General features: G+C 48.4%; 2 protein-coding genes and 2 long non-coding RNA genes across 5 annotated transcripts; 2 read left to right on the top strand and 2 right to left on the bottom strand.

The window, feature by feature from the left end:
- The first annotated feature begins 28,816 nt into the window (after nt 1–28,816).
- Nucleotides 28,817–55,901, top strand: LOC116740723. The gene is made up of 3 exons (XR_004345942.1): nt 28,817–29,037; nt 31,370–31,448; nt 55,738–55,901. It is a non-coding gene; the product is annotated as an uncharacterized LOC116740723 (long non-coding RNA).
- Nucleotides 55,902–67,954: 12,053 nt separating this feature from the next.
- Nucleotides 67,955–170,779, bottom strand: KCNB1 (potassium voltage-gated channel subfamily B member 1). Its single transcript, XM_032603768.1, has 2 exons — nt 170,031–170,779; nt 67,955–70,856 (listed from the first exon to the last, which is right to left on the bottom strand). Exons 1-2 carry the CDS (start codon nt 170,595–170,597, stop codon nt 68,847–68,849), a joined length of 2,577 nt encoding a protein of 858 aa, XP_032459659.1. The 5' UTR covers nt 170,598–170,779; the 3' UTR covers nt 67,955–68,846.
- Nucleotides 170,780–179,690: 8,911 nt separating this feature from the next.
- Nucleotides 179,691–224,070, bottom strand: PTGIS (prostaglandin I2 synthase). 2 transcript variants are annotated; one of them, XM_032604820.1, is made up of 10 exons: nt 223,944–224,070; nt 216,275–216,398; nt 214,339–214,517; nt 211,698–211,841; nt 206,742–206,893; nt 196,413–196,594; nt 189,724–189,892; nt 188,559–188,740; nt 186,973–187,124; nt 179,691–180,202 (listed from the first exon to the last, which is right to left on the bottom strand). In XM_032604820.1, the coding sequence occupies exons 1-10, from the start codon at nt 224,015–224,017 to the stop codon at nt 179,971–179,973; spliced, it is 1,590 nt and encodes a 529-aa protein (XP_032460711.1). In that variant the 5' UTR covers nt 224,018–224,070; the 3' UTR covers nt 179,691–179,970. The 2 variants fall into 2 exon arrangements, with proteins under 2 accessions (XP_032460711.1, XP_032460712.1); XM_032604821.1 differs by lacking the exon at nt 179,691–180,202 and adding an exon at nt 181,141–184,486.
- Nucleotides 224,071–228,815: 4,745 nt separating this feature from the next.
- LOC116739918 lies at nt 228,816–231,524 on the top strand. Its single transcript, XR_004345741.1, has 3 exons — nt 228,816–228,953; nt 230,087–230,251; nt 231,409–231,524. It is a non-coding gene; the product is annotated as an uncharacterized LOC116739918 (long non-coding RNA).
- The last annotated feature ends 13,250 nt before the right edge of the window (nt 231,525–244,774 follow it).

Here is a 244,774-nt window from a genome sequence, read left to right as displayed (position 1 = left end):
TGGGTAAGACTCCGTGCTCCCAATGCAGGGGGCCCAGGTTTGATCCCTGGTCAGGGAACTAGACCCCACATGCATGCCGCAGCTAAGAGTCTGCACACCGCAACGAAGAAGCCGGCATGCTGTGATCCCGCAACTAAAGATCCTGCATGCTGCAACAAAGATCCAGTGTGCCACAACTAAGATCTGGCAAAATAAATATTAAAAAAAAAAAGTGAATCAGACGCTTGCCTTGTGGCAGGACTGCTAAGGTACTTGACTGGCACACCTTTTTAAAAGGTTTATTTTATTCTTTTTTTTTCTTTTTGGCTACGTTGGATTTTCGTTGCTGCATGTGGGCTTTCTCTAGTTGTGCGTGGGCTTCTCACTGCAGCGGCTTCTCGTGGAGCACAGGCTCTAGGCTTGCAGGCTTCAGCAGTTGTGGCACGTGGGCTCTAGAGCACAGTCTCAGTAGTTGTGGCGCATGGGCTTAGTTGCTCTGCAGCATGTGGGATCTTCCCAGACCAGGGCTCGAACCCCTGTCCCCTGCATTGGCAGGCGGATTCTTAACCACTGTGCCGCCAGGGAAGCCCTTGACTGGCACACTTTGTTACTCATCACAACAGCCTTGTGAGGTGAGAACTAGCATGATTCTTGCTCTTATTGCACAGATGAGGAAATTCAGTCTCTATATGAGACAGAATCAGGTCACAAACTCTGACTTATTTGACTCCTTTTCTCTCTCCAACTTAACTGCCTTTTACCAGAACAAGAAGTGTTTTCAGTTCTTTGAATCCCCTGCAGTTTCTAAAGCTGTTCCTTGCACATAGTAGGTGCTCAAAGAGGCAAAACTGACTAAATGATTCCTTGAACCAGCACTCAACCTGGTAACCTGAAGATATATTGAGTCCACAAAATCTTTCTTAAAAGAAAATGCATTGACATGATTTCATTCCATAAATATTTATTGAGTATCTACCCTGTGTCAGGCTCTGTTCTAGGTGCTGAGGATACAATAGTGGAAAAAAAAAAAAAATTCTTGCCTACATGGGACATAACATTGCTAGTGGAGAGAGAAACAATAAAAAGTAATATACTGTAGTATGTTATTTAATAAGTGCAATGGAGAAAACTAAAGTGAGGAAAAGGAATAGAAACGGAAAAGAAATGGAAATGTAAAGGTGGACATTTGAGTACAGAGCTAAACCAGATCAGGGAGTGAGTGGTGTGAGTATCAGTGGGAAATGAACGTTCCAGGCCAGTGCAAAGGTTTTGAGGCAAAAGCCTGCTTGTTGGGTTTTGTGTTTGGAGCATAGAAAGGAGTTCACTGTGGCTTCTTATGGAAAATTGGAAGATCTGATTATAGTAGACCCATTTTCCTGCCTGATAATTAGCTGTGGCTGAATAACGTTTTATGCATATATGTATTAATATGTATGTATGTATGTGTTTTTAGGCAGGTCATGTGCTTTCTAGTTCCCCACAATGGTGTATTTCCCTTTTTTTTTTTTTTTGCAGTACGTGGGCATCTCACTGTCATGGCCTCTCCTGTTGCGGAGCACAGGCTCCGGACGCGCAGGCTCAGTGACCACGGCTCATGGGCCCAGCCACTCCATGGCATGTGGGATCTTCCCGGACCGGGGCACGAACCCGTGTCCCCTGCATCGGCAGGCGGACTCTCAACCACTGCGCCACCAGGGAAGCCCTCCCTCTTTTAATATACCCGCCCCTGTAGTAATAATACTAACAATGGCTAACATTTATTGAGCCCTTACTGTGTGTTAATTACAGTTCTTCAAATGTAATAAAACATTATTCTTCCAACAACCATATGAGGCAGATTGTATTATTAACCGCATTTGACAGTTGAAGGGACAGTCTGAGAGAGATAAAATGACTTGTCTAAAGTCACACAGTCAGTAAGTAGTAGAGCCAGGACTCGAACCCTGTCAGTCTGGCTCTTGAGTTTGTAACCCTTGGCTTAATTGCAGCCTCTTACTGAAATGCAGTCTGACTGATACAGGAGGGAGCCAATTTCCGGTTCTGAAAAGTTCAAATGCTTTTATTTATTTATTATTTTATTTATTTATGTTTTGGTTGCGTTGGGTCTTCGTTGCTGCCTGTGGGCTTTCTCTAGTTGTGGCAAGAGGGGGCTACTCTTCGTTGCAGTGCGCGGGCTTCTCATTGCGGTGGCTTCTCTTGTTGCAGAGCACAGGCTCTAGGCACGCAGGCTTCAGCAGTTGTGGCACATGGGTTTAGTTGCTCCGCGGCAGGTGGGATCTTCCCCGACCAGGGATCGAACCTGTGTCCCCTGCATTGGCAGGCAGATTCTCAACCACTGGGCCACCAGGGAAGTCCAGTTCAATGCTTTTGACTTCCTTGTTGGTGAGACACCTCTGAGGTCAGAAGTGGCCCCAAATGCCTACCAGCCAGGGATCAGAGAAGTTCCCTAGAGAGCTCCCACCCCCTTAAGTCTCTAGGCTTTGCTATCACTGCTTCCCTGAACCCCAAAGGCAATGATAGGCCTCAGATGCTCAAATTCTTTGCATCTTGTCTCCCTAGCTTCAGTCCCACAAAACATTTGATGCTTCAGACTCATTCTACTTCTTTGTCCTCTTACCTGAGGGATCTTGGGCACATTCTTTACCTCTATCAGCCTCAGTTTCCTCATCTGTGAAATGGGGTTCATAACAATGCCTGCTTCAGAGAATTGAAATCTTCAATAAAATCAGGTCTGTAAAGCACTTAGCCCAGGCCTGGCACATTATAGGGACACAATTCATATCTAGTGAATAAACAAATCTTCCTGCCACATTGAGATGGGAGAAAATCTGTGCTGGGGATATGTAAGAAGTGTGCTCATTGAGTGCTTACCATGTGCCATATTGTATTATTATTTCATTAATCCATACCCCACCCTTGTTCATTACAATCCCATTTATCCCTTCTAGAACTTGCAGCTCCAGCCTGTGTCTGCAGGGGGCGCTGTGGACACACGTTTCTCCAGCCTGTGCGAGATGCCTCCACTCTCCGGCTAGGAAGAAGGAAGATGGCCCGCAGGGGAGTTTTCATAGTTAGGCCAGATTTTCAGATCCTGCAGCCAGCACTTTGGAGGTTGGCTGTCGCGGGGGAGCCTGAGAAAGGGCGAGTTCCCCGGGCCTGAATCATGGGCTGCTGATCGTGCGACCACCACTCACAGTGTAAGAAAACAACCAAAAACAAATTTACCCATGATCCCTTCATCTAACATATCAGTAATCAGTTTTCACTTTTCCATGTTCCCTTCTGTTCCCGTTGTAGTGGAGCAGCTACTACCAACATGGTTGGAGCTTCCAATTTTTAAAGAAAGCCAGAAATCCTTAAAATGTTGGCAACTGATTCCAATTTTATAAACTGTGAAGACTGAACAATGCACACGTGTGAGCCTCATATAGCCCAGAGGCCACCAGTGTAAGACCTCTGGAGTTTGAGCTGTGACCCTTTCAGCACCGCCCTTGTCATTCCTAGTGCAGGTAAAACACATGATGCCCAGTTATTATACATTTGAATTTCAGATAATTTTAACCATGTCCCAAATATTGCATGGAACATACTTACACTAAAAAATCGTTATTTATCTGAAATTCAAATGTAACTGGGTGTTGTGTATTTTTATTGGCTAGATCTGGCAACCTCATTCCAGGGAGCATCTGGCTTGGGATGGTGCATCTGTTCTTTAAGATGAAGCCTTGATGGACCTCATTCCTTCTGAGTAACTTGTATCTCTGCCAACTTGAACTTTCCTCTCAGATTATTTGGTGGGGGGTAATTGGGGTTTCTGAAATTTCCCGATAGTTTACAATTTGGCTGTAATGCCTGGATGGGTAGAATTGGCAGGTCCTATTGTCCCCTGGGCTGGTCCCCTGATCAGTTTCTCCCAAGGTCCCAATGTTGATTAATTGCAGGTTTGTTTAGAAGGCAACTGTCTTTTCCTTTATCTGTTAGTCATGGCAGAAACAGACCATCTTGGGCTTATTTATATCTGTGGCTTTTTTAAAGAGAGAAAAGGAGAAATCTGGATCCTTTCACTTGGCAGGCTCATTTAAACAAATGGTCATTTTGCTAAAACAGACTGGCGCCACAGGGCCACAGTTTGCAGGTGGGAGGGTTTGGGATGGGGGTGGTCCTGGTGGGTGAGAGCATTTTTTTCTTTTCTTTTTTTTTTTTTGCTCCAGTGTTAAAATGGTGGCATGTGCAAACTGGGACTTTGTCGTCACTTTTGGCTGTGCCCAGGCTGACCTGGTGTTTTTACAGCTAGAGGAGCTACCTGCTGAGAGTGGTGGTGTTCATCAAAGTAAATGCTAGGCTGCCTCAAATATTTCACTGTCACACTGTATGGTCAAGTCCAAACATTCCTCTGTAAGCTCCATTTCTCCCTACTTGAATCATAATAGTAACAGCAGAATAACTGCAATGCCATTTATTGAAATTTCTTACCAGTCTCTAATCTAGGGTACTTTACATTTTAAAATAATTTATTCCTCGCCTCAACTCTGCAAGGGCAGTAATATTATCATCCTGACTTTACAGATGAGGAAACTGAGGTTTAGAAAGGGGAAGTGACTTACCTAAGTCACACGGTTAGTAAATGGCTCTACCAATGCCTTTCCTTGTCCATCCAGGTCCCCTCCTTACCCTAGTCCACCTTGCTCACCGCTCCTAGAGCAGGGACATGTCAGCGTCAGCTCTAAGCCCTGTGGTGGGAGCTTCAGCAGGAGATGGAGGTGGGGTTGGGGAGTGAGGATGACCTATGCATCCCCCTGGCCGCACCCTGTGGGGACACCTCTCCAGATGTTCTTCCACCTGACCCTCCTTCTGGGCTCTGATGCTCCTTCCCTGGCCCCTTCAGATGTAGGGGTATCCCCTCTACTTCCAGCTCCAAGGTTTTGCACTAGCTCCTGTGGTTTCCTTATATTCTGTGAGCACCACTGTTTTCTTCTTGAATTATACTCTGCTTAGAGTTATTCTATTTCCAGTGGGCCAGGACTGGTAGAGAGGCAGAGCTGGGATTCGAACCCAAGGACTCCAAAATAACCTCTTTGCTAATGGCATCCTAGAACTGCTTGCTCCTGCCAGCCACGGTGTTTTCATTCTGGGTTGGACCAGGATCTACTCTCATTTCTGTTCTTTACTCCAACAATTACAGGAAATGTTGCTAAGTGCATTTTCTGTGCCTGCTAGTATATGGGCTCTATTAAAAACAAATAAAAAACAATGCTAGCTTGACATGACTTGTTCTTAGGAACAATCTCCTAGTGAAGTTTTGCACACCCACGCTCACCCTACCCCCAAGTTCTTAATGAGAATCATTTTGAGAAACATTTCCTGGGACTTCTCTGGTGGCGCAGTGGTTAAGAATCCGCCTGCCAATGCAGGGGACACAGGTTCAAGCCCTGGTCTGGGAAGATCCCACATGCCACGGAGCAACTAAGCCCGTGCACCACACTACTGGGCCTGCGCTCTAGAGCCCGCAAGCCACAACTACTGAGCCTGTGAGCCACAACTACTGAGCCCACGTGCCACAACTACTGAAGACTGCGCACCTAGAGCCCATGCTCTGCAACAAGAGAAGCCACTGCAATGAGAAGCCCGTGCACCGCGACAAAGAGTAGCCCCCACTCGCTGCAACTAGAGAAAGCCTGCATACAGCAACGAAGACCCAATGCAGCCAAAAATAAATAAATAAATTTTTTTTAAAAAAGGGTGAAGAATTCGAATAGACATTTCTCCAAAGAAGATGTATGAATGGCCAACAAGGACATGAAGTGATACTCAGCATCACTAATCATTTGGGCAATGCGAATCAAAACCACAATGAGATATCACGTCACACACACAAGGATGTCTACTATACAAAAAAAGCAGAAAATAACAAGTGTTGGTGAGGATATGGAGAAACTGGAACCCTTGCAAACTGTTGGTAGGAAGGTTTAGCTGCTTTAGAAAATGTTATGGTGGTTCCTCAAAAAATTAAAAATATGACATATGATCCAGCAATTCCACTTCTGGGTATATACTTCAAAGAATTGAAAGAAGGGTCTCAAAGAGATAGCTATACACCCATGTTCACAGCAGCATTTTCACAATAGCCAAAAGGTGGAAGCAATCTAAATGTCCATCGACAGATGAATGGATTTTTAAAATGTGGTATATACATACAACAGAATATTACTCAACTTTAACAAGGAAATTCTGGCAATGCTACAACATGGATGAACTTTGAAGACAGTATCCTTGAAATAAGGCAGTTATGAAAAGACAAGAAAATGTATGATTTCACTTATATGAGGTACCTACAGTAGTCAAACACGTAGAAACAGAAAATAGAAGGGTGGTTGCCAGGGGCTGAGGAGAGGGGACAATTGGGGGTTATTTATTGGGTACAGAGTGTTAGTTTTGTAAGATGAGAAAGTTCTGGAGATTGGTTGCACAACTTAACACTACTGAATTGTATACTTAAAAATGGCTAAGATGGTACATTTTATGTTTATGTGTATTTTACCACAATTAGAAAAAAAATGTTCAAGGGCAACAATAAACTCTGGTAATATGGAAGGAGCAGTGTCTGCCACAGTGTTAACATAATGTAACTTTCCATGACCCACATAGGTGTAAAATAGTTCCACCCAAATAATTCATCTTAGAGCTGGTCCCCTCTGGTTTTTACTGTTGTGGGTCTACTAGCTTATGACCCTTATGGAAAAAAGTATTTGCATCACAGCTTATAGTCATTGGCTGTCAGAGATGTAAGAGCTGTTGGAAAAGGGCCCTCCCTCAACCCTATCCCCATTATATAGATGAGTAAACTGAGTCCCAAAGAGAGAGCTTGCTTTGTTCAAGGACATAGTGAGTTTCTTCTGACATCTGGCCCAGGGTCCTTTCTCAGTGAGGAATAATGAACTCTCCTCTGGCAATGCTGGTGTTGGACATATCATTAGAATATGAACTTCTGCTGGCAATGGACTTATTAGAATATGTCATTTTCTGGAACTTCCTTGGCGGTCCAGTGGTTAAGACTTCACCTTCCAGTGCAGGGGGTGTGGGTTTGATCCCTGGTCAGAGAGCTAAGATCCCACATGCCTCTGGGTCAAAAAACCAAAACAAAAAACAGAAGCAATATTGTAACAAGTTCAATAAAGACTTTTAAAATGGTCCACATCCAAAAAAAAATTAGAATATGTCATTTTTGAAGAAATCTTCCATTTAAAAGACAGTCTTGGGGACTTTCCTGGTGGTCCAGTGGTAAAGAATCTGCCTTGCAATGCAGGAGACACGGGTTCAATCCCTGGTCGGGAACTAAGATCCCACATGCTGCGGGGCAACTAAGCCCACATGCCCCAACTACTGAGCAGACACACCTCAAACTACAGAGCCCACGTGCTCTGGAGCCCGTGTGCTACAACTAGAGAGAGAAAACTCACAAGCCACAACTAGATAGAAGCTCTTGCACTACAACAAAGAACCCACGTGCTGTGATGAAGATCCCATGTGCCACCACTAAGACCCGACACAGCCAGAAATAAACAAACAAAACCCCAAAATGCTTTAAAAAAAAATAGGCAGAAGACCTAAGTAGATATTTCTCCAAAGAAGACATACAGATGGTCAAAACGCACATGAAAAGATGCTCAACATCGCTAATTACTAGAGAAATGCAAATCAAAACTACAGTAGGGTACCACCTCACACTGGTCAGAATGGTCATCATTAAAAAGTCTACAAATAACAAATGCTGGAGAGGGTGTGGAGAAAAGGGGACCCTCCTGTACTGTTGGTGGGAATGTAAGTTGGTGCAGCCACTATGGAAAAGAGTATGGAGGTTCCTCAGCAATCCCACTCCTGGGCATATATGCAGACAAAACTATAATCCAAAAAGATACATGCACCCCTATGTTCATAGCAGCACTATTCACAATAGCCAAGACATGGACTTTTAGGTTGTTTCCATCGACAGATGAATGGATAAAGAAGATGTGGTACCTATATACAATGATATACTATGCTGTCATAAGAAAGAATGAAATAACGCCATTTGCAGCCACATGGATAGGCTTAGAGATTAACGTGCTAAGTGAGGTAAGTCAGAAAGAGAAAGACAAATACCATATGATATCGCTTATATGTGGAATCTAAAATATGACACAAATGAACCTATCTACGAAAGAGAAACAGACTTACAGATATAGAGAACAGACTTGTGGTTGCCAAGAGGGAGGAGGGTGGAGGAGGGATGCGTTAGGAGTTTGGGGTTAGAAGATGCAAACTATTATATACAGAATGGATAAATGAGGTCCTACTGTATAGGAAAGGGAGCTATGTTCAATATCCTGTGATAAACCATAATGATCCCACATGCCGCAGAGCAATTAAGCCTGTGAGCCACACTACTGAGCCTGCGCTCTAGAGCCTGTAAGCCACAACTACTGAGCCTGTGTGCCACAACTACTGAAGCCTGCATGCCTAGAGCCCGAGCTCCACAACAAGAGAAGCCACCACAATGAGAAGCCCGCACACCGCAACGAAGAGTAGCCCCTGCTCGCTACAACTAGAGAAAGCCCGCGCACAGCAACAAAGACCCAACGCAGCCAAAAATAAATAATAAAAAATAAATAAATTTAGGAGCTTCCCTGGTGGCACAGTGGTTAAGAATCTGCCTGCCAATGAAGGGGACACGGGTAGGAGCCCTGGCCCGGGAAGAGAAAGCCCACGCGCAACAATGAAGACCCAAGGCAGCCAAAAATAAATAAATAAATTTATTTTTAAAAATTTTATAAAAAACAGGGTTTCCCTGGTGGCGCAGTGGTTGAGAGTCCACCTGCCGATGCAGGGGATGCGGTTCGTGCGCCGGTCCGGGAAGATCCCACATGCTGCGGAGCGGCTGGGCCCGTGAGCCACGGCCGCTGAGCCTGCGCGTCTGGAGCCTGTGCTCCGCAACGGGAGAGGCCACAACTGTGAGAGGCCCGCGTACCACAAAAAAAAAAAAAAAAAAATTATAAAAAACAAAATAAAACAAAAAAACCACTTATCAGACCTGGACTCTTGTTAATGTGGAGTAAAAATGGAAAACTCCAGACATTATAAACACTTGTGTTTCATTTGCTTTGAAGGAATTTTCCTCATCTCTAACTAATGGGCCTCCAATTTCTCAGACTCTCTCTGCCAGAGAGGGAAATTGAGCTGGAAGGTTAACCATCCAGAGAGGGTCATGCACCTGGCTCCACCCTAAACTTCATCATTTACCAGTGGAGCCCGCTAGACATTTGGCAGGAAATGGTGAAAATAACATTTTCCTGGTGCCTGAGGGTGCCATATGCATTTTGGCTTGGGTGGTATCAAAAAGCAGCTGGGAAAATTCCAGTTTTATCAGGCATCCCTCTGTTCACTCTGGGTGTGGCTAGCCATACAGGAAGTCACACAGACACATATTGCCCACTGAGTTAGCTCTGTCCTTCAAAAACATATTATTTAAGATATAAACACACGCAAAGGGCGAGAGGAAGGCAGCTTGAGGAAGTGGCTAGATCACTATATTGGACATCAGGGTTAAAGTTCCAGCTTAGGCACTGACTCAGCCACCTTCATTTATAAAAATTTACCAGTTTTCTACGAAGTGGCAAGTACTTTCTAGCTCTGTGACTGTAGGCAAGTGACTTCACACCTCTGAGCCTTGTCCAACCTCTGCAAAAGTCATTAATAATATTTATTTGTGGTAGATACTGCTGGTTCCTACCCAATAGCCATTTCCTTGCCTCGTGTCCTTGCTGGAACCAGTCTCTCACTCTAGAGGCAGATGAAGCCAGCCACTCACCTTCCAAGCCTCCTTTGCATTAGGGCACGCAGCTTAGTTCTGACCAATAAGATGCAAGGGAAACTTGGCCAGGGAGTTTCTAGATGCAGTGCCCATGGCATCTTTTCATATGATTATTAATAATCATGAAACTGAGTCTCCCTAAAACCAAGTTCCCTCACTGAGTTTATGATTAATCTCTCTCTCCAAAACTTTATTCCCTTTCTTGTCCCCTCTGACCTCAGTCCTCTGCTAACCACTCATCAACCAGATGAGTGACTACAATTGCTGTTGTGACTACAATTGTGACTACAATTGCCGTTGTCAGTAATATTGTTAACGTACTAAAATCGCTGTTATAGATACGTCATCATTAACGTACGAACTCAGGTTGTTTCTTCAGGGCAAGGTGGGTTAACAGACCCCCAAGTCATGGCCCACCTGGCCAGAGAATCATAAACCAGAGACATTCTGACTCTCGAAACTAGGATTAAGAAATGTCACAAGATGATTAATCCCAGCCTCTTTGTTCTTCCCCTTTAAAAGAAAAAAAACCTAATCAGAGACCAAGTTGGAGTCATCTGAGGCTTGTCTCCCACTCCCTTGCTTGGCGCCCTGCTTTGCTGAAAACATCAGCTGTCAAGAGTTTGGCTTTCTGCGCCAAGGGCACAGGACCCCTTGCGTGGTTGCAGTAACATGATTGCATGCAGCTATTATGTGGGGCAGGCAGCCCGCCGAAAGGCCCAGAAAATTCAAAGCATACATACATGCTGCTGTGTAGATTAGAGCAGTACTTCTCAGGCCTTACTGTGGGGGTAATGTGCATTGTTCAAAGGCAGATTCTGCGCCGGGGCCCGAGGTTCTGCATTTCTAGTGATAAAGTGAATTTGTATATCAGGACCCACAAAGTGAGGGCTGCTTCAGTGGCCTGGCTCATGTCACAGATCCAAACCTAAGTCTGCCTGCACTTGTGGGAAACACCTGTCAAGGAATCCTAACATACAGCAATCGCAATCCTCCAACTTCACGAGCTGACCTTAACCCTGGAAAGCAAGACCTTCTAGCCCATCATGCCTTGTTCTGTATTTTTTTGAATATTTTTTATTTTTGGCTGCTTTGGGTCTTCGTTGCTGCGCACGTGCGGCGAGCGGGGCCTACTCTTCGTTGCGGTGCGCGGGCTTCTCATTGCGGTGGCTTCTCTTGCCGCAGAGCACGGGCTCTAGGCGTGCGGGCTTTAGTAGTTGTGGCTCGGGGGCTCTAGAGCGCAGGCTCAGTAGTTGTGGCGCACGGGCTTAGTTGTTCCGCGGCAGGTGGGACCTTCCCGGACCAGGGCTCGAACCCGTGTACCCTGCATTGGCAGACGGATTCTTAACCACTGCGTCACCAGGGAAGTCCCCCTTGTTTTGTATTGCCTCCTCTAATGCTCTTATAAAACTTGCTCTTGCCCCAAACCCCTCAGGAACAGTGGCCCATTGCTCGGGAGGCACACTGTACTTCCCCACTCCGTGGATTGTTTGCCCTTCAACAAAGACATCGAACACGTTACTAAATTGTTTTAGTTTTGCCATTTGATACAAGCAAGATTTCGGGCGAGACCGATGCTGCTGGTTCTAGGACCACACTTTGAATAGCAGGGTGTTGCATACCTTTGGACACAAGTAAGAGAGAAGCCAATTATACGTGACAAATAAAAATCAAAGAAGTTCCCAAGGAGGGAGTTCAGGGTTGGCTGATCCAGCAGTTCAACAAGTTCTTTAAGGACTCAGGCTCTCTCCCGTTTTCCTGTCCCCCATCCCAGGTGGCTGGCGTTTAGTCTTCAGGCTTGTTGCCTCAAGGTCATGAGACAGCTCCAGGGGACACCCACACACTACTGAACTTTCAAGGGAAGAGGAGAGCATCCCCTCCTGTGCCTTTCCCACTATCAGTGGGAAAGTCTTTCCCAGAGCCCCCTGCTCCTGGAGGGCTACTGATATGCACAGCCCAGGGGTACCACTTTAATAGACTTTACCGGAATGCTGCCTCAGCTCCCAGCCGTCTTCTCCTCACATCTCCCTGGCCAGAAGAGCGTCCTGCAGTCAAGGCTAAACCATCCTTGGCAAGGAGATAGGATGACTGTGATTGGCTTAGACAGCTAGTTCTTAAAGGAAGGTGCTCAGACCAGCAGGATCAGCACCACCTGGGAAACCTGTTAGATATGCAAATTCTTGGGTTCTACCCCAGGTCTACTGAATTAGAAAGGCGAGGGATGAGGCCCAGCAATGGTTTCCCAAGGTCTCCCAGTGATTCTGATACACACTGGATTGAGCCCGGGCTACACACTGGAGTCATCAGGGTAACTCTTAAAATTACCACTGGATATAAATCAGAATGGTGGTTACCTCTGGAAGTGGGCTGGGGTATAGACCTTCAAGAAGTGTGACCAACTTGTCCCACTTTGCCCTGGACATTCTTTGTTTTAGTACTGAAAGTCCTACATCCCAGAAAAACCCCCCAGTCTTGGACAAATCAGGACAGTGTGTCATCCTACCTTGAAGGGGCAAGAGGGAAATTTCTGGACATGTTCTATGTCATTACCTGGGTGGTGGCTACATGGGTGTACATGTGTGTAAAAATACCAATCTATCCATTTAAAGTTAGTGCACTTAACTCTACTAAATGTAAAAAATACAGATGTCCAAATTGTATTTCAGATCAACTGAATCAAAATCTCAACTGAGAATCTCAGGTACTGGTATTGGGAAAACTCTCTCTGGGGCTTCTAATGTTCAACTAGGTTTGACAACTAATGTGTTCAAATCACCTGAGATCTTGCTAAAAAAAAAAAAAAAAAATGAAGATTCCGGGGACTTCCCTGGTGGTGCAGTGGATAAAACTCCACGCTCCCAATGCAGGGGGACCGGGTTCGATCCCTGGTCAGGGAACTAGATCTCACATGCCTGCCGCAACTAAGAGTTTGCATGCCACAACTAAGGAGCCCACGTGCTGCAACTAAGGAGCCTGCCTGCTGCAACCAAGACCCCCCACAGCCAAATAAATAAATAAATAATTTTAAAAAAGAAGATTCTGGGTCTGTAAGTCTGGGATGGGGCCTGAGATTCTGCATTTCTGACAAGCTCCCAGGTGATGCGGATGCTGGACTCTGTTCTGGGTAGTGAGGGCCAAGCCGCATCAAGATTTACCTTCTGGGTCTGAGGGCAGGGGGAGGCGGCCGTCTCCTGAAACATCTTGATGCTGTTATTGAGGAAGGGAGAAAGTTGGGGGAGAGGTAGACTAGCTGTGGGGTAGCCCACTCCTGTGGCATTCAGTGGAACCAGTGTTTAGGGTGAGGTTAGGAAAAATAGAAGCACACACATGGGCAACGTCACAAATGCAGAAGCTCAGACAGCTGTTCCCAAAGCCCTGACATGCCAAGACGTCCATGTTTGCCTGAGTCCTGGCCTTAGCCAAGTCAAGACCAAGGACTCCAGCCTTTGTTCAGTTCGCTTGTCCTAAAGTCATCCAGGAAGCTGCTCCTCTGGAGAAGTCAAGTGCGGCATCCAGAGGTACCCTCTCCCTCTGCCCCACAGATGCCGTGGAGACTGATACCAGGCTGCCAGCTGGTTTAATTACTCAGATGGGAAGTTGGCTGGGAGAGCTCAGTCTTGGGCAGAGATTAATGACTCCATTATCTCCCTGGGCAATCATCCCATGTGGGCCTCAGTCTGGAATGTAGATATAAGGTGTAAATAAAGTCCCTGTTCTAAGGGAGAACATTTTTCATTGTCTCCAGATGGGAATTTGGCCCAGAAACCCTTGGCTCAATTCCAGGAGGTGTCTTTGTTTAGCGGAACAACCTGGTCCACTGGGGACATGTGACACAGGTCTCCTGAGCGCTGGGCTGAGGTTTGGGGCAAAAAATGTATTACTCTTTTTCTTAAGCTCATAAGTAATACATGCGTGTTGGAAAAAATTTAAACTAGGAAGCTGGGTGCATGTAAGGTAACAAGTGATAGTTCTTGCCCCCCCTTCCCACTCCCTGAAGGTAATGATCATTAACTTTTGGTGTGTATTCATCCAAACACATGTCTTTTTTTTGGTCCTTTGTTCTTTTCCTTTGATTCAACTTTATTGAGGTATAATACACTATATTATACACTCTATGGCACATATTTAAAGTGTGTGATTTGATTAGTTTTGCTATGTGTCAGACCCATGGTAACTTCACCACAATTAAGATAAAGAACACATCTATCACCTTCCAAATCTGTTATCCATCCTTGTGCCCTTTTGCAATCCTCCCTCCCTTCCTCCCCCCACCCCCGAACATTGACCTACTCTTGTCACGATCAATTAGTTTGCACTTTCTAGAATTTATGTAAGTGAAATCACAGTGCATGTACTCATTTTTAGGTGACGGAGGTTGGCTTCTTTTTTTCAGTATGATGATATTGAGATGTCATAGGTATCAATAATTTTCCTTTTTTTTACTGCTGAGAAGTATCCCATGTACGGATGTTCCATGATTTGTTTATCCATTCATCTGTTGATGAACTTTCTAGATTGTTTCTAGTTTTTGGTGATTACAAATAAAGCTGCGCTGAACATTTAAGTACAAGTCTTTGTGGACAAATATTTTGTTTCTTTGGGTAAATGCATAGGAGTGGAATGGCTGGATGGTATCGTACGGTGGGTACAGGTTTAACGTTTCAAGAAACTATTTTCTAAAATGGTTTAGCACATTTTGCATTCCGCCAGCAGCGTATGAGAGTTCCGTATGCTCCCTGTCCTCGCCAACACTTGTTATGATCAGTCTTTGTAATTTTCGATGTTCTAATGGATGTGCAGTGGTATCTCATTGTGATTTTAATTTTCATTTCCCTAATGACTAATGCTATGGAGCATCTTTTTATGTGCAATTACTGGCTATTCACATATACTCTTTTGTGAAGTGTCTGGGAGCAGGGGGTTGAAGGTGTTTTTTGTTTTTTGTTTTTTTTTTTGCGGTACACGGGCCTCTCACTGCTGTGGCCTCTCCTGTGGTGGAGCACAAGCTCCGGACACGCAGGCTCAGCGGCCATGGCTCATGGGCGCAGCCACTCGACGGCATGTGGGATCTTCCCGGACTGGGGCATGAACCCTTGTCCCCTGTATCGGCAGGCGGACTCTCAACCACTGTGCCACCAGGGAAGCCCTTGAAGGTGTTTTTAAAGCTGCTAACATTGAGGTCCCCTTGTGATACCCAAGCACAGATGTCAATTAGGCAGTTGCATGGTTAGTTTTATTTTTATTTTTTGGCCACGCCATGTGGGATCTTAGTTCCCCAACCAGGGATCAAACCTGCTCCCCCTGCGTTGGAAGCACAGCATCTTAACCACTGGGCTGCCAGGGAAGTCCCAGGCAGTTGGATATTAGAGGCTAGACTTCAGAGGAAAGGTCCAGGTTGGCGATGTAAATTCAGGAGTTGTCAACTTATCGGTGTTTTGAGTCGCGAGACCAGATGAGACCAGTAAGGGAGAGTGTGTAAGCAGAGAAGAGGCCAGATCTGGGTTTGGGGGCACTCGATTAATCTGAAGCCAGAAGATGAGCAAAAACCACTCAAAGCAACTAAGAAGGAGTGGCTGGTGAGGTAAGAGGAGGAGGAAGAGAAGAAAGTGTTTCCTGGCAGGCAACACTATAGTGGCTGGCCTCCAAAGATGGCCCGTAGAGAACCACACACTCTGCTCTTCACACTCCGGTGTGGCCCCTCCCACTTTCATTTCTGGGTTGACCCTGCGAAACCAACAGAATGGAGTAGAAGTGACGTGCCTGACATCTGAGGTTGTAAGAAGCCCTGTAGCTTCCACCTTGGCTTTTGGAACATTGCTCTGGGATAAATTAGTTGCCATTGAAGAAGTTTGGCTGTGAGACTACCATGATGGGAGGAAGCCCAAGCTAGCCATGTGAAAAGACAATATGGAGAGAAAAAGATGGCCCGCTAGTCCTTGGTTGTTCCAACCGTCTCAGTCGAGGCAGCAGACAGGTGAGTGAAGAAGCTGCTTTGGATGTCTGGCCCAATCAAGCCTTGAGATGACTTCAGCAGTAGCTGCTTATTTATTTATTTGTTTGTTTGTTTGTTTATTTTAGCAGCTCACGGGATCTTAGTTCCCTGACCAGGGATTGAACCCGGGCCCCCTGCAGTGGAAGTGCGGGGTCCTAATGGGACCACCAGGGAATTCCCAGCAGCAGCTGCTTTCTCACTGCAGTTGCATGAGAGACCCCAAGTGAACTACCGAACCAACCCACAGGACTATGAGTGATAATAATAAATTGTTGTTTTAGGACTCTAAGTTCTGGGGCAGTTCGTTATGCAGCAGCAGATAACTGAGACAGACGTGAGCAGTGAAGGGAGACTGAGAAGCCCCCCTGCCCCCACCCAGAGCCCAGTAGCCTTCAGCCCAGACCCATGGAGAGAGGGGTGTTCCGCCTCAGCTGGACGGCTCTCTGCATTCTGATGGGTCCCCCCTCCCTGCTAAGAGGAGAATAAGCTTCTCTTTGTGTCCACAGATGTGGCATCTGCCAAGAACCCCACAGCCCCCAGGGCCCTTACAAAAGGACAACAAGGGAGATTTTCTGGGAACTGGGTCACCAGTTACTTGGATGCTTCAAACCTGGCAGGACAGAAAGAAACCAGATAAAGAAGGCTGGAAACTACAGGAAGCCCCTGGTCCTTGTCAAGGGGACATGCCATGGTCAGGAGTGGTTGCCTGCCCCCAACTGACCCTTACATCAATAGAGACCACCTTTCTCTGTTTCTGTATCTCTTTCTTCTTTTTTCCTTTCTTTCTTTTTTCTTGGTAGTTAAAGCATTTGTAAATCAATATTTTATATATATGTAATATTGTTACATACATATAATATATATTTTATTATATATATGTAATTAAAAGCCACCATCCCATTCTACCCTTCCCACACCCTATTCAGTTCTCTAGGGGCAATCACTTAACTTTTTTTTCTTTTTTCACATTTATTTGAATAGGTAATATGGGCATGATGTAAAAATTTCAAAAGGTACCACACAGCAGCTCCTCTCTCCAAAAGCAATTACTCCTACCAGTTTAGTACATCTCCTTACAGAGATATGCTATGCATATGTCAGCATATAATATAAATATTCTTTAAAATAAAGCAGAGATGGTAACAGGCTACAAACACTGTCACACACCTTGCTTTTTCACCTAATAATGTATCTCCAAGATCTTCTGTATCAGTACATAAACAACTGCTTTGTTATTTTAGGAGACTGCATAATATCCCATTGTAGGGATATTAACCAGCCCCTATGAGGGACAGTGAGGTTGATGGCAACTTTTTTTTTTTTTTGGTACGCGGGCCTTTCACTGTTGTGGCCTCTCCCATTGCAGAGCACAGGCTCCGGACGCGCAGGCTCAGCGGCCATGGCTCACGGGCCCAGCTGCTCCGCGGCATGCGGGATCTTCCCAGACTGGGGCACGAACCCGTGTCCCCTGCATCGGCAGGCGGACTCTCAACCACTGCGCCACCAGGGAAGCCTGATGGCAACTTTATGATATTATAGTGAAGCAGCAAAGAACCTTGTACTCTCATTTTCCTGCACACATGCCTCTACCTGTAAGGATTCCTGAGTCCAAAGATACACACTTTTGTTAATTTTGATAGATATTGATGGACTGTCTTCCAAAGAGACTGTGCTGATGTACTTGTCCACCAACTTCATACTCAATATCCTTTCTCCATACCCTCCCCAATTCTATTCAAAGAGAAATCAACATTTTTGATTTTCCCTATTTGGTAAGAAATGGTATCTCTGTACTTTTACATTTGAAATGTCTTATTAGGAAGTTTGACTATCTTCACATTCTTAGTTGGCATGGCAACTGTGTCTCGCCCTTGTAGCTATTTCTTCTCGTTGTTATTTCCATAGACCTAAATAATGTACTCATGTGGACATTTGTTGATTTATCAGCTTTAGACATTATCTATTGAGTTTTGCTCCAATAAATGAGGATTTAGCGCACTTACAGTATCCTCTGTCTTACACGTCCTCTCTCTTTCCAACCTTCCTTCCTTCTCATTCTATTTATGGAAAAAAATATTATCGGCTTTCCACTTATGGTAGTGATATGTTTTCTTTTTAAATAGACTTTATTTTTAAGAGCAGTTTTAGACACAGTCAAATTGAGCAGAAAGTACAGAGTTCTCATAAACTCTCTGCTCCCCACCCCTGCTCAGCCGCTCCCCCATCAACATCCCCCACCAGAGTGATCCGTTTGTTGCGATAAATTGAAGCTACATCCACACAATCTCATCACCCACAGCCCATGGTCTACGCTACGGTTCGCCCTTGGTGTTGTAAGTTCTATGGGTTTGGACAAATGTATAATAACATATACCCATCAGTATGGTACCATACATGATATTTTCACTCTACTGAAAATTCTCTGTGCTCCACCTATTCAGCCCTCTTTCCTCCTTAATCCCTGGCAACACTGATCTTTTTACTGTCTCCATGGTTTTGCCTTTTCCAGAATGTCATATAGTCGGAATCATACAGTACGTAGTCTTTTCAGATTGACTTCTTTCACTTAGTAATATGCATTTAAGTTTCTTCCGTGTGTTTTCATGGCTTGATAGTTCATTTCTTTTTAGCGGTGATTTATATTCCATTGTCTGGATGTACCACAGTTTATCCATTCACTCACTGAGGGACATCTTGGTTGCTTCCAAGTTTTGGCAATTATGGATAAAGCTGCTATAAACATCCATGTGCAGGTTTCTGTATGGACATAAGTTTTCAACTCATTTGGGTAAATACCAAGAAGCACGATTGCTGGCTTGCGTTGTAAGAGTGTATTTAGTCTTGTAAGAAACTGCTAAACTGTCTTCCATAGCGGCTGTACCATTTTGCATTCCCATCAGCAATGTACGAGAGTTCCTTTTGCTCCACATCTTCACCAGCATTTGGTGTTGTCAGTGTTCCAGATATTGGCCATTCTAACGGGTGTGTAGTGGTAGCTCATAGTTTTATTTGCATTTCCCTAATGACATGATGTGGAACATCTCTTCATATGCTTCTTTGCCATCTGTATTTCTTCTTTGGTGCGTGGCTATTTAGGTCTTTGGCTCATTTTTAATCCAATTGTTTGTTTTCTTGTTGAGTTTTGAGAGTTCTTTGCATGTTTTGGCTAATAGTCCATTTTCAGATGTGTCTTTTGCAAATATTTTCTCCCAGCCTGTGGCTTGTCTTCTCATCCTCTTTTTTTTATTATTATACTTTTCTTTTTTTCTTTTACTTATTTATTTTATTTTCCTTTTTTGTTTTTGGCTGCGTCGGGTCTTAGTTGCAGCACACAAGATCTTTCTTTGTGGTGTGTGGGCTTCTCTCTAGTGGTGGCGTGCAGATTTTCTCTTCTCTAGATGTGGTGGCACGGGCTCCAGGGCGTGTGGGCTCTGTAGTTTGCGGCACGCAGGCTGCCTCAGTGAGGCACCCGAGGTCAGTAGTTGTGGCACGTGGGCTTAGCTGCCCCAAGCATGTGGGATGTTAGTTCCCCCACCAGGGGTCGAACCCACGTCCCCTGCATTGGAAGACGGATTCTTAACCAGTGGACCACCAGGGAAGTCCCTCTTCTCATCCTCTTGAGTGATACAGGTTTGTAACAAATAAATCATTTAAAAATTTAAAAAATGGGTCAACTTAAGGATAAATATTCAGGAAATGATAGTTAAAGTGGTAGGAATATAGCAAAAAAGGAAGGTGTATCCAAGGGACTCGGGCAATACTGACGATACACAAAGGGCCTGGTACACAGCCTGGCTCTCAAGCTGCTTACCTGGCAATTATTATGCCCGTTATTACTATTTAAATAATATTGGCAGCTATTGTTGCTCTTATAATTATGGCATAGCGGCCATTACTGTTATTAGTGCTATAACAATACACTATTGTTATCTATTATAATGCATTGTTTTGATGAAGCGCTGTATCGCTTCTAACTCCCTGGAACCTGGAGGCAATGGGATACGCTGCAAAGTTGCTGCGGTTATTATTACTATTATCTTGATATTTCACCGCCTCAAGCCGCGCCAAGTTTTTATAGGACGAATGGGGGTGGATAACAGTTCCGTGACAGGTAGGAGGTGGGTCTGGGGAGGGGTCGGGCCAGGAGCCTCCGCCCCACAATGGGGCGGGCCGCTTAGGGTCGGTCCCGGTCGGCCTGCGGTCCCCAGCCTGAGCCCGGCTATGGCCCCGCGCGGCGCGGCGCCGATCCTGCCGCTGGCGCTCGCTCTAACCGCCGTGGCCGCGGTGTCCTGGGCACGGGGACCGTCGGGCACGCTCTGGTCCCGGCAGGGCTGCGCCGCGCTGGGCCGCTGCTGCCCGGGCCGTGACCCGACCTGCGCAGCCCGCGGGCCCCCTCGCTGCTTCTGCGATCAGGCGTGCAGAGAGGTCCGGGACTGCTGCCCCGACTACGCGCGGGCCTGCCCAGGTGCGCCCCCGGGAGCACGTGGCATGGGCGGAGCTCCCAGCGCGGAGGGGAGCAGGGTACCGGGGTGCCACGGTACAAGGAAGAGAGGAAGCCGCCCTCGGAGTGGGTTCTGGACCTGGAGGGGCGCAAGAGCAAGGGGGACGGGGACGCTCAGGACACCAGGCGAAGAAGAGTGGGGCTGGAAAGGTGCGCGCGGAGAAAGATGCTCGGGCGGGCATGGACGCCGCTGCGCGAGTCTGGGGGAGGGGGCGGAATGGAGACGGATGCGAGGAGAATAGAGGGGCGTTTGGGAGGAGAGGGTGCGAGAGGCCTCCCCTCGCGCGGGACTTGGGAGGACCGCGCGAGGATGGAGGGCTCGTGGAAGAGGCGCGCGAGCCAGGCGCTCGGGTGAGGGACGCGGGGCCCCCAACAGAAATAGGCTCGTGCGGGCACTGAGGGGTGCAAGAGAGGAGCGGGCAAGAGAGAGCAGGGGGCGCACTCGCTAAGGAGGGTGCACGCGGCTGGAAGGGGTAAGAGGGAGGAGGGGGCGTATGCGATCATCAGGGCTCGTGAGGCGTGGAGGGGTTGCGAAGGCGCAGAGAGCGCTTGGGTGCCAGATTTAGCAAATAAAAATCCAAGATGCCCAGTTAAACTTAAATTTCAGTTAAATAACAAATACTTTTAAAGTGTATGTATGTCCTCAATATTGCACAGGCCATACTTATATTAAAACTTATTATTTTTCTGAAATTCAAATCTAACTGGCCGTCCTGTATTTTATCTGGCAACCTTAGCTGGCGGAAGGGCGTGGGGCATAGGGAGTGCGAGTGGGATCACGCACCACATCGCGGGCAGGGAGGTCACAAGGCAGATGGAGGGGGTGTTGAGAAGCCGAGAGAAAGGCTGAAGCCTGGAGAGCGTTTGGAGTGGAGGGACGCTGAGAGCCGAGAGAGGAAACGGGCTGGGTGGTCCGGCGAGGGGCGGAAGAACTGGGTGTGTGTGTGGAACAGGTTAAAACTTAGGTGAATGAGTGGGGGGGGGGGGAGGTGTGAGGGGGTTGGGATGGGATGTACTGATCCCTGGGCAAGTAAAGTCCGGGCACTGGTCCTAGCGCCGGCCGTGGCCACTGAACCAGGGTCTAGGTCATTCCCTCTAGAGACCCCTGCCAGAGTGGTATCCACCAGGCGTTGAAATTAGGGTCCACTTTTGTTGAGCCCCCAGTGGGGAGGACTCCATCCTTTTTAAATTCCAGGAATAACCTTTTCACACCCATTGGACACAAAAATCTAACTTCTGTCACCTTGTCAAGCGGATATGATCTAACTTTCCTTTGTCAGGGAGAAGAGTGATTGATTGGAGCCCTCTACCTGGAGATATCAGTGCAGCTTCCTTCAGGAACTTATATTTAAATGAAGGCAGCTTTAAAACAATTCAAAATTGAAGGGATCCAGCATTTATTGATCACCAACCTACTCTGTGGGCTGGGTCTCTCATCCAACCCTATTACTGTCTCACAGCACTCTGGGGCTCTGGTCTTTAATAATGTCCCTACTCAGCAGATGGGAAGAGTGTGGCTCAGAGAGGAGCGGGCTTTGGCCAGCCAAGGTGATCCAGTAGGATTTGGACCTGGCGATCCCCTTTCTTCTAGCCCCTTGCTGCTCCTCACAACTTTGAGTGGCAAATGGTGGAAATTCAGGTAGCAGAGACGAAAAAGTAATTTTGGATGTGCTGTCTTCCCAAATCATAGCAAATGAGACTCCCCCAGATTAAACTTGCAGAAGGACTATCTTGGGAATGCTTTTGTACTCATCTGCTTCTGTGCAGAGACTGCATGCAGCCGTGTGGCCATCAAGAGTGTAGGGCTGAGGTTCTCAGTTCAGCTGCACCCACAGGGGCTTCCCTGTCACACGGCAGGAGTGGGGACCCAGGAAGGGAACCAGGCAGAGGGATCGGTGATACTTTCCCACGGTTTGATCCACGCTGACAGAATCACACGATGTTATCAGCTCCCCGGGGGTTCCCGTTACATAAAGAGCTTGGGCTGGTGGGCCCAGCAGCCTCAAAGCTTTGCCCACCTCTTTGTTTTGCTCCTTTGGGAAGATGTCAAAAAGGCAGTAGGTCTAGGATCTGCCCCCTTGTCTGGGCTGGGCAGAGCTGAGGTCTTATGAATAGACCTGGGAAAAGTTCACTTTTCCACCTCCCAGGGGAGCAGAGCAGAAGGGGACATGGGGACCAGTTAGGAGGCAAGATATGTTTTTTCATGAGTGATTTAGGTGATAAAGTTGACTAACTTCAGGAATTGATTGTGGTAGAGGGAGGTGTTGAGGACAGCTTAAAAACAAACAAACAGGGCTTCCCTGGTGGCGCAGTGGTTGAGAGTCTGCCTGCCGATGCAGGGGACCGGGTTCGTGCCCCGGTCCGGGAGGATCCCATATGCCACGGGGCGGCTGGGCCTGTGAGCCATGGCCGCTGAGCCTGCGCGTCTGGAGCCTGTGCTCCGCAGCGGGAGAGGCCACAGCAGTGAGAGGTCCGCGTACCACAAAAAACAAACAAACCACTAACATTTACTGAGTACTTATTACCTGCTGGGGAGGTACTGTTTTAGGTGCTTTAAATAAATTGTCTCCTTTAAGCCTCATAACAGCCCGATGGAATAGATAGTGTTATCACGCCCATTTTACAGATGAGGCACGGAGACATGGAGAGGTAGCGAGCTACTCTGACTTGCCCAGCTATTAAGCAGTAAATCTAGGATTTGAACGCCAGCAGTCTGGCTCCAGATCACAATACCATATGGTTGCTTGAGGGTGGGAGGACTTAAGCCTGTCGCAGGAGGGAAGCTCGAGCCCTCAGGTGAAACAGGAGCCCTTGACCTTGCCCACCTTCAGTTCAATTACATTGCTGGCCACCTGCTATGTGCCCAGCTCAGCTGGGACCAGTGGGGGCCAGAAAGATGGGACTCTGGTCCCCCTCAAGCTTATATTCTATTTATGGGCGACAGGTTGGCTTGCTCAGTTAGAGCAAGCGGAGGCTTGGAAATGATTGGTGAGGATGGGGTGGGGTCAGGAAGAGGGTGGGTCTGGAGCGGCTAGTAAAACCTTAAAGGATGGACACCATTACTTCATGTTTTTCAAGTTCCTTACTGAATGTTTTCAAGTATTTTATGCTCCTTAATTCTTACTTCAACCCTGTAGGGATCAAAGTCCCTACTTATGCACTTATGTGTTCATTATGCTAGTCAGTACTCTGAGGGTTGTGACACAACTCGTATTACTTAAGCTAATAAGGGGATGTATTGGGACAGGTAACTGAAAAACAATCCATGGATTCTGACTTCAGGCATGGCTGGATCCAGGGACTCCAAGGATGTCATCGGGACTCTCTTTCCACCTCTCAGCTGTGCTTGTGTTAGTTTCAATCTCAGGCATGCTGTCACCGAGTGTTGATAAAGACAGTACCTAGTAGCTCCAAACTGGTGTCCCTAGTGGAATGAGAGATCCTTTTCCTAGTTACTCCAGCCAAACTCCTAGGGATGGTTCTCATAGGCCCAGTTTGGGTTGCATGCTCATCCACGATCCAATAAATCACTGAGTCTAGGGAGAAGGAATATGTCAACTGGTCATGTCTGGGTCACATATGTACCCAATCCCAGGATTGAGAAGGTGAGGTCAGCCCTACCCAAACTATGTGGACTGAGAGTGGGGAGGGTTGCTTCCTCAAAAGAAAACCGAGGCGGTGTTACCAGAAGATGGGGGTAAGGAGTCTGGGAGGGCAGAAATGACAGCTGCCCACTTCCAGCTGTAGTGGACCCTGCATTTCAGGGAACTCGAAGTAAAAGTGTGCTGAGACATCAAACAGGAGGAAGAGGAGGCAGGGGGTGACTGTGGATGCACTGGGGAAACACATTTTTAGCCGCTAGTGTTTACAAAAGACCTTTTGTGAAAACACCTCAACAGGAGATGGAAACCAGTAAAGGATTTCAGGTGACAGGTCAGAACTGCATTCCAGAAAAATCCTTTTGCTAGACAGTGAGGAGGATGGACAGTCAGGGGGCTGGGCAGTGAGGTTCAGAGAAAAAGGTCGGGTTTGAATTGTCCAGAAAGGCATTTCCTGCTGAGCCTGGGCCTGTTGGCGGCAGGGCAGAGGGATCCAAGGGGACTGTGGGAAATTCAGCCTGGCTCCAGCAGGCTCTGCTGACATGATGTTATCTGGGTCTCCAGGGCTGGAAGAGCAACCTTAAAAGCTCCTCGCATCTCCCTCTTTTTCAGCTGCACTGATAAGCTAGAATTTCTATCTCCTTTACTCAGAAAAAGGTGGGATGGCCTTTGTTTTGAGAAACACTGCCACCTGGTGGTACCTTTCTGGAATGCCAACTTGCGGTCACATTTCCTTTGTGGTCGTTAAGGCACAGTTTGCTCATTCAGAATTCACTGACTCTTTATTTACTGGGTCCCTATGTGTCAGGCACTGTGTTTGGTCCTGGAATTCAGCAGGGAACAAGGCCCCTGCCTCCACAGAGCTGACATTCTAGTTGAGGAGGCTGACAAGATATGAATAATCACATTCCCTTGGTCCGGCTGCCCAGCCAGTGCCTGGATCTGGGCTGCCATCTCCTTGTCAGTTGTCCAGCCGCTCTGTGAACACTGACACTAAACTCACTTTTTCTAGTAGATTTTTTTCTTTTCTTTTAAAAAAATATTTATTTATTTATTAATATTAAATAATATTAATTATTTAATATTAAGAGCAGGTTGCACCTGGTCTTAGTTGTGGCTTGCTAGCTCCTTAGTTGCAGCAGGTGGGCTGCTTAGTTACAGCATGCATGTGGGATCTAGTTCCTTGACCACGGATCGAACCCAGGCCCCCTGCATTGGGAGCACGGAGTCTTAACCACTGCGCCACCAGAGATGTCCCCACTAGCAGATTTTTCTATTGTAGATTATACTCTCTCACCTGGACAACTGCAGTAGCTGTTTTATTGGTTTCCCTGATTCTGCCCTGACCCCCATCCGGCAGCTAGAGACATCCTATTAAAACCTTAATAGTGATAATGTCACTCCTCTGTTCAGAACTTGGCAGTGGCTTTTCTTCATGCTTTGAATAAAGTCCAAGTTCCTTACAACAGTCATCAAGGCCCTGTATGCTATCACTGCCCGCCTCTGTCTGACATCACTTCCTGCCACTTTCCTTCCTGCTTTTTATGCTCTAGCCACACTGGCCTCCTCACTGTCCCTCCAGCATCTAACCAGGACTCTGCCTCAGGCCCTTTGCACTGCCTGTTCCCTCTGCCTGGAACATCTCCCCTCAGATACCTACACAGCTCCCTCCCTTACCTCCTCAGATGACCTCTGTCATGGAGGCCCCCCTTGACCCCTCTATCTAAAACAGTTTCTTGTCGCCCTGCACCTGCCACTCTTATCCTTCTTTGGATTTTCTCAGAGCATGGGTTGCTAGTTGAAATTACCTCATATATTGTATTGTTTCTTGTCTGTTTCCCCTACTGAATGTCAGCCCCTCCAGGGCAGGCGCTTTTTCTGCTTTGCTCCTCTGTGTTCCCGGCACCCGGGCCAGTGCTTGGCATATAGTAGGCCCCAAATAGCTGTTGAATAAATGCAGAGTCCCCTGTTGTATTGAGTGTTTTCTATCTTCCTAGTGCTGCACATCTGTCATTGCACCAATTCTGTGAGACTATAGCTGGAATCCAAGCTTGTGTGACTCCAGCGTCTTGTCTTGACTTAGACTTTCAGCCTCCTTAAGCTCCACTTGCCTCTTCTGTGAGATGGATTTGACAATAGCGCAAATACATACATATATATATATATATATATATATATATATATATGTAGGAGTTGGGGTTCTGGCGAGTGACAGGCGGTACGCCCAGAAGAGTTGAATGGAACATAATTTGACAAGGGTTCCATTCGCTATGGTGTGGGCAGGGAGGAGTGGTGTTATAGGAGCTTGGTGAGGGCAGGATCCATGGCTGAGGGGCCCCTCCATACAGGACTGAGGGTAAGGTGGGTGGAGGAGCAATAAACACCTGGGCTGCACGTCTCCTCCCCATGGGTGCCTCACTGGCTAAACTCAATCACTGGCCAGGGGGCCTCTCTGATGCACAGGCTTCCCTGCGGGGCAGAGGGCACAAAGAAGGACCCTGAAGTTGTTGTGAGGATTACATGAAGTCCGGGACTTGACCTGCCTGGTCCAGCAGCAGTGACATAATTGACATCGTTATTAGGTGGGTGTTGAAAGCAATAGATGATTGTTCAGCTGTCGTACTTTATTTCCTCCTTCCCTCCTTCCCCTGAGCATTTCAACTCTGCTCAGAGTTGAGAGCCATGCAAGGAGTATGTGACTTCCTGAGGTGCCAGAAGCAACACTGTCTGTGTTTACAACACAATCACCTCCTTCCCTCAGTTCAAGAATGTACACTTTTTTTTTCTTCGCATTTTCAAGTTGCTGAACTAGGATATGTCTCATAGCTGGTGAATGTTTGTCATGAGGACAGACCTGGTCTTTCTTGTTCCCAATGGTGTCTCCAGCACCTAGGACAGTGCCCAACTCACAGGAGATGCTCGGTAAATGTTTGTGGAATGAGTGAACTAATTCTGACAGCAGTAGTGCCCTGTGTGTTCACAAGTGTCTGTGTGTGAGAGAGGAGAGAGAGAGAGAGAGAGAGAGTGACTGTCAAGGCCTGTCAAGAAACGCTTGACAATTTCTTTTTTTTTTTTCTTTTTTTAATATTTAGTTAGTTAGTTAGTTTGGCTGCACTGGGTCTTAGTTGTGGCACGAGAGCTCTTAGTTGCAGCATGCATGCGGGATCTAGTCCCCGACCAGGGATCAAACCCGGGCCGCCTGCATTTGGAGCATGCAGTCTTACCCACTGGACCACCAGGGAAGTCCGTGGCTTGACAATTTTTTGTCAAGAAATTCTCTCCCTGGGGAAAGTCTGAAGATCCCACGTTTTGGCCAGATGGCCTTCCCTGTCTGGTTTGGCCCAGTCCTGGTCTGGGACTGTGGACTTGGGTGAAGAAGCTGAAGGTCTCAAAGGCCACATCATCAGAAAATACCTACTCACTGGGCCCCTGACTGTGGTAGCACAGGGAGCATCTCATGGACATGGATGCCCAGCAACTTCCTTCTTTTTTTATGGTGAAATATTTCAGACCTAGCCCAATGTGGAGAGAACAATATAATAAACCCTCATGAAAAGCTAAGAAATAAGCCTAGATGAATACCACTGGAGCTTCTGCATTCCTGTCCTTTCTCCTCAGAGGTAACTGCTATGCTGAATTTGGTATTTATAATTCCTGCGGAGGGGTGTGTGTGTGTGTATATATATGTATATATATATACACACACACACACACACACACATATTCAATGTATATAAACTATATACAGTCAGTTCTCATGATGGATGGTAGTCTATAAAATCCCCACGAACACTGAATTGACAAGTACTGAACCGTTGCTCCTAGGGGAAATATGTACACACCTATCTCACACAGATTATAATCTTAAATCCTAAAAACAACTCATTCTCATAGATTCTCTTTTAAAAAAGGGAAGAACAAGATTCAGAGGTGTTAGGTGACTGGCCAAGACTGCCCCACTAACAGAGCTGGAATTCAAAGCCCGTCCTCCTGGTCCCGGAGCTGGAGCTCCTTGAACTGCACCACACAGCCACTGGCTCCATCCATCCAAGAAGGCAGATCATGGCCTCGTTTGACCTCAGCTGCAAATGTGCATGTTGGGTGACTCCGAATTTTTGCTGTTCTGCGTATGTCTGTGCGTGACTACAAAAGCACCTCAAATATTGGTTCGGGGGTTACAAATCAATTTTTAGCAAATAGGTGAATTCACAAATAGCAAATCAGTGAATAGTGAAGATTGACATATATGTACTTAGGTATGTATAGCAATACAATATCATATACATGTGATATATACGTATATAGTATCATATATATGTAATGTATATTACCTATATGAATTCTTAAACACTATATAGCACTCGTTCATTTTTAAGACTGTATCTAAATAGTATCACACCAGAAGTAGCTTCTGCAAGAGACTTCTTTCCATCCACGTTGTTGCTAGTGTAGTCATGGTTCGCTTCACGGCTGCAGAGGAACAGCTAGTGTTTACTGAGCACTTGCTGTGTGCCAGGAGTTGAACGCTTTATACGTCACATCTGGTTGAATCCTCAAGGCCACACTATCAGGTGAACGCTATTCTTATACCCATTTGACAGGGGAAGAAACTGAGGCACAGGGAGGTGAAATCAGTTGCCATAAGTGCCTAGGAAATGTTAATTGGAGGAATGGGTGATGGAAACCACTGGAATGATCGCCAACAGGATGATGGGTAAATAGAATGTGGAATTCTAAGTTTAGGTAGACGTATACAAATTTGTCATAGAGAAACTTTTAAGGCACACATGGATTCAGGTTTGCAGAAGTTCTGGTGCTCACTGTGGTGTTTTGGGGGGTTCGGCTTGTGGGGAAGGTGGACAAGACCTGGCCGCTGCCCAAATTCCATAGCGGTTGTCCTTGGAGACGCCACCTTCTCTTCCAGCGGTCTCCTGCGTCGTGGCAGAGTGGAGCGGCTGGAGTCGCTGTGTCAAGCCCTGCCAGGTCTCTTACCGTCTCCGCCAAAGGCATGTCCTGCAGGACCCAAGGAACGGGGGTGCTCCCTGCCCCCCACTGGAAGAGCGGGCTGGCTGCGTGGAGTACTGGAGCCACCAGGGTGTGGAGTGCCAACAGTCCTTGCGTGAGTTGGGGTGGCCTTGGGGGTGGCTGTCAGAGGGAAGAGGCTGGCCGGACCGCAGGGCCCTCCATAAGTTTCCGTGTGGGGTCTGAGTTTAGGGTGGGACTTTGTCTTCCTTTTCCCTCATCCCCCTCCTCACCCTCTGAATGAGGTAAGAAGCTCTGACTTCCTCTGGGCATCTCGATGTCTTCTTTCTACTCATCTCCCATTGTGAATCAGTCAGGGCTTTGTTTAAATGAAGATGACAGGAAACCCATTTTAAACTGACGTGAGCAAAAATGTGTGGCTCATGTAACTAACATCTCAGGGTCTGCATTCAGGCATGGCTGGATCTAGGAGCTCAAGCAATGTTGCCAGGAACCTATTTCCATCTCTCAGCTCTGTTTTCTAATGAGTTGGCCTCATTCTCAGGTAGGCATTCCCCCTGTAATGGTCTTTGATAGCTCTAGGCTTCCCTGCAACCAGCCTAGCAGCTGGAAGAAAAGGCCTCTTTCCCCTTAGTTTCAGCACATGTTCTTCGTTTCACCAAACCTTACCGCAGTGTCACCCTCCTGTTTTAAATTCTCCAATAGGTATCCCGCACCCTCGTGAAGCCCAAACTCATCATCATGGTCTACAAGCTCAAGTGCTCTGGCTCTTACCTCCTGTGACCTCACCTTCCTTCTTCTGTCTACATTTTAAAGGATCATTCTGTTCACTGTGGGGACAGGAGACTGAAAGGGGTCAGAGGGCAGCGGGGAGGCCAGGGAAGAGGTGACTGCAGTGGTGCAGGCAAGAGAGGAAGGTGTCTGGACCAGGATGGTGGCAGTGGGGTGATGAAAGAGGGAATGTCATTTCCTCTGCCTGAAATCCTCCTCCCTCTCCTTTGCCACCCACATCTAACTTGCCTGGTTCATCGCTTCCTGTGTAGATGTCAGTTTTCTCCAGGAAGATTTTCCTGACTGCCCCTACTACTGCCCCTACTATCTGCCGTGCACTTGGCCACATTACTTGACTCTGTGAGGCCAGTGTTACTATGCATTTTACAGAAGGGGAAACCAAGGCTCAGGGAGGCACAACACCTGCCCAAGATACATGGTTCATCGTGCATCATTTTATTCAACGCTGACAATAACCGTATGATATAGGTTCTAGTATTATACTTTTTTTTTTTTTTTTTTTTGTGGTACGCGGGCCTCTCACTGTTGTGGCCTCTCCCGTTGCGGAGCACAGGCTCCTGACGCGCAGGCTCAGCGGCCATGGCTCGCGGGCCCAGCCGCTCCGCGGCATGTGGGATCTTCCCAGACCGGGCACGAACCCATGTGCCCTGCATCGGCAGGCGGACTCTCAACCACTGCGCCACCAGGGAAGCCCTAGTATTATACTCATTTTGCTGATGAGGAGACTGAGGCTCTGAAAGGACCAAGATCACTGAGCTGTAAGAGGGGGAGCTGGAACCAGAATCTGGGCTTCTCTGGGGCTCTCCTCGCTGCTCTAGCCTACACCAAAAGCAGCACTGGATGTTGGAAGAGAAGAGAAAAGGGAAGTTGTGTGTTAAGTGTGTTACCTTCTCTCGATCACAAGCATTAATTAGTTCAACACCATATCTTGGATTCAGCCCCATCACTCAGAATGGGCAGGGGTAGGGACGTCTTTGGGCTCTTTTTCCCCCTAAGGAATCACCAACCTCTCATGGACTGACCCTCAATTCTCCTCTGTGTTCTCCTCTGTCTGCTCCAGGAAGGAAGAGGCTTGGAAGTTGGCCCAACAAGATAATTTTATTAATTCATTTATCTGTCCATACCTCTGTCCCCCTTTTTTTCCATCCTTACATTTTCCCACCTATTCATTCATCTATCTGTCTGGTTCTTTTATCCCTTCATCTGTCCATCGACCTATCATGTCTTCATCCATCCTTCTTTTCATTCATCATCTCTGTCTCTCCTTTTATCCATCCTCCCATCTTCCCATTTACTCATCACCCATCCATTCTTCCTTTCTTATATCATTTCAGCCACCCATCCATCCATTCAGTTATCAACTCATCTCTTTTTTTCTCACTCACTCACTTATTCATTCATCAAAACCATTCATTTGAAGAACTTTTTATTGGGACTCACTATACAACCCATTGTGCTAGGCCCTGAATCTAAGAGATAATATGATCCTGCCTCCATCACTGCATAAGGGGTACTTGTGGGGACTATCTACCCAGTTACAAGACCCCACAGTCTCCTTAGGGCTACCACAGACATGACTCTGACACCAGGAGTACCTAATCGTGCTTCCTGTGGTGTCATAGCCTTGGGGGTGGTGGTGCTGGGCTACCTGACTCTGTTTTCTCCTTGGCCCACAGTCCCTGCTCTGATAACCACAGGCAGCTACGGGAAAGAACGAGAAAAGCGAGGTGTCCCCAAGAAGCAGGAGACAATAGGGTAAGTGGAAGCAAATGAACCCAAAGTCAAACTCAGATTTATGAACATTTTTCCTTGGATTAGACTTTCATCATGTTTCTCTCTTCCTTTTTTTTTTTTTTTTTTTTTTTTTTGCGGTACATGGGCCTCTCACTGTTGTGGCCTCTCCCGTTGCGGAGCACAGGCTCCGGACGTGCAGGCCCAGCGGCCATGACTCACGGGCCCAGCCGCTCCGCGGCATGTGGGATCTTCCCGGACCGGGGCACGAACCCACGTCCCCTGCACTGGCAGGCGGACTCTCAGCCACTGCGCCACCAGGGAAGCCCTCTCTCTTCCTTTAACATCTCCCCATTTCTTGTCCTGTTACATTTGTAAACCCATGAACATGAACTTTGAGTCCTTAATGCCTGGTCTCTATTCAGCTTCATTCACTTACTCGTTCACTCAGTGTTTATTGTTTATACGACAGGTATGTTTATGTTGTTTATATGCGTTAGGCCTTGGGTCTACAGCAAGGAAGAGAAAAGGACAGAAATACTTGTCCTCATGGAGTCTGCCTCACAGGAGGCAGACAATAAACAAACACATAGGCTGTCAAATGGTGCTAAGTGCTATGGAGAAAAATGAAGCAGGGAAGAGGGTGGGTGTGCCAGGGACATCCTTGTTTAGAGGAACTAAGATATTGAAGAGGTTATCTGGGGGAAGAGCATGATTGGCAAAGGGACTAGCAAGTGCAAAAGTCCTGAGGCAGGACATGCCCGGTGTTCAGGCTGGAATTCAGGGAGAGTGAGAGAGAGTAGGAAATATGATATATTGGGGGGAGGGGGGTGGTCAGATCACACAGGGTCTATAGGCTGTGGTGGGAAGTTGAGTACTTTCTCTGCATGAGATGGAGTCATGGGAGGGTTTTGGGCAGAGGAATGACAGGATCTGACTTAGGTTTTCACAGGGTCCCTTTGGATACTATTTGGAGAATGGATCGTAGAGAGGCAAGGAGGGAGACCAATGCGGGGCCTACAGCAATGGTCCACATGAGAAAGGAAGGTGGTTTGGACCAGGGTGGTAGCCCTGTGCCTTTGAAGGGTGGATTTCAGGGACTGGTGGTGGTGATGAGGTCAAGCATCTAGGACAGTGCCTGGCACATGACAGATACTCAGCAAATATTAATTGAAAGAATAAGGTCTGAACTAAGGCAGTGCTAAGGGAGATGGAGAGGAGAGCTCTATTTGTTAGAATTCCTTTCACTGCAAGGCACAGAAACTCAGCTCAAACTGGCTCAGGTGAAAAGGAGAATTATTGGTTCCTATAACTGAGAGGGAAGTTTTGAAATAATATTACTTCAAGCATGAACTGGAGCCAAGAGGTCAAATATTATCAGGACTCCCTCTCCCCGTTCTGCCTTCATATACTGGCTTCATTCTCAAGCAGTCTCTCTCCCTGTAGTAGCCAAGATGCCCATGAGCAGCCCCACATCCTCCCAGCTTACCAGCTGACGGGGTCCTTCCTCCCAGTCTCATTGTGTAATTTCTGGAGGAGGTTGATTGGTCCTGCTTGGATTCTAGGCCCATCCCTGAACCAGTCACTGTGACCCAGATGATGGGACCTCTGATTGGTCAGTTTGAATCATCTGTCCACTCTAGGGGCAGGTATGGGGAGCCAGGACCAGGCATCCTGATTGATTGCCCCTCCAAGACCACGTAGGGTGAGGACAAGAGTTCCCCAAATAAACCACCAAAAGGGCAAGAGAAAGAACGTTGGGAAGGCGAAAATTCCAATTATCACAGGCTTCTGGCAAGGACAGGTTCCTGAGGCGTTCTGGGGCAGCTGAGAGGAAAGGGCTCTGGGCCGGCTTTGGGCTGTTCCTGGAAGAAAACTGTCCACTCCTTGGGCTTCCCAGAGGCTGCAGCCACCAGGGGGCAGCAGCCCCACACAATAACCTCCCGGGGTCCTTGACAAGCTGCATCTCTTGCAGCAGGGGGTGCCATTTACCACTACTTGTAGAAAAAGTTGGGTCGAAGTAAAATTTTAGCAAATTGGGTCTTAATTCAGATACTCCAGAATGGGACAGTTATTTAAATAATTCTTGCAGTGAATCTTTTCCGTAAAATAGGATCTTTTACGAAATGTGGTGGAGTGCTTATTGAGGCTTTTGGGGTTAGGCGGTTCCATTTTAGGCACTACCACTTATTAGCTGTGTGACTCTGGGCAAGTTATCTTTCTGCTCCTCAGTTTCCTAACCTGTAAGCTGGGGCCAAGATCTACCTTGCAGGGTTTCCCTATTCCATTGGACCAAATGATTCGGCAAATTTTTGTCGAGCCAGGTCCTAGTCTAGGACTTGGACACAACAGTGAACAAAACAGATACAAATTCCTGCCTTTGTGGAGCTGACATTACTGCGGGGGAGAGAGATGAGAAGTAAACGATATAATCTTTTGGATAAGGTGTTTGAAGAACTGGCCCATGGAAGCCCTCAATGATGTTAACTTGAAAAAGCAGGAGCCAAGTCTCATGGATGCAGATTGAGTTGCCCAAAAGGTTTCTTCTGTAGCAGGGAGACACTGTATCAACCTGAGCCTGCATAGGGCTAGGTACACAGTAGGTGCTCCATAAATGCTCACAGGTGTTTGGGGTGGTGTCTTCCTGTGTGGCTGCAGGTACTGTGTCCAGTTCCGGCTGGGGCCCGTTCCAGGGAGCTGCCAGCAGGTGAGGGCGCCCCATGCCCAGTGGACAAGGTATCTGACCCAGGGCCACACAGTTTGTGTGAGGTGTGAGTGGCCTGCCCAGGATGCCAGGAGCCGGCGCTGCTACGGGGATGGTGGAGGGGCCGGAGGGTAAGCCGTGGGACTCGGGCATGGGGAAGTGCGACTGTAGAGCCTGGGGCCCCTCTGCAGCCTGAGAGATGAAGGTGCCCAGGCAGCGGGAGCCTGTTTCCTGGCCAGGGCAGGGCGCAGGAGGGTTCTGATCCCAGTGTCCGAGGAGGAGCAGCTCCTGCCATTTCCAGCTGTGTGACCTTGGGCGATCTCATAACCTCTCTGAACCTCAATTTCCTTATCTGAAAATGCAGATAATAAGAGGACCTCCTCATGGGGCAATGATGAAAGTGAAGTGAGATTGTGCAAGTTGAAGACTTAGCATAGCTCCTGACATCCAGAAAGTACTCAAGAAAAGGGAGCTGGTTTCATTGTTGAATCCTTACAATTCCCTTAAAAGCCAAGTTTGGTTACCCTCATTTTATAGATGGGGCAACAGAGGCTCAGAGAGGCATGGTGACTTAGTCAAGGTCACACAGGATTTGACCCAGATTTGGCTGTTATCATCCCCCTAGACTCCTCCCACAAGGGCAGATGTCTTGGAAAGCACTTAGCATTACAATAGTAGCTAAAGTTTATTGAGTGCCTACTATGTGCCAAGCCTTATTCTAAGCTCTATATTCATTCATTCATTCAGTACATATTTGTTGAGCACTTACCATTGAGCATGTGCCAGACAATGTTTTGGGTACTGGGGAGATGCAGTGAACAAAGGAGCTGTGGTCCTTCTCTTTTGGAGACACATTCTGCTCTGAGGAGGCAGACATTAGGCAAGTAAATCTGTAATTTGTCAGATGGGAGATAAGTGTTAGGGAAAGTAAGCAGGATCGGGGAAGTTCTGGGGATTTTTTTGTTTTTTTTTAAGGAAGGTGACACTAAGGAGGTGACATTTGAACAGAGTTCGGAAGGAAATGAGGGAGATAGACATGTGGAGGTTTGGGGGAAGGGTATTCCAGGCAGAGGGACCAGCAAGTGTAAAAGCCCTGAGGCGGGAGCGTGCCACCATTGAGGCTGGCGTGGAATGAGCAAGGGGGAGCGTGGAAGGAGGTGAGGACACATTGACGCACAGGATGCCCTTGAAACGTTCCACGAGCCCAAAGTGGATACTTTCAGGATCCTCTCCTTCTAGATGAGGAGACTGATTCACAAAGAGGTGCCCGAGGCCACACACCTAGCAAGTGGCAGAAACAGGCTTTGAACATAAATTGCTCAGACTCCTCGGCCAAGCTCTAAAGACAAGTCTAGACTGTTTTCCACTGACTGTGCTTTTCCATGCAGGGATTATTTGACTGTAGGAACAAGAGCTCTCTCTGGGGTCTCTCCAGGGAGTTCTCCCATGTCTAAGGATGTGAGTTTCCTGACTTTTAAAATTGAGCAGCCCTGCTCACTGTAAACCTAGAGCAGGGAATGTCAGTGCCTGTTGGGGTGTTAGGGACAGATGTATCAGAATGAGAGGCATTGGGACTGCACAGATCTGGGTTCAAATCCCACTTCTGGCCCTTACTAGGTATGTGACTCTGGGCAAACCCTTCTTACCCTGACAGTCCCCACCACTCAGATGGTGGGAAGGATCCTGAGCCCTTTGCACAGCACCTGGCTCCTCATAGATGCTTAGTAGTGGAAGCTGCTCTTGTCATGTTTAACCTATAAAATGGGTATAATAATATATGTACTTTGTGAAAATGACACGTGATAAATGTGATGAACCCGGCACATAGTAGGTGCCCAATAAATAAATGGCAGACAATAGGGAGGCCCTCTCAACCAACCTTCCTCCAACCTCTCCCCTCCACCACTTACTCGTCCTAGACCTGAGATTCTACCATTAGAGGTTCATTCTTTGGACTAGATGCTCACTTATTAGAGCCTCAGTTTACTTATCCATCTTTGAATAAGCCTTTCTAGCCCTAAAACTCTGATTAATCCCAAACTTCTCTTTTTGGATGCAAATACTCCAGGAACGTGGCACTTTGGTGAGGCTGAGATGAGGGTCGCAGGGACTGCTGCCTCTACCAGGCATGGGTAGAGATGGAAAGCAGAGCCAGGTCTGTGCCAGGCAGGGGCATCTTTCTCTGCTCCCACCCCAGCCAGGCCAGGCTCACAGAACAGGTGACGGAAGGTCTGATTGGGGGCATGAGCTCACCAGGCAGGACTGGGCAGAGGAGGAGGATCAAAGTGAGGATGGAGGGTCGAGCTGCCAGCCAGATTCTTTCCGTGGGCAGCTGGTGAGGGCGGGCGTGCAAAGGGCCCAGCCCCGGGGAGGGTTAGCCTGCCATTTTGGGATTTTAGGACGGTTTATTTAGCATGAGAAGTGTCTCTGAGTTTGGGACAAGCAGAAGGAACACCTGCTATAGTCATGCACCTACTGTGTGCTGGGCACCAAGTGGGTGCTTTAGATGTGAGCTCCCACTCAAGCCTCACAAGCCCTGTTGAGACAACGGACATTCATTCCATTTTATACACTGAGGATGGCAGTAACAACGGTAACTTTAAATGCTATCGTTTGTGAAGTGCCTATTAGGTGCGAGGCACTGTGCTTAGAAGCTTAGAACAGTGCCTGGCACATAAGACAATCTGTGTGTGTTATTATTGCCATTACTTGCATTTTTAAAAGATGTGAATTATACCTACAGAGAATTGGCTAAAACATATATGAACAGGTTAATAAATGTTTGCAAAGAGGACACGTCTGGGTAGTCACCACCCAGGCAAGGAACAGAACCTGGCTAGCCCCGCAGTCCCACCCCCAACCGCAGCCCCTCCCCTCCCCATAGAGGAGACCGCCATCCTGACTTTTATGGTAATCCACTGTACAGTTTTCTTTATAGCTTTACGCAACTCGGTGCAGATCCCTAAACACTACAGTTTAAATTTTCCCCCCCAAACTTCACATATATAAAGTGGCACAGGATGTACCTTTTAGAATTCGACTTCCTTTGCTCGACATGCGGTTTGCAAGGTCCGTGCACGTGGCTGCCTTGTAGCACTGGATCGTTCATTCTTGTTGCTGAAATGGTTAGCTATTATTGTCATGATCATTTTTACTTTCTCTGCACACAGCATCTCATCAAACCCTCCCAACACTTCAGAGGGGTGGAGATTATAGTTATCTGTTATTCATTGAAGAGTCAGAGGCTCCTAGCAGCTGGGTCATGAACCTCCCCACCCCACCATTCCAAAACCTTTCTTAATCACTCCACTCTGTTGCCTCCCAACAGGAGGGAAAGTGGGGCGCAGGGAGGTTAAGGATGTCTTAGTGTCACCAGACCCTAAGAGCCAAGTCTGGATTGCCCCGGGTGGCCTCTAGGGTCAGCAGTTCTGCGGCCAGCCCAACTTCTTCATCAGCACAGCAGACACAGGGCCCAGTGCCCACACATGTTCAGGCTCCACAAAAATGCTTTAATTTTATCCTCTTAAAATTGGAAGAAATAAGATGTAATAGTAATGAAGATCTGATACTGACTCCAGCCCGGATTGTATTTATCTTTTTATAATGCAGTTGTAAACTTTGATTTAAAACATTTTTGCATGGAGAAGGGGCCCCCGAAAGCAAATATCCCTGGCGCCCAGGGGAGTCATGACGCCGCTGAAGCAGCCCCATGTCTTGCAGGCACCAGCTGTCGCTGTGGCAAGCAGCCGGCCATCCCCGGTGCCGAGGGACCTGGGAGAGGCTTGGGCAGCTCCGGGACTGTTCCTGCCCCGAGGTCCACAGCCTCGTCTTCCTCTAGCAGCGATGACCCCCGTCTGTCCAGAGCCCTTCTTTCCAAAGCCTCCCTGGGTGGCAGGGAAACCCCCAGGGCTTGGGATCCTCCAGGACGAGGGAGTGGGGAGAAACCTGCACATTTGAGACTGAAGGAACAAGCCTTGTCCTTATGCTGACACTGAAAATAGCTTTATGTTTCCACTGGGTGCCAGCTGAGTCACAGCCTTACTGCCATCTCCCTCTAGTTCAGGGCTTCCCAAATTTCATCTCCTAAATACACCCTTCTCCATTTCGCCCTATTTTCCTTACCTGTACCTTTTTCTTTTTGACACCCCACCTCACTCATCCTTTTTTTTTTTTTACTTAAATAAATTTTTTTATAAAGGAAGCTTATACTTACATATATGTGTATAAATAGGAAATGTTTTTTTTTAAAAAAATCACAACTAGAAATGAAAATAAATAACAGTAGCAAACATTTATTACGGTACAAGTACTGTAGGTACAGTGTGCCAAGCCCTGTCCTGGCCCTTTACACATACTGACTCACTGGATCCTGAGTTAGGTGCAGTTATTATCCCCATTTTACATGGGCCGAAACTGAGGCACAGAGAGGTTTACTTGCCCCAGGACACAAAGCTAGTGAGTGGCAGAGTGGGGATTTGAAACCCATGAGCTATAGCTACTGCTAAGATCTTCTGCACTAGCAGTACATCAGCTCCAGGAGGGCAAGGTTTTTGGTCTGTCTTGTTCCCTGCTGTGTCCCCTGTGCCTAGCATAGTGTCTGGTACACCATAATGCTCAATAAAATCAGGTGCCATAATCAGAAGGCAATCAGAAAAACAAACACAATGGAAACCAAACAAGTCTGGTGAGGTATCGTTGCCCGAGGAGCCGAGCATGAAGCCTGCTCTCTCCTTATTCAAACAAGACATTAGCACATGTGTGAGAGGGAGTGTGGGGACACTAGCATCTAATGGAGACTAGGCCCTTGACAAACTAGAGGAATTACAAGGGACTTGAAAGGGAGCGGATTTTCTCCCCTTGGGAGTCAACTGTAATTAATAAGCATTTTAACACCTTTATTGAGATAGAATTCACAATATTTTACCATTCCCTCAAAGTGTACAATTCAGTCTTTTTTAATATACTCGTAAGATCGTATAACTTGGTGTCATTTTAGAACTCTCTGTGCCCCCCTAGAAGAAGCCCTTGTACCCATTAGCCGTTACTGCACACTCATCAGACCCCTCCAGCCCTAAGCAACCACTAGTCTACTTTCCGTTTCTATGGATTTGCCTATTCCGGACATTTCATATAAATGGAATCATACAAATGGTCTTTTGTGTCTGGCTTCTTTCATGTAGCATAACGTTTTCAAGGTTCATTCATCTTGAAGTCAATTATTTAGTGCCCTGTCCTGAATTCGTGTAAAACGATCTCATTTATTAGTCCCTCACTTTGGGAAGCACGGTGATAGTGAATGAAGAACTGTGGGGGAGTCCTGGCTCACTTCCTGTCCGCATGCGAGTGTGCTGGCCCAGCCTTCCCAGCCTTTGGACCCAGGAGCTCCGAGGATGGAGTTGGGGGAGGGGTGTATCTTTCCGCAGTCTTCGGGGCTGGGCAGGGACTGGCCCACATGTTCCTGCTACTCAATCCTCCTTCCTAAATCAGGACTCCGGGCACTCTTGGGAATCACTGACTGTTCCCCGTCTCTGGGAGTGTGAATGAGTCACTGGGCAAGCATTTCAGCAGCACCTGTGTGTGTCTGTCTGTCTGTGAGGAGCTGGGGCAACGCAGGGGAAAGAGGTGCTGACTGGTCAGGAGGCCAGTGAGGGGGCTGCCCCGATTCACATCCAGGCCAGGTTCCCTAGAAGAAGGTTTTCTCTGCCTCTGCCCCTACACTTGTTTTGGCCGCAGGAGGTCGTTTGACATGGAAATTATCTTATGTGTGTTTAGCTGCTGTCTTCCCAAGCAGACTAAGTGTCTGAGATGCCCCACCTCTGTAGTATAAACTTTTTGGAGTCCCTCATAGCTACTGTTGAAAAACCAGCCCCTGAGGAGTGATGCCTGTTTTAATCCCCTCAAGGATCCGGGAAGGTGGATGATCTTTCTCCCACTTGCAGAAGGAAAAACTGAGGCTTAGGAAAGTCAAATGATCAGTACGAGTTCTCATTACCAGGAAATTCTGGAGCTGGGATTCGAACTGGGCTCCAAAGCCTGTGCTCTTGACCGAACAGGAAGGCAGAGGCTGTGGTGGGAAACACCGGGTTACGGGTACCATGAAATGGGACATTTACCTGGGGTAGTCCTTCTGGAGCGTGTTGCTTTGTCACCGAACCAGCTTCATTTTGCCTGACTCACAGCAAGCCAAAACGCTGAGATACGAGGTTTGCAAACCTCGTGGAAATAGGAGAACAAGTCTCAAATCTGCCTCCCAAAGGAGCTCAGGGTATTTATGGGATAAACAATAAAGCAGCATGGGGAGCGGAGGGAAAGGTGACTGGAAAAAGGTGCAGTCACTGTTGTTCTACGCAGGTGCAACCAAGCTACAGGCCTCTGTATGTTAAAAATGAGGGCACTTAGCACCATCTGAGGGTGGAGTTTTCGACCCTCTGACGTCAAAAAGTCACCAAAGGAACACTCACTAATACCCAGTTGAAGGGTCAGTGGTCCTGTCCCATCTTAACAGGCTCAGCTAGAACTAAACACAGCCAACTCCAAATTCCTGGAAAACAACTGGGTCAAACGTCTTATTGTTTAGGCTACGAGCTGCTTGGAGGACATGGAAGGCCTTGATTAGTGAAGCCAGGTGAAATGGATTTGAGTCATTACCCCCAGTTTCAGCTGGAGTTTGTGCAGTCAGGGAATCTGCTAGGGGAAGGGGAGGTATCTCCATGCAGCCAATACAAAAAAAAAACACAAAGTTCAGAAATGTGTTGGAGACAGAGGTGGGAAGCATACAGTGTGATGTCCCTGGAGCCCTGCCCCACACCTAAGCACTTCAAGTCAAGGACCTTTGAGGGGTAAGGGACAGAACTCAACCAACTGTAGCAAAAATGGAAATTACATTACATGTAATTAATGTCAATAATTACATGTCAATAACACATGTAATTAACATATTCAGGATAGATCTCCTGGGTATGGCTAGATCCAGGGGTTTCAAGGTTGAAGCTGTCTTATCGCTATCTTTTGGCCCTGCTCTCCTCTGTTTGGCTTTTTTCTTAGCGGGCATCTTGTGGTGGCATAGATGGCCATCAGCATCTCTAGCTTTTCTTCCTCCCAGTTTAGTAACGCCAAGTAGAAGAGAGCTTCTCATTTCCAATGGCCGTAGCTCTGGCTAAAGGCCTGGGGTTGCTGCTTATTGACCTGGCTCATCGTACACGCTCATCCCTGAACCAGTAGGGCAGTGGGCTCTGATTGGCTGGGACTGGGTCAGTCCTGGGGGTAGGAGAGGGCTTAGTCCTACTTTAACCACATGGACCAAGGGGAAAGGATAGTTCCCCTAGGAAAACTCAGGGTGCTGCTATCAGAAGCAGCAGGAAGTGGGCTGGACAGGTCCCAGACAACATGGGAGGTGGAGGAATTACCATCCAGCTCTCTGGCTTTGCCACCAACTAGCTGTGTGAACTTGAGTAAGTCCCTTCCCCTCTCTGAGCCCCAGTTTCCCCATCTGTACAGTGATGATCTCCTTGGACTCATCCAGCTCTGAACTTCTGAGACCAAAAGATTTCATTTAGCCAGCGGCCCAGCATCCCAGCTTGACAGATCCAGGCTCTGTGGCTTAGGAATGCGTGGCCTTCACATACCCTGAGATTGAACTTGGGACCGGACATCCAGCCTCCTGTTCCTGCTCATCCCGGCAGGGTACAGCCTGTGTTGGTGGGAGGGAAGGGCTCCAAGGAGGTTTCTTTGCACATCCCCAGCGTTCTCCATCTATAATTGGCTCCAAATGAGATGATCTCATCCCTGAACACTGAGGAAGATGGATGGGGGTGGGGGTAGGGAAAATAGCTCACTGGCAGCATCTGACACTGTTTGTGATTAACCCGTTTCCCTCTGAGAGAGACAGTCCGCTCTCTCGAAGACGACATAAAAGTTTGGGGAAAAAAGTCTTGGTAATAGATTGAGGAAGGCTCCAGCTTTTGGGACTCTGAGAGGCCCAAGGTATTTCTTCACTCTGTCCACACCAGGTATCTTCTGACTGTTGCTCACAAGTCAACGTGACCACTTGTCATATCAACCCCCGGCCGGTGAGGAGGTGAAGCATGGCCAATTGTCGAGCGATTTGTCCTGTACGGATTCTCGATGGAGTTTTGTGGCTGACTGAAGCTCGTTTAAATGCCCATACATTAATTGTGAAAGATGAGCTCCTGATCAACTTTTAAAAAGCTTGTCACGGCACCATCTGTTTGGCGTTTGTCACTATTGCATTACATAAGAGGAAAGACATTTTTAAAGAATGCGGCTGCATTTAGTAATTGGATCGCTGGAGAGCAGCCAAGCTGGGGCGGATGGCACTGTGATCTGGGGTGCGGCGGCCTCCCCAAATTCCACTCGCTCTTGGCAGAGACCTGAGTGCAGCCCAGCTTGGGAGACAGGCCCGCCCGCGGTGGCTTCTTTTCCTCTTGCGTTTCTCTCTTACTTTTCCTTCCCCCCATTTGTTCTTCCTCACCCTGCGACTGATCAAGTATTAACGATAACCAGAGGACTTCACCTCCCTAAGCCCCAGTTTCCTCATCTGGAAAGCGGGAATAATAACATAGTGCTACAGTGCCTGGCACGTAGTGACTGCTTGATAAGTGTGAGCTATTGTATAAAGCTGCGTCTGATATATCAAGGGGCCAAATACATGTCTGTTTTCCTTCCTTTTCCCCTGTCTTCCATGTGATTCAACAAGTATTTAGGAAGTGCCTACCTTAGAGGCAGGGCTGGCTTCATAGATGTGCAACTTGGCCGGTTGTACAGGGCCCTGCACTTGGCTTATTGCTCTATCGTTGCTGTCTTGAGATATTTATATATATTTATAATTTAAAAAAAAAATATATATATATATATTTTTTTGCGGTACACGGGCCTCTCACTCTTGTGGCCTCTCCCGTTGCGGAGCACAGGCTCTGGACGCGCAGGCTCAGTGGCCATGGCTCACAGGCCTAGCCGCTCCGCGGCATGTGGGATCTTCCCGGACCGGGGCGCAAACCCGTGTCCCCTGCATTGGCAGGCGGACTCCAACCACTGCGCCACCAGGGAAGCCCCCCCAAAAATATATTTTTAAATTTATTTTTGGCCGTGTTGGGTCTTTGTTGCTGTGCATGGGCTTTCTCTAGTTGCAGCAAGCGTGGGCTACTCTTCGTTGCGGTCCACGGGCTTCTCATTGTGGTGGCTTCTCTTGTTGCAGAGCATGGGCTCTAGGCGTGCGGGCTTCAGTAGTTGTGGTGCATGGGCTCAGTAGTTGTGGCTCACGGGCTCTAGAGTGCAGGCTCAGTAGTTGTGGTGCACGGGCTTAGTTGCTCCGTGACATGTGAGATCTTCCCAGACCAGGGCTCGAACCCATGTCCCCTACACTGGCAGGTGGATTCTTAACCACTGCACCACCAGGGAAGTCCCTGTCTTGAGATTCTTAATCCTTTTTGAACAAGGGGCCCTGCGTTATCATTTTGCACTGGTCCCTGCTGGTCCCACCTGGATATCTAGAGTGATGCTATGTTTTATTGGACTGCTTGATATTTAAAATAAACAATTCATGGGACCTCCCTGGTGGCACAGTGGTTAAGAATTCGCCTTCCAGTGCAGGGGACATGGGTTCGAGCCCTGGTCCGGGAAGATCCCATATGCCATGGAGCAACTAAGCCCCTGAGCCACAACTACCAAAGCCTGCGTGCCTAGAGCCCGTGCTCCGCAATGAGAAGCCACTGCAGTGAGAAGCCCGCGCACTGCAACGAAGAGTAGCCCCTGCTCGCCGCAACTAGAGAAAGCCCGCGCATGCAGCAACAAAGACCCAACATAGCCATAAATAAATTAATTAGTTAATTAAAAAATAAAATAAACGGGTTCGTGCCCCGGTCCGGGAAGATCCCACATGCCGCGGAGTGGCTAGGCCCGTAAGCCATGGCCGAAAAAAAAAAAAAAATAAATAAAATAAACAATTCATTCCACATTTTAAAATTTGGAAAGTTCACATAAAAATCTGATGTATTTTGGAAAATTAGAATGTCTTGCCATAGTGAGTCTATATTCCCACATGCCTCCAAAGATGGGCTGGAGCTGGGTGACTGTACCCTCTACAACGGGCACATGCTTTAGTTCACCACTGTCCCCACCACTCCTGGAGGCTTTGAACTGAGTCCGTTTGCTCATTTACGGAGCATCTGGGATGGTGGTTGGGGTCATGGGCTTTGAAGCCAGGTATGTTTTCAGCTTTGCCAGTCAACAGCCATTGACCTTGGGCACGAAGCTCTTTGCCTTAGCTTTCCATCTATAAAATGGAGATGATGAGAACAGTAAACTCTCCCTTAGGGATGTGAAGAATAGACTAGTTAATACATGGAAAGCATCTAGAATATGTTGTATTGTTTCTGTTCTTTTACTCTTCTTACCTGGTGCAGAGGCTCAGACTCCAAGTCTGAGGGCTGCCCTCCAAGAGCTGGAAGCTGGACCTGCAGCAGCTGGCTATGAGGTCGTCTTCATCCTGCCACCGTGAGCAGCATGCCTTGTCAATGTTCACTTTCTCTCCCTCAACCTGCAGTGTTGGAGTTCATACCTTGGAGCTGCTTTCCTAGCGTTTTGAGCATCATTCTGAGGGAAGGGCCTTCTGTTCCTTAAATAGCCCAGTTCATCCCTGCCTCAGGGCCTTTGTACATGCTGCGCTCTCTTCCTGGAACACTCTTTCCCTATATATTTGCATGGCTAATTGCTTATTCTGGTCTAGCTCAAGTCTAGTCACCTGTGAGAGAGGCCTTCCCCGACCACCCTAAGTAGTCTCTGCCCTAATCCCTCGGCTCATACACATTCAGCTATATTATCTCCTTCCCAGAACTTTTTTGTTGTCTGAATCCCAGAGGACCTGGTCTATCTTGGTCACTGCTGTACCCCCAGTACCTACACCATTGCCTGGCACATGGTAGGTGCTCAATAAGAATTGTTGCCTAAATGAATGACTGAGCTCATTAACTCTTCATGGCCACCCTGTAAAGCAGGCACAGGAGGGGAAGCGACAGCTTAAGGTCACGTAGCCAAGAAGGGGCAGGAAGGGAGGTGGGAACCAGGTGCCCTGCTTCTAAGCTTCCTGTGGCTCCCCGGTGGGAACAGGATAGACATGTGGACCTTCGGGCACACCCAGCCACCCAGAAGGGGTCAAGTATGAAGCAAGGCCCAAGGAACAGCTTCTAAGTATGGTAAGAGTAAGCCAGCCCAGCAGCCAGGAGGTAGGACTGTTTATAGGAGCTGGAGACCATTGCCATGACAACTGGACAGCCTACAGCTTCCAGCTGTCACCAGGGATGCAGATTTGCATTTGGCTGGGATGCAGTGAGGACAATGGGGATGGGACTGGCAGAGGGTGGGGACTCCACACAGCCAGTCTGGGGGAAGGAGGTTTCTTTTCTGAGAGTTGCCTAAAAACTGAAAGGACTTGGTGGCACAATATAATTGTGTGTGTGTGTGTGTGTGTGTGTGTGTGTGTGTGTGTGTGTGTGTGTGTAGGAGAGTCTGGGCTATGTGGAGCCAGGGTGCTGGGTTTGAATCCCAGCTTTGCCTACTTCTGCACTGTGACACCTTGTGCAAGTGATTTAACCTCTCAGTGCCTTGGTTCCTTCCAATGTAAACAGGGGATAGGCAATAGTATGGATACCTTATGGGGCTGCTGTGATAATTAAATGAAATAATACTCTTACATCACTTAGGATGTATCTTGCATTGTCACTAAGTTCTAGAAATCACCTTTTGATACATCCGACTTTTGATTGCCTTTCTGCAGGGGTAGTGGGAAATTTGGTCTCAGTCATTCTCAGGGAATCCCCACTTCCCTGGCTTTATTCATTCATTTAACAACTATTTATTGAGCACCCAGTCTGTGTGAGGCAATGTTTTAGAGGCTGGGAATACAACAGTGAACAAAGCAGACAAAAATCCCTGCCTGCATAGAGCTGGCATTTTAGCAGGTAGACATTAAATAAGATAAAAAGGAAAAATACGTATGATGTCCGATGATTTTAAATGTTCAGGAGAAAAAATAAAGCAAGGTGATGGTGGGGGGGATATGGACTGTGGGTGAAGGTTTGCACTTTTAGACAGTGCTAGGGTGTCAGAGCCTCGTTGAGAAAGTGACCTTTGAGCACAGGTTGAAGGAGGGAAGAGAGGGAGCTATGTGGTTATCTGGGGCAAGAACATCCCAGACAGAGCAAACAGCAAGTGCGAAGGCCCTGGTGCAGGAAAGTGAGCATGTATGAAACCATATTGTGCAGTTATATCTCTTGGCACGTGTGCATGTATGGTGTTAAGTGGCACACATTTAGTGGTAGATGGGTGGTTGTGCCGTCGATGTGGATGTGTACACATGGATGGAGATGTGCGTACATGTTTGTTCACACAAACATGTGGCTGTGCTTGGCCACGGATGCTGTGCCCCCACAATGCGGGGGATGCCATCCGTGCAGATTACAATGCGATGGGACCTCCTGGGGCTGTGCCGTGCAGTGGCTCTGTGCAGATTTATGAGTAAATATTGAAACATAAAAACATGTCTGTGAGAGTAAAGTCAGAAAGAGAAAAACAAATACCGTAGGCTAACACATATATATGGAATCTAAAAAAAAAAAAAAGCTTCTGAAGAACCTAGGGGCAGGACAGGAATAAAGATGCAAACATAGAGAATGGACTTGAGGACACAGGGAGGGGGAATGGTAAGCTGGGACAAAGTGAGAGAGTGGCATGGACATATATACACTACCAAATGTAAAATAGATAGCTAGTGGGAAGCAGCTGCATAGCACAGGGAGATCAGCTCGGTGCTTTGTGACCACCTAGAGGGGTGGGATAGGGAGGGTGGGAGGGAGACGCAAGAGGGAGGAGATATGGGGATATGTGTATATGTATAGCTGATTCACTTTGTTACAAAGCAGAAACTAACACACCACTGTAAAGCAATTATACTCCAATAAAGATGTTAAAAAAAACAAAAAAGCAAAAAAACATGTCTGTGAAAATGTCCATATGTGCATGTGTCTGGACGCTTGCATATAAGTGATATGTAAATGTGTGCATATGGATATGTCCTTATTTAAAATGTTAATATTTTGAATATCATGGATTTTTACAATATTGATTTTTTAAAATATTATTTATCTTGATTACTGAGTTTTTTGGTCTCCCCTTACAATTTATGCCACACACTCCTTACCATAGTCCTGGCCCTGCTCTGCCCTGGGGATGTATATAAAATGAATGTGGGGGAGGCCTGGCTGAGGCAAGGGAAGCCTTTCCTTCTAGTTTCTTCCAGCATCTGTGCTCATCAGCACATGACCAGAATCCAAGCCCAATCTGAGCACCTCTTGTTCCTCTAAGACAAGATTTATTGAGTGCTTCTATGTGCCAGGGACTTGCATACATATTTTCATTTCATCCTTACAACCATCCTCTGGGGGTAGATATTTGTTCATTCGATTGCACATGTATTTATTTATGGCCTACTATGTGCCAGGAGCGCCATCTGGTATTCCTGCTGGCCCAGTATACAGTTTCTGGTAACAGCACCCCAGTTTTTTTGGGGGAACCTAGCCTCTCCCCGTCACAGTCCAAATGTCTCAGACTTTGGAGCTAGGGGGAGGGCTTTCTGCACCCCTTCCCCTAGCTCCAGGGGCGGGCATGTGGCCCAGGTGGCCCAATCAGCATAGTCCGTTCCTCTGGCTATAAAGATTGGGTTATGCAATGAGCATATGACCCAAGTTGGTCCAATCAGAGTGAATCCTAGGACTTTTGCTGCCCTGTTGGGAAAAAAGCTCTCCTTCAACCTAGATTTCTAGCTATAAGAAATCTGATATAATCCTGGAAGGAGGGTCCACTACATGGAAAAAGGGAAAGAAAATGAGCCCTTGGCATCTTTAGAGCCTCCGGATCCAACTGTACCTGAAGCTATTGCCTGAAGAATTTCCAGTTCTAAGAGTTTACAATTGGTTTTTAAAGTTAAATCGTTTGAGAAGGCATCTGAAATCCTGTGCTTGGCATCTTTATACATTATCTCCCTTAATTCAGAGATGAACTCGGTGAAGGGGCTAAGATTGTAAAGGAACTGAGACTCAAGGAAGGAAACAGCTTGTCCAAGGTCACATAGCAGATCCGTAGCTGAAGCTTGGATTCGAACCCAGATCTCCCTGCCTCCTGAGGCTTTCTTCCATTTCACTTTGTCTGAGCTCTGGACAAGAGGGTCTGTGGGGATAATAGACAAAAGACCTGAGTCCCATTTTGGCCACTATTTTGCTGTGTGACCTTGATCGCATCATTTCTCCAACATGAGCCTCAGTTTTCCCATCTATAAAATGGGGAACATTAGTAGTGCCTACACCATCTGGTTGTCATGAAGGTCAAATGAAATAACCCATGTAAGTAAAGCGCTTAGAACAGGGCTGGGAAGGTAGCAGTGAACATGAGCTATTATTATCATGGCTCTTTTTTGGAAGAAATGAAGGAGGTCTGGGGGCTTCGTCCTTGCCTGCAGCCAACATGCTCCCTTCCTCCCTGCTGGTCACAGGTTCCCTTGGGTGGCGCCTTCATCCAACTCCTGCCAGATGAGCAAACCTGGCTCACTTACCCAGAAAGCAGGCACTTAAGGAGCTGCTTCCCCAGTTTCTCTTTTAATTTTCATTACATAAATTTCACATTTCCTGGAATAAAGATCTTGAGCGGCTGGACTCACTTGGAAATCAAGTCAGCAAAGACCTCATTTATTTTAATGGGGCTGCTAGGTGGCCGAGACAAGGATGGATGGTGGCGACTCCCGGCTGAGCTGCTCCTGGCTGAGCTCTCAGATGCTGCCTTGGAGGAGCAGATTCTTCTAGGTTCAGTGGGGACTGTTTTCATTATGTGAGAGGCTCCTGGATGCACAGACTGTGTTGTTCCCTGGCTTAAACCTCCCAATGGCTGCCCATTGTACTCAGAGTTACCCTGCTTAACAAGGTGCTGTGTAATGGACCCCTGCTGACCTCTCCCACCTCCTACCCACTACTCTTCTTCTCACTCATCCCTCTCCAGCCAAGCTGGCCTCCCGAGAGTGTTCCTACCTCAGTGCCTTTGCACTTGCTGTGCCTTCTACCTGAAAAGCTCTCCCAGCTCTTCTGGTGGCTAGCTCCTTCTGTCAATCAGATCTTGTCTCACAATCACCACCTCTGGGCAGTCTTCCCTGACTGCCCAGTCATCCTATATCACCACCTGTTTCATTTTCTCCATAGCGCTGAGCAGTTTATATCTTTTTGTTTACTTATTTGCCTATTTGTTTATTGGCTGTCTCCTCTATGAGAATACAAACCCCATGAGAGCAGAGATGCCTACCTCATTCACCTTTGTCTCCCTAGGACCTAGCATGGAGAAGGTGCTCAATAAATATTTGTGAAATGAATGCCTGAATTCATTTAGCAAACTTTTACTGAGTGCCTTCCCTGTGCCAGGCTCTGTGCTGGTGCTTGGAACAGAGATAAGACATGGTTGTTGCCTGCATGGAGCTTACAGTCTGGTGCAGAGAGGGACAAGCCACAGTAACTTTTATTGACTGTGACAAGGACTTTACAAGAGACAGCACACTTGATCCTCACTACAGCCCTGGGAACTAGCTGTTACAAGTTCATGAAGCACAGAGAGGTAAATTAACTTGCCCTAGGTCACACAGCAAAGAAGCAGTGTAGGCAGAATTTGCACTCAGATGCTTCAGACCCCAACATTTCTTTTCTGAACCACTAGATTGAGCTGCAGCTTGAAATCCCACCCCCTCACCCCAAAGGCCCTCTTTCCCCTTCAGCAATTTCCTGTTTATTAGCACAGGGTTAATTGCCAACACATCTGACAGCCGATTCATTTGTTTCCTCATTTCCCATCTGCAGAGGGTCAAACCCCCTTCCCCTTGGGAAACCGAGAGCAGATTCCCTTAGAACTTTTGTTTTTCTGATTCCAATAACCTCTCCCTGACTCTCTTCTTTGATATCCAGGATGGGCAATAAGAAGAACACACACACATTTCAGAAAAGCACAAGAATATCTGCCCGGCCTTAGCTTTCTAGAGTGTCTCATCACAGGCTGTTTAATTAGCCCCAAACCTTTGCAGCCCGGCACCTCCAGACATGCTGCCAGCTGGCTCTTCACAAAGAGCTTGCCTAATATTTGCTGTGGGGACACGTGGCCATCAGGAGGGGCATGTCCCCAGGCAGACAATGAGCTCAGGACATGGGCATTGCCACACCTGCTCCTCTTCCTGAGGACGGGGGAAAGAGCTGTGCAGCCACTGACAACACAGTGTTTTTTTGAGCTTGGGTCATGTGTGTACACTTGTGTGGGCAGAAATGTAGACAGAGGCCAAACCCAGGCGGATGAGGGCCCAGAGGGAGGGACATGGAAGTGTGTACCTGCAGTGTGGCAGGGCCAGTGGCTGTGCTGGACCTGCTTTCCCTTGTGCCATTGCTTCTCAGATATTTTTGACCATGAGTTGCAGGAAGAAGTATTTTTGCATCATGACCTGTATCACACACACACACACACACACACACACACACACACACACACCCACACACACACACACACACCAGTGAAATGAAAGTTTCATGAATCTGTACTCACTTTATTGTGAGCAATGCATGCTGATCTATTATGTTCTGTTCTAATCTGGTCTAGTCTATATCATTCTTTCATCAAAAAAGTGCTAGTTGTGACCCATGAAATAGATTTCAAAGTCCCCTGATGCAGGAATTTGTAATCTGGGCCTGTGAACTTGGATGGGACAAAACTCTATAGCTTTATTTTCACTGACTTCTAGCTGAAATGTAGCACTTCCTCTATTTAGAAATTTGGGCAAAAAAATCTTAGTACCATAAGCAGTATTTGTGACATTGTCACTAACAAACACTATAGATTATTTTGCATCCCATTATAGCTGTTTCAGATGCCTTGAAACAGCCTATAAATGCTTCTCTACCTCAAAATTGTGGTAGTTACTAGACCCACTGCTAGGTCCTGTTATTTGAGTTGCTAAGAAGCACATGTATCGTTGTCTCATGTATTAAAACTATTTTGATAATTGCATTTCAACGGAACAGGTTTCTTTTGTAAACCTAGGTATTTTGTTTTATTCAGTTAAAATTATTATTTGAGAAGGGGTCTGCGGGCTTCACTGGACTGCCTGGGGGTCCACAGCACACAAAGTTTAAGAACCCTGGCACCAAGGGGTCCCAGCTCACAGTTTATGAAACACTGCCCCAAGCTGTAAGCTCCGGGAGAGCAGAGCCCTGGAGTCTCTAACTGGTGTGTGCCCCCTGAGCCAGCCCTGAAATCACACTAATGGCCAGTGTTTGAGTAGCACTTACCACGTGCCTGCCTCTATACTAGGCGCTCTATGTGGATCATTTGCTTTAATCTTTACACCAACCTTGTGAGATAGGTACTATTTTTTGTTGTGTCTCTTTCTGTCTCTTTACTCAAGTTCATTTTTCTTCTTAGCACCAGATGTGTCATACATTTTAACTCTGTCGATTGGCAGCCTTCCCCTCTAGAATACGGGTCTCTCTCTTTAAGGCAGGAATTTGCTTTGCAAATTCCGAGTGGGGGGGGGGGTGGAAGGGCCGAGACCAGGGTGAGGTGAGTGAGGAAGTCATCTCTCATGCGATATTTAAGGGTGTGCCCCAAACTCAGTAATCAAGATAAAGCATATTAAAAAAAATTAATGCAAAAAATCCACAATGAACAAGATATCAACGTTTCAAATAAAGACAGAATCCACCTCTGCACTGGTACAATTCTGCCTCTGTCATCTCATCCCATTCTTGGCCCTGAGGGACTTAATTAATATATAACCGTTGCTTAAGGGAATTAGCCTTATTCTGCAGATGGGAACACTGAGGCACAGAAGGTAGAGACCTCCCTGATGCCATATAACTACCAAATGGAGCAGTCAGGATTTTGAACTCAGGCAGTCTGGCTCTGTACAAGCCCTCTCAAATCCTGCACTGCTCTGTCTACTGAATTATTATGCTTGATCCTTTTGGTAGAGGTAGTAACCTGGTAAAATTGACAGACCTGGGTTAAAATCTTGGCTTTGCCTAGCTAGGTTACCTTGGACAAGTCACCTTACTGACCTTTGCTTCAGTCCCCTTGGCTGCAAGATACAGGTAATAACAGTGTGTTCCTAGTAGTGCTTCGTGAGGATTGGGGGAGATAACATATGGGAAGGGCTTAGCAAAGCATCTGGGACGATAGGAGATCTTGGGTCACATCCTGTTTCTTGCAGGCACCTGTGATCTGTGTGTATGCATGTGTGTGTGGGGGGGGTTTTTTTTCGAAGCCCCCTTACCTGTTTCTAAGGTGAATGAGTGTGGGCTCCCTCTTTAGATTGTTACCTTCATGAGGGCAGGGACTCTGCCCAATCCAGCACCAAGCAGAGGGTCTACTACACAGTAAGTGCTCAATAAATGTTTATGGAAGGCAAGAAGGTATGAAGGAGGGAGGAAAATAAAGAAGGAGAAGGAAGGAAGGGAGGAAGGAAGGAAGGAAAGGAGGGGGAGAGGGAGAAAAGAAGGAAAGAAGAAAGAAACAAAGGAGGGAAGGATGTCTTATTTTATCTCAGAATTGCAATGCTTATCCATAACTGACAGGTAGAAGATGCCAGTATATGTGTGTTGAGTGAATAATTATTATAGCTTTAAAATAAGTCTTGAAGTTGGGTAGTGTCAGTTCCCTAATATGTGTTCTTCTTCAATATTGTGTTTTCTATTCAGGATCTTTTACTTCTTCATATAAACTTTAGAATCTGTTTCTTGATATCCACAAAATAATTTGCTGGGATTTTGCTTGGCATTGCAGGGAATCTTTAGATGAAGTTGGGAAGAGCTGGCATCTTGACAGTATTGAGTCTTCATATCTGTAAGATGGAATATCTCTCCATTGATTCAGTTCTTTGATTTTATTCATTATACTTTTATTGTTTTCCTTATATAGATCTTATACATATCTGTTGGATTTATAACCATTTCAGTTTTTTGGCTGCTAATGTAAACGGTATTGTGTTTTTAAAATTTCAAATTCTACTTGTGTATTGGTGGTTTGTAGGAAAGTGATTGAATTTTGTATATTGAGCTTGTATTCTGCGACCTTGCTATAGTCACTTAGTTCAGGAATATTTTTATGTCAGTTCTTTTGGATTTTCTACATAGATGATCATGTCATATGTGAACAAAGACAGTTTTATGTCTTCCTTCCCCATAGGTACACATTTTACTTAGTTATTTGAGTCTTCTCTCTCTTTTTTCTTAGTCTAGCTGAAGGTTTGTCAGTTTTGTTTATCTTTTCAAAAAACCAGTTTAGTTTTGTTGATCTTTTCTGTTATTTTTCTGGTCTTGATTTCATTTATTTCTTTTCTGATCTTGGTCATTTCCTTCCTTTTGCTGACTTTGGGCTGACTTTGGTCTTCTTTTTCTGGTTTCTTGAGGTGTAAAGTTAGGTTGCTTTTTGAGATTTTTTGTTGTTGTTAATGTACGTGTTTATAGCTATAAAATTCCCTCTTAGAACTGCTTTTGATGCATTCCATAAGTCTTGGAATATTGTATTTCCATTATTGTTTATTTCAAGATACTTTTTGATTTCCTCTTTGACTCATTGGTTGTTCAGGAATGTGTTGTTTCATTTCCACATATTTGTGAATTTTCCAGTTATTGATTTCTAGTTTCATAGCATTGTGGTCAGAAAACATACTTGGTAAGGTAAAAATCTTCTTATATTTGTTAAAACTTGTTTTGTGAACTAATATGATCTATCCTGGAGAATGTTCCATGTGAATTTTGGGGTTGTCAGATGGAATGTTCTGTATATGTCTTTTAGGTCCATTTAGTCTAAAGTATAGTTCAAATCTAGGTTTCCACATTGATTTTCTGTCTGGGTGATCTATCCATAGTTGAAAGTGGTACTCTAATCCACTCAAATCCCTACTTAAATCTCCTACTATTATTGTATTGCTGTCTATTTGTCCCTTCAGATCTGTTAGTATTTGTTTAATATATTTAGGTTCTCTTATGTTAGGTGCCTATATATTTACAATTGCCATATCTTCTTGATGAATTGACCCTTTTATCATTGTATGAAGTCTTTCTTTGTCTCTTACAGTTTTTGACTTAAAGTCTATTTTGTCTGATATAAGCATAGCTTACCTTTGCCCTCTTTTGGTTTCTATTTGCGTGGAATATCTTTTCCACCCTTTCATTTGCAGCCATTGTGTGTCTTTAAAGTTGAAGTGAGTCTCTTGTAGGCATCATATAGTTGGGTCTAGTTTTTTTTTTTTTCTTTATCCATTCAGCCACTGTGTCTTTTTTTTTTTTTTTTTTTTTTGAGATACGTGGGCCTCTCACTGTTGTGGCCTCTCCCGTTGTGGAGCACAGGCTTCAGACGTGCAGGCTCAGCGGCCATGGCTCACAGGCCCAGCCGCTCCGCGGCATGTGGGATCTTCCTGGATCGGGGCACAAACCTGTGTCCCCTGCATTGGCAGGCGGACTCTCAACCACTGCGCCACCAGGGAAACCCTGAGACCAGATTCTTGATGGCAGACGTTTCCATTTTTATTTGCCTGAACTATGATGACTCCATTATCGTCAGAACAATAGCAGATAAGGAAATATCTGGGTGAATAGGATAGACTATTATGTTTCTCTTGAGTTCTTTGAAGTATGTTTAATATTTGAGAGTGAAAGTTACAAACAAAAAAAATAAAAACATTTCTTTCAAGGCAGGTATACTGGCCATAAATTTCTTCAGTTTTTGTTTGTCTGAGAAAAATCACTATTTCTCCTTCACTTTTTTTTTTTTTGGACACGCTCTGCCGCTTGCAGGATTTTACTTCCCTGATCAGGGATTGAACCCGTGCCCTGGGCAGTGGAAGCGCTGAGTCCTAACCACTGGACTGCCAGGGAATTCCCTCTCCTTCACTTTTGAAAAGTAATTTTGGAGGGTCCAGAATTGTAGGCTTTTTTTTTTTTCTTTCAACACTTTAAATATTTCATTCCACTCTCTTCTTGCTTTCATGGTTTCAGAGGAAAAGCTGGATGTAATTCTTATCTTTGTTCCTCTAAAGGAGAGGTGTTTTTTCCTTGGGCTTCTTTCAGGATTTTTTCTTTTTCCTTTCCTTTCCTCTTTCTTTCTCTCCCTCTCTCCCTCCCTCCCTTCCTTGCTTTTTATTTTGGTCAGTTAGTTTAATAGGCATTCCGAGGGAGAAGAGAGGGGAAGGAACACGTGGAATTTAAGGAATTTCAGTCTTCGGCATCCCAGTTCCCCCAGCCGGGCTCAGAAGGTCTTCCTATTAATGATCCCAGAACTGATAAGATAGGTCACAGTGGAGGTTTGGGGTACTTGGGTTCATCATGACAATAAGTGCCACCGTCTACTACTATGACTATGGGCCAAGCCTAATGCCATGCCCAGCACTTAGGTCTAAATTGACACCACGCTGCAAAATAGCTGCCGCACTCGGCAGGCACAGGCGAGAATCAGAGACCTGAGGACGGGACTCGCCCAAGGTCACATGGTAGTCGGGACTCACCCCTCTGCTCCTCTTTTCAGCAGCGCAAGGTCAGCGCTCAGTAGGACAACTGCTCTGCGCATGCACTTCCCGGTGAAGACAGAAGCCTGGCAGGGACTCAGCCTCTTCAGATCTTACCTCCCACCTCGGTCAAATGAGCCAACATGCGCCTCCACGCATTCCACGACGACCCACCGCACTCGAATCCCCGTCCCTTCCCCTCCCCCACCCCCTCCTGGCTGCTCACCTGCACCCAGCTGCAGCCCAGGACAGCCTTCTGAGCTTCCGGAGGGACGATGGTCAGGGGCGAGAGGCCCTGGTGCAAGAAGTGAACTGTGGCGATCCCCGCCTGCAAGGCGCCGAGGAGAGAGTGGCCATGGAGCAGGACCTGGATCCCTGGAGAGGTGGATTCGACCGCGCTGGAAAGCAGCTGAGCAGCAGCCGCTGGGTGGGCCAGCACTCAGCTCTCTCAGGATTTTGTCTTATTTTTGATTCTCTATAGTTTGAAAATCACATGCCTGGGTGTAGGGTGTTTTTTGTCTGTTTGTTTTTTGTGTTTTGTTTGCATTTATCCTGCTTTGTGTTCTCCCAACTTCGTGGATCTGTGGTTTGGTGTCTGACATTACTTTGCAGAGATAGTCAATCATTATTTTTTCAAATATTTCGTTTGTTTGTCTTTTTCATCTCTTTCTGGTGTTCCCATTACATATATGTTAAACCTTTTGTAGTTACCTACAGTGCTTGTATATTCTCTTCTCTTTTTTTCAGTCTTTGTTCTCTTGGCTTTTCAGCTTTTGAGTTTCCCCTCTGCTGGAGGGAGGAATTTACATTCTATTGGAGGGAGTAAACAATAAGCAAAATGAACACATAAAATACAGTGTGTCAGAGGGTGTAATCGTTATGGAGAACAATAAAGCAGAGAAGGGGATGGATTGGGAGATGTGTGCATGTGAGGGGGGTCAGTGTGGGAGGCTGCTACTATAAATAGGGAGTGAGCCACTGTGACTAGCCTGGAGAAGATGTTCCAGGTAGAGGGGAGAGCCAGAGCAAAAGCCCTAGGGTGGAAGTGTGCTTGGTGTATTGGAAAATTGGCTGGTGGCTAATGTGCGTGATGGGGAGTGAAGGAAGTAAAGAGTAATAAGATAGGAGGTCAGAGAGGGTGGAAGGGTCTGAGAGCGGGGCCAGAAATGAGCAGCATCACTAGATAAACCCATGGTGGGCATGTCTGAGGACAGCAATGAGGCCAGTGACAATGGAGTGAAGCATCCTTAGGGGAGAGCTGGGGGAGACGAAATCAGAGTGGCAGGCAGGGGCCAGGGGATGTATGGCCTTGTAGACAATGCCAAGGACTTTGGATTTTATTCAAAATGTGATGGGAAGCCTTTGGAAGGTTTTGACAGAGAAGTGACATGATCGAACTGACAGTTTGACAGGATCCCTCTGGCCACTGCGTTGAGAAGGGCCCGAAAGGGATCAAAGGCGGAAACAGGGAGCCTGGGCTGGAGGCTGCTGCAATCATTAGGCAACAGACAACGACAAGCTGGCCCAGAGCTATGGCAGCGGAGGGGTGAGAAGTGCAGATTCCAGATCTATTTTGAAGGCAGAGCCCACAGGAACCGCTGAAAGGCCATTCATTTCAGAACTGTTTGTTACAGCAAAAGTTTGGAAGCAACTTGAATGTTCAGCTGTAGGAGTCTAGCAGTTACTGTGTACAATAGAATAGAACATAGGCTTGCAAAAGAATGAGGAAGCTCTTCGTGTCTCCATACAGGATGATTTTCAAGATATATTAAATGAAAAAAGCAAAGTGCAGAACAGTGTAAATGTTACTATTTGTGTGGGGTAAAACCAAACACACACACTTATACGTGTGTGTGTGTGTGTGTGTGTGCCAAGAATGTCTCTGGAAGTATATATGAGGAACTGGTAGCAGTAGTTGCTTCTGGAGACAGGGGGCCTGGGGTCTAGAGGGGTGAGGGAAATTTCACTTTTCAATATACTTTTTGGATTTTGAATTTTGTACCTCTTCCAGTGGTTCTCAACTGGAGGTGATTTTGTCCCTCAGGGGACATCTGGCCATGTCTAGAGACATTTTTGGTTGTCACAGCTGGGGAGAGGGTGTTCTTGGAATCTAGTGGGTGGAGGCCAGGGATGCTGCTAAACATACTACGGTGTGTAGGACAGCCCCCATCACAAAGAATGATCCAGCCCCAAATGTCAATACTGCTGAGGCTGAGAAACCCTGATCTATGGAAAAAATAAAAGTTCCATTTTTTAAGGACAGTCTTTTATTCTGAGATAATATTTTTGGGGGGAGATTTGAAATATCTTTTGTTTTACTAGGAAATGGTGATAGTACATGGTCGTTACTTTGGCAAAAAAAAAAAAAAGCCAGCGAGACTTATATACTTCCCCAAATGGAATTGGCAATTTAATTGGCCTATGAAATTCTAAAGTTGGAAACTACTCTTTCCAGGCTTTGAAATGTAGTGATTTTAAAATATGTCCACAAATTCTTCCACACTTTTGTCTTTACGAGGTGCAATTCCTCTTAACTTTTTTTTTTTTTTTTTGCCATGCAGCATGTGAGATCTTAGTTCCCCAGCCAGGGATCGAACCCATGCCCCCTGCATTGGAAGTGTGGAGTCTTAACCATTGGACTGCCAGGGAAGTCCCCAATTCCTCTTATCTTGAGTATGAGCTAATGAATAGAATTTGGTAGAAGTGATGCTGTCTGATTTCTGAGACTAGGTCACAAAAGGCACTGTGCTTCCTCCCCGCTTTCTCTCTCTTTGATCACTCACTCTGGAGGAAGCCATCTGTCATGCTGTAAGAACATTCAAGAAGTCCTGTGGAGTGGCTCACATGGTGAGGAACTGAGGCCTCCTGCCAACAGCCAGCAGGGACCTGAGGCCTCCTGAGCCATGTCAGAATCAGATCTTCCAGCCTCAGTCCAGCCTTCAGATGACTGCAGCTAATGTCTTGATTGCAGTGTCATGAGAAACTGCTCCCCACCCCACCAGCCAGAACTACTCAGCTAAAGACCCTCCTGAATACCTGACCCACAAAAACTACGAGATAATAAATGTTTCAAGCTACTAAGTTTAGGGGTAACTTGTTACACAGCAATGGATAACTAATACAGAAATCATCAAGCCCTGTCAATCAAGGTGATCACAAAAGGGCAACGTATGAGCAGAGTAGCCTGTCCACAGATTTTTTTTTTTTTTTGCGGTATGCAGGTCTCTCACTGCTGTGGCCTCTCCCATTGCAGAGCACAGGCTCCGGACGCGCAGGCTCAGCGGCCATGGCTCACGGGCCCAGCCGCTCCGCGGCACGTGGGATCTTCCCGGACTGGGGCACGAACCTGCATCCCCTGCATCGGCAGGCGGACTCCCAACCACTGCGCCACCAGGGAAGCCCCACAGATGTTTTTATTTGGCTACTACAGGACCAAAAGAAAAAAACAGAATTAGTTGTTTACACTAAAAAGTTGGGCTACTTCCCATAAAAATCAAGATTTCTGACTTGTCTGAAAAAGTCTGAGGACCAGGATCTGGCATTGCCGGGCCTGCATCTCTGTGTGGTGACAACCAGCCACAGCTGAATAGAGTTCACCCCTTTAGACAGGGAATGTGATCTTCCGTTCGCCACACTCACCACTGCTCCCTATGTGTCTTAGCTGGGTTGCTTTACTCAGTTATGTTACCTGCTTAACTTCTGTAGGCATTTGAGCTTATAAGTTCTATTAGGAGACATTTTTATGAGGTATCAAGGCTAGGAATACCCAGGCATCGTTGACATGAGAGTCAAATGACCAGAATTGGGGTTCCGTGGACACAGCATGGGTTAGGTGACCACTGCTTGCATATGGGGATGACAAGTCAGTAATGTTTTCATGCCTCCTCTCTTTCAGATGAAGAGAAACAGTCAGCGCTGCTTCTCTAGGTCCCCAGGCTCTCCAATTCAGCCTCCCTTACAGATCTTCACACCCTCACCTCCCTGTGCCCTCCAGAAAATAAACCACCAAGCTTGTTTTCTCCATACCTTTTTTTATTGAACTCTGCAGACTCATTAAGGGACCATTTGCTTAGCAACTCTTAAACATTTGGACGTATTTTACAAGACAGGACAGCAGCTGGAGGTCACAATTTCATCTCATCACATGCATAAAAAGACACTGGGTTTTTTGTGGTTTGGTTTCCTCGTGTGTGTGTGTGTGTGTGTGTGTGTGTGTGTGTGTGTGTGTGTGTGTATGATGCTCATTTTCACCTTTACAGGAAGGACTAGAGACATCAACTGACCAGAGATGAACAGAACCCATGAACGTGACCCCGAGAAAAGAGTGGCTAAGGACATTGGTCATTTATGGCTAATGTGATTGGCCCCCATTATGGGTGGGGCGATCAGAATGGCTTTGCTGGCAGAAAAGCCTCAACCTCACACCATGGTTCCTGGGAGAGACAGAGGGTCTTAGCTCATGGGATCAGGGAGCATGCTACCATGGGGGGGCGTTGGGCTCAGAAAAAAGGAAGACCATTGGCTCTCAAAGCTGGAGGACAGGGTGGCCCTGTTTTCCAGCTCAGCTCCCACGGCTCAGGGAATGCGATCCAGTTTCCAGATATCAGCTCCCACATTCCTGCCCCCGGCAAGTCCCAGACCAGGGGAAACTGTTACCTTGGACCCTTGGCTTAGCCTATTGGAAAACCACCTTGTAGTCTCCCATGGGCTAGTGTGAGCTAAACTAGAGCACGAGGCTGAAAATGCAGGATAGGAGGGTCAAAAAGAGGCTGGGGCTGTCCCCATAGCCCCCTGGAAGTGTAGCTCTGAGAAGACCCTTAGGGCAGAAAATTTGACCGTCATCTTGACCACCAATTGAGTCAAAGAACAGATGACACTGACGGGGCTTACGGGCTTCAGTGGGAGGAGCCTCCCATTTCTCCTTCCTTCCCCAGTTAGGAAAACCTCAAGCCAGGTGAGAACGAATGAACTCCTCTCTCCACTCACACATTCATTCATTCATTCATTCACTCAGAAGTCACTCATTTACACAACCACTCAAAAAAAAAAAAACCAAACACAGGTTGGGGGACCACTGTGTGCCAGAGTCATATGTTGGGAGATAACCCTGAGTTCCTTGACCTTGGATTGAAGCCAGGACAGGCCTGGAGGGCAAAGGGGCCACAGCTGCACAGCCCAGCAGCTCCTGATCGTCCTCTTCTCCACCCTGCAGGCATCCGGAGCTCAGATGTCAAGCTCATCAGAGAGAGACCCCAAAGCCCTGGTGAAAACCGGGGAGCCTAAGCCCCACTGTGGAGAAGTCCAGATCTCAGGGGCATCTTCTTTTTTTTTTTAATTTATTTATTCTTTTTTTTTTTTTTTGGCTGCGTTGGGTCTTCATTGCTGCGCGTGGGCTTTCTCTAGTTGAGGCGAGTGGGGGCTACTCTTCACTGCGGTGCGTGGGCTTCTCATTGCGGTGGCTTCTCTTGTTGCAGAGCATGGGCTCTAGGCACAGGGGCTTCAGTAGTCGTGGCATGCAGGCTCAGTAGTTGTGGCTCACAGGCTCTAGAGCGCAGGCTTAGTAGTTGTGGCACACGGCACACTTAGTTGCCCCGTGACATGTGGGATCTTCCCGGACCAGGGCTCGAACCCGTGTTCCCTGCATTGGCAGGCGGATTCTTAACCACTGCGCCACCAGGGAAGCCCCTCATGGGCATCTTCTTCTGTGCTTCCCTCCTTGTTTTCCAAACCTGGATTAGTTTAGGGAGGCAGGAAGTATGCAACAATCCACGCAGGACTCTGGAGAGCATCCGAATGGGACAGAATCGGGAGTTTTCTTCATTTTCCAGAATTGTCATCTCATTGCAGCCAGCAACTTGAGCTATTTCTGTAGGGCAGAGCCTCAGAGGGGGATCTCAGAAACTGGGTTTTTGTTTAATTTTGGGAGGAAGGCAGCTGTTCAGATTATCCATCAAAACCTATGGCCTTGCCTCATCCTATAATGAAGCAACCTGAGACTTGCTGGACTTGGGGTCACCCTGAGGATGAAGCCTCACTTCCTCCAAGCCCACCATACACAGTTAGATGGAACTTTAAAAGCTCTTTTGTCACATGCTGTCCTTGGAGCCTGCGGTATCCAGACTCACTTGGGAAGGGGCTACAGAGGTGGGAGGTGAGCATTCAACCTGCAGGTAGCCGAAGCCTCGTTTTGTTGTCAAACTAGATTGCGGCTGTCTCTTTCTTTTGGCCCTTCTGGACTTACTTCATTGGGTGGGGACTTTCAAGGGTCTTGAATGGGATTTCCTGTTTAATTTGCCAAAAAGAAAAAATAAAAAGCCCTTTAGGGATGGTACCATTTGCTATTGCCTGGCCAGTTTGTTCACTAGGCAGCCGGCGAGTGGGCAAAGGAAAATTGTATCTCTTGTACAGAAAGCCTGAGGCCTACGAGGGCCCAGGGCCTGGGCAGAAGGGCTGAAGCACCGTGAGAAGGCCGCCCAAACAGGGGGGTTGCTCCTTGGCTGGCCTGGGGGAGGGGAGCACGAGCCTCATCCCACACATGTGGTCCCTGTCAGGGAACTGGGGGTGGATAAGCGACCAACAGAGTCACTAAAACTGTCCAAGATGGGGAGCACAGAGGATCAGGGTATCCTGCTGCCACTTCCCTCCCTGACATTCCCCCAGAAAGCTCCACATTCTAGAATCTGAGTTTCTGCTAACTGTGCTCTCTGCCTGTGCCCCAGTGGCTTGAGCCTGTGCTCAGATGTTCAAACCACACACACGCACACATGCATACATTGGAAGGGGGTGGGGCGGAGGTGCTGGAGAGACAACTTCCCCAGACGTTCAGTTCGGTCAGCATGCAGTGCTAGGTTCCCTCAGCAACATCCGTTTTGTACATCAACTAGCCTGTCTTTAAACACCTGTGCTGTCAGAGAGCTCATTACCCAACACGGCATCGAGTTCCATGGAGAGGCAGGCCCACCTATTAGAAGTGCTTCCTTAATTTGAGCCGAAATTGACTGCCCTGTCCCTTTCATGCAGGAGAAACTTTCAGAGACTGGCATGCAGATATAATGTGGGCAGGTGGGCTCTCCCTCAGGTGAACTGCATCCCCATCCCCGCCAACCTTTAGATCTTTCCAGGATCTTTGCAAGAAGGAATGGAGAGTGAGTTAGCAGTGAAGATGAGGGGTCACTAGATTAACAGAGTCCCTTCCAAATCCATGTCTTCAAGACGGCATTTTGGGGAGTTCAGGAGAAATTCCAGGTTAAGCCAATATCAAGGTCAGTGGATGGAACCCCAGACTACACAACTTCTAGATGAAAACGACCATGGGCAAGGGTGTTTGCTTATCCGGGCATCAAACCTAGCAAATGACCGGGAGACAATTTTGTTGTTGCTCTTGTTCTTGTGAAGTAGTTTAAAACAATCTTGTCTGTTTTAGTTGGTTCTGGTTCAAACCAGATTACCAGGAATTTGGGGGCGGTGGGAAAACGCTGATTAGAATCTCAGTCCAGAATCTGTACTTCGGATGGTTTCCTCTTGGGGTTGACCCAACAGGGATGGCTCACTGCCGTCTGGGGGTCCTGATTTGGTTCAGATCTCTGACCTGGGCAGAGGCCAGAGCCCTGGAGCTGACGGCGAGGCAGGTGGGATTTGAAAATCTATAGATGCAAGATGGAGATGATCTGGGCTTACTTCATCTTCCTGCATGAGCTGATGGATGGAGAATCATTTCCTGCTGAAGATCCTGCTTCGTGAGATGTCCTCTGCCTACCCGAGGCCTGGAAACCGCCTGGTGGAATTAATTATCAAGATAGTCCAGACACTCCCCGAGGCCTGGATAGGCGGAAGCTGGAAAAATACCACTGCCCTTGCCACGAATGTCTGGCTCTATGGAGCCAGGCAGCTGGAAAGGGAAGGGGAGATGAGATGGCAGATTCTGGGGACGCGTCTTCTCAGGATTTGGCTGCAAGCTTGTCTGGCCACTGTTTTTTTGGTAAGGCTGTTGGAAATGGATTGAAATGAAGAGCTGATAAAAAGTTGATGAGATCTGAGGCTCAGGATTTTCTCTAAGTTTTGCAAGAACCTGAAAGTGCCCTGACCTTCAGATCCAACTGATGTCACAGGAGAGCAGGGCGCTGGGCGTGGCAACAGGCCAGCCAAGAGGGGTTTAGGTGTCTTCTGAGTCTCAGAAATGCCAGAGGGAGGTTTTCTCGCACGAGATTTTAGATTCCAAGATCTCTGGAAATGAACAAACTCAGTCCCTTTAGATCCCCGGAACGGCGTGGAGGATGAGCTAAACCATCCCACATCCCATCCTGATTTTCAGGGCCATCTGTAGCCCTGCTTCCCCTGGTTTCACTCCTGCATCTGTGTTCTGGATTTTTAAGAACAATAAATAGAACAGACAGAATGAGGAAAGTAACAGGTCAACAGATTCTAGGCCTTGTGTCAGGAAATGCCTGCATGAGGAAGTCAGACCCCAAAGTCTTTCCCCACCTCCAGGAAATCAGAAACGAAAAGAAGAAGAAAAAAAAAAACGATCCAAGGAGCAACAGGAGGAAATGAAGGAGACCAGAAGATATCAGCTGCGATTATGACCAACAATAAAACCCCTAAGATGTTATTCCGTATTACAAAAGAAGAAATTAGACTCAATGGCCCAATTATAAATTTGCTAAAAATACATATATATATATATTATCCGAACAGAAAAATAGACTACTCTGAGATGCGTGGACATCCTATGATGTAGTCACGCATCAGATACTTCTAGAGCCAGAAAAATGGCGACAGAAAATGCAGAGGTAACTCTTATTTCTGGGTGTAGCCAGGGCTGGTTTGAGTCGCCCGGGGTTGAGTGAAAGCATTTGGATGCTGTCATATAAGCAGTGGGAGGCGAGGAAATTTTAGCTCAGGGCTGCAGGTTCTCCACTGTCCTGCTGGGGGAGTCAGGGGAAGCCCCCTTTTAACGCCTGCCAACTTCGCAGCAGTAGAAAAAGTCCTTTCTCAAAGGATCACATGCTAGAGGCTTCTCACCACATTGGATTCAAAGTTACTTGACTGGAGGCTGAAGCCCGGGGTCGTGTTACTTGAGACTAGTTGGCAGAGAAATGAGGAAAGGAGAGAGAGAGAGAGAGAGAGAGAGAGAGAGAGAGACACCTGGCATTAGTGACCCTTGTCCATGGTGAATTTTAAATTTCCCCCTGCCCATGGACTATACACTCCAGCCATAACTTGGAGCAAGACAGAAATATACAACAGTTACAAACATCAACAATACATTACAGTTTTACAGAAGAGAATACGGTTCTGTTTTTTCTGCTCAGAAACGTGGATCTTATTCAGAGAAAGGGCAGGGGTGAGGCTTACAGTTACTAAGACACGGCGGAGGAGAGGTCAGGAATCAGTCTGAAAAAGTTTGTATCACCAGCAATTCAAAGGGGCAAGCCAGGTGGGTTGAAAGGAAATGGCCTCCTCAGGATTTTGCCGTTTCCCCATCGTCATCGTCTTCCTTTCTTGATCCCCAGTGCTTTTAGAGAAAGGGGCTTCACGGGAATGAATGTTCTTTCCTCTTTTTTCTTTCCCCATTAAGTGTGCTTAAGGTAAAATTCCTAAAGAAGGCACTGAGAAATCTACTGCACCGAAGTCCTATTGCTTCTTTACCCCAAGATAAAAAGGTGAATAAACGGAGGACTCCTCCAGAGCTCTCCCACCTCTCTTTGCGGGTCGTGGACAGTCCCCTGTGTGATCAGGACACAGAGCTACCTGGTCCCTAGCCCTTTTTGATAATGGTGTAAGTTTGGTGGGGTTCTTGATGAGTTTTACTGAATTTGCCAAAGGGACCAGGCATCCATTCACCTCCAGTCCCTAGGTTCATTTCTTTGGGATGACTCGTTTTTTTTCCCACTTTCGTTGGTTTAGGAATGGGTGGTACGTGGACCATCAAGTTAAAGCAGTATTTGCCTCCAAACCATTGCTTTCCTCTCCTCCATCAACACCCGTCTATCAAGGTTAGCTTCTCACTGGAGACTCAGGTAGATATCCCAGTGCGCATACACAGGTACAGGTAGGGTGTACACATATTAAAAATCTGGGTATGTTTCTTTTTGGCAGGTGGGGGCCTGGGAGAACTTACAATACTCTATTTTGAATCGGCACAGGGTAAAAGCTATATTCCTACAATACATCCACAAGTAAAAGGAAAACCCAAAACAAAACGCAATACTTTCTAAGCATAGTATATGCTGAGTGTCAGTTATTCTGTTTCTATAAGAACTCTATAGGACTCTGGCTATTAAGCCTGAAAAGGTAGGTTCTTAATGATACTTCTGAATTCATCCTTCAAAAGTGACTCAATAAAATGCTACTTTAAGTTCAGACAAAATACATGAGGAAGGAAGGGGTAGGTCCTGCATGACCACACAAGGCAGAAAGGGCCTTTGGTTAGAGACAAGGAGAGTTGCACCAATTGGTTATTCGTTTAAAAAAAAAAGAAAGGAAGAAATCATTTCTAATCTGTACACTTCTCGTCTGCTTCAACCAGCAAATGAAATGCCTCGATTTGAAGAAGGGGTGGTAAGTTCCTTCTCGCTATATATGGCTATATTTAAACATGTTCACTTTCCTGATATGTAAAATAGACTATATTATCATTATTGATTTTTACAGATAGCATCAGCTCTAAAAAATCTGAATCGGAAATCACAACTATTTACTTTTATCAAAAAGCATTTGTTTGTTTTCCCTGAATTTTCACATTTGTGCTGATGGCGGATGTAAATGGTGATGGAAACAAAGAGACGTGAGATGGCCCAGGGAGGACTCTTCTGCGGCCTTTCCTCCACAGGCCCCCAGCTTGTACTGTATGCTCAGTAAAGCACCTTGGGAGCTTCCTCTCTCTGGTGTGCCCCCAGCACAGGCTGACCTCATACTCCCTGCCCCTTAAATCCCTTTGCGTTTGCTGCGAGAGTACTCCGAAGATACTTCCAGAGTCAAGATACTTTGTTAATGCAGCAAAAAACAGGACTGCACCCTCTTGGAGGGATCTACAGTCCTTGGAGATGCTGAGAAGCAGTATGAACCGGGTGTATACGGAGCAGAGAACACGCGTTTTTAAGGGCAGTGGAATGATCCCATGTCATCATACCTGTGACAGGTTGCCCAACCTCATGCCACTGTGCAGAGCGCAGGCAGAATGACGCCACGATGTCTGTGCACTGACAGGTGGATTGTGCCATTGTACTAACAGGCAGACCAACAACATATTCTATGAAGGACAGGGAAACCATGTTTTGTTCCATCAGGAAGACACATGCCTGGCACTGTATTGAGGATTGGCAGGTCTACACTATCGTACTTGGGACACCACCCTTCAAAATTGTATTAGGAGGACAACATCGGTTCATTGTACTAAAGACAAGCAGATCAATAATGTGTCATCTTTACTGACACATGGGCCAACAGCTTGGCATCCTGCTAACCAGCGGCTCCACTCAGTGTTACTGCCCTGAGGAACGGCCAACACCAACATGCTGTTGGACTAAAATCAGGCAGGCCAACGCCAGGTCATCAAACTAAGACAGGAAGACCAACACCAAGAGATAGACCAGAACCGCTCACAATGCACACAAATACTTATTGCTTTTGTCGGTACTGGCTGCATTGATGGCTGCAGAAAGGAGAGCTGAGCTGTTAGTACAGACAGTGACACTGAAAACACACCAACACCTGGTTGACAAGAAAGAGAACAGAGTAAAACACCCAATGCCCAACCGTCTACTTCATTCTTCTGAGATGTTCCTGTTTCCTGTACACATGACTTTATAAGAGGCCCCATGCAGGAGCCAAGAACCCTTCCTGACGCAAGAGGGTTAAGGGGAAGCTTCAGGGGGGCAGGGAAGGAGCCCACAGACTTTGACACAGCAGACAGCAATACCAGCACAGTATCACTCACCGTGGCCAGACACATGCCTGGAGCAAAAACCCAACTGTAGTCCCAACAAGTGGCCCACGGGAAATCATGCTTGTTTTAAAGTGCAAGATGTTGACACTGTCCCTGGTAGAACCTATTTTTGAAAAACATAAAGTGCTTTTTATTTTAACTTTTTTTTTTTTTCAAACTTGAATATCACAGGAAACAAAAAAGAATTTCTATTATAGTAAATGCTTTCCCTGCCCCAGCAGGAAGTATTCAAAAGTCTGAACTGGGCATTTCAATTGGGTTTTTTTTTTTTTTTTTCCTTTCGTTTTTTTCAGGTAAAAAAAAAAATCAGATTTTATTCTGTTCTTCGGTAACATACAGTCTCTTTGAATAAGCTATTCTTCTGCATATTTGACACTTGCATATCTTTTGAGTCTACACTAGCGATGTACAGAAAGCATTTTCCTTCTATAACCCTAAAGCAATGCTCAGAGTTCATACTGTTGGCTGAGTGCCCGCCTTCTGAACTCTTCCCAGATTGCCAGGGGGCAATTAGAATTGAGTACAAGTGGTGCAACTCACCCTGATGATATCTCAAAATAAAATATCAGGTACTACGGAATACTGAAGTCAATGAAGACATTTGAGGAAGGGTTTTGCGCTGGGATCGTGGCTTATGGTGCAGTTTTCCCCATGACACAAGCATTCCCTGTAGCCTTCTAACAGTGGGATCCATCCAGCAGGTGATGGACAGAAGTTCCTAGAGGTGTCCAGGCAACACCCAAAACCAAATTGGTCAACCCACTCTTTTAACACCAGCCACTTGTTCCGGCATCCTTCTCCAGCTGAAGCCAGGAGGGATGGCGATCTTGCCCTCAGAGGCTGTGATGGAAAGCCACGAGAGAAGAATGGGGAGTAGGTGGCCTTGGTTATGTCTAGAACGTGGTAGTGGTGGCTGTGAGTTCTGCTCTTGTCATCTTCCAAAGAGGGCCGTGGAGCTGTTACAAGGAGGCGCCATACCCTGTGGCTTGGCCAACTTCACTCTGATGGACCCGTTAACAGCTCTCAAGGTTTTAAGGGAGATTTCTCTGGTCTCTCTTCTTTCTGGGGGCTTTACAAAGCCTTTCTGTTTCAGAGGTCATGCAGAAAAGCTCCACGGCAGGTAAGCTGAACAGCACTCCTCTTTGGACCCTGCCACAAGTCTCTCCTCCGTGTGGAGGTGGTTCAGATGCTCTGATCCCGTGTGCTTCCATGGGCTCCTCCCCCCGGCAACACGCGGACGTCGGGGGAGATGTGGTTCTCAAGCTTGCACTTTTCCTGACCACTGGGAGTTTTTCCAGTCAATGCTTCCGTAGAGTAAATACAGTTCTGCCTCGAGAACTTAGGGGAGGTGGGTAAGGGGGAGTTTTCAAAGTGGTTCTTCTCTGATCTTGTCCCGCCACTGAACTTGGGACTAGTGTTCCCATGGAGGCTCTTGGGGGGGCTGGAGTCCACACTGTAGAGCACTTGCCCCTCATCATCTGTGTCCGCATCAATGTACTGGTGGATACCTGCTTCAAAGTTGAACGCTATTGCTGTGTGTTTCTCTGGCGACCGGGGGGGTGTCCTAGCACTTGCTGTGGTGTAGATGGAGGACTCTGGACTCAGCACAGGCCTGTCCAAGAGTGTGGCACACTCCAGCCCAGCAACAGCTGCCGCAGCACCCCCCCGGTTCCTAAGAGGGTCATGGTACATCCCCAGAACGGGGACTAATGGTCTCGGATCCCCCTCCATGAAGTTGACCTTAAGTGCTCGAAGCTTCAAGGGGTTGGTGGTCTTCATGGAACTCTTGGGGCTCTCAATGAAGAAAGCAGAGGGATGGCTGGCATCAGGGGGGGGGTTGGCCTCCACAAACCTACCACCAGTGGCACCCAGGACTCCCTGCCAGCCAACCTCTGGGGCCATGCCACCTCCGGTTTTGCTGGGGAGTGATGCCAAAGGGCTGTGGGAGAATCTGGTGGCTTCAGGGAAGTCTGTGGCACAGCTAATGAAGCTGTCAATGCTTGACATGCTTCGCATGTCAATGACCCCTTCTGTACGAGTGGGCAGAGGGGCTACGGGGCTGGGGATACTCTCCATTTCAAGTTCTTCCTTTGGTTTGCTCTGTGTTGCTGGCTCCTTAGTATTGAGGATGGGTTGAGACTGTGTCTTGGCCATCTTATTGTACATGTCTTCCAACTGCTGGACGTTCAGGTGCTGAGGACTAGAAGATGATCTGGCCTTCTCAGGGGATCCCTGCTCCTTGGTTTCAAAGGACTTACTTGAGCTGGTTTCGGACAGTGTCCTCTTTGTCCATTTCCATTTGTTGGGAGACAAGTGATTATCTTGCACTTTGTCTTTCTGACCCATGTTCTCTCCACTTTTCTCAACCACAATGTCCATCACCTCGATGCTCCGGGGGAATGCATCCTTCATGTTCATGGATACGATGCTGCCATTTCTCTTGGCTCTCTCCAGAGCCTCTCTCCGCTTGATTGCTTTCTCCTGCCTCTTCTGCTCCTTGTAGAACTCAGAGAAGTTATTGACAATGATGGGGATGGGAAGAGCGATCACCAGGACCCCTGCGATGCAGCAAAGACCCCCCACAATTTTCCCCAGGAGAGTCTTGGGGTAGATGTCTCCATACCCAACGGTCGTCATGGTGATGGTGGCCCACCAGAAAGAGGCTGGGATGCTTTTGAACTTGGTGTCATCCTCATCCTTCTCGGCAAAGAAGACGAGGCTGGAGAAGATCATGATGCCCATGGCAAGGAAGAGGATGAGCAAGCCCAGCTCATTGTAGCTCCTCCGCAGAGTGAAGCCCAAGGACTGGAGGCCAGTGGAGTGACGTGCGAGCTTAAGAATGCGGAGAATACGCATGATGCGGAAGATCTGGACCACGCGGCGGACATTTTGGAACTGCAGCACGCTCTTGTTGGATTCAGTGAGGAAGATGGTGACATAATATGGCAGGATGGCCAACAAGTCAATGGCGTTGAGCGGGCCCTTGAAGAACTTCCACTTTTTGGGGGAGGAGAGGAACCGCAGCAGGTACTCCATGGTGAACCACGCAATGCACACGGCCTCCACGTGGGCCAGCTGGGGGTTGTCTGTGGTCTGGCCAAACTCATCAAGGCTCTGCAGCTCAGGCAGTGTGTTGAGAGACAGGGCAATGGTGGAGAGGACGATGAACATGATGGAGATTATGGCAAGGATCTGTGAGGAGAAGAGAGTGGAATTTAGTTATCAACCCCCAATGGGATGGTCATCCTAATACTCTGGGTCTGCAGGACATTCCTCAACATTCAAGAGCATTTTCATAGCCCACTAATTACCTAATGACTGGATGTTTGAGCTAAAAAGATTATTTATTCAAATCCATGTATCATACAGATGTGGAAACTGAGGCCCAGAGAATTGAAATGATTTAAAGCTAATCATCAAGCCCAGGGGTCAGTCAATTTTTTCTATAAAGGGCCAGATAGTAAATCTTTTAGACTTTGAAGCCCATGAATTCTTTGTTGCAACCATTTAACTCTGCAGTTATAGCACGAAAACAGCCTTGGATAATACATAAACGAATGAGCATAGCTGTTTCAATAAAACTTTATTTACAAAAACAGGAAGTGGGCTGCAAGCCGTAGTTGGCCATCTCGTGATCTAGACCAGTGGTTCATAACTATTATGGGGTGGGGTACCGCTTTCCCGACATTATACTAATGATAATATCAATAGTTACCCTTTATCGAGTGTTCACTGTATTCGAGGCACGATGCTTGTCACTTTCCATGCAATTCCTTATTTCATTCTTACAACAACCCCATTAAGTTGTACTTCCAATGAAAAGATGAGGAAACCTAGGCTTCCAAAGCTAGTAAGTTGCAGAGCCAGTATTTTAACCTGGGTCTGTCTGACCCCAATACGTAAGCTCTTAAGAATGTGTTAGAAATGAGATGAAAGCTACAGGCCTTTTTGCTAAACACTCAAGGTTTTGCAGATCATTTTCAGGGAGGCCTAGACATCCTGGTCTCATGTTATTAACTCCTGAGTGTGACTATGAATTTTTGAGGCTAAGGATCACAGCTTAACTACCTTTGAGTCCCCTGGATCAAGAAGAGGGTTTGGTCCAGATGTTTGGGCTCACTGGATGTTTGTTGAATTTAATGGAGCCTAGGCTAATCTACAGCTTATGCAGAAATGCATGCAAGCAGATGTAATAAATTGTTCTAGGGTCTTTTTTTCAAAAATACAAATCCAAGTCACATCACTCTCCTTCTCAATAAATTTCCAGGACTCTTCAGGAAAAAATCTAGACTCCTAAACTTATCTATCAGCCCTCCTCCCCACCCCCCAAAAGCTGTCCTCTTCTCATAGGCTTGTGCCTCCCTTTCTGCTGCCCCTGCTAAAGGGCAGCGGGTGGGGGTGGGGTCTCCATGCTTGTATCATTTGATCCTGGCTGCCGCTGAGTGGCCCAGAGATGGACAGAAAACCCATGCTGGGCTGAACCAGTCCACCATGGAAGATTTGAGTTCAGGGATCCAGGGGTGAGTGGGTTATGGGGGTGGTGAGCCTCTGAATTAAATGGTCAAGTACAGTCCAGGCCTGAACCAGCTTCATGATAAGTCCAAGCCTCAAGCAACTTTTCACTCATGTTGTAGGGGATCAGAAAAACCATAAAAAAATCAGAGAAAGCTGAACCTTTCAGAGAAGCCAGAGATTAAAGGGAAGAGGCAGAGAGAAGAAGCAGAGAGGACATAGGAGATCTGAAAAGGGTGTAGAGGGCCACAGTTAAATGCTTGGGCTCTGGTGTCAGGCTGTTTTGGATTCAAGTCTCAGTGCTTCCACTTCCTTACCTTTAGTCAGGCATTTAACTTCTCTAAGCCTCAGTTTCTTCATCTGCAAAATGGGATGATAATGACAATGTCTATCTCAGAGAGCTGCTGTGAAGATTAAATGTGTTAACACATGCAAAGCACTCAGGACAGGTTCCAGCAGCACCTAGTGAATGTCTAATAAATGTTAGCCGTCATCACAGGGGAAATAGCTCAGCCCACACCCTGTCAGCCCAGAACACCCAGCCTCCGAGGGGCCAGCTAGTCTTTGCTTCTCGCCCTTGTTCTGAAACTGCCTGCCATATCCTGAAAGTAAATGCCACTGCTGCTTGGGTGAGCATAAGAGGGTTCTGTCCCCTGCAATAAATCCCCAATCAGGACACATGGTTGCCGAGTCTTTCTGAGTTTGACTCTGACCCCTCTCTTTGGCCTCTCCTGCCACAGGTTCCCAAACTTCACGCTTCCCTAATCACACACTATCGTTGGTCAGTTCTGCAGGTCTGTGCCTCTTCCCCTCTGTCCAGTGAATTCCAATCCATCTTTTAAAACCCAGCCTACATGGCCCCTCCCTGCAGAGGTCATCCCTGGAGGGGCCAGCCACTCCATTCTCTGGGCTCCCTCGTCATTTTGCCAGCCTTGGGGCTCTTAGCACACTACAGCCTATCACAGGTGTGTGTGTGTGTGTGTGTGTGTGTGTGTGTGTGTGTGTGTGTGTGTGTGTGAATGTGTCCATCACTGCCCAGAATCTGTAAGCTTTGGGGGGACAGGGATGGATTCTGAGATTCACCTCTGCACCCACAGCGCCTAGGGCAACAGGTTTTCATGGTGTTTCTTGGCTGTGGCTCAAGTTCACGGCCATTTATGGGTCCCATGGCCTTGGGCATTGCAACTTTCCTTGCCTCAGTTTCCTTATTTGTAAAATGGGGATCCTCCAGTAGTTCTTAACTGGGGATGATTTTGACCCCTCCCCCTTCCCTTGGGGACATTTGGCAAATCCTGCAGAAATTTTTGGTTGTCACGATTTGGAGGAGGGGTGATACTGGCAGCTGGTGGGTGGAGCCAGGGATGCTGTTAAATACAATGCACAGGACAGTCCCCACCAAGGAGAATGATCAGGCCCCAAATGTTAATAGTACCAATGTTGAGAAACTCTGGGATATACCAGTAGTCAGCCCCTCAGGATCTGTAGAATGAGGGAAAAGAGCTGTTGGCACAGAGCTAGGCACAGAGTGGGTCTGACCTTACAGAGCAGCCAGCTGGGACCTCGGGCTGAGCCCCTGCAGTGGAGCTGCTACAGTTTCTGACTCCTGGCCCTGAGGGCAGCTGCAGGAGAATGGAGCAGATTCCTGGGGAGTCTGTTCCTTTAAGAGCTGGGAGATCTCATTTTCCCCAGAGGCTGGCAGGGGAAGCCTGCTCCAGTTTCTAACCCCCAGACAACTCCAGGGAAGGCCCACATAATTGATGTCTGCTGACAGATGCATGAATTATGCACCCACCTATTGTACAGTCCTTAGCGCTGTTATTCTAAGGCGGGCACCCCCTCTTTGTACCCCAGAAAGTGCTCTCCCCTCCCGTCCTCTCAGCCTGAGCATGCTTAGGAAAGAAGAAAATGCAGGCAGAGGCCTCACTGCATCCTGGAGGGGGGTGTCCGCTGCTCAGGGTTGCGTTGGGAGGGTCAGAGAGTGCCAGGCCTCCTGCCCTGGCACATGCGCTCATCAAATAGCACTTGTGCTAATGCAGTGTGACCCACCCTTCCTAGCCCTGCCCACAAGACTGCTTTCTCTTCCAGACCCGCTGAAGCCCTTAGGGTCAGGGTTACACTTCCTGACTGGGCCTCTCCTGAACAGGAGTTAAACCCTCTGTGCCTCAGTCTCCTCATCTGTAAGACGGGGGTGGGTCACTGAAAGGTGGCAAAGGGAATTCAGTGAATTCATAAGGCCCTTAGATCATTATTGCTTTCATTATTTCACAACATTATATTTATTTATAAGCCGGTTGGACTTGGCTCTGAGCAGTAGTGTTATTACTCCCACCTGGCTGAGTGGCCTTGGACAAATCACTTCCTCTCTCTGAGACTCCATTTCTTTATCTCTAAAATGGAGATGAAAGTAATTGAGCACCTACCACATAACAGCCACTTAATATATATTTTATGCTATTAAATTATTATTTGGATAATTTATTGTCACCCTTACCTCCAGCCTCTGGACTGGTTGCTTCTGGAGGTCCAGGACTAGGTCTGTGGACCCCAGTGCCTGGCTAAGCCAGCAGACATTCTCTAAACAGTCTTGAACCCAAATGAACAGTATTGATTTGGTCTCTGGGATGGGCTGCAGGGATGGGGGACCAGCCAGGCCAGCAATGAGTCCTCCCGGCCCCAGCTCAAACCCCTGGCCAGGTCCCTGCATTTTCAGCCTTGCTTTCCTGGATCTGAGCCCAATCGGGTTTGGGCAGGACTCCAGGAACCCAGGGAGCAGAGGCAGGAAACAGGACCAGGACTCAGAGGCTGTCCCCAAATTCCCTCCCTGCAATGAGGTTCTGAAGCCTGCAGCCTACTTGTCTGCACCAAGCGTGGGAGGGGGTTTTGGTCCTCTGGGAGAAGAGATTAGCAGGTAGGGGTACCCAGGGGGGAATCAAGGGTTCTGGAGCCGGGCCTTTCTCATTCTAAAAAAAATTGTTGGCTCTGGTGGTTAATCACAGGATGCCTACGTTTGGCTCCAGCAATAAACAGGCTGTTTATCATTTGCTCTGACCACTTCCCTGCTCTTCCAGGAATATGGACAAGGCACAGAATGTCTGTGCAGAAAAGGGTCCAGGCTCCTTTCTGGAAGGATGGGGAGACTCAAGCAGAGAAGGGAAGGGACTAGTCTATGGTCACACAGCCCATTGGGGTCAAGTCTGTGCAACAACACTAGAAGCTCTGGCCAGCAGAGAGCTGCACCTAGTGTTCAGGTCCTGCAAACTGTTTTCATACACATCCATCTTCCCAGCGGCATTATTTGTAAGAGGCAAAAAGTGAAATCAACCTGAATGTCCATCAACTGATGGATATACAAACTGTGGTCTATCTATACAATGGAATATTATTCAGCCATAAAAAGGAAGGAAATACTAATACATGATACGATATGGAAGAATCTTGAAAACATTATGCTGAGTGGAAGAAGCCAGACACAAAAAGCCACATAGTGTATGATTCCATTGATATGAAATGACCAGATAAGACACACCTATAGAGACAGAAGGCAGGTTAGTTGTTGCTAGGGTGGGGACAGGAATTAACAGTTAATGGGCATGAAGGATCTCATGGGGATGATGAAAATGTTATAAAATTGATTTAGGGTGATGGTTGTACAACTTGGCAAATTTACTGAAAAATCATTGAATTGCTCACTGGAAATGGTGAATTATATGCTATACAAAATTAGCCTCAATATAAGTTATATAAAAAGTTGCTTTCCATAAAGAGTATCCCATTGCTTTTAATCCTCACAACCACATTGATGGGTCACAGGAGAGAAGCAGAAATCTGAGCAAGCCACAGCCCTGCTGTAAACCCTGAAATGGCTCCCCATGAAGTTCCGATCCTTTTGCATTTAGTTGGCATATATTTACCGAGCACTTACTAATGCTATGCTCTTTGCTGGGGATGCAGCATGGATAAGAAAGACAATTTCCCTGCCCTTAAGGAACTGGTAGGGAAAAGCAGACAAAAAAACCCATAAACCAATAAAGGAGCAAGATGATGTCAGGTAGTATTATGTGCTACATGTTACCGAGAAAAACAAACCAGGAGTATCAGTAGAGAAGCACTGGGGGTGTCCACATGAGGTTGGGTGATCAGGACAGGCCTTTCACAGGAGATGTGCTGGTTCTGAGACTTGAAGGTGAGGAGTATGTCATTCAAAGATCTGAGCATTCCAGGTACAAGCACAGCGTGTGCAAAGGCCCTGGGGTGGGAATGAGCTTGGCATATCAAGCAACAGAAAGAAGCTCAGCGTGGGTGGGGCTGCGTGAGCAAGGCGGAGAGTGGGAGGAGATGAGGTCAGAGAGGCAGGAGGCATAAAAAGGAGATTTGGCTTTTGTATTAAGTCCACCTTTCTTCTCTCTCCGGACCATTTCCTCCATTTCCCACTGCCTATTCCATAATGAATCCCGGCAAAACCACTTACAATTCCCAAGCCATGCTGCCATGGTTGCTCACACCTCCAGATCCTTGTCCATGCTGTTCCTTCTGCCTGGAGTATCCTTCCTCCCCTACTTCTCCTGGCTGATCCCTACAGCCTGTTCTGGCCTCAGCTCAGAACCCACTTGCTCCAGTGAGCCCTCTCTGACTCCCGGTTGTAGGTTGAGAACACCCACCCTCTGGACTCTCACAGCCCTTGAGTTTGTCCTTTCACGGCACTGATCTTTCCAAGCTGGAATTTCCTCCTCTGTGTCCTGCAATAGAATGTCAGCTGCATGAGGGCCCAGGCTGGGTTTGTCTTGCATTGCTGTAACCCCAGCTCCTGAAACGGTGCCTGGCACAGAGCAGGAGATCCCTAAATAGTTAATAAATAAATGATCAAGCAAATGAATGAAATGGAGGCTCAGAGAATGAAGTGACTTTTCCAGGGCCACACAACTTGCAAGGAGTGGATCTGGGACTCCAGTTCAGGTCTGTGCGTCTCCCCAAGACGTTTTCAAGGACGTAGGAGGTGGCAGAGTTTCTGGAGCATCAAACCTTTCGCTCCTTTTATGGTGCTTCCGCTTCCCCAGCTTTAAGGGGGGATTACAGATGGGGAGTTTTAATCAGAAGGGTCACTGGCGCAGATCCGATTAAGGGGATTGGAAGCAGGTTGATGGTTTTGGCTCCCTCTTCTACAGGTAGGGGCCTCTGGTGGGGGGGTGTTGGTGAGAAATTGGAGTCGGGAGCCTGCAGGGGGCGCTCATGGGCACAAAGGGACAGGAATCCAGGGACAATAGAGGACGAAGGCCTTGGGGTGAGCCAGGCAACAGAGGCTTTCACCATGAGAAGGCAACCGAGACACACAGGTGGAAACAGGGTGCAGTGACATTGCTGGGGGCGTCCCAGGTGTTATAAACCAGAGGCCTTGGGGCTGAGGAATTTATTTTTACTTATTTGTCCAAGTTTCCAAATTAGGAGATTTCACATGAAAATCTAGATTTTCAGATTTCCCTTGGAACATCACATGCTGTGTCTACACGTTCAACCTGCATTCTCCATGGCAACAACTTGCTGGCGCTAAGGAGTAGCTGTCCCTTTAGACAGGGCACGGGCTCCCCAGTGGCCACAGGCCCCTTCACTCCTTTCATTATCTGTCAGGTCTCTGTAGGTGTCGGGTTTGCCCCCTGGACCCACTGATATGATATTGAAGACAGCAACACTTACCTGACCTGCTACCATATACGAAGAACTTTCCAGACAAGAGCTGCATCTAATTGCACACGGCAGGAGCCTAAGTGCAATTAGGCTTGCCACATCCAACCCCATCCTTTGCCTCCATATCCAAACCGTCACCAAGTGCTTTCCCTTCTGGCTCACAAACATCTTTGGATCTGTTCCATTAGCTCCACCTGCTAAGCCATGACCCTGTCCCAAGTCACCTTCACCTCCCACTGGACCACTGCAAACTGACCTCTTTCTGGTGTCCCCAAAGCCACTAGATGTCCCCAATATCTATTATTCCCTTCTTTCATTGTAATAGAGTTTTAGCGGGACAAAGGGTTACCCAGAATGAAGACTACATTTCCCAGCTTCCCTTGTAGTTAGATGTGGCCATGTGACTAAGCTTGGCCAATGGAATGTGAGCAAAAAGGATGCTTGCCCTCTCTCCTTTTCCTCTTTCTTGCTGGAGGGGAGGCAGATGTGATGTGCAGAGCTGGGGCAGCTATCTCGGATCTGAGGTGGAAGCTAACCCCAGCCCTGGACTGGCCCTTTACTGAAGAAGTTTGCCAGCTCCTGGTCTACCTCATAACAGCCATCTTGTTCAAGCCACTGTATTTTGGGGTCTCACAGTTCCAGTCACTTAGTCTATACCCTGCCTAACTCTCCGCCCTCGTCCTGTTCCATGCTCCCCTTGCCTTTCTCATCTCAGGCACATTATGTCCCTCATAGTCTCCATGACCCTTCTGCCTGGAATGCTTTTCCCTCCACTCTGCTTGGTTAACTCCTACTCATCCTTCGTAGCTCAGCTCAGGCACCACCTCCTCAGGGAAGCCATCCCTGACCAGGTCAAATTCCTAACTGCAGGCTCTAGTAGTACTATGCGCTTCTCCTCTTAATGCTGTCCAAGTTGCAGTTTTACAGTAATGCCCACCTCTGTAGAATGTAAGCAACTGGAGGGCAGGGCTTGTGTCTAAATAATGAATGTTATTTCATCCTGCAAACAATCTGCAGGGTGTGCTGTGTCCCCTCCCTCCAGTTTATAATTGGGAAAACTGAGGCTGAGAAAAACTATATCCAAAGCGACAATTAAGGAAGTGGTAGAGGCAGGGTTTAATAAATCCATGTCTACTAGACTCTGAAGCACCCACCCCAATTTTTTTTTAAACACTGAGGACCTTTCTTATCCCAGCATCTTGGGGTCTGGGTTATGGTTTTTAATGTATGCCCTCATTTGAACCATCTTCCCTAGGTGACCTGACTCTTCCCAAAAAGCTCTGGGTTGGGTACCCTTTTCCTAACAGGTCAACTAAGTTCTCATGAGCTTTGCCAAAGCAGGAATTCTAGAAGCTGGTGCTGTTACAACCTCCTGCCCGTCCGAGGACAATGTCTCTGATGGGGGTGGGAACTTGACTCTGATCCCTATAGAGGGAGGAGGTGATGGGGAGAAACGTGGGGCAGTGTCCTTCCTGCCTGAGTGATCGCCAAGTCCTGATATTTGCTGAGGGCATGCGGAGCTGAGGAAGGGACTGTCAGTCTTAACGGTGATGAACGGCATCAGTCCATCCCCGCTGCAGAGAGCAGTGTTTTGCATAAAAAGCAAGGAGCATGGGCTTCCCTGGTGGCACAGTGGTTGAGGGTCCGCCGGCCGATGCGGGGGACGCGGGTTCCTGCCCTGGTCCGGGAGGGTCCCGCATGCCGTGGAGCGGCTGGGCCCGTGAGCCGTGGCCGCTGGGCCTGCGCGTCCGGAGCCTGCGCTCCGCAGCGGGAGGGGCCGCGACAGTGAGAGGCCCGCGTACCACAAGGAAAAAACAAAAACAAAACAAAACAAAAAAAAACAAGGAGCATAGGAGATGTCAGGCAAGGGCAGTGTCCACAGGCTGTGCTCAGCCACAAACCTGTCCTCTTGCCCCTGAGTCTGACAGGATGGGGAGAAGCGTAGTCTCTGAGAGCTTGGCTGAGGTGGTTGGGTGGCTGAGAGTAACTAAATGTGTTACTCTGGATGCTGGGATTGGGTACCACTCTGGCTAACGTCAGAATGATGGCCCTGTGAGTGGTCATTTTGACAATAGCCAGTTTTGCTGGTTAATGCCCAATATACATTCAGAAAGAGTCATTTGGGTGACTTAACAAGAGTTCTTTTTCATATAGCATTTTAGTCTCACTAGAGATTCATATTGAGGTAAAATGGATGTGTGGATAGTCTAGAGACCTACTTTCTAATTCTGGCTGGGCATCCTTAGGCCAAGTGTCTTCACATCTCTGATCTTTTTCATGCAGTATCTACTGAGGGTCTGTAGCTGCAGGAATGGAGGTCTCATGCTCAGAGGATGGAGCTACTGGATTCTTGAGTCACCACTTGGAAGAGAGCTGTGCGGGGTTGTTACTGGATCCTCAGTGGGAATCACATGAGTCAGAAATAAACTTTGACGTATAAAGTCATGAGACTGTGTGTTCGTACGTACTGCAGCATAATCTAGGGTATTCTAATTCATCCGGTTGAGTTGGAGTGCAGGTTCTATCCTCTGGTTTTAGCTGAACTAGTCCTTGCACACAAAGATGAAAGGCTTACAAAGATCCTCACAAAGAAACAACTGCTCGGAGATAGTCTTAATAATTCAAGCCCAGGAGAACATCAAGACAATAGCTAAACTGATACTTCTCCTCCTGGTACGAGTCCTTCAACAGTAACAATGTGAGGTTAAAAACAATGATGATCTCGTCATGTCATCATTATCAGGGAGACTCTGTAATGCGGATTTTCATCCACTCTCTTTTATGGTGAACCCTGGCTTCATTTACTCATCACATATAGGAGGAAGACAGGATAAGTGAATTAAAAAAATGAATGAATGGGCTAGGTCCAGTGGGGTGGAGGTACTAGAATGTACTGGTTAAGAACTAGACCTGCATTTTAATCCCAGCTTCTTAATTTTCAAGCCATGAGACCTTGGACATGTTACTTAACCTCTCTGAGCTTCAATTTCCTCATCTCTGCAATGAGGATAACCAGTTCCTATTTCACTGAGGATTCATTGAGAAAATGGCTGGCACACAGTAGAGGTCCAGTGAATGTTAGCTGCTCATTTTTTTAAAAACTGGGAGGAAGACTTCAGCTCGATGTAAGACTATACTAAGGTGGGAGCCGTTACAATTAGTTATTATTATTTTTCATTGGAGGGAGGCCAAAGGGTGGGTATCCCTTACACAGCTGTGTAAATTTACACAAGGAACTTCACCTCGGTTTCCTTGTCAGTAAAAAGGGAATAGTAGGGCTTCCCTGGTGGCACAGTGGTTGAGAGTCCGCCTGCCGATGCAGGGGACGCGGGTTCGTGTCCCGGTCCAGGAAGATCCCACATGCCGCAGAGCAGCTGGGCCCGTGAGCCACGGCCGCTGAGCCTGCGCGTCCGGAGCCTGTGCTCCACAACGGGAGAGGCCACAACAGTGAGAGGCCCGCATACCGCAAAAGAAAAAAAAAAAGGGAATAATAATACCTACATGGTCAGGTTTTTATTAAGATTGACCTCATTCATTCACTCAATGATGTGAGGTACCATTTTAGGTTCTAGGGATACAGCAGTGAACAAACCAGGCAAAAATCCCAGCTTGTGTAGAGCTGACCATCTTGTAGAGGGAAGGGATACACAGTGAACAGTAGCAAGTCAACAGGATAATTTCAGGTGGTGAACGTTGCTAGGAAAAAATGAAGCAGGTCAGTGGGAAAGAGAATGACCATGAGATGGGTTTACTTTAGCTGAAGTGGTCAGGGAGAGCTTCTCTGTGGAGGTGACATTGAAACTAATACTTGAATGATAAAGAGGAGTTGCCATGTGACCATCAGTGGGAAAAGCATTCCAGGCAGAGGGAACAGCAAGTGCAAAGGCCCTGAGGTGGGAACGTGTTGTGCCAGTGTGAAGTAGGGCTACTGAAAGGGAGAGGAAGAGGAGGTGAGGTGAGAGAGGTAATGGGGGCAGGTGTTAAAGGGTCTCCAGGCCACACACACTAAATGTAGAACATGTCATGATTATTAGTGGTATTATTAGCAGCAGTCTTCCTCTGACTCCCTTCTTCATGCCCAACTAAGGACCCGCTTTGGAAAAGACATTCTGGAGGAGTCCCTCAGATATTCAGCCAAGAATCCTGTCAGGTCAATTTAGCCAGAATCCCCTTTTCCCCTGATGTTTCCTCTTAGTAATTTTCCATCCACTGACCCCTATCTGCTCCTTGGCTATAAACACCCACTTGAATGAAACTTACAAGCTTTTGCACAGCAAAGGAAACCATAAATAAGAAGAAAAGACAATCCTCAGAATGGGAGAAAATATTTGCAAACAAAGCAACTGACAAAGGATTAATCTCCAAAATATACAAGCAGCTCATGCAGCTCAACATCAAAAAAACAAACAACCCAATCCAAAAATGGGCAGAAGACCTAAAGAGACATTTCTCCAAAGAAGATATACAGATTGCCAACGAACACATGAAAGGATGCTCAATATCACTAATCATTAGAGAAATGCAAATCAAAACTACAATGAAGTATCACCTCATGCTGGTCAGAATGGCCATCATCAAAAAATCTACAAACAATAAATGCTGGAGAGGGTGTGGAGAAAAGGGAACCCTCTTGCACTGTTGGTGGGAATGTAAACTGATACAGCCACTATGGAAAACAGTATGGAGGTTCCTTAAATAGAACTACCATATGACCCAGCAATCCCACTACTGGGCATATACCCTGAGAAAACCATAATTCAAAAAGAGTCATGTACCACAATGTTTATGGTAGCTCTATTTACAATAGCCAGGACATGGAAGCAACCTAAGTGTCCATCAACAGATGAATGGATAAAGAAGATGTGGCACATATATAAAATGGAATATTACTCAGCCATAAAAAATGAAATTGAGTTATTTGTAGTGAGGTGGATGTACCTAGAGACTGTCATACAGAGTGAGGTAAGTCAGGAAGAGAAAAACAAATACCGTATGCTAACACATATATATGGAATCTAAAACAAAAAATAGTTCTGAAGAACATAGGTGTAGGACAGGAATAAAGACGCAAATGTAGAGAATGGACTTGAGGACAGTGGGAAGGGTAAGCTGGGACGAATTGAGAGAGTGGCACGGACATTATACACTACCAGATGTAAAATAGATAGCTAGTGGGAAGCAGCCGCATGGCACAGGGAGTTCAGCTCGGTGCTTTGTGACCACCTAGAGGGGTGGGATAGGGAGGGTGGGAGGGAGACACAAGAGGGAGGGAATATAGGGATATATGTATACGTATCACTGACTCACTTTGTTATACAGCAGAAACAAACACACCACTGTAAAGCAATTATACTCCAATAAAGATGTTAAAAAAAACAACACCAAAACCACCCCATGAACCCACTTGTTCATGCTGTATTCAGAGCTGAGCCCAATCTCTCTCTTACTGTAAAATCCCATTGCAGTGGTCCCCACACATGTCTCAATGGTCCTGAATAAAGTCTGCCTTACCATCTTAACAAGTGTCATTGATTTTTTTTTCTTTGACACCTTCCTTCTCTGGACCCCAGTAGCCTCTCATTTTCCTGTTATAAAAGGGAGTCAGCAGAGCCTTTGGCACCTTCTTGTTTGCTGCTCTGTGGGCCTGGAGAGCCCTTTCCCCACTCCCTCTCTCTTACACACAGTTTGCTTTCTGACTTCTTTCAGGACTCAGCAGAAATGTCACCTCCTCAAAAAAGCCTTTTCAACTTTCCCCAGACTGAATTAAACGCCCTTCTGGTGTGTTTCTCAACTCTTTTATTGCCCCTGTCATAGCAGTCTTTTTTTTTTTTTTTTTTTTTTTTTTTTTGCGGTACAGGGGCCTCTCACTGTTGTGGCCTCTCCCATTGCGGAGCACAGGCTCTGGACGCGCAGGCTCAGCGGCCATGGCTTACGCCCCAGCCGCTCCGCGGCATGTGGGATCCTCCCAGACTGGGGCACGAACCCGTGTCCCCTGCATCGGCAGGCGGACTCTCAACCACTGCGCCACCAGGGAAGCCCCATAGCAGCCTTTTTAAGGTAGAAACTAGGCCTTGTCCCTCTCCTTTTCAGCCCTCCAGTGGCTTCCTACTGTGCTCAAATAAGGTTCCATCTCTTATGGGCCTTATAAGACCCTGCCTGATCTCATCTGTGTTGGCCTCTCAGATCTCTTCTCCTCTGCTTTCTCCCACACAATCCCTCTCCCCTAGCCACATTGGCCATCTATCTGCTCCTCAACATGCCAGGATCATTCCTGCCTCAGGACTTTTGCACTTGCTGTTTTCTCTCCCTGGGATGCCATCCCTCCAGATTTCTCTATGGCTGGCTCCTTCTTATCCCTCACATTTCCTCCTTAGAGAGGCTGTCTCTGACAACCTGATCCAAAAGAAACTCCTCCCTACTCACTCAATCTTGCCATCCTGTTTTACCTCACTGGGGACTTGCCGCAATCTGCAGTCATCTTGTTTCTTCATTTGCTCACTCATTTATCGTTTTCTTCCCCACTGACCTTGGTTAGCACTATGAGGGCAGGGACCATGTCTATCTTGCAAGGCTGGATCCCCCGTTGCCCGGCACAGAGCTTGGTATGGAGTTGACACTCAACAAATACTGGTGCAGTAAATGAACAAATGAATGGATGGATGAGTTCATGGTTGTTGGGTGGATGGATGGATGGGTGGTGGGTTTAGAAGCCATGGCCTCAACTAGACCACCCAAATGTAACAAGTTTATTGAATACTCACCCTGCATGAGACACTACGGGGAAACACAAGCTGGAATTAGCAGCTGAACATCTAATAATAACGACATAATAAAAACAACTAGTATTTATTGATTACTCACCATGCCAGGCACTGTATCAACTGCTTCACATGGGCAGTCTCATTAACTCCTTAAGTCAACCCTAAGAGGTAGATACTCTCATAATCCCTGTTTTGTAGTTAGGAAAACCAAGGCACAGAGAGGTGAGGCTTCCTGGAGGAGGAATCCTTTGGGCTGGACCTCGAGGGCTAGAGATGGATTCCAGCAGGCAGAGATGAGAGGAGGAGGTGTCCTAGGTGGAGGTAACCATACGTGCAAAGGCTTGGAGGTGGGGAATGAGAGTCAACCCAGTTTGGCTGGGGCGGGTGTGCACAGAGACAGAGGCTGGCAAGAGTGGAAACCACCACCTACTAAGCGTCTACTGCATGCCATTTACTCACTCAAGGCATTTTCTCACAACCACCCCAAGAGGTACGTTTTATTACCTCCACTTTTCAGAGGACCAATCTGAGGCTTGGAGCAGCTAAATAACTTGCCCAAAGTCACACAGCAGAATTAGGGTTGAACTGAGGCCTGCCTAACTCTGGAGTGGGCATGCTGGGTCAGAGGGGTATTCAGGGGTCGAGAAGAGAGAAGACAAAGGTAAGCTGTTAAGTGAGCACATACTAAGAGCCAGACACAGCATATTATCTCATCTAATTCTCACACGTACCCAGGCGGTAGGTATTTTTGTAGCGTTTTTTTTGTTTTGTTTTTTTGGCCACGCCGTGCAGCTTATGGGATCTTAGTTCACCTACCAGGGATCGAACCCTGGTCCCGGCAGTGGAAGCATGGAGTCCCAACCACTGGACCGCCAGAGAATTCCCATGTAGTTTTTGATGTTTGAGACTGTTTAGCATTTTGGGGGGAGAATCAACCGTCTTCCACTCTTATGTATTGAGTGAAGTTGACCCTATCCCCCAGTCCCAGGGAGGGTAAGAATGAGATCAAAGCTTACCGGTTAGGATAATCTATCCCCCGGACACAGTGATTGGTTTAGCAGTGTGGGCATGACTCAAACTGGCTAATTTTCATCCTGGGATTGTTTCTGGAATTATTGGGAAAGAGGTACTCTCTTTCATCAGAGACTGTTGAGTTGACAGGATATCAACCTATGGGGGCCAGAAAGTAATCTTTGGTCCTCTGGAAAGAATCTGCCCAAGAATATAGCCAATGTAGAGGGACTCAATGCTAAGAGACAAAGGCAAGTTTCTGATGACACTATTTGAGCACCTGGATACAGCCATTCCTGAAGGCATTATCCTTGGACTGTCAAATAATATGAACCAATCAGTGCTCTTTTTTTGATTTGGGTTTATGACTATTGCAAATAAAAAGTGAACTGGCTAACAAAATTCCTAACTTCATTTAACAGGCAAGGTAATTAAGATTCATAGAGGTAAAGTGACTCACCCAGGATCACACAGCCAGGAAGTGACTGAATCACACTGAGATATAACATAGAAGGTGCCTGGCATCTAATAGGTCCTCAATAAATGTCAGCTCCCATCCCCCACAAACCAAAGAATGGCAGAGTAGAGGACTGGAAGAGATATGCCATGTGGAGCTCCAAGTTTCTGGTCAGATTCCGGATTCCATCTAGAAACTTCCAAACTGTGTTGGGGTCTGGCAGGAGTGGGAACCAAGGCTTAGGAGTTGGCAAATAAAGTGAATCAGCTGCCAGGATGTCAGGGTTTAAACAAAACTCCTGAGGATCTCACTCCCTCCAAAACATGCCATCTGAGGGTCCTGGCTGCAACCCAAGGTTTCCAGGGAAGGGCCTGAAGTCCTAGCACTTAGAAACTTATACTTAGTAGGAGCGTGCGCAGATAATGGTTTCAGTATTGCCAAGGATTCTGTGGTCATTGAACTTTTCAGAGCTCCTTTTCACTGGAGCTGGACAAAGAATAAAGGGTTTAACCTGCAAACTCTGACACTGAACGGAGTTGGGTTGTAATCCTGGCTCTTGCCAGCTGGGTGACCTCTGCTACATTACTTAACCTCTCTGAGCCTTGGTTTCCCGTTGTGTGAAATGGACAGGAATGCAGGAAGAAATCAGGCAAAGCAGGTAAAAGCTTTTAGTTCAGAGTTTAGAATCTCTCTAGCTTTTGGGCCACACAAGTGAGTTCTACATACAGGCTGAGTCCTGGCATAGATAATCACGTCATCTCTCTGAGCCTCAGTTTTCTCATCTGTAACATGGGATTCAGAATAGTCTCCACCACACGAGTGTTTGTGAGGCAGGGAAGAAATCGTGGGGGGAACATGCGTACCTCAAACTGCCACTTGGTGCCAGTGAAAGGTGAGTGTCTGTGACAAATATGAACTGAGGGCTGGAGGGCTCCACCTACCTACAAGCAGATGGTTTTGGCCCACACGGTGGATTATTTGCCAAAATTTATTTCCCCTACAAATCCAGATTTGCAGTTTCTCAAAAGGGAAAAAAAAAAAAAAAAAAAAAAAGCAATCTGAAGCTCTGGCTCCTCTGGGCCCCTGTTCCTCTGTGAATGCTGGTCTAGGGCTGACTGCCAGCTAGTCCAGGCCTGTGCTTTTCAAGTCTTATAAGCAGCCCCCGCAAGTTGTTTATGAGGCCTACTTGGCCTCTGCAGGGATCTCAGTTTGTGAGCCTAGGCATAAATCATTAGAAGTGTGGCCAGCGATGAGGGAAAGAATTAAACAGTGCCAGGGAAACAGTCATGGGCCCCTTAAAGAACGCTGGGTCTGCAGCTGGCTCCATGGGATGCTCCGAACCAGGGATGTGGGGCTGGAATCCCCACCTGTTCTAGCACCTCACCCCTTCCATACTGTGGCCTGCTCTTCCTGGTCTGTAGGAAAGCCGTGTTGCTGCTTCCTTAGAGCCCCTGATGCATTTTTTCCCTTGCTTCCAGACCTCTCTGAAGCCCTCCCCACCCCCATTCTCCACTACCCATTCTGCCAATAAAACAAAGTGATGGGATTTAAAAAATAGGGAGGGGAGGAGTGACTAGTTGAGTTCAAGTGGCCCGGAAGGGCCTCTCTGAGGAGCTGACATTTGAGTGGAGATCTGAGAGATGCAAAGGAGCCGGGCATGGGAAGACCTGGGGACACGGTGTTCCAGGAAGAGGTAACAGCGAGTGCAAAGGCCCTGAGGCAGAGAAGAAATTGTAAGAGGAAGAGAAGGGAGAGCTGTGTACCCGGAGCTGGGAGAAAGGTAAGGCGTGTCAGAGATGAGGTCCAAGAGAGAAGTGAAGAAAGCCTTGAAGACCTGATAGGATGTTTCTATTCTGAGAACCACATAAGCCACAGAGGGCTTCTCAGCAGGCTAGTGACACGGCCTAATGTAGATTTTAAGATCCTCCAGCTGCATTTGGTAACGGCCTGTAGGGAGATAGGAATAGAAGCAGGAATCAAGTGAGGGATCCTGGCAGGTGTCCAGGTGAGAGATGGTGGTGGCTGTTGAGAATACAGAAGAAAGGTTCAAGGCATATTTTGGATGTGAAACTAACCAAATTGCGGATGGCTCAGACGTGTGAAGTGAGGGAAAGGAGAATCAAGGAGGAATTTCAGGTTCCATCCTGAGCAACCAGGAGGCTCGTGGTGGCCTTTTCTGAGATGGGGACGACTGAGAGGAACATGCTGGAGAGGCCAGAGGAGCACCTGAGGCCAGATCATGATGGGCTGTGAACACTGGCTGAGGGGTCTGGAGGAGACCCTGCAGGCAATGGGGAGCTACGGAGGGCTTTTGAGCAATAGCTGAATATTCATTCAGTCATTCAACAAACGTTTATGGGATGAGGTGATCCACATTCTGCTCTCTTCCAGACAGTGATGCTCCCCCCAGCCAGCAATGAGTTTGGGGCACAAAGCACACTCCTGAGACCAGAACGTCGATAAGGTGATCTCACCTGCTGATCCATGGGTTCCCTTCCCCTCCTTCTCCATCCCCTGCTTTAGGAGCCAACGTGCATTTAAAAAGCATTTACTCACTGATTGTCTGTCCTCCCCTCTAAAAGCTCCATGAATGTAGTGACGATCTTTGTCACTTCTGTGTCCCCCATGCTTAGACCTGTGCCGGGCACACAGTAGGTGTTCCATGACTATTTATTGAGGAACTATATTTTTAAAAAAGCCCCAGTCTGCCATCTTGAAGGACCAAGTGAGAGGCTATCAAGCACTGGCCTCAGGCCTGGAACACAGCAGACGTTCAGCAAATGGTGTTGAAAATGCATGGAAAATACAGGCACACTGTGAGCAGCCCTGGCCCAGTGTCTGGTGGGTCTTGAGGCCTTCCCCAGTACAGGATGGGCCTGAGGGGTGGGGACGGAGAGGTGGCCTCTGACCCACCCTCCTGGGCCCCTGTCTCGGGGCCTAGACTGGACAGGTAGGCGTGGTGTCTGAACTAATCCCAGCTAAGCAGCCAGACATGTAAGGATGTGTAATCCGAGGCCTGAGCACATACTGTCCTTCCGGCTTTAGCCTGACCTTGGCTGGGATGACCCAAGTCACGGTGGACACCCCGGACCCCCAAGGTCCCCCAGAGCTGAGACCCTCCACACAGCCAGGGACAAAGACAAAAGGGAGCCCTTCTCTGAAGGTAGAGAGTGACAAGCTCACCCAGGTCTCCCCCACCTTCCACCCCTGCCAATGTGGGGAGTGCATCTCTGTACCCCTCCCCCATTCCTGCATCTCTGGATCAGAGTCCTCCCTGATGTGGTAAACACTGTACAAAAACATTGTGTTAGGGAAGAAAAGAAGGATCCATTCATTCAGCAAATATTTATGGAGCCTAAACTATGTGTGAAGCCCTGTTATAGATTCTCAGGACAGCAATGACCAAGACAGACCTTGTCTTCAAGTCTCTGATATTTGGGTTGGGGGAGAAGATATTAAATGAGGAAACATAAATGAACAAGGTTACTTCAGATACCACAAAGACAAGAAAATGGGCTAATGGGATAGAGTGTGACTGGGTGTAGGGAGGACATTGTTAGCTGTGGTGGTCAGGGAGGGCTTTTTGGGGAGGTGACATCTGACCTGAAGGAGAAGGATTCAGCTGTTTAAGATCTAGCAGAGGAGTGTCCAGTCAGAGGGAAGAGATTTTAATCCTCCTAAGTTATATAAATTGGCACCATTACCTCCGTTTATTGAGTACTTACTATATGCCAGGCCCTGCTCTAAGCAATAAGTTGTTTAACACTTAAACCAATCCATTATTGTTGTCCCATTTTATGGATGAGGGAACTGAGCCACAGAGAAGTTAAGTACTTTGCCTAAGGCCACACAGCTAGCAAATAGCAGAGCGGGGATTTGAACCCAGGTCTGCTCTATCCTCCAACTTAGGATGAGTTTTTCCCCATTTTCAGAGCACAGGGAGGAGCACCTACCAAGCACCAGGCCCTTGACCTCTGTCATCTTTGCCTGGCCCTACCTCTGAAGTCCACCCACTGGTTTCCTGCCATCTCTTTCCTCCTCCCCTGTTACGACCTTGTCCACCTCCAGCTCTGGGAGTGGCCACGTGACCCAGGCTGGTCCAATCAGCATATTTCAACCCTCTTAGACACAGTGATTGGCTGGAAGGATGGGCATGTTACACAAGATGGGCCAATGAGAGCAAGTCCTGGGACTTTGGATGTAATCCTGGGCTGGAGAGGAGCAGTTCTCTTTCGAAGGGAAATGTCTAGCTGGGAGATGAGGAGCCAGGAAGCCCCGAGAGCTTGCCTGAGAGTGAAGCTCACCCAGGGGAAGGCAGAGACCAAAGATGGAGAGAGCCTAAGTTGCAATGACAAGTCCTGACAATATGGTTCAAGGGCCTGTGTATCTGGGCCAGAAGCCAGAGCAACTTCTTGACTTTCCAGTTGTTTGAGCCAATAAATCACCTCTCCCTTTCTTTTCGAGCTTAAGCCAGTCTGAATTGGATTTCTGTCACTTGCAACTGAAATCAGAATATTTTTTTCCTCCTGGAACGTCCTCCTTTCTCTTCTCTCCTCCTGAAGGCAGAGAGTGACAAGCTCACTCAGGCCTGTTCTTACAAACATCATGAATATAACCATCATTGTCACCACTAATGCAATTACTACTTCTATTACCACTGCCAGTAATAACACCGTCATCACCACCATGAACATATGACTGCTGGGGCCATTATTGCTCCTATGATTGGTGCTGGTATGACTACTATTACCTCTATTAATGTCACAATCTCCATTGGAAACCTCCCTTTTTTATAAAGCCTTTTCACCATCCATTGCAAGGGCAAGGACATTAAAGTTTGCAAAGGTGATGGAGTCTGCCTACAGCCATAGGCAAGGCTACTCAGATTAACATTCATTCACTCCCTCACCTACTCATTCATTTATTGAAGAAATGCCATTGACTGTCTTCTGCATGAGGATGGGCTCCATTAGATGCTGGGATGCAGCAGCGAATATAGACCTGGTTCCTGCCCTCGCTGGGTTGCCAGTCAGGGGGACATTCCAAGAAGTTTCCTCGCAGCCCACACAAGAAGCCTGGCCAGGATCACTCTCTCGTATGCAGGGTTCTGAGACTATAGTGGAGGAGCCCTGTATGTAGGCAGAATTGAAGGACTGCTATTTTTTACCTCTTACCTGAGCTGCCTTGGCCAATGGTCTCAGCCTCTCAACATCTCTCCCCAACTAGACAGTGAATTCCTCGTGCATGTGTGTGTGTGTGTGTGTGTGGCGGGGGGGACGCATGGGGCTTGGGGAGTATGGGGTGAGGTGGGGAGAGAGCCTGACTTTACTTCTCTGTCTCTGCACAGTGCCTAGTATAGGGCTAGGCACATAGTAGGGGCTCAATAAACGCTTATTAATGGATTGTTTGTCAGAGGCAGAACTAAGCCTCCTTTCTTCCATCCACACAAATTTCTATCCATTCATTTATCTAACATACATCTAATTCTTCCTTTCACCTATCCTCCTTTCTTTTTTTTTTTTTTGCGGTACGCGGGCCTCTCACTGTTGTGGCCTCTCCCATTGCGGAGCACAGCCTCCGGACGCGCAGGCTCAGCGGCCATGGCTCACGGGCCCAGCCGCTCCGCGGCATGGGGGATCTTCCCGGACCGGGGCACGAACCCGTGTCCCCTGCATCGGCAGGCGGACTCCCAACCACTGCGCCACCAGGGAAGCCCTATCCTCCATTCTTATATTCAGCCAGCCAGCCAGCCGGCCACTTACCAGTCTACCTTTATCTGTCTACTCATCTATGCATCCATTCACCCAACCACATACTGTCCATCTTCCTCTCTCTCACTCTCCTTCCATCCATCTATTCATTCATCCAGCCAGCTTTCTATCTGCCAATTCTCTTTTTGTTTTTTTAGGATTTATTATTTATTTATTTATTTTTGGCTGTGTTGGGTCTTTAGCTGTGGCACGCGGGATCTTTGTTGAGGCATGCGGGATCTTTCATTGCAGTGCACATGGGCTGTTTGTTGCGGCACTTGGGCTTCTCTCTAGTTGTGACGTGTGGGCTTTCTCTTCTCTAGTTGTGACGCGTGGGTTCCAGGGCACGTGGGCTCTGTAGTTTGCGGTACGCAGGCTCTCTAGTTGAGGCACAAGAGCTCAGTAGTTGTGGCAGGCTGGTTTGTTGTCCCGTGGCATGTGGGATCTTAGTTCCCTGACCAGGGATCGAACCCGCATCCCGTGCACTGGAAAGTGGATTCTTTACCACTGGACCACCAGGGAAGTCCCTCCATCTGCCAATTCTTCCACTTTCCTTTTCTCTCTTCTTTCTCTTCCCTCCCTCCCTTCATTCTTTCCTCCTTTCACTCATTCTTCATTTTTAAATCCATCCATCTTCTCTCCACTTAACCAGCATCCACTATGCTTTAGTCTTCTATCATCCATCCATCCAACCATCCATCCATCCATCTATCCCTTCCTCTCTCTCATTTCCTGTGTTTGTCTCCATCTTTCTTTTAATCAATTATTCATTCATCCCTCAAGCATGTCAGGCCCTGTGTCAGCTGCCACGGGTAAGGTAATCACCACTCGATTCCTTCCTCAGAGAAATCACATTTAAACCAGACCGGTGGCTCCTCAGGACCAGGCTCCCTTTCGCTGTCCCTATAGTCTGTCTCCTGAACCCTCCAAGGGACCCCAGCTCTCATCTAGGCATTTTTTTCTTGCCTGTGCTTGGAATCTTCCCTAGAGTTCCAGCCCACAGCCCCAGCAGAGATTATAAACACAGCCACTTTCTCCGGCTGTTCCTAGAGCTGTTCTTAACCCCTGCCTTCAGAGAACACAGCCCTGGACAGGGCCAAGTTGCCACACAGCTCTGTGCAGCTGTGTACAAAAATAATACAGCACTGCTTAAGCGCCTACTGAGTACTGGCATAATGAGGGGTGTAACGAAGAAGATGACCTAAAATTTCAGAGTCCAAAGGCTGCTCCCTGGTTCAACCATTTCCTTACAGCCATTCTAGGGTAAGAGGCTGGGAACAGCCCAGAGAAGAGAGTGACTAACCAAGGTCGCTAGGCCACTCTGTGGCGAAACCAGGATTAGATTAGGGGTCTCCTGACCCGGTGCCCCATCCCCTTCCTGACTGGTCCTGGCCTCTACCCATTCCCCTTGGGTAATTTAGGTTGATTCCAGCCTCCAGGTTTTTGCGCTTGCTGTGCCTCATCCCGGCCTCCTTCCCTAGAATGTTAACATTTTCCTGGCTCTTAGCAATTTGCGATGAGTTTGCAAGATTGAACAAACAAACAAAACCTTGATTCTCTCAGCCATTTTTGAGGCACTCCGAATTCCTCCAGGGCTTCTTATCTTCCCTGACAACCCAGGCCCAATCCCTCACTTCCTTTTAAAACTCTTCCTTCCAGTTTCCTGAGGGGTGCTCTGTCCCTCCCGCTTAGAGCCAGCCAGGGGCGGAAAACACAGTGGTCTACAGGGCCCAGGCAGGAAGTGCGAATAACTCCAGCTGGCTGGATGTAAAATTCCAGGAGCGGGGAGGGGTGCTCAGGCTACTTCTCACCAGCTCCAGGAGGGAACAGAGCTGACCCAAAGGTGGCCTAATTTTCCAACTTCTTAAGAAAAACAAAAAAAAAAATCTAGTTTTTTCCCCTGAAATCTTCCGAATTGTTAATGCTGGCGGCTGATTCAAATATGTAAATGCAGTTCAATTCAGACAATACCCATGAGCAGGCTAGATCCTCTTCTCTCTTCACAATCTCATCTGGTAGATAGTTCCCTCCTCCCGCACGAATTGCCACAAGACAGCCTCGCTCCAAGAAGAGCTTATTGCTCTGAATACAAATGACATAACCGTAACAGTAGCAGCTACCTCAAATTCGGTAACCAAACACTCCAATCACCACTATGAGATATCGTCATTGGACAAATGAAGAAAACGAGAGGCTCAGAGAGGTTAAGGAGCTTGCCCAAGGTCACACAGCTAAACAACAACCTGGATTTGAGCCCAGGTCTGTGTGACTCCAAGACGGTGATCTAGCCCAGTGGTGGTGGCGGTGGCGCTGTCCCTTCGGAGGCATTTTGGAAATGTGAGGGTGGGCAGGCATTTCTGATTGTCACGTGATGGGGTGGGTGTGCTACTGGTGTTCAGTGGGCGGGAGCCAGGGATGGGAGAAGTCCTGTGATGCACAGTCTTGCATCAAAGTCTCATCCTGCCTCCAGTACCAATAGCGCCCCCAGTTTCTCCCTTCCCCCATGTTGGTAGCTATTATTACATGCCAGCTGTATGCCAGGGACTTGAGATCCAGCAGCCCAATGAGGTAGGTACTGTCAGTAACCCCACTTTACAGATGAGAAAACTACAGCTTGGAGCGGGTGTGTGGTGACTTGACAAGGGTTACGTGAAGTGGCACCAGGGCCAAGGCTAAGGTGAAAAAATTTAAGGGTGCAAGATGGAAGGGAGTCCCTCAAAACTCAGTAATCAAAGTAAATAATATTTTAATGCAATATTTTAGAAAATCAAACTTAATGCAAAAAAATGCATGATGAACAAAGCATCTATATCTTATGTAAAGACAGAATCTGTCATGTTGAGCCATCCTGGCGTCTGAAGGAAAAGAAAAAATCAATAATACTGATTCTGGATTTTTGTGCCTCCCCTGCCACCCCCGAGCCCCGGCCCCAAGGCCATACTAATGGTAGGTACCCTGTCTGTCTATCACTAGCCTCAGTAAGACGGGGAATGAGGAGGCCAGTCTTCCACCCGCAACTCGCCAGGCCTTAATTGCGACTAGTTAAATTATAGGCCCCAGAAAGCCATGATTTGTAAGCAGAAGACAGACAGGCCTTTAATTAGAGCCAGGTGGGTGGGTGGCTGGCTAATACTAAGTTCCGTAATAAGAGCTGTATTTTTGAATCCTCTGGCTTGATCACACCCATTCTGGAGGCCTCTTTGGAAACTTGTTCATAAAAAATAGGGCAAACAGCTATTTCTACCCCAGGAGAAGGAAAACGACTCTGCAGCAGGGTGACCATAACAAGGGTGGGCTCTGGGGGCAGTAGGTCAGGGACAAACTCCAGTCTTGCCACTGACCTGCTGTGTGGCCTTGGGCAAGTCACAGCCCTCTCTGAACTTCTGTTTCCTCATCTGCAACACAAGGATGAGAAAGACCTACCCTGCTGGTGGTGAGGATGATTAGAAATTATACACAGTAGGTTCATACCCCTCATGGGTTTGGTTCCAAGGATAACCACGTAAGATGAATCATGAATCACCATCCTTTACTCTTGAAAATGCCTACCTTTAAATTGGAAGGGCCCAAAATATACCTACTGTGTATAATTTCTCCCTCTTTGTGACCGGGAGGCACATGTCTAAAGCGGGGCCTTTAGGGGAAGGTGAAAGGATGAAGGAGGAAATAAAGAATTGTTCTTTTTCTGTCTCTCTTCCTTCTCAAGCGAGAAAAATCCAGTTCTCATGTATTAGATGCTTGGGTAAGAAAGTCTGTTCTAGCTAAAAGTCTGTGGCTCATAGAAGCACTCGCTATGGTTCTGGTTTGAAGAAACAACTGCTGGGGTTCCAGACTTCCTGAGCTGCCTATTTCTGGCTGTGAGCACACATGGGAGCTGGTTAATGTCTACAGAGCTAGTCTGGAATGGCTGAGAATTCACAGTGGATTCAGCCAGGGGTGGCTGACTTCCTTGGTAGCTTTAGCAGGAATGAGTAGCAAGGCTCATTCAGACTGGTCAGGAGGGAATCTGTGCTGGTGTTCCCTTCTTTATTTCCGAGGCTAATTGCTGAGGATGTGCACAGACTGCAAAAAAAACACAAGCTGCTCTCAGTGTGCAAGGCCCCTGATAATGTAAATAAAGTGTAAATAAACCATTAGGTTGAGGATAGAAGGACCAACAGATAACAGAGTGGCCTTCTGCTCAGAGACTGGCTGTTAGTTGGAGGTTGGGGCCAGTGATTCTGTGTGTGTGTGGGGGGGGCGCTGCCCACACGGGCAGGTGCTGGAAAAGTTCGAGGACGTCCCAAGGATGGGGGAGAACACTCAGGCACTCAGTGGGCAGAGGCTGGCATGCCAGGCGACCTGTAACGCACATACGAGGCAGGGCTGCTTATGATTTCCTGACTCCATCTAAACACATCAAATATTTTCTGCCAGTGCCAAGGTTTAACATACCCTGAATTTTCCAGAAATGCAACCATTGAATAAAACAGCTGAAGAGCTGTACTTTCATCTGTGCAGGTACTAAGTTACTCCCCACATTGGAAAAACCACGTGGCTGATGGCAACGCCACTCGTGGTATCTGGGCTGCCGATATACCTGTAGCTCTCTGCTTTTGTCACTGTCACACAGCGCTTCTATGTATAGGGTAAGCACCTGACACTTCATCGTGTTTTCTGGTGTCATTGTCGTGACCAGGCATTTGTATATTGAAATGCATGAGAGTTTAATATAAATTATTATCCTTATAATTCTCCTTTCTACTAAAGTTAGGGCATTACATATATTGATTTGGCGGGGGGAGTTACATATACAGGTAAAGTACATTATCTACTTTTTTTTTTTCTTTTTGGCTGTGTGGCATGCGGGATCTTAGTTCCCCGATCAGGGATCGAACCCAAGCCCCCCACAGTGGAAGCATGGAGTCTTAACCAGGGAAGTCAAGTATACTATCTATGAATTTCATTTTAGGGCAGTAAGTGGTGAGAGGAGTTAACAAAATATTTGTTATGTGTAAAGGGGGCTTGGGGTTGAGCAGGTGGAGAAACATTACCCTGAATGATGTGTGTGTTTATACATCTTCCCTTCTCAGGGCTGCCTTCCTTGACCCTCTCCTCCCTCCCCGATGAGGGCATGTCTCTCCCGCTCATGCTTTCAGGGCCAGGCTGAGGCATGCGCTGTACAACCCCGAGAGTGAACATTTTAATTTTATGCCCTGGGCACCTCAGTCGCCTCACTCTCTTCCTGGCCCTGCCAACACTATTTTGAATATTTGTATGATTAGCTGCAACGCCTGTCTCCATTGCTTCACTGGGAGCTCCAGTCCAGGGCCCAGTCTGCCGTGTTCATCCATGATCCTAAAGCGCCTAGCACTGTGGTGCTCGAGGCACTGTGGTCACTGGCTGAAGGAATGAAGGGCTGGTATATTTCATATATATGCAAATAAAAATGAATTCATTTCAACTTTATGGCAGGACGAAAGATGATCGGCTCTGGACCAGGCGCCAGGTCTGCAAAAGCAAGTAATACGCAATCCTCCTTGCTGTCTAGTAGCAGAGAGACAGACATACAAATTATCGCAAAGCAGAGTGGGGCATCCCAGGGAGAAGGGGGAGCCCGCAGCCTGGGAGAAACCAAGTCCATCTGGGGGTGGGGAGAAGGAAGACTTTCTACAGGAGGCACCACTTGAGTCTTGGGGGAGAGCAGTTTGCCAGGCAGCCACCCACCATGCAGTCTAACCGGCTATTTTATAGACGAGGAAACTGAGCCTGGTTCTAGGTCCAGCTCTGCCACTGCCTTGCTGCGTGACCTCAGCAAGTCTTTCCCCTTCTTTGGGCCTCACTCTCCCCATCTGTACAATGAATGACCTCCAGGGTCAGCCTATCTTGTGGGACAGGGGTCTTAAACCGGCAGCTCTCAGGCTGAATCTCACCTGCTGATGGCTGTTACCTGCCTGATGCCAGGATGCATTTGAGCTGATGAACTATGTCTGAGGTCTTCACGAAGGTTAAAAACTTTATAAATTAGATGCCAACATTTTAGATTACACCTGAAAGCACTGGTGTTCAACCAGGTGTGATTTTACTCCCCAGGGGACATTTGGCAATGTACCCCCTACGGAAGGTTTTGGTTGTCACAGTGGGCGTGGAGTTGGGGTGGGGGTGGGGCCTGACTGGCATCTAGTGGGTGGAGGCCAGGGATACCGCTAAACATCTGACAGTGCAGACCCCTACCCCACCCCACCAGCAAAGAATTCTCCCACAGTGCTGACGTGGAGATGCCCTGGCTAAAAATCAAGGCCTTTTTCTGGACCACACCAGCTCCTGGGAGGGTCCAACCGGATCCCATTGTCTTTCTACTTGGCAATTAATCACCAGCCTTTCTCGGTAGTCTGGAATTTTTCTCTGTTTTGTTATTATGCTTTCTCCCTTCAGGCCTAGACTCCCTGCTAGCCTCCAGCTCCCTGGGAGCAGGGCGTGCCTCTCCTGCTCACTCTTGACTTCACCTGATTTCTTTGGTTCAAACCTCGAGGCACCTTGGACACAAGGCCTGCATGTTAAGACCCTTCTTTTCCACATGGGCACATGTGGAAGCACAGAGGGTGACACTGGCTTGACCAAAGTCACAAAGCGAAGGAAGTACTGGGGCTGAGATTTGAACCCAGGCACCCTGACCCCCAGCTCGTTCTCTGAAGCTTTGTTTCTGAGATTTGACCTCCTCTGGGGTTCAGGTTTTCTATGTCCTCTCTGCTCACCACCCTCTATGCCTTTCTGGTTAGAACTGAGCCTTAAAGTTACGTTGGAAACAGAAACAAAAGCTGTCTTTGAATCCTCCCTCTTGGTGATGTGCTGAGGCTTTGAGTTAGATCTCAGAAGGACTTTCTGACAATGGTGTGTTAGGGTGGGACGAAGGAATGGCATGAATGGTGGGGATAAGGTGGCACACAACATGGGGGCTGAGAAAACAGGCTCTGGAGACAGAATTGAGTACTAGTGTTTGGGTTTCACCCTAGACTAGGACAAATTCCTTTACATATCCGAGTCTCAGTTTCCCTGTCTGTGAAATGGGCGCAGTGATCCTTCCTCAATCATTGAGTTGTGAGGATTTGACGGGAACATGCATGTGGAGGGCTGGCCCAGGGCCTGTTCAATGAGGGTAGCTGGGGTGGCTGTTAGCTCCAAGGTCTGTGGAGGCAGGGGGGTGACTGGAGAATTCTAGAAGGTACCAACGTGTCTTCCTCTCCAGAGGGTAGAGGAAGGAAAAGGCTCTTTCAACTGCCTTGCTTTCTCTTTTAGGAATTCTCCCCCCCCACACCTCTCTGCCCACTTTCATGCCACAAATTTCTCATCCCCCAACCTTAGCCAGCAGCCCCCAGGGCGTTGAGTACTTCACCAAGAGAGGAGCCTAGAAGCTTCGCTCTGCTCTTCTCTGGCTGCGGCACGTTTCACATTTTATGTCTGCTCGGTCGCCACATACTGGACACTTTATGTGGACACGGCATTGTGCTGGGGCCACAACAGCGAATGAGACAGGAAGTCACCGTCCTCAGGGGAGAGGAGGAGCCGACAAGCATATAAATAAAGGCAGGCAGGGAGGGGGTTAACGGGCAATGGGGAGAGGTGCCTGTGGGAGGGAGGCAGCTGGTCAAGAAAGGCTCCTCGGGCTTCCCTGGTGGTGCAGTGGTTAAGAATCCACCTGCTAATGCAGGGGACGCAGGTTCGAGCCCTGGTCCCGGAAGATCCCACATGCCGCAGAACAACAAAGCCCCTGCGCCACAACTACTGAGTCCACGTGCTGCAACTACTGAAGCCTGCGTGCCTGGAGCCCACGCTCCACAATAAGAGAAGCCACCGCAGTGAGAAGCCTGTTCACCGTGACGAAGAGTAGCCCCCGCTCGCCACAACTAGAGAGAGCCCGCGTGCAACAACGAAGACTCAACACAGCCAAATAAATAAATTAAATAAATAAAATTAATAATAAAAAAATTAAAAGTTAAAAAATTTTTATAAAAGAAAAAAAAAAGGCCCCTCTGAGATGCCTACACAGCTGAGGTCTGAGGATGAGCACATCAAGACAGAGGAAACAGCAAGTGCAAAGGTCCTGAGGCAGGAACAAGGTATGTTTCACGGCCAGAAAGAGGCCAATGTGGAAGAAGCAAGGGAAAGGGAGGTCAGAGATGATGATGGAGAGGCAGGCGGGAACCAGATCACCCAGGGTTTTGAAGGCCAGAGTGAGGAACTTCTAATTTTTTCTAAAAACCCAGAGGAAGAGGAGGCTCTGGGTGCAGGGTGGAAGAGCTGCCTTTCTGCTGGGAGTGCCGGGGCTCATGGATACCAGCCTCAATCCTGCCTCCTCACTTTTGCTCAGGCAGATTTGCCTGCCTGGAATGCCCTTTCCTTTCCCCTCACCTGTCCAGCCTCTCTTCAGCCCACCCTTCCTCAGGAAGCCCTCCCTGACAGCTGAGCCCGTGGGGACCTCTTCCTCCCTGACCACCCCTCTGACACTGAAATCCTCTGGGAAATTTTGCTAACAATGTAGATTCCTGGTCCTCCACACAGAGAATGATTCAGGAGGTCTGCAGTAGCACCCAGGAATCTGCATTTTTAACAAACTCTTTCAGATGATTCCGTTACTGGGCCTTAGAGAGACAGTTGCTGACATTTTCCCAGAGCCACCTCAGGCAGTAGGGTGGGTGGTATGTATACGGAAGGGGAGGGAAGGGGGCAGTCAGTCGAACCAGAAGACCCTGGGTTCAAATCGCAGCTCTGCTGCTTACCCAGCTGGGTGATCTTGGGCAAGTGCCATCACCTCTTTGAGCCTCAGTTTCCTCATCTATAAAATGGGCATAGTCACACCTAACTTGAAGTGCTGTGAAGGAGATCTGTCCACATAATGTGCTTAGCCCAGGAGGCGGCCCACAATTGGTGCTTAATAAACCCTGTCTGGTCCTCACCCCATAGCAGCTTACCAAGGGCCTGAATGAGACCAGTTAACACACTGAGGTTTGCTGTGTACCAGGCAATGCTGTCTAGACCGGGGGGTGGCAAACTTTTTCTTTAAAGGGCCAGACAGCCAATATTTTAGACTTTGTGGGTCACGTGGTCTGTCGCAACCACTCCACTCTGCACTTGGCACAAAGGCAGCCAGAAACAAATGGGCCTGGCTGTGTTCCAATAAGACTTCATGGACAGTGGAATTTGAATTTCATATAATTTTCACGTATCATGAAATTTCTTCTTTTGATATTTTTCAGTGACTTGAAAATATAAAAACCACTCTTAGCTTGCAAGCCATACAAAAAGGGGTGGTGGGCTGGACTTGGCCTGTGGGCCCTGGGCTGCTGACCCCTGCTCTGGACACTTTGTGTGTATTCACTCCTGGAACCCTTATGAAATAGGCATGTTATTACAACTGAATTTTCAGATGAGGAAATGGAGGCTCAGAGAGGCTAAGATCCTTGTGCCAGGTCCATCTGACCCCTGTTGCGAGAGATGGTGGTGAGATTTGGATGCAGGCAGAGCTGGGTTCAGAGCCCTCACTCTTAACACTGTGCTCTCCTGCCCTGTTGGGGCTCCACACGCCTTAGATGTATATACCACGTTTCAAGAACCAGTGACCTCTCCTTATTGAGAGAGAAAGAGAAGAAACAACTTTGATATTGTTTAAGCCACTGCCATTTGGGTCTCTATCACGGCAGCCAAATCTGTATCTTATGTAAGTAATTCTTAGAATAATTGTGGGGGGAAGGGTGGCTACTAAGCAGGGTGGTTGGTGATGGCCTTTCTGAGAGGAGACGTTTGAGCTGTCTGACTGTGAGAAGGAGCTGATCATGGGAAGAGCCCTGGCAGACAATCCCAGGCAGAGATCAGTAAGTGCCAATGCCCTGGGGTCGGAGGAACTTTCAGGGCTACCCTACATTTTAATTCACATCCCACTAACAGGCTGTGCTGTGATCATCCATGGGGTTCTCACTCCTGTGGCAAGTAGCTTGATTTCTCATCTGAGAAATGAGATAAGAATAGCACTCTTTTCGTGGGGCTTTTGTGAGGATTGATGAATGCATAACTGGTTCTTACAATGGTGCCTGGTCCATAATGGGCGCTCAATAAATGGTGGATCTGTTTCCTGTCTTCTCTGAAAAGAGGTGGAGGTTTCCCAAGTCAGAGGGGAGCGGCACCAATGACTTAATGTGCAAGAACAGCTTTCTCATGTGGAAATTTTCTATCTCTCACACCTTTCTTGTCTCTCTTTTTCTACTCCCTCCATCATCCATCTGTCCGCCCACCCACCCATCCTTCCTTCCTTCCTTCTACCATCTATATACTTACCCACCACCTATCTGTCCATCATCTACCCACTTGTTCATCTATTGTTTATCTATCCACACATCCACATGTCCACCCACCCATCCATCTGTGTATCTATCTATCTATCTATCTATCTATCTAGCCATCCATCCATCCATCCATTCAGCCAGCCAGCCAGCCTGCCAGCATTTATGGAGAGCCTGTGCCAGATTCTGGGGATGCAGAAACTAAATAAACTCAATCTATGCCCTTGAGGAACTCAAAGTCCCTTAGGCCAATAAGTACCTAAGCTGCTTTGTAAAACATGACAGAGAGTATAGAGTTTGAATTTCCACTCTGCCACCTCTGCCACTTCTCTTGCATGACCTCAAGATAGTGACTTTACCTCCTTCAACCTTAACTTTCTCATCAGTAAAACAGAGGCAGTCATCCCTATCTCCAAAGATTAGATGAGACCAGAAAGATAAAGTACTTCTTACAGAACTTGGCACGTAATAGGCATTTAAAATATGGTTCCTATTATTCTAAGCGGAAACACAGGAAGGTTTCTTGGAGGCTTCTAGGCTTGACATAAAAGGATGGAAAGAATTTGGCTCCGTGAGAGTTAACAGGGGAAAGTGAATTCTAGGCAGAGGGCATAACAAGAGCAAAGGCAGAGGCAGGGAAATCCAGGGTTCGCAGAAAGGCCAGTGGAAGAGAAATCTCTGGTTTCCCTCCCTCAGTGTTCTCGGGGCAGCAGGTCCAGAGAACCGAAAATACCAGAGAGGGGAGGGTGGGTGGAGGACAGGCCCTGAGGGGTGACGACCTGCAGTCCAGGTGACCCAGATAGCCACAGGCAGACAGAACTGGGTCATGGGAATTAATCTCGGCCACAAGGTGGGCTCCCCTCCACTCACCATCTGGGCTGGCGGGGCCTGGCTGGGTGGGAAGAGGTTTGCTTTGACACTTGGCTGTCCCACGGGCGTCTCAGACTTAACAAGGCCCAGCAGTGCTCTTGAGCCCCTACTTGCCCTTTACTGGATTTTGCCTGTTTTGGCAAATGGCACCCCCATGCTCCCAAATCCCCAGGCCACCAACCTGGGAGCCCTGCTTGGCTGCTCGCTGCCCCGTGGGCTCCACCTTCAAAATGGATCCGGAGTCTGACCACTTCTCCCCACCTCCACCACCACCACCCTGGTCCAGGGATGCAAGGATGGCAGTGGCCTCCACACAGTGTCCGCATGTCCTCCCTTACCCCTGCAGTCCTTTCTCTCCTCAGAACGATCTTTTTTTTTTTTGGCGGTACACGGGCCTCTCACTGTTGTGGCCTCTCCCGTTGCGGAGCAGAGGCTCTGGACGCGCAGGCCCAGCGGCCATGGCTCACGGGCCCAGCCGCTCCGCGGCATGTGGGATCTTCCCAGACCAGGGCACGAACCCGCGTCCCCTGCATCAGCAGGCGGACTCTGAACCACCGCGCCACCAGGGAAGCCCCGAATGATCTTTTAAAAACATACATTGATCCTGTCACTGCCCTGCTCAAAAGTCCCTAGGGGTGTCCCATGAACTTGGAATAAAAGCCAGCGGCCACACCATGGCCTCAAGGCCCTGCCTGATCTGGCTCCGGCTGCCTCTCCCATCTCACCCCCACCCCCTCGCTCACACTGGCCTCCCGGCTTCTCCTCCAATATCCCAGACTGGCTCCAGCCTCAGAGCCTTTGCACGTGCAGTTCTCACTACTCCTCCCTAGATCTCTGTAGGTATCTTTCCTCCTCACCCTTCAGGTTTCAGCTCAGAGGTTACCTCCACAGAGAGGTCTTCCTGACCACCTTGGTAGAGCAGCCCACCAAACCCCCTCACTTGTTATCCCAGGATCCTCTTTCAGGGCTTTTAAAGCACTCAGTCATTTCTTTCTTGACTTGTTGACTGTCTCATACACTAGAGTGAGGGGGCAGGGACTGTGTCTGCCTTCACCCCTGTGTATCCCAGCTCCCTGGTACAAAGGAGGTGCTCAATAAATGTTTGTTGGATGGATGAATACACAAGGCCTTCTCCAGTGGGGAAGTTGTAGAGACTTCTCAGAATCAGAATCACAGGCTCATGGGAGTACTTTTGAGACAACTGAGTGGTGAGCTTCCTAAAGATCATCAGAGCCACCATGCCCGATATACAGGTGTGGAATCTGAGGCCCAGAGAGGGGAAGGACCTGGCCCTCAGGCACACAGCCCTGCTGTGGCAGAATTAGGGCTGGGACCAAGGCTTCCCTCTTTTCAGCCTCTCATCCGGGGGCTTGTTCTCTGTCATGACCTCGATGGAATTCTCCTGATAACCCCTTTCCCTACCTGCCCCCCTCCACCTTTCCACAGCCTGCAGACCCTGCCACACTGGCTGTCCCCTCCTCACAGCCCTGCACCAGCCACCCCACCTTCCTTTGCCCCAAGTCCTCTAGACTTGTTGGCTTCTGGAAAGCCCAGAAGGAAGCAGAGAAACCGCAGCCTTCTCCCCTCTGGGGTGGTGGTGGGGTACTGGAGAGGAAAGATCACCGGGTGAGGGGTTTTTGCTACCTCTGGGGTCACAGCCAAGGGTAACACAGCCCCAGAAGCCCCTGCCCAGACTCAGCCCTAGTCCTGCCAGGCCCTGGCTGCCCAGAGCCCTCATTGCCTGTCAGATGATCATCCCTTGACCTCCTGCAGATCTAGATGGGAGGACAGGCTGTACGCAGGCCCAGGCAGTCCAGGGTTTGCAGCTCTCCTTGGTCCAGTGGCTTTGGGACAGCCTCTTCTTTCTCTGAGCCTCAGTCTCCCCGTGTGTAAAATGGGGTGAAACTACTGACATTGCAGAGAAATCAATAGAAAATCTTTTCTTGCTTCCCACAAGAAAACATCAGCAACCACAGTTTGAGCACCTACTGTACGAACTTTTCCAAGTGCTTTAATTGTAGCCTTTAAGCCTCTATAGGGGCCACCTGAGTACGAGCTACATTTACAAAACCACCCAGAGAACATACCCACCCTGAAATAAACGCTCCCCACACAGCACGGATCCCGATGATGACATTCTCTGGCCTTTTTTGTTCTTGTTTTTTCAGTGGTGGTTGTGACCCACTAAATTGATTCTATGACCCGCCGTTTGACCAGCTGTACTGTGTTAACTCACTTAAACCTCTCAAAACCCTATGAGAGAAGAACTATTAATACCTCATTTTATAAATCAGGAAAGAGCTTGCCGCAGTAAGTGATGGGGCTTTGAGGCCAAGCCAGACCTCAGATCTTAACCGCTGTGCTCAGCTGCCCCTTTAAGGGCTGGGCTGGGTAAGTAGGGCCCCTTCCTGGGATGGGGCGATGGAAACCTTTCCATGATCCCCTGGCAATTTCCCTTCCTTGGCCCCAGGCAGCTCCTCTTTTGGTTTTCCTAAGCAAGAAGTCAGGTTAGGAAAACAGATCCCAGAGTTTAATTAAAATAATGAGCCCTGCCAAAGGAAGGGCGCCAGGGCCAGCCAGAGTGGGGAAGATGAATTACAGTTTTGCTCGGGGAAGAGGTAGGCAGGAAGGGAGGGGAGGAGAGGGATGGTGAGTGAGTACGAGAGGGAAGATGATAGGAGAGAAGAGAAAAGAAGAAGAAAGAGAAGGAAAGAGTGGGAGAGAGCAAGAGAAAGGAGGAGGAAGAGAAGGGGGGGAGAGGGTGATAGAGGAGAGAGGCAGACAGACAGACCTGAGAGGGCAGCCATGTTTTGAGTTGGTGCTGCTCACGTTATCACCTCCTCTAAGCCCTCCTCCCAGAGAATCCCAAGATCAGAATCTTCTACAAGATCTGAACTTGTCACTCCTCTATAGAGCTTTCTGTGGCTCCCCAGTGCCTTCAGAATAAACCCAGACTCCTAACTGTGGCTCTCAAGGCCCTGAAAGGTGTGGCCCCTGCTGCCCCTCCCGCTGCCTCCGTCCCCACACCCCTCCTCGCCTCCCCACAGCCCAGGTCCCCTCGCCCCGTCCCCACACTGGGCTGTTCCGAGGGGCCATACAAGGGCTCTGCTCTCTCCTCACTCCTCTTGCCTCCGGTAACACTGGCTCCTCCTTCAAGGTCTCTTTAAATATCATTTGGGGACACAGGGCTGAACCCGACTGGCAACACCCCCTTCCCGAGCTCACAGTTCAGAGCGGAAGCTGGAGCACACATGAGTAATGAATAAAAGGAGATAAGATTTAAGGCACTGAGTGGAAAAGCCACGACCGACCTTCCGAGCACTGTCTGCGCCAGGCCCTGCTCTGAATGCTTTATGTGTGTTTATTGCATCTTGCTCCAGCCCCAAAAGGTGGCTGTTAGTGTTGTCTTCACCCCTGTGAGCAGTGAAACAGGCTGCTCGCGGCTTGTCGGGGCAGAGCCGGGTTCTGCTTGGGAAGTCTGGATTTGAAACCACCAGGCTTCAGGGTGGCTCCAAAGAGTGAGGAGACGGGCAAGGTGGGCAAGTGGGTGGGCACAAGGAGAGGCAGGCAATTGATGTTTGGTGGGCTCAGAAGGTGATCTGCTCAGAGAGAGAGAGGGGCTGGCCATGCAAAGATGGAGGAGCGTATTTCAGGGTAGCTGCACAGCGGGATGTTCTGAGCCCAGCCCACCTCAGCACCCCATGAGTTCCCATCCTTTTAAAAATGTGCTTGCCCCAGGCCAGTGTGGGCGCTGGGAGAGGCCACAGTCAAGTCCACTGAAGGCCTTGGTGAGTTCCAGACCTGAGGCAGGTCACTAGGCTCTTTCCTCTCTGTGGGTGACCTTGGGGAAAGGTCTAGGGGACCCAAGAGGGGCGGGGCCACCAGTCTTTCCAGCAGCCAGAGGTCAGGGGAGGGCCATGCCTGTCTCTTGGGATATAATGCCTTTTCAGTTGTCACTGAATGAATATCAACGAATGGCTTCATTGGGAATTCCCTGGTGGTCCAGTGGTTAGGGCTCCACGCTTCCATCGCAGGGGGCACAGGTTCGCTCCCTGGTCGGGGAAATAAGATCCCACATCCCACGTGCCACATGGTGCGGCCAAAAATTTAAAAATGTAAAAAAGAATGGCTTCATTCGTTCATTCACCCACTCCAGCCTCACCATGGCCCCCTTGCCCTCTGAAGTCCTCTCTAACCTCATCTCCTACTCCTGTCCCCCGACATGCTCCATTCCAGCCTCAAGGGCCTTCTGGCCATTTCCCAATATATTGAGCTCATTTTTGCCCCAGGGCCTTTGCATTGCAGTCCCCTCTGCCTGGAAGGTTCTTCGTCCATTTTGTGATGCTATCCCTAATCGAGCCTCAGCTTCCAGGAAGGGGTTGGAGGTGTGCAAAAGAGGGGTCATTCCACCCAGACCTCATAATCCCTAAGGGTCTTAAACAAGAGTTTTCATGATATAGACATAAGGTTCCTCACTGCACCATTGTTTATTAGATCAGAAAGTTCAGAACCAACCTCAGTGTCCATCAACAGGGTAAAAGTTAAACCAGCAGTGGGTCAGCCACACAACGGAATACTATGTAGCTGTAAAAAGGAGCAAGGTGGCTCAATACACATGAATAGCGAATAATCCCTGAGGAATGATGATCGTAACCAGTCCCCATTTCAGTACACCAAAGAAAAAAGGGTCTACACATCCATGGATTGGGATGAACTTGTATATAGATAGATTGCTTCTGGAAGGGATCAGAAGAAATTGGTAACAGTGGCTGCCTCTGGGGAGGAGGGCTGGGGGAAGGGGCAGGAGAAGGATTTTTCACTGTGTGCCCTTTTGGACACTTTGACTTCCATACCGAGAAAATATATCACCTATTCAAAAAACTGACATCCCAAAATTTTTAGAATTCTGACCTTAACTCTAGATGGGTTACATACATAAACAGGGACACAGTGACAATGATGAAAAAAAGCCATGTTCGTCAAACCTCACCATCCTTGTATCCCATTATCTGGCTCATGCCTCGAGAACAGCATGAATTTAAAATGTAAGTATATAAGTACATAAAACAAATCCTGTGGTTATCTTGTGAACCTCACACATACATTGTGCTGTAATTTTGTGCAGGTGGGCCAGAAGCATGAATTTGTTCAATTTAATATCTAAAAATTTTATTCTATTTTATTTATTTGGTTCTACTGGGTTTTAGTTGTGGCCGGCAGGCTCCTTAGTTGCAGCTCGCTGTCTCCTTAGTTGCAGCTCGCCAGCTCTTTAGTTGTGGCATGCAAACTCTTAGTTGCGGCATGCGTGTGGGATCTAGTTCCCTGACCAGGGATCGAACCCGGGCCCCCTGGATTGGGAGCCTGGAGTCTTAACCACTGCGCCACCAGGGAAGCCCCTAATATTTTAAATGTACCATAACTTTTGGGATGTCTTCATTTGGGGGCTTTTAAAAAAATAAATTAATATTCCAGGAGTCTCAAAAAATAGAAGTCTTCCAGGCTTCTCTTGGCCTGAGGGACCCTGTCCCAGTTCTCCTCAGGGAGAGACCAGGAACAGTAAACCCACAATCCCACATTTAGCCACTCCCAGGGGACGATGACAAGTTCACCAGGATGCAGAGGCTGGGTCAGGTCCGCCCCTGGGAACGTGGCCCCTGGTGAACGGGGGCAGGAGGGAATACCAGCCTGGGAGGCTGGTCTGGCTACGAACTGGGGGAACCGTCTTGTTTTTTAGCTGCCTTTCTGGGAACTGAGCTAGAAGCTCCACCCAGTTCTGTCCGAACCCACAGCCCAGGCTTTTTAGCCACTAGATCAAAGTGAGAGATGTTGATACTGTGTGTTTTCACTTATAAATCTAAAAAATGAAATAAACTTATCAATATAACAAAACTGAAACAGACTCACAGATACAGAGAATGGACTAGTGGTTACCAGAGGGAAGAAGGGCAAGATAGCGGTAGGGGATTAAGGGGTATAAATTACTAGGTATAAAATAAATAAGATACAAGGATGTAATGTACAGTACAGGGAATATAGGCAATATTTTATAATAACTTTAAATGGAATATAATCTATAAGAACATAGAATCACTATGTTGTACACCCAAAACTAATATAATATTGCAAATAAACTATACTTCAATAAGAAAAAGTGAGGGCTTCCCTGGTGGCGCAGTGGTTGAGGGTCCGCCTGCCAATGCAGGGGATGTGGGTTCGCGCCCCAGTCCGGGAGGATCCCGCGTGCCGCGAAGCGGCTGGGCCCGTGGGCCATGGCCGCTGAGCCTGCGCGTCCGCGTCTGGAGCCTGTGTTCCGCAGCGGGAGAGGCCGCAGCGGTGAGGGGCCCCGCGTACCCCCCCAAAAAAAAAAAAAAGTGAGATATGTTGATCTAGCGTGGCTGTGACCTGGCTTGAACCAAGGTCAAAGTTTCCCACTAGCCTGCAGGACAGCAGAAATGACCAAATGTCGCGACTAATAATGTACACGAGTTTGACACCTTTGCGAGCATTGCCCTTCACTGTCTTCAAAGCTTGTGCCCAGCCCGCATCTTACCGCTCACGGCCACCCTAGGAGGTAGCAGGATTGGTTTCATAATCCTCACTTTACAGTCAGGGAAGCTGAGACTCAGAGTGGGGAGGGGACTCGTCTAAGGTCACACAGCAGGGGAGTATCATACATGGTAAGCGTCTCCAGTCCAGAGATCTCTCTGAGACACCACCTGGGGGAAGCCAGGGTGGGCCTCACCCAGTGCCTGGGTCCCCAGGGCATGGATAGACAAGGCCCCCACCTCCTCAGGTGGGCAGAGACCAGGTGACCTAGTCTAGACTGTGCTGCTGAGCCTGGGTAGGGGCGGGGGAGGCACGTGGAGGCACCAGTGACAGGGAATCTCAGAGTATCTAATGGATCAGTGAGACCTGTCACATCTGCCTTCAAGAGGTATCTGGAGTGTACCCACCTCTCACCACCCCGACAGATGCCCCCCGGCCAGGCCACCCTCCTCTTCTGCCTGGATGGCTGCAATCACATCCTCACTATCTTCCTGCTTCTGTCCTGATCCCTGCAAGAAACCCACTCCATCTTCCACATTCATCTGGAGGGCTCCCGTCAGAACCTAAGCCGGGTCATTTCACTCTTCTTTGCTCAAAACACTGCCATGTGTCCCAGTGCGCTCAGAGCTAAAGGTGAAGTCCTTACAAGGCCCACAGACCCTGCGTGGTTGGGCCCTCCTTCCCTCTCTGACTCATCTCTCTCCATTCCTCCCCTCGCTCACTTGGCTCCAGCCACGCTGGCTTTTTTTTTTTTTTTTTTTTTTTTTGCGGTACATGGGCCTCTCACTGTTGTGGCCTCTCCCGTTGCAGAGCACAGGCTCCGGACGCGCAGGCTCAGCGGCCATGGCTCACAGGCCCAGCCGCTCCACGGCATGTGGGATCTCCCCGGACCAGGGCATGAACCCGTGTCCCCTGCATCGGCAGGCGGACTCGCAACCACTGAGCCACCAGGGAAGCCCCACGCTGGCTTTCTTGATGCTCCTGGAACACACCAGGCACTCTTCAGCTTCAGGGCCTTTGCGCTGGCTGTCCCCTCTGCCTGGAACACTCCACCCTGACATACATACTCATCTCCTTCACTTCTTTCAGGTCTCTGCTTAAACGTCACATCCCCAGAATGGCTTACCCTGACCTACTTCAAGCGGCACCAACCTCCCATGAATATCTGAATATCTGTGCCCTTACTCCTGACATATTACATCTATGCATAGATATTATATATTGTGTCCTGTTGTTTTTGTTCTTCTCTCCTTTCTAGAATGCAAGCTTCATGAGCTGTGGAGGCTTGGTTCTTTTCCTTCATTACTGTATCCTCGGAGCCTAGCAAGGGGCTAGTGGACAGTAGACACTAAATAAAGATTTGTTGGAGAACAAACAAATGAATCCAGGTCTCCTGACAGACTCCTCAGGACTCCGACTGGGCCAAGGAGCTCTGAAATGCCCCATGGATCTTTCTCTCCGAGAAATGCAAACCCTGCTTCCCACTGGGGTTGGGTAGTTTGCTGGCCACATGCCCAAGCCACTGCCGTGACGATACCCATTCGGTGTGTTTCTGTGATTGAAGGCAAAGCACGCTCTGTTTCCTCAAGGTACTCACACAAACACAATGAGAACTTTTGGGGGCTCAAGGTAAAATTTGTAGAGTGAAATGTTGCTCCAAATGCATGGTTTACAAGCAACCAGGAATTATTTCTTTGTAAACAAGAAATGAGATCTTATGCAAAACAGGCTTTTCTTGGGGTTGGCTCCCTTTTTCAAAAGACCATTATTAGGCAGAAAATAATCATTCATAATAATGATAGTTACCACTAACTGAGCAGCTATTATGGGCGAGGCACGGTATGAAGTACACTGTCTACTTCACCCTCATGATGTCCCTGAATAGTATCCCTGCCTGCCAGAAAAGGAAACGGAGGATCGAGAAGTGAAGTGACTTGTCTGATGTCCCACAGTCACTAAGAGCAGAAGACAGCACCCAAACCCTGGTCTTCTCACCCCAAATCCAAGAAAAGATAAGGACGCTGGCACTAGCAATTTGCTAAGACAACCATGCAGGTAAGGACAGGCCTGCTGGCCAGGGTCTGAAAAAAAAAAAAAAAAGGATTCTAGATCATCCGGATGACAAGGGTAGTCAGTCATGCAGCACCCAGGGTTCGGGCTGGGGTTACACTTCACCGCTGGTGCGTTCCTGGAAGACAACCAGAGAGCTCTGGCCATTTCCCCTTAAAAGCTCTGGTGAGAGGCGAGGAAAGATGTGTTTGGAGACGCTTCTTTGGATTCCATTAAAGCAGGTGCTTAGGGGCCTGGAGCAGCCACGTGCATGTTGCCCCACCGACTCCCTGTTGGGTCTCCCCACTTCTGAGAGGATGTTGTGACCCAAGGCTGGGCAAGAAGGCCTGGATTTCCAAGTACACAATCCCTCGGGGATGGAGGGCAGGGATGCTGGCCTAGGGGCATAGAACAGACAGGGGAGGGACCTGCTTCACGCTTAGCCCGTGAGGCAAAATGAAATTTGGCTCAAACCAGCTATTGCCAACATGAGGTGGTAAGGAGTGTCTTGTCCTGGGGCAGGCCCTTCTGGTTTAACAGTCCCATGGAGCGTCTTCCTCCTAAACCTCATGACCTACGGACATGCCATGAACTTACCAGTCACTTGAGTCTTAAAACATCGCCCTCATGATCTTTACCTCTCCTTCCATTAAGAGGTGAGGTCCGTGTCCCTTCCTCCTGAATTTGGGCTCTGCAATTGCTTGCTCAGTAGAGTATGGCAGAAATGATGTGGTGCCAGTGTTGGGACCCAAACCTTGAGAAACTGGCATCTATCACTTCCTGTTTCTTGGTATGATCACTGTTGGAGCCTAGCCACCATGCTGTGAGGAGGCATAAGCTACTCCATGGAGAGGAACTGACAGCCGGGAACAACTCCCGGGGCTGGGCTGTGTGAGTGAGCCCCAGGTGAGGTGCCCCCATGGATACCACGTGCAGGATAGAAATATACTAGCCCCACCCAGCCCTGCACATGTTGCAAATTCATGGACAAATAAATGATTGAGTTTGTTTCAAGCCACTAAGGTTTTTTTTTGTTTTTTGGTTTTTTTTTTTTTTGCGGTACGCGGGCCTCTCACCGTTGTGGCCTCTCCCGTTGCGGAGCACAGGCTCCAGACTCGCAGGCTAAGCGGCCATGGCTCACGGGCCCAGCCGCCCCGCGGCATGTGGGATCTTCCCGGACCGGGGCACGAACCCGTGTCCCCTGCATCGGCAGGCGGACTCTCAACCACTGCGCCACCAGGGAAGCCCTGTCATGTGGTTTTAAGTCTCTAAAACTCTGTCTGCCAAACTGTCCCTCTCTTATTTTAAGCTAGCTCAAACTCCCCAAAGGGCCAAGATGACAGGACAGGCCCAAGGAGTGCCGATAGAGGGATCCTAGCCATGACAGTCAAGGCCCGCTCTGAAGCTGACAGCACCCAAAAAGCTCTCGTCAGCATTACCTTGGAAAATTCTCTCAGGAACCTGGTGAAGGTGACTAGAAACAAACTGTGGTCTATCCAAAGAATAAAATACTACTCCGCAGTAAAAAGGAATGAAGCACTGATGCACCATGGATGAGCCTCCAAAACATTGTGCTCAGGGAAAGAAGCCAGACACAAAAGGCCACATATCATATGATTCCATTTCTATGAAATGTCCAGAAGAGGCAGAGCCATAGAGATAAAACGTAAATTAGTGGTTTTCTGGGCCTGTGGGTGGGAATGGGGAGTGAATGCAAGTAGGTGGGAGGGTTTTTGGGGAAATGTTCTGAAATTGGATTATAGCGATGGCTGTACAACTCTGTAAATTTACGAAAAATTATTGAATTGTACATTTAAAATGGAATGCTATGGTATATAAATGATTCCCCAATATTATTAAAATGGAATGTTATGGTATATAAATGATCCCCCGGAGGAGCCGGGGGTGGGGACTGGGGGTAGTTAAGGCCTCGTGGAGCACAGGAGATAAATGGGTATGTACTGGTTAGAAGGGATGGAAGCTGTGATTTTCTTAGTCACCTCACGGGAAACCAAGGAGCAGAAGGCCTCTGACTTCCTACTAGTTAAAAAGAGATTATATTGTGATGGGGATAAAAGCTGAGAATCGTAATGATAATGGCTGACGTTATTCAGTGCTTACGCTTCACCAGGTGCTGCGCGAGGCAGTTTACACATATGAACTCTTTGCTCCTCTCAGCAGCCCTATGAACTGATGCTGGGAGAAAATTCTCCATGGGTTGCTCGATGTCTGTGTGTCTTCTGAGCAAGAGACACTGAGAGCTTTGTACTGGACTCTGTTCTCAAGGATGCCTGCATAGCAAGCAGCCTTGGAAGACAGAAAGAGTATCTCCCTCTGGGGCAGAGAGAGTTGTTTCCCAATCACTATAATAAAGATAAGGTCTCCCTCCAGAGCAAAGGCTGGGTGGGTTTGCCAGCAGCCCTCTTATAAGACTGGGGGTTTCCTAAGCCTGGGGATCCTCAGTTGTGACAAGTCCAGGTGGTGCAGCATCCACCTGGGTCAACTTGCAGTGCTCCCACAGAACCTGGGGGCAAAAAGAGCTGATGCGAATGTAAAGTTCATGCCACCTGCTGTCCTGTGAGTGATAAAGTCCTTTGTCTTCTGACCCAGGGGTCTCGTGTCTCCTGTTGGTATCTAGTCAACTGGGGCAGGCTCACTTGTTTGCTTGCAAGCAAAGTAAAATCTCAGAACCCTCCACAGTTCTTGACAGTTGGCGCTCACATCACCCCCATTTTACAGATGAGGACTCTGAGACCCAGAGAATTAAAGCTTCTTGTTCAAGGTCACACAGCTAGCAAAGTGACAGAGTTGGGACTGAAACCCAGACAGATTGGGAAAGGCAGGAGATCTGAGCAGGGGACTGGTGAAGGTAACACCTGGGAGTGACAGGAGCTGAAAGCTCCGAAGATACACAGAAGGTCGTGCCTCTCAGCCTCCCAACCCCATACACCCCCAGATGCTGCCTGTCTCCACATCCGGCTGCTGGGGCTGAGCAGCCATTTGGGACGGCCGCGATATATTTAACGGTGAGTCACGCTCTCCCCCAGCAATCAGCAGTGGCAGGCTCGGGAGGATGCAGGGAGCATCTCTGGAAATCCAAGCCTGAGGGTCGCCATGGCAACCCCACCCAACTCGCTTGCCAACAGCTGGGATGCCAGGGCCTGAATCAAGGTAGAAAATAGTCTCATAGGCTGAGCGCGGCCAAGGACAGGAGCAGGCCTGCCACACGCCATCACTGGTGGGTTCACCAGGGGTTGCTGCAGGAGTCCTGAGGACTTGGTGATCAGGAAGTCTCATAGGCGCGCTGGTGAGCTCAGAGTCCCCCCATGGAGGCCTGATGTCCCTGGCCTGCTGGGATGAGGGTACTTGACTTGATGGGTACTCTGGTGAGCACCATCTCTTTCTGCCTTGGTTCCTCTCGGTTTGTCTGTCTCTCTCATACATACCCACCCTCATGAAGACCCCTCTCCATCTGAGGCTTCTAACAAAGCATGATTACAACAGCTACAGACTGATGGCATCCTGGGGATGTTAACCACAGACCAACATCTTCCAGGATAATTCTGAAGACTTCAGAACCTAAGACAAAGCAGCTACACCCACACTCCCACACCAAATATCAATATTCTAGTGAAAGCAGTTTGGAACCCATTCATTCATTCATAAATTCCTTCATTCATCAACTTGTTGCCTTAATTGTTCATTCTGAATTAAATTCAGGCTCCTACAGGCCCTGTGTAGATGTGGACCTGGTTATCTCTCTATCCTCATCCCCTTCCACTCTCCTCCTTTCTTACTCCACTCCAGCCCGCTAGCCTTGTTGCTGTGCCTCAAAGGTAGCAGGCTCTTTCCCGCCTCAGGGCCTTTGCACTTGTAGTTCTAACTTCCTGGAAAGTTCTTCCTCCAGATAACCACAGCCTGACTCCCTCACTCCCTTTTCGTCTCTGCACAGATCTCATCTCCTCAGAGAGACACTGTCAAGACCACCCTAGGAGAAAGCTCCCAATCCAGCCTCAAGGATAAGGCCAAATATATCTACATCACGTATAACACAGATTGTGACTTAGATTCTTCTATTTGTGACAAGGAAAGGGAAATTGAAAATTCGTGGCCTGTAAATTGAATCTGGCCCACAGATACGTTTTGTTTGGTCTAAATAGTGTTTCCAAAACATTGAATTAGTTGCTAACATTCATAAACTTGGGGAGATTTCATTTTAAAATACCAATTTTCAACTTCTCTTGCAAAACTGGAGGATCAAGCTACACGTTCCTGTATCTCAGCCACTGGTGGGGGCTGAGCAGTGGCCACCCCGTTAGACAGAGCGTGAGAATTCCTGTCTGCCAGGTGCACCACTTGGCCCCCTTCATTTATTTACACAGCCGCCTGCAGCCTCTGGGGGTCTTTATTCTCGCAATCCAGGTCTCCAAGCTGAGGTCACTAAGCTTGGTTTTGGATGGAGGGAGTGGGACATCACAGGTTTTTTTATCTTAATCAGTTAGAATTGAGTTTCTGGACTAATGCAGGCATTCTAGGGGAAGGCACTGAGTAAGCAAAGGCGTGAAAATGTAGGGCAAGTTCTAGGACTGCCAAGAAGTAGTATGGAGTGGGAAGAGGCCAGCAAAGTCATTTGGGACCAGAATCTGCAGGGCCTTGAATGCCTTGTTAAGTCCTTCAACTTCTCTTGAGGGTAGTGGGGAGCCACAGAAGATTGCGGAGCAAAGCAAGGGACATGGTCAGAGTCAGCAGGGGTGTGGGGAAGTAGGAGTGAGAATCCCCCATGATATCAAGTCTGGCTCAGGGTTCTCTCGGGGCCAAACCCCAGCCTAGAGAGCATTCAGGGGTGAGAGGGGTGGTGTCTTCCATCAGCCCCTCAGCTCCCGGCTCCTTCCTCTGGCTGTCTGATAATAACTGTTTTCAATACAGACGTTCTGGGTCCCCTGCCGTGGATCACTCAGCCACCCTTCCAGAGAGAAAACAAAGAGCAGTGTTTTCCATGTCTGTTTTAGACTGCTGTCTACATCTTTGTTCTCCATGAGGAAGACCCCCACACACACAGGGTGTCTCTTTTTCAGTTGTGGCCCAGCAGCCAGGTCTGGACCACCAGGCTGTGTTCCATTACAGGGAAGAACCAGCAGATGTAGCAGAATCATGCCAATTAGTCTGGGAGCTGCCTGGGGATGGTGGTGCCATTAAGTCTCAGGGATGTGGAGGTGGGGGGGGGAAGGAAGCTCGTCTCAGTCCACATGCCCATCCTAGACGGACCTTCTTTAACTATTCTGAGTAGCTAGGAAGAGCCCGCTCTCCTTGTCTCCTGAAGATGCTCCCTGGAGTTTGGGAGTTTGCATCGTGTGGTACATTTGTGCCCATTTTACTGATGGGCTGAGAGAAGTAGGAACTCTGCTGCACCTGGGTGGATCCAGCTCACCCATTTTACAGGTGGTGGTAAAACCGAGGCCTGAAAAGGAAGCATGGTTTGCTCAAGATTATAGCACAGTTGGCCACAATCTGAAAAGACCAGAATGTAAAATCTCAGAAGGCATGCACTTTGTTTGGCTTGGTCACAATTCCATCCCCACCACACAACATAGTACCTGGCAAATAAAAGGCTCTTGATAAATATATGTTGAATGAATAAGTAACATCGCTTCAGCTGTTTTAAGCTTTTACAAATAAGTCTCACACACATTCCCTCATTTCGACTGTCATCATTATCTTTCAAGCCAGGAATGGTATTTTTCCTCATTTTGTAGGTGAGGAAATGGAGGTTCAGAAAGGTTTAGTCACCTATCTGAGATCACACAGCCTGGAAAGAGCAGACCTAAATCCATAACATCTTACTGTGGGCTGAGGATCCCTTAGAATATCCGAGTGGAGGAAGAGACCTTGGGAACGCCCAGCTATGAGGTAAAAGCCTTGATCCACAAGAGCAGCTCTGACCTAAATTACACTCCACAGTCTGGGGGGAGAGACCAAGAGAACAGTTCCTCAAACTGTTAAACAGAGTTGCCATACAAGCCAGCAATTTCACTCCTAGGTAGATATCCAAGAGAACTGAAAACCTCTAGCCACACAAAAACTTATACATGAATGTTCATAGCAGTCATATTCATAATAGCCAAAAAGCAGAAAAAAACCAAATGCCCATAAACTGACAAAGGATAAACAAAATGTGGCATATCCATACAATGCAATATTATTTGTCTATAAAAAGGAATGAAGCACGGATACATGCTGCAACATGGATGAACCTTGAAAACGTTACGCTAAGTGAAGAAGCCAGACACAAAAGGCCACATGGTGTATGGCTCCGTTTATATGAAATGTCCAGAAGAGGCAGACCTATACAAACGGAAAGCAGATTGGTGGTTGCCAGGGGCCGAGGGAAAGCAGGGATGGAGAGTGACTGTATTGGGTATGGGTTTCTTTCTGGGATGATGCAAATGTTCTACAATCAGACTGTGGTGATAGCTGTACAACTCTGTGAATATACTAAAAACGACTGAGTTATACCTTTTAAGTGGGTGAATTTTTATGCCACATGAATTATATCCCAACCAAACCATTTTTAAAAGAATACCAAGAGAAGCATTTCCATGACAACAGAGTTTTAGAAGGAGGAACACACAAATGAGAAGACGTCCCCAGCATGGGCAGCCCCATGCTGTCTTCCGGGATGTCTGAAGAAGGATTTCAAGACAGAATTCCAACCCCAAGCCCCAACAATTCACCTTCGGGCTTGTTCCTAGAGAATTGGGAATCTGCAGGACACTTCCTTCAGGAAGCCCTTCCAGATATCCTAACCACAGATGAGAAAAGGAACCTAGCGTGATGACTGGGCAACATCTGGTGTCCAGGTGCTCTGCCTTTGATATCTTACTGAAGCCACGCAACAGCCTTGCTGAGTGAGAGAGAACATCCTCACCCCCATTATCTCAGCAAAGAAATGAAGGCTCAGAGAAAGGAAATGACTTGCCCAAGGTCACATAATGTATGATGCTCTCAGCTACATCATAGCACAAGGGACTTGCCTAGGCAGACTTGGGGCCACTTGCAGGGGAACCCCAGTCAAGTTCCTCACACTCTGTGGGCCTTGGTTTCCCCATTTGTACCATGAAATTCCAGCTCACTGTCCCCTTCCCTGTCTTGGTGGGGGTTTCAGCCGGACCACCCCTAACTTCCTCTGATATAATGATTCTCCACATTTCATCATGTTTCATTTGAACAAAGCCAAACATCTTTTCTCAGGGCCCCACCCACCCAGGGATTCTAGGCTAAATCTGTGCTGTTTTTCTCAACTTTGTCCTTCTAACGCTTGGCATGCCACTCTGCACTGTGGCCTCTATAACCACTTCTCAAATAACCCTGATGCTGGAGTTCAAGGAAGAAGACAAGGTTGCAGCTTTGTGAAGCATTTGCATGATGAGATTTCACAGGCTTGCTTTCTTCAGAGCTAAATGAGATGCTTTTCAGGGGCCCTCCCTTTTCTTTCAAAGTTCAGCTTTGGGGTTTGCAGACCTGAGAAGAATTTCCCACCAAAGTGTACAGACCAAGCCGCAAACACACACCCTTTCACATCTCCATCCATCCAACCATCCACCCATCCATTTCCCCGTTCATTCATTAATTCAACAAAAATTTATTGAGGGCCTTCTATGTGCCAGGCACTGTGTTAGTCACTGGGTACCATGGAAGAAAAGATAAAACAAGCTCCTTGTCCTCATGGAGCTCACAGACTAGTGGAGGAAGATGGGTCTTAGTAGATCCGCAAAATAGCAACACAAATTGGGATGAATGCCACCAGACAAAAGTTCAGAATAATAAGGGGGACCTAATTTCTACTGGGGGGCAGAGGAGATCTCTCTGAGGAAGTTGATATGTGACATAACTATGATTTACAATTTATCAGTGAGAAATGCTCTTGGTTGAAGAAGTAGAAAACACTGACTCGTAAGAGACTCAAACCAGCAGGGCATTTATAATCCCACATAACAAAATGTCCTGAGATAGGTACCCCATCATTGAGGTTCACAACAATATCATAAAAGATCCAAGTTCTCTACCATCCGTTCTACCATCCTCAGAGGATTGGCTCCATTCTCAGGCTCACTCACCTCATGGACCCAAGATGGCTGCCACTGCTCTGGCCATCACATGAAGACATGGCCACACAAGAAAAGGAAAAAAAGTCCTTCTCGTCCTCCTATCATTTTCTGAAGTAGAGAAAAACCTTTCCAGAAACTCCCCAGCAGATTTGATGTGGGCATCATATATCCTCACCTAAGCCATCACTGGTAAAAGTAATGGGGCCACCATGATTGTCTCAAACCAGCAGTTTTTACCGAAAGGTGATTTTTTTCCTCCTTGGGACATTTGGAGACACATTTTTTGTGCAATAATTGTGTGTGCTGGGGGTGCTACTGGCATCTGGCAGGTAGAGGCCAGGGATGCTACTGAACATCCTATAGCACACAGGACAGCCCCACAGCACAATTATCCAGGTGTCAACAGTGCTCAGGTTGAAAAACCATGTCTTAGCCCAATCAGAAGCAAATCCTGACTGACGGGGGCAGCAGGTGGAAGGGGGTGGGAAATTGGTTAGGGAAGCTTCCTGGAGGCTGTAACAGCTCAGCTCAGTCTAAAAAGATGGACATTGGCCAGACCAATCCAGGAAATGAGTCCAGCCTAGCATCTGGCCAGTGTACCAGCAGAAACGCAGATGACCCCCTCCATCTTTCCTGCCTCTACCAGCAGGATGTAAGCCCATGTGGGTACAGGTCTTGCCTGTCCTACTCAGGGCTTTATCCCCATTCCCAGTTCAGTGACTGTCACAGAGGTTGTTCAGCAGGTCTTTGGTAAAGAAGATGTGAATGGAATGGAGGTAGCAGACTCTTGACTGTGAAAACTCTGGGAATTTCTGGGCATCACACAGAGTGGACATCACATCACACAGAATGAATAAGCATAGGGGGCGCAGTCAGTCAGCAGTAGCAAGACCCCCCAAAACGGTTCAATCCCATCATTGTACAGATGGGGCGACACTGGGAAGGGGAGAGTCCAAACTCCCTCAGGAAGCGGCAGATGCAGGCCACGTGCCCCTTTCCGAGCCCAGGATCAATACCAACTGGTAGAACCGGAGTGATTGTTTAGAGACACATGATGCAGCTGATCACAGCTTCCGGTTCCTAAATCCAGGTCTACTGGGGGGATTTGGGCATGCCCCACCTCCTCACAAAGCGGTCTTCCCGTATTTGCTTACCTCGTGACCCCAAAAGGATGCTGAGCAGGGCCGCCATTTTGTCACCCACATTCCCTGCTCAGATGGCAAAATGGCCGGCCCACGTATTGATGCATGTTTTGTTTGGACCACACAGTTCTCAAAGAATTTATGATTCGCCTTCTTTGCCAACAATAAAAGTAATTGCGGGGCTTCCCTGGTGGCGCAGTGGTTGAGAGTCCGCCTGCCGATGTAGGGGACACGGGTTCGTGCCGCGGTCCGGGAAGATCCCACATGCCGGGGAGCGGCTGGGCCCGTGAGCCATGGCCGCTGAGCCTGCGTGTCCGGAGCTTGTGCTCCGCAACGGGAGAGGCCACAACAGTGAGAAGCCCGCGTACCGCAAAAAAAAAAAAAAAAGTAATTGGGACAGTGAGCCTATAATCCAAATTTCTCTCTTTTTTTAGATAATTGTAAGGTTTGGCAGCACCGTGCCCATTCTTCTGCCTGGCAGCCGTTTCCCGGAGCTGGAGTGTGGCCGCCCCTTTAGTTGGGATACAAGCGCTCCATCCCAGCTCAGGGCCCTCCTGGCATATCACTCACGTACAGGCTGGGAGAGGCATTCTGAGGTTACAATCTAGCCCGAGTGGACGGGGCACAAGCGTGGGTGGGCGAGGCTGCACTGGACCTCGGGCCGGACACTCTTCCCCTCTCTTGGAGGGAAGTGCCTGGGTGACCATGGCAACATGCTGCCGTTTGTAATACATCTTCCATTCGAAATGGAGAGACAAGTACATCTCTCTTCCCAGCTCAGGCAACATCAGCTCCTGGTGCCCCCCAAACCTAAGAGCCAGAAGGAGTAAGAGTGTGATCTGTCTTCTCCAATCTGGGCCCCAAAGGCAGATGCCCCCAAACACCCGCATTTGTTCAACCAACCCAGAGATGGGGGGTAGGGAGGGGTGGATTTAGATTCCATCTTATATAAAAAGACCAGAAAATGTTTGATTAGAGATAGAGGAAGGCGTGGGTGTCTGAGACGGGGCTCTATTTCTGGGCAAACGTACACATTCCCTGCTGCCTCCCCTCCCCTCCTCCCCTCCCCTCCTCCCCCCTCCCCTCCCCTCCTCCCCCCCTCCTCCCCCCTCCCCTCCCCTCCTCCCCCCTCCCCTCCCCTCCCTCCTCCCCTCCCCTCCCTCCTCCCCTCCCCTCCCTCCTCCCCTCCCCTCCCCTCCCTCCTCCCCTCCCCTCCCCTCCCTCCTCCCCTCCCTCCTCCCCTTCCTCTGGGGAGCAGCGCAGACTCTCCTGACCGCTCAATGCCGCCATCTTCCCCTCAGCCATGACCCCAGCCCTCTGCCAATATCCTGGAGTCCCCAGTGCATCCGGCATGTTTCTACACTGCTTACAGGATCAGAAGGGAATGAAATGAGAGAATCATCCAGAAATAAATGCCCCACGCAATATTTCCCTTTGAAACTAAGAAGCTGAAACCCAGAACTGCAGCGGAAATCGGAAGCCTCATTGAGAAACGAAGCAAAGAGAAGAGTGCCAATTAGCACCCAAGTCCCCTCCTGGGAGTGAAAAACATAAATATTAATGGCCATAATCATCTAGTATTAGTCATATGCCTTGTAAATTAAGGTCTTTTTATCGGGAGTAAATAGCCGTGTTAAAGGCAGTGGCTGGCTGCATGCCAGGTGTGGCCCACCAAGGTGATGGCAGAAATCAAAACAGGTTCAACCTGTGAAGTGGGGCAGCGAGCGGCTTCTAGAACAGGTGGGGTGAGGGGGCAGGGGGTGTGGCCAACCCTCTCAATGTCTGCAGTTTCCATGCAGGGTCGTGGGGCAAAGCTGATCTGACAGATGCAGCTTCAGACAGTGAAAAGGTAAAGCTTCCAGGGAGAGGTGAGGCCAGGTGGGCAGGGAGCGGGGGGTCTCGGGGAGGTGTCTCCAAGGGTTCAAACGCTTGGACTGAGGGCGGAGGGCGCAAATTCTGGCTGCTGCCCGTCCTGCTGCACTGCAGCCTTGATCTCTTCCATACGTGACGCAGCCCCATCTCTTCCTACTCGGCCTTCTCTCCCCTCTTCTCTTCATCTTCCTTCTCTGCCACTACACCTGCCAGGGCTGACTTCTCCATGAAACACCAGAGACACAGAGCGTGGGGCTCACACGGCTTCTAAGGTCCCCTCCCCAGTGTTCTCATTTCTTTATAATTAGAAGGAAAACAATGAATTTTTTTTTTTTTGGCCGTGCCGTGTGGCTTGTGGGGTCTTATAGTTTGCCCACCAGGCATCGAACCTGGGTCACTGCAGTGAAAGCTCCGATTCCTAACCACTGCACCACCAGGGAATTCCCCGGAAAACAATGAACTTTTAGATTGCAGAAGATGTTTCAATAGGTAATCTTAATCTAGTCATTTTTATATCAATGCAGCCATCAAATGTAACATTGAATAATTTTCATGGAGAAAGGCGAAAGGACCCAGGGCCCCTGGAATGCATAACATGGTCCTGCTTTCTGTCACCCCCTCTTTTTTTTTTTTTTTTTTTTGGCGGTACGCGGGCCTCTCACTGTTGTGGCCTCTCCTGTTGCAGAGCACAGGCTCCGGACGCGCAGGCTCAGCCGCCATGGCTCACGGGCCCAGCCGCTCCGCGGCATGTGGGATCTTCCCGGACCGGGGCACGAACCCATGTCCCCTGCATCGGCAGGCGGACTCTCAACCACTGCGCCACCAGGGAAGCCCTGTCCCCACCACCCCCCTTCTCCACCTCCTCTTCCTTATCCTCCTCCCACTCCTCCTTTTTCCTTCTCCTCAACCTCCTTCTTCCCTTTCTCCAACTCCTCCCCTTCCTCCCACTAACCAAGGGGTCTTGAGCAATCGGCATTGCCTTATGGAGTCTCAGTTTCATCCTGTGCAAAATGGGCTAATAACAATAATTAATAGTAATGACGAGTCAGTGAAAGCTTTTGACACAAAGCAGTGCTCAGCAGTGGTACTTCCCTTCCCTTCCAGGAGGTTCTGGAGTCCTGGGAGTCAGAGGTGTGATTTATTTGAAAATCTCAGGGGACAAAGTCCCTGGTCATATGCGCCCCATCTCCCCCCTGCTAAATGCATCATCATGCCCTCTCTCTCCCTGTTTCCTGGGCTCCCCTGTTCCCCTTAAGGATAAAGGCTTCTCTTGACCCTCGGAGAAAACTCACAAGGCACTTGATTAGATAGATCAACTAATGCCTCCAAATCCCAATAGAAAGCAAGCATCCATTTGGCCGGCTCTGGCAAGGGAGGGGAGCCTCCCAGCTCCTTAACCAGGACTGGATGCGTAACTTACAGAACCCAGTGCCAAGTGAAAATGCAGCGCCTCTTGTTCAGAAATTATTGTGATTTTCCAGACAGTGACAGCAGAGCATAAACAAAGGATGGGGCCCTTCTGAGCACGGAGCCCACAGCTACTGCAGGAGCTGGGGCTCGTGACGGTGCCTGTGGTCAGCTTGGGGCTGCCGGCCTGAGGGTGGGTGTGGCAGTGGGAAGGGGAGGTGACAGCAGTGATGCTGACTCTCTTTGACTCCCCACACCCCCACTCCACATAGCAGGTGCCCTGCAATTCTTACTCATTTATCCTCTTAGCATTGGGCCTACAGTGGCAGGTGAGACCCCTCCCAGGAGGCTGTGCCCTGGACCCTCTCCCTCCTCCCTCTTCCAGCTTCCCTCATATCCCTGGCTCCAAGTTACGCGGACCATAAGCACCCTCACCCCTGCCAATCGCGCAAAGCATAGGCCAGGAATAAAAATGAAATGAAATAATAATGGCTGAAATAGGAAAAGCCAGAATTTATAAAGCATTTACAAGGTGCTGGTCCAAGCTCTGGGTCGATCTCAACCTATTTTAATTCTCACAAGGACCTTCTGAGGTGGGTCCTATGATGATCTCCATTTGGCAGAGGCGGAAACTGAGGCACAGAGAGGTCAGGTCCCTTGCCCAAGGCCACACAATGGGGATGTGGCAGACCTGAGCTCCAGTGAAGGCTGGTGCTGGTTCAGAGCAGGGACAGGAAGGGGGGTCATGTTGCCTGTTCCCAGCCTCTGGGCAGGAGACCTACAGACCCCTACGAGATGCTTTCTCCTGGGAGTGGGGTAGAGAGTATGGGTGACCGAAGTGTAGTGTGTGGCCCCTGGGAGCGCGCTGGGCTGAGAGTCCTGAGACCTGGGTTAGAGTCTGGGTTCTACCGATATGTCAACCTGCAAGGTCACTCACCCTGATGTGCGCCTCCTGCCAGCTTTGCTGACCTCACCTCCTGCACCCTCCCTTCACTCCTACAGCAACACACTAGCCTCTCCACCATTCCTAGACTCTACCAAATGCATTCCCATCCCAGTACCTCTACACTTGCTGCTTTCATTTCCGGAGCGCCCTCATGCAGTGATTCACATGGCTCCTTATTTTTCTGGTTTAAAGTCAAAAGCCCACGAAGCATGTGTGTGGGGGGGTGTGGAGAGCGTGATCTGTCTTCCCTGTGACAGAGAGGCTTCTCTGACTGCCTCACCTGGAAATATATGTAAACTGCTTTGAACAGCACCCAACACTTGGTAAACACCACAGAATTGTCTAGTACTATTAGTGTCATCTAAATTTGCAGCCCCTCAACTTGCCCCTCAATTCCCTCTATTCTTTACCACTCTTATCCCTTCCTGAAATTATCTTACACATTTGTCTGCTTGTGTACCATCTGTCTCTCCCACTACAGGGCGAGCTCCACTGGGCTGGGACTCAGTCACTTTGGACCCCGTGAGTTAGCACAGGGCTCAGCTGGTATCCCAGGGCCAGGAAGTCACCTCTCTGAGCCTCACTTTTTTCAAGAGGTAACAGCAGCTCCCAAAAAGGCTGAGGAGCAGATGGAAGGAGGGGAGACCCAGCCATGGTTCTGTGATACTGGGGAGGGGACTGCGGTGACGTTCCCTAGAGCTTAGTCCCAAAAGCTGGCCATGGCTGCCGGTCGGCATAGAGGGTTGCCCTGGCTGTCTGGCCTGACCCAGGAGACTGCCCAGCCATAGATAGCATCCTGGGATGGGGGTGGGGCACGTCCCCTGAGCTTTAGACTTTATCCCTGCCCTGATCTGGAAGGCAGCTGAGAGGGCTGGGCCATGTAGACCCTTGTCATTCAATTCACTCCCTCAAGAAATATTCATGATAAGCCAACAGGGAAAGGTAAATCAAAACCACTGGGAAATCCCACTTCACACCCACTAAGATGGCTAGAATAAAAAACAGACAGTAACAAGTGTTGAAGATGTAGAAGAACTGGAACCCTGGTATATTGCTGGTGGGAATGCAAGACAGCACAGCCACTGTGGAAAACAGTCTGGCAGCTCCTCAAAAGGTTAAACATAGAGTTACCATACGACCCAGCAATTCCACTCCTAAGTATACACCCAAGAGAAATGAAAACCTATGTCCACAAAAACTTGTATACAGATGTTCACCGCAGCATTATTTATCATAGCCCAAAGTGGGAACAACCTGAGTATCCATCAGCTGACAAAAGATAAACAAAATGCAGCATTCTCCCTACAGTGGAATATTATTCAGCCATAGACATGAATGAAGTGCTGATACATGCTACACAGAGGAACTTTGAAAACATTATGCTAACTTAGAAGCCAGACACAAAAGGCTGCATATTATATGATCCCACTTATGTGAAATGTCCAGAAGAGGCAAACCCATAGAGACAGAAAGTAGATTAGTGGTTGCCTAGGACTGGAAAGGGGTGGGGGAAATAGGGAGTGATTGCTAGTGGGTAAGGGGTTTCCTTTTGGGGTGATAAAAATGCTTTAAAATCGATTATGGTGATGGTTGCACCGCTCTGTATATACTAAAAATGATTGAATTATGCACTTTAAGTGGGTGAATGATACATCCCAATATCTCAACAGAGCTGTTATATGTATGTGGATATGTATGTAGATAGATAGATATATTTATGAAATATCTACTGTGAGCCAAGTGAGCAAAGCAAAACCCCTGCCCTCTCAGGAAGCTAACAAGGAAGAGACAAGGGAACAAAGAAAAGTGTAATTTGACTCTTGGTGATAAGAAAAATAAAGCAGGAAAGGAAGAGAGGGATAGATGGCAGGGGAGAGGCACTGTGGTTCAGGAAGGTCACTCTGAGGAGGTGACATTTGAACAGGGACCTGAATGAAGAGATTGAGGGAGTCACAGATATCTGGTGGGAGAGCACCTGGAGAAATGGCAAGTGCAAAGGCCCTGAGGCGGGAGCAATAATCCAGCAATAAGGGCTGGAATGTAAGGAGCCAGAGGGAGCGTGGCAGGAGGTGAGGTCAGAGAATTGATGGGGGCTGGATCACGGAGGGCCTGGTGGGCTGTGGTAAGAACTGTAGCTTTTTTCGGAGTGAGGTGGGAGCCATGGAGGAGTTTAGAGCAGAGGAGGGATGGGTTCTGACTAAAGTTTTCATGGGCTCCCTCTGGCTGGGAATGGAGAATGAACTCGGGGGTGGAAGTGGGCAGTGTGGAAGCTGGGAAACCAGGGAGGAGGCTACCATAATGGGCCATGTGAAAGATGATGGGGGCTTGGCTCTGGGGATGGAGGTTCGGGAAGTGGTCAGGTGCTGGGTGTGGAGTGTACCATCCCATCCCTGGTCTTGTCTGTACCTCCCCACAGCCCTGATATTTGCAGGCACTTTTATTGCCATTTAACTTGCCCGGTGGTCAGCTGGGAGTGGGGGCTTCCTACCTAATGAACAGTCTGAACTCCTTGCACTGTCCAAGGTCAACACCCGATCCACAGCCCTTACCCAGAGCCCTGAAAACTCCTATGGATTTGTAGACTCAGGATCCTTGCTGCTTCTCTCTCCTGTGACCAAGTGTCTTGACCCCGTCTGGGCCCTGGATCAGCCTCCACTACCAATTTCATGAGAAACCCCACCCAACACTTTATCATTCTGGCAGACTTAACTGCAGACTCAGTTTCTTCATCTATAAAATGGGAATAGTAATAGATAACTTGAATGACCGTTGTCAGGGTTAAGTGAGTTAATGTATGTAAAAGCACTTAGAACAGTGCCTGGCACATGGTTGGCATTCAATAAAAGTTGGCTGTTATTATTATTGTATATTATGTATTATTATTGCTGTATTATGATTAGTGGTAAGGGGTATTTGGCAGGTCATGGGGTGGGGAAGTTCATGTATTAAAGGATGCTAAGCCAGAGCTAATTCTCTTCCCTTGCCCCATTCCCACCAGCAAATTCCTGTCTTCTCATGAAGCATAATTTCACTCCCTTTCTGGGAAGCATTGGCTCTACCCCCAACCACCGAGAGGCTCACTCATTTCAAGAGGTCTTAAGAAGCTATCTCCCCAATAGCACTGGGCTCCTGGGAGGAATTCTCCTGCCAGCGGCTCAAAGAATGTGTTTTTATGTATCTTGTTTAAGGAAATGGAAGCACAGAAAGATGGCGAAATGTGACCAAGGTCACAAAACTTAGATGTGGCAGACCTGGGAATTTAATCCGCATCTGGTGCTAAAGCAACTGTTTAAAGATAGAAAGCTGGTGTTACTGAGTGCCTATTATGTTCCAGGCATTTTGTAGGCATTACCTTTTTTAAAATTGTATTTTTACAAAAATTATATATTTTTGAGAAGGTCATACTTGCATACAGTTTGAAAATCAAAAAGGTACAAGGGGGTATACATACAGGTAAGGGGGGGATCTCCCTTCTGTCCCCATTCCTGTCGTTCAGCTCCCCTCCCTGGAGCCAGCCACTGTCCCAGTGTGTTATGGATCCTTCCAATGATGAGCTATGAATGGCAGACCCCACTTGCCTACCCAATATCCACCTTACTAACAGAATCCCAGTTTTGTTCAGGCAGCCATGCGCCCAGGTAAAAATACTCATGTTCCCAGACTCCCTTGCAACTAGGAGCAGCCATGTGACCCAGTTCTGTGCAAAAGTCCCTGGGCAAGTCATTCCTTTCTACTTCCCCCCAAAGACAAGGCACATTTTGCCCTTTGCCCTTCCTTTTCCTTTCTGCCTGGAATGTGGACTTGATGCCTGGAGGCAGTGCAGGCATTTTGAAACCATGAGGATCAAAGTCACATGCTCTGGAACAGGAAGAAGGAAGATGCCTGAGTCCTTGAGCATCTGGGTCGGCACTGGTCCACCCAGCTCTGGACTTTTGTTGTGTTTGTTCAAACCATTGTTTGTTGAATTTTCTGTTCCTTGCAGCTGCATGCCCTCCTAGCTGATGTACTATACATACATAAGCATTTATATTTATCTGTATTCTTTCTTCCCCACAAAAATGTAGCATTTTTTCCTATAGCCTTCAGAATCTTACTTCTTCACTTAATGATGTATCTTGGAAGTTGTTACAAATCAGTACACACAAAGCCCCAAACGTAATTAAATTATTGTGTCAAAGACTTTGTACACGTGCCCCGTAAGTCCTTCAACCAGTCCTCTCTTAGGCCTCATTTGGATTGTTCTCAACTTGACAAAGATTATCCAGGTATATATATTTCCCACATGTGAGGGCATATCTACAGGAGTAGAAAGTGTAGATGCCTTTTAAATGTTCCCAATGTCAAATTGCCCTGCAAAGAGGTTTGGCCAATTTGCATTCCACCAGCAATGTGCTAGAGACCCCATGCATTGTCTCTAATCCTTGCAACGACAAAAATTGCTAATGCCCATTTTGCCAAGGCTTAGGGAATTGTATGTGGCCTAGCCAAGGTCATGGCAGGTAACTGGTAGAACTGGGATCTGAACCAAAGTCTGTCTGATGTCAAAGCTGTGCTTTTAAACACTTACATGACATTGCTTCCCAGGCAGGCTGGATTCCAGAGACTCTCATCAAAGAGGGAAGAGTGAATATAACCTGGGTGCTGGTCTGTGCCTGAGAAGGGCCTTTGGGCGGAGCTGCGCAGAATACATTCCAGGTTGGCTTTCATCTCAGATCTGCCACTGCCTTGCCGTGTGAGCAAGTCCTGCCCCCTCTCTGGGCCATAGTTTCCCCATCTGTAAAATGGGTAGATTGGAGTTTTGGGTCTCTAAGACCTTCTAATACTCAGCTTCTGGAAAATCCCCGATATCTGAGGGTCTCCAGGGAACCACTTTTTCAGCCCCCAAAATGGAAACAGTCTTCTGAGCAATGTTTCCTCCGTTCCTGACCAATCAGAGGTCAGTAGCATCCAGGGGCTTCTATTTCTATCTGTGGACCGTAGTCACACTCCCTGGGGGAGTCTGGGCTGCGGAGCAGAGAATGGCCTGGCTGCCCTGTTTTCTGTTCAGAGCACATCTTCTTCCAGCTCTCTCTGACACCTGGATTCTGAGGGCAATGATTCTAATTATGGCTTCATATACTGAGAGCTTACCATAGGTCAGGCACTTGCCAAAGTGTTTTACAAATATAACATATACACATTTGGAAGAGAGAGCCTATTCTTATCCTATTTTCCTTATCCAGCTTTACAGATAAGGAAACAGAGGCACAGAGGGGTTAAACAACTTGCCTAAGATCACTCAGCCACTAAGTGGCAGAGGCCAGGGTTTGGCTCCAGGAAGCCTGGGCCAGGGTCCACGCCCTTAACACAGGGTTTCTCCACCAAGGCGCTGTTGGGCTGGAGCATTCTTGTCTAGGGGGCTGTGCATTGTAGGATGTTTAGCAGCATCCCTAGCCTCTACTCACTAGATGCCAATAGCACCCATCCTCCTGGGTGTGGCAACCCAGAATATCCCATACATTGCCAAGTGTCCCCTGGGGGCCAAAACACCCCTGGCTGAGAACTGTTGCCTTAACTACAGCTCTGGAGGAATGGATTCTGGGTCCATCTGGGGGCTCTTACCCTCCTGAGCCCAGATTAGGCTCCTGGGAGGCACTGCAAAATCTGAGAGACCCTTGCTGGAGGTCCATGCCCTGTATAGGTGATGGAAGTGTTGCAGGGCAGCCTTCTCTGAGACTGGTGATGGGAAAATTCAGTGAGGGTCACTGGTGGACAGCAGCATGGTGGTGGAGTGGGTTTGGAGGTCAGCTGGGTGACCTTGGGCAAGTGCCTTAACTTCTCTGGGATGCCGTCTTCTCAGTCAAAATCAGTGATAACCGCTTGCCGAGTCAAGGTGTGAAACAGGTGTCACATTATGGGTGAAGAAAAATGAAAACCAGAAACTACCTCAATGTAAGGTCTACTTAATTAAATTATGGTTCATCCATGGCCTGGAAGATTATGTAGCCATTAAAAATGAAGGAGATCAATGTATTTTTGCTGATGTGGAAAGAGCTCTAAGGTTTATTAATTTATTAATAGTTAAAAGGCAAGGTATAGAGCAGGATGTATTAAATAATCCCTTTGGTATTAGAAAAAAAATGGGATGTTCAGCATATCCTTATTGAAAACCTACTACTTGCCAGGGACTGTTCTAAGCAGTAGGAATACAGCAGTGGACAGAACAGACAAATCCCTATTTCCTCAGAGCTTGTGGAATGTGAGTATGAAGATTCAAACACATGAAGATTTTATAAGAAGTACAAGAAAATGGTTTCTTCTGAGCCTGGAGACGTGGGAGCGAGATTGCTATCCTTCCACTGTATACCCTTTGGTATTGTCTGAACTTGTCTTCACTGGGTGTGTGCATTCATTTTAATTATCAGTTTTTAAAAGACCGGATCAAAAAATTAGAGGCAAAGCACAGTGCCTGGTTGCCTTTATTATGATCATGTATTCAGTAACTGTTTCTTGAGCACCTACTGTGTGCAGCTACTATGCTGGGTGCTGAGGACACAGCGGTGAGCAGGAAAGATGAGAAACCAGCCCTCAAGGGGTAGGCACTCTAGTTGTGGGGCACAGACCCATTGGAGAAGTAACTACAAGTGTCATTCGTGTTAGTGATGACATCCAGGGGATTACAGAGGCATCAGCACTTAACAGAGGGGAGGCCTAAAGATTTGGGGAGTTAGCCAGGGGTCAGGAGCATGGGCTCTAGCCCTCTCTCCCCTGATACAACTTCCCTGCCCTGCACTGTTCACAGGGTGTGGCCCCGTGTGGCTCTGGAGCTAAAACAACTAAAATTGACTGAGAATGTACAACCTACGAGGCACTCTGTAAGCACATTACACATATTAATTTACTTAATCCTTACTACAACCCTATGAAGTAAATAGGATTTTTATCCCTATGCTACAGAAAAGAAAGCTAAGGCACAGAGAGGATGAGTAACTTGCCCAAGGTCACTCACGCGGCTGGTACGTGGCGGAATCAGAACTGAAACCCAGGTTGTCTGCTCCAGACCCCAAACTTGTAAACACTTCCTTTTATGACTTCTCCTTTTCCTCCTCTTCCCTGCTCATCAGGGGCCGTCCTCTGCCTCCATGCCCTCCCCCAGACCGAGGATGGCCCTCTGGTCCCACCTCCAGCAGAACGTTCAAGGATGAGGGAACATCCCTCCGCACCCTCACCTGCCTCCGTGGCTCACGTGGCATCTTGGCTTCGCCCTCAGAGCCCAGGGGGAAGAGGGATCAGAATGGGCAGGGACAACCAGCAGCACGCCCCTGCCTGCCTGTCCTTTAGGGATAAGGACCTACGTTGACTCTTAGAGCCCAAGGATCCAGACTGAATCTAATTCCAGACCCTGAGAGAGCCCTGCCCTGGGTCCAGACTGGGTCCTAATGCTGGTCACGCTAAATCCCGACTCTGGCCACAGATTCCTTCACGACCCTGGTCTTAGTCTAAGCCCTGACCCTGGTTACGACAGAGCTCTCACTTTGGTCACAATCTGAGCCCTGGTCCTGGTCACAGACCCAGTCTTAGGCTGAGCCATGATCCAGGTCACACACTGACCTCAGACTCAGAATTAGCTCTGATTCTTGTCAAGAATAAGTCCCGACCCTCATCACTCACTGAGTCCTGACCCTGGTCACACAGTGAGCTTTACCTTGGCCTCAGGCAGACAGCACCCTCTCCACCTGCCACTTTCTACCATCCAAGGGTCTGGAAAACTTCTAGAATGCACTCTTCCCCCCATCCCTGAGCTTGGACCAGACATTCCCTCCACCTGCGTGAGGATCGTCCAGACTGCCATCTCCAAGGGCCAGTCTGGGGGACCTGGGGAGCCCTAAGAAAGACCAGGAAGGCATGATTTAGATAGAGCTAAATTCTTGGGAGGCCCTTTTCCATCCAGAGGATCTCAAACCCCTCCTATTTCTCCCTGCCCATCTCCTTCTTTCATGTTCATACACACATTTATCTTGAAATAAAATTCATCAGCAGAATTCTGTCTTTAAGGAAGGGAGGTCAGATAGCCACCCAGCAGCTGGGCAAAATTCTATTATCAGGAGGAAGTGCCGCCCGCAGGAAAGGACAGTGCCCTCATTTTCCCCGCCAAGCGTTACCCACTCCCCTCTGAGCCTGGCTTGATTCTGAGGGGCTGTGGAGTCCCCAACGGGTGGAGGAGGCCTGCTGGCAGAAGGAACCTCTCTCCCCAGCAGCAGCAGCTGTCTGCCCCTCAGATGGCCAGGATCTGCCTCCGGGCCTGGGAATCAGTCCGTGTCTGAACAACAACAGTGTAAAGATTTGAAAAGGGTCCCCCCTTCCAAGGGTGGCAGGGCCTGGGCAGGATGTGACAGCATTGTGGTCTCCTTGAAGAATGATGTTTCCTCCATCAGGCCCCTGGGGGGGTTCCCTGAAACTGGGGGTGGGGGACGGTGTGAGGAGCACACATTCATCACCTTCCTCATTCCCCCAGAGTGCAACCATGTGAAATCATGGAGATGGAGCAGATGCTGAGTTGTCCACCCCACTCCCCTCCCTCCTCTGGAGGGGTACATGGGGGTACATGGAGGGGTACATGGAGGGGTACATGGAGGGGTACATGGGGGTACATGGAGGGGTACATGGGGGTGCATGGGGTACATGGAGGGGTACATGGGGGTACATGGAGGGGTGCATGGGGTACATGGAGGGGTACATGGAGGGGTACATGGAGGGGTACATGGGGTGCATGGGGTACATGGGGGTACATGGAGGGGTACATGGGGGTACATGGAGGGGTACATGGAGGGGTACATGGGGGTACATGGGGGTACACAGAGGGGTACATGGGGGTACACGGGGTACATGGAGGGGTACATGGGGGTACATGGAGGGGTACGTGGGGGTGCATGGGGTACATGGAGGGGTGCATGGGGTGCATGGGGTACATGGGGGGTACATGGGGGTACATGGGGGTACATGGAGGGGTACATGGTGGTACATGGGAAGGTACATCGGGGGTACATGGAGGGGTACATGGCGGGTACATGGGGAGGTACATAGGGGTACATGGGGAGGTATATGGGGGTACATGGGGTACATGGAGGGGTACATGGAAGGGTACATGGGGGGTACATGGGGAGGTACATGGGGAGGTATATGGGGGTACATGGGGGTACGTGGGGGGAAGGAGGGAAGCATGGTTGCTGAGGCCAGCTGGGCGTCCTTCAAACCCCACCACTACCTAGGACAGCCTGTGAGTTGTGTCCTAGTTGGGGAGTCAAGAGTCAAATATCCAGTGAGCCGGTTGGTGGGACATGGAGGTGGAGAAACACTCAGTCAGCCTGTCGGCCATCTTGTCAGTCAAACACAGAGACAGGCAGATATGAGTCAGTCACTCAACTATTTGATCAGGGACACGGTAAGACAACCAGGCCGAGAGACGAACGGTCAGTCAGTGAGACAAGGAGATGGACAGAGAGGCGTCCTGTCATCATCTGTTATATGTAACAGCCAGCCGGCAGTCAGATTGACAAACAGGCTGTCTGCCCTCTTGCCACTCAGACATGGAGACAGACAGCCGGGCGGGCAGTCAGACCAGGAGCTGAAGAGATAGGCTCGGCCATTCATCTAATCACAGCCGAACACCCTGGAAAACAGGCAGCCCAACAGGCTGTCAGCCGGTCAGACAGACGTGAAGGCAGGCAGACCACCAGGTGGTCACTCAGCCACTGGGACAGACAACCAGGCAGAACAGGCAAACGGACAGCCAGACACTCATAAAGGCATTTAAACAAGGAGATGGACAATTTGTTACGCATCCAGTTAGATACAACAGTCAGTCAGACAGGCAGACAGACAGATGGTCATTCAATCATCCATTCAGTCAGAGGTCTCACAGTGTCATCACACAGGGAGCCATTCAGTTTCACAACCACTCAGTCAGTCTGGAGACAAAGAGGTAATCACCCACTCAGTCCGCACAGGTGAGTCAGGCAGACACCTAGGTGGACAGAAAGACACAGCCAGACAACCATTCATCCAGTCAGTTGGACACCCAGGCAGGAAGGCAGACAGACCAACAGTGACCTAGGCTTGTAACCAGTTTGTTAGATGGACAGATCATCAGGAAGAGAGGCAACCGCCAAGCCAATCATTCAGACATTCCTCCTCCAGCCAGTGGTGTGGTGGGTGAATCAGACAGTCAGACCCAACCTGCTCCCCGGCCAGTGACCCAGCTGGTCATTATGATCCAGGCCAGGCAGTGTAGTAACTGGACCCTGTGAGGGACGCTGGGAAATGGGACAGGTGGTCACAGAATAACCAACTGGGGATCTGAACACCCTTCGCAAGACCCTGACACAGACACCTAAACAGTCAGGGAAGGCTTCCCGGAAGAGGAGGAAGGAGGACCAGGCTCAGAGGTCAAGAGCAAAGCATTCTGGGTGGGCTAGCTGCCCATCCCCCGGCCAGGATTGGAGGCAATTTTCCAGTTTGTGTCTCCTCTTTCCTTAACCCCAGTCCTCTTCTAGCTCTGGGCATGGGGTCCACACATTCCCCAATCTTTTTATCCTCACCATGCCCTGCCCCATCCCAGGAGCCCTTTCTCCCTCTGAAGCACGTCAGACACATTGCCAGGACCTGGGAACACCCCAAAGCTTCCTACTTTTTACAGGTTGCAGGGCTACAGAAGGGCTGTCGTGTGTGTGTGTGTGTGTGTGTGTGTGCGTGTTTGGGGATGGTGTGTGGAGTCCTTGTTGGGCCCCCCCTTTCTCACAGCTCTGCCAAGTTTTCCCTTCCTCCCTCCTCCCCTGGAGCTGGGGTGGGGAGGGCCTCCCACCTCCCAGGCCACTTCCCATTTTGGGAATTGGGCTGAGAACTATGCAAGGAGACAGAAATAATTCCTTTTTCGAGCCTGGCCTGGGCCATAGCAGCCCAAACATTGGCCCAAAACCAGTGCTGGGGAGGGGCCCAGGAGGGGGCAGCTGGGGGCGGGGCTGAGCCCTGGGGCCCAGGGAGACAGAGGCCTGGGTGTCCAGAAAATCTTCCTCAGCCAGCCCCAGGGCTAGGTCCCAGGAACTTAGAAGACACAGAAGCTCCCAGCCGGGAGCTGCTAGGCCAGAAAAGGTCGGGGGAGGGGTATGGAGAGCAGGATAAAGAAAGAGGAAGAAGTCACAGATTCACCGCTGGCAGAGACAACTTGAAAAATAGATCATGTCTGGAAGGCAAGAGGGGATCTCTGATATCTCCTGAGAACATGCCCCTCCCACAGGCAGACAGGGTTTCAGCAAAATGGGGGCAGACCCACTGACCCCTCAAGTATGAGATGGTGGCCAGGGAAGCACCTAGCACACAGGTGGTACACACGAAATGCAAGTGTCCTTCTGGTGGGAATTCAAATACAGCCAGCTTTGTACCCCGGCTGTACTGCCTCCTAGCATGTGACCCTGGGCAAGTCACTTCAACTTGCTCAATGTCACATTTCACTTCTGTAAAATGGGAGCAATTGTAACAGGGAGGAGGTACATCAGACTCCACGTAGGATCTGTTTCTTTGACTTTAACCTTTGCTTTTCGTTGCTTTTGTTATTATAATCATACATAATGGCCTGCCTCGGGGAACCCTGCCCACCTGTGAATGGCTGCTAGAAAGTAGAAACTAACACATCCCCTCACTGAGGCTGGTCATTCCAGGAGATGTGTCTCGCAAGACCGATGGCCCTTTTACTTTACTTCCTCACCGCCTCTCCCTCTCTGATTCTATAAAAGAAACTGGCACCCAGACCCAGATAAGATGTTTTTTCAGAGACACTATTCTGCCTGCTTTCTGAATAAAGTCGTATTCCTTGTCTCCGATTCACTGGCCTGTGGTGCGGCGAGCAGAGCAAGCTTAGACTCGGTAACAAATTTGGCTTAGCCAGCCAGGAGCCTTGCTGCTCATGGCTAGCCGGCCCCGGTCAGGGAATACTGGGGCAAGGCCCTAGCAGCTGCCAGGACCATTTGCCCTGAGGATCGTCCCTTCAAAGTTCCCTGAAGCGGCACCAGCTGGCCCAGCACTTGGCAGTTGAAGCAAGGAACCGACCAACTTCAATTTGGGGCCACGAGTCGACAGGCTCGATTCGATTCTGGAACTTCGGTTCCAATTTGGGGAACTTCGGTTCCATCTGAGGAACTTCGGTTCCATTTGGGGCTACAAGTTGACGGACTCAGATTGTGGAGGGTAAGTCGCTCCGGTGTGTACACCGGGAACATATTCCCCCCTCAATCTGGGCTTTTCCCTTACGGGACAAGCCAGTCTGGTTGGGGTACCCTGTTGGAGGGGAGAATTGTTGCTGGACTCTACCTGATTCTGGGAACCGGTTTGCTGAGAGCTAGTTCGTTGGTTTTGCAGGGTAAGTCTACCCGATCTGGGAACTGGTTCATTGGTTTTGTCTTGGTTTTGTGTGCATCGATGCTAGAATTTGTGCCTTTTGTGTTGGGCTCTATCTGCATCTTTTGTGTTATCAGACTTATAAAAATGGGAAATACTCCATTTATCCTGACGGAGAACCCTTTTGGGCGTATATTAGTTAAATGGGCAAAACAGCTGTGAGCCTATGACTAAGAAAGACATGATGTACTATTGTAATAGGGTGTGGACCCAGTATATGTTAGGATCAGAAGAACGATGGCCCCTGAATGACTCACTCAATTATTATACAATGTTCTGCAAAAGAGCAGGGAAAAGGGATAAGATTCCAAATGTAGGAGCATTTATGCTGTTGCATCAGGGGGAAAAGGAGTCAGAGGGCTGCCCCCTAATGGTGCTGTGGTCTAAAAGGAAACACAAAGGAAAACCTGTTCTACAAGGGAAGAGGGAGAAAATGAGAGTGGGGACACGTTATTTCAAAACTTACCCCACCCCCCCGCCCCGGCTCCAGCCTATCCAGCTCCTCCAGTGGCCAAGTAGGCTGCACCAGCAGTTGTTCCAACTCCCCCCACCACCCCATGCCGCCAACATATTCTCACTGCCTCCTGTTTCCCCTACCTGTGGGGATCAAATAGAAGTTTCTATGGTAACCCCCCGGGGCACAGGGACCTGGTTTAGTATCACCATCTAAGACCCAACAGGGCGCCCAATTTGGACCGGGAGCCACTTCTTCAGCAGGACAATTTCTCTTGACCCGATATCCTGTAAGAGGCCAGGGGACTCCCTTGGACTTGAGGCGTACAATTCTGATTTCCCCACAGGAGCCCCGGGTAACATTGACAGTGGGGAACAAGTTGATTGGTTTTCTAATAAATACAGGTGATCTTAAGAGGCTTGTAAATATTAAACAAAGGGGAAACAAAGTCATCCTAGGAAAAACTTGCCTGTATCTTTGAGATACAAATGTTCTATCTGGTCTTCTCAGAAACCTTTATCTCTGCCATCTTTTTAAAATGCAAATTTTGAAAAAGAGGGTACGGTAATTTAGAACTTGACTTGTTTTCCATAAATATTAGTAGAAAGGGTTTAGCCATCTAGATAAGGGAGTTGATTTGTTCCATCTGCCAGAAACCCAACTTTAATCCAACCTCTTTTGTAAACTGATGGATTTCACACTGCCGTGCCTGACTCAGGGCTGAATTTTTTTTTTTTTTTTTTTCTTTTCAGTACGCGGGCCTCTCACTGTTGTGGCCTCTCCCGCTCCGGACGCGCAGACTCAGCGGCCATGGCTCACGGCATGTGGGATCTTCCCGGACCGGAGCACGAACCCGTGTCCCCTGCATCGGCAGGCAGACTCTCAACCACTGCGCCACCAGGGAAGCCCAGGGCTGAAATTTTGAAGTAAGCACTATGATGTCTGTCTGTTTGTGTGTTTGTATGTGTTTTTGTCTTTGGATAACATTGCTGAGGTTAGTCTGTCAATGAGCTCTATTTAATTGTCTTAAAGAAAGGTAAGCATTTTCAAACCAAATAATTCTAAATACAAGAGATATTAAGCTAAATGAGTTTCATGTTCACTTGAACTGGAAAATATTTAAATTAATATTTGGTATTAATGTTTAAGTTTGTTGATCTAATTAATATAGACATGTCTTCAGAGCCATCAACATTAAGTATAGTACTTTCACTGCACCTAGGTCTAATAGAAGTTAAATGAAATCTTGTTATATCTGTTGCAAATTTGTCAGCAAGAAAAGTAACTTGATATGATGAAATTTTAAAGTAATTATAAATGAGATAAGAGCTTTTAGGTAAACTAAAAATATTTTTATGTTCTAAAACTCATCTAAAATAGTTTCTCCAGATTTTGGTAACTATTACTTGCCTCTTTGTTGTCACTAGAAATTAAGGTTTTTAAGAGTCAGGGATTCTAATTTAAATATATAATTAAAGCTACTGAAAATAGTAAAACATTTCCGTACAGTGGAATGTGTGTTTTCAGTTAAGAAGGTATGAGAAATGGAATTACATTTTACTGAGAAAGTTTTGTACATGGTCAGGATTAACAAAATTTAGATTGAAGTTAACTAAGTAAATGGATTTTTTTAAGTAAGCTAATACAAGACTGGAATTTGATCTCTCTCTGTTAGAAGTGCTTCTTTTGATAACAGATTATATAAGTTTCTGTGCCCTTAGGTGATCCGTATTTGTTTTCTTTTAATCGTTTTGTGACTTTGGTTAAATGGATAAGTACTGTTTCACAGTGACCTACAATCCTGTTGTGTTTTAAAACCTTTTTGATACTTTTGACAAACTTCCCAAATATCAAAATCTGACTCAAGCTTTTTAGCCTCCAGCTGACTCTGGGATACTTTGAAAGAACATCTCTGAGACATCTCAGAGACAAGATGTCAAACTAAGTTTATTTGACATGTTAAATTGCTTCAAAAACATTGTCAAGTGATTGGAGATGAACCTTAGATTATAGTGTGTGGAGATATGTCATTTATATAGATATTCCAAAATTTATATGGAATCCCTAACATCTGATATGTCCTGATATGTTATCAATCATTATACTAGCTATTCTAAAATGGTATATCCAAGTTTCCTGCTAATTACGTTGTACTCAAATCTTTATCCATGCCATTTTAAGTTTTGTCCCGATGCTTTTACAAAATGAAGATTTTCAAGAAGACTGATAAAAAGGAACTTTTTAAGAAATACAAGTTTCTGATAGCCTTTAGATAATATCACTGGACTGGGTAACAAATGACAAAACTAACGGGAAACCTGACTATTTCATCCAGATCAATGGGAATTAATTACATGAGACTGAATAAACTGGTAAATATGATTTATAACTTTACGACTTTGGGAAATATATTGTTTTTAATCTTTGTTTTTCGGAAAAACTTTTTCTCTTGTGCTATGACCTACAACAAGTTGATAAAGTATGCCTTTGTAAACAAAGACGAAACATTTATCTTTTTCTCTCTACCTGACCCTGCCAGAATTTGTTGTCTCCAGCTGGCTCTCCTGTGGACTTGATATTATGCTAATCATTGTGTTAATTTGTTCTTTATTTCCAAATTGTTTGGGCTTTGTGTCTCCCCACTGTACTGTCTTTGTCAATATTACTAGCTGCGTTGCTTATATCCTATTTTATAAGATCGTTGTCTCTTGCAGTACCCAGTGTGTAACCAGGCCTCCAACAAAACTTCTATGGCTAAACATCTTAAGGAAATAGATCACTTTTATAGCATAAAATAATTGTAATAATATGATTCTAAGTATGAGAAGAAGCAACAAGGGAAAATGTCTCCTGGATCATAATTAGGGGATCCAGAGAATCTTTAATTATCAATAGGGTCTAATCTGAAAAATGGCACCTAGAGTGGCATATCAAGAATTTTCCCCTGACCTGGGATGAGCCTCCCAGCACCGTGTGACAAAATCTTATCATGAAATATCTCCCAAATATTGGTCAAATTCCTGACCAGGAGGAGAGGATCAGTCATTGGCGACTGCAGCCCTCCAATGTGAGCCGGTGAACCCTGAGGAAACTCAGGAAGGAGGAGAATACCTGCCACCTAGCAGCCATCAGACTGCAGCCACCAGACTGCAGCCACTCCCTATGGTGAGCCCTGAGGAAACTCAGGATGTGAAAATACAGGATACAGGCCCCAGATAGCTGTGGTGCATATCAAAGAAATGATTTCAGTGAGCCCAGACTCTTGTATCTTCCCATACAAAGAAAAATGCTAAACTCCTTAACTTGAGATGTGGCCTCCTGGGCTTGAAGCCCTCAAAATTCCTGATAAGTCTCAACTTTTAGGTTGTGAATATTTTTAAGTATGCAGGTGTAAAGTAGACACTTCCAAAGCGGAACAAAAGACAAATCTCAACATTTGGAACACTGACACCAGTGGTGGACACTCCCAGAAAGATCCATCTGACGGAGCAGTTAGAACGTTGTCACCCCTTTTTCCACAAGACTGTGGAATGGATATTGACAGTGGGGAATTGTAACAGGAAGAGCTAAATCGGACTCCATGTTCGATCTGTTTCTTTGACTTTAACCTTTGCCTTTCGTTGATTTTGTTATTATAATCATACCTAATGGCCTGCCTCAGGGAACCCTGCCCACCTGTGAAAGGCTGCAAGAAAGAAGAAATGAACACATCCCCTCACTGAGGCTGGACATTCCAGGAGATGTTTTGCAAGACTGATGGACCTTTTACTTTACTTCCTCACCACCTCTCCCTCTCTGATTCTATAAAAGAAATCGGCCTCCAGACCCAGATAAGATGGTTTTTCAGAGACACTAGTCTGCCATCTTCTTGGTCTGCTGCCTTTCCGAATAAAGTTGTATTCCTTGTCTCAACACCTCATCTCTGATTCATTGGCCTGTTGTGCAGCGAGCAGAGCGAGCTCGGACTCGGTAACACAATGACAGAGACTACTTTCCAGGGTGGCTACAAGGATTAAATGACATGATGGGGATAGAAAATCTAGCACGGAGTAGGCGTACAATGCGTTTTAGTCTTTCTTTTCCTTCTTAAAGCATTATTCTTATCTCAGTGTGGTCTTACAGAAACCCAGACAAAGGGAGATCTCAGTGCACATTTTCTAGGTGACACCCACCCGGAACCTCGTCTCTCTGAGCCTCAGTTTCCCCTTGTGTAAATGCTAGTTTAGGACAAGAGGAGATAACCCTGAGAGCCAGCCCTTTCATTGCTGTCATCATTAGAGTCTCGGGTGATCTTCAATATCTGATTGCATCATTCCCAGCATGCATTTTCCCTTTGCCAACCTCTTCCTGGTCAGCTGGGATCCATCTGGTCCTCAGGAAGCTGACTCCGCCCCTGCCCCAGGGATAAGCCAATCAGCACATTGCATCCCCCAGGATAGGCACATTGCATCCTCTAGCCACTGAGATTGCTCAGTGTGACGTGTGACTTAAACTAGTTCAGTGAGATTGACTTCTGAGACTTTTGCTGGAATGCTGGGAGTTCTCTTTTCTTCTGGACGACATGGTGTGCAAATGTGAAGCCTAGAATTACTTTTAGGGCTCCCATGAGGGGGGCCAGCCCAAGAGCAAAGCTGACTCACAGAGAAAGGCAAAGCAGAATGAATCATAGACATTGAAAAGACATTGTGACCCCTCTTTTACCCCTGGATCAAAACTCCCTGAGACTTTTCAGCTACATCACCCAATAAATGCCCTTCATTTTTTTTTTCCCTTCATTTTTTATGCCAGTTTGATTTGGTTTTCTTTTTCTTGCCCCCAAATGCATCCTTACAGACATATCTCTTTTACCAAAGACTTTCCACCAGTTTGAATCCTCATTGTGACCTTTCTAAATAGATACTATCATTCTTCCATTTTAGAGGTGAGGAAACTGAGGCTCGGAAAAATGAATTGACTTGCTCAAAATTACAGAGGCAGAAAGTGTCAGTACTGGGATTTGAATCTGGAAATGCCTTATGTTCCTTTCTTCATGCTATATGACCTCCCCATTTCTCATCTATCTCTGAGCAATTGAAAGGGAGAAAAACAGTAACACACTAAACAACAATAATAATTGTTCCAGGGAAGACAAATCTCAAAATGTCAAAGCCGGGAAGATTCTTAGAGATCATTCAAGTTAACCTCCCTCAACCCTCCATTTTGTAGATGGGGAGACCGAGGCCCAGAGAGAGAAAGGATCACAGGGAGAAAGAAGCAGATTGGGAACCAGGGCCTGGGAGAGCAAGAGGAGATTGTTCCTGCAAGAATGGACGGGTCATCTGCTGTTTCATGTCTGCCTGGAGGGCTTCCTCTTGGTAACAAATACCCTCACTCTTTAGAGGAACTGTCTGTCCCTCTGCTCTGGAGCCAGGTGGCTTGGTTGAGGCTGAGTCCACCTCTAGCTCTAGGTCTGGCCAATCAGAACGGTGCATTCCCCTGGTAGCAACCATTGGCTCCGTTTGAGCACATGACCGAATCAAGCCAATCAGAGTGAACCCTGGAACTTGTGGGGGGGCTACAGAAAAGAGGGGCTCCAAGTCTAAAACTCCAGGCTCAGAGCCTGTGGCAGGCCACTGTGGCAGGTTACAGTTTAATAATCTAGCTCGTTTTCACAGCATGCATTTTTAAACTTGCTTTCCATTTAGGGTAAGCAACGCAACCCAGTTTGCTGGGCCCATCCCAATTTTAAAACTGAAAAGTTCCATGTCCAGGGAACTGCCTCAGTCCCAGGCAAATGGGGACAGGGAAGGTTGGTCAGTCTACCTCAATTTAGTATCTGATATTGGTTTTCCATTAATAGCAGATTCCTTTTAAAATAAACTAACTTAAATTTAATAAGTGGGTCGTTTACAGGAAAAATACTAAGAAAATAATAGTACCTTTAGTGAAAGGAAATGGCAAGAAGAAATCATGAAAGCTGCATGTCAGTGCCTGACAGTCGTGGGAGACACACATGCCTGCAAGTTCCTGGGTCGCTGGCCTGCTAGCTGTTTGACCCTGGACAAGTTGTTCACCCTCTCTGAGCCTCCATGCCCTCCCCAGCTCACAAGGCGGTGGAAAGGACAGAGGCAGGGCTGGCTCGGGCAGGCAGGCTCTGTTTATACTCTCAAAGTGTGGGCTCCTCCCAGGGCAAAACCTGCAGCCAAGAGTGGCTCATAAGTTGTTGGAGGAGGCCCTTCATCCACCTGCTGCGTTTGGCTAATGGGACCATGTCTGCAAATTAGTCAGCCAAGACGCCCTTTAGAGATGCTAACTGCCTGGAGTCCAGGAGTCCACACTCCTCCCTGGCACAGGCGGCTGGCTGTCAATCTCTTGCCATTGTTGTCTGAAACAGCGCTTGATGTCTACACAGACCAGGGGCCTGGAATGCTGTTAGCATCTAACGATGGCACAGTGCGTGGAGCGTGGTCCAGCGATGCTTCTGCATGTAGCACACAGGTGCTAGCAGACATCTATTCCTGTGGACATCTCTGTGGACGCACGTGCACCCTCCTGCTCTCTGTGGACACATGTGCATCCTCGTGCCTGCCCTCTGGGACCCTCAGGTTTGGGGATGAAGGAGTGTATATGTGTGCTCTGTGAACCACGCATAAACCTGCACAGAAAGAGCCCCAGACAAGGTACATACAGGCATGCTGCGTGGGGCTGCTGTGAGGATTAAATGACAGACACCTGTAAGGCACCCAGAATGGTGCCTGGCACGTGGTTAGTTAGCCCTCAGTAAATGAGATCACATAAGTGATCATTTCCCCCATATGCTTTTATTTATTGAGGTATAATTTACAATATAAAATGCACACGTTTTAAGTGTTTCAGCGCAATGCCTTTTGATAAATGGAAACACCTGTGTAACCACCATCCCAATTAAGGTACACATATTTCCATCACCCAAGAAAGTTCCCTTGGGGCCCTCTTCCAGTCAATATCCCCAGAGGCAACCGCTGTTCTGATTTCTTTCACCAAAGTTTAGTTTTGCCTATTCTTGAGGCTCAGATAGAGATGATGACTATTAACATACTCAGACACATGCAAGTAAGCATGCAGAGCCACACACACTCGCACATACGTGCATGGAAGCTCACGGATGCACCCAGATACACACTGAGAAAGAGGTATTTCTAAGCTGTAAATCCCTGGGTTTCAGTCTGCAGCTCAGATTAGCCTCTCAAGGTCCCGGTAGCTAAGGGAGGTGGGGAAGCTCCTGGCACTGGGACTAGACCACGGGGAGGCTCCTTCAGCATCTCCTTTAGCTGCCACTTGCTGGATGACCTCAGGAAAGTACGTAAAATCTCAGTTTTCTCCTCCATAAAAATGGGATGACTAACAACCTCCTCCCTTGGATTGACCACTTACTATGTGCCAGGCACGGTTCTAAGGCCTGTACAAGCCCTAACCCACTCCATTCTTCCAGCCAGCTTAGTAGTTAGACCCCTCTCTTATGGGTAAGGGAACGGAGGCACAGAGAGGTGCAGCAGCTTGTCCAAGGTCACACAGCTGGGAAGCAGCCGAGTTGGATTTAACCCAGTATGGCTCCAGAGCCTTCACTCACCACCCTTACAGTATACCCCTCCCCATGGAGAGACTATGAGGGTTATTATCTATGTCCACGCCCTGGAAAACAGTAGATGCTTAATAAATATTACATGTGGCTACTACCAAGAACATTCATGTCCACTATCTCAGTGATGCCATAGCAGAACCCAATTTTAAAGACAAGGAGACTGAGGCTCAGAGAAGTCAGTGGCAAAAAAATCCAGGTCTTCTGATTCTAAATCTCACATTCTTTTTATTCTCCCCAGTAGGGCTATCCTATCCCACGAGGAAGGGAATTTGTTTTGTTTACTACCATGTTCCCAGAACCTAGAAGACTGCCTGGCATGTACTCAGCACTCAATAAATGTTTTTCAGGCTTCCCTGGTGGCACAGTGGTTGAGAGTCCGCCTGCTGATGCAGGGGACACGGGTTTGTGCCCCGGTCCAGGAGGATCCCACATGCCGCGGAGCGGCTGGGCCCGTGAGCCATGGCCGCTGAGCCTGCGCGTCTGGAGCCTGTGCTCCGCAACGGGAGAGGCCACAACAATGAGAGGCCCGCGTACCACAAAAAAAAAAAAAAAAAAAGGTTTTTCCAATGAATGGTTACAGCAGGGAGCTGGGAGGAATCACCCAGTCCAATGTCCTCCTTTATAGATGGGGGATCCAGGACCTGACTTGTCCAAGGTCACACTGCACCTTAGGACCATTGAATCTATCATTTTCTCTCTGCCTGGTCCACTCTCTCTACTTCCTGACCTGAGCAGGCCAAAAGCTTTTGGGAGCCCATGAGACACCCTCAAAGGCCATGTTAATGGGGAGCTGGCACAGAGCCTCTCCCCAATTCATTATGCTGTGCAAGGTCGGCGTGGAAGGCTGCCAAGTTAAACCTCAGAAAACGCCCGAGCAGAAGGGAAACAAGGCCCAGCTTGCCAGGGCTTTCGCGCTGGGGATGGTGAGCATTCCTGGCGGAGAGGCGGGAGGGAAGGCAGGCCAGCCTTTAAAAGCCCTTTGTGCACAAATGCTTGAACTGCAGCCCACTCTGGCCGTCGTCCCCACCAAGTCAGCAGAAGAAGCTAAAGCTTGCAGCCCAGCAGGACAGTGGGGAGTGGCCTGAGGTCTATGCTTGTGGGGACAGGGTCCATGAGAGCCCATCCTGAAGATGAAGGAGAAATGAGAGGCGGGTGGGAATGCTTGGGAGGGAGTAGACTGCCCGAGACCGAGGGTCACGTTTAGTTATAAATCCCTAGCATTTGTACATGGGTGTACATTTTAAACACACAATGACTCCCCCTCATGACCGTTAAGTGGGTGTCCCTAGAAGCAGAGCTTGAGAGCCTTATGCGCAAGATTTATTGAGGAGACAGCAAGGGAGGGAAGCAGGACCCGGCAGGGCAGGAGCTACGGTAAGATGGGGTCTTACAGGAAGCTAGCTTCAGCCTGATCCCACCACGGGGAGCTTGGGAGCGTGAACCGCACGTGAAGTTGAGCTCACCTTAAAGTAAGAAGGCAGAGCTTTCCGGACATGCAGGCTCAGTGGCCATGGCTCACGGGCCCAGCCGCTCCGTGGCACGTAGGGACCCTCGCGGACCGGGGCACGAACCCGCGTCCCCTGCATCGGCAGGCGGACTCTGAAGCACTGCGCCACCAGGGAAGCCCAAGGCAGAGCTTTTGTACCCCTGACTCAGTGAGTCGTTGGCTACAGGCTGCCAGTGATCAGGGGAGGGGGCCGGAGGACAGAGCTGTTGTAGGGCGTAGTCCCCCAAGCAGGTGACTCCCATTGGCCAAGGGCAATTGTGAGAGGGGGGCAGTTATGAGAAGGAGGCAGTTGTAACTTATCAGCAGCTGGTGCTCATAGCAGTTGCAAGGGGTGGGGGATATGGAGGGAGGGGGAGAGAGGTACAGGTGCACCAGCCTGGAAAGGGGATGTAGGGGAGGCACCTACAGCATCCATCTTGACTTAGTGCAGTAACTCATCACTACCTAAACCTCCCCAACTTAGGGCCAACCCTTGGAAGAAAATGAGGAAAAGACTGAATAGTGCTGAGGTTAAGTTTCCACCACCCTCCCTCCATTGCAGGCCATGGAATCTAGTATTTGGAAAATAAGAAATTAAAAAAGAAACGGCACTTCATACATCTGGGCTCACAGAGTACAAGTTAGAACTATTCTGTCTGTAGGATTCTGGAATCTGCGAGACCCTCAGGGTGGCGTGTCAGAATCATTGCTTTCGGGCGCCCTGAGCCGATCTGCCTGCTGGGGAGGCCTCACCAAGGGAAGATGGGATGGGGCCCAGCTGGAGCACCAGGCTGTGCAGATGAAGTTACAAGGTGAAGAAAGACAAAGCGGCCTAGCCAGGCCTCAGGGGAGGCCCCGGAACCAATGTCGAGATCTGATCCTGTGAGAAGGGGAGTGGTGGGGCAGAGGATCCTTGCGCAGGTGAGGGCCTGGCCTGCAGCCCCCATCCCAGCCACGAAAGGCACCAGACCTTTCGGCCCTGAGCAGGCCCAAGGGCAGGGCCACATCTCACCCTCGCCCATGCCAAGCTCCAGCCCCCTCACCTGGGCACAGCGCTCTCTACAGTGAGCAAAACACTACCGAGCAAAACACGCAGCATTCTGAAGTGGGTGAGTCAAAATTCTACACATGGGGAAACGGAAGCTTAGAGAGATGCAGTGACGTCGTCCATGAACGAGTGTTGATTAAGCACCTACTCTGTGCCCGGCACTAATTCAGGTGCTGGATAAACACAACAGAAAGCCCTGCTCACATGAAGCTTATATTCAAGTAGGCCAGGAGTGGGGTGGGCCAGAAGGGAATAACTGCTATGGAAAAATAAATAATAAATAAATCAGGGAAGGGAGAAAGTGCAGGGGGGCAGAAGCCGCCATTTTAAAGATGGAGGGTGAGAGACAGGAGAAGAACTCCAGCTTTGGGGTTAGGCGGGTTCGGTGTTTGAATCCCAGCTGTGCCAGGTACTCAGGGCAGAGCCTTGGTCAAACACTTGGCCTCTCTGAGCCTCAGTATCCTCACCTATAAAAAGGAGGCTGCTGTGAGAAGGGCATGGCTGAAGAAGGAGTTTTTATGGTGAGACCCAAGGCAGAGGCACTATGCTTTTAAAGTGTACTTCAAGGACCATCGGCATCAGAATCCACTGAGATCCCTGTTAGAATGCAGATCCCAGGCTGTGTCTAGAGACTTTGATTCTGTGGTCTGAGTGATGGACATGGGAATCTGAATTCTGCTGGGGTTTGAGAATCCCTGACCTGGGCTTGGGTGTGGGGTTAAGGAGCCTGTGGCTGCCTCCCTGATGAAGATTCATGGGGCCCCAGAGTGGAAATGCCTTTAAAGATCACACAACCCAGCAATGTGCTCCCAGTATGCAGACAAGGAACCAGCAATGTGTTCCCAGTATGCAGACAAGGAACCTGAAGACCAGAGAAGCTAAGTGACTTGCCCAAGGCCACACAGCAGGAAAGCTGGGTCTGGGATGGTTGACAGCTGGATGGAGAGGTAAGAGCTGGTTCAGATAACAAGCAGTCGGACCCCAGATATTGGGGGTAGGGGCAGAGTGAGAGCTGAATTTCATCCCGGGAATCTTATCCTGCTAGACTGGAAGATGGATGAGTGTTTCCTTCCCATTTGAGACTGTTAAATGATCCTCCCCAGACTCCTGCTCAGTTAATTCCTTAGAGAAAAGGGAGCCTGCCCTTGGACCACTCTGACCAGCCCAGGGCACCCTAGCCTCCCAGTGAGCCCCTTCCTACAGCCCAGTGGACTTGCTGAACCCCAATGGGTGCCAATGTGGGACACATACCACCAGTACCAGCTGCATTGAAATCTGATTTCTCAACCTCAGTGCACCCTGGAATCACTTTGGGAGCTTTGCAGAATACCAGTCCCTGGGTCCTACCCACAGAGATTCTGATTTAATTGGTCTGGAGGGTGGCCTGGCGTTGGGATTTTTCAAAGATCCTCAGATGATTCTCACGTTCAGCCAAGACTGGGTTAGCTGTGCAGGGAAAGACATCAAATCCCATTGATTCAAAGTGAGAAGGTGTTAGCCTTTCCGATTCTCCTTCAAACCTTCAGACTCCCTTAAGGGGAAAGTCCCTGTTGGAAGCTAATGGGACTATCACACCTCTCTAACACACATCCGTCTCCCCTTTGAACCCAGAGAGAGCAGTGTCGGACTCCAGCATCTGGCTGGAATTTCATAACATGATTTATGGCAAATGGTACCAATTCTTCGTGATATCAAATTTCCTCTTAAGATAACTTGACTGAAGTAAAATAAATTAATTAAAGAATATTAAGCAAATCCTATTTCAGGTATTTCCCCTGCACTCAGTGGTGGTTTCTGACCCAAGTGAGTCCCCTCACTTAGGTCCTCCTCTGGCCACAGGGATTGGTTCAAAGATGAGCACATGACCCAAGTGTGTCCAATCAGAGCCAACCCTGGGACTTTTGCTGGAACAGCCAGGGAAGAGGGCCTCTCTTTCTGCTGGCTTTGGTGTTCAGAAGATGAAGTTCAGAGAAAATGTCAGCTCAGAGACAGGAAGTGACCTGTCTGAGGCTCCAGGCACTAGTGGTGGAGCTGGGATTTGAACCAAGTCCATCTGCCCCCAAAGGTAGTGCAACTTCCAACTAAACCATATTTCTGGTGAATTTTTCATTTAGAAACCTCCCTCAGAACTTCTGTTTCCTGGGTTTAGAGTCTTCGTATGTGGCATTTGCTTTAGAAAAACTCAGCAACACCCTATAAAAGGTAACCCAAATAGGTACCTTTAAAAAGCTGATAGAAAACATGAATTATCATTCAATACATTCTGAGCACCAGAGAAGATATTTGGCTGTTTGCAAAGAATTTGGTGCCCTTCCTCCTTTCAGTTTGGGATGATAAGAGCCTTCTGGTTGGAGTTCTGGCCAGACCTTTAAAACTATTTCACCCACTCGTAACCCAACGGAGTTCGGTATTTGCTTCCTGGCAACTGTGACGAACCTCTGAATTCTTTCATCCATCAGTTCATTCAACACAATCCTACAGAGTGCTTACAGGGAGGCAGGCACGGTGCTAGGTGCAGGAGACACAGATGAACACAGCAGACAAGTCCTGCCATCAGGGAGCTCACAGTCCACATGGGGCAAGGGAGGGCAGAATAATCAGACCATCATCAAAATGGATGTGAAATTACAGTGGGAACAAGGGCCATCCAACAGAGGTACATAGAACTTTGAAAACCATAACTGGGAGGTTTGACCTGTTCAGAGATCATGGACGGCTTCCCGGAGGAGGTGACATTTGATCTGGGAGCTTCAGGATGAGCAGGCAATACTGGGTGAAGAAGAAAGGAAAACAAATTCCAGGCTGAGGGAAAGCACGTGCGAAGGCCCGAAGCAAGAAGGAATTTAGTATGAGATCAGTGTGGCTGGACACAAGGAATCAGGAGACTATGGTGGGAGATGAAATCAGAGAGGTGGGGGGCCTGGCCACATGGAAACTTGCAGGCCACTCGGAGGGGATTTAACCTCTCCTTCCACCCATTCTCCAGCAAATCAAATGGAAATCACCCACCTTTCCCCTCCTCCCTCCTTTACCTCATAAAACTGTGAAAACCCCACTGCCCTTATGATTTAAGGAATTTGAAAAATACAACAAAATATCCACACAATTGAGATTCTTTAAAAACTTGGGGTGTTTGAGCTACTTAAGGAGAAAAGCAAAAAGAGAAAGGCAAGAAGCCCAAGAATAAAAGGGAGAAGCAAGTGAGGGAGAGTTATGGAGAGAAGGAGAGCAGCGTGGGGGTGGGGGTGGGGTGCTGGCTCAGTGCCTGGGCTCTGCAGGTAACAGCCTGGGGTCAGATGCTGCCCGGCCCTCTCTTAGCTGCATCCTTGCATGTATTACTCTGCCTCTCCGGGGCTCAGTTTCCACATCTGTAAAATGGGGATAATAACAGTACATTCCTCATAGGGTGTTGAGGGGACTATCTGAGTTAACGTCTGTATGAGTGGTACAGCAATGTTAGCTATGTGGGTATTGGCAGAGAAATAGGCTGGATGGTGCCTCTGAAGCCCTCAGAGTCCCCGGGGAAATCTGGGGTCAGCCTGGACAGCTGGAGGGTGAGAAGTACTGAGGAGACACAGGGCCCACAGCGATGGGCTCATATGAGATAGGCTTTGGAGGGCAGCTAAGAAATCTTCCTGGGAGAGTGAAACTCCTCCTCCCTTGAGTGAGAATGTCTCATATCTGGGAGGAAGAACCAGGTTCTGCATTTTTCTGAGTGAAAGGGAAGGGCTTCTGGGCACCTCCTCTAAGGAACCTCCAGTTCAGGGAAGATTAATCCCAGAGGAATGAACTTTGGAATCCAAAAGCAGTGACCAAAGGGGTCTGATGATAATTTTTTTTTTTTTTTTTTTTTTTTTTGGCGGTACGCGGGCCTCTCACTGCTGTGGCCTCTCCCGTTGCGGAGCAACAGGCTCTGGACGCGCAGGCTCAGCAGCCATGGCTCACGGGCCCAGCCGCTCTGCGACACGTGGGATCTTCCCAGACCGGGGCATGAACCCGTGTCCCCTGCATCGGCAGGCGAACTCCCAGCCACTGCGCCACCAGGAAAGCCCCTGATGATAAATTCTTGAAAGAAATACCAGGGCCCATTGTGGGGCTTAGAATGTCATCAAGTTTGGGAAGTCAAGGGAATTCCCTAGCGGTCCAGTCATTAGGACTCCTCGCTTTCACTGCCGAGGGCACCGGTTCAATCCCTGGTGGAGGAATTAAGATCCCGCAGCGTGGCAAAAAAAAAAAAAAAAAATCGGAAGTCAAGGGAAGGGTGTTCAAATAGAGTTTTAAAGGATGAATTAAGGAGGCCAAGGGGGCCAGCGTAGGGGCTGCAAGCTTGTGCTAGTCAGCACAGCATGTGCAAAGGTCCTGAGATGAGACCGGGAACGGTGTCCTGAAGATCTGAGAAAGGAGATAGGGAGCCATGTGATGCATCTGTAATGTGAAGGTGGGGTAGTACTCCTTATAGGTCCTTAGTGGCCAGGTAAGGGTTTTGGAAGTTATCCTGAGAACAATGAGAAACCATGGAGGGGTTGATACCTCTTCCTACCGCTGCTTCCCCTCACCCCCATTCAAAAACTGTCTAGGTAGAGGGGATGTGATTTGACATGGGCTCTGCATAGAATGATTTGAGAGCTTGGGAAACTCTCTGAGACGATATCAGCAAGAGCAGTAGTCATTCATTCATTCATTTATTTATTCGACAAATATTCATTTAGTAACTACTATATGCTAAGCACAATTTTCGCACTAGGAAGATAGAAGTAAAACCTGAACAAGTTCCTCTCTAATGGAGCTTATAATGCAATACAATGAGACAGACAAAAGCGAGATAAATATATAGCATTCTAGGTGGTAGAAAGGACTATGAGAAAAATAAAAGAAGGGAAAGAATGGAGCATGGGAAGATCGGGGGAGGGGGTGCTGTAACCATTTACTGGGGGATGTGACCCAGCAAATTGTCCCTGCGGACCCCCTTCCCACCCAGTGTCCCCTGAGTGTCCATTATTTGCACCATTGTAAGCAGAGTTTAAGGATGATTTTTTTAGCACCTCTCCATCCCACAATCAATTAAGCTCCCCCTCTGCCTGGCACCAAGAGTGCATTTGTGGTGACCACAGTGACCAGCAAACCGTTCCCCTTCCCTACGCGTTGCTGCCAGCCGCGTGTAAGGAAGCCACAAGCACTAGGCACTCTGTTCTCGCCTTTGCCTGACACCATTTGCCTTTCTCTGGATAATAGGGTGGTGAGATCATCCGGGTGCCCCCCAGGGGGTTGGCAGGGCTGCATCCCTGGGCCTGTTCCAGGCCAGCCAGCAAGGAAAAGAAGTGGATTTAAGCGGAGTTGACAACAGGTTCGAGGGTTTTTGGCAGGAGTGGGGCAGGGGAGCCATTCTTCAGCCGCCTTCCTGAGGATCACGTCACCTCTGCCAGCACCACCCGAGTGGATGGGCGTCAGAAACAGAAAGAGGTGTAACAGAACCCCCCTGGCTAAATGGAGATTTGGGAACCTTCTGTGGTTTGCATTTCTTCAGGAACTCTGCCAGAGGGGGATGATGAACAGTAATGACACACACAAGAGATGAGACCCACAAATAACGAGTTGGAAACAGGAGTTCCGACTCTAAACACCAGCGTTCCGAATGTGCCTGACAGAATTCTGATCACAAGCGCCACTTCGGCGGCGTTTGCGATCAGACCTTGAAACCTCAGAATTCCAACTCCGACCATGAGTTCCAACCTGAAACATCAGCATTCCAACCTTGTCTGCTGGAGTTTTCAATCACAAATATCAACACTCTGGACGTGTACTCCTTGGGTCCAGTTACAAATCTGAGGATTCTGACCTTGGATGGCAGCCTTCTGACTTTGAACCCCAGAGCTGTGACCTCGAATGGTGACGCTCCGAGAATGAACATCAACCACAGCTGTGATCTTGAGAGACAGACTTGCAACCCCGAACCCCAGAATTCCAATCCCAGGCACCCTAACCTCTACCAAGAATTTCTGAAATCCCAAGCTTTCCAGCCTGAATTTGTAGAGCTAACATCACTCCATAAGGATATAAAGTTGAATTCTGCACAATTAACTCTCCCACAGGCCCACAGTCCCCAGAAATAAGCCCGAGGCTTGGATGATGATGAAGAAGATGAAAATAACAGTACGAATAACACTGGCTCACATTTATTTGCTGCACTTTGCTGAGCACTTCACATGCTATATCTCAGTGCATCCTCTGGACCACCCCAGGGAATTTATTATTCCCATTTTACAGATGAGGAACCTGAGGCTCAGAGTCGGTCTGGTTTGCTGACTCAATGTTCAGTGCTTTTCCCAACCACTTCAGCAGATTTTTCCTCCTGCTCTCTTTGGAGTTTGGGTAGGGGGACCTAGGATCCTATTAGCTAATACATTTAGGACTTACCTGTGAATTTCCCTGACCTGTGTTGTCATTCACCGGGGATGGGCTGCCTTGAGTTTTGGAGCCCCACTTGTGTGGAACAGTCATTCATTCAACAGACACTTGCCACCCTGTGCTGTGCTGCAGTAAGGAGAGGGGAGAGGGGACCTGTTACTTCTGACACCCAGGCTCTATACCCTTCCTCCCCACTCCCTTCACGATGGGAGGGTCTCAGAGGAAAGAAGTGATCACCCCCTGCTATTTCTAGCCATCAAAGGTTCTATGCTGCAGGGGTCAAGAAGTGGAGCCCCGGGCTTCCCTGGTGGCGCAGTGGTTGAGAATCTGCCTGCCAATGCAGGGGACACGGGTTCAAGCCCTGGTCTGGGAAGATCCCACATGCCACGGAGCGACTGGGCCCGTGAGCCACAACTACTGAGCCTGTGTGTCTGGAGCCTGTGCTCCGCAACAAGAGAGGCCACGACAGTGAGAGGCCCGTGCACGGCGATGAAGAGTGGCCCCCGCTCGCCGCAACTAGAGAAAGCCCTCGCACAGAAACGAAGACCCTACACAGCCAAAAATATAAATAAATAAATGAATTAATTTAAAAAAAAAAAAAAAAAAAAAAAAAGAAGTGGAGCCCCAAAGGCTGAATGTGGTCCACAGATGTGTTCTGTTTGGCTCACTCAAATGTTTTTAATTTTTTTAAAAAATTATTTGGCAACATTGAAAAATGTGGATATCTCAGTGAAAGCTAAAATTTCTGGCTGGGCCCACAACCCAGCCTGGATGCAGAATCCAGCCTTGAGCTGAATAGCAGCTGCCTCCTTGGATGGGCACATATGCTCCAGTTCACCACAGTCCCCACCACTCTCTCCTGCCTCCTTAACTGAGTGTTGAAAACCACCTCTTTGGATTGGCTTATCCTCCCAGTCGTGAGGCCAGCAAGAGTCTAAAATTTTTATGCAGGGGGTGGGTACTGGTGGGTAGAAACCTGAAGGAAGGGGGAGGAGAACTAGGGGACTTGCCTTGGGTTGCATTTGCATGGGGCTTTATGTAAGATGGAGAAGGCTCCATGTGCCCACATCAACGGATGCGGGGTGTGATGGAGACTGGGGAGAAGGTTGGGGGGAGGGTCTAAGCCCCCTGCTCTCCAGTCACTCCTTGGCACAGCCATTGCATGAAGGGTTCAAGCAGGCAAAGGTGTCATAAGAGGCCTGATTAAGGCAAAGTTTGGGGTAGCCTCTCTTTCCTCTCTCCCTCTTGACAAAAGGAAGAGAGAAGGAAAATCAACAATATGAACGGAGCATCCGTGCCTGGCCAGCTCAGTGCTGGCCGCTCTGGCACAGACGAGTGCACCTGTCTTTCCAGTAGTCCTGCTTGGCAAGTTACCATGCCCATTTTCCAGGTAGGGAAACTGAGGCCCAGAGAGATGATGGGGCTGTTTGCCCCGGGTCTTTTAGCTCATATGTGGCGGTGTTAGGATTATGAACCCAGGCCTCCAGAGTTCCAAGCCAGAGCTCTTTCCACTCATCCTACCAGGGAGATGGCATATGAGAGGAGGAAAAACACTGGTGAAGAGGAGGGGAAGGGCACCTGCCCCAAGTGGGCCTAATCTGAACATAAACCAGAGAGACATTTTTATCATTGAAAGAGTGGAAATGCCACCAAATCCAAACTGGTTGTTCAAGGTCAGGGAGGGCCTTTCTGAAGAGGTGACATATGAGCCAAGATCTGAAGGATGAGAAGGGGCAGCTGGCACTGCAAGATACAGAGCCAGAGGCCCAGAAAGGTTAAGTGATTTGTTCAAGGTCACAGGGCTAACTTGTGCCTTCCCTCCCTCCCTCCAGTCCTCCAACAAACCCCCTCTGACAAAGCCAGCCCCGCCCCTGCATCAGGCCCTGGGGTGACTTTAGAACACAGGTCAGAAAACTTTCCCTGTAAATGCTGTTGTTACCAAAAAGCAACCATAGATAATAGGTAAATGAACATGTTGATGTTCCAATAAAGCTTTATTTACAAAACTGGCAGCCTACCCTGCTTTAGAACACAGAAATGAGTACGACACAGTCCTAGATTTTGAGAATATACTGCCTTAGTTGGGGCGGTAATACAAGTTTAGAAGAAAACAGAATACACGAGGGAACATGCTAAACAGTGCAGGAGAGGTAGAAACAGAATTTGTAGAAGATCACTTCTGCGGCTCAGGAAGGAGCAAAATCAAGTTCAGGTTCTCAGAAAGGGCCACCCGCACTCCTCTTTGACCTTGGCCTGTTATTCTCTATCTAAACACCTTCTTTCCTTCCCAGCATACATATTACACTTTGTGATTATTCTTTCATTTAAATTTTTATTTGTTTAATGCCTATCTCCCTCCAGCAGGCTATAAACTCCATGATGGCTATGGATTATTTTTGCCAGCTTACATTTATTCTCTCCTTTTTTGCTAACAGTATTTCAATTTTTCTTTGAAAAACCACCTCTTTCCCATTCTCAGTCCCAACTCAGAAGCAGCCATTGTCATGTGACCCAGACCTGGCTAAGTGATTGGCTTAGGGATGGACCAGTGAAAATCAGCCCTGGGATTTTGCTGGAATTACTGGGGAAGAGACTTGCTTTTTCCCCAGGATGGAAGCCTACAGTTGCTGGGTGCTCTCTTTCCAGCCATGTTTGCACAGCCTGCTGAGAAGCCAACATGGATAAGAAGAGACTTAGATGGATTGGAGACCAATTCTTGATGACATATTTAAGCCCCAGATCCAGCCCTGCCTGAAGCCCTACCTAACCCGACTTTTCAATTATATTTTTTTTTGATTAAGTCCATTTGAACTGCATTTTTCTCACCCACAACCAAAGGAATCCTAAACCAATAGATACACAAGTGCTTCTCACGCATCCTGCACAATGCCTGGCATATAGTAACATGCAGTCAATGTTTGTCACACAGACAACAGGTGGCATTGAAGGAGGACCTCAAAACATGCACATATACCCACATGAAGTTAGAAGGACCAGAGAAGCCTAGAAAGGAAACTAACTTTGAATCCAATAGGATTGTCCCAGGAATAGGAGGGAATGACTGAATCAAATTTCGGTCAGTATTTCAAGGAACAATAAGGGATGTGTAAACATACCCACAGCATAAGAGATAAAAGAAAATTGATCTATTCAGTGGGAATTCTAGACATGTTGAAGACTGATTCAACATTATCTTTTTTTTTTTTTTTTCTTTTTGCGGCCACACTTTGTGGCATGCAGGATCTTAGTTCCCCATCCAGGGATCGAACCCGTGCCCCCTGCGTTGGGAGCGCAGAGTCTTAACCACTGGACCGCCAGGGAAGTCCCCCAACATTATCTTATCCCCACCTTTCTTTCTGTTCTCACATGCCCCTGGCAGGGCAATCATGCACCGCGTCTTCGGTACGAACAGTTGGGTCTACAGACTCTGAGAAGAAATGCTGGCCAAGGTAAGGGGCCCCACGGATCACACAGGCCTTGGAAAGAGTCAGGCATGGGCCTTAGGTAGCAATTAGTGAAATACAATGCTCTATGTTTAGAAGCTGTTTGATTCCAGGTGCATTACCTGGTGGATGTGAAAGATGATGTGGAATTGGCCAATATAACATTATTCTCTCAAAGACAGTGTCGGTCTGCCAGGCCATGGTGGGCAATTGCGGTGGAGACCAGCCCTACTGCAGAGCAAAAATGGAGCAGACAGGGTGTGAAGGAACACCTCAAGTGCCTAATCCAATTGCACCTCCTCGCTGTGAATGGAAGGCCAGAAGTCACTTCTTCCTGGCCCGGGAAGTATGGGGATGGTAGTGGGCAGGTAGAGATAAGGAAGCTGGGAGGAGATCGGAGGGGGTACACCTGGGAGACACTTGCCTTGTATGGGAGAACCCTCGGATTAATCACCATAAGATCATGCAAGTTCGCCCATTCATTCACTCAACAGTTGTTTACTAACACTAAACCACAATAAAAATTAATAATAACAGCAATGGTTAACTCGTACCGAACACGTGCTGAGTACCAGGGATTGCTGAGTGCTTCATATAGAATTGTCACAGGAATTCCCTGGAGGTCCAGCGGTTAGGACTCTGAGCTCTCGCTGCCGAGGGCCCAAGTTCAATCCCTGGTTGGGGAGCTAAGATCCCACAAGCTGCGCAGTGCGGCCAAAAAAGAAAGAAAGAGATAGAATTGTTACTCTGGTTGTTATGAGGCTCCCCAAATTATGGATCAGGAAATTGAAGCCCAGAGAAATTCATTCCCCCAAGGGCACACAGCTTGAATCATCATCGAGCTAGGATTGGAATGTAGGCAGTCGGGCTGCAGAGCCTGCTCTCTTAAGCATTCCTGTCTCTCTGTGGGCCAGGCCTGGCATCCACAGAAAAACCCATAAGCTAGTCTTCAGAGTGTTTTGTGCAAGGAAGTTATGAACATCAGGTTTCTGGAGCACAGAGGAGGGAGCAGGCAGTGCTGCCTGATGGGGGTGTGGGTGGTGGAGGGAGGGAGAAGCTGGGCCTTGAAGGGTGATGAGAGAGAGGCTGCAGGCAGACAAGAGGGAGAAGGGAGTGCAAAGCAGAGGAATCAGCTTGGGCAGAAGTGTGGAGCAGGACCCAGGAAGGATGGTGTATTTGGGGAATGCAAGAAGGTGGGTGTGGTGTGAGCAGAGGGTACCATGGACAGAGAACGGGGTGCGCCGAAGGTGGAGAGGTTGGCTGACGTCCTGAAGGTCAGGCTGAGGAGTTTGGACTTTATTCTGGGGGCAGTGAGAACCATGCAAGGGTTTTTGGAAGGGGATGATTAGCATGAGCAGATTACGCTTGAGACAGATGGCTTAGGTTCCCTGCAGAGAAGGGACTGGAAGGGGACAGCTGGAGGCAGGGAGGCCAGTGCAGAGGCTCAGACTCTGAGGAAAGACCAAAGCAACAGCAACAAAGTCATCCCTCTGATCTTACCTCCCCAGCTCCCCTGCTTTCACTCTGCTCTGGCCACACTGGCAACCTGGCTGTTTCTTGACTGCCCCAAACATGTTCTTGCCCCAGGGCCTTAGCATGTGCTGTTTTCTCCACCAGAAACACTCTCCCCTGCCAAAGTCCACATGCCTCCCTCTCTCCCTTCCTGCAGGTTTCTGCTTAATTGGCACCTTCTTGGTGAGGCCTTTTCTGACCATCCTGGTTAAACACCCCGCACCCGAACACTCCCACCCCCTTCCCTGCTAACCCTTCTCCGTGTCACCTGCTACAACCAAAATATTGCATATTTATTTCATCTTGTCATTTCATCCATGAATACTTCACTATGTATCTCTAAAATATAACTATTTCCAAACATAATCACAATAGCAATTATTACACCTAAAAAATAGCATTCATTCCGCCATAACATCAAACATCCAGTTAGCATTCATCTTCCTCTGACTGTCTCATGATTTGTTTTTCACAGTTTCTCAGCCCCAGGAAGTATCTGTATTTGTTTCTTTTTTGAATGGTCTTAATCTCTCTATTCACTGGAATCCCAGTGCCATGAGGGCTGGAATCTTTGTTTTGTTCTCTGTGCTGTGTCCCCAACACCTAGGACCTGGCTCAGCACACAGTAGGTGCTCAATAAATCTTGTTGAATAAGTGAATACAACCAATCCTAATAATAACAGCTGCTATTGAGCTTGTGGGTGTTATCTGTTTATTGTTATTTACTATATTACATCATCTAATCCTCACAACCTCTTTATAAGGTAAGGGCTATGATCGGGCCCATTTTCCAGATGGGGAAACTGAGCCACTTGGCTCAAGGACTCACAGCTAGAAAGTGGCCAGGGCCTAAGACCCATCACATGGACTGGGCATCTGTGGCTGCTGGTGGAGGCTGAGGTTTTGTGGTTGCCCAGGAACCGCCCCACATTCCACATGTATCCCCAATCCAGCCACCTGTCACTGACTTACTTCCCTCTTCCAAACTGCCATTTTTCTCTCTCTCTTCTTTTTTTGGCCACGCCGTGTGGCTTGGGGGATCTTAGTTCCCCAACCAGGGGTCAAACCCGGGACCTGGCAGTGAGAGTGCCAAGTCCTAACCACTGGACCACCAGGGAGTCCCCCGCCATCTTCTCTTGACTGCAATGCTGCAACATCCTCCTGGCAGCTGCTCATCTTTTATTTCTCTAATGCCCACTCTTCATGCAACACCTAGGGGGTGGAGGCCAGGGATGCTGCTAAACATCTTATAATGCACAGGACAGCCCCCTACAACAGAGAATTATCCTTCCTCAAATGTCAACAGCGCTGAGGTTGAAAAGCCAGAGATGTCCTGCACCCAGAGCATGGCAGAAGCAGATGAGAGTCAGACTTCTAGAAATGTGTTAGTGATAATAATGAGAGTCCCAAAGTTTGTAAACAAAGCTCAAAGGCCTAAACGCAAGGCCTGAAAGTATAAAACTCTTAGAAGAAATCTTGGGGAAAACACTTCATGACATTGGATTTGGCAATGACTTCTTGGATCTGACACCAAAAGCACAGGTGACGAAAGAAAACATAGACAAGTTGGACTTCATCAAAATTTAAAACTTCTGTGCCTCCAAGGACACAGTCAACAGAGTACAAAGGCAACCTACCAAATGGGAAAACATATCTGTAGATCATATACCTGATAAGGGGTTGATATCCAGAATATATAAAGAAACTGCTACAACTCAAGAATAAAAAACAAACAACCCGATTAGAAGATGGGCAACTTACTTAAATAGATATTTCTCCAAAGAAGATATGCACATGGCCAACAAGCATGTGAAAAGCTATTCAGCATCACTAACCATTAGGGAAATGCAAGTCAAAATCACAACGAGATACCACCTCATATCCGTTAAGATGGCTACGATAAACAAGACAAAACCAAAACCACGCAGGAAATAACAAGTGTTGGTGAGGGTGCGGAGAAACTGGAACCCTTGTGCACTGTTGGTAGGAATGTAAAATGGTGTAGCTGCCATGAAAGACGGCAAAAAATTAAAAATAGAATTACCACGTAATCCAGCAGTTCCACTGCCGGGTATACACCCAAAAGAACTGAAAGCAGGGTCTCGGAGAGATATTTGTACAGCCGCATTCCTAGCAGTATTATTCACAAAATAGCCGAAAGGTGGAAGCAACCCAAGTGTCCACTGGTAGGTGAATGGATAAATAAAAGGTGGTATATACACAAAACGTAGTATTAGTCAGCCTTAAAAAGGAAGGAAATTCTGACACATGCAACAACACGGGGCACCCTTGAGGATATTACACTAAGCGAAATAAGTCAGTCATGAAAAGACAAATACTGGACCGAGAGCAGTCAAATTCATAAAGACAGAGAGTAGAAGAGTGGATGCCAGGGGCTGAGGGGTGGGAATGGAGTTATTGCTTCACAGGTACAGAGTTTCAATTTTGCAAACTAAAAAGTTCTGGAGGTCGGTTGCACAACCATGTGAATACACTTAACACGACTGAACTGTCCACTTAGACATGGTTATGGTGGTAAATTTCATGTTATGTATACCTTACCACAAATAAAAAAGAAATCAGCCAGAGACGGTTTCGATTGTGGGGTCCAGGTATGGGTGTTTGTCGAAGCTCAGGTGACCCAAATGTTCAGACAGTGGTGAGCACCCTGCTCTGTGAAGTGTGCCCTATTTATTATTCCCATTCCCAGCACGGGGAAGGTGACCTGTGGGCTTATACCACCAGGAAGCAGTGGGGGTGGAATTGGAACCCAGGCCATACCCGTACCCGCAGGAATATGTCTCACGTGGTGACATTACGTCTTATTTGCTATTTATGTCATCAGGGAAATTTTAAAGGAAAACTGGTGCTCTGGATACGAACATGTGAATTCCAGCTCCCGCCCCACCCGCCTCCAGTTTGGGGGCAGGGGTGTGCCTCTGTCCCTGCCCCCATCCGGTCAAGCCCACCTCTACCAGAGACACCAAAATCAAGAATATCCCACGTCAGGGAGAAGGTAAGGCCTAATCTTAATATTTAAATTATCTATTAAAATAATGCTTAATGCTAACCCTGTGTCTCCAATAGTCCCATCCCGTAGTCTTTGGGGCCAGGAACACTCCCAGGTTAGGAGGGAGACACTGAAGGCCTCTCACCTCCGCAGCACTTCAGTCCCCCAAGGTGAAGAGGCATCCTGGAGCTCTTTTCTCACTTCCTGAAGGTCATTCACTTGGCACAGAGGCCAGATCGTGGGCTCGCAGTCCTCCCGTTCGCTGTGTGTCCCTGAGCCAGCCACTTCACCTCTCAGGGCCTCAGTTTCCACAGCTGTAAGATGAGGATAATTATCCCTCCCTCGTGAGGTGACTGTGGGAATCAGACACCACAGTGCATTTAAATGCTCCTTGCGCCGCGTCAGGCCCAGTGGTAGCTGCGGCTGCTCTTGTTTTTATTTTCTCCAGGAGCTGGAAGTGAGCCTGACCGAGCCCAACCAGCCCTGGAATTTTTTCTTGCAAGATGACTCCCGATAGGAGTTTGAGGTTTCCCACAGGTCTTTTGTTGCATCCCTAGAAGCAGACCCTAAGATAAAGATCTGAGTAAAGTGGCTTATGTAGGAAGTGATCCTAGAAAACACTGGTAGGGGAGAGGAGACATGAGACAGGGAAGGGAAAGAGGCCAAATAGAGTGTACTAGCAAGCAAGGAACCACTGTGGGCAGCTGGGGCTGAATTCTGCTGAGGAACTCTGGGGCCAGTGTGGACCATGAACCTCTGAGTTATATCCCCATCCAGGGGGAGGGAGCTGAAGTATTATACACCTTCCCCATCAGTCATCAGTTGAGGGCTGCTCCCTCCAGGTAGGGCCTTAACTCCCTCTCTTTACTGGACTCCAGACAGGCCAGAGGAAGCTTCTAGGCAAAGAACTGCAGGTGCTGGCAGCTGGGAGTTGGGCTAGTGGCACTGAAAAGGTAAGAGCTAGAAGGATATGGGTGGGACACTGACCATATCTTCCCCATCAGGACTGGGTCCCCGTTCTGCTCCAATTGCCTATGTGGCGTTGAGCAAAGTTATGTAACCTCACCTTATAATGAGCATGTATCTTTGTATAAGAATAATGAATTTTTGAAAAGGATCTTATTTATCTGGCAGGAGAGTCCGGAGGGTTAAATGAAATGACAATTAAAAACGAAACAAAAAACAACCCCGCTGACAGTTACTGAGGGCTTTCTACGTATCAAACCCTATTTGAAATGCTTTGCATGCACTAATTCATTTAATTCTGGTGGTGATTCAATGAGGCAGTCAGTCCCTGCTATTGCCCCCATTTTATGATTGAAGGAACCGGGGCACAAGGAGGTGCAGTAGTTTGTCACATGTCACATGGTGAGTAACAGGGGAGTCAAATTTTGAACTTAGTCCCATCCACGACAGGTTGAACTTGGGCAACCCTAAAATCAGGGCTGCCATCCAGGACACTGTCAAGTATAGGAGGTACACATAGTGCTGGGTATGGAGTTGGTGCTTAATGTGTGCTTGTTCTCTTTCAGTTAATTAAGCTTTGGCCAAACTGCTCATTTGGCCAGCACTTGTCCTTCCTAAACATTTTCACAATCTCTAGCTTTTTGTAGCCTTTCAAAAAGCCTTGGGAGACCAGCTGCCTAGGCATGATACTGGTCAAGCATCCTGGAGGAATGGAAATACCCCTGAACCTCAGTGAGGGTAATGGGGCGTGGGGGGCGAGGGAGGGGCAGCAAGGCCTGAAAATGGCCCCTGATCTTTCCCCAACTTGTGTGACCCAGGCAAGTCCTTGAAGTATCCTCCGTGTTTCCCCTTATCAAATCAGGATACTGGATTTATGAAGTGTGGCTTCCGTGCTTTCCATGCACGATCATACTTAATCCTCCAGGCAACCCTGGGAGGTAGCTTTTATTATCATCCTCATTTACAGATTAGGAAATGGAAGCTACGAGAAATGAAATGATTTGTCCAAAGTCCAGAGCTAGGAAATGTCAGGGCTGGGAATCAAACCCAGGTCTGTGTGACCCCACAGCCGGGATTCTGAATCTCTGGCATATTGGGTTGGCCAAAAAGTTCGTTCGGGGTTTCCATAACAAAAACCTGAGTGAACTTTTGGCCAACCCAATACAAACATCCAGGATGACTGACCCGGGCCAGCAGGAGCCTCAGCCAGACGATTCATAGCACTGGAGGGGCCCCATGGATTCTGAGTTGGTTTCCCTCATTTTTCTTGATGATAAAACATGAAGCCGTCCTGGCTCAAATCAAGGAAGTAGAAGCATCATCACCGTAAAGGCATGAAATCCCGGGCGCAGGCAGGGATCCTACAATCAACAGCACGGTAACAGGGGGTGCTGCCAACCAGGGGAGTAGCTGGAAGAGAGGAACTCGGTGATAATACCAATCATCCCCGTGGTCACATATAGAACATCTATTACCTGCCGGGCACTGGGTTAAGCTCTTTATGCAGATTATCTCCTAATGGCCCTAAGAGGCGGGCTCCATTACAATTCCCATTTTGTAGAGGAGGAAACTAACACTCAGAGGAGGAAAGGAACTTACCCAAGGTCATATTCCTGGCAAGCAATGTAGAAATGAACCACATCTGTTGGACTCCAGAGCTGAATCTTTTTTTTTTTTTGGAGGGGGGGAAGGCTTTTTAAAATATATATATATATATATATATATATATATATTTATTTTGCCTGCACCGGGTATTAGTTGTGGCGTGTGAACTCTTAGTTGAGGCATGCATGCAAGATCTAGTTCCCTGACCGGGGACTGAAACCAGGCCCCCTGCATTGGGAGCACAGAGTCTTATCCACTTGGACCATCAGGGAAGTCCCCAGAGCTGATTTAAAAATCTGATTTAAAATTCTGTGGTGGGCAAAGTACTGACCAAAGTCTCTAAATAAAGAATACTCTCACACTGGAATGTAATAGTAATAATTCATATGTATAAAGTACTTTCCATTTGCAAATTACATTCACCATCTGAAATCTCACTGAATCATCCAAATAGTCCCAAGAGGTGGGCGCTTACACCATCACCATTTGGCAGGTGAGCTCACTGAAGCTCAGAGGGCTTGAATGAGCTGTCCAAGATTCCAGATTGAAGAAGCACAGGTTTGGGAACCAGACCAACCCGGGTTCAAACCCTTGCTCTGCCATTTTCATTCCTTCAACAAATATTGACTGAGCACTTAGCTGTGTGAGCTCTGGCAAGTGACTGCCCCTCTCAGAACTTCCATTTCCTCTTTATAAAAGAATATTAATACCACTCATCAAATCCATTCCCTCCCTCATCTGAAAATGCCAGACACGCATTTCCAGGCTTCCCTGCAGATAGAGCGTAAGCCTGTGACCTGATGCCGGCCACTTCTTTAAAAAGAAGTCTGCCAGGGGGCTGCTGGGAAAGGTTTGCCTTGCAGAAAAAAGAAAGTGGCACGTAAGAGGGCACGCTCTCCTTCACTGGTCAGATATCATGTGTCTGCACTTGAAGGCTGGAACTAGGCAGCCATTTTGTGAGATGAGGCATCCGGCCTGAGGACCAAGCCACCATCAGGAGTCAGAGGAGCAGAAGGACAGAAAGAATCTAGAGTCCTAATGGCATCATGGAACCATGATCACAAAACCAGCTAGGTGGAACTTCCTGTTAAGTGAGAAGATGCATCTTCCTCCTTACAGAAGCCACTCCCAGGTTTCTATCTGTGACTTGTAGCCCAAACTGATTGAATTGTTGGAGGGATTTCAATGAGATAGTGCATATAAAGTATCACTAATCAGTGCCTGGCACAATGAAGAGCAGCTACTCTGGAAATTATCTCAGGCTTTTAACCCTGAGACTTTTCCGGGGACCACAGACACTCCTGGCCTGGCAAATTAGTTCCCTGTTTCTCCTACTGAGAAAAGCCTGTAGTTTTCCCAGAAAGCAGAAACTCAGTGGTGGCCCAGCACTGCAATCATGTCACTCTGATGATGCTGACCCCAGCTTCCAAACAAGAATCAACCTGTTGCCTAATGGATTTTGATTTTCACTCCCCTGACGGGGAAGACGAGGGCCTGTGCTTTGGTTTGTCTCTGTGTTGCCAGAACATCCATCAATTATTAACAGTGGCAGCTTGGTCTTCCAATACTGCTATCAGAAGGAAAGGGCTTGCTGCAAACTCAGCCCCCCCAGCCATAGAGAAAGGACTCTGCTCCCTATTATTTATAACAATAAGCCCTATGTACTGTGGGTTAGGCACTGTGCTAAATTTTGACAAACATGATTTCATGATGACCCTGCAAGGTGGGCCTTTTATCTATACTTTAGGAGGCTAGCTGGTGGGAGGCTAGAGCTTGGAGAGCTGAAGAACTTGCCTAAGGCCAGAAACTGGGGAGGGGGTGAACACAGGCTTGGAACCCAGGCTTGTCCTTGCTCTTAAATATATGAGGTATGGTCATTTCTGTATCTCACAATCACCCAGCAATGATCCTCCACTTGACGTCTTATTCTGTGACCTCTGAGAAATTTCTACAGGCCTTGCTGTTCTGACAAGCAAAGCATCCAAGTTGGGGGGCTGGATGGGGGTGGGGAGGGCAAAGGACAAATGATTGAAGGAGGCCAGAGGCACAGAGAACTGAGCTGCAGGTGGGCTGGGAGGAAGGAATGACAGATTCCCAGACCCTGAGACACAGTGACTGACTGACTGCCTGCTCCATTCGTTCATTCCACGTGTAGTTATCTGGAGATCCTCTGTGTCAGGCACCACGCTGGGTGCTGGAAACAGGGCAGTGGATACCACTCTTGACTTTCATACTCTTGTGGGGGAGAAACGGAGAAACACAAGGAAGCAAGTAGAATTTCAGATGGTGCGTAAACCCTATGCAGGAAAGGCACTGCAAGATGTGACAGAGTGTAAGGGGAGGGAGGCTGTTTTAAACAGGGGTCAGGAAAGGTCTCTCAGAGGAGGGGACATCTGAACAGGGACCAGCTCCTATGAGGAATGAGAAGGAGTGGCCGGCCATGGGACGATATAGGGAAGAGAATTCTCGGCGGCAGGAACAGCAAGTGCAAAGGTCCTGAGTTAGGATAAAGCCTGATCTGTTTAGGGAACAGCAAGGAGGCCAGTGGGGCTGAAACTGAGTGAACAGAGGAGAGAAGAGATGAGCTCAGAGAGGTCATGAAGCTGGATTCGTGGTGAAGCGTTTGGACTTTATTCTGAGTGCGATGGGAAACCTCTCTGGAGCATTTCGAGCAGATGACTAATGTGATCCAATATACATTTAGAAAAGCTCGTTCCGGCTGCCGAATGGGGAATGGATTGCAGGGGGCAAAGGTGGAAGCAGGGAGACTGCGGAGGAGACTATGGTACTTAATCACTATGGAAAGAACAGTGCCTTCAAAATCACACTTGAGTTTGAATTTCTGGCTACTCCTGTTTGCCTGTCACAGGACCTTAGGTGAGTTACTTAACCTCTCTGATCTTCCCTCTTTGTGAAAGGTGGGATGATAGTAGAGAATTGGTATACGGCTAAATGTGTTGTTATACTTCAGACACAGTAGATATGTGAACAATGGCAGGATTTCTATACTGAGGGTCAACGAGCCTGCCTGCCTCACCATTTCAGCCTTGGCGGCAGAATATCCTAGGCCGTCGTCCATCTGCTAGGACTAGCCGGCAGCCCCAGCCTAGGATCACAGAGAGGTCATGAACCTCGTCCCTGTGAGCGGATTAACCCGAGGGAGAGATGAAGCTGTTGATTCCCAAACAGCACCTTTTGCAAGCCTGAGCTACTTGCCTAGCTGTCAGGCACCAACCCAAACACAGCCTTTTGCCTGCTTCTTCTGGGGAAGTGACCCTCCCCTCCTCTGCCCCTCACTCTCTTGTCTTAGGGACAGGGCAGGAAGGAGGGAGAGTCATATCTGGGTCTACACCTGGTGTGGAGGGGAAGAACCCGTGTCAGGCCTGGAAATAGCAAAATAAGTCTGTTGATCCTAAGCCGGTTAAGGGTGAATGACTGACTATGTCTTAAGTGAGAGGCTTTTTGGACATGAAACCTGGGGCAGGATTATGGCCAGAGGCAGCCCACAGCAGAGGAAACAGGCCTAGGAATCTCTCTGTCCTCTTTAGAGTCGACATGGAAGAGAGAAAACCTTTGGGCCTCTCTCCACCCTCCAACCAGCCACTCAGTCCTACATTCACTTGCAAAGGCCTCTCCTTGGGCAGACAGATCTGGAGAAAGGACCCCACAAAACCCGCTCCAGACCCAGCCCTGTAGGTGTGCCTTTAGTGGGGGGCAGTTGAGCCAGGGAGCACCCACAATGAGAGGCCAGGCTGGACAGGAGGCAGCCCTAGCTAATACATCGTGGCTGGTATGTAGGCTTCCTCTTCTCTTTTTCCTTTCGCCATGAATACATTTACCTGCCCCCCCTTCTTTGGCCCTGCACTCAGAGAATGAGTTATGTTCAACACGTCTTTCCCAACTTGGTTTTCCTGGATTTTGACATCAACACCTCTCTGTTCTGGGCTCCCCCTGGGTCCCGCATGGCCTCTTTTATAGGACTGCACACACTGTGTTGTCATTTACTCCCAAATCCCAGCACACTGGCCTCGTGAAGACAGGCCCCCACCTCTCTGAGGCAACCCCGAGTCCCAACCTGACACAGAGAAGTTGCTCATCAACAAATGACCTCCTGGCCTGGCCCCCACCCCAATCCTTTCTTAGTCCCTTACAGCCTCTGCTTTTTTACCTGAGAGCAGACAGGACTCCCTGGCCTACCCAGTGTGATTGAACCCATTCCTGCCTCTTTCTCCTGCTTTATTTTTCACATTGCCTCATTTTTTTTTTCTCCTATTTCGAAATTTACATCCTCTTCCGACAGCCAAAGCATCTTTAGAAGCTGCATCAAACCATTCTTGGAATCGACTCACCAAATTAAGAAAGACCAAACCAGGGGTGACCCCTCGCCCACAAGCATCCACAGCCAGCTGCATGCGTCATGGACGCACACACCCACCCCCCAGAGTCCCTTTGCCTCGTTTCTCTCACTTATGCTAAAACCGCCTGACAGTATCTCAATGTCCTCCACGTATGTCTGTAAGCTGCCTTCATTCCCTTCTTGGGGCAAAATGAGGTTATAAATATAGGGATAAGTATTAAAATTGCAGGGTGACCCCCCTCCAGCCCGGGTCTGGGCCTCCACAAGGGAGCATTATGTAGAATAGACCAAACTCAACTCTACTCCATCCCAAAGCTTTATTGTCTCTCCGTGCCCTTTTTATTTGCAGTGTCCATTCTCTTGCTGTGGGTTTTCATAAGTCTCTGTAAATCCTTTTCTCCAACAAAGTTGGGGTATAAATTATTGAATGATAAAAGGATGAGGTGGCCAGTGCCACATAGGAACAGTCTGAAGGGGTTGTTCGTCCTCACCTCTGAGATCTCAGCCATAGCCCTTCCTCTTTTCTGGTCTTCACATTTGGGAACTAAGCCAGAGTCCCCCAGCCGTGGTCCTCGATCTGGGGACACAGGCAGAATGCCCCAGCCCAGCAGCCCCTAGATTTCACACTCACCTTGGCAGCCACAGAGGAATTGGGCTTCTCCAGTAAGTCCCAGAGCTTTTTCCTCTTCTCGGCGCAGCACGTGTTATCGAACTCCTCGCCCTCCCGCTCCCGTAGGGTTTCTGCCTCGCGCTTGAGCTCCTCATTCATCTGCTCCTTCTTCTGGTGGTAGCGGGCCTGGCAGCAGGACTCCAGGTAGATTTCGTCGATGCCCCAGTAGTCGAGCTCTTGGCTGAAGCTGAGCGCGCACATCTCCTCCATCATGTGCAGCCGTCCGGTGCGGTAGAAGTTGAGGATGGAGGTGAAGGCGCCCGGGTGGCGGTCGAAGAAGTACTCATTGTCGTCGAGGCTGTAGTCATCGCACACCTCCAGCAGCGAGTCGTGCGTGTTGCAGTCACGCAGCTTGCCCAGCCGCGTGCGGGGCAGGCGGTCCAGGGTGCGCCAGAGCACCTCGTGCGCCAGCCCACCGACGTTGAGGCGGACGCGCCTTGAGCACGCCTTGCTGCGCACGATCTCCATGGGCTCGGGTGGCAGCGAGCTGGTGGAGCGTGAGCCATGCTTCGTCATGCCCGCCGGCATCGCTGGTCCGGCCGCCCCCGCCCCCCCTGCCCCCCCAGGCCGCTGTCACTGGAGGGCAAGGCCAGCCGCCGCGGGGGAGGGGGGCAGGGAGCGCTGTGGGCTGCTGGGGGTGCAGGGGGCCGCGCGGGCGCGCGTCACGGCCGTCTTCTCACCTCCATCCCGACGGCTGCGAGGCAGAAAGCAGACGCAGGTCAGCAAACAGGGAGCTGTGCGCGGCCCCTCCCCACCCCTCCACCCGGGCCCCAGCCGGCCTTGACCTTCCTGGCGCTTAAGCCGCTCAGGCCTGCAGAAAGGCTGGGCGCTGTCCTTCGCGCCGGTGCTGAAGCCCGCCCCACCCCGTGGCTGGAGGGAGGGGCCGCCCTTCGGGGCGGGGAGAGGGTCCCCAAGAGGCGCCCCGGGGGCCCAGGAGGCCCTACCCCGGGCTTCTGCCGCCGGGACCCGACCCGGCCGCCTGGGGCGCTGTCCGCCCCTTCGAGTGCTGAAACTCGCTTCTCCCTAGGTCTCCCCGTCCAGTCCCCGACCTGGCCCCGCAATGGGGAGAAGAGGGGAGCTGCATGAGAAAACTTTTCTTTTTTTTAACTGCTCATCTTTTCCTTCCCCCGCTCCGAGATAATTAGGATTTGAGGGCTTGGGGGTGGCAGCGGGATTGCTTTTTCTAAACCTTTAAAGATCGGGAGGAATTCCGGAGGGTTTCAGGTGCCCACCTGTCGGTCACAACAGACGGGGTGGTCATGAAGCCCCGCTGTCCTGAAGCAACCCCTCTCCCCAAGCCACGGGAGCATCTCTTGAGGTCTCTCTGGCAACGAGGTGAACCCTGAAGACGCAAAGCCAAGCTCTGCGCGGGGTCCCGCCCCCCCTCTGCGCCCCCTGCCCCACGGCAGGAAGGGGGAGCAGCGTCCTGGGGATGCACCTGGTTCGTCCTCCCCTCGCTCCTTCCCCGCCCCCCCCTCCTCTTCCTCCTCCTCCGCCGCCTCCTCCTCGCTCCTCTCCTGCGGTGGCTTTTTATAACTCCGGGTTCTGCGCCTTTCCCGGGGCTTGGAAGGGAAGGGGTGGGGGAGGTGGGAGGCGGGGAAGTGAGCTGAATTTTCTGGCCTTTTCAAAACGAGCCCTCCTCCCTCCGCGCATTGGGGATTTCAGGGGTTCCTCTGAGCCCCCAGGCATGTGAAGCTCACGCCCTAACCCCTCACCCCAGAATGCGGATCGCGCACCTCCCCGGGCCCAGGCCCTTCACCCACCCCACCCCCCAGCCTGAAACCGCGGAGCCTGCGTGGACCAACAGGCCGAACCGCGGCAGGAGAGCCCCCCTCCTGTGTCCCCCTGCGCCCCCGCCGCGCGCCCCAACACTCACCCCCAGGGTGGCCGCCTCCCGGGGCCAGGGACCGCGCATCGCCGCGGTCGCCCGGGCGCCCCCGCCCGCGGGCAGCGGCGGACCCGGGGCCGGGCTGGGCCCGGCCTACGCCGGACGGGCAGGCGACGCGCCGGAGCAGCAGGCGCTGCGGGGCCGGAGCGCGCTCTCCGAGGCTGGGGGCGCGGACAGGCGTTGGGGGCGCGGGTGGCAAGACCGGGATCGGGCGGCGGCGCCTCCTCCTCCTTCTCCTGCTCCCGCGGCAGCGGTGGCGGCTGCTTGGGTGAGATCAACAAGTCGGGACTGAGCTTCGGCTCCGCGCTCGCTGCGATTCTGTCCCGCACTTCTGAGCGCCCAGAGTCGGGCACCGAGGCGGGACGGCGCCACCTGCGGGTCGGAAGCGTGCGCGCCGCTTAACTCCTGCCTGCCCGGGCCAGCCAGTTGGTGAGGCTCGGGGCGGGCTGGGGTCTTGGGCGGTTTGGCCCTTCCCACCTGGGCTACCTCCACTGCCTGCCTCTCAACCCCGGCTTCCTTCATCCGGTCAACAACGTGGCTTGAGCGCCTACTGTGTGCAAGGCACAAAGATAAGCATCCGAGATACAGCTGTGAACCAAACGCAAACGTCCAGCCCTTGTGGAGCTGGTTAGAAACAGACCAAAACCAAGAATGTCAAAGAATATGTCAGACGGTGATAAGCGCAGTGGGGATAATGAAGCAGAGGAGAGGGATAGAGGCAGGGGTAGGGGGAGAAGATTGCAATTTTAAATAGCCCTTGCTTTCATGAGCATCCATTCTAGATTCTAAAATCTAATTCTAGAATGGAAGTCTAGATTCTAGTAGGGGAAGGTGAGCAATGGATACATCAACAAATAAATATCCAGTGTGGCAGTTGGTGATAACTGCTAAGAAGAAAAATAAAGCAAGGTGACAGGAAGAGAGAGTGAAGGGTGAGCTAGCTTATAAAGCCTGGTGATTCAATCATTCATTCATGTCACTTTGGACAGCTGGTTATTGAGAGCTTCCTGTGTGCCAGACCCTCTGCCAGGGTCAACAAAGAATACGTCCTCCCCTGGAGCTCCCTGTCCAGTGGGGGAGACAGAATCGATCAAATAAACTCCAGAAATGAATAAAAAACGGAAGGATTTACCTAGAGAAGTGAGCAAGGCCTCCTTGCTACCTATAGCAAGGATGCTATAGTTGGGCCCCATGTTTACTCATTTATGCTTTCACATACATATTTACTGCATGATAAGTAAATAGGTGCTGTGGACACAGCAGTGAGCCCCTGTTCTAGAGGAGAAAAACTGAGCAAGCCACAGTGCCCTAAGGTAAGATCCTTCCCCATCTGGCCCTTTCCTTCATTTCTAAAATTAAGGAATTCATTTCCATGGAGTTGCACATAATATTATTATATATTTTAATCTGTTCATTTCTCGTCACCTCCATCATCATGATCCGTGTCCAAGATGCCATCATCTTGTAGGTAGAGGCCAGGGATGCTGCTAAACATCCTCCAATGCACAGGTTGGAGCCCCACAATAAAGAATTCTCCAGCCCTGAATGCCAATGGTGCCAAGGCTGAGAAACCTTAGATTAATTTAATAGAAGGCAAAGGTATTTCCCAGTCTGGAAATGCTATTCTCTCAACCAGTAATTAGTGAGCACCTACTATGTGCCAGGTACTACTCTGAACACTGGAAATACAGTGAGAATAAAACAGGCCGTCTCTACACTCATGGACTTATATTCTGGTGGGGGATACAGTTAATAAACAAGGAAAAAAATAAACCAGATCATTTGAATTGTGTTAAATGCCATGAAGAAAAGTAAGTGAGAGGAAGTGATACAGCATGACTGGGAGAGGTATCAGCAACTTTAGATAGGGTGGTCAGGCAGGAAAGGCTTCCTGGAGGAGGTGATATATCTAAGGCAAGAATCTGAGGGCAGGGAGAAGACAACCATGTGAAATCCTGAGGATGCAGGTACAGGCAGGGGAAACAAAACAAGCAAAAGCCCTAAGATAGAAATGAGCTTGGGAAAGGAAGTTAGAGAAGTGGATGGAACCAGGCCAGGCAGAGCCCTTTGGGGATTTTATTCTCAAGGTTAAAGAATGTTTTTGAGTTTTTTTTTCTTAATTGTGATGGGAAGCCATGATAGAGTTTTAAGCAGAGAAGTTCCATGTGCTGGTATATGTTTCAAAGTGATTCTTCCAGCTGCTGTGTGCATTATGGGATTTAGGGGACAAAAGGGATCGGGCGGCGGCGAAGGAAGCAGCAGGAAGACCCATCATGAGACTTCTGCAATTGTCCAGGCCAGAGATAATGGGGTTTTGACTGGGATGATAGTGGTGGGAATAGCTGGGCAATTTCATAGCTACAGGGCTCTGACAGGGGAGAGTCCTCCCCAAGTCTGAGGCCAGTGCTAGATATTCCATGTCATTCAGATTTGTCACTCCAGGTGGCCCAATTCCTGCAAAGTTCTGGCTCTGGCTCCAGATTCAGATAAAGAACCTCTGTGTACAATTGGATGTTAGAAGTGCAGATGGTGCAAACAGTTCTGTAACTTTTAAGCAAAAGCCCCGTTGCTACTACTTGTTCATACACTCAGTGCAAAGGATTCAGTGCAAACTTAAGAAGGAAGTAAGTGTTGCCAGTGGCTCAAAGAGTGAGTTCTGGAGTAAGAATGATTGGTGCCATTTTTTGCAAAATGACCTTGGGCAAGTGGTTAAACCTCTCTGAGGCTCAATTTTTTTCTTCTGTGTAAAAGGAGGATGGAAATTATTATAAGGAATTTATAGAAAGCATTTACTCATGGCTAGCTCTCATTATCTGATAGATTGTAGGTTACCCAAGGGCAGGAGGTGGTCTGTCTTGCTCATCTCAAGTAACAGAAGACTTTACTAACAGGAGCTTAAAGAATAAGGATATTTAATTATCTCACATAAAAATTTAGGATGAGGGTGGTAGGAGAGTTGATTAAGCAGCTCAGCTATGTTATTAAGGACCCAGGCTTCTTCCATTTTTTTTTCTCTGTCTTCTTCAATATATTGGCTTTTTGTCCCAAGCTTGTTGCCTCATATTCACAAAATAGTTGCCACCACTCCAGGCATAAGCCTCCATAAAACCATATTCAAAGGCAGAAAGAAGGAGATGGCCAAGGTGGCCAAAAATAATTCCCCTTTTATCCGCCCCCGCCCCCGCCCCCAAAATCTCTGCCAAGTTCCATATCATGGGTCACATGGCCACTCCTATACCAATCACTGTCAAAGAAAATAGGATTCACCCCTTAGGGTTAGGCTAATTACTGCCCTTACAAAATTGAAGTTTATTTAACAAGGAAGAAGTGAAGATTAAAGTTGGGTAGGCAACCAACAGTGTCTGCCACACTGTTCCCATAGTGCCCAGCACAATGCCAGGTACAGAGTAAATGCTCAATAAATATTTATTGAATGAATAAATAAATCCTCTTATATGAAGGTATATAAGAAACTTATGACTAAGACACACCTCTGACTCCAGGAGTATCCAATCCTATTGGTGAGGGTGGGGGCAAGGTATATAAGAAATAAAACTGGCAAAGAGTTCTCTTATGGGCCCCCTCTCTGACTCCAAGCCTTTCATGAGGAGACCCTCTGAGATGCTTCACAGTCTCAAGTCAGCTAAACTGATATTTGTATACATCTTTTTAAAAGAAATCGTTAGTATGTAAGCAGTGTTCAAGTCCTCTGGGCAATCCCCTGTGCTAAATAGCAGAGGTCATGAGCTGGTTATCTGCAGACTTTTGTTGTGTGGCCATCACAGATTTTTTTTTTTTTTAGTTAATATTTAAATATCAGAGGGATTTCCATGAAAATCTGGATTTCTGTTTTCTCTTGAAAAATTAGAGGAACTGATTAACACTGGCCCACATTCCTGTGTAACATGGCAATTACAGCTGGCTCAAGAGGAGTTGCTGGCCTTGAACCACAGCCACCCCCTTTAGGCAGGATGTGCTCTCTATTATGCTACAGTCTCCACCTCTGCCTAATATTCCTCACTCAAGACACTTTTCTTATTTATGTTACTTTCCTGGCCTTGGTATAAATTTAAGTTCATGCATGTTGCACACAAAGGCCAAGGAAGTCCAAAGAAGTTGTCTTGCCGCTCTCTGTTTCCCCAGGCTCTGCGTAGTGCCCAATTTAGAAATTTTATGTTCTAAATGAAAAGACTATAAATTATTTGAAAGCACCTGGTCTTCATTTCTTAGAATTTTCCACCGTCATAAGCAGAGAGACTATCTAGAAATAAAGCCAATAGAAGGGATTGTAGAGCCCAGAGATTGAGATACTGAGTCCTTTCAATGTCATTAGAGCTCCTGGATCCAGCCATGCCTGAAGGCAGTGCCTCTGGGTTTCCCACTTATGGGAACTAGTAAATACCCCTTCTTACCTAAGCCAGATTGTGTTGTGATTTTGTCATTTAAGTCCCAAAGAACCCAACCGATTCAATTCTCTCTCCACTAACCAGAAGTTTACCATCTCCTTATAATGTACTTATAGGAAACAGTGCAAAAAGAGTAATAAAACTTAGAATGTTCTATGGAGAAGGAGCCCGGCATTGAGTTCAAGTATAACCATCTCATTCTACAGATGGGAAAACTAAAAAGCTCGTCAGGAGGTGCAGTAAGTATCCCGATGGTCAACCAGTAAGTAGGCAGCCAAGTATCAGCACTATGTCACAAACCACCTTCTGCTCAGGCCCTCCCGGCAGACGTCCCACTGAGAGGTGTTGAGAGTTTTCTCCGAGGCTGAATGAGGTCAAGTCAGCCCAATTCATCCATGTAAATACAAGTGAATCCCCGTCTAAGCTGGGCTGGCAAGAGACATGTCCACCTGAAGTCAGACTTTTTTTCTTGGACTCCATAATACCAGGTATCACTTATTTATAATCCCACTGAGTATCCTACTCAGGTATCTCAGCACCTCTGGGCACAGCCCCTTGGGAAGGAATAACTGTTTTCGGGTATGAGGGTACCCAAAGGCTCAAGGGATATAACTGACATCTCTGAGTGGCTGTCACTCAGGACAACTGCTCTATGTGGTGGCCTTGCCCAGATACAGTTCCAGTAGCCCCAGGGATTTTTCTAGCAGCTTGGAGTCCAGTCTTTTTGCCCGTTTCTCTTTTGCCCCAATAATAATAAATCATGAGCAAAATGGGGTTAATGATAGAATCTACCTCCCGGGGTTGCTGGTGGGACTAATGAGATAAGGCATGTGAAGCGCTTAGCACCATACCTAACACTAGCAAGTACACGTTAACGTAACTTCAGTAACTACACTGACAACCACAGTAACAACAGCTAACGTGGATTAAACAGTTACTATATGCCAGGCACTCTACCGATTAGCTGTTGGATGGTCTTTGAGTGACCAGATGTCTGATTCTAGTACTTTTTCAATCTAGCCTGATTACCTTTATCAAGCCCTGGGGTTCCTGGTCCAGGTTCCTGGAAAGTGGGTGAGCTTGATTTTCTGACCAACCCAAACATTTTCCCATTTTTATTTTCATCTTTTGCTCACCACCTACCCGTCAGCCCAACCACCCATTCATCCATCCATATACTCAGCCACCAAACTATCCAACTATGCTTATCTACCCACTCACCCATCAATCCATGCACTCATTCACTCACTCATCCTTCTTTCCATTCATTCACATATTCTAACCACTATCCATCTTTCTATCATTATCCAGCCATCTACCCATCCATATACCATCTGTCTTTCCATCCACCTGTCTATCTACCCATTCACTCGTCCATCTATCCATCGATCGATCGATCTATCCATCCATCCATCCATATGCCCAATCACTTACCCACCTAGTCACTCATCCACCTACTATCTACCCACCCATGCATCTACACACTCATTCATCCCACCACCCAATCACTCATCCAGCCCAAATATTCATGCATCTACCCACCACTCACCCATCCACCCAGCCACCCTACCCACTTTCTCAGCCATTCCCACCCATCTACCACCTAACATTTTGGGGTGTTTCCTACACACAATGCTCTGTGCTAAGCTGTGGCATGGTCTCTTGAGCTCCCTCCCTGGGAGGAAATGTGGACACGACCAGAGGGTCCCCACAGAGGGAGATAGGTAAACCTGCACGTAGTCCGTTGAGCCCCTTCATGGCCTGGACTTTGCCAAAGCCACTGGCTTCCAGGGTCTGTGGTCAAACAATGATGAAATACAGGGTGAGGATGGACTGAGGCATGAGCTTCCAACAGAGCAATTAGAGGTAAACTAATACCTCTTCCCCACAGAAAAGCCTGGGAACTCCAAGATGCAGTAGAAAAGGAGTGAGTCGGCAAAAGGAGGAAATAAAAGCCACAGAGATCAAGGGCTAATTAACCGATTCTCCTAAGATATCATTAAGTCCAGCCCTCCTGCCCTTTGGAGACTGATCACTCTCCTCCTTCCTTTCCATCGCCCTTGTCCACTCTGTCCTGACCTCATCTGCCTCCTCTCTCATCTCCCTTCCCTCATTTTATACTTCCTTGAATCCAACGTCCCTGCTGCAACCAGGGTTGACCTTTAAAGGCACAAGTCTGACCACATCGCTCCCCTACTTATAATGCTTTATGACTCCTCACTGTCCAAGATAAATGACAATCTCTCCCAAGATGAGAAAAAGGCCATTCTTTCACTTATTAGCACATATTTCCAAAGCACCTATTAGGTGCCAAGCTTAGGTTGCACGTTGGGAATCCAACAGTGGTGAAACCAATCTGCTGTCCTGGAGCTCCCATTTAAATGGGAGACATAACCAGAGACATTTAAAAATAATCTAATATTGATACTCAATATGAAGGAAATAAGTAAAAGTGTGAGAATAAGAATAATGGGGAGGAGAGGCAGCGACTTCAGCTCAAGAACTTCCTGAGGGAGTGATGGTGCTGATGAGTCTTAAGTCAGAGTGACCACCAAACCATAAATATAGAAGGGAGAGCAGGTGCAAAGGCCCTGGGGCAGGTGGGAGGGTTGAAGGAGATGGAAGACGGCAGGTGTGGCCAGGGCAGAGTGTGTATGAGGGCAAGAATGGGCTGAAAAGGAGTAGGAAAGAAAAACAGAGGAGGAGAGAAAAACCGTGTAGGTGAGGGTTGTCTGGAGGTTTTTGGATTTCATAGCAAGAGCATTGACGGGTTTTAAGCAAAGAAGTATTTGACCTGATTTTTAACTTCAGCATATAAAAGGCTGTTTTAGAACCTCTGAGGTCTCCGTTTCTGCTGTGCTCAGAGCCTCCAAACTGGGCACAATACATGACAAGCCCCTCATACCTTTTAGTAGTCACTCTTTATTTCTCCCCATACCTCCTGCCCCTTAACCCCTCGAAACTGCTAACCTACTTTCTGTCATTATTGATTTACCGATTCTGACATTTCACATAAATGGAACCATACAATACGTAGCTTTTTGTGACTGGCTTCTTTCGCTCAGAATATGTTTTCAAGATTCATCTATATTGTACCATGTACCAGTACCTCATTCCTTTTTGTTGACAAACAGTATTCCATTGTATGAATATACCACATTGTGTTTATCCACTCATCAGTTGATGGACATTTGGGTTGTTTCCACTTTCGAGCTATTTAATACCAACCCTTGAGTGGTTGTATTAATTCTGATATGGAACCTACCTTTCTGTGTTAGGGGTATTCAAATGTCCTTTCATAGATTGACAGTGGAAGCAAATGACAAATGTATTTCTTAATGTCCTTACCTGGCAAAATAAAACTCTGGAGTCTTTCTCTTGACTTTTATAGTACAGGGGTCTGAAAGGTCAAAGTCCTGGAGCTGCAGACCTCTGATAGAAAGTCAATGGCTCAGAGAAGCCAAGTGTTGTCCCTTTGGCCCTGCATGTGGCTCAGACCATGACTGGCTCAGAAGAGCATAACGCAGCACTTGTCAAGCTGGGGTGCAGTGCCCTTCTGCAGGCACGTATTGGTCTCCTGGAGAGAAAGACTACATTTCCCAGCCTCCTATGCAGTAAGGAGTATCATGTGACTAAATTGTGACCAGTGGGATAGAAACAGGTTTTTCCCCTCTTTCCTTCTCTCCCCTTCCTGCTGGCTGGAATGTGGACAAAATGGCTGGAGCTCAAGCAGCCACACTGGTCCCTGAGGTGGAAAGCACTGGTTACAGATGCTGGAGGGACCAAAGGAAGAGGCCTGGTGACTGTGGAGATGCCACACCACCTCTGATCTCCTGCATCTGCATGAGAGAGAAAGAAATGTCTGCTGTGTTGAATGTAAACATTTTAACGTATAAAATGTTGCTGTGTTACTTTGTGCCTCCATGGCCCCCCACAGATGAAGGACATTTGCCTCTGGACACTTTTTTTTTTTTTTTTTGGCCAAGCTGAGCGGCAGGTGGGATCTTAGTTCCCAGACCAGGGATGGAACCTGTGCCCCCTGCAGTGGAAGCACAGAGTCTTAACCGCTGGACCACCAGGGAAGTACCAGGACATTATTTTTACTCAAAGATTTGAGAGAAAAAAATGATTTTCCCTTTTCAATTTTTCCCAAAGCTAATATAATTCATTCCTTCCTGGGAATTCCCTGGTGGTCCAGTGGTTAGGACTCCGAGCTTCCACTGCCGGGGGCTTGGGTTCTATCCCTAGTCAGGGAACTAAGATCCTACATGCTGTGCGGTGTGGCACAAAAAACAAAAAACTTCTCTTCTTTTTAATATTAAAATAAATGCATATATCTGCATGAAGGATAGGTAACATTTAGTGAACTTGTAAGACACTTTTTTGCTTGCCTTACTTTGGGCTGTGAGCCTCTTCCCCAAAATCCGCTAAGGGTACCCGGTCCCTCCTCTGCCATCAGGAGGATTGTTGATAGAAAGATCCTGAACACGGTCTCAGGAAGCAGGGAGACCTGCATTTGAATCCCGTGTCTACTACTTATTAACCACAAGATCCTGGGTCAGCCACTTCACTTTCTGACCCTCAGTTTCCTCCTTGGTAAAAATGGAGATAATAATATATGGTCTGGAGGGTGGCTGGAGGTGCGACTTGATTCTGTCCACGAAAGGCCCTGTCCCAGAGCCAGGCACATACGGACTCTGTGCTCCCTTCCCAGGCACTAACCTCGCTATTCTGGACACAGCCAACTCTCAATCTGAATCACACTCAGAGGCAGTTCCACAAACAAGGGTGATTTAATGTATTTCAGCGCATTTCGACTCGACAATATTATATAAAAATAGAATTCTTTGTTAAAACAGCAAGGTGGAAAAATCACTGCTACTCACGAAACACCGTCTTTAAGAAACAACAAACATACAAATCAGTGACGCTGAGCCAGATGATTCATCTCTCCAAGCTTGTTTTTCCATCTGGAGAATGGGCAGGTGGGATGTCCCCAGCTCACCATGGGCGGGACCCACTGGTGGCAGGAGATGACCCTGGGCAGCCCTCGCACCAGGCGTAATGCACGCCCACGTGGTGGGCAGCTTACTCCTCTTTCTCTCCCTTCCCCCCACCCTGTGACTGTCATGGACAGAGTCTCAGGGTGGTGCTGGCGCGGCCTTAACGCCACTCAAACATGTGTTTGTTTCATTTTGTAACAGAGAAGAGACAGAGCTCAGGCTCCAAGCCTTGGTGACGCCAGCGCAGAGGACCCCTCCCCAGCGGATTTCTTTCTCAGTCACTTTCTATTTCTGGCAGCAAGCGATACATGTTGTTACCGGCAGAGGAAAAAAAGTCCCCTTTTTAAACAAATTTAAGTTTAAAAAATGAGACTGTTTAAAGGAAAATACCTGGTAAATAACAATACAAAATATAGCAAAAAATAATCATCACGATGATGGTAAAGAAACACTCCATTAGGTCAACCTAAGAATATTTCTGATATAGGTCCTGCAATTTCGTGATTCTAAAACAAGGTATGAAGAAATACAGTGACATCTGGGTACCTTCCTAAATAACCTGTAGCAAGGAGCTAACCCACTCATCTCTCCTTCTTTTCTCTATAGCTTATATTTTTTAAAAGAAGAAAGAAAAAATAATAAAGATTGAAACAAAGGTGGGTTTAAAGCATTGTCTCCCAAGCTGTACTTCAATATCTCTGATACCAGCTGGAGCTGCCTGGTGGGAGAATCGTCTCTTCCTAATGATTGTGGCTCCAAGGTGTCACCTTTAAAGGGAAAAGGCCCTTTTTTGAACACAGGTGAGAATCTAGTCTCAGTGACAAAGCAGCCCTGATTTGGAAGGGGGAAATCAGAAGGGCTTTTCCCCAGCACACCAGGGTAGCAGCCACGTACAAGAGATCTTCCTGGAGCTATTTCTGAGGCCTCCTCCCTTCCCTTCCAAGCCAGGAAGGAAGAGGCAGCCGAGGGTTGCCATGGAAACTGGCTCCATCCTCCCACAGGAGGCTGCCAGCCCTGATTTCCTGCAGAGTTAAGAAGCAGGAGGCAGTGGGGGTCACCCAGGCGTGAAGATGGGTTTCCCTGGGGATATCCCGCCTCCTGCCAATCACAGTGCCTGTCTGGGAATCCTAGGGCCGCCTGGAGGCTGAGGGCCAGGGAAGCCCCCAAGCCCCGGTGCCGCCCTGAGAAGAGACCAGCCCCTGGAACATTCAGAGATCTCAGGTCCTCTCTTCTCGCTCCAGCTAAAGCTACAGGAACCTAGCTATATGTGTGTATGCGTGTCCACATCTCATGAGATGCATCCACCCATGGGTGTCTCTGGCTCTGTCAGCTCTCTGATGCCAAACAGAACTGCCGGTCCACCACCCCATTGAGCCCAAAGAGCACAGAGCCACCCATCTAGCATTTGCTACTGGGACAGTAAGTCTGTTTGCAAAATTCTATCAGCTTACAAGCTGTGCGACTCTGGGCAAGTCACTTCACCTCTCTGAGCCCATTTCCTCAACTATAAAGAGGGCATAACCATCCTCTCTTTGCAGAGATGCCGTGAAAGTAGAAATACTATATCTACTGTTCCTGTCACAGGCATTTAGAGGGTCCTCAATAAACAGGACCTAATATTAATACTTGTCATCATAATAAAAGTTTCCAGGCAATTTTTCTTTTTGATCTTTTTTTTTTTCCTAAAGCTGATGCAAAGGCAAGTTTTCATCACTGATCTGTTTGATCAAAGGGTGGTGCACCCAGGATAGGATGGACCATTGGTCTGAGAACCAATCAGCGGGTTCCCACCACCTCCTACAATATCACCTCTAAGAGTAGGAACAGGGTTCTCAAACTTGGGTGTCTTCGGGGGACAGGAGGTGCTGTGACTAGAGAAGCAGACCAAGTAGAAATCCTGGTGAACCAGAGCCCACAGGCCCCCGATAGGGAGGCAGCTGCTACTGAGCTCTGGCCAGTGGTTGCCCTTGGGAATATGGGCCCAGTGTGGACAGATCTTTCAAGTTTTCAAGAGAAGCTGGACATTTTGAATCAACTTTCCCAAAGATGACAAGATAACGCTAATGTATTTTTTTTTAAATGTAGGACAAACAAAACAGGCCTGCAATCTGGACGGTGCCCACAGCTGGAGCTTCTAAGCTAGAATGTAGGAAACCAACACCTCCTCTTCTTTGGCTTGACCAGTCCCAGGAGCCCTGGCTGCTTCCTTTCACTGGGGCCATCCAGTCTGGGCTGTGTCTTGCTAACTCCCTGCCTGAGTCCCAGCGCTGGGAACACCAACCCCGTCTGGAGCCCGTAACTGTAACGCACAGAAGCCTGGTCCTCAGAGCCCGTCATCTGGAGGCTGCCCCCACTCCACACTGGGGATGCACCAGCATCGGGAAACCCTCCAGCATTTTCTCAAGGATCGGTGCGAACGGAGAGATGGGGGAAGTGTCTAGCAAGTGGGGTGCCTAGGAAAGCAGATATTGTAAGAGACTCTTTGGCTTTAGGTAGTTTAAAAAAAATTTGGGGACAGAGTTTATTTCAACAGACGCACAGCTAGGCCCAAATGGCCTTTTAGTGGCCAGCATCTGCTCTGACTGGTTAGGGTCTGGACGGCACCACTGTCAGGGCCTTGGACGGCAGCCCGTGGGGGCTGGGGGCAGAGCAGTGGGGTCTCCTAGTTGTGCCCCGTCTGCCCGAGCTTTAGTGGGTATCCTAAAGGTGAGAGGGGCCAGAGGGGCTGGGAGCGGAAAGAGCCTCATTTTGGAACTTAAACTTTGCAGCAGGTAATCCTCAGAGCTTTTGGTGTCTTTTCTTCACTCCCCTTCTTTCCCCTCCCTCAGACACAGCCTTCTAGGAAAAACAGTAGGGAAGGGATAATGCTTGGCACCGTTGGGTGTTCAAAGCTCTGTACCCAGGCCGAACGCAGGCACAGAACGTTGGGCGACTAGGGTCAGGCTGGGTGCGTGGAGTCCCATCTGCCCCGGAGCTCAAGGCCGGATGCGGTAACGGACAGGCACGTCGTGTTCCGGCTGCATCAGCCCGAAGCCGTACCTGCTGAGGTCAAACAAGGGCATCTCCACGTCCGGGCTGATCAGCTCCAGGTCAAAGCGCGCCAGCACGAGGAACACGAATCTGCAGAGAGACAGTGTTGAAGGCGTGAAGGGGGAGAGTGGGAGGCCTGTTTGGAGTCAGGCGGGAAAGCGATGGCGTCCTCCTGGGTCTCACCCCAGCTCTCACTTTGGTTAAAGTGGGAAAGGAGGGCGAGAGAGCAGAGCACAGGCATTTTCTGCTCACCAGTCCAGGAGCTCCCGAGTCCTGGCTGACGGCCTGTGGGCAGGAGTGACGTGGGTCAATTCCACATCAAAGCATTTCCAAGCCAGTGCCTGACTCTCCAGCTTTCTCTACTGCCTGGCAGCTGTGTGGGTTCCATGCTGAGATGATGGAGTGGGAAGATGGGAAGATCCTGGCCCCTGAGTCCCTGCATGGAGGGGAAGAGCCCCCCCAAACCCACAGCCAACGTTGTGTGAGTGGGAACTAAACCTTTGTTATACGAGCCACTGAGACTTGGAGGTCGTTTGACACAGCAGAGCACAGCCTCGCTTGTGATTAACACGGACAGTGACCCTTCCTGATTCTTCCCACCATACGCAGCCCAGACCCCCACCAAACTCCTGGAACCGTCTGCCTCGTCTGGGGTGCCGCTGAGCCACAGCTGCCTTTGTGAGATCAGAAGCGGGCACCCCTCCCTGCAGATATCTTACCGCTGTCTGGGAAAAACTGTTAGAATATACCAACTTTGCAAGAGCAGGCAGGCACTCTTTACTGCCACCTTCTGGAAAGCTGTCCTAATAAGTACACAAACCACGTGAGGATGTAATCAGTGGGGCCCTAAATGTGGTGGCAGCCCCACCTGATGTGAACTGGTTCCACCTGCCTTATCTTACCACCTGTGTTAATAAAGGTCAGGCTGAATCCTCTACTACTCTGGACCTTACCACCCGCTCCCACGGCGAACCAGATGCCCAATGCCGGACAGAATGCATGGCAGGGATTCTTTAATCTTATTGAACGAGTGAAAAAGAGGGAAGATGAGGACAGAGCAATGTCAACGTTCTGGGCAGGAGAGCTGGGCGCACACCTGGGCTCTGCCTTTTGTTTTTTGGCCATGGGATCTTAGTTCCCCTACCAGGGATCGAACCCATGCCCCCTGCAGTGGAAGCACAGAGTCTTAACCACTGGACCACCAGGGAAGTCCCTGGGCTCTGCCTCTTAAGGGGGTGTGATTCTTCCCACTCGGGGCCTCAGTTTCCCCATCTGGTCAAAGAAGGTCAACAAGGTGGGATGTATCCATTCCAGCTCTGAAGCTGCAGGATGGTAGAGGGTGAGTTTATATGGGTGGGGTGGGGGGGTGGAAGGTATCTGTACCCACACCTGGATTTGGATCCTGGCACCTCCACTCACCAGGTGCCTGACCGTGAGGAATGATTTGACCTCTGGAGTCGGTGATAGACTGACCAGCTGGCAGGTATCATGACAATTCACTGAGATTAAAATAATAACAAATGAGCTCAATTATTGAACACTATGTTCCAGACACAGTGCTGAGCATTTCATATCCATTATCTCTTTTTATCTGTCCCAAAACTTTATGTAGTGGGAACTTCAGTCGGTTCTGCTGTAACACTTGTTTTGAACATGTGCATTTGTCCCAGTGGGACTGACCTATTAGGGCAAGAATGAAGCGTAACACAAATTTCACATTTGCTTGTGGTCATTTCATCTGCAAGAAACACTGGGAGAATGAAAAACTGCACCCAGCTGAACCAAGCTGAGCGGGAATTCACAAAACGCACACACCAGTGGGTGGTGACCCACACCATTCTCTTCAGGCGTCCGACCTCAGATAACCCTCCTCCCAGGCTTCATCGTAACTCACAGCTCCATCCAATGCCCACTTGCATGGCAAACGTCAGGTCGTTTTCAAAGTAAAGCACCATATTTATTGGAGCACTTAGGCATTTCTGTTTATTCCATTTAACATGTGTAAACCTATACTACTGTATTTTCCTAGGTGCGTATCTTTTTGTGTGTGTGTGTCACTGATGAAGTTTTTGAGGGTTGGGCCCCAGCCCTATTTCCCCCACAATCCTGTGGTTTTTACTTTGTGACTTCCCATGGTGCGGGGATTTTTAGCAATGCACATGAAGCGTTAGAGCAGAGCCAACTGTATTATTATCTCCATTTTACTGTTGAGAAAGCTGAGGCCAAAAGCTTAATGTAATGTGCCCATTCACTAGCATAATGCCTAAACATTAATAATAGTAATATTAGTAATCACAAATAATAACTTTTATCAAATACCTACAATGAGCCAGGCAGTGGCTAAAGTACCTAGAAAGGTCCACTTCATTTGTCCCGACACCCCTGAGATGTAGTATGGTCAGTACTCCTATTTTACAGTTGAGGAAACAGAGGCACAGAAGGTTACCCAGCTGGACAGAAGGACAGGCGGATGTCATAACCCCTGGTCCAATCTGTTTGTGATCCGAGGGCCAAGGCTCTTGGGGCCCAGGGAGGAGAATTTATGAGGCACTCGGCTCCCCGTGCCCGGTACTCACTGTTTGATGCTGCTGATGGCATAACCCCTCCCCAGGCACTGGTTGTGCCCTGCTCCCCATGGCATGCTGTAATTCTTCAGTCGCTTCCCATCCTTGTAAAAGTCTTTCTTCTCTGATCCATCAGGGTTCAGGAATCGGTTGTATTTAAATACCTGAAATAGGAAGAAGGTCCCTTTCTGATGCCACCCCAAAAATAGGCATGGACAAAGAAAAATGTATGAGGATGTTCATCACAGTCTTGTTTATAAGAGAGAAAAACTGGAAATAATGTAAAGCCCAACTGATAGGGGATTGGTTAAAAATTATGGCAGCTCTTTATAATGTCGAGCTTGGTCTGTGGGTGCTGACATGGAAAGAACTTTTAAGACTGGTTGTTGAGGGCTTCCCTAGTGGCACAGTGGTTAAGAATCTGCCTGCCAATGCAGGGAACATGGGTTCGAATCCTGCTCCAGGAAGATCCCACATGCCGTGGACCAACTAAGCCCGTGCGCCACAGCTACTGAGCCTGCGCGCCACAACTACTGAAGCCCTCACGCCTAGAGCCTGTGCCAAAAATAAAAACAAATAAATTAATTAATTTAAAAAAATAACAAAAGGACTGGTTGTTGAATGAAAAAAGAAAGTGTTGGAATAACATGTATTGTGTGATCCTATACTACACACCTGCCTATTCATATGTGTGTGAGTGTGTTGTGTATATGTCTGTAAAGGCATAAATATTATCTAAAGGACACACTCCCAACCACTGTTAGAGAACCCTGTGGAACTGGAGAGGAAGTGGAATGAAGACAAATTTTTACTTTTAAATATATATGTCTATATTTCTATCTTATAAGTATATATTACTTTTGCAATTTAAAATAAAAGAAATTAAAATTATTTTTAAAAAAGAGAATGCCAATTTCCTTTGGTTACATTGTAGAGTGGTAATGTGAAGATTGTGTCTGAGCATAGGGCTTTGTTGTACAGAGTAGGTGCTAAATGAAGGATGGGTGGAAGGATAGGTGAATGGACCAGTGGATAGACAGGTGGAAGAGTGAGGTGATGGATGGATGGATGCATGGATGGATAGATGGATGGATGGATGTTGGGTGGATGGATGGATGCATGGATGGATGGATGGTTGGATGCATGGATGGATGCATGGATGGATGTATGGATGGATGGTTGGATGGATGTATGGATGCACAGCACAGAACCTGGCACACAGTAAACATCCAAATCTGTTAGAAATTGTAAAAGTTTGCCCCATCTCAAATTCCAGGGAGAGGTAAAAGTGCTGGGAAGCTGACATTATAACATTCTGAAAACAGGGAAAATTGCTCAGCTGTCCCCTGCAAGGCGCTTAGTGTGTGCCAGGTGCTATGAAGATCTTGGTTACATGATCACATTTAATCTTCCTGACAACCCTGTGAGGCAGGTGCTATTCTGAGATCCATTTCACAGGTGAGGAAACAGAGATACAGAGAGATGAAGTGATCGGGGCAAGGTTCCACAGCAAACAAAGAGCAGAATTAGCTGCCACTCAGATAGGACAGATCCTGAAGCCACTCATCTTCCCCAACAGCCCCTGGTATGCCTTTTACCTCTGGGTCTGTGTAGATCTCCGGGTCCTTCTGGGGACTCAGGAAGGGGAAGAGGAGGAGGCGGTCGCCACATCGCAGGGTGAATTCCCGCCCATCTGCCATGGGCAAGGCCATGTCCACCACGACCTCGCGGGTGATGAAGGGTGCAGCGGTGAGCCTGAGGCTCTCACTCAGCACGCTGTCTGCACAGGGCAGATAAAAGGGGGGTTCAGCACTGTCCTCTTCCCGACTCGAATGCCACCCCCAGCTCTCATTTTACAGAGGCAGGTGGGAAGGCTCAGAGAGGGTGCATGACTTGCCCACCATCACAAAGCAAGACCCAAAATGGCCAAGTGATGACATGTGATTGCTGCAGTCTTCAGAGACTTTGGACATGAAGGTTTGGGTCTGACCCTAAAAGAAGCTGTGAGGGAAGGTATCTTCCAGGGAGATACCAGAGGAGGCTAGGGAAAGAGCAGGGCCATCCATATTGGTTGTGTCTGCCTGTCTAGCATACATTCCCTTTCTGGAAACAGTTCCCTGCTTTCTTCTGGGGACCATCCCCTCCCCCACTCTCAGGGGGTTGGGCTGTTGATTTCACTCCCAACACCTGGGATTGGGCTGTGATTGGCTAATCAGAGCACCCATGATTGGCTCCAGATGGGCACACGACCCAAAGAGAGCCAAAGAGACACATTCCTGGGGCTCTGGGTGGGAACATTGCAGAGAAGCACACCCTCCCAGAGCCGGGAACACATCAGCCCAGAGCCACTGGCAGCCATCTTGCCAGCCTGAGACTGGAGTCAACCCAGTGGAAAATGAGGCTGAGGATGGACAAAGACCTGATGGCATTGCTAAAGCACCTGGATCTACCTGTGCCTGAAGCCAGTCCCTCTAGACTTTTCAGTTACCTGCCCCACATGAAGTCCCTTTTCTGCTTCAGCCCATTTAAGTTAGGTGTTTTGCCACTTGCAACAAAAAATCTCCCACTGAGACCATGAAACATGGGTAGTGGAGACCAGGGCATGGAGATGCCAGGTCTATGAAGACAGGAGGCCCAGGGGGACCCTAGGTCAGAGGACACCGATGGACCCTGGACGCTGGGAACCCATGACGGGGAGGGCGGGCTTGGGGGCCCATGATGCCCTGGCCTTTGGGGCTGTCTTGGAGGGTCTGACTGTCTCACCGAGCACAGGCATGCTGTCCAAAACCTTCTGTGGAAGGGCGGTCATCTGCGAAATGGGCTGCTCTACTTGCAAGAGCATAGGCTCAAGCTCTCCGCGGACAGCAGCCAGGGCCTCGGGGGTCCTGAGAAGGAAGAGCAGGACCCAGAAGGCGGCAGGACCCATGTTCCCCTGAAACGAGAAGGCGCCCCCGTTACAGCATCAAGAGCGCAAAGCTGGGCTGGGAGCTCACCAGTCTGTGCCACGGACACAGCCTGGGCCGAGGCACTGGGGCCGGGAGGCCTGGGTTCCCACTCCTGAGGACCCATGTCTATCTTCGGCCTCAGGACATGGCCCAAATATGCTGTGGTGGCTTTGGCCTAGCCCAATGCCTGCTTCAAGGCCACTCTTGGCATCCCTGACCTTGAGCAAAATCATTGATCTGAGGTCACACAGGAAACCTCCGTAGCTAATCAGCGAAAATGTCAGTACAAAGTATATCAGTTAAGATTACTGTTAACATCTGAGGATGGATGCATCCTTAGCCCCAATTCCCCAACCTTCCCTGCATGCGTGCTTCTTACCGTGTGACTCTGCACTTCCTCACGTTAAAGGGGCAGAGCGTATTTCCTCAGCCCCTTGGATTTGGGCTGAGCCATGTGACCTGCTTAGGCCAATAGAACGAGGCAGAATTGACAGAACAGCAGTGCTAAGTCTGGGCCTTAAGAGACCTTGTGGGTTTCTACTTGCCCGGCTAGCTGGCTGGTCCCAAGAGGAAGCTGAGAAACACCCGGAGCAGAGCTGAGCTAAAGAGGAAGATGAGAAACACCCGGAGCAGAGCTGAGCTGTCCAGCCGAGCCTGGTTTAGACCAGCTGACTCCCAGCAGACCCACAGACAGGTGAGTTAAATAAACGCTCATCAAGGTATGCCACCGAGTTTTTGTGGTTGGTTGTTATGCAATAATAAGAAACTGGTACAAAATCTGAATGTTTGCTTTCAAATATTTGAGTATTGTGTGCATATATAGCAAAGCAGCAGTAATCAGTGATGACTGTGAAAGCTATTCGTTTCTTGAACAAAAATTATGTAAAACTTCCCAATAGGTAAATAATTAGTAAAACGGATAAAATTTCTTGCCCCAAGGCTTCAGCCTTGGCTCAATATTTTAATACTCCGGTATTCGGCATGTGGCTAAGATATGATGGGGTATCCTTAAATGAACTCTAGATATGGTTGGAATACCAATTAACCTCGATTTGGAGGAAGATTTTTGTCTACCATAAATGACTATCTTATCCAATCTTAATAATGGGATATTAAGGAGTCATCAAATATCATGTTTACCCAGAAATTCAATTACAGACACTATTGCACATGGACGAAAGGACATTTGCACAAGGATATTTCTCACGGTGCTGATGTAACAGGAAAAGATTGGAAGCAACCTCAATAGGAGATCAGTGTGATAAATGATGATCCATCCATAGGCTGATGACACCGGAAGTTGCTAAAAAGGAGCTGACTTTGTGCGTGCTGATATGGGACAGTAGCCAAGACGCACTGAAGCAAAAGATGCGGGACGGGGCCTCATCGTGCTACCATTTGTGTGTACATTTAAAGAGGGATATATATGAAGAAGCACACACCATCTCTAGAAGGAGATTCAAGAACCTGGCAACTGAGGTTTCCTCTGGGACAGAAGCTGGGAGGGGAGAGAGGCAGAAAATAAATGCACAAAGCATCAATGATGGTAAAACAGATTTTCTTTCTCTTTAGCTGCCGTGAATTTAGAGGTGCCAGGTGCCCTCATTCAATCTTCCTATCAAGCAGGCACCGTTATCACACCTTCTTACTGAAAAGGAAAACTAAGCATGCCCTAGTCCCTCCCCACTGCCCAGCATATTGTGGGGGGCTCAATGGTATTTGTCAAATAAACATCTATGTTCCTTTGGGCTGGGGACCTCCAAGGCAACCTTGGAGGTGGGCTGGCACAGCCCAGGACCAGGACCAGGCAGAGTTGGGTTCAAATCCCAGCTGCCCACTTCCTATGACCCTGGACAAGCCACTCCCCTCTCTGGGTTTCAGAACCTCCCTCTTGGTAAAATGGGAATAAATACGTGCCCACTCCTGGGGCGGCCACAAGGAATACGAGTGACTCCCACAGGCTGAGCACACGGTAGGTGTTCAGAAGTGGTCTCCCTCTCCCACCAGCCCCTCCCTCGGGTTCGAGAACCGATGGAGGCCTTGGACTCTCTCTGAGATTTCCTCCAGAGCCTCAGGTCCAGCTGAAACAAGCAAGGTCACTTGCTGTCCATCACTTAAACAGCCAGGGGAATGCAGGTGATAAATAAATAATTCAGCTTTGGGTTAACTCAGTGCCAAGGCCATTTTACCTGCCCAGATGATCAGATGGGGGCCACCACTCATTAATTACAAAGCAGGAGTGGGAAACAAGGCTGCTCGGTTAACTTTGCTTTCAGGAAGAAGCTGTGGCAAGTTAGGGAGGTGACGAAGACTGCTTTCCGCCCAGCTGCACCGATGTGTGAGCCTGCATGTGTGTATGATCACACAGCCATGAGATCTTTAGTCCACTACCCTGGAAGCTGAGTGTTCTCCCACAGGACCTTGCCTCCGTTTACGAGGACACTTCTGTCTAATCTCCCTCCCTCCCACTGCAGCAAAAGTCCACCACCCAGCAGCGCCTGTGCTCTGTTCTACCTTTTCTGTGAACGACGGTATCTGACCTCCAGGGGGCGCGCACTGTGAGCCAGACCCGGTGCTCAGCGGCTCACGTGCGCCACCTTGTGGCCTCCTCTCCGCACTGTCAGTCAACTGGAGTGGGGACACCTGCAGCCCTGCCTGCCCCGCACCACTCCCCTGCCTTTGGGTAACAGCAGCCCATTTTCCTTCGGAGAACTACCTCCACTTCATGTGAAGTCCCGTGGATTGTCTGGGGCGAAACTACCCCCTCCAGACCTCAGGTGTGACCACGTGACCCCAGCCTGGGCCACTCAGTCAGTGACGGACTCAGAGGGGACAGGTGACCTGGGCTGGGCCAGTGGGTATCAGACTTGGGGTTTGTGCTGGAATTCATGGGAGAAAGAATCCCTCCTCCATGGGGACTGCCAAGTTTCCAAGAGCTGCTGGTGGCCTTTGCTGCCACCACCTGGGAAAGCCCATCTGAGGCGTGAGAGAACACAGAGGTGAGGGGTGGGAGATCACAGATTACATTTATTTTCATTTTTCTGTGATTAAAATTTTTTTCTAAGGGAATAAAAGAATACTCTAAGTGCAAAGTAGATCCTGGATTGGATCCTGGAAGAGAAAAGGGACAGTAGTGGAAAAACTGGGAAAGTCTGGATAAAGTATGGACTTTCAATTAATAGTAATGTACCAACGCTGATTTCTAGTTTTCCCACATGCACGGTGGTTCTGTAAGAGGTTAACACTGGGGGGAGCTGGGCGAAGGGTATTTGGGAACTCTCTGTACTGTCTTTGCAACTCTTTTATAACCTAAAATTATCTCAAAATGAAACTACTGAAGGGGAAAAACCCAATTCTGTGCACAGCTATTATTCTTATTACCTCCTCCTTTTGGATGGTGAAATTGAAGCCCAGAAAAGTGAAGTGATCTATTCAAGGTCACACAACTAGTCAGTGGCAGAGCTGGGATTCCACCCGAGTCTGTCTCACTCGAAACACTGCTTTTGCTTTTCATCCTCACGTTGCGGTGCCTCCATGATCACGATTGCGATCATCTCCACTGAGCAGCTGAGCATCTGTAAACCCCGTGCCCGTGCAGCTCCCACAGTCCGCCTCCCCCCACTCAGGACCACCCAGGAGTTCCTGCAGCCATGGCAGCTGAGCCAAGGCAGACGTGGAGAAGGAAGAGAAGAATGAAACTTGACTGATGGGGCCGCGACAGTTAGCGGTGTCAGTCCCAGCACTACCGTGGTCAGCAGAGCCGCCCATTGCCTGACAGCTCAGAGCTGGGAGAGCAGCCCGGACCATGATGGGCCCGCAGGGGCAGGCCTCTGGGAGCTCTCCTCCCTCCGCCCACTCAGCCCACCCCAACCCGGCCCACGTCCCCTAGGAGCCAGCCTCTTCCCCTGCCTGGACCTTGGATCTCAGCCCACCAGGCCCTCCTCTAGCCCCTGGATGCTGGAGACCCCCTGACCCCTCCATCAGCCTAGACCCCGGGTCTGGGGCTCTGGACTCACGGAGGCTTTTCAAGGATCCTGTGAGATGATGTTTGTAAAGTGCTCAGTCGGGTGACTGGCACAGGGTAAGCGCTCAACAGTATCTTTTGAAATGATTACTCCTCACTCAGATCTGACGACAGCAATCCCAGCTACCATTTCTCAACCCCTTGGAACACTTTCTGCAGCCGGCCTCTGGGTGGCGCTCCCTCCGAGCTCTCCTCCCTGGTGGCTCCTCGTCTCCCTTGCTGGCTCTCCTCATCTTTCCGACCCCCACGCTGGAGAGGCCCAGGGCTTGGCCCCCTTCTCCATCCACCCTTGAACAACCATCTCTGCGCTGTCAACCCCCCAACATGTCCAGCCTAGACCTTAACCCTGGACCCCAGACTCTTCTTTTCTCCAGGCGCTCCTACCTGCCCGCTCTCCACCTAGAACTGAACATGCCCCAAACAAACCCCCGACTTTCTCCCCCAAAAGTCACTCCTTCCACCATCTTCCTCAACTTCAGCCTTCCTGCTACTCACGCCCAAGCCTGGAGTCATCCTGGTTGACATCTTCTCCTAATATCCCATCCAAGAGCAAAGCCTGTTGACTCTACCTGGAAATATGTCCAGAAGCCAATCCCTCTCCCTTCTGCCCTCTGGTCCAGAACCATCCTCTCTTGCCTGGATATTGCTGTGGCCTCCTCCCTGGTCTCCTTGCCTCCACTCCCCCCACTACAGTCTATTCTCAGCAATGCAGCCAGAATGACCCCTCTAAAGCAGAAGGCAGGCCATGTCACTCCTCTGCTCACAGCCTTTAAAGGGTTTCCATTTCTGAGGAAGAGCCAAAAGTGCTCCCCATGGCCTACAGGGTCCTGCATGGTCTGGCACCTGCTACCTCCCTGCCGCAATCTCAGAGGACACCCTGACCCCAACTCTTGCCCAGTTCTCCTGGTCCCGCCAAAGGCTGTTTGCCGGGCTTGCTGCCACTCAAGCCCCTAGGCCAGCATCCAGTTCTGCTGACAGAGGTCAATTTCCATAGGGGATTATGGGGACAGTTTGGAGTCCCAAGTCACTGCCCATAAATATGTTATTAGACACTAATGGGGCCCCAACTGCTGATTAAACCCAGCCCCCAACCCTTCCCAGCCTCTGCCTGCAAGGACAGTTAATGGCTCTGGGAAAAAACTAAAAATAAGTCGTAAGTCAATGGGAGAGGAATTACCCAGAAATGTCAGCCTGTGTAACTGTCACTGCCGAGATGGGGCCCAAAGAAGGAGGGGGCTCAGGGCTGGGGCGAGGGCAGCAGCCAGGCCTGGAGATGCAGCTCCCTCAGCCCTGCTTTCTCTCACTCCAATATCTAGTCCTTCAGCAGCTTCACTGGCCCTGTCTTCCCTTGGTTTCCAGAATCTATCCACTTCTTCCTCATCTCCATGGCCACCACCTCCCCTTCCTGGAATACTCTATCCCCACATCTTCCCCCAAGTCCCCAAATCTAGATCTTTCTTATCATCCAGGGTTCAGCTCAGTCATCTCCTCCTCAGAGAGGCCACCCTGGCCAGAGCAGACCCCCAGGACCTATCTAGTCATGACCCTGTTTTATATCCTGCATATCAGCATCTAAAATCACCCTATATCTCTTTCCCTGATGTCTGCCCCACCCCTGCCCCTGGCTGAAACAAAAGCAACACAGAGCAGGGTCTTTGAGGTCCGTGGTAAGTACTCAGTGGAACTTTTAAATGAGTCTTCAAGATAACTGGCCTGCATACTTCAATAATCTCAAGGTCGTGAAAAACAACTAAAGGCACCAAAACTGTTCCGTATCAAAGAAAACTAAAAAGGCAGAATGACTAAATGCAGTGTGTGATCCTGAGCTGGATGCTGGACCAAGATGAGCCATAAAGAGTATTATTAAGACAACGGGCAAAATTGGAATGTGGACCGTATATTAGATAATGATCCTCTGTCTGGGTTAACTGTCCTGAATTTGATCACTGTGCTGATCAAATGATGATGTAAGGGAATATTCTTCCTCCTGGGAGAGGCACGCTGAAGTAATTAGGGGCCAAGAATCATGATGTCTGCAACTAATTTGCAAATGGTTCAATAAGATACGCACAGTAGGAGACAGAGAGAAAGCAAATGTGGTCCAATGTTTAAAACTGGGGAATCAAAGTGAAGTATATATGAGTTCATTAGACTATTCATACAGCTCCTCTGTAAGTCTGATGTTTTTCCAAATTAAAAACATATATATCGAATGAATGATCCTGGTCATGAGACTGTGACAGTTAAGAGAGTCAGGGAACTGGGGCAGACAGCTGGGTGTGTGTGCACCGACCCACAGCCATACTCACAGTGGCGCACTCTGTACACCTACCTGCACCCAGATGTGAGCGCCCGTGCAGGCACATGCATATGTGCTCGCAGGCGTGTGCCTAAGTGTGCCTGGTGGCACACACACACACGAGTGCACATACAACACACAAGCACTCGTGCACAGCCTCACGTCCACACCTGCACACACCCACCTGTGTGGCCCAGAGCTGCAGCACCAGAGCCCGCGCCTGCATCTCCTCCGACACGCCCATCTCCTCCAGGTGCAGCAGGTAACTCTCCAGCCATTTACTCCGGTGGGCCCGAGTGGCCAGCCTGGCTGGGGACAACAGCTTCCACAGGTGGCCTTTGACCCTGCACACCTGGTCCTTATCCCCTGCAGGGACGGAGCACAGAGGATGAGGGTTACAGATCCACCTCCAGCCCAGGGTCACCCAGCCCTGACCTCCCATTAGGCCAAGGGTCTTCCAGGTGTCACCCCAGGGGATGGGGAGTTCCTGTGGGAAAGAGGCGACAGGGACCCAGCCCTTAAATGCTGGCCTGGCCCAGAGGAGGCACTCAATCAACATTTGCTAAATGAATGGGCTTCTCGGCACAGCAGGGGGAGGGGCCGGAAACGGGGAGCCACATTCTGCCTTCCTGGGGTCTGACCCCAGAGGGACACCAGCCCACGTGGGTGGGGAGACCCTGAGAGCACACTCAGCACAGCGTCACTCAGGGGTAACAACCGAACTGACCGCCAAGAGGGGACAGGTTGGTCTGGGGTCTCAAACTCAACTACCTGCAGGAAAGGCAGGTAAAGTGAATGAGGGAGGAGGGACAGGAAGGGGCCCAACGGGAGGGTCGGGTGGCTCCACTCAGCTCCACCGACCAGCCCAGCCCAGCCAGGGAGCCTGGGTTTCTAGAAGAAACTGAAATCCAGATGTTCATGGGGAACCTTCTCATGTGTTTTAAAGTTAGCATCTCAGTAAGAAATTTTTAATCACCGCACAGGCCACAAAAGCATCTCAAGTTAAACTGGCTCACGGATCACCAGTTCGAAAACACCATTAAATAAACGATGGCGTGTTTACATTCTGGAAAACCGTGAAGCAGTGAAAACCAATGAGGAAGTTCTTTATGTCCAGCCCTCACTGGGCCCACACGGGCAGACCATTGAAGGAATAAAGTCAGATGCTTATTTATTTATTGTATTAATGCTACAAGATGATGCTGTACTGACATATATATATGTGCAAATATAAGATTTGGTTGTTCCAAAATCACTCCTTGGAAAAGGGGGAGTCACTTGGATTGCTACAAAATTCCAAAGTACTAGAAACTCTCTCGTTGACTTTTCTGAGCCACAAAGCAGTGTTTTCAGGAAGGTCCATCCACCCAGTGGCTCTAAACCAGGCTGCACGTTACAGGATGTAAAACATGGGCGACACTTATTCGAGCGCATTAGTTAACGTTTTCAAATAATATGCTCCCTATGCTTTTCTTCAACCTCTAGACACTTTCAGGTGACATACTTCTCAATTTAAACCAGTGAGGCCAATTGTTATCTGAAATACATGATTTCCCTCTTTCCCAAATTTTCAGGTACTGGAGCATCACCAGGCAGGTTTCAATCTCTAGCTGCTCAGGTCCCCACCCCACCCCCACCAATCTCATCAGAATCTCTGGGGGTGCGGCCCAGGCACACGGAGATTTTAAACAGGTGGGTGCAGGGTGCAGGAGGTGCTGAAACCACCTCAGTTGACGCTGGTTCTAGATGCTTACTTACAGGACCGATCTGATGAGATTGATAACAAAAGGAGGTAAAGGGCTTCCCTGGTGGTGCAGTGGTTAAGAATCCGCCTGCCAATGCAAGGGACACGGGTTTGAGTGCTGGTCTGGGAAGATCCCACATGCTGCGGAGCAACTAAGCCCGTGAGCCATGGCCACTGAGCCTGCGCTCTAGAGCCCGTGAGCCACAACTACTGAGCCCACGTGCCTAGAGCCTGTGCTCCGCAACAAGGGGAGCCACCGCAATGAGAAGCCCGCATACCGCAACGAAGAGTAGCCCCTGCTCGCCGCAACTAGAGAAAGCCCACGCGCAGCAACGAAGACCCAATGCAGCCAAAAACAAATAAATAAATAAATTAAAAAAGAGAGAGAAGAATCAAAATAAAATTAAATTAAAATGTTTAAAAAAGGAGGGGAGGGCTTCCCTGGTGGCGCAGTGGTTGAGAGTCCGCCTGCCGATGCAGGGGACGCGGGTTCGTGCCCCGGTCCGGGAAGATCCCACATGCCGCGGAGCGGCTGGACCCGTGAGCCATGGCCGCTGAGCCTGCGCGTCCGGAGCCTGTGCTCCGCAACGGGAGAGGCCACAACAGTGAGAGGCCCGCGTACCGCAAAAAAAAAAAAAAAAAAAAAAAATGGAGGGGAAATTTAACGCAGATTTAGAAATGACTGGCATTTTTTAAGGTCTGACAGCACAGGTGCAGGTCTTGAATGTCACTGTAAATATGGCTTTTAAGGATGACTTTCAAAAGCAATGCAGTATGCAAAGACAACCGACAGAATGGGAGAAAATATTTGCCCATAATACAGATACTTGTATACACCCACGTTCATAGCAGCATTATTTACAATAGTCAAAAGGTTGAAATAACCCGTGTCCATCAACAGATGAATAGGTAGACAAGAGGTGGCATAGGCATACAATGGAATATTATCCAGCCTTATAAAGAAGGACATTCTGATGCATGCTACAGCATGGATGAATCCTGAGAAGGTTATACTAAGTGAAATAAGGCAGACACAAAAAGAGAAATATTGCATGATTCCACTTATACGAGGTACTCAGAATAGGCAAATTCATAGAGACAGAGAGTAGGATACAGGTTAATAGGGGTGGAGGGAGGGAGAGATGGGGAGTTATTATTTAATGGATACAGATCTTCTGGTATGATGAAAAACTTCTGGAAATACATAATGGTATGGCTACACAACACTGTGAAGTTTATTTATTGAATTTTATACTTAAAATGGTTTAAATGGTAAATTTTATGTTATATATATTTTACCACCACTAAGAAAACAGGAAGATATGTGAATGTCATTTGGCAAATAAGCCAAAGATGGTGGTGTATAATAAAAAATTGGATTGGCAAAAAAACAAGTAAAAAAAAATATAGCAGTAATTTGATCAAATCTGCTTAACATTTGGAGAGCTCTTAGAACGGTGCAGGATACACGAAATCTTACACAAGAGTTAGCTATTGCTACTCTACATTGTTAGAAAAAGGCAAAGTGTCTACATCAGTGTGTTTACTATGCACTTGTGGGCAAAAGAGAAAAACAAGAATATAGCACATTTGCTTGTATTTGTGTACAGGAACTCTGGAAGGATCCACGAGAAACTAATAAAAGCAGCCAATTGTGGAGAGTGGGAATTGGGTGGAAGGAGGGATGACAAAAAGGGAGGGGAGACTTTTCACTGTTACTATTTCATATTTTCAATGTTTGAACCACGTGAAACATGTTCAAAATCTGGCACCACCCCCATCCCTGTAAAACATTTCCAGCGAAAGATCACAGATTCATAGACTTACAGATTCAAAAAGCTCATTCTGTATTTCAAACAGATGATCGGGAGTGAAGAAGAGGGGTTCTGAAAAACTGAGTTTGGTGACTCCACCTGGGATCCCGCTGATGGGGAAGACGCAGGTGTCAAAGGTGGAGTCTGAATAAGCCAATTCCTGAAATGTGAGCATGGGAAGAAAGCAACATTTCTAAACGGTTAGTTTATATGACATGTGAGCTTAACGAGGGATGTTCAACAAAATCAATAAGGAGACATCGGGGCTTCCCTGGTGGCGCAGTGGTTGGGAGTCCGCCTGCCGATGCAGGGGACACGGGTTCGTGCCCCGGTCTGGAAAGATCCCACATGCCGCGGAGCGGCTGGGCCCGTGAGACATGGCCGCTGGGCCTGCGCGTCCGGAGCCTGTGCTCCGCAACGGGAGAGACCACAACAGTGAGAGGCCCGCGTACCTAAATAAATAAATAAGGAGACGTTATTTCATTTCCAGTCCTAATTATTTCCATGTTTAGGTTGACCAAAAAAACAAAGCAAGACAAAACAAAAAAACTTTCCCACTGGGAAAACCAGGGTTTGCTGTGCATTTAGATCAGAGTATAATTGGGGCTTGTACTGTATTTTACCACGTGGAGAAGGGTCTAGAACTGCTCTGTCCAGGAAGGAAGCCACAAGCCACATGTGCTTACTGAGTACGTGAAATGTGGCCGCCTGGAACTGAGACGTGCTATGAGTAAAAAGTACACCCCAGATTTCAAGTCTTGCATGAGAAACAAAATGTAAAATATCGCAAGAATTTTTATACTAATTACATGCTGAAATGCTAATATCTTAGATATACTGGGTTAAAGAAAAAATATAATATTTTTTATATTTTATAAAATTGATTTATATTTTATAAAATTGATTTCACCTCTTCCTTTTTTTTTAATGCATCTACTAGAAAATTTAAAATTACATAAATGACTGGCATTCTATTTCTACAGGATAGCACTGTTCTAGCAGGATAACACCAAACTGATAACAATGGTTACCTTGGTGATAGATGTAGAGGGAGTGTGGTCAAAAGAGAATTTGCCTTTTCTGTAATATTTGATTTTTTTTTCCACAAGAGGCTGGGGAGCCAAGTTAACAGCCCCAACTCTGGAGCAGAGTGCCTGACCTTGAACAAGGCACCTCACCTCTGAACACCTCAGTTTTCTTACCTATAAATTGAGGTAAGAGTACTCATCACATAGGGTTATACAGGGATTGAATGCATTAACATATAAAGTCCAAAGAGGGATGCCTAGCACAGGCCTAATAAACATTAGCTATATTATTAAACAAAGCTTAATGAATGTTAGTAAATTATTAGTCCAAGGAGAATATATTCATGTATTATTTCTATAAGTAAGAAATAATAATAAATTGTGAGGTAACGAACACCCAGTTTGCAGCCACAGAGACCCAGGTTGAAATCCCAGCTCAGCCCCTTCCTAGAAGGATGATCTTGGGCAAATCACTTTGTATCTCTGAGTCTCAGTTCCCCATCTGTAAAATGGAGGCAACCTGGCTCACAGGATCATTAGGAGGACTCAAAAAGATCACACACAGAACACACTCTGTACTGGCAGGGGTTTGGTTAAGTTGTACTTGCTACATTCCTGCCATTTTTTTTTTTTTTTTTTTGCGGTACGCGGGCCTCTCACTGTTGTGGCCTCTCCCGTTGCGGAGCACAGGCTCCGGACGCGCAGGCTCAGCGGCCATGGCTCACGGGCCCAGCCGCTCCGTGGGATCTCCCCGGACCGGGGCACGAACCCGCGTCCCCTGCATCAGCAGGCGGACTCTCAACCACCGTGCCACCAGGGAAGCCCAACCTGCCATTTTTATAAGGTATTATTCATCAGCCCCAGTGTAATGACTCAACGCTGTGAATCAGAACTGGCCGGCTCATGTGACAGGTAACTTGGTCAGAGGCAGGAGAAACAGGTTTGACGTCAGACCTCCCATGCTGTGTGGGCTTGGCTGAGGCCCTGTCCATCTCTGGGCCTCAGTCTCTCCATTTGTAAAGCAAGAGGACTAGGCATGGAAACACCTCTGACCACTGGAGACCTGAGGGTACAGTTCAGAGAGGCCCCCAGCGGAGACATGTTTTTATTTTAAAAGCCTTGTGTTTTACCTTTAAAATGCATTTGATTTTTGCATTAGACCCTGTGATTCTTTAATATAAGAATGCTTTTTTTCCCCAAAACAATATTTAAATAAATAATAATAATCCAGTGAAATGATTATTCCAGAAAGAAGCAGTATGCTTAGCTTGGGGCTCTAACTCCCTACTGCCCCCCAACTCCCTCCTGTATGAGAAGCACCAGACTCAGTGGTCTAAGGGTCTCCAAAAGGGTCAATTTTCTTTTAAAATGTTTACATTTCTAAAAGCAGAGGAGGAATAATGCATGTAAATGGTAAACAACAACAACAATAATAATAAAAGAAAAAGAAAGAAAGAAACTCTAAGGGTTCAAATGGGTGTAAGATTCTCTCCATCCCATCTCAGCTTTTCCAGAGGCAAAAATCTATAAATGCTCCCACATTTAAACACAAACACACACACACCCCCATACCGTCTGTTCTGCACCTTTTTCACAACAGTAGATTTCAGCCTATAGCAGTATATCCCATTACTTTCTACAGTTGCATAGCTTTCCTTTGTGTGAAAGCATAATTTATTTCATCAGCTACTACGGGGGACATTTAGGTTGTTTTTAGGGTTTGCTAAAACAAGTGACATGCTAATGAATATCTGTGGATCCGCAGACACATGCAAGCATTTCTGTGGGGTAATTCCAAGAAGTGGAAGTACAGGATCAAAGGAATGTGTACTTTATATGTTGATAGTTTCTACCAAATCACTCTTCGAAAGAAGCTGCATAGCCTCACATGCCCACAACCAGGTCTGAGGGCCGTTCTGCACCTCAGCCTCCAGTCCCTAGCTGAGAAACCTTCCCCAACATCTCCACCTGCTGTCCATACCGGGAAGTGCAGCCTTCCCATACCCAGCCCAGAGCTGCTCCCAGAAAAACAAGGAGAGTTCCCCTCTGCATCTACAGACTCCCCTGCAGCATCTGTATGGAGGAAACGGCAGCAGAGAAACTACTCTTTCCTGGAGAAGCAATCCATGCCGGCACGTGTCAGTGCTTTATGCACTAGCTTTTGCAAGCAGACAGACCAAGTTTCCATCTTGCTGGCTCTGCCACCTACCAGCTGTGTGTCTATGACAAGTGACTTCACCTTTCTGAGCCTCAGTTTCTTTACCTGCAAAATGAATTTAATAATACCGACTTTCCAGCACTGATGGCAGGATTCAATAAGATACGGAGTCGTCTCTAAAAAGACATTAAGAGTCATGAACAGGCAACTCACAAAGAGGAAAAGCAAATGGCTGGTAACACTAAAAGATGTCTCCTACAGTAGTCAGGGAAATGCCCATAAAGCCAGATGCCCTTTTTTGCCCATCAGATTGGCAAGGATTTAAACACCGATAATGGCACGTTGACAAGGTGGTGGGGAAATGCAAATTAAAACAAGTTACCCACCTCTGTCCATTAGATTGGCAAACAAATGGAAAGACTGAAAAAATCTGGTGGGGAAAGAGCAGACTCCTTTCCTTTGGGTAGGCATATGAATCGCTCCATGGTTTTGGAAATGATGTGGCAACAGCTAATAAAAATTTTAGGGCTTCCCTGGTGGCGCAGTGGTTGAGAGTCTGCCTGCCGATGCAGGGGACACGGGTTCATGCCCCGGTCTGGGAAGATCCCACATGCCACGGAGCGGCTGGGCCCGTGAGCCATGGCCGCTGAGCCTGCGCGTCTGAAGCCTGTGCTCCGCAACGGGAGAGGCCACAACAGTGAGAGGCCCGCGTACCGCAAAAAAATAAATAAATAAAATAAATTTTAATGTGCATGCCCTTTGACCCAGCAAACCCACTTCCAGGAAACTGTTAGAGAGAAATAAAATCACCAGATGGTAGAAGAGATACAAGTACAAGGAAATACTAAAACAGTAACACACATGAAAAAGGAAACAATTATAAATATCCATTGGAGGGGGATGGCTGCCTAAATATTGACCTCTACTTTGCTATATTCTTTTTGCTTGAGTTAGTTTTATCATAGATTTGCTGGGGTTTTCTGGGTATAGCATCAGATTATCTGCAAATAGGGATACTTTTATTTCTTCTTTACTCATTCTTATATTGGTAATTGATTTCTCTTATCTAAGTGCATTGGTTAATGCCTCTAGATGTTTGTATTGACAAGGGAGACTGTATATCGTTAGGTTAAAAATATAAGTTGCAGTTAATAGATATAATCCCTTTCTATAAATACACAGTGACACTTTAGATACATATATTTGTCTCCATTTTCAAAATAGAGTATCCCTATAAAACACTGTGAAGGGATACATCAGCATGTTAACGTTGGTTTCCATAGGAAGCTGAGCTTGGAAGACTGAGTATTATTACTTTTTACTGTCTACATCTACCACAAGAATATGTTTCTTTTTTTTTTTTTTTTTTTTTTTTGCGGTACGCGGGCCTCTCACTGTTGTGGCCTCTCCCGTTGTGGAGCACAGGCTCCGGACGCGCAGGCTCAGCGGCCATGGCTCACGGTCCCAGCCGCTCCGCGGCATGTGGGATCTTCCCAGACCGGGGCATGAACCTGTGTCCCCTGCATCGGCAGGCAGACTCTTAACCACCAGGGAAGCCCTCTTTTTTAATTTAAACAATCTAATGTGTTAAAGTTTCATTCTTAAAAATATATAAATAAATGAAATGGGGTCATGAGCTGTTGTGAGCACTGAATGAGACAATGTTTAACCTGGTATCTGGCACCAAAGAAAATGCTCAACAAGTAGCGTTTTTTCTTTATTACCTCAGCCAATCCTAACAGCCACCTTCTAGGAAGATCCTACTGTTCTTCCCATTTTACAGATGGGATCACTGAGGCACACAGAGATTACATAAGAGCCAGTAAACCACCTCAAGCCACCTGAGCCCAGAGTCTGTCTCGAGCACTGCCTTCAACTGTCCTCCGGAGAAAAGATCTAGGGCAAAAAGAAGTTAAGTAGGGACTTCCCTACTCTTAATTTCCCTATTCTTAACAACTGTGGCACAGTTGTTAAGAATCCGCCTGCCAATGCAGGGGACACGGGTTCAAGCCCTGGTCCGGGAAGATCCCACATGCCACGGAGCAACTAAGCCCATGTGCCACAACTACTGAGCCTGCGCTCTGCAGCCCGCAAGCCACAACTACTAAGCCCATGTGCCACAATTACTGAAGCCCGTACACCTAGAGCCTGTGCTCTGAAACAAGAGAAGCCACCGCAGTGAGAAGCCCGTGCACCCCAGCGAAGAGTAGCCCCTACTTGCTGCAACTAGAGAAAGTCTGTGCGCAGTAACAAAGACCCAACGCAGCCAAAAGAATTTTAATTAATTAATTAAAAAGAAAAAAAGAAGTTAAGTAACTTGCCCCAAATCACCAGCAAGGAAGCAGCACAGTAGGGATCTGAATTCAGGTCTTGTTGCAAGTACCTGAGACCAGGACACACAGTTATTTCTCAACCTTCCTACAGCACCTGTCATACATGCAGTGTCCCAGCCTCACTGGAGATTCAGATTCAAATGGACCATGATGGGGCTGGGTGACTTGTCTTATTAACAAGGACCCCAGAGGATTCTTCTCACTGGGGAAGTCTGAGACACAGTGGCCAGGGAAGAATGCAGTCCAGTGGTTCCTATGGCCCTGGCACTCTGAATCCAGCAGGAAGGTCTTTACCAATATTGAGTCCACAGAAATGAATGACGTGGGTTTTTACAAACCGATGTGGAAAGTTCTAGATGTGGAGTTCAGTGAAAATGCTAAGTAGCGGAACAATGCCTCACCAGTGTGCTAGGTCGATGTTATAAAAGCACAGGGCTGATAACTAAGAGAAACGAAGGCATGTGTGCTCAGAAAGACATGCTCAAGAATGTTCATAACAAGCTAACCAAACCAGAAACCAGAACCCACCAAGATGTCCATCAACCAGGAATGGATGACAAATTGTGGTTATTACACTAATGAAATACTTCACAGCAACGAAAAAGAACAAACTATAGATACGTTCAACCTGCATGAATCTTACACACATGAAGCTGAGTGAAAGAAATCAGACATGAAAGGGCACATGTTGTATGATTCGTTTTAAAGGAAGTGTAAGAACAGGTAAAACTAAGCTGAGGTGAAAGAAATCCATACAGTGGCTAACTCTGGGGGGTGGATATTGACTGGGAAAGGGCATAAAAAGTTTAGATTTACCTCTAAGCTGTGCATTTAGGACATGTGTGCTTTCCTGTACATAAATTATATCTCAGTAAAAAAGAGAAATTAAAAACCTTAAAAATAGAAAAAAAAATGACACACAACTCTGTGTGTGTGTGTGTGTGTGTGTGTGTGTGTGTGTGTTTAGAAAGAATTCTGCAGGATATACTCCAAGCTAGTAATAATGGTCACCTCTGTGGATGGGAGCAGGAGTGGTGGGCTGGGATGGGGAGAAGTTGGAGAATTCTTTTATTGTTCCCTTTAAATTATTCTATATGGCTTGAATTTCTTATAATCAGCATAACTACTTGTAAAAAATTCTAGAGCAAATTAAATCATAAACTAGAAAAGGAGCACACACACACACACACACACACACACACACACTCAAGGTCCCCAGGTCCCACTCTAGATGTGCTGTACCAGAATTTCCACCAGGAACCCCAGCTCTAGTCCAAGCTCGCCTCCCCACCACTCTGCTCTTGCATACCCCAGTGACGGGGATCTCACTACCTTTAAGGGCATTAGAACGTCTTTCCTCCTATGTTGTCTATGATCCTCCCTCTCTGGGTCCCTCCATTAGCTCCACCACCCACCAGGGCCCCCATGGCGCTTACCCACTGACAGGGAGCCACGTGCCAGTTTGGGGAGCAGCAGGTCAAGCTGGCGGAAGGTGTGGAAGACATCGGCTGAGTGGACGCGGTCCTGGGCCTGGCTCTCCGGGGTGTGTGGCGGTGCCTCAACACCGTACAGAGTCAGGTAGCCGGCTCTGGGGGCGGCAAACAGCTGGTCAGGGGGTTGTCTTTGGATACTCCCGGCCGAACCCTCCCAGGGCTGCCTACACGTTTTCTTCATTTGTACACCTGAGGAGCACCTGATTTTCCTACCATGTGTCAGGGACCTCTCTGGGCCACAGCGTCAGCAGAGAAGAAAACAGACAAAACCCTCACACACCCATGGAGCCAACACTCTAATGAGGGAGACAGACATACAGAGAAACGAGTGGATGAGTCATAGGTCAGCTGGGGCTCAGAGGGAGGGACAAAGAGGGAGAGGGTGGGGAGGGGCTCTCGGTGAAGGATGAGAAGGAGCCAGCGTGGGAGGAGCAGAGGGAGGGGCCTGAGGCGCAGGGAAGAGCCAACCTCCTGCGGCGGGAAGGAGGCAGAGTGTGGAGGCGCTACCCGGAGGCTGGCGAGCAGAGCAGAGTGAGGGGTGGCCAGTGGGGCAAGATGGGGGCACCGATCAGGAAAGGAGGCTCCTGCCCCTGGAGATGGAGTCAGGATGGGCTCCCTGGAGGAGGCAGGTCTAAGCTGAGACCTGCAGGATAAGCAGGGGAAAGGGGTTCGGGCAGAGGGCACAGTCCCCGCAAAGGCCCAGAGCCAAGGGAGCAACCACAGCCAGGTCAGGGCGCTGCCAGGTACTGCCGGCCCAGGTGCTGGACTGGAGAGTGAGGGGCCGGCGCGGAGCACCCTGGGAGTCTGCACACACACACTCAAAACACACACACACACACACACACACACACACACACACACACACACACACACTGCCTACAGGAATGCTCTCAGAGGAAATGTTTTCACCACCAGCCACTTTTTTTTTTTTTTTTTTTTTTTGCGGTACGCGGGCTTCTCACTGCTGTGGCCTCTCCTGTTGCGGAGCACAGGCTCTGGACGCGCAGGCTCAGCGGCCATGGCTCACGGGCCCAGCCGCTCCGCGGCATGTGGGATCTTTCCAGACCGGGGCACGAACCCGCGTCCCCTGCATCGGCAGGCAGACTCCCAACCACTGCGCCACCAGGGAAGCCCCACCAGCCACTTTTTAATGCTCCAGGAGTCCAGCCCCACTGGCCTCAGTCCTAGGAGGAAAACCACAGGTTTTCACTTTTTCCACGTGGTGAGAGGGGCCAGGACTTCTGAGAGAGACACCGTGAAGCCCTAATGCAGCCCCCTCAGGCCCTCCTGGGTCTCCCAGGACAGGGATCTTCCGGAGAAGGAGAGGAAAGAAGCAGGAATGAGGGAGGATGGGGCTGAGAAAGGCCTGTCTGGTCTCCACTTTGTCCCTCATTCACACAGTGTAGACACGTAGTAGGTCTTCAATAAATGTTCTATCAATGGATGAATGGATGGATGGGCGGGAGGACGGGTGGATGGATGCATGGATAGTTAGAACTTAATCCTGAGAACACTGATCTTGGAAGAAAATATGGGGTCACCATGATTCTGAGCTCAGTTATCCAAGCTACTGTCCCACCTTTTCCCTGCATCCCATTCACCTTCCCCTCATCCAGTTTTGGCCTCCATGCCCCCCAGAGATGGCGAGTTCAAGACCTGCCCATCCAACTGGACTAAAAGGAAGCAATCCTTCCTTCAGGACAGCTGAAACGAGCTACCTATAGAGTCTAACCCGTCGGCCCTACTGAGGCCTCTGCATCAGCCCAGAAGGAATTCCCTCCTCCTTTTCCTCCAGACATGTAAGCCCCTGGATCCCTCTTCTTCAGAAGAATGTCCTCAGTCTCCTTATGGCAGAAGTTGTAAAGGTGCAGCCTACAATCTAGATTCAGTCCAGAAACGTGTTTTGTTTGGTTAAAAGAGTTTTCCTAAAAACAACCGAATGCATATTTAAACATTTGGGGAAATTCATACAAAATCTGGATTTCCCCCTCCATCTCATTTTGAAAAAGGAGAAAGGCTGACCACTGGCAGCCTACAGTCCCGCCTGGCAGCCCTGGGCAGAAGTGGAGTCACGGCCACCCCTCTTAGACGGAAACAAGCTGGCAGGGTCAGACGGTCCTCCCCAGGCCCTGCGGTCTCTGTGACACTGCAGTTAAACACCTGTCACCATTTGTCATCCTACTTGCACTGGTTTTTTTCTTAAAGCAGAAAACTAGTTCCTTAGATAAAATATCTACCAGAAATAGGCGATGAAAAATAACCCCTCCCCAAAAGACAAGAAAACCAGGAAGACCGCGAGGTTTCACACTGTGGACATGAAGGCCCTTCCTGTGGCGCCTCCACATCAAAATAACACCTGACACGGCTGAAGACAGGCAATAAATAATTACACGACCTATAAATACACACATGACCTACAGGTGGTGCTAGGAGCCATAAAGAAAAAGCTGGAATGGGCCGGGTAATGAGGGGGCCATCATATTAAATGGGGTGGCAGGAAAGACCTCCCTGAGCAGGTGACCCTTGAGATGAGACTTGAATGAAGTGAGGCGGGAGCCATGCCGACATATAGGGAAGAGCATTCTTGGGCAAGGGAACAGAAACTGCAAGGGCCTTGAGTTGGGAGCATGCCTGGCCTGTTCCAGGGGCAGCAAGGAGGCTGGTGAGATGACACCAGTGGAATCAGAGTTAGAACTCTGGATGTGACTGAGTGAGGCAGGGGCCCACACAGGACAGGTTGGAATCTCACGGTCTCGGGCTACGTGAACACACACCTCTGTACCCGTGTGACTGTCATCCAACTTGCCCACTGCCTTTCTATTTCAGGGGTTGCAGATGGCGATGAAAAGGCCCAAGGAGGGCTCCCCTGGTGGCGCAGTGGTTGAGAGTCGGCCTGCCAATGCAGGGGACGTGGGTTCGTGCCCCGGTCCAGGAAGATCCCACATGCCGCAGAGCGGCTGGGCCCGTGAGCCATGGCCGCTGAGCCTGCGCATCCGGAGCCTGTGCTCCGTAACGGGAGAGGCCACAACAGTGAGAGGCCCGCGTACCGCAAAAAAAAAAAAAAAAAAAAAAAAAAAAAAAAAAAAGGCCCAAGGAGGCAGGAGCTGCAGCCCAGGGCTCAGGCCCTGAAGACACAGGGATCCATTTACGTCTGCCCTCCTGCACTGTGCCTGCTGTTACCATGAACCTGAACGGACCCAGCTGCCACCGCGTGGCCCCCACCTCCCCCAGTGCCTCAGCTTCTTCTCTGACTTCTTTGCCTGCACAAGGATACGGGATGGCAGGAGCTAGGAGACCTGGGAGTGCCCTGCTGTGAACTTGCTGGGTGGTTTTAGCGGCCCCTCTCTGGACCTCAGTCTCCACACCATATGACAGGGTAGACCAGACCTGCATCACCCAGACCAATCACAGCCCTTGATGGTATCTGCACCACTCCAGGGTGAAATGAGAAAAAGGCGACACACCAAGGGTCGTGCTTGAGAGTGTAGGCTCTGCAGCCAGCCCTGCCAGGACCCCAACCATGGGACTCTGGGCAAATGACTTAGAATCTCCAGGCCTTAGTTATCTCATCTGTCAAATGGGGTTTGTAAAGTACCCGCCCACAGAGTTGTTGTGAGGATTAAATGTATTAGCACACACTGAGCCTACAAGAACACACACACGTCATAAATGTTCCTGTGTGCCCATATGTGTCAGCAAATGCCTGTCCTTTATCCTCAAACTGTGTTGCTGTAATTTTTTGGAGCGGTTGAAATGTCTCGCTTGTATGAGATGCTGGTCATTAGGGATGCCACCAAAAACTACTGGCTCTCCTTCCCTCACTGCCTGTGGCCATGCTCCTCCATCCCTGCCACCACGCAGTCAAATCCACCAGCAGGTCCCACCGACCCCATCCCCCAAAGCTACCTGAATTCTCGCCATCGCCTGGTCCAGGCCACCATTCTGTCTCACCTGGGCAACTAAAACAGCCTCCTAACAGGTCCCCCTGCCTCCCTTTCATTGCCACCCACCCGAACTATGGTCTAGTCTCTGTCTGGCAGCCAAAGAGAGCTTTTAAAACTCTAAGTCCGGGTTTCCCTGGTGGCGCAGTGGTTGAGAATCTCCCTGCCAATGCAGGGGACACGGGTTCGAGCCCTGGTCTGGGAAGATCCTACATGCCACGGAGCAACTAGGCCTGTGGGCCACAACTACTGAGCCTGCGCGTCTGGAGCCTGTGCTCCGCAACAAGAGAGGCCGCGATAGTGAGAGGCCCGTGCACTGTGATGAAGAGTGGCCCCCACTTGCCTCAACTAGAGAAAGCCCGCGCACAGAAATGAAGACCCAACACAGCCATAAATAAATAAATAAATAAAAATAAAGGAATTCCCTTAAAAAAAAAAAACCAACTCTAAGTCCAATGGTGTCATACCCCTGCTTAAACCCCCAATGTCACTCATCTCACTTAGAATAAATTCCAAAGCCTTCCATGGCCTTGAGGCTCTGTGAGACCCGGTTTCTGCCAGTTTCTCTGACCTCATTCCCCCGCCCAAACCCCTGCTTAAACCCCCAATGTCACTCATCTCACTTAGAATAAATTCCAAAGCCTTCCATGGCCTTGAGGCTCTGTGAGACCCGGTTTCTGCCAGTTTCTCTGACCTCATCCCCCTGCCCAACCTCCTTGGCTCATTAGGCTCCAGCCACACTGGCCCTCTCACCAAGCATCTGGGTGACCAGCAAGGCCCCTTTTCTGGCCTGTGTCTCCTTTACAGCTCATAGGCTGAGTCAGGCGACCACTCAAGAGTCCCAGATACAAAATGTCGCCTTGCAGCCTTTGGAGTATCCCGAACTGCTTCCCCAACCACAAAGTCCTCCTGGTTCCCCTGGCCACTATTAATGGCTGGTCCAGAGTGCTGGGCTCACCTGAGCAGGAAGCTGTAGGAGAATTCGAGGAGTCCCATCTCATGCCAGCCACTGCCTGCTTCCGTGGTGTCACCCAGCAGGACAGTGTGGAGGTTGGTATACATGGCTTCCGTGAGCGCCTGGAGCTCTTTGTGGAGGAGAGTCCTGGGGCAAGGAACCAAGGTGTGAGACTGTAGCTTCCAAAAATATATATATACGCACACAGGCACCTCCTTGGCCAAACCTCAGAGTCCCAGGACTCCAGTGCCTCAGTGGCAATGAGGGCTTTTGGAAGATTGGCTTAAACAAAATATTATTATTTCTATCATCATCCACAATGACGATAGTTACTATTTATTTTGCCAAGCACAATGATCTCATTTCATCTTTTGACAGACCCAGGGATAACAGTTACTATTATGATACCCATTTTACAGATGGAGAGACTCAGGGACAGAGAGGAAAGTGATTTGCCAAGGTCACCCAGCCAGTAAGTGATACAGCTGGGACTGAAACCCTGATCTGCCCAACTCCAGAGTCTGAACTTTTAAACATGATAGCCATCCCCTCTCGGGGCACATGAGCTTGGATAAGGAACCCACAGACTTGCAGAAGAGAGAGAACTAAGAAACCAGCCCTTTCTCCCTGAGATCCAAAGTTAGGGAGACCTGTTTGGATAAAGTGTCCTGGACCAAGGATTGCTAATAAACATGACTCCAAGTGAATGCTCCATGAGGAATAAGGGAATCTGGCTGGCGATCTGGTCTCGTCGTCGAGTACCTAGGAGTCTGAGGAGAGGACCAGTTCTGGGAGAGCATGTGGGTGAAGCCAGAAGCCCCTCTGTACTGAGCCCCCACAGTACAGTCAATATTGAGCCATGGCTGAATGTATGATTAGAAGCCAGGAAAGATGGGATCCTCTATCTAAGTTTAAGGCCCCTCTACACTGCACAAGGATCTAAACCATAAAGGACCCCACTGCATCGAGCGAAGCGTCCATGGGGTGGTGCAGAGCCGATGTTCAACAGCGACACCTTGTGGCAGCAACAAGACCAGTGCTAGTGTGCCCATCAGGTGCTCTGACTCTCTGTCGCCACCTGCTGTTTGGACATAGGATGGACTCCTTTAGACTGAATAAAGACGGGAAAGCATCCAGAGGGGTTCCGTGAACTTCCAGGTAATAAAAGCTTTGGGATGTTTCACTGTTGGAAAAACAATAGATACGACCCATGTGAGATAATGTGTGTGAAGGGCTTAACATAGCGCTTGGCACATTGTAAGTGCTTAATACATGGGAGCTGACACAGTGATCAACCCTGCTCCAGCTGTTCCCTTGACTCCACTCCAAGCACTAGTCCTTGACAGAGACAGTAGCCCCCAACAGATGTGGCAGCCATGCCCAGAAGACCTCATGCCAGCTTTTGAGAAATGCCCAGAAACTCTCGAGGGTAGACACTGGAGGAAACTGGGATCCTCCTGGGTAGGGGGGTAGGATGCAGTGAACTGTGGACTCTTGTTGCTAATGGAACCCCTAGAATAGCAGGACCCAGGACACTCAGGCTCAGGAATACTCCTAGCAGCTGTCCCACAAAGCCAAGGTCAGACTGAGCATTGTCTCTCATCCATGTTCACCTCATGAGGCTGGCCTTTCCTCAGCTTTAGCAGTCCTGCAAAACCCGGCCTTCTAGATGCTTTTCCTGACTCCAGGAGGTGAGTCTTCCTGGAGAGAGATTTCTAAAGATGCCCATCAGACTGTGTGCACTCTTTAGGGGAGGATGCAGAGTCTTACTTCCTCAGTATCTCGGTGGGAGGAGAATGGGCTGTGGAGTCTTCAGACCTGGGTTCAAATCCCAGCTCTGACGCTTACTAGCAGTAGACCTTGGGTAAGTCACTTCACTTCTCTGAACCTCTGTTTCCTCATCTGTAAAATATGGATAAAAATACCTACCTCTGAAGCTGTTGCACAGATATGAACACATGCCTATCAAACACCTGGCATTTGGCAGGTGTCTTCAGAGGGAGGTTGGCGTCATTCTGTGCTCTTGCATCTAGGATGGTGACCAGTGTACGAACGAATACAGGGTAAATGCCCTCACAGGTCCTTTTGTAAGTATTACTCATGTTTCAGGACCTGCACCACTTCCTAGCTGTGTGACCTTGGGCAAGTCACTTCTCTTCTCTGAGCCCCGTGTCCTCATCTATAAAATGGGGCTGTTAAGTTACCCTCCAGCATTGCTGTGAAGACTCATGAGATCATGCATGATGCCTGGCACAGAGTATGGACTCAAAAACATTAATCACCCCACCACCTCCCTTTATTTGACAGATGTGGAAACAGAGGCTCGGTGCGGGGGTGTGGTTTGCCCAAAGTCACAAAGCTAGGCAGTGGGAAAGCTGGGATTTGAATCTAGATCTAGCTGACCCCAACCCTGGTCTCCTTCTACTAAAAATCAGAGCTGCCTCTTGAGAAGTAAAGAGTTCTTCTTCAGCCCAATTCTCTAGGGTTGTTTCTTGTTTTGTTTTTGTTTGTTTTCACAAAACGAAATGTCTTTACTGGACACCTGTTGTGGAAACAAGCTCAGCTCACACAGGACTTGAACTACACGGGTAGAAGCCGATCGCCCACCCTGGCCCACCCATGGGTACCATCTGCAGCCACTCACGGTTTCATCTTGGACTTTTCTTCACTGGGGCTGTAATGCGGAAGCTGCACGTCGAAAATCCTCTCCATGAGGAAGGCGGCGTAGGCGTGGAAGTCCAGCCTGGTGCGAGGCTCCCACACCACCATGTCATAGGAGTGTGGGTCCAGGAGGACAGTGACATACCTGCCCCCAACCAGCACCTGGGAAGTTGGCAGGGATGCAGTGAGGAGTCCGACTATGAACAACAGCAGTTCTCTGAGGTCGACTTACCCCGTGACAGGCAGTGGCCCCACCAGCTGCTTAACAGACAATGTCCCCTCATCTACCTCTCACAACCACCCTGTGAGGCAGGGACCATCATTCACCCATTTATAGCTGAAATGTGATAAGGCGTATAATGTGCCCAAGACCACACATCTGAGAAGTAGCAGAGCTGGGAAAGGAATTCGGCACTTTTTCTGAACCAAAGGTTATGCTCTTAACCACCTCACTTTTAAGCATCTTCCATGGTTATCTTGGTTAATGTCATATCTCCAGCAGCCAGGAGAGAGTCTGCCCACAGAAGCAGCAGATGGATGTGTGTGCATCGTAGGTGGATGGATGGATAGATGGAATGGATGGATGAATGTACAGATGGATGGATGGGAGGATGTCGGTGGATAAATGGATATATTATAGGTATGGGTGGGTGGATGGATGGATGAGTGGATAAATGGATGGAAGAAAGGAAGGAAGGATGGATGGATGTTGTTGGATAAATGCTAGTGCATGTGAAAGCAAAACCTTCTTTGGGAGGCTGAGCTCTGTATGTAACATGCTGCTCAAGACAGGAAGGAGACAGCACTGGAGAGCTATAATCCTGCAGTCAACAAGGGTGAGGGCATTTTCCCTCAAATGTGTGTGGAGGGGGTCACACAACTCCAACTACCCACTGCCTTAGCCTTGTTTTCAAAATGTGGTCTGTGAGTCATGGTAATCAAACTCTCTTATAAAATACAAGCCAATATCCAAGAAAAATGCTGTTGGATGGATGGTTAGATGGGTGGATAAATGGAAGGATAGATCATTGAATGTATGTTGGATGGAAAGATGGATGGATGGGCAGCTAGAAGGTGCTTGCAAACTAAATGTATGAATGAATGTTGGGTACATGGATGGCAGGATGCTAAGTGGATACTGGGTAAACAGATGGAAGGGTGAATGTTGGATTCACTTCTAACCTCCAAGTTAGAAGGAGACGTGGAAGGTGGGTGGATGGAGAGAGATATAAATAGATGTATATAGAGTGGACAGACATTGGATATTGAAAGGATAGATAATCAAATGCTGGGTGGTGGTGGCAGATGGATGGAAACATGGGCAGATAAGCAGAAGAATGGAAGTTGGTGGAAACTGAATATATGGTTGAAAGTTGGATGGATGCTATGTCCATGAGTGGAAGAATGCTGGATAAATTGGGTAGACAGGTAGAGGAACAGATGATGGACAAGTGGATAGAGAGACAGATTTTGGATAGATATTTAGAAAGATGGACGAGTGAGTGGATAGATGGAGGTTGATGGAAATGGAATACATGAATGAATATTGGATGGATATTAAGACGGAAGAAGGCTGCTTAGATATTGGGCAGATAGGCAGAAGGACAGATGTTAGATGGATGGGTGGATGTGGGACAGATGGAAGTTGAATGAATGGATAGAGGTCGGTTAGATGAACACACAAGGATTGGATAATATTAAATGACTGCATAGCTGCATGCTGGGAAGACACTAGAGGGATAAGGAAGGGATGAATGTTAGATAAACGTTGGATGCACAGTTGGATAGGCATATAGAAAGTTGGCTGGACCACTGGATGGTTAGTGTATGGATGGGTATTGAAGAAATCAGTAAACACCAGGTTTAATAGGCCCAGCTGCTCATCCCCTTCCCTCCCAAGAGGCAAAAGAGGCACTTACAGTAAAGATATCACCATGCTTCTCCTTCATCCTAGTGAGGAAGCTGGCGGCATCTTTTCCAAACTCCAAAGCATAGCCCAACCAGGGGATACTGCCCAGGTCCAAGGGGGGCTCGCCAGGTCGCCTGCAGAAGCCACAGCACTTATCACCGTTTGATAAACCAGGGAAGAGGATAAAGAGTGTAGGGCACGGCGTGAGATTTTCAGTGGAGAGGAAGGCTTCCCTGAGGAGACATTTGACCAAAGACCTGAAGGCGGTGAGGGAGGGAGCCACATGGATATCTAAAAGAAGAGCTTCCAAGCAGAGGGAACAAGTGCAGAGGCCCCTAAGCTGGATCATGCCTGGTGTGTGCAAAGAACAGTGAGGAGGCCGGGGTGGCTGGATGTGGGAACAAGACGTGTACAGTAGGAGGTGAGGCCGGAGCAGTAACAGGGGCCAGACCATGCAGGGCCTTGTACGCAGCTCTGAGGACTTCAGCTTTTGCTCTGAGTGAGGGGGGAGCCATCGGAGCTTGAAGCAGAGGAGGGACAGGATTCGGCTTTGGTTTTTACAAGTGGCTTTTGGCTGCCGAGTAGGGAATAGACCACAGAGGGCTGAGAGCAGAAGCTGGGGTACCAGTTGATGTTCGTACATACTGGGGGGTCCAGTTAAGGTGGTCACCTCTCTGCAGGTAGGAGAACCTTCCAGAACCCAGTAGTATTAGGATACAGAGTTCTCTGTATGAGCCAGCATGGACCAGGGTCCTGGTCATCTCACACTTCCTCTCATGCCCACCGAGAAAGGGTAAGGCTGGAGAGCATGGCTGGATAGCTGGAGGTGGTAGAAGAACTGCCCTGTCGCTGACCCCTGACTGCCCCTCTCCAGCTCAGAATCTGAGGTATCTCAGGAGGCCAGACACCATGCCCATGGCCTGTGGGGATGCCCCAGGGGTACAGGTAGCTCAGCCAGGGGGTAGGAAGGTTGTGTGTGATATTCAAGGTCAAAATCTCATCTGTGAGAGCAGAGGGACTCCTCTGAGGATATAATAACATATCTACACCTCACTACGGTGGATGGAATTCTAATATGACTACAATGACCTACAACTGAGTGAGGGAGATGGTACAGTTGACTTTGAGAAAGGATGATTCTTCTTAGTGGACCTGACCTAATCAGGTGAGGACAGGGCTTACAAGGGGCAGGGATCTTCCTGGCAAAAGAGACTGAGATTTGGCATAAGGGAGATTCTTTGCGGCTGGCTTTGAAGATGGAAGGGGCCACATGGCAAGGAATGCATGGGGCCTCTAGGGGCTATGAGTGGACCTTGGCTGACAGCAAGCAAGGAAATGGGGACCTCAGTCCCACAACCGCAAGGAGCTGAATTCAGCCAGATTCTTCCCTGGAGGTTCCTGATAGGAAGGCAGCCTGGCCAACACCTTAATTTCTGCCTCGTAAGACTCTGGACAGAGAACACACTGTACTGGACTTCTGATCTACTGAAGTGTGAGCTAATAAATGGGTGTTGTTTTAAGCTCCCAACTATATGGTAATTTGTTACACAGCAAGAGATAACTAATATACTCAAACTGACATTGCACTTGCACTGGGCCCTGCCCTTGGCCAAGCATTTGATATATGAATGTCTCATCTCATCCTCCCCAACCACCCTCTGAGGGAGGGGCTATATTCACACCTGCACCAAATATTAACTATGAAGCAGGCATCGTCCTGGGTGCTGGAGATACAGGAGTGAACAGGGAAGATGAGGTGGAGGGCCCTGGCCTCACAGGGCTTACATACTAATAAGCGGAGACAGACAAAAACAAAGAAGCAGTACCATTTCCGAGAGCGAGAAGTGTGATGAAGAAAATAAAGGAGATAAAACGTGACAATGAAAAGACAAATAACCCAATTTAACAATGCACAAAAGAATCTGAATGGACAGCTCTCCAAGGAAGATATACAAATGGCCAGTAAGCACAAGAAAAGATTCTCAACATCATTAGTCATTGGGGAAATGAAAGTCAAAACGACAAGCAGTACCATTTCAAATCCACTAAGATGGCCATAGTGTTTTTTTTAAAAAAAAAAAAAGGAAATAAGTGCTGGGAAGACTGTGGAGAAATGGGAACCCTCATGTATTTCTGGTGGGAACGTATAACGGTGCAGCTGCTTTGGAAAGTCTCGCAGTTCCTTGAAACATTAAAAGAGTGACTATATGACCCAGCAATATACCCCAAAGAACTGAAAACGTAAGTTCATACATAAACTTATACACTATTGTTCATCGTATCATTAATCATAATAGCCCCAAAGTGGAACCAACCCAAATGTCCACCGACAGATGAATGTATAAACACAATGTGGTGCATTCATACGGTGGAACATTATTCAGTCATGAAAAGGAGTGAAGTACTGATTCACGCTACAACTTGGAAGCACCTCAAAACCATCACGCTGAGTAAAAGAAGCCAGACACAAAAGGCCACATAGGGTATGATTCTATTTCTGTGAATGTCCAGAGAAGGCAAATCAACGGGGACAGAAAGTAGATTCGTGGTTTCCAGAGTCTGAGGGGAGGGTGGAATGGAGAGTGACCGCTCACGGGTACCAGGTTTCTGTTTTAGAGTGATGAATATATTCCAGAGTTAGATAGTGGTGATGGGTGCACAGCCCTGTGGCTATACTAAAAACCACTGAATTGTATATTTTAAAAGGGTGAGTTTTATAGTATGGGAAATACATCTCATTAAAGAAAAAAGAAAGAAGGGTGATACGAGATAGTGGGGAGGCGCTAGTTTAGAGAAGGTGGTCAGGGAGGGCCTTTCCAAGGAGGTGCCATGTGAGCAGAGACTGGAAGGAAGAGCGGGGAGAAGAACCTTACAGGCAGAGGGAACAGCAAGTGCAAAGGCCTTGGGGCAAGAGTGCACTTGGTGACGTTCTCAAGACAGCAGGAGCCGCTGTGGCGGGAGTGGAGGATGTGGGGGTGAAAGACTGGAAATGACCTGGGGACCAAGAAGGCCAGTGGCCGAGGACAGAGTCTGGCTTTTATTACAAGTGTGGTGGGAACCCTCTGGAGGGTAGGATTTAGGAAGTGATGTGATGATTTAGGAAGTAGGATTTAGGAAGTGATGTGATTGTGCTTTTAAAAGGTTGCAAGAGGGAACTCCTTGGCGGTCCAGTGGTTAGGACTCCACGCTTCCACTGCAGGAGGCACAGGTTCAATCCTTGGTCAGGGAACTAAGATACCGCAGGCTGCACAGTGTGGCCAAAAAAATAAATAAAGGTTGCAAGAGCGAGAGGCGGGAGGGAGATGTGTCAGGAGACTAAAGCAACTACGGTGGGAGTGGAGGCTGTGATCCTCCAGGAGCCAGGCCTAGCATCCGACTCGTCCACTTCCAGGTTGGGGGTTTTTGTGCCATCCCCAGGAGCCCAGGGGGGACCACCTTCCCTTCATCCTTCTTCCCCTCCCTGTCTACGTTCTTCCACCATGGCCTCCTGCCTCCTCAGTCTGACTGTCCCCCAACATAACCCAAAGCGAGGAACAGGTGGTGGACAGAGAGGCTGGCTAGATTTGAGGGCCAGAGTTTGGGAAATATGGAAGCAGAACCAGAGGTGAGGGTTGAGGGCATTAGGAAGTGCCTCCCCCCACCCACTTCCTCCTCTCGCCCCACTCCCACCCTGCCTCTGAGCCCATCATTGAGGAGACTCGCAAAGGTGCAGCTCGGGGATTCTAAGGGGGTGCTGGGGACGTGCCAGGACCCTTCCTTTCCCCTCGCCTCTCTGTGAGCCAGCTTCTTCTGAAGGCTCCGTTTAAAGGCTGGCACAGCACAGGGCTGGAGGAGCCCAGTGTGCACCAGCCCTCTTCCAGTCCAGGTCTGAGCCCAGAGACAGGACACAGCAGCGGCGATTTCTGCACAAGAGGCAGGAGGGCAGGATGGTTGTTATGAGCCTGACTTTAGCACCACACTTCCTGGCTTCAAATCCCAGCCGTGCTTCTTGCCGGCCGTGTGACTTTGCTTCCCCACGCCTGTTTCCTCACCTGTAAAAGAGGAGTGATGACACTACAGACTACACTGGGCTGTGATGAAGATGAAGGGGGCTATAGAACAGTGCTTGGCACCTGGCAACCGGGGAGCAGCTGGGGTGGGTCTGAGAAGCAGGACCAATATGACTCCCGGGTGCCATTTCTTGAGCAACGGCTATATGCCAGGTGCAAAGGTTTCCTTGCTTGGTAATGATGGCTGATACTTGATGAGCCCTGACTGTGTTACCCTTTGAGGAAGGAAGCATTGTATTTCCATCAAGCCCATTTTACAGCAGATGAAACTGAGGCACAGAAGGGGCTGAGCCACTTGCCCGAGGGCCCACCGTGGAGGGTCTGGGTTTCTAACCCAGGCAGGCCTGGCTGCAGAGCCCACACTCTTGATGCTACCCTGGCCCCAAGTCACCCCAAGTGGACATCTGCACAGCCACTTTGCAGGTGAGGAAACTGAGACGCAGAGAGGTTCCAGCGACCTTCCCAGGTGCAGGGCCTGAGACCTTCCCCTAAGACATCTTTGGGGTGTGGGTGGGGCTTCCTTCCCCTGCCTTTCACTCTGGCTGCCACCGGAGCTCCCCAGCAAGCCTGGTGTTATTTCTGGCAGCACTCATCTTTCCCCTGAAAAGTTCCAAGGAGCTGCGGACAAAGGCAGGAAGCTGGGAGCCCAGACGTCTGATTCCTGATGTGCCAGAGGCTCCTTCAGCCCCCGGGCCCTGAATCCAACTGAGGCCCAGGTCACATTCCAGGGTGACTCAGCCAGAGGCCAGTGGGGGCAAAGGAGGCTCTATTTTGGGGTCTGCGGTCTCTAGCCTCCCTCATGGACACTCTCACTGTTCTGAGGCAGGGATGCCGGGCGTGACTCTCTCATCCCCAGCTGCTGCCCACATGGCTGATCGCTGCCTTCCCTTCCTCCTCTGTAAAATGGGGGTAACAAGAGTGCCCCCATCTCCAAGTTAGGAGAAAATGAGATTGGGGGCCTAAATTCCAGCCCCTGTGGGGTCTCCCAAGGGTCCACGCAACTCTGCCCCCCCAGGGTCCACACTACCACCCGCACAACTGTCAGTGACCCCCATTCCCACACTTCTCCCCAGTACCCCACCTGGTGAAACTGCTAAGCTGCCCACAGGTATAAAAATCAACAACTCACCCTCAAAGACAAATTAGCTCTCTGGATTGATAGTAAGAATTAGCTAAAATAATGTTTGGCATTCCTTCTAATCCAGCAATTCCACCCTCACCTACTATTATCGTCATCATTCCCTGTTTTGTTTTGTTGGCGTTTTTCTGGCAGTGCCGTGCGGCCTGTGGAATCTTAGTTCCCTGACCAGGGATCGAACCTGTGCCCCCTGCAGTGGAAGCACGGAATCCTAAACACTAGACTGCCAGGCAATTCCATCATCATTCCCATTTTAAAGACTGGGAAACTGGACTTCCCTGGCGGTCCAGTGGTTAAGACTGCACTTCCACTGCAGGGGGCGCAGGTTTGATCCCTGGTTGGGGAACTAAGATCCTGCATGCCGTATGGTGTGGCCAAAAAGAAAAACAGCATAAAGATTGAGAAACTGAGGCAGAGAGCAGTTACTCAACTTGTTCTTATTCCTGGAGGCTGGGAGTTTCCATATGCTAAGCACCCAGGTACCCAGCCTCCCAGAATCCATGTATTCTGTGGCTGCCCTCATCTGCCCCAGAGAAAAGCACAGACTAGGAGGCCCCACAGGATGAGCCCAGCACATTGTCTGAAATAGCAAAAACACTGGAAACAACTTGAGTCCCTCAATAGGGACAGGAATAAAAGGGAAAAAAAGAAACCTGCACCTATTCATACTATGGAATACTACACAAAAAATCGAAAGAATGAATTAGATCTCCACATAGCAACATGGACGGATGTCAAAACGAAAATCTGGAGTGAAAACAGCAAAGGTACAGTCTGAAAACAACTCTGTACAGAGTTTCCAAAAAGCCTGACAACTTAGGAAAAATAATTTATTTCTCTATAAGGAAACTTATCTGTAGCCTTTTTCGTTTTCAGTTTTCCAGGCAAATGATTGAATGTATGGTGTTAAGTTTCACCTAGAAAGGTGTCGAGAGGTTGAAGAAAAATATCGTGAACTCACTGTGTGGAAATTCAACTAACACATTGTTTAAAAATAAAAGCTTTCCAGAAAATTTCTGGAATTTTCAAACACTCTGACTTAAACACACACACACCACACTTCCACCGCCCTGTGTTATCTACGAGCTAAGGTCTATGCATATGAGAATAATTTTTAAAACAGCTGGGAGGCTGAGGAGATATGACAACCAAAGGCAGTACCCTGGATGAGATCCTAGCACAGAAAGAAGACGTTAACGGAAAAGCTGATGAAATTCAAATAAAGTCTGGAGTTTGGTTAATCGTAACAGACCAGTGTTGGTTTTTTTTAGTTTTAATGACTGTACCATGATGCTGTAAGAGGTTAACAATAGCAGAAACCGTGAGGGGTATTTGGGAACTCTTTGTACAACTTTTCTGTAAATATAAAACCAGTCTAAAATAAAAAGCCTAAAATAAAAAATCTTTTTAAAAGATCTGGGAGGTTCCTCTCAAATTAATCAACAGTAGAGGTCCTGAATTGTCGGAAGAGTGGTTAGAAGGGCTTCAGTCTTATTTACAATGGGATAAATGCTTAAGTCGAATGTATTCCTTGTGCAATTCAAATTAATTTTTAAAATATTTTATAAAAAGATCTATACTGCCATCTCCTTGATTTGAGATAGGTGAATTTTACTTTTCTCCTAAATCGCAGATTCTCAGTGGAGCAGGAGAACCTTGGGGACTAGAAAGCTGAGGCGTTTGGTTCTGGTTCTACTCTGCCCGAGTAGACCTCAGCAGAAGGGAGACCCCTTTGTGGGCCTGAGTTTCTCTGGCAGAGGGAAATACCGAGCCTACTCAGCCCCTGCATCCGGATCCCGGAATCCTGTGGAAGGTGGTTCCAGAGCCGGTAAGAGGGCATCGTTCAGGGCCTCTGCGTTCCCCAGCCTCAACTCTGCCGTCCGTGTAATGGGGGAGAGAGCAAGCCTGGGGGGTGACACCGAGTTGGTGCACGATCCAGACAGAGGCTGAAGAGCGGGAGGGGGCTTCTTCCACCGGGGGTCACACCGAGCATGTCCACGCACCCACTCTGCACCCGTGACTCTCGGTTCTCACCTGCAACCCCCTTGCAGGTCCCAGGCACCGCTCTCTGGGCCAGGCCCGGGCTTCTCGCGCCCCGGCCGATCGAGTGTGTGCGGTGGGTGAGCAGCCCTCTGGGACTCCTGTCCCTGCACCTTCCCGCGCGCGTCTCCCCAACTCTGAGCCCTCTTTAAGCCCTCTGGGCCTGGCCCCCTCGCCGGGGCGGGGGAGGGGCGCGGAAGCCCCTTCGACCGGACACTTGGACTGCCACCTCCAGGCTCGCCCGGGGGGTGTAGGGGACGGTGGGAAGAAGATCCCCTCCTGCCCGGGGGACTGGAGCGGGGGCTCCGACGTGGGCCTGCCGCTGGCTCGGCGACCCCCTCGTTGCAGCCGGGGCGCGGGCCTGAGCGGAGACGACCCTTTGTCTGGCCGGGGGCGGCGCTGGCGGGCCGGGGTCGGGGGAGCCGGGGGTAGGCCGGGCGGGGGGCACTCACCGCGTGCGCCGGCGGGTCAGCAGCAGCAGCAGTAGCAGCGCGGCCAGAAGCCCGAAGACCACGGCCCAGGACATGGCAGGCCCGGCGACCAGGCTGCGGCTGCGGAACGCCGGAGGCGGCCGGTCTGGCTTGGGGGCCACGGGGGCCACGGGGGCCCAGTCCCAGAGCCGACCCCGCCCCCCCGCCCCTCCCTCCCCCCCCCGCCCCCCGCCTACGGGCGGGGGCAGGGCCTGCGATCCCTCCCAGGTCCAGAGGGGTGGGTGGGGTGGCTCTTGGAGGCTCCGTTCGTCTCAGCTTCTACGGGACGGGCTCCGACCCCTGGCCCAGGAAAGGGTGGGAGGGATGTGCGTGGAAAATGTGGGTGCGGGAGACGGGAGGGATGGTGTAGGGGAAAGGGAAGGGCTGTGCAGGGAGGGAGGGGTTACGCGGGGGTGTGGGGGAGGAATGGGGGATTTGGGGAAGAGGAAGGAAGGGAATATGGGGGGACGGAGGGGTGATGGGGATAGAGAAAGTGTGAGGATGAGAGGTCAAGCGGTGGCAGAGGAGGGATTGGGGGTGGGAGGGGACTGGAAGGGCCTTTCCTCCACATTCCACCTAAACAGTCTCCACCACTCTAGCCGCCCCCCGCCCCTCACCCATCCCATCCCCACCCCACCCCGGATAGGCTAGAGTCCATTAGTTTTCTATTCTGTTGGTCTGGGCAGAGTGGGGTTGTACCGCCCCCTATTTTACCTTCAATAACTACAGTGGAGGGGGCACAAGAGCTCAGAGCACCCGGCTCTGAGTCCCTCATCTGCAAGCTGTAAGGGACAATAAGTGTACATCACCCACGTGTACCTGCAGCACAGCAGGGGCTCAGAATATGGTGGACGTTGTCACATTACCTGGTGCTTAGGGTGTTGGCCTCTGGTGCCAGTGGCTCTGCAAGAGACCACCCCTGGGCACTGGCGAGAACCTGGGCTCCCAGCTGGAAGCGTCTGGACCTCACTCCACCCTCTCCACTCCCTACACACACCCCACCCCACTTACACCTGGGAAACCTTGGCCAGGGAACTTACCCTCTCTTAACCCGCTTCCTTATCTGGGGACAGAGGTCAGACTTGTACTTTACCTTAGGGGGTTGCTGTGAAGAATTGATGAGAGCTTGTCAGTAGAGGGAAGTGCAAACTAGGAGTGCAGGGCACATGTGAGTTTTGTGAGGCAGTGAGCAGAGTGTGGAGCTGGGACCTAGAATGTCGGATTCTAATCCTTGGGCTGTTGCTCACTGCTGGGTGAATCGAGACAGGTTTCATTTCATCTTACCAATAGCCCCCAGGCTGAGCTGTTACTCCTCCCTGGTCTCCTGGCTTCTGCCCTCATCTCTCTGCAGTCCATTCTCCCCGCAGTTGTCAGAAGAATCCTGCTAGAACCTAAGTCAGATCCTCTACTGAATCCTGCTCAGAACCCTCCATGGCTCCACCTCACTCAGAGCACAGCCCAAGTCCTTACAAGGTCCTGTAAGGACTTGATCTGCCCCCTCCCACCTCTACCTCCCTGCCCTCATGTCCTCCCACTCTCTGCCTCACCCACTCTGCTCCAGCCACACTCATCTCTCACCCTGCCCCAAGTGTTCCAAACTCACTCCCACCTCAGGGCCTTTGCACTTGCTATTCCCTCTGATTGGAACACTCTTCTCTCATATACTTGCACAGCTGGCTTTTATCATCACATCCCTCATCCCTCTGTCTCTGCTCAGTTGTCAACTGCTCAAAGAAGCCCTCCTGACTGCCTGGTCTAAGGCAGTCACATCAGCCCTGTCTATTGCCTTGAACTGTTTTGGGGTTTGTTTTTTTTTTTCCTTGACAGTACTTAACATTTCCTGCTATCATATTAGAGCTTCATTTATTTGTCTATTTAATGTCAGCTGTCAGGGCAGTTGGATGACCCTCATGTGGCCTCAGCAGACTGAGAAGAGCAAGAGGCAAAAGGAGTTTCTTGAATCTCTTGTTTATTTATCCAGCTTACCCACCAGCAAAGCTGACAATCCCAAAAAGGCCACAGAACAGGCCTGGAGGATTTTCTCCAAATTTGGGGAGCCCCACGGGGCAGCCTTCTGGCAGTGGGGTTCACAGTCCGGCTTGGCCAATACTAAACCATGTGACCTCAGGCAGTCTGCTCCATTTCCCTGAGCCTAGATGCCTCATCGGTGAAATGGGGATGAAGTGACGAGTAAATGACCTAATCCAGGTGACACACTTGTCAGAGTGCCGGACGCACAGTGAACTTTAGTGGGGGTCAACTGCCATTAGCACTTAATTCCAATCTAGCCTCTCACCATATGTGTGATCAAGGCTTGGTCTCAGTTTTCTTATCTGAGAAATGGGGAGAACAGTTCCTTCCTCACAGGACAGTTGCACCCAGCATGGGGCCTGGCACACAGTAGGTGCTCAATAAATGTTAGCTCTCCAATCCCACACCACTGGCTTGAGTGCAAACTAGCATCACCTCAGTCCAAATCCCCCCCCAAATAAAATGTCCCTCTTCCCCCCTCAGCCCAGGGGCAAAATCCCGCCCCTCCCACCCAGGGAAGGAGGCCAGCTGCTCACACACCAAAGAGGGAAGAAGGTTTTGGGGCCCCTGGCTTCTCCCTTGCTATCAGAATCTGATTTTGTTCACGAATCAAGCAGGTGTTTAGGAAGATGGCCCCACCCCCTTCCCACAGAATGAACCAGCGTTGGTCTGAGCCAGCCAGGGACATCCCTCTTTGCTAGGGATTGGTCCAGTGGTGGCCACGTGAGCACCATCTGGACATTTGTTGGGGGCTTCTGGGAATTTTTCCCCTCCCTATTCTCCTCCTTTTCTTTGGGGGCCATTGTGTAAGAATGTGATGGTGGGGATGTTATGAGGGAAGGCCAGGAAAATGGCAGAACCCCAAACCAGAGCTGCAGAAGAACCATTCCTGGAACCACTTACCCCCAGACTTATTGTCTAATGAGATAATCAAATGCCTTTGTTGCTGAAGACACTGTGAGTCAGATTTTCTCTTACTTGCCGCCAAAAACTTTCCTAACTAAGATGACTTCCAGTTATGGCTGTGCCAAGGATAACGTGACGTAATCATGTATCCAAAGCACCTTGCCCATGAGGAGCATTCAAAAATGTCACTTCATCTCCTTAGTTTTGCTTTTTGTTTTTTCTTTTACAGCTCAGTCTTTCTATGCTTATTGGGCTAATAGGGCATTCAACTTTCTGGTTATGGCATCTTGCAGGAACAGGCAGGCTCTGAAAAGTAGCAGATATTCCAAATTCCCCTGACCCGTGAGGACTAACAGGGCCCTGCAGAGGACAGGGCTGGTATGTCCTCAAGAATGAAGAGGAGGGAAGACACCCCAAGAGTGACCCTCAGCCCATGGCGAAGGGCTTGAGAGCCAGGTCCAAATCCCAACATTGCCCACTCGCTTGCTGTATGAAACCTAAGCAAGTCACTTCACCTCTCTGAGCCTCAACTACCTTATCTGTGCAGTGGACGTGTTGCTGGTGGTGGTGATGGCAGAGAGGCACCCAGCGGGATTTCAAACCCAGCCTTCATCTGAGAAGTGAAGCCCACATGTCAGGTGGACGTCAGGAAACCCCTCCTTCCATCCAGCTCTACCAGGGGCTGCCACCCAGTGACAAGCATCGGACTTTCCCCTGTAGGAGTCTCAGTATGTCCAGATGTCCGCTGTCCAAGACTAGAGCCAAGACATCTGGGCAAGTCTCTGGCCCCGCCTGACCTCCACTCTCTTATCTGGCTGCTGTAAGGTCATAAGGATAATGTCAAGCCCCAACTCCTTCAGAAAATGGGGGGCTTCGCTTGGGAAAGGACAGCCCTTCCAACCCCATGCCCCTGCTTCCTCTCTTCCAGGAACCAGGTCTGGTTCATGTCTGCGTCCTAAAGGCCACAAACCAAATGTTTCAGGAAAGGAAAACATGTGCGTTGCCTTCTTCAAAGCTGAAAACCAGCCCCATCAGAGATAGGCAGCTGTAAATACTTCTGTAATTATAGCTCTAACTTCAGTTGGTAATTTGGGCCATTCAAAATACTTTCTCATATTTACTCACTGAATCTCTACAAAGGCCTTATAAAGTGGGTACTATTATTATTCCCAATGTGCAGATGGTGAAACCAAGGCCCAGAGAGGCTCAGTAACTTACCCAAAGTCACACAACACTTCCTTTCATAGACTGGAGCCTGGGAGTTTGATGCCCTCTGAGGACAGGCTATTTTCCCTGTGGTGTGAACACACCGGGGGCTTTCCCACCCCCATAGCTTTACTCATGCTGTTTACCTGCCTGGAAGCCTTCTCTTTCTCTTCCTTTTGGTTTATCCAAATCTGTTATGGGAGGGTGTGTTAGTTCAGGTCCTCTGAGACAGCCAAGATGAGACGAGACATACAAGAAATTTACTGGGGAAAAGGCCAGGGAGGAAAGTGAGGGGGAAGCCAGAGGAGGCTGGAAGAAAGGGAAGGAAGGAAGGAAGGAGGGAGGGAAAGAAGGGAGGAAGATTGGTTGGCTGTAGACCACAGGGCAGTTCTAAAAATGTTCAGTAAGGCTGACAGGAAGTCCTTGAGCCTCTAGAGGAGCCCTGTGTCTCCAGGAAATGGGCCTGCCTTGGGATCCCTTCCTCCCTCTGTGATTAACTGGGAGAAGCCCCTGGGAAGCATGGCCTCCACTCAACTATGAGGATGAATCCATGATCCATCTGTCAACTAGGCTCCACACAGAAGACTTGAGAGGTACCTTTTCACAGCTGCTGAAGTGAAGAAGTACATCTGCCACCTAAAACAACAAGCAAAAAAACAGCAACAAAAAAGCTGACTATATATGCTTTTATAGGCATGAACCACATCAGTGCAAGAAGAAATTCTTCCACTTTCAGAAGCTGGGCCAGGTTGAGAGTGGAGGGGAAGGAGAGACCAAAAGATGCAAAGCTGCTATTGCTTTTGTGCTGCCAAAGAGAGGGTGGCAAACTCAAGTCTCCAAGCAAGTAAGGTAAGTGAATGAAGTGAGCCTGTCATATCAGGGAGGCAATAGGGAAGAGTGGGGACAGTGGAAAACTGGAGAGCACCACCCCATCCAAAAGGAAGCTGCCTCTACTCAGTTCAGCCAACTGTGGCCATGCAGAAATATAGCCCAGTGTGGCCAGGTCTTCTGATTCAAGAGAAGCCAGAAATAATGGCTCACATTATTTTAAAACACTGAATGGGCCAATAACACACATCTGCCACGTGACTTTGGCCCTGGAGTTTAGTTGTGCCAGAGGCCAGTGGCTTAGCCATTTTGGGGTGCGCAAAACAGATCTGGAGTTGGGAGGTTGAACTAAATCACTCTGTAGAATTAAGGAAGTATAGTGGAGTTTCAGGGGGAAGCCAGAGGCAGTGAAGGCCAGGCTGACATGAGGGCAGGTTGGGGGCCTGTGTAGAAAATCAGCCAAGTGAAATTCCCTGTGGAATTAAGAGTGGCCAAATGACCATTACAGTGGGAGCCGGGTAATACTGAGTGTTTATTTGTTTCCTATGTTGGGCTATGGAATAGCAACACACATACACATGCTCACACGTCACCTCCAGTTGCGCCCACATATTCAGAAACAGTCTGCTACACACACAGGGTGAACACCTCATTCTAACTTGCCCAGACTTTCCTGGTTTTAGTCCTGAAAGTCCCATGTCGCAGGAAATCCCTCAGTCCTGGACCACCACGAAGGTTGGTCACACTACCAACACACTCCTGTAGCGTGTGAGTGGGCTGGAGATAGGTTCAGTGCTGTGGCAGCCATCTTGGGCCCTGAGGAGAGTCATCACCAAGTCACACGTTTAATTAACTACCCCAGGACCATGCTGTGGTAGATTAGAACATGGTCTCTACACATGGAGATCAGCTCGGTGCTTTGTGACCACCTAGAGGGGTGGGATAGGGAGGGTAGGAAGGAGACACAAGAGGGAGGGGATATGGGAATATATGTATAGTTGATTCACTTTGTTATACAGCAGAAACTAACACAGCATTGTAAAACAATTATACTCCAATAAAGATGTTAAAAAAAAAAAAGAACATGGTTTATAATTCTGACACTTGCCCTGTGTTGGAATTAGACAATCATACCCTTTGCTGTACATCTGCAGAGCCTCCCACTATGGCCAGAGAATACCCATTCTGAGTAAGGATACGAGAGGAATCCTGTATCTCCGTGTGACATTCCTGGTTTCTGCCATTGGCCACTACTCATGGAGTAAGGCTGAGCTCAGCCCACAGCCTGAAGCAAGACTCCCCAGCGGACCTGCAGACCCGTGAGTGAGAAAAATGAGAATTTGCTATTAAAAGTCATGGAGGTTTTGAGGCTTTTGTTAGGCAGCAAAAGCTGACTGATCTAGGCTTTATCTCTCAACATTTGGAGTCAATTTGGTTAGATGTTCTTTGTACCAGTTAGATACAGAATAGGCTACTTTCCATGCTTTGGGACTTGGTTTTCGCATCTGTACAAGGGGAAAATGACAGGGCCTCCTTCCCATGGTGGTTGGAAGGACTCGAGAAGATTGTGGGTCTAGTGCGTACTGTAGGCACTTAATAAAAGGGATTTTATTACAGAAGTGAAATTCTTGGGCTTCCCTGGTGGCGCAGTGGTTGAGAGTCCGCCTGCCGATGCAGGGGACACAGATTCGTGCCCCGGTCCGGGAAGATCCCACGTGCCGCGGAGCGGCTGGGCCCGTGAGACATGGCCGCTGAGCCTGCGCGTCCGGAGCCTGTGCTCCGCAACGGGAGAGGCCACGGCAGTGAGAGGCCCACGTTCCGCAAAAAAAAAAAAAAAAAAAGAAGTGAAATTCTTTCAGCACACACTTGCTGAACACTTATTTCCCAGCATTGTGCTAGCCTCTCTGTCAAGAATTTTAGAGGAGGAAGCAAAGAAGACAAACCTCCCCCATTTTGGTCATTTTCAAACAGGAGTAGAAAAACCACGTCTGGATTAGAGGCAGAGGGATAGAGGAAATTACCTCTTTTCTGACATCCAGGACTTGGGGCTGAACTGTCTAAATGATGGGGGCATATCTGTGGGTTAGGAGACTTGAGGGTCTCTAAGAAACAAGGATTTCAGCTGCAATAAAGCCATCCTCCAGCGTCCTTCCCCAGGGAGAGCCAGGATTATGTAAGGAATGTGGTCGGCAAAAAGCCCAGAGGCGGGGTGGGGTGGGGGTGGGGGGATGGGGTGGGGGGGGATGGGGGGATGGGGGTGGGGGTGGGGGTGGTGGGGGGCAGCTACCAGACACAAGCAGGGCTGAGCTGGGCAGGCTTCTGTTCCACTCTCCCAGGCTAACTCCATGTGGGCCTCATCTCAGGCTGGAGGTAATTTTCCGGAGTGGTCCTGCCTGTGTTCCAGGCTATCTGTCTGAGAGGACGGTGCTGGAGCAGAGCAGCTGTGGCAAGCCCCCCCCTCCTTTGATATCCCCAGGACAGGAGTGTAGGTGGCCCCATGGCTTCCAACCAGCTGCCTTGGCCCTTTGGATTGGAACAAATGAGGCAGCCAGACCTCAACTCCCTGCTGTCCTGCCTGAGCGCCAGCCTGACCCAGAAGATAAGGAGAAAAAAGACCCACGTTGATCCGATACACAGACAGACCTCAAGTGCTGGCCCTCCTGCTACCTACAGCACTGCGAGAGCCTCAGAACCTCTGTTGTCTCGTGCAGAAATGGGGACAATACTCAAAACTGCTCTGCTTATGTCTCAGAGGAACTGAAAGGACCCAATGAGAGAACGGGGGTAGGACGATGGCCGCAGAAGTTAATATTTTCCCCTCCTCCTTCTAGAAATTATACCAAGGCATCAAAGAGAATGAAAAAAAAACCCAAAAAACCCACAAACTCCATTTCTAGCAAAACCAGGAGAGAGTTATAATCCATAGACTTCAGAGTATGTGTGAAATTTTCCAAAAGCAGCTTTGAAATAGGGCAGAAGTCATACAGGAGGTGGTGAGTGGGTTCAGTGGCGGCAAATCTCAGAAAACATCAGCAGAAATGTACTTTCTGGGGATGAGTCTTGCCCTGAGGTGAAAAGCTGCATTCCTTATTTATAAAAGTGAACGTAGGAACTGGGGTGAGTAGCATAAGCCCTCTGGGATCTGGTTTGATTCTGAGAAACAGATGGTGTAACAAAGAATGAGAGAGAAGACATATTTGCAGGGAACAATCTGTCTTTTTGGCAGAGAGGAGAGAACCTTTTAGTTACGAAGTCTAAGAAAATACCCTCTTTCTTCCCAGTACCCACAAGAACAATCAGCAAATAGCTGACACAGGAAAATCAAGCCCTTCCAATGACAAGTTTTTTAAAATAAGTGTAGGGACTTCCCTGGTGGCGCAGTGGAGGGGGCCCGGGTATGATCCCCGGGAAGATCCCACATGCCATGGAGCAACTAAGCCCGTGCGCCACAACTACTGAGGCTGCACTCTACAGCCCACGAGCCACAACTACTGAAGCCTGCACGCCTAGAGCCCGTGCTCCGCAACAAGAGAAACCACCGCAATGAGAAGCCCGAGCACTGCAACAAAGAGTAGCCCCCACCCGCCGCAACTAGAGAAAGCCCGCACAGCAACGAAGACCCAACGCAGCCAAAAATAAATAAATTAATTAATTATTTTTAAAAAACCTATCTTACCTAGTTTTGTAGGCAAATCCTATGAAACTTTTAAAGACTAGATCATTCTAAGGTAGTTAAGTTGAGAGCAAGGCAAAGAAAGAAAACGTTACAATTATTTTTATGAAGCAAGTATTATGTTGATACTGAAGCCTGACAAGAATTGTACAAAGAAAGTAACAAACTTCGCTTGTAAGTATCAATGCAAAAATTCTAAATAAAATGTTAGTAAACACAACCGTAAGCACAACAGAAAGAATAATACATCATGACCAAGTGGGTTTTATTCCAGGAAAGCAAAGCTATTTCAATGTTAGAAAATCTATTAATGTAATTTATGAGGAGAAAGGTCATATGATTCTGTTTAGGGCTAAAAAGACATTTGAGAAAGTCCAACATGCATTCTTGATAAAAACTCACGCACATGTATTCAATAAGAATCATGAATACTCAGTAAAATAGAAATAGATATTTACCTCTTTAACGTGGTAAAATATATTGTGGAGTACATCATGCTTATTGAAAAAACCCTAGGGGCATTTCCACTAAAGGATGGAGACAAAATTTTCCAGTTTAACACAGAGCTGGATATTTAAGATAGTACTGGGGGACTTCCCTGGTGGCTCAGTGGTTAAGAATCCGCCTGCCAATGCAGGGGACACAGGTTCAATCCCTGGTCCAGAAAGATCCCACATGCCACGGAGCAAGTAAGCCTGTGCACCACAACTACTGAGCCCACACACTGCAACTACTGAAGCCCACGCACCTAGAGCCTGTGCTCTGCAACGAAGAGCAGCCCCCGCTCACCACTAGAGACAGCCTGCACACAGCAATGAACACCCAACACAGCCAAAAATATACATAAAATTTTTTTAAATGTATTTTAAAAAAGATAGTATTGGAAGTACTAGTCAGTACAATTAGATGGCAAAAGGGAAAAAGAGATACAAAAACTGAATAAGTGAAAGTAAAATTGCCAGTGTTACACATATGAAATGATTCTGTGTGTAGGAAACCCAAGATAATTCAGTAAGGTATCAAGATACAAATTTAGCATGCATAAATTAGTAGCTTTCCTATATTCAAACAATCATCAGTTGGAAGATGTATTGAAAGAAGTTTCCACTTAAAATAACAAAATTAAGATTACATATCTGGTAATAAAATTAAACAAAAGATGTGTAAGACCTACATGAAGAAAACCTGAATTCACTATGGAAGGATACAAAAAACTACTTGAAGTGAAAAGGTACACAGTAATTTTGTAAAGTTTTTAATTAATTTATTTTAAATTTAGTTATTTTTGGCAGCGCTGGGTCTTTGTTGCTGTGCGCGGGCTTTCTCTAGTTGCAGCTAGTGGGGGCTACTCTTCGTTGCAGTGTGTGGACTTATCATTTTGGCTTCTCTTGTTGCCGAGCACGGGCTCTAGGCACGCAGGCTTCAGTAGTTGTGGCTCGCGGGCTCTAGAGCGCAGGCTCAGTAGTTGTGGCGCACGGGCTTAGTTGCTCCGTGGCATGCAGGATCTTCCTGGACCAGGGCTCGAACCCATGTCCCCTGCATTGGCAGGTAGATTTTTAACCACTGCGCCACCAGGGAAGCCCTACACTGTGATTTTGGATGGCAAGTTTCATCATGAAAACAATGTCTGTTATTCCTAAATTGATTTATACATTCCTTGTTACTATAATAAAAGTACCATCAGCCTTTTAACAAGAGAAAATAATTTTAAAATTAATCCTGTGAAAAATTAAACAAGCAAAAATATCCAAGAAATCTCTGGAAGAGAGGGAAACAACATTATCAAATGTTAAACCATGTCATAAAATCTCAATAATTCAAACATTGTAGTACTCGGCTATATCAATAGACAGATTGATGAACAAAACTGAAAGCCCAGTCATAGATCCAAATCCATTCAGGAATTCAGGATGTGATAAAGTTAATGTGGAAGGTTGTATTTTCTAAAAATATTTGGAGGGCTTCCCTGGTGGCGCAGTGGTTGAGAGTCTGCCTGCTGATGCAGGGGACGCAGGTTCCTGCCCCATTCCGGGAAGATCCCACATGCTGCAGAGCGGCTAGGCCTATGAGCCATGGCCACTGAGCCTGCGCATCCGGAGCCTGTGCCCCGCAACAGGAGAGGCCACAACAGTGAGAGGCCCGCGTAACGCAAAAAATAATAATAATAATAATAAATAAAATAAAAATATTTGGAAAGGATAGTAACAGATCCGCTCCAGGGACTTGAGAAGCAGAGAGAATAGGAGCCACAGGATGGGGTCTTCGGGGTACCAACTATTTCTCTTCTTAGCGTTAGTTCCCCTTGAGTTTCTGGTTCTCCCAAGAGAGAGTCAGATTCACTGAATTTGGGTCATATGCCCACCCACTGATCTGGATGGACAGTCAAACAAGACGGTAGTCCCCAAAGGAGGACCAGAAAGTGGGGTGGGAGGGTTAAAAGTTGGACAGGGATGGCCATATGCCCATTTTACAGATGAGGAAAGGGAAGCCGAGAGAGGGACAGGGATCGGCAAGGCCACAGAGCCCAGGGACAGTGGATTCTGGGATCTAACCAGAGGCCCCAGCTGCCTTTCCCCTCCTGGGCTCCAGGCTGGCAGGGGAACAAGAGGACACTGTGCTGCTGGCAGGGATGAATGGCTGGCTCCTGGGGATGCACCCTGACCCAGATGAGGCCTCCATGGTTCAGGAAACCACCTCAGACTGAGCTGCATTCAGGAGTCGAGGTCTCCTCTTCTGGCTCCTCCTATGGTGAACAGACTCCCCCACCCCCCCTTCAAATGTGGCCCTGCCCCTCAACGCCAGCCTTAGGGTTTTTAGGAGAAGCCAGCGAAAAAAGCCTGTTTTTCCAATATGTAAAGCACTGCATGGACCAAATAAAACATGTCCAGGTTGGAGGCAGCCCAAGGATGGCTAGTTTGTAAGTCCTGGAATGCTCCTTTCTGCACACAAAAATTAAAGCTCTGTTTAAATAGATACTACTAGGGTTGCACTAGGGCTGCAAACTTTCTCACTTTGAATTCGGATATGCGAAGAAAAATCTAGTGCCATGATTAGGAGTGAGGGATATTCTGGAGCCAGAGGACCTGGGTTCAAATTCCAGCTCTGCCACTTACTGTGTGGCATCAGGCAAGTCATTTAACCTCTCTGGGCCACAGTTTCCCTTGGGGGGACACATGTAATCAGTGTCTGGCATATAGTGAATACCACAAAAAACTCTGCTACTGTCCTCGGTCTGATCTTTTCATGAGCTTCACATGGTAAAAGATACAAAACCTTAAACCAGGCTAATCATTTAAACTGTTCAGGGTAGACCAGCTTCACTCGGGTGTTTCAGGGACAAGTGTGGCTGTTCAGTTCCCCTCCCTCCTTGCTCCTCTCCAAGATGGCATCTACCCGCACCTTATCCGAGGAGAAATGTCAGGTTCGGAAGTGACATTTAATGAGTGTCCCCTCTGCACTAGCAGATGCCCGAGCTCTGGGAATCCTCACAGCCACTCCTGGGCAGGAGGAATTGAGACACCCTGAACCAGTGCTGGGGAGCTTGCAAGCAATGGAAGCACATGGGACTCCACGATGTCCGACTCCGAAGCCCGGCTTTTCTCTGCTCCTATCAAATCTGTTCCCATTCCCAGGCATGGGACAAGATTCAGAAGCTTGTATGCGCCAAGTGACCCATATCACTTAATCTCTAAAGGAAAAACTTTCTCTACCTTACCCACAAAAGTGTGTTCATTTGTCTACATTTTTCTTTGCAAATGATAGGAACTCAACTCAAATTGGCTTGAGGCAAAAAAAAAAGGTAATTTATTGGCTCAAACAGGGAAAGTCCAGGGTTGGAATCCTGGCTTCAGGGAGTTGGGGATGGGGGCGGTGGGCGGACAGCTTCAAGTAAAGCAGGATCCAGGAACTCCAAGGATGTTAGGACTTGTTTCGCTCCATCTTTCAGTTCTCTTTCCTGTGTTGGCTTCACCCATAGACAGCCTGTCCCTGTGTTGTATCATGATGGCTGTTAGCAGCCCTTATATCCTGCCAGCTCAGCAATCCCGGTGGGAGGAGAGTCTCTTTGTCGAGTAGTCTTAGTGAAAGTCTGAGACTGATTCAGGTTGGTCTTAAGTCAGATGCAAATCCCTTTAGTAATCCCTGAAGCCGTATGGGATGCTCACATGGGCCAGGCCCCGATCTCCTGCCAACTTCTGGAGGTGGAGCTGGAGACTGGAGTAGTTTCACTACAATGTTGAGTAATTAACGGCCTCCCTGGACTCAAGTGTGCAACATGAGCTTATTCCACATGTTCTGGCTTTGAGACTTGCTCTGACCGATGGAATGCAGGGAAGCGATGCTGTACCTGTTCCCAGCCTTTGGCCTCGAGAGTACTTGCAGTTTCTACTCTCTCTTGGAACCACCGTGAGAACAAGCCGGCCTATGCTGGAGGATGAAAAACCACATGAAAGAGGGCCCAGTCCCCCACAGAGACTGTCCTAGAACAGCAGACAGCCAGCTGACCTCCCAAAATGTTAGCAGGCCCCGCCAAAGTCAGCAGAGCTGCCTACCCAATCCGAAGCTGACCCCAGATGCATGAGACCAGCTGAGACCCAAACTGCCCTGTGGATCTATTCACTTGTGGGCAACAATAAATACTTATTATTTTAAGACACTGAGTTTTAGGACAATTTATGTACCCAAAACTGACAGATATAGGAGTTGGTCCGCCAGAACCATGTGGATTGAGTGGAGGAGGACTGCTTTTTAAAAGGAGACATGGGTTGTATTATCAGAAAGGCAGGATGAATCTTGGGGAATCTATTATTTATTGCTCTACAACTATCATCCCCATTTTGCAAGTAAGGAAACTGAAGCTCAGAGAGTCTCCTCAACTGGTAAGTGAGAGAGAGAGATGAATTTGAGCCTTGGCCTAATCTACCAAGTCTCCCAGAATAAGTACAAACATTAAGATTCAGTGACCATGCACCTGAGATGAATCAGTCATGGCAGTTGAATACTGATCTTAGTTGAGTTTCCTGGCAGCCAAGGTGAAAAGGGAAATGTATTGAGTTGCTTCAGTCTGTTCACCTGATATTTAATGAAGGAGGAAGTGGGGAGGAGAAGGAAAGAAAGAAAAAAAGAGACTATATACAAGGTTGTCTAAAGACAAATATTTTTCTAGCCTTGACTCCAAGATGGCAGTGAGGACTCCTTACATAAGAAATCTAACAGGAAAAAAAAAAGGTTCTTAAGGTAGAAGCTGCTCATTTTATTCCCCATAAAAGTTAAAGACAGTCTGTGAATTCACAGGCATTTCTGGGAGGAACTCAGGTAATGAGGTCCTTTCCCTTTCTCTCTTTTTCTTGCTTTCCTCTCTCCTCCCTCCTTTCTTTCTTCCTTTCTTTATTTCTTTCTCTCTTTCTTTATTTCTGACAACATAGAAGTTTATTTCCGTCTCTAGTGTGACAATTTAGAGATCACTGATCCAGGGCTGGTGAGTTGGCTCAGCCATTCGTCCCATGCAGCTTCAATCTCTGCGTTCAAGGTGGCTGCTCTAGTTCCTGCTTTTAAGCCTGCTTTCCAACAAGCAGAAAATGGGAAAAAGCAAGCGTTTGCTTCTGAGTAATCTTATTTACATTCTGGCAGGACTGGGACTGACAGAAGCCAAGGGAAAAGAGGTAAAGTACATTTGTAAAGATGAAAATTGAAAGGTTGCCAAGGTTCAAATGCTGCCTTGGCCATTTACTAGCTGTATTAGTTTCCTGTGGCTTGGTGACTTACAACAACAGAAACTCATTCTCTCACAGTTCTGGATACTAGAAGGTCAACATCAGTTTCACGGGGTCAAAAACCCATTGCCAGGAGTTGGCTGGGCAGAGCTCCCTCTGGTGGCTGCTGGCATTCCTTTGCTTGTTGCCTCATCACTGCAACTTCTGCCTGTCTTCACGTCACCCTCTCCTCTGCATGTTCGTCTACTCTTCCTCTGCCTTGCTCTTATCATGACACATGTAGTGGCACTTACAGCCCTCCTGGATAATCCAGAATAATCTCCTCATCTCAAAATCCTTAATTTAATCACAAATGCAAAGACTTTACCACAACATTCATAGGTTCCGGGGATTATGACCTGATAACTTGGAGGCCCACCGTTTAGCCCACTGCACCAGTTGTGTGAGCTCGGGCAAGTGTCTTAACCTTCCTGTGCTTCAGTTTCCTTACTGTAAAATGACAGTAGCCACCTCTGTAGGTTATTATGAGGATTAAATAAATTAATCACGTAAAGCACCCCAAAGGGTGACCAGCACAAGACAAGAGCTTTGTGTCAGCTTTTAATATGATCAAGACGCTTTTGCCGTGACTAAAATCCCCGTAAGGACAGTTCCCATCTTTGTCCTGTTCACCACTGTCTTCGCAGCACCTGCCACAGGGACTTACACACTGTAGGCGCTCAGTAAATACTTAATGCACACGTGCAACTGGCTGGCTGCGTGGCTTTAAGGAAGTTGTTTTTCCTCTCTGGGCCTTGGTTTCCTCATGCCTCCATGAGCGCTGCTGTTGGGGAAAGTACATTTTTCTGTCTGGAAGGGTGTGTCCCTGTCGGGGGTAGAGGGTTTGGGGGTCAGGGGACGGCTGCAGCTGCTTTCTCTCTGAGTCACCGGATTTCTCAACTTGAAACCGACTGTCTAAATATTATGAGCAAGCCGGTTGTAGATAAGGTGGGGAAACACTGATTTGGCCAAAGCTGTAGCCAAGGTGCTCAGTCTGGACTTCCCTGAAACTTTTCAGCAGTGTGGCTTGGAGCTTAGCACCTGCCAAGAAAACAGGCCGCTGACCCACAACCAAGAGAGACGGCCCAGATGCCTGGCTTTAGAGTCTGCTCTGGCCGTCTCTGTTCACAGAGCCAGCATCTACTCAAATCCTTGTGGCTCAAGTGGAGAAACTGAGACCAAAAAGAGTGAAGACCTTGTCCAAAGTTATGCTGCCCAATGAGGCTAAGATGCAGGATCCAGCCAGCACCTGCAGGAACCAACCAGGCAAAGGGACGGGGAAAGCTGCAGGCATGTGCAAATGACCAGGGGTGAGAGACGGGACTTAGAGTCAGAAGCTAGGGTAGAGGAGAGAGGGGGGCTACAGTACATGCCCAGGACTTTGGACTCAATTCTGAGGAGAAAGGGGAACCATTGATGGTTTTAGGAAGAGGAGCAACTAGATCTGAGAGTCTTTTTTTTTTTAAATAAATTTATTTATTTATTTATTTTTGGCTGCGTTGGGTCTTCGTTGCTGCATGCTGGCTTTCTTTAGTTGCAGCGAGCGGGGGCTACTCTTCGTTGCGGTGCATGGGCTTCTCACTGCGGTGGCTTCTCTTGTTGCGGAGCACGGGCTCTATGTGCGCGGGCTTCAGTAGTTGCAGCACGTGGACTCAGTAGTTGTGGCTCACGGGCTCTAGAGTGCAGGCTCAGTAGTTGTGGCGCGTGGGCTTAGTTGCTCCCCGGCATGTGGGATCTTCCCGGCCCAGGGATCGAACCCGTGTCCCCTGCACTGGTAGGCGATTCTTAACCACTGCGCCACCAGGGAAGCCCTGAGAGTCTTTTTACAAGTGTGGTACACAGACCATCAGCATCCAAATCACCTCCAGTGGGGACAAGGAGGAGGCTGTCAAAACACAGACTTCTGGGGTCCCCCAGAATGGGCTCTTCATTTTAACAGACCCTTCTCCGAGGTGATTCTGAAGCACACCCACTGTTCTAATGAGTCCAAAGATGCTGGGTAACATTCCAGTTTAAAGATCTCGACTCTGCCAGACCTGGTTTCAAATCCCATCTCTGCCACTCACTTGCTGTGTGACTTTAGGCCAGTTACTGCACCTTTCTGAGCCTCAGTTTCCCCTTCTCTGAAATGGAGACAATCTTAGTCTTTGCCTCTCAGGGTTCTTCTAAGGACCAAGTAACATAATGTGCAAAAAGTGCTCAACACAGGTCTAGAACCTTCTTAGTGCTCAAAAAACACTGTGATGTGGTGATTAGGGATTCACCGTGGTGGCCATGTGGAGGAGAAGACAGAAGGGAGCAAGCGTGGAGGCAGGGAGACCAGTGAGAGCGTGGCTGCAGGATGTGCCTGTGGTTGGGATGTGGAAACAGCTTGGACGGGGTCCTCTTTGCATAGCACCAGGTGGTGCTTTCAGCTACACTGCACTGTGAACGGTGCTGCCCGGCATCCTGCTAGGAGATGGTCTGGGGCTGGAGAGAAGAGGGGGGAGTAAACAGAGGAGAGTAATAATAACTACATTCGAAGCCACAGACTCGGCGCTTAGCATGTGCCAGACCCCATGTGAGCTGGTTCGGGGACGTCATCTTCACAACGGCCCTATGATGTGAGGATGGCTTTATCCAGGGGTTTCTCAACCTCCACACTGCTGACATTCGCACTGGGTCACTCTGCGGTGTGGCGCCAGGTTTGCACTGTGGGATGTTCTCGCAACATCCCTGGCTTCTACCCACTAGATGCCCATAGCACCCTTTGCCAGTGGTGACGACCAAAAATGTCTCCAGACTTTGCCAAATGTTTCCCAGGTGGCAGAATCACCCCCGTTAAGTCCCAGTGCATCATCCTCATTGTACAAGGAGGAGACAAAGGCTCAGAGCCAAAGCATCTTGCCCGCAGCCCCTCAGCTAAGAAGCAGCAGGATTCGAATTCTGGCTCAGAGCCCTGGGTGTTGACCTCTGCTGTGAAGGAGGTCAACTCTTTGCAGTGGCAGACCCAGGTTGTATATATGGGAGGGGCTGGGGGGTGGCGGTCTGGTCCAAAGGGGCAGCCTGCTAGGGATGTGAGTTGCATTAACTTAGATTGTATGTTTATTGGGGGTGGCTTTGGGAGTGGTGACGGAGATTATGGGGGAGCCAGATTCACCCATCGCCACCGAGCACCCTCTAGATGCCACCACTGACGGCCCTGGATGGTGGGGCTGAGGGAGATGGGCGTTGAAGGGGCAGAAAGGACCAAGATGATGCCGCTGGGAGAAGCTGTGAGGTCATTGGGGCCTGGAACCTTGCTGCCAGGAGCCTCCCAAAACTCTGTCTCAGACCTTCAGGCTAAATATTTATACTGTGAGCTCTCTTTTCCTCCCTGCATGGGCAGATGGACGCTTAGAGATGGGTCCAGGAGATATGGGGAGACAGAATGGAGACAGAATCCAGGGAAAGGGAAAGAGTCGAGGCTAGAGGCCAGGAGATTGGAGACCAGAAATAAACGTCCGTTCCCCAGCTTGACATCCAACGCCTTCCAGAGCGGGACCCGGTGCCAACAGTCTTCTCCCTCAGGGAGGTGTGGAATTCAAATGTGTTTTTGTTTTCTTAAGAGATGTGGAAGAAAATGATATGTTTCTTTGGCCCAGTCTTGATCTTTTTAAGCATGGGAGTTGGAAATGAGGGGACAATTAAGTCAAAAAATTATGCCCAGAGAAGAACCACTTTTCTAGACCCCAAAATACTTTGTTTATACAGATGGTTGCCGTCAAAGGCCTGACCGTGAGCACTTGAAGAAGGTGGATTTATGTTGCAGGGGCCTCTGGGTGAGCTGAGCAATCATAGTCAAGGTCCTGGCACTTTAAGCCACAGTGGGCTCTGCTCTCCATCGGAGATGACAGGCCCCACCAATGGGTTCTTCTTCCAGGCGGTAGAGACCGATAAGGGCCCTCATTCTGTCAGTTTAAATAAATCAGAAAGAGAAAAACAAATACCATATGCTAACGCACATGTATAGAATCTAAAAAAACGGTACTGATGAACCTAGTGGCAGGGCAGGCATAAAGACACAGACGTAGAGAACGGACTTGAGGACACAGTGGGGGAAGGGGAAGGTGGGATGAAGTGAGAGAGTGGCACTGACATATATACACCACCAAGTGTAAAATGGACGGCTAGTGGGAAGCTGCTGCATAGCACAGGGAGATCAGCTTCATGCTTTGTGATGACCTAGCGGGGTGGCATAGGGAGGGTGGGAGGGAGGCTCAAGAGGGAGAGCATATGAGGATATATGTATACATACAGCTGATTCACTTTGTTGTACAGCAGAAACTAACACAACATTGTAAAGCAATTATACTCCAATGAAGACATTAAAAAAAAAAAAAAAAAAGCAGATCTGACTCAGTAGGTCTGGGGCAGGGCGTGAGATTCTGCTTTTCCAATAGGCTCCCCGGTAATGCTGATGCTACATTTAGAGAGGCGGGTCCTTAGCACACGGCTTGCCGCTTGAGGTCATTGCCAGGGGCGAGCTTTATCATTGTTTACCAAGTGTGCTGTGTATGCCCCTGCCACTAGACCTTTGCTCCCACTGTCCCTGCCACCTGGCATGCCCTCCCTCTCTCTGCTAAGCCTCTCCATAAGCTCCCTGCCTTCTCAGACAGAGCACCTCCTCCAGCTGGTACGTGCTCCACATAAGGATTCAGGAAATGTCTAAGCTCGAGGGATCTTTGAAATAATCTCCTTCAACTCTCTTTGGAGTTCCAGGTGATTTTGTGGTAAGAGCTAAAACCCCAGCTCAACCCGGCCAAAGCAGAAAACAATTTTTTAAATAATGACTTACTGCCTCATGTAAATGAGAAACCAAAAATATTTCTTGAAGCAATGTTTGTCATAATCCAAAACTGGAAACAATCTACATGTGTCCTGCTGTTTAAAAGGTTGGGGAGGTTTGTGTATGCCGACCTGAAAAATCTCCAAGATGTATTATTAAGAGAGAAAAGCAAGCACAGAATGATATATACAATAGTATATCACTTATTTTAAAACACCAAAAAACCCCTTGGTATCTTCTACAAATCTGTATAAATTTGTGTGGCTGCATAGAATAAGAATCAGACAAGGTTTCTCAACCTGGCCACCACTTGGGGCGGGATAATTCTCTGCTGTGGAGGCCGTCCTGTGCTTTCAGAATGTTTAGCAGCACCCCTGGTTTAGAACCACTGGAGTAAGATCTGGAAGAGCCCAGTTCAAAGAAATAAGATCAGTTACCTGTAGGGGTGTGGGAAGGACTGGGATGGAGATGGAGGTTTTTCATTCATTACTGATTCATTCATTCATCTATTTCATACACTCTGTTTCTTTGGTGGAACCTGACTAATTCAGGAAGGTTAAATGAAATAATACTTAGAAAGTCTGGCACAAAGTAAATGCTCAAGAAATACCAGCACCATTGTGGTTGCTTCTGTCACTCCTCTTCCCTCACCTAAAAGGGCAGATCTCGTTTTGAGGTCATTCTGAGACCAGCAGACATGGCTGAAAAAGCACTGACCTGGGAGCCAGAGGACATCAGCTCAGGCTCACGCCCGCTCCCTTCCTAGCGAGATCTCCTCTGAGCCTCAACATCCTCCATCCGTAGAATGTCAATAATCTTACCCCTCACAGGCTTGCTGTGATTAGATGCCACCCTGACTGTATAAGCACCTGGGACACCAGAGACGGCTGATGAAGCTTCGTGATCTCCAGATGAGTTTATTTACTTGGCATGTCACAGGCACGAATGCATTGTACTAGGTACTGTGGGTGATTATAACCCACACAGAAGCCGGGCGTCACATGGCTCAGTCTCTGAAGGAAGACACATCTTCACCCTGGACACGCTTGGACTTGAGGGAACCAGGAGGGAGGGGAGTTGCAATGGGCCTGGATGAGTCCGTGGTGGGGATCATGATGGCCCAGTAACTTTCCTCCAAGATCAGTGTTCTTAGGATTAAGTCCTAACCATCCATCCGCCCACCCACCCACTCTCCTTCCCTCCTTCTCATCCATCCATGCATTGAACATTTATTGAAGACCTACTACGTGTCTACACTGTGTGAATGAGGGACAAAGTGGGGACCAGACAGGCCTTTCTCAGCCCCATCCTCCCTCATTCCTGCTTCTTTCCTCTCCTTCTCCGGAAAATCCCTGTCCTGGGAGACCCAGGGACGAGGAGGGCCTGAGGGGGCTGCATTAGGGCTTCACGGTGTCTCTCTCAGAAGTCCTGGCCCCTCTCACCACGTGGAAAAAGTGAAAACCTGTGGTTTTCCTCCCAGGACTGAGGCCAGTGGGGCTGGGCTCCTGGAGCACTGAAAGTGAAAACCTGCATGGTTGGGACTTCCCTGGAGGCCCAGCAGTTAAGACTCCGTGCTTGCACTGCGGGGTGATGCAGGTTGGATCCCTGGTCA

This window comes from Phocoena sinus, chromosome 15 (genome assembly GCF_008692025.1).
Source record: "Phocoena sinus isolate mPhoSin1 chromosome 15, mPhoSin1.pri, whole genome shotgun sequence".
In the NCBI taxonomy this organism is placed as follows: domain Eukaryota; kingdom Metazoa; phylum Chordata; class Mammalia; order Artiodactyla; family Phocoenidae; genus Phocoena; species Phocoena sinus.
This window is presented reverse-complemented; position numbering and strand designations above follow the sequence as displayed.

Coding starts and splice junctions, on each gene's coding strand:
- KCNB1 (XM_032603768.1), bottom strand. CDS start 170,597: ATGCCGGCGGGCATGACGAAGCATGGCTCACGCTCCACCAGCTCGCTG. Junction 70,857..170,030: donor ATTCCTCTGTGGCTGCCAAG/GTGAGTGTGAAA, acceptor TTCTCCTCACAG/ATCCTTGCCATAATCTCCAT.
- PTGIS (XM_032604820.1), bottom strand. CDS start 224,017: ATGTCCTGGGCCGTGGTCTTCGGGCTTCTGGCCGCGCTGCTACTGCTG. Junction 214,518..216,274: donor AGCATGGTGATATCTTTACT/GTAAGTGCCTCT, acceptor CCAACTTCCCAG/GTGCTGGTTGGGGGCAGGTA. Junction 187,125..188,558: donor AGATCTACACAGACCCAGAG/GTAAAAGGCATA, acceptor TTCCTATTTCAG/GTATTTAAATACAACCGATT.